General features: G+C 41.2%; 3 protein-coding genes, 1 long non-coding RNA gene and 1 other non-coding gene across 11 annotated transcripts; 2 read left to right on the top strand and 3 right to left on the bottom strand.

Moving 5' to 3' along the window:
* Window positions 1–74991: 74991 nt before the first annotated feature.
* Window positions 74992–79933, top strand: LOC122689874. Its single transcript, XR_006339938.1, has 4 exons — window positions 74992–75196; window positions 77073–77120; window positions 78947–79158; window positions 79751–79933. It is a non-coding gene; the product is annotated as an uncharacterized LOC122689874 (long non-coding RNA).
* Window positions 79934–88742: 8809 nt separating this feature from the next.
* On the top strand, window positions 88743–101289 carry CD40LG (CD40 ligand). Its single transcript, XM_043897867.1, has 5 exons — window positions 88743–89189; window positions 91435–91566; window positions 95714–95771; window positions 97648–97710; window positions 100338–101289. Exons 1-5 carry the CDS (start codon window positions 89034–89036, stop codon window positions 100712–100714), a joined length of 786 nt encoding a protein of 261 aa, XP_043753802.1. The 5' UTR covers window positions 88743–89033; the 3' UTR covers window positions 100715–101289.
* Window positions 101290–111997: 10708 nt separating this feature from the next.
* ARHGEF6 (Rac/Cdc42 guanine nucleotide exchange factor 6) lies at window positions 111998–228180 on the bottom strand. Of its 7 annotated transcripts, XM_043897859.1 has the most exons (22): window positions 227703–228166; window positions 226402–226485; window positions 196914–196998; window positions 194588–194712; window positions 192796–192997; window positions 181390–181460; window positions 166959–167053; window positions 163814–163909; window positions 161659–161781; window positions 135697–135835; window positions 132894–132953; window positions 130772–130918; window positions 127341–127427; window positions 126466–126544; window positions 125341–125486; window positions 123892–124017; window positions 122302–122322; window positions 121098–121191; window positions 119912–120001; window positions 117601–117700; window positions 115846–115900; window positions 111998–114395 (listed from the first exon to the last, which is right to left on the bottom strand). In XM_043897859.1, the coding sequence occupies exons 1-22, from the start codon at window positions 227937–227939 to the stop codon at window positions 114255–114257; spliced, it is 2403 nt and encodes an 800-aa protein (XP_043753794.1). In that variant the 5' UTR covers window positions 227940–228166; the 3' UTR covers window positions 111998–114254. The 7 variants fall into 7 exon arrangements, with proteins under 7 accessions (XP_043753794.1, XP_043753796.1, XP_043753795.1 ...); XM_043897861.1 differs by lacking the exon at window positions 123892–124017 and having other exon boundaries at window positions 227703–228180; XM_043897860.1 differs by lacking the exon at window positions 122302–122322 and having other exon boundaries at window positions 227703–228173.
* A 7365-nt stretch (window positions 228181–235545) lies between these two features.
* Window positions 235546–235618, bottom strand: TRNAE-UUC. Its single transcript has one exon. It is a non-coding gene; the product is annotated as a tRNA-Glu (tRNA).
* A 1894-nt stretch (window positions 235619–237512) lies between these two features.
* On the bottom strand, window positions 237513–238072 carry LOC122690693 (10 kDa heat shock protein, mitochondrial). Its single transcript, XM_043897599.1, has one exon. The coding sequence runs from the start codon at window positions 238010–238012 to the stop codon at window positions 237704–237706; it is 309 nt and encodes a 102-aa protein (XP_043753534.1). The 5' UTR covers window positions 238013–238072; the 3' UTR covers window positions 237513–237703.
* Window positions 238073–288358: the final 50286 nt, after the last annotated feature.

Genomic DNA, 288358 nt, shown 5'->3' on the forward strand with positions numbered 1-288358 from the left:
ATATCCGAGGTCTGCCTGTTAATGCATTTTGTAGCAAAGGGTTGGGGGGGGACAATTAAAAAATGTTCCTGTTGGAAAAAATTCTCTTGTTAAAGGGAACTTTTTAATTACAGAGAATTGATCATTGCATTAAATTCATCTTACTCATACATGCAAAGTAGGGTCGGTATAGACTGGTACTAGGAATGTGGGCAAAGACTTAATTATATCAGTTCAGTTCAGTTCAGTTGCTCAGTCGTGTCCGACTCTTTGTGAACCCATGAATCGCAGCACGCTAGGCCTCCCTGTCCATCACCAACTCCCAGAGTTTACCCAAACTCATGTCCATCGAGTCGGTGATGCCATCCAGCCATCTCATCCTCTGTCATCCCCTTCTCCTCCTGCCCCCAATCCCTCCCAGCATCAGGGTCTTTTCCAATGAGTCAACTCTTCACATCATGTGGCCAAAGTATTGGAGTTTCAGCTTCAGCATCAGTCCTTCCAATGAACACCCAGGACTGATCTCTTTTAGGATGGACTGGTTGGATCTCCTTGCAGTCCAAGGGACTCTCAAGAGTCTTCTCCAACACCACAGTTCAAAAGCATCAATTCTTCGGCGCTCAGCTTTCTTCACAGTCCAACTCTCACATCCGTACATGACCACTGGAAAAACCATAGCCTGACCAGACGGACCTTTGTTGGAAAAGTAATGTCTCTGCTTTTTAATATGCTATCTAGGTTGGTCATAACTTTCCTTCCAAGGAGTAAGCATCTTTTAATTTCATGGTTGCAGTCACCATCTGCAGTGATTTTGGAGCCCCAAAATATAAAGTCCGACACTGTTTCCACTGTTTCCCCATCTATTTCCCATGAAGTGATGGGACCGGATGCCATGATCTTAGTTTTCTGAATGTTGAGCTTTAAGCCAACTTTTTTACTCTCCTCTTTCACTTTCATCAAGAGGCTTTTTAGTTCCTCTTCACTTTCTGCCATAAGGGTGGTGTCAACTGCATATCTGAGGTTATTGATATTTCTCCCGGCAATCTTGATTCCAGCTTGTGCTTCCTCCAGCCCAGCGTTTCTCATGATGTACTCTGCATATAAGTTAAATAAGCAGGGTGACAATATACAGCCTTGACGTACTCCTTTTCCTATTTGGAACCAGTCTTTTGTTCCATGTCCAGTTCTACCTGTTGCTTCCTGACCTGCATACAGGTTTCTCAAGAGGCAGGTCAGGTGGTCTGGTATTCCCATCTCTTTCAGAATTTTCCACAGTTTATTGTGATCCACACAGTCAAAGGCTTTGGCATAGTCAAAAAAGCAGAAATAGATGTTTTTCTGGAACTCTCTTGCTTTTTCGATGATCCAGCAGATGTTGGCAATTTGATCTCTGGTTCCTCTGCCTTTTCTAAAACCAGCTTGAACATCTGGAAGTTCACGGTTCACATATTGCTGAAGTTTGGCTTGGAGAATTTTGAGCATTACTTTACCAGTGTGTGAGGTGAGTGCAATTGTGCAGTGGTTTGAGCATTCTTTGGGATTGCCTTTCTTTGGGATTGGAATAAAAACTGACATTTTCCAGTCCTGTGGTCACTGCTGAGTTTTCCAAATTTGCTGGCATATTGAGTGCAGCACCTTCACAGAATCATCTTTCAGGATTTGAAACAGCTCAACTGCAATTCCATCACCTCCACTAGCTTTGTTCGTGGTGATGCTTTCTAAGGCCCACTTGACTTCACATTCCAGGATGTCTGGCTCTAGGTGAGTGATCACACCATCGTGATTATCTGGATCATGAAGATCTTTTTTGTACAGTTCTTCTGTGTATTCTTGCCACCTCTTCTTAATATCTTCTGCTTCTGTTAGGTCCATACCATTTCTGTCCTTTATTGAGCCCATCTTTGCATGAAATGTTCCCTTGGTCTTTCTAATTTTATTGAAGAGATCTCTATTCTTTCCCATTCTGTTGTTTTCCTCTATTTCTTTGCATTGATCGCTGAGGAAGGCTTTCTTATCTCTCCTTGCTATTCTTTGGAACTCTGCATTCAAATGGGAATACCTTTTCTTTTCTCCTTTGCTTTTGGCTTCTCTTCTTTTCACAGCTATTTGTAAGGCCTCCTGAGACAGCCATTTTGCTTTTTTCCATTTCTTTTCCATGGGGATGGTCTTAATCCCTGTCTCCTGTACAATGTCATGAATCTCCGTCCTTAGTTCATCAGGCGCTCTGTCTATCAGATCTAGTCCCTTAAATCTGTTTCTCACTCCCACTGTATATTCATAAGGGATTTGATTTAGGTCATACCTGAATGGTGTAGTGGTTTTCCCTACTTTCTTCAATTTAAGTCTGAATTTGGCAATAAAGAGTTCATGATCTGAGCCACAGTCAGCTCCCGGTCTTGTTTTTGCTGACTGTATAGAGCGTCTCCATTTTTGGCTGCAAAGAACATAATCAGTCTGATTTCGGTGTTGACCATCTGGTGATGTCGATGTGTAGAGTCTTCTCTTGTGTTATTGGAAGAGGGTGTTTGCTATGACAAGTGCATTCTCTTGGCAAAACTCTATTAGCTTTTGCCCTGCTTCATTCCGTAGTCCAAGGCCAAATTGCCTGTTACTCCAGGTGTTTCTTGACTTCCTACTTTTGCATTCCAGTCTCCTATAATGAAAAGGACATCTTTTTTGGGTGTTAGTTCTAAAAGGTCTTGTAGGTCTTCATAGAACCGTTCAACTTCAGCTTCTTCAGCGTTACTGGTTGAGGCATAGACTTGGATTACTGTGATATTGAATGGTTTGCCTTGGCAATGAACAGGGATCATTTTGTCATTTTTGAGATTGCATCCAAGTACTGCATTTCGGACTCTTTTGTTGACCATGATGGCTACTCCATTTCTTCGAAGGGATTCCTGCCCACAGTAGTAGATATAATGGTCATCTGAGTTAAATTCACCCATTCCAGTCCATTTTAGTTAGCTGATTCCTAGAATGTCGACATTTACTCTTGCCATCTCCTGTTTGACCACTTCCAATTTGCCTTGATTCATGGACCTGACATTCCAGGTTCCTATGTAATAATACTCTTTACAGCATCGGACCTTGCTTCTATCACTAGTCACATCCACAACTGGGTGTTGTTTTTGCTTTGGCTCCATCCCTTCATTCTTTCAGGAGTTATTTCTCCACTGATCTCCAGTAGCATATTGGGCACCTACTGACCTGGGGAGTTCTTCTTTCAGAATGCTATCATTTTGCCTTTTCATATTGTTCATGGGGTTCTCAAGGCAAGAATACTGAAGTGGTTTGCCATTCCCTTCTCCAGTGGACCACATTCAGTGAGACCTCTCCACCATGACCCGACCATCTTGGGTGGCCCCACACAACATGGCTTAGTTTCACTCAGTTAGAAAAGGCTGTGGTCTCTGTGATCAGATTGGCTAGTTTTCTGTGATTGTGGTTTCAGTGTGTTTGCCCTTTGATGCCCTCTTGCAACACCTACCGTCGTACTTGGGTTTCTCTTACATTGGACATGGGGTATCTCTTACATTGGACGTGGGGTATCTCTTCACAGCTGCTCCAGCAAAGTGCAGCCGCTGCTCCTTACCTTGGAGGAGGTGTATCTCCTCATGGCCGCCCCTCCTGACCTTGAACGTGGAGTAGCTCCTCTTGGCCCTCCTGCACCCATGCAGCCGCCGCTCCTTGGACGTGGGGTAGCTCCTCTCGGTTGCCACCCCTGACCTTGGGCGAGGGGTAGCTCCTCACGGCCACGCTTCTGCACGGTCCGTCGCGTATTTAAACTGAATCTTTTATCTCTATGCCCTGGGATCTCATGACAATCCCTCCTCCCACTTGGCTGCTTCTCCTCAAATCTTCCTGAGGCTCCTCTTTTGGCTCCTGCATGAACTCTTCTTTCTCTACCATCCCCTAAATATCAGTATTCTCCAGGGATTTTTCCTTGGCCCACAGCCCTCACACACTACACTTTCTTCCTAAGTGATGGCATCCTTTCCCATAACATTAATGACCATTGATGATCAAGTTGATGACTCCAAAGTCGCCATCTCCTACCAAGATTTCTCCTAGGAGCCTGAGACTCACCACCTTCCTGGCTACTGGGCATAAGTACCTGGAGGTCCCATAGGCACCAGTCCCTCTTAAATGTGTTCTGCCACCTGTTTTCTCTGCATCATTTAATGATGCTCGTATTCATTAGTAGTCACTCTCCATGCCCTCTGCCATTTTACTACCCCACCAGCAATGTGTGATGGTCAATTTCTTTGGGGGTCATTCTTTTTTTTTTTTCCTTAAGAAAAAGCATTTGTTTATTTGGCACACATGATCTTTGATCTTTGGTGTGGCATGTGGGATCTTTTTTTAGTTGGGGTGTGTGCGATCTAGACCACAAGGGAAGTCCCTCTTTGGGAGTCATTCTTGGTCCCTCCCTCTCCTTCAGTTCACACATCTAAACACTTAACACCCCAGCCATACTGATCTGCGCATGGTCTCCGATAGAAACATGCTTTTCCTCCTCTGTCCTTTCTACCTAGAATGTCTTTCCCAGCTCTTTTCATCTAGGGAGCACTTAGTCATTCTTTAAGATTCAGTACCTCTAGGAACTCTTTCTGTATTATGCCCCTCCTGTTCTGTGAGCTTTCTGCACCCTGTTGGAGTTGTCTTCCCCTAAAAGGCTGGGACACACCCCATTCCCAACTCCTGCTTAGCTCACTAAGTCCTCTCTTGAAATTTATCAGGCACTCTGTCAAGAGTTGTTAGATTAGTGAAAGTGAAAGTCATTCAGTTTTGTCCAACTCTTTGCAACCCCATGGGCTATATAGTCCATGGAGTTCTCCAGGCCAGAATACTGGAGTGGGTAGCCTTTCCCTTCTCCAGGGGATCTTCCCAACCCAGGGATTGAACCCAGGTCTCCTGCATTGCAGGCAGGTTCTTTACCAGCTGAGCCACAAGGGAAGCCAGAGAATACTGTAGTGGGTAGCCTATCCCTTCACCAGTGGATCTTCCTGACCCAGGAATCAAACTGGGATCTCCTGCATTTTAGGTGGATTCTTTACCAACTGAGCTATGAGGGAAGCCCTTGAATGTCCTCAAATGAGCTGCAATACAATATTTATTGGGTGCCATCTTCACAAGCAGACACCGAAGGCTACAAGGACTTCAGCCATGGAGGAATGGCCGGGTGTACCAGTCCCATCACAGCAGCACACAGCTCTCCTTGCCAGGAAAGTCTTAGGCAGCTTGAAAGTTTGTCCTCTATCTGACAGGTGGCTCTTGACTCGAACATGCTGAACATGAAACTAACTCAGACCTACCAGGAAGCAGATGCCTTAGCAGATCCCCTTTAAACTCCAAAACCTCCGCCAAAGAGGAGGGTGGCTACTGCCTGCGCCTAAATCAAGAGCTCTATAGCGTGGGGCAGAATGAAGCTCCTTCCCTCTCTGATTCTGTTCCAGAGTACTATCCCATCTTGGGGGGCCTCCATAGATTTTTGTTTCTCTTTTGTTTTTGGACACACCACACAGCATGTGGTATCTTAGTTCCCCAACCAGGGATGGAACCTGCGCCCCCTGCATTGTAAGTGCAGAGTCTTAACCACTGGACCCCCAGGGAAGTCTGGGGGCTTCCATATTTAATGCCCCTCCATGCTGTTTCCTCAGAATCCCAGATCCACCTGCATGTCTGGTTCTCGGATCTCTGTCTGCTCCACCTTGATCACTTGGTAGCAACTGATTGGCCAACTACACCAAGTGCCAAGCCCATGAGTTCACAGGAGCCCATCTCTCTGAGGAGGGCATCAGCTTTGCCAGCCTACTGTCTGCTCAAAGTCAGTCCGCATACTTGGCCCCTTGGTTAGGTATTCAGTTTACATGTATCTCAATGCTAATATGAGGCAACAATGCTAATCACACATATTGCATGCCAAATGTAAGAGAAAACACAGACTATGAACATATTAGAATACTTGATTATTTTAGCTATGCTTTATTGCTATTTAATTCTTGATTCTCAATCTTGACTGCATTTTGAAATCACCTGTCTTCTGCATTGGCAGGTGGACTCTTTACCACTGAGCCAGCAGGAAAGCCAACCTAGGGAGGTTTTTGTTGTTGTTAAAAATACCAATACCTATAAATAAGTGAAACAATCAATCAACAGTAACTTAATATTAATTAATTAATTAACTTAAAAAAACTGATTCCTGAGTCTCCCTCCCAGAGATTCTGATTTAATTCATTCACAGTGCAGCCTGGACACCAAGAGTTCTTAAAGCTCTCCAAGCAATTCTAACACAAAAGCAGCGATGAGATCACTTTCCTTCCATTTACTTCCTAGACCACAAATCCCCTCCCTTTGACTTGGTTCTGGGCAGTGGACATCAGCAACGTGATAACTTGGTCTTACAATGACTTTAGTTCCCCCACCCCATGGTATCCAAACTGAAAGCCCAGAGTGAGAGAAACCCACGCTACAGAGTGACTCGCTGGGGTTTGGTGCCAAATCTTACAACGCCCACTCTCCAATCCAGGGTGACTAAATTATGAAGTAGCACCACCCCAGCCCCCGCCTTTTCAGTCCCTCACAGCGCCTGCTCTCACCTATTTTATAATTAGTAGCTGATTAACATGAAAAAGATCTTCCTTCCTGAATGAGGCCTCACAATTGTGTTTTTCAACTTCTGACCCAAATTGCTGTACCACTTGGGGTTTTTGTTTGTTTGTTTGCTTGCCTCTTCTATTCACTCACTGAACTCTTTTTTTTTTTTTTTTTTTGTATTTCACAATGATTTATTTTGCACATAAGAAACACTTGAGAACTGGGACACTCACTGAACTCTTGAAACTCCTTTTTTTGTTTTGTTTTTTTAATTTTTATTGGAGTAGAGTTGATTTACAAAGTTGTGTTAGGTTCAGATATACAGCAAAGTGAATCAGTTATATGTATACATATATTTACTTAAGAGTCTATTCCCATATAGGACATTACAGAGTATTGAGTAGAGTTCCCTGTGCTATACAGTGGGTCTTTATTAGTTATTTATTTTTATATATAGTCATGTGTGTACGTTAATCTCAGTCTCCCAAGTTATCCCCCTCCCCTTACACCCTGGAAGGATAGGTTAGTTTTCTCCATCTGCAACTCTATTTCTGTTTTGTAAATAAATCTGTTTGTACCATTTTTTTAGATTTCACATATAAGTGATATCATGTGATATTTGTCTTTCTCTGTCTGAGTTACTTCACTCAGTGTGATAATCTTTAGGTCCATCCATATTGCTGCAAATGACATTTATCTTGTTCTTTTTTGTGGCTGAGTAATATTCCATTGTATAGATGTACCCCATCTCCTTCATCCTTCCTGTGTATGGACATTTAGATTACTTCCACTGAAACTCCTTTTGAACAAAGCAGCTAGGAAGCTGATTTAGGCTGTTTCTGCACACCAACAGTAAGTAAAAAAAACCTACTTTTTATTTTTGCAGGAAAAGATAAAGATCAACAACCATAGCGGACCAAGACTCAAGTTTCATTTAGAGGAAACCAGATTCAATTTTCCATGTGACACAGAGAGTTTGTATTCCGAGATTAGGATTTACCTAATCAAGACTCTCTTGTTTCCAGGGAGAATGTAGATTCTACATGTTGGGTTTTAGGGTGCACATAATGGGTGTTTTTGAGACATTTCCCCAGCAGTTTATTACTGGGGTACAAGACAGAGGTACCACTGCAGCCTTCTCCCTGAGAAGGTTCCTCCCACAAAGCTTCTCACTTCCTTTTCAAAATTTACTTATTTCACTCATCAGTAAGAACATGAAATGTCTTTTTCTCTTCTCTATGATCATCTCCCCAACTCAGCAACTTCATGCACCTCCGTCACTTTGATTTATGCAAATGATGCGAAATGTCAACCTATTGAAGATCTGTAAGGACCGTGGGTAGTGTCACCCACCGCCCTGAAAAGCCAACGGATTTCAACTCTCTGAACGGATGTCAGAGAGGGGCAAAGCTGAGCCCACGGGATGTCTTCCTGCCGTGCTTCTCAAAGGAGTGAGTCAAGGTGACTTGGGCACCTTGTTGGGGAAGCCACATCTCCTACAACCCTGAATGGCACCATTTTAGCAAAAAAGGAATAGTCCCTGAGAGACTTTTCCCCCCAACTGTGAATTCTTAGAGAGCCACGACATCATTCTGACACATAATGAAGCAGAAACTTTTGATCCCAACCACAGTCTGATCTCACTGGATTGGCAACAGCCCCAGCACGCTGATAATTTAGATGAGGGTGCCCCCAGTTGAGGTCTTTACATGAGGCCTTATGAATTAGTCTGTGAGGATGGCCTTATACTGTGCTTGGCACATAGGTAGGAAGCATCCATTGTGTGTGAGGTATTGCTTTGATTATTTAAAGTTCTTTTCCAGAACATTCCACTAGTGCCTGAAAAGTAGGCCTACTGTGACTGGGATTTGATCTCAAACACATCATGACTATCTTGTTGGCGGGGGCTTCCCAGGTAGTGCTAGAGGTAAAGAACCTGCTTGCCAATGCAGGGGACATGGGTTTGATCCCTGGATTGGGAAGATCCTCTGGAGAAGGAGATGCCAATCCACTCCAGTATTCTTGCCTAGGAAATCCCATGGACAGAGGAGCCTGGAAGGCTACAGTCCATGGAATCAAAAGAGGTGGACACAACTGAGCACGCACGCGCACACACACACACACACACACACACACACCCTGGAAAGCTACAGTCCATGGAGTTCAAAGAGTTGGACACAACTGAGCATGTACGCGTGTGCACACACACACACACATCCTGTTGGTAGCTGGTCTGGTGCTCTAGGATAGTCAAAACCATTCCAAGAAACCTCAGAGAAAGGTCTAAATTCTTCGATTGGGTTGGAATTCAGTGAATTCTAATTGGTCTTGAAATAATTGGATCAGTGTCTGAGGCTTGGAAAGGCAAGTGTTTTCTTTTGCTGTAAGGGATTTGGTGTGACTTTGGCATTAATATCAAACTTGCACTATTTTGCTTGCTTCCTTAGGAAGAAAGTGGGTGCTTGCCCCTCAAGTCCAGGGTAAGGTGCTTAGCAGAACTTCATTCAGTTTCTCAGCAGGGAGTGACGCATGAGCTTAGTGGGTAGGAAGTTGACTGTGAGTTGTTATGTGGCTGTGAGGTGTCAGGGGTTTGAGCTGAAAATAATCAAGGCCCAAAATACTCAAGACCTTCTCTCTAAGTGCCTAAAAGAATTTACTCAGAGACCTGGTTCCAGAATAGAGCTATCAGCAGAGACATCTGCAGAGAATATGGGCTGGGTGTGGAAGGCAGAACAGAGCCTAGAGATCAGAGTCCACTCTGTGTCTCCTTGCATCTACAGGGCCCAGCCAACATTTCTTTACCAAACATTTGCTTGACCATCTCTAGGTCAGTTGCCTTCCCACCCCTTTTGAAGTCCCAAACCACTACCCCCAACATCCTCTTTTGTCTTTAACTGAAGATGGTATTTAAGGTGAGGGTTTCATCCATTTGGGGAGTTACCGATTTTGCCTGGGTCTCTCCCATGTATATGTCTTATTAAACTTTTGTGTAATTTTCTGATATTCATCAGTTTCATATCAGTTGAATTCTTAGACCAGCCAGAAGAACCAAGAAGGGTAGAGGAAAATCTTCCTCTCCAACACCTTTGTGGTAAAACAGCACAACCGAGCTCAGAGGAGACACTCACCCATGTTCACTAGAGACAGCCCAGCAAATCTATCCTTTTGTCCCTCCTAGAAAAGAAGTAAGAGGGAGCTTGGTTGTGCTGGTATGAGCTCCTGCTGGCTCGGGAGAGTGGATAAATGTTGAGAAATTTAGAAAACTGATTACTAAACACACTGCTATTAAAAATTAAATTATATAGGGACTTCCCTGGTGATCCAGTGGCTAAGACTCTGAAGGGGGTCAGGGTTCAACCCCTGGTCAGGGAAGCAGATCCCACATGCCGCAACTGAGAATTCACATGCTACAACTAAAGATCCCGCATGCCGCAACTAAGACCCAGCACAGCCAAATAAACAAATAAAAGTTAAAATTAAAAATTAAATTATATAAACTTACAATTAAATCAAATATACTTAAAGTCAGGCAATAAGTACTCAAAGTATATTACTTCCTCATCATTTTTTTTTTGATTGTGCTTTTTCCCAAGTCAATGTTGAGTGACCTCACACTGATGGCTTGAAATTGACTATGGTAGAAGTATTTATACCATGGAAATCAGCGATCACTATAACTAGGATTTTTTTTTTTTCAGAAAACCAGTTATTAAACATTGACCAGCATAACCACTGGAGCTAGACTAGCAAATCCGTGGTTTCAGTAACTCTAGGAAGCCACATGGCTACAGGATTTCAGTCTAGGGTGGGGAGTATGAGGAGAAGACCTTAAACAAAAGCCTTGAAGGAAAATTAGGAGTGAAGACCCAGAAGCAAGAGAGGGCAGACTTGTTTTTCCTTTGGCCATGCTGCGAGGTTTGTGGGATCTTAGTTCCCTGACCAGGAATTGAACCTGGGCCCTCAGCAGTAAGAGCATGACATCCTAACCACTGGACAGCTAGGGAATTCCCAGGGCAGAATTGATTGACCGAAAAAGATATGTTCTTTGCCTTCAGGGGATCTCAGTCCAGTGGGAGAGACAGGAAGAAACAGGCAGAAAGGAGTACACAGTTAAGTGCTCAGCTCGGACCCACCAGGACAGCTTTCGAAGCACAGAGGAAGACACCTTCTTGGTGGGGGTGAAGGAAGGCTTCCTAGAGGAGGTGATGTGGCATCTTAAGCTGAGATCAAAAGATCATTAGGAGCAGCCATGTCTCTTGGAAACTGAGGCAGAAAAGTAATGTCTTCTTATATATTAAAATATGTTGCCAAGATTCTGCAAAAGAGTGGAGAATAATAATTATTTTTAAAAGGAGTTCTCAAGAAGTGTCTCAGACTTTTTTGAACTTATGTAATTCTTAATAAGTTGCCTTGTGGGTGTGAGGGAGCCTCACTTTCTAGGACAGCCTTCCACCCAGTACAGAGCTTTGCTTGACCATAGGCCAGCCTGAGGTCTTCCAATTTTTGCCTGAATGTTACAGGGGTTTAGCCGGGTGGAGAAGGAAATTGGGTGCATTTATTAAATTCTGAACTAAGTGGGAGCAAATGTCTCACTTGGGGGAGTAATTCCTAAGTCGTATATTCAGAAGTCTGGCATTTGCTAAGTCCTTGGGTTTCCTGAGCAAAGCTTAAACCACACCATTCTTTTCTTAATGATCTACATTCATATAAACATCACAGCCTAACTTTTCCAAGAAAAAATGGCTTTGGGATAAGGATGGATCACATTCTGGCATATGTGTGGGGAGCAGGAACCTTGAACAGCAAACGGGTCTCTAACGACAGAGACTCTAAGAAATAGATGTGGTCTCACTTTGGTAATAACACCGGGGGAAAATACCTACTCTTTGTGTTCGGTGCCTTTAAAAAAAAGAAAACAACTAAAGGTCAGATTAGCAAGCTAAAAATGAAACTAGAATGGAGGTGAGGAAAGAAGGAGTAGTTTAACACTTTACTCCACCCCTGAGAAGAGGAAATAGATCTAGTTCATCCAAGCCCCTGGGAAAGAAATGTGGGCCCTTCATGTTACAAATGGAAGGAATCCCTTTGCAAATAAACTCTCTGCAAGAAACCTGGGCTAAGCTTTTGTTTTTCATTGATTCCTTTGTATTCTATTCAAATTTCTTGTTGGCAAGGCACAGAAGTTCATCAAGCTATTTCAGATCAAGGATGGTGCGGCAACTGGATTAACTCAGAAATGTTTACTGAGCATCCACTGTGTGCCAGGTTGTGAGCTAGGAGTCCCAGAAGCAGTGGCCAAATTGGACACAGGCTCTGTCCTCATGGAGTGCCCAGTCTAGCAGGAAAAAACCCACACTACACTCACAAGTACATGATTTGTTATTTAATTCTAAGTGTGATGTGCACTCTGAAAGAAAGGAACAAGACACTGTGAGATCTACTGGGGAGGAAGAAATTTTCCTCTATCCTTCTAGGTTCTTTTGGCTGGTTTAAGAATTAAATTGACATTAAGCAGATTAACAGGAGAAAATCAAGCCAAGTTTAAGAACATATATACCTGGTAGAGACCCAGGAAAACTAACTCCCCAAATGATTGAAACTCTCACCTTAAATACTAACTTCAGCTAAAGACAAAAGGATATTCAGGGTAGCGGTTTGGGGCTTCAAAGGGGAGAAAGGCAATTCATATGGAGCTGGAAAAGCAAATATTTGGTAAACAAATGTTTGTTGCTTTGTGTGGAGATAATAGGATACAAAGAGGAATTATAAGAGACTTTGCTGGGTTCTGCCCTGTGTGCACACTTAGTTCTCACTATAGTTACCAATGATGGTAGCTCCCAGCCTGGAACTGGCCCTCAAGCTACACTCTTTAGGCAGTTAGGGAGAGCTTCTTCCTGAGTCATTTTGGGCCTTGATTGTTTTCAGCTTGAAATAATCCCCATTACAAAGAGATATCTTGGGGTGGCAAATTTTGCTCTCCTACAGATTCCATAGGGCCCCAACGTGATGGAGCTGGAGAAAAGGTCAGAGAAAATTTCCTAAAGAAATGGTATCGAAAACACTCAGGAGCATGCCATTAGCTGGGATGAGGGAGGCATATCTGGTAACTTTGCTTCCTAATTCTCTTATCAAGCAATGCATCCCAAAATCTGCAAGGAAATTGAAAAAGTGAAACTCATAAACAAGGCAGAAGAATAATCCTCCAAATTTATTTTATGTTGGCAGGATCCTTCAACTAGATGTTCCTGGATCTCCCATTCACCCAGGGGTTTATTTCTTGACTGCACCAGACAAAATGCTCTCTAGTTTGACATGTAAAATGTGCGTCTCTATAGTGCTATACCCAGAAGGCACCCAAGAAAGGAATTTTCATTGGTAAAAGCATTGCCTTAGTCATGGGAATGGTGTGACTAACAGGTAGTGGGAGTGCTGAGTGAATTAAAGCTTTAATTGTTGTCTGGCCTGAGAAAGTAACTGACCTCAGATTTGTGCAACACTCAGCACTTTCCATTTTGTAGAAACTTTTTTTTCAGTTATAATTGCATAAAAGAGCCTTTCCTCTTTAGATTTCACTTTGAACTCTACCTCTGGCTGAACCTAAATATCAGAATGAAACTCAGTCAAAACCACAGTGTAGACCCCAAATAAGTACAGGTTTACTTGGAGCCTGAAGATATTCTCAAAAGTTTTTGAGAGGGTGCAGAATGAAAGAACCAGCCTCACTCGGAATTACAATAACGAGTGACACCTAAAACCATGGGTTCTAGGCCTTGGCCACCACAAGAGGTGGGTGGTGAAATAATAATCATGATGATGATAACACTTACTACAACTACTCCTGTGTATTGGGCTTCCCTGGTGGTTCAGATAGTAAAGAATCTGCCTGCAATGCAGAGACCTGGGTTCAATCCCTGGGTCGGGAATATCCCCTGGAGAAGGGAATGGCTACCTACTCCAGTATTCTCTTCTGGAGAATTCCGTGGGCAGAGGAGCCTGGCAGGCGACAGTCCATAGGGTCGCAAAGAGTCGGACATGACTGAGTGACTAACACTTTCACTTTCACTTTATATGCCAGGAGGTGTCATGATGACCAATTTTTCAAAATCTCATTGGCTCACGCCAGCAATCGTCTGGGTTAGTTGTGTTTAAGACCTCATTTTATAGATGAGGAAACGAGGCTTATAGGATTCAACACAAATGGTTCACATTCTCACAACCTGTAAGTGTCAGAGCTGGGACATAAACATACATTTATTTACCTCGTGTCAGTGTCCATGTTCTTAGCTGAGGCCAGGTAAAGTGGGAAATATTTGAATTAATAATAAGCTGATTTCCAAAGCAAGGGATCAGAGTGTCTTTATTATGTCTAAATTCCTATAAATTAATGACAAACCACACTTGTTATATTTAATACATATATGATTATATAAAGCTGAAGATTCTGGTGCTCTTGATAACTCTTATTCTTACCAGACACCCTTATTGAAGTGCTTCTTACTGTGTTAATAAAAATAAGTTTTATTGTCCAGTCAGAAATCTTGCTGTCTTGAATCAAGGAAGGACTAGAAGGAGGCAGAATGATAGAGGACTGTATGCCTTAGCTAGGTTAACAAAAAGATTTTGATTTTCCCTGGAGTGACCACAATGGGCAAAGCTGCTTACTTCAGCAATACTCTTTGGGGCTGTTGTGCGTGTGTGTTAAGTCACTTTGGTTGTGTCTGACTCTTTTTTGTGTGTGTGTCTGACTCTTTGCGACCCTATGGACCATAACTCACCAGGCTCCTCCATCCATGGGATTCTCCAGGCAAGAATACTGGAGTGGGTTGTCATGCCCTCCTGGGGACCTTCCCGACCCAGGGGTTGAATTCGTGTCTCCTATGTCTCCTGCATTGGCAGGTGGGTTCTTTACCACTAGCGCCACCTGGGAAACCCCCTTTGAGGCTGTTATACATGGAGAAAAGTTGGGACCAGGAAGGTAGATGAGTAATAACAGCACTAATAATAGACACGCATGCTCAGAAGGTAAAGAATCTGCCTGCGATGCAGGAGACATGGATTCAGTCCCTGGGTTGGGAAGATCCCCTGGAGCATGGCAACCCACTCCAGTATTCTTGCCTGGAGAATCCCATGGACAGAGGAGTCTGGTGGGCTACAGTCCATGGGGTCACAAAGAGTCTGACACGACTGAGCCACTAAGTAAGCACAGTGCAACACATGCAGCCTTTCCCAGTTGACTAAGTATTTCATATTTGGAGTCTTTCACTTGGTCTGCAAGTGTTTTCTTAAATAATGCTTTATGTTGAAATAATTAAAATGGGTCAAGTGATGCAGTGGTAAGGAATCCGCTTGCCAATGCAGGAGATGTAAGAGAGTCGGGTTCTATCTCTGGGTTAGGAAGATCTCCTGGAGTAGGAAATGGCACCTCACTCCAGTATTCTTACCTGGAAAATGCCATGGACAGAGGAGCCTAGTGGGCTACAGTGCAGGGAGTCACAAAGAATCGACACGACTGAGTACACAGGGTCAATTATAAATTCATAGGAGGCTGTAAAGAAATACACAGGGAAGATATGAGCAGCCTTTCCCTCAGTTCAGTTAAGTTCAGTCGCTCAGTCGTGTCTGGCTCTTTGTGACCCCATGAACCGCAGCATGCCAGGCCTCCCTGTCCATCACCAACTGCCGGAGACTACCCAAACCTATGTCCATTGAGTCGGTGATGGCATCCAACCATCTTTTCCTCTGTCGTACCCTTCTCCTCCTGCCCTCAATCTTTCCCAGCATCAGGGTCTTTTCCAATGAGTCAGCTCTTCGCATCAGGTGGACACAGTATTGGAGTTTCAGCTTCAACATCAGTCCTTCCAATGAACATTCAGGACTGATTTCCTTTAGGATGGACTGGTGGGATCGCCTTGCAGTCCAAGGGACTCTCAAGAGTTGTCTCCAACATCACAGTTCAAAAGCATCAATTCTTCTGTGCTCAGCTTTCTTTATAGTCCAACTCTCACATCCATACATGACCACTGGAAAAACCATAGCCTTGACTAGATGGACCTTTGTTGGCAAAGTAATGTCTCTGCTTTTTAATATACTATCTAGGTTGGTCATAACTTTCCTTCCAAGGAGTAAGCATCTTTTAATTTCATGGTTGCAATCACCATCTGCAGTGATTTTGGAGCCCAAAAAAATAAAGTCAGCCACTATTTCCACTGTTTCCCTATCTATTTGCCATGAAGTGATGGGACCAGATGCCATGATCTTAGTTTTCTGAATGTTGAGCTTTAAGCCAAATTTTTCACTCTCTTCTTTCACTTTCATCAAGAGGCTTCTTCACTTCTTTCACTTCTTCACTTCTTTCATCAAGTTCTTCTTCACTTTCTGCCATAAGGGTGGTGTCATCTGCGTATCTGAGGTTATTGATATTTCTCCCGGCAATCTTGACTCCAGCTTGTGCTTCCTCCAGCCCAGCGTTTCTCATGATGTACTCTGCTTTTAAGTTAAATAAGCAGGGTGACAATATACAGCCTTGACGTATTCCTTTTCCTATTTGGAACCAGTCTGTTGTTCCATGTCCAGTTCTAACTGTTGCTTCCTGACCTGCATACAAGTTTTTCAAGAGGCAGGTCAGGTGGTCTGGTATTCCCATCTCCTTCAGAATTTTCCAGTTTATTTTGATCCACACAGTCAAAGGCTTTGGCATAGTCAATAGAGCAGAAATGGATGTTTTTCTGAAACTCTCTTGCTTTTTCGATGATCCAGCAGATGTTGGCAATTTGATCTCTGGTTCCTCTGCCTTTTCTAAAACCAGCTTGAACATCTGGAAGTTCACGGTTCACGCATTGCTGAAGCCTGGCTTGGAGAATTTTGAGCATCACTTTACTAGCGTGTGAGATGAGTGCAATTGTTCGGTAGTATTATACAACTATAGCACAATAGGGAAGTCAAGAAATTGCTACCAGTAAAATCTAGGGGTCATATTCAAGTTCTATCAGTTATATACATACACTTGTGTATGTGTGTGTGTATAACTTCATGAAATTTTATCACATGTGAAGATTTGTGTAACCACCACCACAATCAAAATGCTTGACCATGAAGTCACCATGTTATGCCTTTATAGCCACACCCATCCTCTCCCCTCCTCTCTCCTCATCCCTGGGAACCACAAATCTACTCTCTTATCATTACAGTTTTGCCATTCTGAGAATGTTATATAATACTTATACAGTATTTATTCTTTGGGGATCAGCTTTCGCCTCCTCAGCATAATTCCCTCAGGACTCATCCAAGTTGTCACCATGTGTCAGTGGTACACTCCTCTGTTTTGCTGAGCTGTATTCCACAGTATGGATGTACTACAATTTGTTTAACCAGTCACCTACTGAAAGACATTTGGGTAGTTTCCAGTTTGGGGCTATTATAAATAGCCACTATGAATATTTGTGTGCAAGTTCCTGCAAATTTAGGACCATAGAGAGGTTTGTAGTATTCCCTTATTATCCTTTATGGGCTTTCCAGGTGGCTCAGTGGTAAAGAATGTCCCTGCCAATGCAGGAGACACAAGTTAGATTCCTAGGTCAGGAAGGTCCCCTGGAGGAGGAAATGGCAACCCACTCCAGTATTCTTGCCTGGGAAATCCCATGGACAGAGGAGCCTGGAGGGCTGCAGTCTGTGGGGTCGCAAAGAGTCGGACACGACTGAGCGACTGAACTGAACTGATAGTTTCTTTACAACGTTGTGTTAGTTTCTTACTGTACAGCAAAGTGAATCAGTCATACGTATACATATATCCTCTCTTTTTTGGATTTCCTTCTCATTTAGGTTACTACAGAACACCAAGTAGAGTTCCCTGTGCCACACAGAAAGTTCTCATTACTGTTATCTGTTTTACACATAGTAGTGTATATATGTCAATCCCAGACTCCTGATTCACCCCACCCCCCTTCCTCCTTTTGGTAACCATAAGTTTGTTCTCTACATCTGTGTCTCTACTTCTGCCTTGCATCATCTCCACCATTTTTCTAGATTCCATATATAAGTGATATTATATGATATATTTTTTTTCTCTTTCTGACTTCTTTCACTCTGTATGACAATCTCTAGGACCATCCACATCTCTCTGAATCAACCTGGCCTCTTAAACCTCAAATATCACTTCTCCAGTCACACCGAACTACCTGTGGTTCTCTCCATTAGTCATTCTCTTGTTTTCCTCTGAGCTTTTGCATACACTGGTCTCACCTCTGCCTCATCCAGAATCCATCCCTGCTCCTCTGGCAGATTCCTATCATCTTTTCAAAAATCAGCTATGGGGCTAGCTCTTCCAGGAGGGCTTCCTCTCTGGACAGAGGTCAGCATGTGTGATTCTGGGTTCCCATGTTCAGACCTTCACTAAACCATAGACAACATATCCCTATCCTGGAGGACAGGGACCAATGCTTACTCACTCCGTAGCCCTACACTTAGCTGGGTGTCAGTCACAGAACATGCCTTCAAGAATGGATTAAAAGAAAATCACTGCCCTGGGAAAGATGGATTCCAATGTAAAGAATAAACTTCCCATTTCAGGAATAAAATGTGTTGCTTAGTGAATAGGGTTCAACCTCTAGATGGCTGATGATCTAGAAAAAAGATATGCAGAGATGGGAAATTAGCTGGCCTCCGAGTACTCTTCCATATCTGAGAATCTCAGGTTCCATGAAAGCATGACCTTTTTCTTTTCTTTATTTTGACTGGAATAGTGCTTTTGAACTGGAGGGCATCTCCCCTCTGAACTGACTGAGTAGGCCAGGGTTAGAAAAGGTACTTTCCAGAAGTTTACCATCCCAGGCAGACTCACAGTGCCTGGCTTCGCCTTCTCAGCACCTCTGACTTCCCATCTGAAAACTGACTAATACTTGCTAATTGTATGTTCTGAGATCCTTTGAAGAAAATGCCATAGTGTGTAAGTATCAAGTATTGTTATGAATAATAAAAATGGATGAAGTTTCTGTTGCTTACCCCTTGAGAGACATTATAGAAAATGGATGTCTCTTAGCAAATTGCAAGTCTGCATTGTAGAAAAGAGACTGGTAGAACACATTCAAACCCTCAGTCCTTTGCATTCAACATAGCAATGTGTTTGTTTCTCCATGACTCTCCTTAATCTGTTCTGGATGCTATAAAAAAATTAGTGTAGACTGGGTGGCTTACAAACAACAGAAATTTATTTCTTACACTTCTGGAGGCTGGAAGCCCAAGATCAAGGCAACAGCAAATTTGATGTCTGGTGAGAGCCCACTTCCTGATTTATAGATGGCCTCTTCTTGCTGTGTCCTCATGTGGTTGAAGGGGGCAAGGCATCTCTCTGAGATCGCTTTATAAGGGCACTAGTCCCATTCATGAGGCCTTCACATTCTTGACCTCATCACCTCCCAAAGGCCCTACCTCCTAATGCCATCACATTGAGCATCAGGATTTCAACATATGAATTTTGATGGGGACACATTCAGTCTACAGCATCCCCTGAGTACAAAAATGTCATAGAGTCTTTTGGTGTTATTGTGGATTGTACTCATCAGTCTCCCATCAAAGACAATGAAGCTTCACTCAGTGGCTGTTTAGTGTTTTGTCCAGAGCAGCACTCCCCTTCTGGAAAAATGCTCTTTTCTCCACTCCCACCATGTGATTGAAGGAACACTGTTATGTTCTTGCCAAACTCTGTTGTCTGGATGCAGTGATTAGTAGAGATGTGGGCACCTGATCCAAGCTAGGCCAATCAAAATCTCTCCTGAGACTTCTAATACATTCAGGAAAAACTGGTAGAAATTCCTCTCTGACAGCAACTCTGGGAGATATGAGTACAGATCTGGCCAGCTACTATGTATCTAGCTGTGTGTCAAGAAATTAGTCTGAGAGTATGAGGCTGACACTCAGAGAGGCAGAGATGGGAGTCTGAAAAAGAAAGGGAGAGGAAAGGGAGAAAGAAAGAGAATCCTGTCAGTTATCACAGGCTTTTGTTTCAGTTGGCCTCGACTTTCCCATGGCGTGGTTACATTAACCAAGAAGTCTCCCATATTGGCATAAGCAAAATTCCAGCTGGGTTTAAGCCACAAGAATCCTAATACACACAGGAAACATGCTATTTGCTGCAAAAATGAAGAGCCTTATAGTCTCCATGTACTTTCAAATCAAGACAGAGTATTTTCTTTTTTTTTTTTCAAACCACTTTGTTGAGGTCTGTTTGACAAAGAGCTGTGCATTAAATATCAACATACAGAACTTGATGAGTTTGGGGTAAGTATACATCTGTGAAACCATCATCATAACTTTTTCCATAAGCATATCCATCACCTCCGTTTCTTCCCACTTCTTTTACTATTATTATTATTTTGTTATAAGAACACTTAAACATAAGATTTACTCTCTTAGCAAATTTTCCAGTATACAATAGAGTATTGTTAACTACAGGCACTATTCCATACAATAGGTTTCTAGGACTTATTCATCTTTTTTATTGCAGTATAGTTGATTTACAATGTTGTGTTAATTCCTGCTGTACAGCAAAGTGATTCCGTTATTTTTGTTGTTGTTCAGTCGCTAAGTCACGTCCGACTCTTTGTGACCCCATGGACTGCAGCACACCAGGCTTCCTTGCCCTCCACTATCTCCCAGAGTTTGCTCAAATTCATGTGCATTGAGTTGTTGATACTATCTAACCATCTCAACCTCTGCCACCCTTTCCTTCTTTTGCTTTCAATCTTTCCCAGCATCAGGTCTTTTCCAATGAGTCAGTTCTTTGCATCAGGTGGCCAAAGTATTGCAGTTTCAGCTTCAGCATTGGTCCAGTTATATATTAGATTCAGTTATACATATACATTCTTTTTTATATTCCTTCCCATTATGGTTTATATCAGGATATTGAATATAGTTCCCTGTTAGGACTTATTCATCTTATAATTGAAATTTAGTACCCTTTGACTAATATTTCCTCCTTTCCCCATTCCTCTAGGCCCTGGCAGCTTCCCTTCCATTCTCTGCCTCCATGAGTTTGACTGTTTTCAATTCCTCATGAAAAGTGAAAAGTGAAAGTGAAGTCTCTCAGTTGTGTCCGACTCTTTGCAACCCCATGGACTGTAGCCTACCAGGCTTCTCCATCCATGGGATTTTCCAGGCAAAAATACTGGAGTGGGTTGCCATTTCCTTCTCCAGGAGATCTTCCCAACCCAGGGATTGAACCCAGTCTCCTGCATTGTAGGCAGACACTTTAACATCTGAGCAGTACATTCCTCATAGATGTCCTCTTAAGTGTTGTTTGTCCTTCTGTGACTGCCTAAGTTCACTTTGCGTAATGTCCTCCAGGTTCATTAGATGGGATATTTTCTCTCAAAGGCATTTTTCTCAAGAACGTCCATTCTTCTTCCTGCGGTAATGACCTGGGGGATAGAAGGAAAGAAAATGGGCTGACTTGGACATGAAAGGGACTTTACAAGGTCAAACCTTCATTGTACAGAAGGGAATTCCAGAGAGTGGAAGGAAAGTCACACAGTAAGTTAGCAACTGGACGAGAACTAGACTCTATTTTTCTTCTCTCTAGTTTTCCACAGGCCACCAATCTGAAATTACACAAATAAAATTGCAATACATTCTTTTAAACACCAAACTTAATTTTCTTCATTAAATACACACCAACTCCTACCCCCATTCATTCTATTCCTTCAGGTTCATGAATATATAAAATGTCAAGAATTTCAGCTTATATATCTAAGCGTCTGCCTACAATGTGGGAGACTGGGTTCAATCCCTGGGTTGGGAAGATCTCCTGGAGAAGGAAATGGCAATCCACTCCAGTATTTTTGCCTGGAAAATCCCATGGATGGAGAAGCCTGGTAGGCTACAGTCCATGGGGTCACAAAGAGTTGGACACGACTGAGCGACTTCACGTCACTATCTACTGGAGAGTTAGGCCAAAACACTTAAGATTTTAGTCCTACAAACTACTTTGATTCATATCCATTTCTCAACTTTGGCATGAAGGACTAATGAAGAATCAAGTCTCCAGGCTTTTCATTTTTCCTCGTGTAAAGGTACTGCTATATGTAACCTTAAAAAAAAATGTGATCAGCTTTCCTTTAGTCAATTGTATCCTCAAGACTTTCACAAACTGATGACATTGTCATTGCTGCGAGGTCATCCTGCAGCCATTGTGGATGTCCTGCAGCCAAATATAACACATATCTTGGAAAGCATGATAAGATTCACATCACTGTCAGGCCCATAAACATTTCTTCAGAAGGAAATGGGTGTAAGTAAGAGATCATTGCTGTTTATCAACCAGGCCGTTATCAACCAAGCCGTTATCAATCATTGAATGCTCAGTGAGTATCTAGCACTATTTTAATTTTGGGGGGAATAAAAGAATGATAAGGCCCCTGAGACACTTAAAATATATTACTGTAGATATATTTTCCATTTTAAACCTGGAGCAGCTTCCTTAAGGCAGTTACTCTAGTTATCACAGGAAGCTATATGGCACAGTGGAAAGAACACAGGCTTTGGAATTGGGCTGTGTTGTAACTGAATAAATGCCCACTACTAATTGTGCAAACCTGGAGAACTTATAGCCCACTATTGCATGCCACTCCTCATCTGTAAAGTTATTATAATAAACAATACATTTATTCATAATACTATGAATGAATAATATCTATCTTAATTCATAGCACACAGTGCATATCAATTCATAATCAATATTAATGTTAATCAATGTTAATATTATTAATCAACATTGTTAATAATGAATGTTAACACTAACAAATATTACCATTAATGTTGATGCTATTGATGTTGATATTAATACTGATTACAATTAATAAAGTTATTATTTTATTATAGCAATAATACCTATCTTTCAGGGTTCTGATAATGAAATGATATTTACCTGGCATACAGTAGGTGCTCAATAAATGCTAACTAGTATGATGAATGATCAATATTTGTTTCAGTTCAGTTGTTCAAGAAAATGTGGTTACTTAGGAAGCTTAGCAGGTATTTTAGGCAGCAATAAAGTGTAGGAAATAGACCCTCAGAGGGCACAACCGAGCCTTGTGCACCAGGACCCAGGAGAAAGGAACAGTGACCCCACAGGAGACTTGCCTGTGGGTGTCTGGGAGTCTCTAGCAAAGGCATGGGTCGATGGTGGCCTGCTGAAGGGTTGGGGGCACAGGCTGTAGCACTACGTGCATGGGATCTTTTGAGGGAGGTCACCATTATCTTCATTACCTCCACCATAGTTTGGCCACAGGTAAATAGCAGGGAGGGAACACAGCTCCACCCATCAACAGAAAATTGGATTAAAGATTTACAGAGCATGGCCCTGCCCATCAGAACAAGACCCACTTTCCCCCATAGTCAGTCTCTCCCATCAGGAAGCTTTCATAAGCCTCTTATCCTTCTCCATCAGAGGGCAGAAAGATTGAAAACCACAATCATGGAAAACTAACCAATTTAATCCCATGGACCACAGCCTTGTCTAACTCCATGAAGCTATGAGCCATGCTGTGTAGGGCCACCCAAAACAGACGGGTCATGGTGGAGAGTTCTGACAAAACATGGTCCGCTGGAGAAGGGAATGACAAACCACTTCAGTATTCTTGCCTTGAGATCCCCAGGAACAGTATGAAAAGGTAAAAAGATATGACACTGAAAGATGAACTCCCCATGTTGGTAGGTGACCAATACGCTGCTGGAGATCAGTGGAGAAATAACTCCAGAAAGAATGAAGAGACAGAGCCAAAGCAAAAACAACACCCAGTTGTGGATGTGACTGGGGATGGAAGCAAGATCCGATGCTGTAAAGAGCAATATTGCATAGGAACCTGGAATGTCAGGTCCATGAATCAAGGCAAATTGGAAGTGATCAAACAGGAGATGGCAAGAGTGAATGTCAACATTTTGGGAATCAATGAACTAAAATGGGCTGGAATGGGTGAATTTAACTCAGATGACCATTACATCTACTACTGTGGGCAAGAATCCCTTAGAAGAAATGGAGTAGCCCTCACTGTCAACAAAAGAGTCTGAAATGTAGTACTTGGCTGCAGTCTCAAAAACGACAGAATGATCTCTGTTCATTTCCAAGGCAAACCATTCAATATCACAGTAATCCAAGTCTGTGCCCTGACCAGTAATGCTGAAGAAGCTGAAGTTGAATGGTTCTATGAAGACCTACAAGACCTTTTAAAACTAACACCCCAAAAAGATGTCCTTTTCATTATAGGGGGCTGGAATGCAAAAGTGGGAAGTCAAGAAACACCTGGAGTAACAGGCAAATTTGGCCTTGGAGTACAGAATCAAGTAGGGAAAAGGCTAATAGTTTTGCCAAGAGAATGCACTGGTCATAGCAAACACCCTCTTTCAACAACACAAGAGCAGACTCTACACATGTACATCACCGAAATGGTCAACACTGAAATCAGATTGATTATATTCTTTGCAGCCAAAGATGGAGAAGCTCTATACAGTCAGCAAAAACAAGACTGGGAGCTGACTGTGGCTCAGATCATGAACTCCTTATTGCCAAATTCAGACTTAAATTGAAGAAAGTAGGGAAAACCACTATACCATTCAGGTATAAATCAAATCCCTAATGATTATACAGTGGGAGTGAGAAATAGATTTAAAAGACTAGATCTGATAGACAGAGCACCTGATGAACTATGGATGGAGGTTCGTGTACAGGAGACAGGGAGCAAGACAATCCCCAAGAAAAAGAAATGCAAAAAAGCAAAATGGCTGTCTGAGGAGGCCTTATAAATAGCTGTGAAAAGAGGAGAAGCCAAAAGCAAAGGAGAAAAGGAAAGATACACTCATATGAATACAGAGTTCCAAAGAATAGCAAGGAGAGATAAGAAAGCCTTCCTCAGTGATCAGTGCAAAGAAATAGAGGAAAACAATAGAATGGGAAAGAACAGAGATCTCTTCAAGAAAATTAAAGATACCAAGGGAACATTTCATGCAAAGATGGGCTCAATAAAGGACAGAAATGGTATAGACCTAACAGAACCAGAAGCTATTAAGAAGAGGTGGGAAGAATACACAGAAGAACTATACAAAAAAGAGCTTCACAACTCAGATAATCACAATGGTGTGATCACTCACCTAGAGCCAGACATCAAGTCAAGTGGTCCTTAGGAAGCATCTCTACAAACAAAGCTAGTGGAGGTGATGGAATTCCAGTTGAGCTATTTCAAATCCTGAAAGATGATGCTGTGAAAGTGCTGCACTCAATATGCCAGCCAATTTGGAAAACTCAGCAGTGGCCACAGGACTGGAAAAGGTCAGTTTTCATCCCAATCCCAATGCCAAAGAATGCTCAAACTAGCGCACAATTACACTCATCTCGCATGCTAGCAAAGTAATGCTCAAAATTCTCCAAGCCAGGCTTCAACAATACGTGAACTGTGAAGTTCCAGATGTTCAAGCTGGTTTTAGAAAAGGCAGAGGAACCAGAGATCAAATTGCCAACATCTGCTGGATCATCGAAAAAGCAAGAGTTCCAGAAAAACATCTATTTCTGCTTTTTTGACTATGCCAAAGCCTTTGACTGTGTGGATCAGAATAAATTGTGGAAAATTCTCAAAGATATGGGAATACCAGACCCCCTGATCTGCCTCTTGAGAAATCTGTATGCAGGTCAGGAAGCAACAGTTAGAACTGGACATGGAGCAACAGACTGGTTCCAAACAGGAAAAAGAGTGTGTCAAGGCTGTATATTGTCACTCTGCTTATTTAACTTATATGCAGAGTGCATCATGAGAAACGCTGGGCTGGAAGAAGCACAAGCTGGAATCAAGATTGCCGGGAGAAATATCAATAACCTCAGATATGCAGATGACACCACTCTTATGGCAGAAAGTGAAGAACTAAAGAGCCTCTTGATGAAAGTGAAAGAAGAGAGTGAAAAAGTTGCCTTAAAGCTCAACATTCAGAAAACTAAGATCATGGCATCTGGTCCCATCACCTCATGGCAAATAGATGGAGAAACAGTGGAAACAGTGGCTGGCTTTATTTTGGGGGGCTCCAAAATCACTGCAGATGGTGATTGTAGCCATGAAATTAAAAGACGTTTACTCCTTGGAAGAAAAGTTATGACCAACCTAGTCAGTATATTAAAAAAGCAGAGACATTACTCTGCCAACAAAGGTCCGTCTAGTCAAGGCTATGGTTTTTCCAGTGGTCATGTATAGATGTGAGAGTTGGACTATAAAGAAAGCTGAGCGCTGAAGAATTGATTCTTTTGAACTGTGGTGTTGGAGAAGACTCTTGAGAGTCTCTTGGACTGCAAGGAGATCCATCCAGTCCATCCTCAAGGAAATCAGTCCTGAATGTTCATTGGAAGGACTGATGTTGCAGCTGAAACTCCAATACTTTGACCACCTGATGCAACGAGCTGACTGATTTGAAAAGACCCTGATGCTGGGAACGATTGAAGGCAGGAGGAGAAGGGGATGACAGAGGATGAGATGGTTGGAGGGCATCACTGACTCAGAAGACATGAGTTTGAGTAAACTCTGGGAGTTGGTGATGGACAGGGAGGCTTGGTGTGCTGCAGTCCATGGGGTCACAAAGAGTCAGACATGACTTAGCGACTGAACTGAACTGAACTGGAAGTGTAGGAATTAAGAATCTGAACTGGAAGTGTAGGAATTAAGAACCTGGGCTCCCCAGTCTGACAGAACTTGGGTCCAGTCTCAGCTGTAGCACTTTAACTAGCTGTGTGACCTCGGACAGATCATTGACCGTCTCAAGTTTCAGTTTACCCATTCCTCAAATGGGGATAACAGAACCCACCATTTAGGGTTGTTGGCACTACTTGCTGAGATAATGACTGGGAGGAATTTATGATAGTGCATTTGCTCACATGTGATGTTATTAGGACCTGCACTGTAGAAACACTATGGCCATGTCATAAATTACTGTTAAAGTGAAAAGTGAAGTCGCTCAATCGCATATGGCTCTTTGGGACCCCATGAACTGTAGCCTACTAGGCTCCTCCGTCCATAGGATTTTCCAGGCAAGAATACTAGAGTGGGTTGCCATTTCCTTCTCCAGGAGATCTTCCCAATCCAGGGATTGAAACCAGGTCTCCTGCATTGTAGGCAGATGCTTTACCATCTCAGCCATAATTTTTCTTTCCAATATTCACAGGTAGAAACAACTGAGCCACTCCTTATATTCATCTGCTTTTGTCATAGGTGTCTGAAAATAGCATTAAAAAAAACAGAGATTTAAGGACTACCTAAAAGAACTTAAAGATTTCAAGATGATGCATCGAATTTCAAGTCTCTAATATTTTTTAGAGCCACAGATATAGGCATTCAGCAGTAACTTTTCTGGATACTAATGTACTAAGCAATCTACTTAGTTTGGGGGACTTACCAAGAGGAGGCACATTGTAAATATTATTAAAATGTCTATAATGAAATAAAATTAATCCTCTAAGTACTACGAGGTTGTATACAGCTAGTATTTTATCATGAAAACACAACTGCTAATACAGTTCTAAAGGAAAGAAAGCAAAAGTATTAGTCGCTTACTGGTGTCTGACTCTTTGTGACCCCATGAATGGTAGCCAGCAGGCCCCTCTGTCCATGGGATTCTCCAGGCAAGAATACTGGAGTGGGTTGAAAGGACAAGGTCAAAAGACTGCATTGTTTCAAACACATTTTGTAAAAAATAAAATGATCAATTTACAAATTATTACTGTTAAAATTATGTTTGTTACAATAAATATATTTGTTAAATCAAGAAAAAAAGATTACACTGGACAAAGTGTCAAGGAGGAAGCAGAACGAGCTGACATTCACTGACTTTCAGCCACATTATGTAATCTCATTTAAACCTCACAACAACTCCATGAGGTGGACGCTCATGTTAACCCCATGTAACAGAGGAGAAAATAGGCCCAGAGAGATCAGGTAACTTGTCCAAGAGCACACAGGAAATTAGTGATTCAAGCATGGGTCTAACAGAGAATAGACTTGTGGTTGTCAAGGGGGAGGGGAGGTAGGGAAGGAAAGGATTAGGAATTAAGGATTAGCAGATGCAAAGTGGTGTATATAGAGGATGGATGAACAACAAGATCCTACTGTATAGAACAGGGAGCTATATTCAATATCTTGGTGTAAACCATAATGGCAGAGGATATTAAATATATATATAACTGAACTACTTTTCTGTACAGCAGAAACTAACACAACATTGCAAATCAACTGTACTTCAATAAAAAAAAATTTTAAACAAGAGCCAAAAAATATGGGTTTATTTAATTCCAAACTCCATATTCATTCCAGATCTAGTCCTTCCACTGATGCCAAGGACCTGAGCGCTCTTGGTCACGTCACTTTGTTTATTTGTGTCTTGTATCATGTTGCTTTGTTTATTTGTGTCAAGTATCAATTTCCTAGAGGAAATCAACCCTGAATATTCTTTCAAAGAACTGATGCTGAAGCTGAGGTTCAAATACTTGGGCCACCTGATGAGAAAAGCTGACTTATTTTAAAAGACACTGATGTTGGAAAAGATTGAAGGCTAAAGGAGAAAGGGGCGACAGAGGAGGAGATGGTTGGATGGTATCACTGACTTAATTGACACGAATCTGAGCAAACTCTCGGAGATGGTGAAGGACAGGGAATCCTGGAGTGCTATAGTCCATGGGGTCAAAAAAAGTCAGACACAACTGAACTACTGAACAACAAAAACAATCAATTAGGTTGCTTTGGGCTTCAAGTATTAGAGTAACTAACACTGGTTTAAATGACAAATACATTTCATTTTCTCACATAATAAAAAGTTTGGAAACAGTTCCAGTGAAAAGACCACAGCTTAAGCCCCTCCCTACCCCTCTTTCTCTCTATCTTTGCACACTGCTACCTTCAGTGGGTAAAGACAGTTTAGCGGTGTACTCAGTAGCTCTCAGCATTAACCAATCAATGGTCTGACAACTTCCCAAACAGGAAGTGGGTGTAGGGCAGACACTTTTTCTCTCTCTCTGCCTCTCTCTTTGATCAAAGAGGAAAAATTTTTCCAGAAACCTCCCAGTGAACTTCTCCTTTGTCTCACTGACCCAACGTAGGCAGTATGGTCACCTATAACATGATAAGAGAAATGGGTTTGCTGTGCTTGGCTTGAACCACTAATGACAGTGGCTGGGGACATCTTTCCTGAGATCAAGGGCTCTTGACTTGAAGGTCAGACACGATCAGAGTCCTGCTATCAAGAAAGACATGGAAGCAACCTAGATGCCCATCAGTGGATGAATGGATAAGGAAGCTGTGGTACATATACACCATGGAATACTACTCAGCCATTAAAAAGAATTCATTTGAATCAGTTCTAATGAGATGGGTGAAACTGGAGCCCATTATACAGAGTGAAGTAAGGCAGAAAGATAAAGACCAATACAGTATACTAACACATATATATGGAATTTAGAAAGATGGTAATGATAACCCTATATGCAAAACAGAAAAAGAGACACAGATGTACAGAACAGACTTTTGGACTCTGTGGGAGAAGGCGAGGGTGGGATGTTTCGAGAGAACAGCATCGAAACATGTATATTATCTAGGGTGAAACAGACCACCAGCCCAGGCTGGATGCATGAGACAAGTGCTCGGGCCTGGTGCACTGGGAAGACCCAGAGGAATCGGGTGGAGAGGGAGGTGGGAGGGGGGATTGGGATAGGGATTACATGTAAATCCATGGCTGATTCATGTCAGTGTATGACAAAAACCACTACAATATTGTAAAGTAATTAGCCTCCAACTAATAAAAATAAATAAAAAAAAAAGAAAGACATGGATTAAAAAAAAAAAGACATGGAGGTGGGAAGGCCATTGAGCAGTCATCCAACAGTATCGACTGTTTCCTTGTCAACAAATGAGCAAGTGGCTCAGGGCCAACTCTTGGTGAGATGGAAGAGGAGGCTCTAACTGCAGTCAAAAGACAAAACAAAATAAAAACACATTCAATCACAAAAATACACAAAAAAATAACTGGCATATGCACAGTCAACTTAAGCTCCTTCCTCATCCCTCACAATACACTGACCTTGACATTCCTTTTAAACTAAGTTGTATGGATGGTGGTTCTAGGAGTGGGAGAGGATATGTAGGGCCTGTCCTTCCCGGCCTCCCCCACCTGCCCCCTGCTCTGTTGGAACATCTGATCTCAATCAATCTGGGTTTGGGAAGTAGTCCTGTCCCATGTTACTCATAGAAGGAAATAAGATAACAGTAGAAATAGTCCACGGTAGTAGCATAGCAGATCCAGAACAGATTTATTTCTGTTAGATTTCTAAGTGAATTATATTTGACCTCAAGTCCATCTCAAGTGGAAATTTTTTTTTTACCACATTTTTGTATTGCTCCAGAAAAAAAATCAACAGTTGTCATATTTTCTTTAAAAGCAGCTGCCAGATGACTCTTTTTAACAGTTTAATGATTTAAAACACTCCCTGCCCCAAACTGGATTAGGGATCTGTGCTGTGGCAGGACTTCTCATTTATTATTTTGCATTCAATATTTTACTATTAGCCTCTTACTCTAGGAAATGTAGAGACTGAATGCTTGTCAAAATATTTTATAACATTTCTAAAATTGAAGTACCATGAAAATTGTATTTAAACTGTACTCAGATACTTGATAGCATTATGCTTTTTTTCCATGTGTGGAAGATTTATTTTCCTATCTTCATAAGAAATGTGTTTTTTTTTCCCCACAGCTTTTCCAAAAGACTTATGGCAGACCATCTTACTTTTTCCAATGCAGTGATTCAATTATTATTTCAAACTATTCCTTTTTTAATTGATTGATTAAAAATTAATTTTTCTTTTTACTTTTTGGCCATGTGGGATCTTAGTTCCCCAACCAAGGATGGAACTTGAACCCCCTGCATTGGAAACTCAGAGTCTTAACCATTGGATTGCCAGGGAAGTCCCACCCTCCTTTCTTTTTGAATATGTCCTGAGCCAGAAAAAATTGAGTACCTCACTCCTGTGCATGTAGGCCCTTCAGCTATCTCCTCAAGCAAAGGAAGTGCAGAGGCAATAATTATCTTGTGAATCCAAATCAATGCTCACTGTTGATAAGGCTTCGAGTGGTGCTAGTGGTAAAGATCTCGCCTGCCAATGCAAAAGAAGATGTAAAAGACACGGGTCTGAACCATGGGTGGGGAAGATCCCTTGGAGGAGTAAATGCAACCCACTCCAGTATTCTTGACTGGAGAATCTCATGGACAGAGGAGACTGGCAAGCTATAGTCCATGGGGTCACAAAGAGTCAGACATGACTGAGTGACTACCACTCACTCACTGTTGATAGTCAATCTAGAACACTTGACCTCACCTTGGTCTCAACAGCCTCGGGAGGAGGAAAGGCAAAAAAGTACCTGAATCATCAGGACCAGTTACTCTCATTTTACCTTGACTCTGTCTTCATTTATTCATTCACTCACAAGGACTAATTGTGCCCCTCCCATGTGACAGATGCTGATCTTCACCAAGGAAACAGCAATGAACAAGAGAAAGATCTTTGTCTTCAATAAATTTATGCAGAGGAAGGTAAATTGCCAAACTCATTCTATGAGGCCACCATCATCCTAATACCAAAACCAGACAAAGATGCTACAGAAAAAAAATAAATTTATACACACCCTGTATAGGGACTTCCCTGGTGGTCCAGTGGCTAAAACTCTGCACTTCCAATGCAGGAGTGAGATGGGGCCCAGGTTTGATCCCTGGTCAGGGAACTAGATCCCACATGTGACAACTAAGACCTTGTACTGCCAAATAAATTAATTAGTTTGGGACTTCCCAGGTGGTGCTTAGTGGTAAAGAACTTGCCTGTCAATGCAGGAGACTTAAGAGACGCACATTTGATCCCTGGGTCAGGAAGATCCCTTGGAGGAGGGCATGGCAACCCACTCCAGTATTCTTGCCTGGGGAATACCGTGGAAAAAGGAGCCTGGAAGGCTACAGTCTATAGGGTTTCAAAAAGTTGGACATGACTGAAGTGACTTGGATTGCTGTGATATTGAATGGTTTGTCTTGGAAATGAATAGAGATCATTCTGTCATTTTTGAGATTGCACCCAAGTACTGCATTTAGGACTCTTTGTTGACTATGAAGGCTACTCCATTTCTTCTAAGGGATTCTTGCCCACAGTAGTAGATATAATGGTCATCTGAGATAAATTCAACCATTACAATCCATTTTAGCTCAATGATTCCCAAAATGTCTATGTTTACTCTTGCCATCTCCTGTTTGATCACTTCCAATTTACCTTGATCCATGGACCTAACATTCCAGGTTCCTATGCAATATTGCTCTTTACAGCATTGGACCTTGCTTCCATCCCCAGTCACATCCACAACTGGGTGTTGTTTTTGCTTTGGCTCTGTCTCTTCATTCTTTCTGGAGTTATTTCTCCACTGATCTCCAGTAGTATATTGGGCACCTACCAATATGGGGAGTTCATCTTTCAATGTCATATCTTTTTGCCTTTTCATACTGTTCCTGGGGTTCTCAAGGCAGGAATACTGAAGTGGTTTGCCATTCCCTTCTCCAGTGAACCAGAACCAGAATTTTGTCAGAACTCTCCACTGTGACCTGTTTTGGGTGACCCTGCACAGCATGGCTCATAGTTTCATTGGGTTTTACAAGGCTGTGATCCATGTGATCAGTTTGATTAGTTTTCTGTGATTCTGTCTGCCCTCTGATGGATAGGATAAGAGGCTTATGGAAGCTTCCTGATGGGAGAGACTGACTATGGGGGAAACTGGGTCTTGTTCTGATGGGCAGGGCCATGCTCCATAAATCTTTAATCCAATTTTCTGTTGATGGGCAGAGCTGTGTTCCCTCTCTGTTGTTTGACCTGACACCAAAGAAAGGTCCCGTGTACACACTGCCGCACTCAATGCCCCTGATCCTGCAGCAGGCCACCGCCACCCACGCCTCCACCGGATACTCCTGGACAATCATAGGCAAGTCTCAGCCAGTCTCTTGTGGGATCACTGCTCCTTTCTCCTGGTTCCTGGTGCTCACAAGGTTTTGTTTGTGCCCTCCAAGAGTCTGTTTCCCCAGTCCCACGTAAGTTCTGCAATCAAATCCCACTGGCTTCCAAAGTCAAATTCTCTGGGAGTTCTCAGTCCCTTTGCCAGATCCCCAGGTTGGGAAATATGTTGTGGGTCCTAGAACTTTCTTAACAGTGTGAGAAGTGCTTTGGTATAATTGTTCTGCAGTTTGTGGGTTGTCTGCTCGGCGGCTCTATGGTGGGGTTAATGGTGATCTCCAAGAGGGCTTATGCCACAGGCTGTGTGACCAGGTAGCTTCACCCAGAGCTCCTGCCCCTGTGGCAGGCCACTGCTGACCCATACCTCCACAGGAGACTCAAACACAGGTCTGGCTCAGTCTCTGGGTCCTGGTGTGCACAAGGTTTTTTTTGAGCCCTCCGAGCATCTCTGGCAGGTATGGAGTTTGATTCTAAAAGTGATATCCCCTCTCCTAACCTCTTGTTCCTGAAATTAACCATCTTGCAGCCATGAAATCAAAAGACACTTGCTTCTTGGAAGAAAGCTATGACCAACCTAGGCAGCATATTAAAAAGCAGAGACATTATTTTGCCAACAAAGGTCTGTCTAGTCAAAGCTATGGTTTTTCCAGTACTCATGTGTGGATGTGAGAGCTGGACTATAAAGAAAACTGAGTGCCCAAGAATTGATGCTTTTGAACTGTGGTGTTGGAGAAGACTCTTGAGAGTCCCTTGGACTGAAAGGAGATCCAACCTGTCCATCCTAAAGGAAATCAGTCCTGAATATTCATTGGAAGGACTGATGCTGAAGCTGAAGCTCCAGTACTTTGGCCACCTGATGTGAAGAACTGACTCACTGGAAAAGACCCTGATGCTGGGAAAGATTGAAGGCAGGAGAACAGGATGACGGAGAATGAGATGGTTGGATGGCATCCATCCAACTTGATGGACATGAGTTTGAGCAAGCTCTGGGAGTTGGTGATGGTCAGGGACTGGTCAGGGACTGGCTTGTTGCAGTGCATGGAGTCAGACACGACTGAGAGACTCAACTGAACTGAACTGAATTGAAGTGACTTAGTATGCAGCATGCATGTATTAGGGAAAATGAACATCCTCCAGTGAAACCACAGAAGGTGGGAGCACAAAGGAATTTTAAAGAACCTCCAGGGGTGTTCAGCCTCCTCAATGGATTGATGAAATCTTGGACCCAGAGAAGGTACGTAATTTATCTGAAGACACACAATTAGTCCATGGAGCTGGAATGGGAACCCATATCTCTTGAATAATCATTGCTTAAGTTGCCTACAAAAGTAGGAAATGGCAACCCACTCCAGTATTCTTCCTGCAGAATTCCATGGACAGAGGAGCCTGGTGGGCTACAGTCCATGGGATTACAAAGAGTCAGACATAACTGAGCAACTAACACACACACACACAAAAGTTGCCTACATGGGAGGTTCCTCAATTGAGCATGAATGCTTGGTAGTTTGTAGAGGTGTCATTAAAGGTATCATCAGATGAGTGTAGGAATGGGGGAGGGGAACATTAAAGAGGCTTGTTCATCAGGCAGTAGTTTTCTCTCCAAATGTCTCACCTGTGCCTTAGTGTTCTGGGGTTGCCATAATAAATTACCACAAAATGGGTGGCTTGAAACAACAGAAATGGGTTCTCTTGCAGTTTCAGAGGTCCAAAGTCTGAAGTGAAAGTGTCAGCAGGGTAGGCTTTTTTTGGAGATAAGAAGAATCAGGTCCACACTGTCTCCTAGCTTCTAGTAGTTGCCATTTCTTGGCATTCCTTGGCTTGTACCTCTGTTACCCCAATCTCTGCCTCCATTACCACATGGCCATCTTCCCTGTGTGTGTCTGAGTCTTCACATGACCTTCTTGTAAGGACAACAGTCTAAGGATTTAGGACCTATCCTAATCCAGTATGTCCTCATCTTAACTAATTATATCTGCAAAGACTCTATTTCCAAATAAGGTCAAGTTCTGAGAGGATGTGAATTGGGGGGGCACTGTTTAACCAAGTACACTTTATATTAGAATTTAGCACCAGCAGAATTAGGGTGGGTGTTTGATATGATGTCTAGACTCTCCTTTAACTTTTTCTTCCTAGGGCAAAACAAACAAAAACAAAACTCCAGTTTTGAAAGGAATGTATGCAATAGCAGAATCTAAATGGGATGCCCCTGGTTGCTATTTGTAACTCCTTATTTCTTGGAGAATACTTAAGTGGGGAACTTGTTGATAGCTTCCTATTAGAATACCATTTTAATGATTGGCCACTGATTCTTCCTGGAATCATCTAGTCCATCCTTTTTTTCTGAAAGAAAAAAATTTTTATTAAACTTTTATTTTGTGTGGGTTAGTAGCTCAGTCAAGTCCAACTCTTTGTACCTCATGGGCTTTAGCCCACCAGGCTCCTTGGTCCATGGAGTTCTCCAGGCAAGAATACTGGAGAGGGTTGCCATTTCCTTCTCCAGGGGATCTTCCCCACCCAGGGATTGAACCCGGGTCTCCCACATTGCAGGCAGATTCTTTACCATCTAAGCCACCAGGGAAGACCCTAACTTTTATTTTATATCAGAGTATATCTGATTAACAGTGTTGTGATAGTTTCAGGTGGACAGCGAAGGGACACAGCCATACATATGTATGTATCCATTCTCCCCCAAACACTTCTCTTGTCCAGGCTGCCACATAGCATTGAGCAGAGTTCCATGTGCTATACAGTAGGTCCTTGTTGGTTATCCATTTTAAATATAGCAGTGTGTACCTGTCCATCCCAAACTCCCTAACTATCCCTTTTCCCTCTCCTTCCCCCTGGCAACCACATGTTTGTTCTCTAAGTCTGTGAGTCTCTTTCTGTTTTGTAAATAAGTTCGTTTATATCATGTCTTTTTATTAATAGATTCTGCATATAAGGGATGTCATACTCTGTCTGAACTAGTCCATTCTTGAGTTGTCGCCCTTCCCTTTCTGCCAAATCACATATTAACACCTAGCTTCCAGCAACATCAGAGGGATGATCATCGAAATGTCTTAAACAAGACAGCTGATCTCATCAACTTGGGCAAAGACTCTTGCAAACAAATACCATGAAGGATCTCTTTACCAACTATGGACATAATTCAAGTAGAATTTATGTCCATCTGTTCTCATGGCCACTGTTTCCAATCCTGCAGATCTAAACCAGCTCATGTGGGATTCTCTGACTAGGGAACAGATTCCAGGGCTTCCCCATCCAATCACTCCTCAGCATTCCCTGAGTCCAGTTGAAGGGAGGTTGCAGGCCTTCATTCAGCTACAGCGTAGAGGAAGCTTGCACAGCTCTGTTACCAAAACAGCAGAGCTATATTACCACTGATTTCATTTTTGAAATGGAAATCTCATAAAAGAGACTTGCTTCTGGTGAGAAGTACAACAAAGGCCCTTGTCTTAGGTGAAGTAGAGGTAAGGGGAATTTGAAATCAGGTCATGATGAAAGTTTGAGCCCCTTAGATGATCTGGAAAACTTTCTTCTTTCTGTTCAGGATTATCTGTTTTATTTACTTTGTGACAACCCAACACCACATGCCAGGGAGAAATCTGACATGAAAGCAACTATTGAAATCCTGAGATTTGCTCAGGTTCTGGTGTAGAGGCCAAATTCTGTTGCTTCTCAGTATTTTTAAAAGTCAAGCATGTCTAGTTTGTTCTTCCCAAACATGCCAATCAGATAAATCACAGTCCCAAATAAGAGCTAAAGCTTCCTAGTAATTCCTGGGAAAAGAATTGTGCTGACAGATACTGCAAATCCATTTCGTTCTTGTCACTAGCCAAGTTGCTGGATTAGGATCTGTGCAAAAGTAAGCCAGAGTCCAGAGGGTCTTCAGATGATGTTTGTTGCTGGGAGTTTGTAACTGTTTATTTCATTGAATGAGGAGAATTCCACACACACAAGCCCGCCACTGCTGTAGCACAAATCTGAGTATCTTTTCTCCACTCTCCACACCCTACACAGCCTGTTCCCCTCAAGCAATGAGCAGAACTCAAATATAAGTCCCAAACCCCACTCTGATTGGCCTGTGGTGTTCCTGAAGTGCAGACAATGATGTAAGTCAGGGGAGGGGATATGGCTCATTCCACTCCTCTCCATTGGTTTTTAATTTTAAAAAGATAACTTAATTAATTTATTTTATTTTTGACTGTGCTGGGTCTTCATTGCTACACTGGCTTTTCTCTAGTTGTGGCGAGCAGGGGCGACTCTCTAGTTGCAGTGTGTGTGAACGTCTTATTGTGGTGGCTTCTCTTGTTGTGAAGCACAGGCTCTATCTAGGGGTGAGAGGGCTTCGGTAGTTGTTGCATGTGAGCTCAGTAGTTGCGGCTCCCAGGCTCTAGAGCACAGGCTCAGTAGTTGTGGTATAGTGGCTTAGTTGCTCCACAGTATGTGGGATTTTCCCAGATCAGGAATCGAACCCATGTCTCCTGCATTGGCAGGTGGGTTCTTTACCACTGAGTCACCAGGGAAGCACCCCCATTGGTCTTTAAATAAACAGATATATTTTTACTCAACTTCTCATTTTGGGCAATTTTTTCCCTATCATTTGCTGTATGAGAAAAATGTAGCTCCATGAAGCACTCTTTCTTACAAAGCATGAGCTTGCAAATATCAACATGTGTGTGTGTGTGTGTGTGTGTGTGTGTAGTTTTTCCAGTGCTATCGAGGTAAAATGGACACATATGGACACATAAAATTGTAATATATTTAAAGTGTACAGTGTGGTGAGTTGATATACATAAAATGTGACAGGAATCCCTCAATCAAGTTAATTGACACACCTGTTACCTCGCATAGTGAACTTTTATCTATATATTTTTGGGGGGGCAAGAACACTTAAGTTGTACATTTTCAGTATATTTCAATTATACAACACAGTATTATCAACTAGAATCTATGTGTCATACAGCAGATCCTCAAATTTATTCATCTTACAATTGAAAGTTTGTACACTTTTACCAATACCTCTCCATTTCTTCACTTCCCTGATCCTGGTGACCACTATTCCACTATCTGTTTTATGAATTCAACTTTTTAAAGATTCCACATGAGTATTTGTCCTTCTGGCTTATTTCACTTAGCGTAATGGCCTCCTGGCTTCCTAGGTGGCGCTAGTGGTAAAGAACCCACCTGCCAAGGCAGGAGACGCCTGGGTAGGGACAATCCCTTGGAGAAGAAAATGGCAACCCACTCTAGTATTCTTGCTTAGAGAATCCCGTGGACAGAGGAGCCTGGTAGGTTACAGTCCATAGGGTTGCAAAGAGTTGGACACGACTGAAGCGGCTTAGCACACATGTACGAATGCACTCCAGTTTTATTCATATTGTTGCAAATGGCAAATTTCCTTCTTTTTTAAGGCTGAATAGTATACTAATTATATACCACTTTTTTATCTTTTTCACCTGTTGATGAACACTTCAGTCATTTTCATACCTTGGCCATTGCATATAATGCCACACTGAACATGGGAGTACAGATATCTCTTCCAGATAATGGTTCTGTTTCCTTCAGATACCTCTGTACTGTTTTTCCATCAACAGTGTACAAGGGTTCCCTTTTCTCTGTAACCTCACCAACATTTGTTATCTCTTGTCTCTTTGGTAATAGCCATCGTAACAGGTGTGAAACGATATCTCATTGTGGTTTTGATTGGCATTTCCCTGATAATTAATGATTTTGAGCACCTTTTCGCATACCTGTTGACCATTTGTATGTCTTCTTTAGGAAAATGTCCTTTGCCTATTTTTAAGTTGTTTGAATGGGGAGAGTTGCTATTCAGTTGTATATGTTACCTGCATATTTAACCCCTTATTAGATATGCAGTTTGCAAATATTTTCTCATTCTATGGGTTGCATTTTCATTTATTGATGGTTTCCTTTGCTGTGCAAAATCTTTTTAATTTGATGTGGTCCTTCTTGTTTATTTTTGTTTTGGTATCAAGTCCAAAATGTCATTGCCAAGATCAATGTCAAGGAGCATAAGCCCCTAGATTCTCTTCTAGGAGTCTTATGGTTTCAGGTCTTATATTCAAATCTTTAATCCATTTTGAGTTGATTTTTGTGTGTGTTTTAAGATGAGTCATTTCATTCCTTTGCCTGTGGCTATACATTTTTTCAACGCCATTTATTGAAGAGATTATCCTTCCCCCTGTTGTATATTCTTAACTCCTTTGTCAAAAATTAATTGACCATACACACACAGGTTTGGGGCTTCCCTGGTGGTTCAGAGGATAAAGTGTCTGCCTGCAACATGGGAGACCCGGGTTCGATCCCTGGGTTGGGAAGATCCCCTGGAGAAGGAAATGACAACCCATTCCAGTATTCTTGCCTGGAGAATCCCATGGACAGAGGAGCCTGGCGGGCTACAGTCCACAGGGTCGCAAAGAGTTGGACACGACTGAGCGACTTCACTCACTCACTCACTCACACAGGTTTATTTCTGGGCTCTCTATTCTCTTCCATTAATCTGCATGTCTGTTTTTATGCCAATATCATATGGCTTTGATTACTACAGCTTTGCAATACATAGTTTGAAATCAGGAAGTATGGTGCTTCCAGTTTTCTTCTTTTTTCCTCAGAATTACTTTAGATATCCAGCTTCTTTTGTGGTTCCAAATAAATTTTAGGATTGCTTTATCTACTGTTGTGAAAAATGTCATTGGAATTTTGATAGGGATTACATTGAATCTGTGAATTGCTTTGGATAGTATGGACATTTTAACAATATTAATTTTTCCAATCCATGAACATGGAATATCAACTTATTTGTGTCTTCTTTAATTTTTTTCATTGATGTCGTATAGTTTTCAGTGCACACATCTTTCACCTCATAATGTCCTTTTCTAGCTTTGGTATCACGGTAATTCTGGCTTTGTAAAATGAGTGTTCTCTCCTCTTCAGTTTTTTGGAAGAATTTGAGAAGGATTGGTATTAATTCTTTTTAAAATGTTTGATAGAATTTACCAGCGAAGCCATTTGGTCCTGTACTTATTTGCGGGGGGTGGGGGGGGAGATTTCTTTTTTTTTTTTTTTATAAGTTAAACATTTATCCATATTGATTAGAACTAGGTATATAGCCTTTTAAATGGTTTCATAGGGATAAACCTTAATTTGTTGTTTAGTCGCTAAGTCGTTACCAACTCTTTTGCAACCCCATGGACTGTAGCCCGCCAGGCTCCTCAGTCCATGGGGTTTCCCAGGCAAGAATACTGGAGTGGGTTGCCATTTCCTTCTCCGATTTCTTTTTTTTTAATTACTGATTCAATGTTCTCACTAGCAATTGGCCCATTTAGAGTCTTTATTTTTTATGATTTAGTCTTGGTAGGTTGCATATTTATAGGAGTTTATCCATTCTTATAGGTTATCTAATTTGTGGTATATAATTGTTCACAGCAGTTTCCTATAAGCCTTAGTACTTCTGTGTTATCAGTGGCAGTGTCTCCTCTTTCATTAGTGATTTTATTTATTTGAATCCTTTTTTTGTTAGCCTACCTAAATGTTTGTCAACTTTGTTTCTTTTCAAAAAGAACATACTATCTTTGTAATTAGAAAAATATGAACAAAAAATTTTTTTTTTAAAAAGAAAGAGCTTTAAAGAGCCAAAAAACTGCTCAGGAGAACGAGTCAGGCAGCAGATGGCAGGGTTGTTTCAACTTTTGCTTCAATCTGCCAGGATGGTGAGAATCAGAATGCCAGGAAGAGTATTGTGAATATAGGAGAAGAAAAGGCTGCAATTACCATACAACATAATGTGACCAGTGGCTATACCTGGGTGTGGGATTACCACAGATTATTTTTGAATCTTCTTTATGCTTTTTGTGCATGTGTTGATTTTTTCCATATGGACATACAGTACTTGTGGAATAGGAAAAAGAAAAGCATTTATTTCTTTTTTTTTTTTCATTTATTTCTTTAAAAGAAAAAAATTTAAAGGGTGCCAAGTCCTGCCTCCTCAAGCAGAAGGCTACCCCGGGGCCAGATTTTAGATGCTTCTACTCTGTTGCCCTGTCCTCAAGAGCCCCAAGCTCTCAAGCTACAGTCTCTGGCTGTAGTCTCTGTCTCTCTCTCCAGAGGCCCATGTTCTCTCTCTTGATACCTCTGCTCCTCTCTGCATATCTGTTTCATTCTCCTCTTTCTCTTGACTAGTTTTCTCCTAACTTTTGCTCAGGGATGGTCCTTCGCATTTGGCCCAGGTTCCAAGTCTGTCTTACAGTCTTTTGGTCCCATTTTAGATGGTGGTTCAGACTCTCTGCTCCCCAATTCTATATTCCTAAGAGAGGAATCTGCTCAAGTTCATCTTCTTCAGCCAGGCCACAGGAGTCCTGCATAGGGCACCAACTTGCCTATGAAGGGGACATCCTTGGTCAAATGTCCCCCAATCCTGTTGCAATCAGACAAGACTGGGAAGGGTGGGGTCTCATGGATATTTAGGATCATAGGAATGATGAGCTAGACAGAGTCCCTGTTGGTGCCCAGACAAATTATTAGCATCTCTAGTATAGCAGGCCTGGAAACTGTGCTCTGATGAAAACCTAGACCAGAGGTCTACAAAGGCTTGCAAATCCTGCATGATATTCATGTGCCCAGTCTAATTTCAGAGATTCTTAGAATTGGCAGGTCCTAAGATCCGACTCTTTGCGACCCCATGAATCGCTGCTATTCATGGGGTTGCAAAGAGTCGGACACGACTGAGCGACTAAAGTGAACTGAACTGAAGGTCCATCAGGGTCCTGTGGCTCTGATGGTAAAGAATCTGTCTGCAATGCAGGAGACCTGGGTTCAGTTCCTGGGTCAGGAAGATCCCCTGGAGAAGGGAATGGCAACCCACTCTAGTATTCTTGCCTGGAGAATTCCACGGACAGAGGAGCCTGGTAGGCTACAGTCCAAAAGGTCACAAAGAGTCGGACACGACTGAGCAACTAACATTTTCACTTTTCGCTTTTGCGTAAGGTTCATCAGGCCTACTTGTACCAGTTCTAGCCCCCATCATTGTTCCCCCACTGCTTCTATTTAAGTTGAAACAAACAGTGGTGAATTCATGCAGTGGAATATAATTCAGTCATACAAAGGAATGAAGTAGCAACCTGTGCGAAAACAGGGAGGAACCTTGAAAACATTATGCTAAGGAAAAGATGCCAGTCACAAAAGGCCACATACTATATATTATTCCATTTATATCAAAGTCCAGAACAGAGACATCTATAGAGACAGAAAGATTAGTGGTGACCCAGGGTTAGGAGTGGAGATGGGATAGGAGAGTGACAACTAAATGGTACGGAGTTTGTTTTTAAGGTCTTGAAACTTCTAAAATTCTAGAATTTACTGTGGCTATAGTCACCCATATCTGTGAATATACTAAAATTCACATCTCTCAAAGACTCAAAACAGCAGAACTGTGAAAAGACTTTTTCTAGGACTAGTGACAAATTGTCCAATTGAAGGAAAAATATTAGACACCCTAACATCCAGTTAACTTGCCTCATCATGAAATACACAAAGCTACAAATCCTGGCAAAAGATAGTCAAGGGAGGTAGTGAAATTCTATCCCAGAATGCATGGCTTTTGCACACTAATCTGAAGAATGAAAGCATACAGGGACACATGCATGGATGATGGCATTAGCCTCTGGCAAAGAGTCATTAAAGTTTAACAGAGCAATTGCTATTGCGTGTGTGAAGTGGCACTTGTATTTTTAATGATCCAGGGCAATTATTTATTTATCTGGCTGCTCCGAGTCTTAGTTGTGGAATACAGGATATTTACTTGCAGCATGTGAACTCTTAGTTGTGGCATGTGGGATTTAGTTCCCTGACCAGAGATTGAACCCCGACCCCCTGCATTGGGAGAGTGGAGTCTGAGCCACTGGACCACCAGGGATGTCTCAGAAGTGGCACATTCAGATGTTGCACAGGCCATGGCCAAGAGGTGAAAACTAGTTTTGGAAACTCAAAAGTGGCCCAGCTCGTCTGACTGGCTCAAGAGTGATTTTCCATATCACAACTGCCTATGTAGAACTTGTAGGATTTTATGTCAAAGTATTTTTAAGGGTAAACAGAACAGTAATATGTTTCCAAAAACTGATAGAATAAAGAAGCATAAGGAAAAGACAGTGAAATCATATCAGTTCAGTTCAGTCACTCAGTCATGTCCGACTTTTTGCAACCTCATGTACTGCAGATGCCAGGCTTTCCTGTCCATCACCAACTCCTGGAGCTTGCTCATACTCATGTCCGACTTGGTGATGGCATCCAACCATCTCATCCTCTGTGCAATCATATAGGAAAGGACTAACCTTAAGGCAAGCTTTTTCAAGGGTGACCTTCATAGAAGTCATTTATATTATTCAGCTCTCCTTTTGAAAATATAGTGCTTCTGTTAAGAGTTTTCAAATGTATCTAACCATTAAATATTTTGAAAGTTATAATATATAGCTAGTACTCCAACATGGGCTTATGGATCACTCATGCAAATAGCAGAAAACATAATGTAGTTTTCACAATTATTTGTTGCTAAAAAAAATGACCAAAATATTATTTAAATGCTGATTGAGCCTTTATTACAAAATTTGAAAACAGAGGAATTAAATCACTCTACCTGACAATAAAAATAAAACATATAACAAGATAAAACAATGCTTATTTACATTTTTGTATAAAATATGATGTATACCACAAGACATTTAAAAATGAGAACAGTGAAGTATTCTTTTTAAGAAATTTCCCATGATGCTAATTTTATATCAGGAATTAAGTCCCATGATCTCTACGTTAGATGTATTAATATTAATAATAAAATATTAAATTTCTTCTTAAACTTACTTTTTCTTGCCTGGTGATGTGAAAATCCTGTTTAACAAAGGTCTGCCTAGCCAACGGAAAAACAAAAATTGGCAGCATTTGGAAATACTTAGAATAGACTGCTCCAAAACTCATGATTATTAGGTATTTCACAGCTGTTTCCCTCCAGTTTTTAGAGATGGGGTTGGGGTGGGCCATCCTCACTTCGAAATATTCTGGCTTCTTGCTTACTTGATGCACATACAGTTTGAAGATATAAATCTCTGCTTCAAGTGTTACGCTTCCTTCTTTCTGTCACCAGCTCACAGGAAATGAGTGGATGAAATAGACACATCTAATAGATAAGATATAATAAATAATAATATCATAAATATATGTCACTGGAAGTACAGCCACTGCCCTTTCCATCACCTCTCCAGCCCAGAGATGTTGTTAGCCCGTAGTAACTAGTAAATCTCACCCAGCTTCCCTTTGCAGAGATTGCAGGAGGTAGTCGTGCCCTGGAATTTGACCTAGCCTCCAAACTAAAGAAAAAAACTTTCCATTCAAAGCTTCTGCCAGCTTTTGGAGTAGGTGGCTCTGTGGTAGGCTTACTTTTTCTGCCTCTGAAGCATCTGCCCCACCCACCCAGGGCACAGTCTGAAAGCAGGAGAAAAAAAACACTGGCACTTGCTTTGAGTGATGGAATTTGGCAGGGCCAGCTGGGCGGGTTTCGAGAACTTTTGGAAAATGTTTCTCTTCTGCAGTTTGAATTATGCTGGACTGTCCTTGATAGTTAATGGGGACCTATGTTGATGCCAAGAGGGTCAGATCATCTCTTAAAGGTGTAGGCTTTTGAGCCTGCTTGCTTAGATTCACAATTACCATTCATTAGGTGCGTGACTCGGAGGCTCAAATATGTCATCTGTATAATGTTGATAAGAATAGTCCCTACATACTTCCCTGGTGGTCCAGTGGTTAGGACTCCGTGCTTCCACTGCAGGGGGCACGGGTTTGATCCCTAGTCAGGGAACTAAGACCCTGAAAGCCTTGTGGTGCTGCCAAAAACAGAAAATTTTGCTGGCGATCCACTAGTTAGGACTTCCCAATTTCATTGCAGGAGGTATGGGTTCAGTCCTTGGTTGGAGAATTGAAATCTTGCATGCCTCATGGTGCAGCCAAAAAAAAAAAGTTCCTACATGATGGAATCATTGTGATAATTAAATTTCCATATCTCCACTGAGACTAAGATGTAGGATAGACCGTTATTTTATGGCCACAGGACTGGAAAAGGTCAATTTTCATTCCACTCCCAAAGAAAGGCAATGCCAAAGAATGTTCGAACTATCACACAATTGCACTCATCTCGCATGCTAGCAAAATAATGCTCAAAATTCTCCAAGCCAGGCATCAACATTATGTAAGTTGAGAAATTCCAGATGTTCAAGTTGGATTTAGAAAAGGCAGAGGAACCAGAGATCAAATTGCCAACATCTGTTGGATCACAGAAAAAGCAAGAGAATTCCAGAAAAACATCTACTTCTGTTTCATTGGCTATGCTAAAGCCTTTGACTGTGTGGATCACAACAAACTATGGAAAATTCTTAAAGAGGTGGGAATACCAGACCACCTTACCTGCCCCCTGAGAAACCTGTATGCAGGTCAAGAAGCAACAGTTAGAACCAGATATGGACAACGGACTGGTTCCAAATTGGAAAAGGAGTACGTCAAGGCTATATATTGTCACCCTGTTATTTAACTTATATGCAGAGTACATCATGTGAAATGCCGGGCTGGATGAAGCAAAGCCTGGAATCAAGATTGCAGGGAGAAATATCAATAACCTCAGATATGCAGATGATACCACCCTTTTGGCAGAAAGCAAAGAGGAACTAAAGAGCCTCTTAATGAAAGTGAAAGAGGAAAGTGAAAAAGCTGGCTTAAAACTCAACATTCAAAAAACAAAGATCATGGCATCTGGTCCCATCACTTCATGGCAAATAGATGGGGAAACAATGGAAACAGTAGCAGACTTTATTTTCTTGGGCTCCAAAATCATTGTGGATGGTGACTGCAGCCATGAAATTAAAAGACACTTCCTCCTTGGAATAAAAGTTATGACAAATCTAGACAGCATATTAAAAAGCAGAGACATTACTTTGCTGACAAAGGCCCATCTAGTCAAAGCTATGGTTTTTCCAATAGTCACATGTGAATGTGAAAGTTGGACCATAAAGAAAGCTGAGAGCCAAAGAATTGATGCTTTTGAACTGTGGTGTTGGAGAAGACTCTTGAGAGTCCCTTGGACTGAAAGGAGATCAAACCAGTCAATCCTCAATATTCATTGGAAGGACTGATGCTGAAACTGAAGCTCCAATACTTTGGTCACCTGATGCAAACAGCTGACTCCCTTGAAAAGACCCTGATGCTGGGAACAATTGAAGGCAGGAGGAGAAGGGGACAACAGAGGATGAGATGGTTATATGGCACCACCGACTCAATACATGTGAGTTTGAGCAAGTTCCAGGAGTTGGTGATGGATAGGGAAGCCTGGTGTGCTGCAGTCCATGGGGTCGCAAAGAGTCAGACATGACTGAGTGACTGAACTGACTGAAAAAAAAAAAAGCAAGCTTCCCCTTAAACTCTATGCACCACTGATTTGGAGACATCCTGGTGTCAGAAATGTTACAACATGAAATGTACACATTTCCTAATTGCTGAAGTACAGTAGTTAATACTGATAAGGTGCTCAGAGGAGTGCTTGGCCTACGGGAAGTACTCCAAGTCTGTAATTATGGGGTGGAATGTCCTTCCAGTAAGGTAGTCCACCTTGAAAATGGAGGCCTTATTGATAAAGGAAGCCCACCGCCTTCAATAGGAGAAAGTGAGGCTAGGAACCAGGATGTGTCCACAAAGGACCGTGATATAGGGGTTAATTCTTTCACGCTTTTCTATTGAACAACATAAAAGCAAAAGCCATGTTTGGTGTTTAGTTTTGCACCCTCTCTCCACCATTGTTACTTCTCTAGTTGCCCTTATCCCCAAGCCTCCAATCCTGCTACAGAACTCTAACTTTGCATGATAGAGCTGGTGAGGACTAGGAGAGGAGGGCTGAGTCCCAGGCAGAAGAGTGGAAGCACACTGGAAAGGTCTGTTGTCTGGGAGCCCCACATGGTGACAGGCTGTGAGTAGCCAGGAGGACCCACACCCAGAGAAGTGGCTGCTAAATGGCCATCCACTGAAGAGTTAACATGAGGGGACAAAACTTCCTCCTCAGATTTTAGGAGAAAAGTGACCCTGGGGGTGGCAGAAGTAACTAATGCTTAGGACACATAGATGATGAAATTAGAAGACATCTCACACAATCCATTCCAGCAGCCATTGAATCAGATCGATAACTTTATTTTCTCACTTTTAAAAAGCGCATTTTCACATTTCATTATTTCTGAAATCAGAATGTGTGACTATGATGCTGGTGGGATGATGACGATGATAGCAATAATAACAGCTAACACTTATCTACAACTTAATGTTATTAAGTGCCAGGTGTTATTCCCAGGGCTTGATCTGTATTAACTCGTTTATAGCCCTAGGGATTAGATTTTCCCCTTATTGACAATTGAGGAATCTGAGGCACAAAAAGGTGAAGTCAGTTCTCCAAGATGTCACACAGGCACCCCTACTAAGTGGCAGAGTCATGACCCCAACCATGACACTGTCCTGCAATTTACCAAAACCATGGGATTTATGTTCTTTCCCCAAAGCTCTTTCTAAACCACTGGTGCCTCTTAAGATACCTGATAACATCTTATAATTGAGGAAATCGAAGTGGTGGTGAAATGGTCCCTATACTTCAGTTCTAGTCCCACCTTTGAGTGCTGGGGACCCCTGAGGGACAGGGTAGGGCAGTGGCAGGAGGCCACCCTTGCATTTGAGTCCAGCTATACCACTTGAAAACTAGGTGAACTTGGCAGAGTTTTTTTGTTTAATTTATTTTTTAGTTGAAGGATAATTGCTTTACAGAATTTTGTTGTTTTCTGTCAAACCTCAACATGAATCACCCATAGTTATACATATGTCCACTCCCTTTTGAACCTCCCTCCCATCTCCCACCCCATCCCACCCCTCTAGGTTGATACAGAGCCCCTTTTTGAGTTTCTTGGCAGAGTTTTTAAATTCCTCTGACCTTCAATATCTTATAAATTGAGGACAATCATAACATTTTCTACCTCACAGAGCTGCTGTGATGATAAAACCAGCTAATCCATGTGAAGTTCCTTGAACACAGTAGTGTAGTGTAGTGCTAAGTCACTTCAGTTGTGTCCAACTCTTTGTGACCCCATGGACTGTAGCCCACCAGGTTCCTCTGTCCATGGGATTCTCCAGGCAAGAATACTGGAGTGGGTTACCATGCCCTTCTCCAGGGGATCTTTCCCACCTAGAAACTGAACCCAAGTCTCCTGCAAATCCTGCATTGTAGGCAGATTATTTGCCGCTGAGCCACCAGGGAAGCCCAGCAAGTGCTCCCTAAATGGAGACCATTTTCATCTTTCAATTGACTTCCTGATGTGCTGAGATGAAGGGCCTTTCCCTCACTGTTCAGTGAATGGCGTGGTTCTTAGTCAGTGAAGACTAGCATCTTTAACCAGTCAGTCAGCCCAGGCTCTATAGAGTCTTCCTAGTGCTTCAGAGGGTGCAGCAGTGGGAAGGGCTCCTTGTGAAGGCCACCAGGCACCCAGGGAATCACTGCTATCACATACTAGGCACAACTTAGTCCCAGATGGGAATGCATTACATTTGCTTACCTAAACTCAAAAACAGCTCTTCTAGATTTTTGTCTCATGTCGTTCACCTTTTTCAAATGTTTCAAACCAGACTTAGGTCTGTGAGAAGCCTCAGAGGCCTTGGTTAGTAAGGACAAACACGTAAAGACACTGCCATCTTGAAGCAAAAGGTGGCTATGCCAAGAGGTACACGTGGAATGAATGATTCAGGGGCTGAAGTGACACCAAATTAACCACTGGAAGGGGTGTTGGGAGTAAGCCCATGGTCATCAGGCAAACCCCCTTTTCTCAAGCTTATTTCCTCCTGTTCTCTCCATGGAATAGAAGACAAAGTTTTAATTCTCCCCAAGGTAAAAACCCTCTTTATGGGTTACTATCATGGGATCAATGAATTTTAAGAAAGGGTTGGAGAAGAAAGTATGGCCAAGAAGGGAGAGAAAACCATGCTGCATGACCCTAGAGGTAGGACATCTCTGGAGTTTGTACTGTTTGCACTCTGTGGAGTTTGCACTGTTGTTTTGGTTTCTTTTATAGGAGACATCTTGAAATTGATTATGGTAAATAAGTGCAAGTTTGGCACCTAACTGGCAGAAATGATCTCATCCCATTTTGCTACAAAGGCCAGTTAGGATGTGCCTCTCTAGTTTCTATTTTCACTTTGACCTGCTCCCCTGGGAATGTACATGGATCTTTGATTTGAGGATTTCAGGTTCTCCCTCCTTAGCACGTGTTTCTAGGAGAAAGATACAAACTACACATAGCCATCATACCTTTGCTCCTAGTAGCAAACTCATGACCCTCTCATTATAAGCACACTGCTTCAACCAGCTAACCAGGTACAAGCGAGCCAACAAAGGCATTAACACAACTGCTCCCCCTAAGAGCCCTAGGCATCTTGCTATATATAATAACTGAGCACTGGAATCTCATCCCAGTATTCAGCAACATTTTGCTTTGGCTCAGCATTTCTGAAAGTGAAATCAGTCATCTCTGAAAGGTAAGAGTGTCTGCTAGGGCCATCTCTGGGCATGATGCCCACCCAACTCATAGTTTCCAAATAGTACTATAGTGCTTGTTTGGCCTTCAGAAGTTCACAGCCCTGATTCTCTGAGCAAGAGGCAGGTATGAAAAACACTTGGGGGAAATGTGTGGGTGGGTAACAAATAATTATAAGCCAGCTGGTAGACATTCAGTGAACTCATGTTCTAGATGGGTTGAATCCTTAGAGGTTAAGACACCACCTCCCATCTTTTCTGGAAATAGTTGGGGAGGAGATAAATAATACATGAAATGAGTATCACAGGTAGAGTTTAAGAAAAACACAAAAGCAGCTAGAAGCACTGAGATCTGCATAACACTTGTTATAGACATTGGGAGAAATAAGATTAGCATAATGATTAACAGGCAGGTGGAAGGCAGCTGTCTAGGTTTAGATCCTGCCTTGCTATCCATAGCTTAGTAAGTTAATTAACCTCTGTGGGCCTCAGTTTCCCAATCTGTAAAATGGGTTTATTAGCAAGCTAACTACCTTATGGAATTACTGTAAGATTAAATGCGTTATATAGAAAATGATTCCAACACTGAGCATATGCTCAGTGCTCTATATTATCATTTCTGAGTTCCAAATGTTTCTAGAATGTTCAACTGACTGGCTGCTATGCCAATTTAGCGAGCAGCCATTACAAACAGAGCAATTCAAAGGCGGATGAGAAGAGAGCTGCTGTGAGTAAAACTTCCAAATTCAGGTCACTGATTACCGCCCGCAAAGTCTTATTCTTCCACACACCCACATTTCGGGGGCAGAGGAGAGTGGGGAGTGTTTCCACATGGAAATTAAAGATTGAAATTGCTTATTTCGGGAAAGGCGAAAATAAACAACATGGAGACACAACTGGGGCCGTCCCCACCTACTTCCTAGGCAGCTTCATAGGAAGCTGGCATTGGCCCTTTGAGCAGTGCGGGGTCATCTGGGTCTGGATCTGTCACACACCTACTCTTTTCTATTCCACCATGTAACAAAGAACCAAGTCACCATTCTTTGGTTACCGATCACTTTGATGAGTGAAACTCTTCATTTCCTAGTAACCGTTTCCTTCCTCATTACTAAGCCCTACCACCCAAAGGCCCCTGAGCTCTTCCACTGTGACTCAGAACAAGAAGCTCGCATGGCAAGCCCGACGCCATGAATCAGAGCTTTTCCAGTGTTTGTTGATAGGAAGGGAAGTATGCAGGTATGGCAACAGTGATCACAGTATCGACGGCTTTGGAAACCTCTCAAACCAATTTCTAGTCACTCGTCATCTAAAGATTGTTCCTGAGGGGTAAAGCACCTTGATGTGAGGGCGGAAACAATGATGCAGAGACTGCGAAGAGCTCCCTCTCTACCCCACCTCATTCCATGCCCCGCTCTCTCCCCAGGTCCATGTGTGCTTTATCCCTCCAGACAGGAGAAAAGATTGGACGCCAAATCTGCATCAAGGTCTTGAGTGTGACCCCACCTCACTTAGGTAGGATTTACAATCTTTTTTTTCTGTGTGTGGTCATGCTGTGTGGCTTGGGGGATCTTAGTTCCCCAACCAGGGATTGAACCCACGCCCCCAGGAGTGGAATCATGGAGTTCCCAACCACTGGACTGCCAGGCAAGTCCCAGAATTTACAATTTGAAGGGAATTCCAGCTAGATTAAGAAATCTCGAGAGGTGGACACCCAAGCCCTTGAGACCTCTAGTCCCCAAACCTCAGAATGACATAAGCCAGTTTGGATGACACCTTTCTCAATTATCCCAGCTAAACCGTCCCCTCCACGATGGTCGTTCTCTAACCAATGACCCCTTTTTGTAGTCTTCATAAGTCTCTTGATGATCTAAAATCATCTTGATAAGTTATCTATTTGTTTCATTACTGTCTGTCTAATCCTCTCAAGTATGAGACATATATGGAGACAGGAACTTTGTCTGGTTTGTTCACTCCTACATCCACTAAGGCACCAAAGAGTGTCTGTCACATAATAGGTGCTCAATAAATATTTGGAAAGTGAGTGAAAGAATAATGAACTGAAATGATTTTAGAACAAGTTCTCCTGAAAATAAACTGTTCACTTCCCTATAGCCTTTGATAATTCAGGCCCCATTCATTTTTTTATGTGGCCAACAAGAGTACCCTCTGTCCCACTTATATATTAGATCACATACGGCTGCGGCCGTTACAAGAAGCACCTGTTATATTGTCACCATCTTCATTCAAGGGACTTCTGGTGAGAGATAATCTGGAGTACCAGCTGCCAGAGGCCAGAACGCCCTCCTGGATCTATACACACCAGCTTGGGGCCGGAAGGGAACACTTCACTTCTAACGTAATTGAAAGGTTGAAGAGGAGTTTGAAAGATGAAGATAACAGGTCTCCGCACGACAACCCCACAGCGCTGAAAGTTCAAAGGTTTCCACTTTGTTAGATGTACATCTTCTAATGATCCCCCACTCTCTATGGCCTTTGCTTACCTCACAATAGCAATAAGGTGTGTAGGTGGCGAGTATTATTAGGCCCATGTGCAGGTGGAGAAAGTGAGGCAAGGCCAAGGCGGGGTGAATCGAATCAACAAGTTGGCTTCTTGTGTACTCTGTTCAAGGCACTGCTCATTGAGTGCCTGCCTTGAACAAGGCACGATTCTCCAGTCATGTCAATCAATATTCATGTTATTGTTCCCTTTTAGACAGGCCCGGGTTTGCTTGACTCAAGACTGGAAGAGACTTTTCTGACAGCCTAGGAGCTGAGTACACAGCCACAAATGAACAGAGCTAGGAAGACCAAAGCCCCTGAGATGACACCCAGGGCTTAAGAGTGGTGGGTTTCCTGTGTAGAATGAAAGGAACTCTCTGATTGGTTCATGACCGCAAGGCTCACCCTGGAGTCAGGCACTGTGTTTCCCCTGCATTATCTCATTGGGTTCCCACAACCCTGGAGATACAAAATATCTTTATCCCCATTTTACAGATGAAGAAACTGAAGTTTACTGACTTGCCAAAGATCACAGAGGTAGTCAGTGGCAGAGCCACTTGAACAGGTCTCCCTGTTTGTGAAGCCAACCTTAAGGCATCTGTGTTTCCAGCTGAAGACATGCCAAAAAGTTCTCTACAGGAATTGAGCAGAGCACTGGGAGTCTGTCATTCTACATGGACAAGAAAGCTCTTTCAGCTAGAACTTCGCATCATCACCTTTGGCTTCAATGGCTGCATCAACAGCACCAGTGCTCAAATGATGAGTGAACGCAAGAATAATCTAGCTCTTGGATTTAATCTTCAATCAAATGGAACCACATATTGAGTCTTCTGTTGGAAAGTAACATTTTAGGAAGATTTCAAGCCAACAAAAGGCATAATTTGTAAGTTCCCACACATAAAGGGCTGGCCTTCACCTATCGATGAATGAGCTTCTCTAGGAAAGTGTTCCTCCAATGGGTCAGGAAGATCTCCTGGAGAAGGGATGGGTTACCCACTCCAGTGTCCTTGGGCTTCCCTTGTGGCTCAGCTGGTAAAGAATCCACCTGCAATGTGGGAGACCTGAGTTCAATCCCTGGGTTGGTAAGAACCTCTGGAGAAGGGAAAAGCTACCCACTCCAGTATTCTGGCCTGGAAAATTCCATGGACTGTATAGTCCATGGGGTTGTAAAGAGTCGGACACGACTGAGCGACTTTCACGTTCACTTTCAATGGCTCTGGAGAGCTGTCCTTCCTTCGTATGCAGTGACTAGGCAGAAATGATCATGAGCAAAGGCTCTGAAGTCAGAATGCCTGGGTTCTAATCTTGGCTCTGACTCTTGTTAGCACTATAATCTTGGACAAATTACTTCATCTTTCTGTACCTCCTTTTCCTCACCTGTTGCACAGATTCAATGAGTTATTATTTGTAAAGCACTTACAGCAGAACCCGGCATGTAGTTAACAGTCCATAAGTTATCCTGCTGCTTTAGGTAAGAAATGATCCTATGATGAAAAACTGGACTGTGGACAGACCACCACATAAACAAAGCAGAAGCAGCAAGCTGAACATGAAGCCTACAAGTTCAGACTTCTGTACACCAAGTATTTCTCTTTCCCCTTTCCACTGTTTAATGTTAACCTCCAGGGTATTAGTTAAATTGTGCCCTACCAGAAGCCACACTCTGTGACCACCAAAACTCAGAATTGCCCACCTCTGTCTTTTAGCAATTCTGTACAGGTGACTCAGCACTTGCTTTCTAATTCCCCCATAGAACTCTAAACCCAAGGCTAGCCTGAACCACAACAGTGGGTGACACTGGCGGTGTGTATTGGGTGTCCTCTTTCACTCCTTCCTTCAGCATCTCCCTCCTTCGATTCTCCCAGATACTCAGTGCTCTTGTGATGACCCTGCCTGGGCAGGGCTCCTTGCAAAGAGACACCCAAAAGACTATTAGTCTAGGGCTCCAGACCTTCCCCAAATGGGATTCTGGTTGAGCAAAACCTACATTCTCAGTAGCTACTTGGATTCAAATAGCCTAATCCCGCATTCACGAAACAGATAAGCTCCACCCCAAATAGCTTCCAAATATTTGTTAGTGAACTGCAGGACTGAGCCAAGACAATTTTGTCATCACCAAGCTGTTTTTCTCCATCCCCCACATGATGGATTCCCTCCTCTTGCCAGGCCATCCTTGATAGCTATGACTTCTATTTTCTCAATGTCAGCCATAGCAAACCACATCTCAGGAGCATCTGAAGAGGTCTATAACATCTCTATGTTCTCAGTGGTGAAATAGTTGATGTCATTATATATTTTTTAAATTTCTGAGATAATCTGTTATAATTTTTTATACTTAAAGTTAAGAGATTTGGGAAACTTTATACTGGAAAGCTCCAAAAAATGGAAAAAAAGCATGATTATCTTTTTTCTTGACTCAGAAGAGCACACATTTTTAGTAAAATATATCAGTTCATGCGTGTGAAGAGTTTTCATGAAACATTCATCTATTCTTGTGAAATGTTGGCTTTTGTGCAGATAGAACTATATGGTGTGTGATTTTAGTATCCAATTGATGGAATTTCCTTCCTGAGATCTGAGTTCTCTCACTTAGCACTTTTCCCTTCACTGGGCAGACTTAGACTTGGGTTTGTTTCCACTCCTCTTTGCTGCTCCCAACCCACTTACATCATCAGTTGCTCATTCCTGTTTATTGTAGAAAGAGACAAAGACAATATGCTATGGGGTGAGTTAGGTTCCTCAAAATTCATGTGTTGAAGTCCTAACCTGGGTACTGGGGGTTAGGACTTCAGAATACGACTGCACTTGGAGATAGGATCTTTAAAAAGCAGTAAAATAGTTAAAATTTTTAAAGTTCATGTAGGTGGACCCTAATCCAATATCATTGGTGTCCCTATAGGAAGAGATTAGGACACAGATGAACACACAGAGAAGACTACGTGGAGATACAAGAAAAGATGGTCACCTATAGGTCATGAAGATAAGCCTCAGAAGAAATCAACCCTGCACCACCTTGATTTTGTACTTGCAAACTCTAGAACTGTTAGATAATAAATCTATGTTGTATAAGCAACCAGTCTGTGGTACTTTGTTATGGCAGTCTAGCAAACTACTATACTACATATACAGTCAATTAATATTATTCTTTTTGGATAGGTAAAGTGATCAAATATCCAAGTTGTTAATGACTTATATGTGCCCCACGGCCAGTCCTCAAGAGGACAGATGTACTCAAAGGCTCAGGGTCTCTGATGTGAAGTAGCTGTCTGGCTCAACCAATGGTGACTACAGAGCTCAGCATTTTGTCCTTACAGCCTGGCACTCTGGCCCCAGGAAAGTCTATATTGCAGTTCACTCAGTTTATGGGGAACAGTGAGGCTCAGGGGACACACCATTTTGTGGATGCCCCTCTCTTCCCAGCACAGCCCATCCAATCTGAGGCACGTAATTAAAAGAGATCCAGCCCCAACTGGCAGCAGTAGGCCTGATTGCCTTGGCCATTGCCATAGACTCAGGTGAAGAGCCCAGAATAAAGGAAAAGAACTCACGCTAGGACCACAGCAGAGAGGGAAAGGCCCTGGAGTGAGAAACCTAGCTTCTTAATCTTATTCTCAAGGACCTTGAGCAAATTACTCAACCTCTCAGGGCCTCTTTTTCCTTATCTGTAAAAATAAATGGGTTGCATCCACTTCCTGCTAAAGCAGGATTTCTCAAGGTAGGATTCAGCATGAACCAGCTGCAGCCCAATCATCTGGGATACTTATCCCCAGTAGCATCCTGGGCCCTAACTCAGACCCACCCAATCAGAGTCTCCTGTGTGGGAATCTACATCTTAACAAGCCCTATTGTTCCATGGTCTCATTCAACTCAGCATCTCATGAGCCTGTGACCCGTTATCTCCTCTGTCCCATCCCCTTCATACATTTAGAAACAAGATCACTTTCTCCCCTGGGCCGTTCGCTGCTCTGTGCTTCTGCTTCGATCCTTGGTGCAGCTGGTGCAGTGCTTTCTGTCTCTAAAAGCCATCTTTCTACTTCCAGCAAAGGATGGCCCAGAGCAAGGAGAAAAGCGAAAATAAGTTTGATGGGAAATAATTTTGAAACTTCTAACTTAACATAAACTTTTGATATTGTCTGGCTTTAAATTTTCCAGAACTTGTTTGTCCTTCATGAGCACAAATAATTAGTAGGTAGCCTCACTAAAAATTTCCTTGAACTGGTTCCTTTGACTGAAAAAACAACGGAGAGAAGGGTAGGTTCGATAATCTTTTGAGTTCTACCTCGCATGATTGTTTTGCATATCAGTATTTTGGCCTTTCCTGCTAAAGGTCTTTCCTTGGGTTTGCAAACAGGAGTTTGAGAAGAGTCCTGGTACTGACTGAGCTTTCTTGGTAATGTCACACAATTTCCAACCACAAAGTCAATCTTCATTTGAGTCAGAGCAATTAGAGGAAGACAATGGCTGTGGACCACACGACTGAAATATTTTATCGAGGAAGCCAAAGAGGCAATTCAAATGGGAAAACATCTTTTTTACAGTTATGAGGTACAATCTGCCACCTTTTAGCAGCAAAATGCCCAGAAGGTATTCTTAAGGAAGAGGAGAAAATATGAGTATTCAAGACTCCCTCTCTACAGGTTGTAGGGAAAGGTATTGTTTTCCTGGGTCCTTCTATAACATCAGTTTCTCACAATGTTTCTATAATTCAAAGCTGAAACCCTGATTTCCAGTTGATCTAGCATTGTCCACATTCCGGTCCAGGATAGTTTTGATCAGAATCCCAAGATGACAAATACATGTGATCTTGGGCTCTGTATAAAAACATACTGTAGGGACTTCCCTAGTGGTCCAGTGGCTAAGAGTCTGCACTCCCAATGCAGGGCCCCCAGGTTCCATTCCTGATCAGGGAGCTAGTTTCCACGTGCTTTGTGCTACAACTTAGAGTTCGAGTGCAGCAACTAAAGATACCACATGCTGCAACTAAGACCACGTGCAGCCAAATAAATAATTTTTTTTAAACATACTCTAGGGTTAGCTAGAAAAGTGCAGAAAAGTCATTTTTAGCAAAGCCGAGCTTTAACTAAAGGAGTGGTACTCTGTTTATATGTCAGAATAGCTAAAGCCACCACATGTTCAAATGGCTCTTTTCGCTTGAGAATACAATGCTGCTGTGGACTTTGTTATTTCCTGAATCTGGGCAGCCAATGATGAAGATTTCTCTGTATGAAGGTCATGATTTTCCCCTGAAATTTGGGATACTTTAGAGCAGGGGTCCCCAACCTCTGGGATCTAGTGCCTGATGATCTGAGGTGGAGCTGATGTAATAATAGTAGAAATAAAGTTCACAATAAATGTAATGTGCCTAAACCATCCAGAAACCATCACCCCCTCCCTCCCTGTCTGTGGAAAATTGTCTTCCATGAAACCAGTCCCTGGTGCCAAAAAGATGGTAGACCGCTGCTTTAGAGAGTCCATACTTTTTATGGGGCTCACAATGCAAATGATTTGGATTGATAATACTTGCGGGAAGCAACAAACACAAATTAAAGATTGTAAAAATGTCTAAATATTTATTGGTCTCTAAGTGAAAAGTAGGGTTGGAAGTTTTCAGCAATGTGACAAAATGCAGTAACCCTTATCACAACTATAGAGTCTGGGTGACACCTCCATCAGCTGAGCCACTTAGAAAGTTTCCACTTCTCACCTTAAGATTTCATGTGATACCCTTTAAGATGCTAGAATCTTCTCACTTGGTTACCACAGAAGAGGTAAGGCATAAACCCATCAGATCACCTTCTCCATCAAACCAAGTAACCAGATTAAAAGTGTGGGAGAGGCCTCCACATATACAACCCCCACATCAAGGCCATTGAAACAACTCTGGTTGGGAGTAGGTCATATAGGTGCCAATAGAGAATCGAACTTGGAGGGTGGTAGATTTGGGTCACTGAAAGTGATTCATCCTGTGGCACTCGTATGTACTTCATTGCTCATGGAGTGGGGTACCTGTGTAGACAATCCTAAACTTGATGCTACTCAGGCTTTGGAACTCTGACTTTAGGGTCTTTGAAGAAATGACTATCTCCACCAGAAAGAACAGAAATGCTTTGAGAGCAGCAGCCATGTCTTAAACCTCATAATTCTGCACCTACTGCAGAGGAATAGGAGAAAAACCACAGTCTCGCAGTGGTGTGATGTTATTAAAAGAAGCATTCTATTATGTTGCCTTTTAAAACGGTGGTTATTAAAATGTGGGGTAACAGAAAAATGCTTATTAGGAAAGGGTAAGTGAAGATAAATACGTGAGATGATGGAGGTGTTAATTAACTAGCTAGGGGAATCCTTTCACAAGGTGTATATATATCAAAGCATCACAACATACACTTTAAATATCTTACAACTTTATTTGTCAATGATACTTCAATAAACCTGAAAAAAAGGTAAGTTTTTAAAAGCATGATGCAAACATGTGGGTTCTATAATTACAAGAATAAAAAATTTTTGTGGAGAAAAGACTAAGGAAATGACAACAATGGCTGTGCTAGAAAGCTAGGTTTGTGAGTCATTTTATTCCTATTCTCTTTTTTTGTGTGTGCAATATCACTAAAGAATCCTTTTCAGCATTTTCTTTAAGAGGAAGGTTCCTGTCCAGTTATTGTAAAGCTAAATTCCCAGGTTGACAGCATGAGTTGATTTTTTCCCTTGCCTAATGCAATCTTCCAGAAACGGAGAATCTCAATGGGGTGAGCAATGCTCCGTCCTAAAAAGGTTTCCTAGGAGCGGGGCTCAGCTGGGTCCTTGGCCGGTGATGAGTAGGTTCATAGAAACTCTGAGTCACCCCAGAATGAGAGCCATCAGTCTTGCTCCCATTCGTTTCTCTAAATAGAGGTCGTGGAGCAGCCCTTTCTTCTGTGTGTCTGCTGGTGCAGTCTCAGCTGAGCCAAAGGAGGAGGATGAAGAACAACCCGAGCCCCCTGATTTCAGTTCCAAGGGCCTGGAGTAGGAAAAAGGGGCACAGAGCCCGCTGGGTGCAAGCCGGTGCTTCCACTTCTATGGAAGGAATATGACCTTTGTGGCTATGACTTACCACTTAGAGCTTTCCCCAGTCCCCACAGACCATCCAGTGAATCACCAGGTTCCCCAAAATATTTTGTGGGGCCTGCTTACTACATTGATAAAAGAAAAAAAAAAAAGATTGTGAAAATACATTTGAATCATTCCAGCAATTGTTTATTGCAAAATGAGGAGTGGAGGAACAGGGCACCCAAAAAGCTTTATACCTAGTGCTTGTTCGGGAGAGAAGAAACAGTAAGCGCCAGGGCCTGGTGCTATAAAATTAAGTGCCACACGAATGGAAGAGAACTCCAAGACTACCAGAGCAACCTCTAAATTTCTCAGCCACTCACTGGGCACTGGAGCTGATTTCATTTGATTATTAGCCTTTGGCTTTTGATATATTTGCCTCTGTGAACTGGGGTTCTCCTCTTATGATTTATGAAATCAGTTCCTCAGAGGGACAAATTGGGAAACAAATAGAAAGATGTTCACTTCCACGTAGTGTTCAGGGAAAAAGGGGTCATAAATTTATATACTCAGTTGGAGTCCAGTGATGTGTTATGTATGCATTTTTCTTTCTTTATTGAGAGAGAGAGCATGCAAGCTGGTGAGCCTAGAAGGAAATACTCCAAAATGTTATCAGTGGTTATCTTTGGGTTGTGGGTGCTTTTTGTTTCCTCCTTTATATTTTTCTGCATTTTAGAGTTTCCCACAATGAGCGCTTATCACTTTTCTCATCAGAAAACCAGAGCTCCATCAGGCATTGATGGGTGAAGCATTCTAAAATGTAAGAGTTCTCTGTGAAAAATAATAAAATGGGCTTAAGAACAATGTTAAAGAAATCTCTGGCTAACTGAAAATGAATTCTTAACAGGAAGTAAGCCTCCTTACTAGCTTGGCCAAGGAACTTGACCCTTTCCTGCTTGGATTCTATTTCACAAGTGGCTGCTGGGAGCTTCTAACGAAATAAAGCACATCAACTCCTTAGCATGGACTGGGCGTGTAGTAAGTACCCAGCCCATATTCGTCCCTTCCTGTTTCCTTCCAACTCTCACCCCTGGTTCTGAAGTATTGAAATAACTTGCCAAGGGTCAAAAAGGAAAGAATCACGAAAACATAGCAATACAAGGCACCAGGTGGAGAAAGAGGATGTCACTGTGGGATGCAAGGCAAATATTTGATACCATTTCCTAGCTATCCACAAGAAGCACAAATCGTCTCTGTATAAGGAAGGGCCAAGCTGTAGACAATACAGTTGCCCATGGAGTTTAGAGAAAGGGAGCCCTATTGGGCTTCCTGGAGGAGGCTCAGTTGGGGTTGGCTCTTGAAGGGAGGGGTATGAAGGGTTGTGGAAGGAGAGAGGGATATGGCAGGTGAGATGAATGAAAGTGAAGGCAAGCACAATGAAGGCAAAAAGAGGATGCTAGACTGTCAGCTTAAATAAACACCTTGCTTACAGTAGCAGTTGGTGGGTAGAGTATAAGAACAGCAAAGTCCCTTAGGGAACATCTTATGATCCAAACTTCTCACTGTACATCTAGAAAACCTGAGACCCAGGAAGAGGAGGGCCACATGGAGACACAACTGGTCAGGAGCACAACCAAGACTAAAACCTTGGACTGGGGAAAGGCTTGGGGGCAGGGCTCCTGCCTTAGGCAAAACTGAATTTGTGGGGGATGGAGGGAAAATGGGGCATAACTTCTAAAGAGAATGTTCTAGAATTCGAGAGTGGTGATGGTTGCACAATTTGTGAATATACTAAAAAGCACTGAACTATACACTTTAAACATACCCAACTATATGGTATGGGAATTATATCTCCTTTCAAGGTGTTATTAAAAAAAATACTGAAGCCCCAGGGCCTGTCCTGGGTCTCAGCTCAGGACAGGGATTCACATGCTGGGAGAGGAACGTGGCAGGTGAATGGCATGCAGGCCAGTACAGTTCAGACCATTTCACCACTGCACAACCACTCACACCCAGCAGAAAAACCTGGGTGCCTCTGAGGTGAGGTATTGGATTCATTCTCTGAAGTTCTTAGGTTTGGCCTTAGATGCCGCTTCTCCCCCTCCTTCCCTCACCCAGGATGCCCTTGATCTCTTCATAAACACTTGAGATCAGATGGTGCCCCAGGTGTTATGTTCTGGGTGCTGGCAAGGAGCTGGCTGGGGGTATGGAGACCCTAGGGTTGAGGAACTACCCAGGCCAGCAGAAGCCCCAAGCAGCTCCCCCATGGCCTCTGGCAACACAAGCCCCAAAGAGGGGTTCAGCCTTGATGTTTGTCTGGATTATACAGCTTTACAGCTTTCACAACTTTTTGTGAAGTTATAAGGGCTCCCTCTTGACCACAGTGGTAAGGTTTTTGGTGAATCAAATCACATATACCCACAACTATTTTTCCTTTGTTCTCTTGCATTTTTCATTCACTCATTCATGCCCCCAAACAGAAATGGCCTCTGCCCTTGTGGACTTTATGATCTAGTGGGAGAAAGATCAATCAAATCATCGCTGTGGTAGGTAGAAATCTAAGACAAGCCCCAAGATTTCCATGGTTTGGTGTACACACCTGCTATAATCTACTTCCCCCGCACAGGGGCTGGATCTACAACTACATGACAGTGCTCCTGTGATTAGGCTACATTACATGTGAAAGGTGAAGGGATTTTGCAGATGTAATTAAGGTCCCAAGTCATTTGGCTTTGAGTTATTCCAAAGAGATTTTATCCTGGTGGAGCTGACAATGTAGCACCAAAAGAAATTGTAAGCTGACAACTGGGAAAAATGCTATAGGAGGGGAACATATGGTGCTCTGAGGGTCTACAATGGGAGTATTTGAAACAACAATCTAACATTCAACACAATACGTTCTGTTTTCCAGGTGCTGTTCTTGGTGCCTTGTTTAGGGCTCACAACACCCTAAGGATCAGAGACCACTGTTGGCCCCATTTTGCAGGTGATGAGCTGAAGGCACAGGGAGTTCACTTGTCTGATGTTGTCTGCTTAGAGAATGATGGAGTTGAGATTTGAAGCCAGGAAGTGTGGCTCTCGTTCTGAGAGTCAAACCAAGCTGCTTAGCCCAGGAAAAGCATTCCTTGGGTAAGGAGGTAGGCGGTGCTTGAAGGGAAACAAGAAATGTGAGCTTAATCTTTCTTGCATCTTTTCCCCCCTCTGGTTTCTATGCTACTGTCCAATCCTGATTCTTTATACTTTGACCCCTGCCTTGCTTCTGTTCTTTCTTGTACCTAATTTTGAGATTCCTCCAAGTTATGGTCACTTGCTCTTTGCCCTCTCTTTTAAGTTTTCTTTCTTTCTGAAAGAAAGATCCCTCTAATAAATGATCTTTTAGGTATTGCCAGTCATTCAGCTAATTTTTAATAATGAATCAAAGCTGATTTCAGAATCAGATAACATACAGTCACCCTTCTGTATCCATGGGTTCCGTATCTACAGATTCAAACAATCGCTGATTGAATATTTACCCTCTGTATCTGCAGCTGCAAAATTGTGGAGCATCCTTGGATAAAGAGGGACCACTGTAAGGGACTTGAGCACCTGCAGAGTTTGGTATCCTTTGGGGGGCCTGGAAGAGATACCCTGTGGATACCAGGGAGTGACTGTGTATGTCAATTTGTATAGAGGTAGTAAAAGTATTTGTAACTTGGAGTGAAATGACTACTTTGCATTTTGCAATTCTAGCTACACAGTAGAACCAAGTGAGGAAGCTGCCCAGATGATTCAAATGTGCAAACAGGGCTGGGAACTAATGCTTAATACAACCAATGAAGTCAAACAGTACAATCTTGTTTTAAGAGGGTCTAGGAGTTACCATTGGAGAAGGCAATGGCAACCCACTCCAGTACTCTTGCCTGGAAAACTCCATGGATGGAGAAGCCTGGTAGGCTACAGTAGTCCATGGGATCGCGAAGAGTTGGACACGACTGAGCAACTTCACTTTCACTTTTCACTTTCATGCATTGGAGAAGGAAATGTCAACCCACTCCAGTGTTCTTGCCTGGAGAATTCCAGGGACAGAAGAGCCTGGCGGGCTGCCGTCTGTGGGGTCACACAGAGTTGGACACGACTGAAGCGACTTAGCAGCAGCAGCAGCAGAAGTTACCATGGAGGGATGATCAGGAAGAGTTACTTTATTTACAAGACCGTGCATAAACAAACAAACTAGAGCCCCAGTAAAATTATCCCACATCCAGTGGAGCAAATGAAAAAAACCAGGAAAACCGAAAATTGATAGTATATCACTTACCTTAGTGTCCTGCACATAGTGTTAATGAATTTACACAGGTGAGAAAATAAGGCAGTAAGAGATGGGGTCAGGGGGTTTGGGTATTGTGTGATAACACTTTGTATATATAAAACTGAATCCTCAGACACTGAGAGGTATATTTTATTATCACTATTTAAAATATTAGGAAACTGAGGCAAAATGAGTATGTGATATGCCTAAGATTATAGAGATAGTAAGATTTAAATATAAGTTATCTTATGAATGAAGATTCTCACTATTCTTTTGCTTCTAAAAGCATTATCAAGGGGACTTCCCTGGCAATTCAGTGGTGAAGATTCCCCACTCTCAATGCAGGGTTTGATCCCTTGTTAGGGAACTAAGATCTGGCATGCTGCATGGCATGGCCTAAAACTAAATAAATGCATTGTCAGGAATTGATGTTGAATTTTTTTGCTTCTTTGCCATTTATTGCAATAGTGTTCTGTTACTACTGGGAATTTGAATAATAGATTGTCTAATATTAAGCTAGTTTGCATCACTCTAAATGAGTCCCTCTTGGTGAAGGTATGAGCATATTAACATACTGCTAGCTTCCATTTACTAATATTTTATTTAGTATAGTTTCACTAAATATTTATGTGTGAAACTGATAGGCAATTTAAATCTTCATGTTCTTTGTAAGGTTTTAAAATTTTATCTTAACACATTGTTATTCAAATTAAAATTTTTAATTAATTAAAATTTTTTATTTTATTGTGGTAAGAACACCTAACATGAGATTTACCTTAACAATTTTTAAGTGTACACAATTTTTAAAGTGTACCTATGGTGAGTATAGGTACAATGCTGTACAGCAGATCTCTAGACCTTATTAATTTTGCTTAACTGAAACTTTATGCCCATTGATTAGTAGCTCTCTATTTCCCCCACTCCAGTCCCTGGCAAACACCATTCCACTCTTTGATTTCGTGATTTTAACTATTTTAGGTGCCTTATATAAGAGGAGTCATGGAGTATTTGTCTGTCTTTCTGTGACTGATTTACCTCACTTAGCATAATTTCCTCAAGGTTCATCCATATTGTCCCATATTGAAGAATTTCCTTCTTGTTTAAGCCTGCATAGTATTCCATTATATGTCTATTTCACATTTTCTTTACTCAATTATCCATCAATGGACATTTATGTTGTTTCCACATCTCTGCTATTGCTGCAATGAACAGGAATACGAATATCTCTCTGAGCTCCTTATTTCAATTCTTTTGAATATATACCCAGAAGTGGAATTGCTGCATCTTATGATAGTTCTCTTTATAGTTTTTTGAGGAATTTTCATACTGCTTTCCATAGTGGCTGCACCATTTTGCATTCCTATCAACATGTGCAAGGGCTCCATTTTCTCCACATCCTCATCATTGCTTGTTGCCTTTTATCATTTTGATGAATAGCAATTGTGACAGGTGTGAAGTGATGGCTCATTGTGGTTTTGATTTGCATTTCCCTGATGATTAGTGACATTGAACATTTTTTATATACTTGTTGACTTTTGTATGTTCTCTGAAGAAATGTCTATTTAAGTCATTGGTGGTGGTGGTGTAGTCTCCAAGACATGTCCAACTCTTGCGACCTCATGGTCTGCAGCCTGCCAGGCTCCTCTGTTTATGGAATTTCCCAGGCAAGAATACTGAAGTGGGTTGCCATTTCCTTCTCCAGGGGATCTTTGAGACCCAGGTATTGAACTCGCATCTCCCACATTGCACTCAGATTCTTTACCACTGAGTTACCAGGGAAGCCTATTCAAGTCCTTAGCCCTTTTTTGGGTAAGAGTTCCTTATATATTTTGGAGACTAACCCCTTATCAGATATATGGTTTGAAAATATTTTATCCCATTCTGTAGATTGCCTTTTCACTAGTTGAATGTTTCCCTTATTGTAAGAAGCCTGTTAGTTTGATATAGTCCCATTTGTCTATTTTAGTATTTTTTGCCTGTGCTTTTGGTGTTATATCCATGAAATCATTACCAAGACCAATGTCGTGAAACTCTTCCCCACGTGTTCTTCTAGGAGTTTTATAGTTTCAGGTCTTATGTTTTAGTTTTGAATCCATTTTGAGTTGACTTTTGTGTGTCATGTAAGGTAAGGGTCCAATTTCATTCTTTTGCATGTGGTTATCCAGTTTTCCCAACATCATTTGTTGAAAAGACTATCTTTTCACTGTTGTGTATTCTTTGCACCCTTGTCAAAGATAGCTGACACGATATATATGGATTTATGTCTTGGCTCTCTGGCTAGTTCCATTGACCTATATGTCTGTTTTTATGCCAGTGCCATACTGTTTTGATTACTGTAGCTCTGCAATATGTCTTGAAATCAGAAAGTATGAGGCCTCCAGCTTTGTTCTTCTTTTTCAAAATTGTTTTGTCTATTCAGAGTCCTTTGTGGTTCCACATAATATTTAGGGATTTTTTTTCTGCTTTTGTTAATAAGAATATCATGATTTTGATAGAGATGCCTTAGATTTGTAGATTACTTTGGGTATATGGACATTTTAACATTATTAAGTCTTTTAGTCCTTGAACATGCAATGTCTTTCCACTTGTTTGTGTCTTGCTTAATTTTTTTCATTAATATTTTCTAGTTTTAATAAACAAGACTTTACCTCCTTAGTTAAATGTATTCCTAAGTATTTTATTCTTTTCAGTGCTATTATAGATGGCAATGCTTTCCTAATTTCCTTCTCCAATAGTTTCTTGTTAGTGTTTAGGAATGCAACTGATTTTTGTATATGTCATGAAACTTTACTGAATTTGTTTATTAATACTAACAGTTATTTTAATAGAATCTTCAGGGTTTTCTATACATAAGATCATGTTATCTGCAAATGGGGATAATTTTACTTTTTCTTTTCTGATTTGGATGCCTTTAATTTCTTTTAGTAGAGTAATTTTTTAGTAGAGTAATAGAGGTGGCAACAGTGGGCTCCCTTGTCTTGATCTTAGATGAAATGCTTTCATCTTTCCACTATCCAATATGATGTTAGCTGTGGGCTTGTCATAAATGGCCTTTATCATGGTGAGGTACTTTTCTTCCATTCCTAGATTGTTGAGAGATTTTAATCATGAAAAGATGTTGAATGTTGTCAAATGTTTCTTCTGCACCTGTTGAGATGATCATGTGATTTTTATCCCTTATGCTGTTAATGTGGAGCATCACTGATTGATTTTCATATGTTCACCCATGTTTGCATCTTGGGAATAAATATCACTTGACTGTGGTCTTTGATCAATTTATTTTATTTTTTCTTTGATAACTTTAATGTGCTTTGGTTTGCTAATTTTTTGTTCTTTTAATTTTTTTAAAATTTTATATTGAATCCAGAAAAATAAATGACCCAATCAAAAAATGGGCCAAAGAACTAAACAAACATTTCTCCAAAGAAGACATACAGATGGCTAACAAACACATGAAAAGATGCTCAACATCACTCATTATCAGAGAAATGCAAATCAAAACCACAATGAGGTACCATTACACGCCAGTCAGGATGGCTGCTATCCAAAAGTCTACAAGCAATAAATGCTGGAGGGGGTGTGGAGAAAAGAGAACCCTCTTACACTGTTGGTGGGAATGCAAACTAGTATAGCCACTATGGAGAACAGTGTGGAGATTCCTTAAAAAACTGGAAATAGAACTGCCATATGACCCAGCAATTCCACTCCTGGGCATACACACCAAGGAAACCAGATCTGAAAGAGACATGTGTACTCCAATGTTCATTGCAGCACTGTTTATAATAGCCAGGACATGGAAGCAACCTAGATGTCCATCAGCAGACGAATGGATAAGGAAGCTATGGTACATATACACAATGGAATATTACTCAGCCATTAAAAAGAATGCATTTGAATCAGTTCTAATGAGGTGGATGAAACTGGAGCCCATTATACAGAGTGAAGTAAGCCAGAAAGATAAACACCAATACAGTATACTAACGCATATATATGGAATTTTAAAAGATGGTAATGATAACCCTATATGCAAAACAGAAAAAGAGACACAAATGTACAGAACAGACTTTTAGACTCTGTGGGAGAAGGCGAGGGTGGGATGTTCTGAGAGAATAACACTGAAACAAGTATACTATCAAGGGTGAAACAGATCACCAGCCCAGGTTGGATGCATGAGACAAGTGCTCAGGGCTGGTGCACTAGGAAGACCCAGAGGGATGGGATGGAGAGGGAGGCGGGAGGGGGGATTGGGATGGGGAACACATGTAAATCCATGGCTGATTCATATCAATGTATGGCAAAAACCACTACAATATTGTAAAGTAATTAGCCTCCAACTAATAAAAATAAATGAAAAAAATTTATATTGAAGTATAGTTGATTTAATACTGTTGTGTTAGTTTCAGATGTACAGCAGAGTGATTCAGTTATACATGTACATATATCTATTGTTTTTCAAATTCTTTTCAATTTAGATTATTACAAAGTATTGGGCAGAGTCCCCTGTGCTATACAGTAGGTCCATGTTGGTTATCTATTTAAAATATAGCAGTGTGTACATGTCAATCCCAATCTCCCAATTTATTCCTCTACTAATTTTTTTTTTCAAAATTGGGAAAGGAGTAAGTCAGGCTGTATATTGTCACCCTGCTTATTTAACTTATATGCAGTGTATATCATGAGAAATGTTGGGCTCAATGAATCACAAGATGGAATGAAGATCACTGGGAGAAGTATTAATAACCTCAGATATGCAGGTGACACCACCTTTATGGCAGAAAATGAAGAGGAACTAAAGAGCCTCTTGATGAAGGGGAAAGAGGAGAGTGAAAAAGCTGGCTGAAAACTCAACATTCAGAAAATGAAGATCATGGCATCTGGTCTCATCACTTCATGGCAAATAGTTGGGGAAAAATCAAAACAGTGACAGATTTTATTTTCTTGGGCTCCAAAATCATTGCAGATGGTGACTGCAGCCTTGAAGTTAAAAGACACTTGCTCCTTGGAAGAAAAACTATGACAAACCTAGACAGTTTATTAAAAAGCAGAGACATTACTTTGCCAACAGAGTTTCATCTAGTCAAAGCTATGGTTTTTCCAGTAGTCGTGTATGGATGTGAGAGTTGGACCATAAAGAAGGCTGAGCACTGAAAAATTGATGCTTTTGAACTGTGGTGTTGGAGAAGACTCTTGAGAGTACCTTGGACTGCAAGAAGATCCAACCAGTCAATCCTAAAGGAAATCAGTCCTGAATATTCATTGGAAGGACTGATACTGAAGCTGAAGCTCCAATACTTTGGCCACCTGAAGTGAAGAGCCTGATGCTGGGAAAGACTGAAGGCAGAAGGAGAAGGGGACAACAGACTATGAGATGTTTGAATGACATCACCAACTCAATGGACATGAGTTTGAGCAAACTCTGGGAGATGGTGAAGAACAGGGAACCCTGGCATGCTGCAGTTAATGGGGGTCACAAAGAGTTGGACATGACTTAGTGACTGAACAACAATAATATTTTTGTCTAGAGTTTTGCATCTATGTTCATTAGGGACATTAGCTTGCAATTTTCTTTTCTTGTGGTGTCTTTGGCTTTAGTTATCCTGGCCTCATAAAATGAATTTGAGAATGAAGTATTTCTTTTAAATTTTTTTAAAGAGTTTGAGAATGAATGCTATTTACCAGTGAAGCCATCTGGTTCTGGGCTTTTCTGTGTTAGGAGACTTATCATATCTTCTTTATCCATTCATCAGTCGACAGACACAGATTGCTTCCATATCTTGGCTATTGTAAATAATGCTGCAATGAACATGAGGGTGCATATATCTTTTTGATTTATTGTTTTTGTTTTCTTTGGATAAATAACCAGAAGTGGAATTGCTAGATCATATGATAGTTCTATTTTTATTTTTTTGAGGAGACTTGATATTGTTTCCTGTGGTGGTTGCTCCAATTTACATTCTAACCAATGGTGCACAGGGTCCTCTTTTCTCCACATCTTTACCAATACTTTTATTTCCTATATTTTTGGAAATAGCCATTCTAACAAGTTTGAGGTGTTGGTTTATTGTGGGTTTGATTTACATTTCCCTGATGGTTATTGATGTTGAGCATCTTTTTGTGTGCTTGTTGGACATCTTTGGAAAAATGTCTATTCAGATCCTCTGCTAATTCTTTAAACAGATTATTTCTTTTTTTTTTTAATTGGGAGGTTTTTGATTGTCAATTCAAACTCCTTACTCATATTGGTCTGTTCAGATTTTCTGTTTCTTGCTGATTCAGACTTAGCAGGTTATATGTGTCTAAGAATGTATCCATTTTTCTAGGTTATCCAGTTTGTTGGTGTATAATTCTTCATACTAGTCTCTTATGATCCTTTTTATTTCTGTGGCATCAGTTGTTACACGTCCTTTCAATATATATGTCTTTTCTTTCATTTCTGATTTTATTTATTTGAGTCTTCTCTCTTTTTTTCTTAGTCTAGCTAAGAGTTAGTTTTGTTTCTCTCTTCAAAAAACCAACTTAATTTTGTTGGTTTTTTCCTATTTATTTTTAGTTTCACTTACATCTAATCTTTGTTATTTCCTTCATTCTGCTAACTTTGGAGTTAGTTTTTTTCCTTTTTCTAATTTCCTGAAGTGTTAAATTAGGTTTTTCTTTATTTAGAACTCGATATTAATATTATACCAGCTTTGATTTGAAAATGGAGATCTTAATTTTCACTATTCTAGAACATTTTTTAAAGTATCAAGATTATTTGTTCCTTGAAAGTTTGAAAGATTTCATTTATGAAGTTGTCTGGGCCTAATGCTGTTTATAAGAGTTAGCTGTTTAAAACATTCCTGGGACTTCCCTGGCAGTCCAGTGGTTAAAATTCCATGCTTCCACTGCAGGGGGCATGGGTTCAATCCCTGATCAGGGAAATAAGATCCTGCATGTTGTGTGGTGCAACAACAAAAAATTCCTAGTTTATCCTATAGGAGCTTAAGTCAGTCCAAGAAAGCCCATGAGGGACAAAAGAAATTCATTCTACTGTATCAGGTCAATTCTTTGCTTTCCCTGTTCATTTTCTTACTCATTGGTGATTTCCTTCTGTTCACCTAGTTAACTTGTCTTCTTTTCTTCTTATCCAAATACAGATTAGTTCTAAAACAATATTTACTGTGAAACTCTTTTCCAAGGCTACATCCAAGGGCCTGATTTACTTAGGGGCACTCCCAGTATAATGGGTACGTGATGTAGATTCTCTATATATGCAGGCAGCTTTGATTAAAAAATATTCTGGACTTCCTGAGATTGACATTACCCTTTTTCCTCTGTTTCCTCTATATCCTTTTTTCCAGCTATTGAATCAAATCCCCTGTGCTAGAGGAGCTGGCTAAAGAAGAAGCACAGAAGTAAGTGAGGGGGTGGGGAGAGAGAGTGGAAAATCTATCAGAAACCTAATTGGGAATTATATTTTCCCTGCCTCTCCCCCTCCCACCCAAAAAGGCCTACTGTTCTTCCATGCCACGGTTTGAGCCTGCATTCTAGAATGTTCCATAATGCAACCATTACTTTCCTGCAGAGGTCATGAAACAGAGTTTTGGCTTTCCGGTCTTGCTCAGAGATCTTCTTCATTTCAGTGAAATACCAGTCCAGAAGCGGCTTTGAAAGGTGTCATATGCTGTCCCCAGCCTCGGTTTAGGAATAACTTGTGCAAAAGCCACAATTGCTCTTCTTTACAAAACCTCTACTGTGGTTTTTGCACATCACTGCTACCTTGCACATAGCCTTTCCTCTTTCTTACAGGAGTAAGAGAAAGTCTTAGCTCTAAGTCAGCTCTGTCACATTTCCGGTTTCAGAGGAGCTAACTCTGAAAATGCAGTAATTTTCCTTGTTCATCAACTTTATGGATACCCACTCCATGGATGGAAAATTCTTGTGTCTTAAGCTGCAAATGTCTGTTTTGCTCACAGTTGGGAGTAGATTTTGAGACAGGTCTTTTGTTTGAAAGTACAAAAATCTGAGAATTAGTAATTGAACCACGTCAATATATGATCTCTTGAAATCTTTTGCGGTGAAAACAGCACCCCTCTTCTCCTCAAATAAATTAGCCAGGAATGGTCTTTAATTAAGACAATAGTGCCCGGGTGTGGGCATTCCTTTTTAAGCAACTTCCTTACCTTCAGTTAATTGGCCCATAATTCTTTTTAAGCTTCCTTTTGTTGTCCTGGGTAAATGGGAAAAGGTCAGGGAAAAGGAGAATTGTGAAATCCTAAAGGGTCCCCAGAGCTCTGCTCCCTGACCTCTGTGCTCAGAAGCCCCCACTCCCTCCCCTTCTCCAATTGAAGTCCTTGGCTTCTGGGCTTCCAGAAACAGTCCTTCTCAGCCTGGAAAATAGCCACACCCACACCCTCTGAGGCAGGGCTTTGTTACTGTTGTTTAGTCGCTCAGTTGGTCAGTGTCTGACTCTTTGGGACCCTGTGGACTGTAGCCTGCTACGCTCCTTTGTCCATGGAATTTTCCAGGCAAGAATACTGGATTGGGTTGCCATTTCCTTCTCCAGGAGATCTTCTATCCCAGGGATAGAACCTTTGTCTCCTGCACTGAAATGATTCTTTACCACTAAGCCACCTGGGAAACCCCCCAGGGCAGGGCAGGGAGCAGCTTTAAAGTTTCCCAGAAATTTGCACTTAAATAAAGGAGACTTGGGGTGGCAGCCAGCCCCTCTGTACAAAGCCTGCCTTCGGGGAGTCACCCCTCCACCCCACCCCACACACAAGGCCTTGTGGGAAGATGTCACCTGTGTGGAGGGCGGTGGGAGGGGTATCCTTAGGAGAGAATGTGAGGACTGGGGGTTGGGCAAAGATGATGGGCTAGGCGGGAGTGTTTTCCGCCTGCCCCACCCCGCTTCCTTTTTCCCATTGTTTCACCAAGTCTTCCTTCTTGACTCACTTTTACACATTTTCTGTACTTCTCATGTCCTCTTTCTGAACTGAGACTCTTCTCCATCCTCCTTGCTGCCATTTCCTCTGTGTGTATGTCTTTTCTCTGTGTTAATATCTGTATAAAATTTTTAAAGGTTACTTTTCATTTACAGGTATTATAAAATATTGGCTATAGTCCCCATATTGTGTGTCAGTATTTCTCGATATGTCCTATTCCTTGTCTCAGAACCAAATAAATCATTCTGAGGTTGACAACTCCACCCACTGGCAAAGCCTGCCCTCCTCTTGACCCTGGATCTTTTTGTTGAGGGGCATTATTTTTGGATGAGGAGCCTTTTCCATACTCACTTTGAACCACACCACTTGGGGTTATCCCTATAGGTGATCTGAGAGGTCAGCCCTAGAAATTAGCTACCCTTTGGGGGATGGGGGCAGAGGAGCAGGTTGTATGGAAGGACAGGGACTGAGAAGAGAGTGGGGTATCTTCTGCAGAGCACGAAGCTTGGTCTGAACAAAAATGTTCTTAGTAGCAGAAAATGCTTCTAGGGAGGAGCTTGCTTTTGTCACATCCATTCAATGAAAAGGTACTGATCACCTACTGTATACCTGGCACCATTCTAAGTTCTGGAGATACAAGGGCTAGGAGAACAAGACAGACAAAAAGCAGTGTCTTTATAGATCTTACCTTCTAGAAAGTGCTACTGGACCAGGTGTTGGGACCATGAGTGCTAGTCACAGCCCCATGAGTTATTATCTATGAAACCTTAAACAAGCTCCTCAACAACCCTATGAGTCTCAGATTCTTTATCCACCAGAGGGGGGTATGGCATTGAATGGATTGATGAGGAATGCTCTTTAAAAAGCATGGAATACCACACAGATACAGGGTTTTATTATTGTCTACACTCCCCATCACTGGGCTTTTCAGGAGTAGTTCCTAGCCTTGGATCCACAAGAAATGAAGGTAATCTAAGGCTATCTGACTTGGAAAATTCTTTGAGTATATAAGCATACTAGTAATTAAAGATCAGTAGATGGATAAGTAGATGCCAGGTAGATGTATATACATATATTTTACACAAGCAATACATAGCCATGTGGGAAACTTAGAAAATACAAGTTAAAACAAAAAGATAAAAATCTCCCAGAATTTATCACTCAAAAACAAGTCTTGGGTTCTTTCCAGATTTATTTCTCTATGCATGTATAGACCAGTGTAGAGCATAACCTGAGGGACCACACAGTCCCCAGGCTTGAGAGTGTGTCCTCTGTTGATGAGCATCTTTCGCCTCACGTCTCAACTGGAGCAACATTTCGGAAGATGGAGCATTTTTTTTTTTCAGTTATGTTTGGTATTGTTTTCCAATGACTGCTTTAATACAGTGTCACAAACTGAGTGGCTTAAAACAACAGAAATGTAGTCTTTCACAGTTCTGGAGGCCAGAAGTCTGAGATCAAGGTTTTGGCAGGGACGTGCTCCCTCCGAAGACTCTAGGGAAGAATCCTTTTTGGCCTCTTTCAGCTTCTGGTGACAACCAGCAACCCTTGACATTCCTTGGCTTTTGGCCACATCACTCCAGTCTCTGCCTCCATCCTCACATTGCCATCTTCCCTCAATTTGAGTCCATGTCCAAATTTTCCTCTTCATGTGAAGACATCAGTCATTGAACTAGGGCCCATCCTACTTCAGTATGATCTGATCTTAATTTAACTAATATCTGCACAAAGATTCTATTTCCAACTAAGTTCACATTCACAGATTCCAGGAGGACAAGAATTTGGCAGGGAGCGGTGACGCTATTCAAACCACTGCAAGTGTCAATCCTGTTGCTTATTTGAACAGGCTTTAGATATAGTTGGGACCCTCATGTCAAGAAAGAGGTCTGTAGGCATCAGTGATCCTGTGACAATAGGGGGCCCCAGAGCTTCCTGCTCCTCCCAGTCAGAAAATATCTTGATGTCAAAACCCTTGACTGGGTTAGATGTTGCATTAGATGTAGATGTTTTCTGGTGGGAGCCATTCCAGATCCACACTGAACAGGGACTTCCCTGGTGGTCTAGTGGCTAAGCCTCTCCATTCCCAATGCAGGGGGCCAGGGTTTGATCCCTGGTCAGGGAACTAGATCCTGCATGGTGCAATTAAGACCCAGTGCACCCAGTAAACAAATAAATATATTAAAAAATAAAAATATATCCACATTGAACAAGATGGCACCATTCACTGTGGCACATTGTGAAAGAGAAAAATTCTCGGCTCCATTTATTTGAAAGTGAAAGCCTGTGTTACAGCAGCTCTCCAAGGTTGTGGTCTTTGTCAACCATTAATCTCTGGGCAAAAATTAACATGGGTGCAGAGAGTTGAGGGGAACATACAGCCAATTTCTAACTACTGCTCATAGGCACTTTGGGGACACGCTCAACTTATTTTTACAGAAGTAGAACTATGGGAACATTCTATTTTTGCCATGATATTTGCACTAACTGTATCACAGGGGTCCTTCTAAGTCAGTAAATATATTTTTGTTACCCAAATGTATTTAACTAGAAATCTTAAATTATTATTTTTTAATTCTTAAAGGGATATTACTACCTTTTTTTTCCTTTTGAACTTTTTCCATATATATATATATATACATATATATATATATATATATATATATACACACACACATATATATATATATATATATATATATATACACACACACATATATATATATATTTGGCCAAAACATGCAGTGTGCAGGATCTCTGTGCCCCTTACAGTAGAAGCTCAGAGTCTTGATCTCTGGACAGTCAGGAATGTCTTCAGAATCCTAAATGTTTTGATATAACATTTTCACCTCCCACCCCTTCCTTGTAGTCCCTGACATCTTACCATTTCATTGACTCCCCCAACTTCTTTTGCATCCCCCACCCTGCCAGAGGGAAAAAAAAAGGCTTCCTGCCTCCAGTGTTCCCTTAATCAGATGCAGACAGGGCTGGATGTTCTTTGCTGGGCTGCTGAGTCAGAAGCTTGGACAGGCCAGCTTCAGTCTTAATGAAGTGGGTCAGGAAGGAAGTGCTGAGAGAGATGGGTGCCTGGTGCAGTCAGTGGGTGGGAGCTAATGGCAGCAAGAAGATCGGAGCCTTCTGAGAGGCAGCCTGATTCCTGGGAAAGAGCATTGGCTAGAAGTCTGAAGGCCTGGGCTAGTTTTACTCTGTTATTAAATTGCTGCTGGACCCTGGTAAGTCATCCCCCTTTTCTGAGCCTCAGTTTCCCCATTTCAAAAGCCTTGAGGCTGCCCTAGGAGACACTGTTGGAGAACTGGAGGGCACCCGAGTCAGTCCCCATGAAGAGGACAGTCTCCTGGGAAGAGACCTAGGACACAAGTTAGGAGCAGAAGCTTTCATTTGAGAAATAGCCCCAAGGGGTTGTTGGAACAGATGCAGGAGGGGTCTGGGAGGGACTGCCTGAGCCTTTAGTCAGAACTGAAGAAGAAAGCCTGGAGGAGAACAGTTAGAAGCTGAGGTGGGGGCAGGGAGAAGAGAGAACCCTGGACAGATTAAGTCAAGAAGAAGGATTAAGGTAGAGATAGATTAGGGCCCCAGGGAGAGGCTACATGGAAAAATTCAGGGGAATAAGAGCTAAGAACCAGTTTACTGAAGTTCTGGACTCTGGGGGAAATGCAGAAGGTAGTCTGAGACTGCAGTGAGGAAGGTAAAAAATGAGCTAGAAAGCACACAGACAGGTCTTTTATGTTCCAGCATATCAGGCTAATTTCTGAAGAGCGAAGGGTGCCCCCAAATTACCCACCCATGCAGCACTTGATCCCTGAGACCCTTTACCCTGGAACAAAGAGGATGTTTTTACTAGAAAGTCCTCATAAGGTGATGCTCCATTTTAAGGGCACATTGGAAAACCCTGGGATAGCTACTGTGCAGAGCCCAGAGCAGGGCTGTGGTCCCGAGACTGCAGACTCAGGAAGAGAGACAGCCCACGGGCTCCAGCCTCTGGGTTATTGACTGGGTTAGGCCCTGTGCCTGGAAAGCATTCTTCCCTCATCCAGAAAATTCCACCAGTGTCACCTCTTCCAGGAACTTTCCTCCTCCATGCTTTTCTCCTTTACTAACACTCTTTTCTTTCTCATTTTGGTTCCTCAGACATATCAGAGAGCGTAGTGCTTGCTAAGTCCTGGGCAAATATTTGCTGAACAGACACTAACTACTTGATATCAAGCACAAGGGCCTTTGTGCAGTCCTGCCATTATTGTTGTTGTTTAGTCACTCAGTCCGGAGAAGGCAATGGCACCCCACTCCAGTACTCTTGTCTGGAAAATCCCATGGATGGAGGAGCCTGTAGGCTGTGGTCCATGGGGTCGCTGGGAGTTGGACACGACTGAGTGACTTCACTTTCACTTTTCACTTTCACGCATTGGAGAAGGAAATGGCAACCCACTCCAGTGTTCTTGCCTGGAGAATCCCAGGGATGGGGGAGCCTGGTGGGCTGCCGTCTATGTGGCCGCACAGGGTTGGACATGACTGAAGTGACTTAGCAGCAGCAGCAGCAGTCACTCAGTCATGTCCAGCTCTGGACATGTAGCCCTGGACTGTAGCCCACCAGGCTCCTCTGTCCGTGGGATTTCCCAGGAAAGAATACTGGAGTGGGTTGCCATGTCCTTCTCCAGAGGATCTTCCCTACCCAGGGATCAAACCCAGGTCTCCTGTGTCTCCTGCATTGGCAGGCAGGAGAGCCACCAGGGAAGCCCAGTCCTGCTACAGGAAACATCAATGGGAGAACCTGGGGGACTTATACAGAAAGATGCCATGGGGCTTGTGTCTGTCTGCTAGACACATGGCAGGAGGTGTTTAAATTGTCCAAAAGCCCAGTTATGACTAGAATTTCTTCTAGAATTTCCTTCAAAGCAGGTTGCTCCTACTGCTTGGTGGGCTGGAGATGCGGAGGCAGCAGGAAGTGAGGGGACAGAATCCTACCCCCCAGAACACAACTCTAGAGTTTTTTTTCCCTTAGAGCTAGAGAAAGGAATATCTAATCCATTCTCCCTCAGATACTAAACTGTTGACTGCCTCAAGGACAACCTTCTCTTTCTTGCCTCTTTCCAGGCTTTGCCAGAAGGGTAGAGAGACACTGATGAACACTGGCCGTCTCAGGTATGAAGCATAGAACCTTGCATAATTTTCTCATCTAATCCTCAGACCCAGCCTATAAAGCAAGAACTATTATTATCTTTGCTTCATAGGCAAAGCAACCAAGGCACAAAGAGGTTCAAAGATATGCCTAAGATCCCACAGCACATATGGGTAGTCTGAAATGCCTGCTACCGAGATCTGGCTGTTTCCACCACCCTAATCTGCCTCTTGGAAGAATTGTTACACTCAAAGGATATCCCTTTTGAGGGGATTGTTTGAAATAATAGCTATCATTAATAATATTTATTATTATTTATTATTTTTACTTGTTTATTATTCAATTATTGTTTGTGATAATAATTATTAATTATGTAACAATTATAATATATAATAGTATATTATATATTATTATGTGATAATAATTATAAAATAATTATTATTTTCAAATAATTTTCTTAAATGATTATGTTCTATATTTATGGAGGATGTTAGCACGCAAGTAGACATGTGGATAGCAAATGAGCACATGCAGCGATGGTCAACATCATTAGCCACTGTGTGCATGCTAAGTTGCTTCAGTCATGTCTGACTCTTTGCGACCCTATGTAGCCTGCCAGGCTCCTCTATCCTTGGGATTCTTCAGGCAAGAATACCGGCAAGAATACTGGGGTGAGTTGGCCTGCCCTCCTCCAGGGATCTTCCCGATCCAGAGACTGAACCTATGTCTCTTACTAACCTGCATTGGCAAGCGAGTTCTTTATCGCTAGCGCCACATGGAAAGCCCCATTAGTCAAATCAAAACTACAATGAGATGATACTACAGACTTGTTAGAAGGGCTAAGATAAATAATGCTGATGATATCAACTGCTAGTGAGGATAAGGAACAACTGGCAATCTTAGTCAAAATGATTCTTTGGTGATAGGAGGCAGAATAGTGGTTACCTTTGTGAGAAGTGGAGGTGATTGGAAGGAGACAAGAGGTGGACTTCCAAGATGCTAGTAAAAATCTACAACTGTTCAACCTGGGTGATGGTTACAATGGCTGTATTTACTTTATGAAAATTCACTAACATGATTTGTGCACTTTTCTGTATATAAAGGTTTACTTCAATAAGTTTATCAAAATTATAAAAGTCAGGACTTCCCTGATGGTGCAGTGGTTAAGACTGTGCTTCCAATGCAAGGGGCGAGGTTCAATTCCTGGTTGGGGAACTAAGATCCCACATACCATACAGCACACCCAAGAAAATATTTTTTTAATTATAAAAGTAAAATATTCTCATTATAAAAATAATGCAAAGGGTACAGAGGCATACATCAAAAATTAAAACTTGTTCCCTGTAAACTCCATTGTACTTCTCAGTGGTAACCACTGTTACCTGTGTCTCTTGTCTATTTAAGCACATAAACAAATAAGGCTCTTCTTACACTAATGGAGAGTGGAGCCATGGTGCTCACAAGTTAGAAACAAAGAGTGGACATTTGTCCAGAAGATTCATTTCGGAGACATAGGATGGAGGTGTGCAGCTAGAGATCGAAGATGCCGGTCACACTATCAAAACTAATGTGCATGTGTGCTAAGTCACTTCAGTCGTGTCTGACTCTTTGTGACCCCACGTATACAAAGTTATCACAGGTGTATCTTCTTTGAGAAAGATTTCCTGAATTTCCTATCCTACTTCCCTGCTGTGACTCTTTCTTAATGTTCCCACAACATTCTGTGCTCACCTCCACTGGGGCTCTTCTCACATTGTTTTCTGCTTATCTGCTCATGTATTCATGGGTTTTTCTAGACTGGGAGCTCCTGATAGGGTAGGGATTATCATTTTTATTTTTGTATTCCCAGCATCCAACTCAGCACCTGGGCCACAGTAAGCACGCTGTGAATGTTGATTTGAGCAAGTGAACTGATTGAAGGAAAAATCTCCAGGAAATGCATCTTACAATCTCACCAACAAGTGCAGCATCTGGATGGAAGCAGGAGATATCAAGCCATCTCAGGTTGTCTGCTGCAGACTTGTGTGGAGAATCCCACAAGGTGAAACCAGAATCCTCAAGGTGAGATAGGACTTTGCATTGGAAGCTTTAAAATGTAATGCCTGGCTTTGTTTTTTGTTTTTGTTTTTGTTTTTTACAGTCCAAAGGGATATTTCCCCAAATGATATTGTTTTTTCTACTTATTTTTATTAGTTGGAGGCTAATTACTTTACAATATTGTAGTGGTTTTTGCCATACATTGACATGAATCAGCCATGGATTTACATGTATTCCCCATCCCGATCCCCCCTCCCACCTCCCTCTCCACCCGATCCCTCTGGGTGTTCCCAGTGCACCAGCCCCAAGCACTTGCCTCATAATGCCTGGCTTTGAAAGTGAAAGTGAAAGCCACTCAGTTGTGTCCAACTCTTTGTGACCCCTGGACTATGCAGTCTATGGAATTCTCCAGGCCAGAATACTGGAGTGGGTAGCCATTCCCTTCTCCAGGGAATATTCCCAACCCAGGTATGGAACTCAGGTCTCCCACATTGAAGGCAGATTCTTTACCAACTAAGCCACAAGAGAAATGCAAGAATATTGGAATGGGTCGCCTATCACTTCCCCAGTGGATCTTCCTGACCTAGGAATCAAACTGGGGTCTCCTGCATTGCAGGCCAATACTTTACCAACTGAGCTATCAGGGAAGTCCGCCTGGCTTTGAAGAAGCTGAATAACACAATTTACTATGCATTTACTATTCAGAAAACTAACATCATGGCATCCGATCCCATCACTTCATGGCAAATAGATGGGGAAACAGTGGAAATAGTGGCTGACCTTATTTTTCTGGGCTCCAAAATCACTGCAGATGGTGACTGCAGCCATGAAATTAAAAGACGCTTACTCCTTGGAAGAAAGCTATGACCAACCTAGACAGCATATTTAAAAGTAGAAGCATTACTTTGCCAACAAAGTTCCGTCTAGTCAAGGCTATGGTTTTTCCAGTGGTCATGTATGGATGTGAGAGTTGGACTGTAAAGAAAGCTGAGTGCCCAAGAATTGATGCTTTTGAACTGTGGTGTTGGAGAAGACTCTTGAGAGTCCCTTGGACTGCAAGGAGATCCAACCAGTCCATCCTAAAGGAGATCAGTCCTGAATGTTCATTGGAAGGACTGATGTTGAAGCTGAAACTCCAATACTTTGGTCACCTGATGTGAAGAGCTGACTCCTTTGAAAAGACCCTGATGCTGGGAAATATTGAGGGCAGGAGGAGAAGGGGACAACAGAGGACAAGATGATTGGATGGCATCACCGACTCAATGGACATGGCTTTGGGTAGACTCTGGGAGTATGTGATGGACAGGGAAGGGAGGCCTGGCGTGCTGCGGTTCATAGGGTCGCAAAGTCGGACACGACTGAGCGACTGAACTGAACTGAACCATGCATTGATCTGACTAATGGAAAATAAACAATAACTTTTAAATTCTCTTCCTTTGAGTGTGATGTGTTCAGGTTAACACATTGATTAGTCAATGTTAATATATATATTGTTAATATATAATATAAGTCCTACATATATATACAAATATATAGGACTTCCCTGGTGGTCGAGTGGCTAAGACTTCATGCTCCCAATGCAATGCAAGGGGCCCAGGTTTGGTCCCTGGTTGAGGAACTAGATCTCACATTCTGCAACTAAGACCCACTGCTGCCAAATAAATATTTTTTTTAAAAAAGAACTTTGTGTGTGTGTGTGTTTGTGTGTGTGATTTTTAGCCTTCCAGATCCCACAGAAATGCTTAAAAAGTGAATCAGTGTAATTAAATCACTTTGCTGTACACCTGAAACTAACACAACATTTAAATCAAATATACTCTAAAGTAAAATTTTAACAAATTTTAAATAAAAAATGAATAAGTATAGGATTATTTGTTGCACATTATTTAATATCATATGACTGGAAACAACCTAAATGTTCATCAAGAGGGGACTAGTTAGATAAATTATGGTATGTCATTCATATAATGGAATATTATACAGTTCTTTAAAAAAAAAGAAAAAAGAAGCACTTTGTTGCCATAAACTAATCTCCAAGGTATAGTGTTAGATGAAAAAAGAATGATGCACACAGTGCATTGTATACTACTATGTGTAAAAAAGAGTGAAAGAGAATAACTATTTGCTTGAATGTACATAAAAGCATCTCTGGGAGATACTAAGAAACTGACAATATTGGTTGCCAGTGAAGAACTAGGCAGAAAAGGCTGAAAGAAGACTCTACATTGCATACACTTTTGTATCACTTATATATCTAACCATGTGAATGTATTACTTAGTCAAAAGTAAATGTAGGGACTTCCCTGGTGGTCCAGTGGTGAAAACTCTATGCTCCCAGTGCAAGGGGTCAGGGTTCAATCTCTGGTCAAGGCACTAGTTCCCACATACTTTAACTAAGAGTTCACATGCTGCAACAAAGATTGAAGATCCTGTGTGCTGCAACTAAAACCTGACACAGCCAAATAAATAAATAAATATTTGAAAATAAATAAATATAAAAAGAATGAAATCACAGCAACAATGCTAAACAAGAAAAGATGACATCAATATGAAATAAATTTTAAGGAATATTGGGAAGTAAAAAAGTCAATGAATTTGGGCTAACAGAGAAATCACAGCAGAAAACACTGCAATTCAAAAAATCAGACTGAGTGGTCTTTCTCAACAGCACAGCAATCTCAGAGTTGGTAAATGCAAAGAGTGGGGTAGGTGGGGAAGAAATCATTATGGTAACTCATTTAAGATCTGGAGTAGGGACTTCCCTTGTGGGCCAATGGATAAGAATCTGCCAGCCAACTTCGGGAGGCACAGGTTTGATCCCTGGTCCGGTAAGATCCCACATGCCTTGGGGTGACTAAGCCTGTGCCCCACAACTATTAAGCCTGAGCTCTAGAGCCCGTGCTCCTCAACAAGAGAAGCCACCACAGTGAGAAGCCCATACACTGCAACAAAAATCAATATAGTGAAAATGAGTATACTACCCAATCTATAGATTCAGTGCAATCCCTATCAAGCTACCAGTGGTATTTTTCACAGAACTATAACAAATAATTTCAAAATTTGTATGGAAATACAAAAAACTTCGAATAGCTAAAGCAATCTTGAGAAACAAAAATGGAACTGGAGGAATCAAGCTGCCTGACTTCAGACCGTACTACAAAGCTACAGTCATCAAGGAAGTATGGTACTGGCAAAAAGACAGAAATATAGATCAATGGAACAAAATAGAAAGCCCAGAGATAAATCCACACACCTATGGACACCTTATCTTTGACAAAGGAGGCAAGAATATACAATGGAGAAAAGACAATCTCTTTAACAAGTGGTGCTGGGAAAACTGGTCAACCACCTGTAAAAGAATGAAACTAGAACACTTTCTAACACCATACACAAAAATAAACTCAAAATGGATTAAAGATCTAAACGTAAGACCAGAAACTATAAAACTCCTAGAGGAAAACATAGGCAAAACACTCTCTGACATAAATCACAGCAGGATCTTCTATGACCCACCTCCCAGAGTAATGGAAATAAAAGCAAAAGTAAACAAATGGGACTTAATTAAACTTAAAAGCATTTGCACAACGAAGGAAACTATAAGCAAGGTGACAAGACAGCCTTCAGAATGGGAGAAAATAATAGCAAACGAAGCAACTGACAAAGAATTAATCTCAAAAATATACAAGCAGCTCATGCAGCTCAATTCCAGAAAAATAAACGACCCAATAAAAAAAATGGGCCAAAGAACTAAACAGACATTTCTCCAAAGAAGACATACAGATGGCTAACAAACACATGAAAAGATGCTCAACATCACTCATTATCAGAGAAATGCAAATCAAAACCACAATGAGGTACCATCTCACACCGGTCAGAATGGCTGCTATCAAAAAGTCTACAAACAATAAATGCTGGAAAGGGTGTGGAGAAAAGGGAACCCTCTTACACTGTTGGTGGGAATGCAAACTAGTACAGCCACTATGGAGAACAGTGTGGAGATTTCCTAAATAACTGGAAATAGAACTGCCATACAACCCAGCAATTCCACTGCTGTGCATACACACCGAGGCAACCAGAATTGAAAAAGACACATGTACCCCAATGTTCATTGCAGCACTGTTTACAATAGCTAAGACATGGAAGCAACCTAGATGTCCATTGGCAGACAGATGGATGAGAAAGCTGTGGTACATATATACAATGGAATATTACTCAGCTATTAAAAAGAACACATTTGAATCAGTTCTAATGAGGTTGATGAAACTGGAGCCTATTATACAGAGTGAAGTAAGTCAGAAAGAAAAACACCAATATAGTATATTAGCGTGTATATATATAGAATTTAGAAAGATGGCAACGATGACCCTATATTCGAGACAGCAAAAGAGACACAGATACAAAGAACAGACTTTTGGACTCTGTGGGAGAAGGCAAGGGTGGGATGATTTGAGAGGATAGCATTGAAACATGTTTATTGCCATATATGAAGTAGATAACCAGTCCAAGTTTGATGCATGAAACAGGGCACTCAAAGCCAGTGCACTGGGACAACCCTGAGGGATGGGATGGGGAGGGAGGTAGGAGAGGGGTTCAGGATGGGGGGACACACGTACACCCATGGCTGATTCATGTCAATGTATGGCAAAAACCACCACAATATTGTAAAGTAATTAGCCTCCATATTAAGATAAATAAATTAATTAAAAAATAAAATGAATACAGTAGAATAAATGAATAAATAAACAACTTTTTTTTATAAACAACTTTTTTTTTTAAAGTGCTAGAGTGGAACAGCTAGGACAAGTGACCCCTTTCTTCCTCTCTCCCTTCCCCCATGGATCCTTTGTCAGCAGCAATACTGGGCCTTTGCCCTCAGGCTAAAGCCTAGGGAGGGCCCTGAGAGCTCTCCAATGAATAGGAAAAAGAAAACAGAAAGAAAACCAGCCTCAGTCAAGAGTGAAACCCTCAAAAGTGCTCTACCCCCAGAGGAAAGCCCTTCTTTATCAGTTGTGGGGGTCCCAGACTTTCTGCCTCTCCACCCACATAACCTAAAGGGAAGACTGCCTGTTGACAAGCCCTACCCACTTAAACAGAACCCACAGTCAGCTCTCCCATTCCAGAAAGAGGTTCATGGGAGAAGCAGATCAACACAATTTTAGAGGAAACCCATGCCATCCAACCATAAAAGCGAACAGATTTATAAATATAACCAGACAACTAAGGTCATCAGACATTGGAGGAAAACTGTCAACATAAAACAGAAGGACCAAGATAAAGAAAATGAAACTGATCCTAGAGGAAAGAGAGATAAAGGAATGGAAGAAAACAGAAAACAAATGCATTGTGATGTCTATCACCAGAGGGCCTTGCCAGTGCTGTACTACCAGATTAGAATGTTTTACACTTTCCCTTCTATCCCCTGAAAAGAAAATTTAGTAATTTGGTAAAGATTTACTAATTCCTTACAATGTATCAGGAGGCAAGGATTCTGAGATTTGCGTTTTAATCATCTTTCCTCTAAAAGCTAATGGTAGGGAAATCAGACAAGTCAACTATGATGTAATATGTCAAACTCTATGATTGATTAAGCACAGAAGAGGGCATTTTATCAGCTGGGAGGGCTTATTTCACAGAGTGGGTATTTCTTCAACATTAGTGAATAAAAAAGGAAGGAGTCATGAGCTTCCCTGGTGGCTCAGTGAGTAAAGAATTCGCCTGCAATTCAGGAGATGAGAACTGGATCCCTGGGTTGGGAAGATTCCCCTGGAGGAGGGCATGGCAACCTACTCCAGTATTTTTGCCTGGAGAATCCCCACGGACAGAGGAGCCTGGAGGGCTACAGTCCATGGGGTCACAAACAGTTGAACATGACTGAGCGACTACACATGGATGCACTCATGATATTTACAGCAGACAGCTTGAACAAACAATATGTTTAGGGAAATAAACTCAGCTGGACATGGGTGAAGCTCAAGGTTGAGCATGAGTGAGTTGTGGAGGATAAAGAAAGAAAGATGGGCAGGGGTCAGAACTTGTGCTATGCTTGCAATGGAAACACTATCCTCTAGGCTAGGGTTTTACAGACATATTCAGGGAAAAGAGTCCTTGAGAGGCCCTTTGTAAAACAAACAAAACGCTGATATATTTAACTCTTTCTTATGTACTGGAAATAACTTTCCTAGCAGAAACTCTGACTGTGTTCTAGGTTATCAATATAAAATCACAACCACAAGCATAGTCACATCAGAATACATGAGATCCATTGTTTTTTTGAGTTTTTCCCTTGATGCTTGTTTGTTGTAGATCAATCACCAGCAAGAAGGAAAGAAGAGAAAGGTGACAGAAATTTCAGAAAATTTTAGGCAAGAAAAACTGAAAACTGAAACAATTCAATCCATTAACTTGATTCTTTCTGTGAACTAAGAAAAAGATGGTCAATATTTGACTTTAGCTAAAGGCACTTTCCTGTACTCCCCAGGTCTATAGATTTCTTGGTAATCTAGTTTAAAAAGTACTTCTGGATGCAGTAAGCAACTGAAATTTTTAAAGGGGTCCCAGGGCCAGTCCACTCCTTGTCGGGGGAGAGACAGATATGGGAGGTCCTTAGACAAAGGACATCTGACAAAGAATCAGAAAATAGAACTAAAATGTGGAAGCTGGAAAGGTAGCCGTTGTTACAGTAATCTGGGGGCTTCCCTAGTAGCTCAGTGGTAAAGAATCCACCTGTAATGCAGGAGACACAGGAGACACAGGTTCGATCCCTAGGTCAGGAATATCCCCTGGAGGAGGGCAAGGGGACCCACTCCGGTATTCTTGCCTGGAGAACTCCATGGACAGAGGAGCCTGGTGGGTTACAGTCCATGGGGTCGCAAAGAGTTGGACACGACTGAGCGACTGAGCACGCATGCAAGTTACAATAATCTAGAGGACCAGGCAGAGGAAGGATGGGAGAAACAGTGTACTTCAAGGATTAAAGGACTATCAGGCTATTTGGAGCTAATCCCATTCATGATGAATATGCCAGGAAATTGTCAATCTGCTTCCCTGGGTCCAACTCAGAGCCTTAGGAGGGTAAAAATAGATTAGATAATATGGTCAGTGACAAGATTCAGAGTTAACATTCTTCTGGAAGATGGACGGGATGGGGCTGGAAAGACAACAAGGTAATCAATTAGGAGAGGACAATTCAGTCATCTAGGAGAGAGGGGATGTGCCCTGGACTAGGATGTTTCCCTGGAGGCTAGAAAGGAGTAGTGTAATCAAGAAGCTTTTGGGGATGAGGAAGCCACTGGGATTGGGGAGTAATCTGGGCAAGAGAGAGGAAGGAATCCTGGATGGCTCCTAGGTCTTGGACAGTTAGGTGAGTATAGTAGTACCATTCACTGAGATGGGGAGAGCCTGGAGGGAGAACAAGTCTGGGTAGGAAGTGGAGTGGCGGCATGAATTAATTTGGGGTCCTGGCAGATGCAGGATGGCTTTGGGGTGTCCAAGTGGAGATACCTTGGACTCAGAGGTACCTGCACTTACAAATCTTCAGTTCAGGGTTCAGGTATACATCTGGGGTTTATCACAATGAAAGTAATAGTGAAAACCATGAAAATGGATGGCAGTCATCCCAGGTAAACATATAGAATGAGAAGAGGGGAGGGGTGGGAGGAGCATGAGGATGGGAGATGCCAAAGTTTTAAGGGGTACAAGGGGAAAAGGAAGCACACGGAGAAGGATAGTAAGAGGCAAGAGGGAAGAGATTTCAGAAGGATGTCAACAAAAAAATAGGTCAACAGACTACTGGAAAGGTCACTAAAAATTAACCCTACAAAGTATTCAACTCAAACCATTGTGTTGAGAATAGTGGAAGCAGTTTCAGGGGAATGTTATGAGCAGAAGTCAGGAAGTGTAGGCAGGGAGATGGGAAAACAATTTTCTCCTGAAGTTTGTCCCAGGACCAAACGTGCCACTGTCGGCATCTCTGTGGTCCCTCCTGCGACCTCTCCCTCGGAGCTTGGCTGAACAGATGGTCACAGGATCCTTGCAACCCTGGCATGCTGTCATCGCATGAAACTGGCCTTGGAGATGTCCTCGAGCCCCTTTTAGCTCTCGTGATAATTTTCCTTTAGTGGAACTAAGGTTCCTTGTCTAAGAACCGAAGCCTCTGATTTGACTGATCAAAGTTTATCACATGCATTGAAGCCACCTACTTGGCAGATGTAGTGAGATCTGGGCCCAGGACAGGATGCTGGGGCGTGGGAGGGGAAGAGAGCAGGTGGTAACTATGCAGATAGCATGCCTAGCAGAGGAGTTTGTTACATTTCCTATTTGTCTGTCAAAACAATTTTATAGGAATCACAAAAGCAATCTTATCATGGTTCTAGAAAAAGTTGGGATGTGGGGTAGGGATTTCCATAGCTGTTTTTGTTTCAAAGGCAATCTGATAAGACCATCAAAAGCCATTCAGAAATGGGTAATTCTACACACTTCAATAATTCAAATCACTGTCAAAACATTGGGTGTTTTTGAAGCTATTGTTGTTTGTTTGCTGTTTACTAGTATGCAAGGAGTTGGCAATCATTTGGAAAACTCCTCATAGCTTAAACAAACACCAGAAAACTTAAGGTGAGAGTGTTTTGCTATTGCTTGTTTCAAAGATCTTTCAGGCACATCTTTACTTGATTTCTCAACAACCTAGAGGACAGGCAAAGAAGGTACAATTGCCCCTTTGTGTATGAGGGAACTGAGATCTGTAGAGGGAGAGTAGATTTGCTGGAGGTTCACAGCAATTCATTGGTACCCCAAGGTCTAGAATTCAGGTCTCTTAACTGCAGCCTAGTTTCCCTATTCCAAATAGACAGATCAGCATCAACAATTATTTGATGAATTGGAACAGTGTAGACAGGCAACTTGGCTAAATCAACCTAATATTCCTACTTTAACCTCAATTCCAGAATTTGGGCCTGAATTATACAAGACTCTACTTCTCTTGGCCTTGGAGAAGTGTATTTTTCTTTTCTTTTTCTTTTTATTGGTGTATAGTTGCCTTATGATACTGTGCTAGTTTCTGTTGTACAGCAAAGTGTACAGACACACACACACAGTGTGTGTGTGTGTATGTATGTATATATATATATATATATATATATATATATATATATAAAATGCTTTTTGGGTTTTCTTCCCTTTAGGTCACCACAGAGCACTGAATAGGCTTCCCTGTGCTATACAGTAGGTTCTCATTAAGAAGTGTATTTTTCTTGAATACACTTGGAAAGAAAGTGTATTTTCTTTCCAGTTAAATTTTTTTTACTAATTGTTAGCACTCCTTTTTGCTTTATGCCGTGTAGACTTGACTTGAAATGCCACAGGGATTTTGTTGGGTTTAAAGATGAAAGAAATCTTAAGGAGCCAGCAGCAAGCCAGTCATAAAATCAATCCAAACTTTTGTTGGTGTTTCTTTCTTTCTCCATCTACCAGGTTCCCGCTTTATATTAGTAAGATTGAAATTGAAATAAGCCTATTGCTGGTGGATTCATCTGTCACTTTCCTTGAAACTGGTGAACCCCATACGTTAGACAGTGATAGGAAAATACTGCCATTGTCTGTTAAGGAGTCTATGACATTTCAAGGCAAGAATGAATATATGGAAGAAGAAACTTATTTCTTCTTTACTAATGAAAGGGAAAGCCTGGAAGTGAATGATATGGTTAGGTTAAAAAAAAAAAAAAAACCTTTACGTAACTTTTTTGCTGGGAGAGAAGACTGCGAAGCACATTTTCCAGGAAGTGTGGGCTGCGACGATTGTGTGCTCTTAACTAATCCTGAGTAAGGTGGCCACTTTGACAGTCTTCTCATGCTGCCTCTGCCACCTTCTCAGTCAGAAGACATCATTTCAACTCTAACGCAGCATGATCGAAACATACAGTCAACCTTCTCCCCGCTCTGTGGCCACTGGACCACCTGTCAGTATGAAAATTTTTATGTATTTACTTACAGTTTTTCTTATCACCCAGATGATTGGGTCAGCGCTTTTTGCTGTGTATCTTCACAGAAGATTGGACAAGGTAAGATGAACCATGGGTCTTCATTAACTAAATTTACGGTTTTTATTGATGTGTGGGTTGGTTGGATTTAGTGCTACCCAAATAATGGACAATGTTAAGAACCCAAATAGATAAATGGTCTCGTGGCATAGTGGTTGTGGTCTAGTTAGTGAGATATTCTATTCTTTTCTCTGGTCAAGACCCTTGACTCTGGAGTCAGATTGCTGGGTTCAAATCTTGACTCAATCCCCTACTCGTTTTCCGATCCCCGGACAAGTTATTTTACATTTCTATGCCTCAGTTTCCACATCTGAGAAATGGGGATGATAATGGTACTCACCTCATATATTAAATTCAAGCTAAGACCAGAACCAGGCACAAAATAAGCATTGTGGAGACATTAACTATAATGTTTTGCTAATGTTTTGCTTAAAAAGTAAACTATTTTTTTTCTGATGGAGACAACTGTTTTTCTTCTAAATTTTCAACAAGAGAAGGAAAGCATCAATTTGACCTGAAAATTCTTAGTGCTTCAGGTTAACATAGACATAAAGAAGTCCCCAATTTGCAACTTATAGTGGAAGTGGTGGTCTCTGTATAATTCTCAAATGCTGATTTTAGTTGTAAGCTGCTCAGTTTCCCTCTGAGATGTTGTGCATTCTTAAATAGCCAGACTTACAGAACAAAAGAGTGGAGTAAGTTAGTAGGTTGCTCTGCATTCTTAAGAAAAAGTTGCCATTAGGATTTATTCTGTTTCCATGTGTTTACCCATCTCCACTGATGAGCATTATTGGCTGTGTTGACAAATTATCAATCATGGATGAAAAGGAGAAATTTTATCAATTATTTGTCTGGTCTGGATGTGGGAATTGTGGAAGCACAGCATCTGGAGACTGTGTTTTCTCAGGGATGTGCGAGGGGTCTTTATTGAGCCACCAACCTTGAATTATGACCATAGGATTTTCTATCAGGATACGGTGGGGCAGGCAGAATTGAGGCAATTCACTGGGTTACTACAAATTTTAGGTTTCACTGCTTAGAAAAGAGTCGGATTCTGTGTCTGGTTGTTTGTTCATGGGCTGGTGGGCTCTGCTAATCAAATGCCCTGCCAATCAAATATTTCCCCTAGCCTCAACAGGGGAAATACTGACCTGGGTAGATCCCTGTGTGGGGAAGATCCCCTGGAGAAGGGAATGGCAACCCACTCCAGTATTCTTGCCTGGAGAATTCCATGGAGAGAGGAGCCTGGTGGGCTACAGTCCATGGGGTCACAAAGAGTCGGACATGACTGAGCGACTAACACATACACACACAGAGACTCAAATTTACCCTGGCACTTGGGTGTTCTCTTAATGACAGTGAAAGCCGCTGGCTAACTGGACCTTGTTTTGAATCTAAAACTGTAATCTGAATACAAGAAAATGTCACAGAATTCGTTGATTAGCCAAGTGACTTCCATACATTTAATTATTGCAGGACATCAGAAAATAAAATATCTCAACTTTGGGAATGAAAGGTGATTTCTTTAAAAATGTAAATGCTTTTTGCAGATACTAAAGTTAAAAAGAGAGAGATGTAATTAGAGTTTGAGTAATTGAGACGCATTGCAAATCCCCTTCTTTTTATAAAGCACTGGATCACAAATGTTAAAACTAAGTGGGCAAATTAGCTCACGAGAAAACTATTTTATAGAATATGTTTATAATGACCTATCATTATTGAAGCAATGGGAAATATGACCATTAAAGAACGTCGCTGCTAATATACATGAAAAAACGTACACTTTGTGAAGAAATTTCGTTACAATGGCTATGATTTCTACCTAGTGTTTCAGGCAACATCATATTCTCTTTGCTGGCTTTTGTAGATTTTTTTAAACTGCTAATACTAAATATCACTAATTCAGTATCATTGCTTAGTCGCTAAGTAGTGTCTGACTCTTTGCGACCCATGGACTGTAGCCTGTCAGGCTCCTCTGTCCATGGGATTTTTCCATTAAGAATACTGGAGTGGGTTGTCATTTCCTTTTCCAAGGGATCTTTCCCACCCAGGGACTGAACCTGAGTCTCCTGCATTGGGAGGCAGATTCTTTATCATTGAGCCACCTGGGAAGCCCCAGTCCAGTGTACTAATGTGTCATCATTCCTCATTTATATTTGCAAAGCCCTCTTGTGTTGCTGAGGCTATGGAAGTGATTGTAGAGGCAGACCATTAGCTGCCTTCTTCAGAATTACAATTTCTCATGTCCCTGTCATTTCAAAAATAGATAGAAGACGAAAGGAATCTTCATGAAGATTTTGTGTTCATGAAAACGATACAGAGATGCAATAAAGGAGAGGGGTCCTTATCCTTACTGAACTGTGAGGAAATTAGAAGCCGGTTTGAAGAATTGGTCAAGGTAAGGACCTCAGTCGTTGCGAAAAAGATCATTGAAAAGTTTTGGAGGGGGGAACCTGCTAGGTTGGGCAACTAAAACCTAACCATGTAAAAGTTTAAACATGTGTCGGGTATATACTATAGATACAGGTAGACATACATATGTACAAACGTGTATATGGGTGTGTGTATAAAAAAGCAAAAAAGAAGCCAAAACTCAATGGTTAAAAGGGAAAGGAAAGTTTAAAGTGTGCTCGCTCATAGGAATGCCCTTAAGAAGAACAAAAAAGGCTCTCTCTGGAGAAAATACACACTCTCCTGGGCACATTCACACACGCACGTGAGCTCAGACAGGCAGATGGCTCGGGGGGAAAGGATGAAGTCCACGACACTTGCTTTTTGCATTTTCTTACCTTTCCATCCAAATCTTGGTGCCTTCCCACTGAGGACCCAGGGTCTGGTCCTCATTTCCCAGGGAAGTGATAAACACGGGCCACTGCAGTGTTGGCAGGCCACCAGTTAAGGGTTTACCTTCAATGGGGGTGATGGGGACTTCTGAACACTGATAGACTCTTAACATGGGAAGGAACGCTTTGCTTCTCTCATGATGGAATTTCAGGTACCATGTAAGTAAGATCTTTTCGTTTTACTGTGAGGAGAGGTGTGGGCAATGGGTGATGGACTGTCTCAGTGCCACTCGAACCAGACTCCATAGAATACCACCTGCTCATGGAGCCAGTCTGCTCTAGGGCCAATCAAGACCCGAGGCAGAGAGAGTTTAAAGTTGTCTTGCCCAACAGACTGGTGCCCAGCATTAAGTCACTGCAGTGGTTCATGTTGTTGTGTTTAGTCGCTAAGCTGTGTCTGACTCTGTGACCCTATGGGCTGTAGCACACCAGGCTCCTCTGTCCATGGGATTTCCCAAGTGAAATACTGGAGTGGGTTGCCACTTCCTTCTCCATCAGTGACCTATGATGGGTGCCTAAAGCAAGAGTTTTGGGACAGTTTACTGAGGATGTGCCTACAATATTAATCTCATCGTCGTAGACAAGGGGTCTAGGAGCTCTTTCTCCAGAACAGCATCTAGAAATCTTTGTGCCTGTTTCCCCCTCAGAACAGAGTTAAACACACCTTGGGCCCTCCGGGGACTTGGGGGTTGTGAGCAGGAGGCCACATCCAGGCTGAGGACAGTGCTGTGCCAGTTGGGTGGGTATCTAGAGAAACCAACAGGAGTTCTCACATACAGATAATGTGTAATTTAACCCAGGAGTGGAAGGGCCTGAGATCTTATTTCTGAGCTTTTTCCTGTCCTCCTATACTGTCCCTGGTATGTCATTTAATCCAGTAGTGAGGACTCTGGGAGCTTATTCCTGAGTCACCTATGGGAATCAGAATGCAGCTCAAATCTGTGGCTGGCTTTTAGGTTCTCCACAGGAATGCAGGTTTTAGAGGAAGACTCCTAACTCTTTACATGCGAGGCTTGGAAATGATTTGAGTTTCCCTGGTTCCTTGAGGCTTCTGGCCAGTATTACAGAATATTGGAAGGTGTTGCAAATTTAAATGTGATTAAATCCACTTGGAGATAAATGCTTAGCATATTAAATGTGCTTGGCTGTGTGATCTTGAGCAAATGACTTCACCTCTCTGGGCCTCATTTTTCTCAGTTATCCAATGAGAGGGTTGAGATGTTCCACCAGGCACTACCAGCTTCAACATTCTATAATTCTGGGATCAGCCTCCAGTTCCCCCAAAGGCATTGAGAATGATTGTTGGTTTCTTCCCTCCCTCTTACTGAGAGTTTTATAGTTGTATTGCCAATATCTCATGGCTGTATTTCCGGTCAGATATGCAAAGCTTCCCAAATCAGCTACCAGGAGAAAAGCAAGGAAAAAGTCAGTTTTGTCTCTCCGCTTATACTTGCATGAAAAAAGTGGCAGCTCCCAAGTTTCATATTCTGAAAAGGCAGACCTTCTCAGGCATGTCCACCAGAGTGCCTTCTGTGAAATAGAGGAAGCCTCTTGCCTCCACTGCTGCAGGGTAGAGTCCGAGTCAATGCCCACGACAGTCAGAACCAAAATACTCCAGCTCCCTCTCCTCTTCCAATGACTGACCCCACTCCAATATCCATGCCATGAAACTTCTCATTCTAAAACAAAATATTTTGGACTTTTTTTTTTTAACCCAACAGGCCAACAGCAAAATAACCCCAAATTGGATCATTTATATTCTTAGCTAATGTTAACAGGCTTTCTTTCTGGGTCACAATCTGACTACTCCAGAGCAACCCAAAGTTGGAATCTCAGGAAGCGATGTTCAAAATCATCAGATCCAATTATCAACCCAGAGCTGCTGCTTCTCCCCACAGTCTCTACCCAGCAGTCCCTCCATCTCTGTTGGAACACCTCTAGTGACAAAGAACTAATTACTTCCTGAGGCAGGTAGAACCGAGCTGTCACTCTGGGCAGAAGATGGGATTCATGGTTGACATTAGGTAAATGGAGGCGGCATTTTAACTAGTATAATTTCACATTAAATCTTCCTCCCTGCCCAACCGCCTGCTAGAATGATCAGTTCCATGATTGTCTGCTGGTCAATGCCCACGATGTCTTCGATAAGGTCAGAGCATCTCCTTTTCGAGTTAAAGATCAACCTATCCATCCCTGCCAAATGAGTTCCCACTAAGAGAAAAATAACTCCTTCCAGATTTTCTAAAATCAACTTTAAAAAGTCTGTCAGTTGAGGTGGGGAGTGAAGCAAGAGGAGGGGGAAGGCTCTGGGGCGTGTGGCTGGGGGAAAGTTCACAGAAAGGCAAGGCCGGACGCGTAAAAGACAAACTTTGCTGACTTCACATTTTCATGTTGGCCAAGCCCTGACACCAGGGCAACCACCTAGTCTAAAAGTATCTCGACTTCGATCATCACACTCCATCTTTTGAAAAGACACGAAATACTCTTTTGTTGGCTTATTATCTTACAAACATTTTCCTGTCGCCGCACTTTCACGCCACCACCCTTGAGCTCAAGTGGAAAGTTGAAGCTCTGAGCCCCGTGCAAGCATTTTGAGGCGCAGGCTGCCCATTAGGCTCCATGACATATACTCTCACATCTGACACCTGAGCCCCTCAGTAGTAACAACACTTTTAATTCCTTTTGAGGGAGGAACAAAAAGGAAGGGTGCTGTGGAAAATTGACTCCAGTAACGGGAAGGACCACAAGCCTTTGATTATCCAAAGATGTGAAAATATTATTGCTGTTCTCCTTTGTGCTCAGAGCACAGGCTGATGGTGTGGGTTAAGCCCTGCCTCAGAGTGTGATCTCATAGTTTCTACTCTCGGCTTCAGCCTCAGACTCCTTGGGTGACCTCATGCCTGCCAGTTAAGCCCACCAGGCCTTTTATTCAGTATCTTTAAAATGGCAACAGCAGCCTTTACTACCTTCCAACCTGTGTAGATGACACTCTGTGCTAGCTTTCGTAAGGGCCTCTAACCATCCTGCAGTTGCTAGTGAGAAGCAACCCCTTAAGAAGTACTGTGTTTGCCTTGGAATCTCAGCTGCAGTGACAGATTACTTAGGTTTCTTCTACATAGATTATTTTAAATAAGAACAGGCCACATGAGGCAACAAACAACAAGAGAATCTCTTCAGCCCATTGAAATGGACAACAAAATAAAAAAATGTCTGAGGGTCTTTTCAGGGTCTGGGATTTCTTCCCAGTGTCAAACTTACTACTTCCATTTCCTAAGAGGTTTCAGACTAATTTTATTCTAATAGATACACACCATGTTTTATGTTTAGTAATATTCTATCTACCAGTTCCCAAGGAAGAATCAGCTCCCCATTCAGCATTATTTGTCGATGTCTCTCAAAGCTGGGGAGGTTGGGGTCATAGGAGGGGTCAGGATGGCAACCTCTGGCCTGGCACAGTAACAGAGCCCAAATTCTGTTTCCAGGTCTACCCCTGGGCTTTCTGGGCTGTCAGCTCATCTGTCAAAGCCCTGGGCTCTGAATTACAGTAGGATGGAATTATTGACAGGATCAGAGTCTATACGATAATCCTCACCAGAAACAGACAACAGAGTAGTGACAGATGTCAAATGCATGCAACCTCCCTCTAAAGACCCCCGCCAGAGTTCCTGTCAAAATGACCTTTCGCTATGATTCTTATTTTAGGATATAATGCAAAACAAAGAAGTAAAGAAGAAAGAAAAAAACTTTGAAATGCACAAAGGTAGGTTGCTCTTTACCATTTCTATGAATACTTAAAAGCAAAAAGGAAACTTTAGGCTGACTGTATTGAACAACGCCAAGTTGAATCAGGGAACCTTTAGCCCTGGAAATAAAGCAGGAACACAGCTGCGAAATCAACACCTTCCTTGGTGCCTGTTACTTGGAAAGGATTTGTGTGGACATATTTACACGGAAGGCTGTGCTCCTTTAGTGCTGACAATACCAAGTATGAAGAAATTGTATTATTTTCAACACCTTATAGCAACCATGCAGCCTAGTGACATCTACGGAGGATAAGATGACCAGACAGTCAGCATTTGGTAGTGGTGTCATTCATCACTCAATGATAACAGTTTTTCATGGGGAACCACAGCCAGTAGAACCTCAGGGATCAAGAAGTGATTCAGTATGACAGCCTTGTTCTTTGCTCTGTTCTTGATGTCCGAGCATCTCAAACATCCCAAAGTTGAAGGGACCTCTTGACAGTCCTCAAATCTCTCACCATCCCCAGGTCCTGAATCTCCTTTACACTAGCACTAACCGTCTTCCCTCTGAACAAACATGTCTAGACACCTTCTAGCTCATAAAGCAGCCTGGGCCATCTTTGAATGACTCTAATAATTAAAAGAAGGTTACTATATACTCAAGAAAAGTCTTTTCTTCTCTGGAGTTGAAATTTGTTCTTGTAATTTATTCACTGAATTGACTTCTGATCTTTGGGGCCATACTAAGCAAAGTATATAATTCCTCTTCTACACAGCAGCTGTCCAGATGTTGAAAATGACAATCATGGCCCCTGAGCCTTTTCTTCTCCAGGATAAACCTCCTTAGTGTCTTCCACTGTTCCCCCTTTCCAGGATTTTTCCTGTTCTTTCCTGGACACACTGACTTCCCTTTGCCTGTTAGAAACCAATATAATAATTCCTGGGGTGACCTGAGCAGCTGAGTATGGGAGAAATGAAGTGTTGGTAAATGGGTGTTGTTAGACTACTATATCACAAAGTCAGTGTAAAGATGGTATGGCTTGTACAAACTTAATATACACAAAGAAATGCATTCATACATATAGAGATACATATACTGTTCTCTGAGGCAAAGAGCTTGCTTTAACTGTTGGTCTGAATGCAAGGGGTTGCCTGATTTCCATGAAGGCTCTGCTTTCAGAATGACTGTAAAATACGTTGAGTGGTACCAAATTGTCTGTTAATTGCCATGAAACTTGAGGAACCAGTTCATGTGGGTGCTGCCTAGCAGCCTTTGAGAAAATGATATACTTAACAAAACTGGTCATTTAGGTCACACAACTTGACTCAGTATTTATAGGACACCTACAAGGTGTCCAACTCCAAGCTCATTACTGGAAAAAAAAGGAACTTCCACATCATGTCTGCACTTAAAAGATCAGCACAGCTAATTAAGGAGCAAGTCTTTTCCATGAGCAACGGTTGGAGGTAGATATACTGTGGCCAGTGCTTGACCAAATCAGACACCGTAAGCATCTTACTAGCTAAGTGTGTAGACATGACCTTGGGGCTCACTAAGATGACCAATGGATGGGAGCTTTCTTAAAAGCAAGATTCAAAATGTGTTTAAAGAGGATCATTTTTCTTTAGCCTGTGTCAATCTTTGTAAAGCGAAGTCAAGTACTGAACTACTCTTGGAAGAATTGGGCTCAGTGGAAATAATCAATTCAATTGTTCAGATTTTGGAAACAGACTTTGCCCTCTGTGGGAGGGATTTCAGGCCATCTTACCCCTCCTTTCACATAACCTGTTTAAGTACAGTCTCTATGACCCAGCTGCAGAACTAGACCAAATTGTTTGGTGGCCAGTTTCGTGTTTCTTTGTCCTGACAGTTGGCCTTTGGTTTCATTTCAGGTGATCAGGAGCCTCAAATAGCGGCACATGTCATCAGTGAGGCCAGTAGTAAAACAACCTCTGGTAAGTCCAAAGCATCTGCGCGTCAGTCACCTGAGTGAGGGGCAGGCCAGGAGGCTAGAGTCAGGCAGCCTAATGATTAGGCTCCTCTCTTCCTTTGGGGCCCAATTTACAAAGCTCCCCAGACACGTCTCATGCACTTGCCTTTGTCTTCAAAGTGGGCTCAAATGCACAGATGGGACTTGGAGGAACAAAAGGCAGTGGAAAGCAATCCCGATGTTCTCATTAGGTTCTTGCTCTGTAGTTGATTCTGAATGATGAATTACTGGGTGGAGGGACCATTATGCTGACAACATAGAAGAGATGGCCCCTCTTCACTGTGTGTAAATGGGCCTCAAGGGGTATTTCCTGCCATCTTCCAACCCCTGTATGATTAACCCCCACCTCTTTGGGGCCAACCTTAGGGAAATTAAAGGTAAAATCATTCTGCACAGATCAATATGTGCCGGTACGTTAGATTTTCCAATGAAGTAACAATAGACGACATACTGGAATCTTTTCAACTCTGAATGATTTATCTTTCCATATACGTTCTGCCATGATTCTAGCCCTCAGATCTTTTTTCCCAAATCTGTACCTCATACTAACTGGCATTGGAGAATGTGGCCCATCTGATAAACGGATGGAAATGTACACACTAGCATAAAATCTCCCATCTACATAAGTGCATGCCAAGAGCATTAAAGCAGTCTGAAAACTTCAGCACAGTGCTCTGGAACGGAGTTCTAAGCAGTGTGTGTGTGTGTGTGTGTGTACATGTGTATATGCACATGTGTGAGACACAGAGAAACAGATAGAAACCGAGAGAGAGGAAAGGAGACACAGCCTCATCTCTGAGGCGGCTCGGGCTTCTCAGTGGGCGTAACACATAGGTGGTTATCCCGGATCATGGTACAGGAGTAGGAGTGCTGGATAGAAAGGTTTTGAACACTGAGGTTTAAGAACCATGACTGCCACTTGTTGGGTGACCTTGGGCAAGTCCGTTTCCCTCGCAGCAGTTTCCTCTCTCACTTCACGAGGTGACTCTGAGAATCAAATCAGCTAATATGGAAGAAAGTTATTCTGTCAAGCATTGTACAAATCTAAAGTGTCATTCCTTAACTGACTTCCCTGTAGCTGTCAGAAGAGTAACATAAAGCCCTTTTTGAATAACACTTACTCCCACAATATTTCGTAATTCTGCCAGTACCCCTTTCTCAGAAAATACACTTAGGGGAGAATATCACAACCATATTGACATGTTCAGGGTGGTCATCCACATGATACCCTCTCATCCGGATTGGATGGATGCCAGCCACAGAGACACCTCTTAGAAGAATAGCTTGACTTGGATAGATGTCACGGTGCTCCCACGTTCTGCCAGAAGGTCCATGATGGCTCTTGACCCTAGTGTAGTTGACAGTCTTCAACCCGGTAGGTTTGCAGAGGATCAGATGAGAAGAGAGTCACATTTCTTACCCCACCCCAGCCACAAACTTCTCAGACCTACTTGGTCATGCTGTTCTAATCCTGACCTACCTCTTACAGCAAGGACAAAAATTAGGTAAGGACTTGATAACAATAAACCTTGTGGACAGAAAGATAGGGAAACTGCCCGTGTTTTCTCAATCAGATAGTCTAAAATTGAACACATCATAATGAAGACTTTCTAGAGTGGTCTGGAGGCCCAAGCAATGTCAGGTATTTCAGGATGCCTTTCCTGATTATAAAAGGGTGAATCTCAACAGGTGGCGTCTTGTACACTGATAGGCCTAAGACCACCAAGCAGGAGTGAAAAAGAAACAGCTCAAGGAAGCAAATGCATCAGTACTTTCAGTTCTCCCCACCCCCACCCCCCGCAGCCTCGCTCTCTGTGGGAGCTGAGATTTGAAATCGGCTGCACACACTACTTTGAACCCACTCAACATCTCAGCCGAGAAAATGGCACATTGTTGGTGGGTACTCTGGCTTAGCCACAAGAATACAGGCACTTTCAAGTTGGTGGCGCCCACTACAATGGGAGATCAAAACACACAGTGAAATGACAGGTTTATTTTCATACTTCCTTGCCTAATTTTAGTCGTTGCTGTGGGAGGCAGACTAGGTTTACAAGAGCCCAATCAGGTAGGAAGAAATGGGGGTCTTGTCTTTGCTCTATGCTGCGGCTGAGTGAGAGAGATCAGCAAGTCTTCGATTTTAGAAAATTCAAGGAAAGCAAGATATGAAAGTTGATATTAGCAAGGCTTTTAGCATTTTGGCACGCATGATTTATGACATGGGATTTTTTAAATCATTCGCACTGTCTGAAGTTCAAGGGTCAATTGGCTTTAAGAGCTTTTAAGGGGAGAAGGAAACTCCCTGTGCTGTTACTTGAGTTAGTCTGCACAGAGAGTCTCAGGGAGATTGACTTGCCCAAGCTTGAATAAGATCTGGATTGGAACCCAGCTCCGTCCAACAGTGCAGGCCAGGCTGAATGGTCAGCCGTGGCTCCTCCATTGTCTCTGAAGGCTGGAGGGGTCCTTTAGACTCCCTGACGCCGCAAACTTGCCTTCCTGTACGAAGTCAGTATCCAGTATGGAACTTTATTGTCTGTGAGAATCTGAATCACATATGCACAACCTCACCACGGCTTTCCCCCTTCTCCATTACAGTTCTCCAGTGGGCCCCCAAAGGATACTACACCCTAAGCACCAACCTGGTAACCCTCGAAAACGGGAAACAGCTGGCCGTGAAAAGACAAGGACTCTATTACATCTACACCCAAGTCACCTTCTGTTCCAATCGGGAAACTTTGAGTCAAGCTCCATTTATAGCCAGCCTCTGCCTGAAGTCCCCAAGTGGATCAGAGAGAATCTTACTGAGAGCTGCAAACACCCACAGTTCTTCCAAACCATGCGGGCAGCAATCCATTCACTTGGGAGGAGTCTTTGAATTGCAACCGGGTGCTTCGGTGTTTGTCAACGTGACTGATCCAAGTCAAGTGAGCCACGGGACCGGCTTCACATCATTTGGCTTACTCAAACTCTGAACGGTGTAAGCCGGCAGGCTGCGGCTGGGCTGATGTTGGTGGTCTTCACAATCCAGGAAAGCAGTTAAGACCACTCCCCCGTTGAACTGCCTATTTATAACCCTAGTATCCTCCTGACGGAGAACTATTTATTATACATCCCAAGGCATGTAGGGCTGCAATGAGTAAATTACTGGGCAGGGGAAACCTCAACAGGCCCTGATCCATAAGAGCTTATATTCTGAAGCAGCAACTCCACTGACACAGACATTCAGAGTCCTGTGAAAAGACACCATTATGCACAGCTCGAATTCTGAGTAAACAGCAGAAAATTAGCCAAGTTTAGTTTTGTTTCTTTGCATGCAGTGTCTTTCAGTGGAGGATATATTTGATTTCTCAGTGAAGATGCCAAAGGGAAATGGGGAGCTTCAGCTCACATTAAATCATGGTGGATTCTGGGTCCCCGGGGCCCTGGTGGAGGTGGGGCAGACTTTAGGAAGTATAAGGCAGTAGAGAACCAAAACCCTGCCCCCACCAGCCACCCTGACACTCATTCTCATCCTCTCTTTCTCTCCTACACACACACACACACACACACACACACTGAGTCAGGCTGTTGCTCATCAAGTATCTTATTTCAACCCTGTTCCTGTCTCCACTACTGTTGATGGGGTGGGGGGTGGGGGGGAAGAGACATCAGCTCTGAGGCTGCACACTCCTCCCTGAGAAATGACTGTATTTAAAGGAAACCTATTGTATCTACCTGTAGTCCTCATTGTTTCCAGAATGAACTTGTGATTATCTTATTTATTTTTTGAATAATAAAGATCTCTTAACATGATTGTTGTTACTTAGCATCTGAAGCCCCAGGCCAGGTTGGGAGGGTGCAGGTTTGGGGGAGAGGAAGAGTGTGGTGTTTTCAGAAACTTGGTTCTGAAGCTTGTGGCACCACAAAATATCTTGGTGACAGTACACTCCCTGGAGGGTTGTGATAGCCTCTGATGGATGACAGGGGAGCTTAGCCAGTGAGAAGCTTGTTCTGGAAATGTTGCAGGAGATTGAAAAGAGGCTGGGTTTTCTTCTAGATTAGTCACAGCTAAGTGAAGCTTAAATGAGAAGCAGTTGCTTATCTTTTTAATAGTTGTCAAAGTGGTTCCACCTTAGGTAAGAGGACATGGAGTGGGGACCAACCGAGGGGAAGCATTTGCCTCTCTCGGTCTTGTCACCTCCAATTGAGGGGGTTTTCACACAAGAAACCCAGAGTGGCTTCATCTTCCTGACCAGTAGAGGGCCCTTCCTCTGGCAAATACAAGCAGAAAAATATTACTGTAGCAATAAGAATGAGGCTGAGGAGAGGTCAGTACAGTTCTTGGCTGCTGGTCCTGCTCTTTGGTCCTCTGGACAACACAATCCCTTCTTGGCTGAGTGACTCAGAAGGCCTTAGAGCATGAATTTCTAACATGAGGCTGAAGAGTTGCTAGACAAACTTGCTGGGTTGTGTACTTTCTCCAACAAGAGAACTTTGGTCTGACCCTGGGTGACATTGTGGGTTCAGAGATATATCCACAGTGCTATCTTGTCCTCCGGAGTGAAGACCCTTCTACAGTGTCACTCTCACATGGGAGACTTGAAGAAAGAGGGGCAGCAGCTGTGGCAGCAAGAAGACCCTGGTCATGATCTTCTCACAGGTGAGCCAGGCCCCCATCTTGCTGACGGGAAGGCTTGGCCCAGTCCCAAGAGAAGACAATACACCGGCCATGACTGCCTCTCTCACGGTTGCTGAGAACCCACTGTGAAGCACAGCCTTGGGTGGGCAAGAGGGTCATTAGAAGGTAATTCATGTCCAGGCCTTTCTACACTCACATCCTCTGAATGAAACCTTATCCCTGCACTTCGCCCCGCCTTCTTCTTCTTTGGAAATCATGATGTTCCAGGCTATCTCTACCTCTAGGAACCGAGTGGCTAATAAAATCTGTTATCAGAAGGAATGCTGTACACACAGAACTTCAAAATTTCTAGGCTATCTCTTCTGCTGCTGTGCTTCCTACTGTCCTCTAAATGCCACCTCCCATAGCCCCAGCCCAGAACTTTCTCCTAAGTGTCAGCCTCACAATCCAAGTGCCTTCAACCCCTCAGATGGCTTCCACCTGAGGTCAGCCTTACCCTTGCCAAGAACTCCAAGGCCCGTCCCCTCCTGTTCTCCTCCTGTTCTACCTGTTCACAGGGGGTCATTTCTCCCAGCTCAGGGCTTGAATGACCCCCTTCAGGCTACTAATGTCATGCCTTTAGTCCTGACCTGCCCCCTAGAGTGTGTCCCCTCTGCTCACATTTCCAAATGGTGGGCCAAGGGGTCAAATCCAAGGTATCCATATGGAGCCCTTGATCTTTCCCCTGCACGACGGGACCCACTTTCAGTGTTGCCCATTCCACTCAGGACAGCCTTACCCAGTCTGCTTCCAGAGCCACCAACCAGGCCTGACCCCTCACTTCCCTCAACCCCACATCCCGTCCCCCCAACACAACACGTCAACCTTATTTCTTAAATAGCTCTTAATCTACTTTTTATCTCTACTGCCAGGATCCTAGTCTGAAGTCCTACTGTCTGTCTTCTGGAAGTTACAACAGCCTCCTAGACTCCCTGCCTCCACGCCTGCTCCCTCTCATCCATTCATCCTTCTCATCCATCATTCAGCAGTCAGAGCGAATTCTTAAATACAATCCTGATGTCCACCACTCCCCTCCCTTTTTAAAAAAATATTAATTTATTTGTCTATGCCTGGTCTTAGTTGTAGCGTACAGGATCTTTAGTGTTGGCATTTGAACTCTTAGTTCCAGCATGTGGGATCTAGTTCCCTGACCAGGGATTGAACCCAGCCCCCTGTATTGGGAGTGCCAAGTCTTAGCCACTGGACCACCAGGGAAGTCTCACACCCCGCTCCTTCTTAATAACCTTAGAATAAAGACCAAAAATAATGAACTGATTTTTTTATTCTGCCAATGCCTGTCCCAGAGTAAGTGCCAATCCTCAGCTCCTCTGAGCAAGGCTACAAATGCTTTCCTGCCTTAGGAAATGGGAGTGCAATTTTCTCTGCTTGGGCCCCATTTCCCTCCCCACTGTCCCCTGCACTGAGGCTCACAGCACTTACAAGGTTAAGGTGTTTCCTCCTATGTTGGGAGCTGCTTCAGGACCAAGACTTTTTCTGTGACAGTAAGGAAGACTTTTTCTATGACAGTAACTTTGGCATCTACCAAGGGTCTGGCACAGAATTGGTTCTTTATTCTTTGTGTGGGAAGGAATCAGTGAATTAGTGCATGCAGCTGCTTCCAACCCAGGAGTCCATGAAATAATTCTGTGTGTTGGTGAAAGCAAGAATTTGCCATACTGTAGAAACCTTCATGACATCAAAAATATTTATAGGCTGAAAATATACTCAGGGAGGAGAGAATGACTGAAAATTATACTGTTGATAAAAACAGGTAATATATTTTTATTATATTTTGCAAAATAGTACATGATCATTGGCAAGATAGTCCATGATGTTGGTTACAAAATTCATGTAATATTTTCAAAGTTGTTCCAGTAAATGACGAGGACTTGGGTCCATTTCTGATCTACCTATATTAATAAAATTCTGATCATAAATTATCAAACTAAATTTATTTTTGTAAATTATCACTTTGCATTCCCGCTAACAAGTGGGGACAGGAATGCTTGAAATGATCAGTGATTTTTATTTTCAGATAAAGAGAAAATAAAGTATAAATAGGACTGTCTGAGTTCCTTGATAAGAAGCAAATGTCTACAAATACGAACAGTGTGCCCTGGCAAGTTATCAATACAGGGGCCCCAGTTAAAAAAAAAACAACATATAGATTCCTGGTCTCCAGGAGGGAACACATTTTGTGTTGCATTTGACTGTTTCCAGGGAGAAGGCAATGGCACCCCACTCCAGTACTCTTGCCTTGAAAATCCCATGGATGGAGGAGCCTGGTGGGCCGCAGTCCATGGGGTTGCTAAGAGTCGGACACGACTGAGCGACTTCACTTTCACTTTTCACTTTCGTGCATTGGAGAAGGAAATGGCAACCCACTCCAGTGTTCTTGCCTGGAGAATCCCAGGGACGGGGGAACCTGGTGGGCTGCCGTCTATGGGGCTGCACAGAGTCGGACACGATTGAAATGACTTAGCAGCAGCAGCAGAGGGCCTGACCGCACTGTTAGAAGTCACACTGCCTTAAGCCTTTAGAGCAGTCTGAAATACTTTGGAGACACAGACAGGGAACATGAGTTTCATTATTTTTCTTTTGCTCTGTGAAGCACATCTCTTAAAAAAAAAACACCGGAAATCCTCAGTGTAGTGCAGTGGTTAAGTCTGGAGTCAGACAGAGACAGTCTTAATCCACGCTCCACTGTTTTTCCAACATTATCACCACAGACAATTCATTTCATCTCCTCTGGGCCTCGGTATCCTCATCTGTAAAGTGAGGAGATGCTAAAAATACCTGCTTTGCAAAGTTGATGAGGATTTGATGAGACCATTCTCAGAAAACCCCCAGCAGAGTCTGTTCTCTGGAACAGATCATCCTATAAAGAGCACCAAAGGGGGTCCCCGTTGGTCCCCAGCACACCAGCCTGCACCCAGTGGCATAGGCAGACAGGATGGCACCTTAAAATGAAACTTCCGAGACCAAGGTGAATGGCAGCCCAGGTACACATGAAAGGCCTTGCCATGTAGTAGACCAAAGACCACACCCAATTTGAAGCAAAGTGAAAGCAACAACAAAAAAAAATAGGCAAGGCTAGAACAAGAACATATACCGAATACTAGAGCAGGTCTGTGTGTAGCAAAGACTTTCCTATAGTTTCATTGTCAAAAATGATTAACAATCAGAGGCTGAGGTTGCCAAACTTTACAGTAGCCTTAAGCAGTTCCAGGTTCCATCCTCAGTGTTGGTCCTTTAATGGACCGGAACCTGGTGGTCCGGAGAGTAAGAGAGAGAAAGAGGCTGATACCCCCTGGTTTACGTGGCAAGCCAATAGAGTCCTGTTCTTAGGGCTCGCGCTGCTGCACGTAGGCACCAGGCGCCCTCTCGAGTGGGTGAAGGCACAGTGCGCCTTCTCCAGAGGGTCTTAGAAGCCCGGGCAAGAAAGTGAGCTCAGCGGGCCTCCGCGCTCCAAGGAATCAGTCAGAAATAGAGAGAGAGAGAAAGACAGAAAGAATAGAACGAAAGAAAGACAGACACGGGGACCAAAGCTCTGATGGAGCAAAGGTGTTTTAATCAACATGACGTGGGCATATATACTGTCTTACAAGGTGGTTATTCTCAGCAAAGACAAAGATTAAAATTCCAGACTTACAAAACATAAGATGGCCCCTATCAAAGAGAGAGTTGCAAACAATCACCTTTTACCGTATGGCTCATAAAAAGGAAGAGGGTACTCATCACCGTAATGAGAAATGCCTGGATTCCTCAGCCCCGGGAAAGGCGTGCATCTCCTCTTAATTCCTAAATATTCAGGAATTAATAAGGGCCAGAGGGTTCCTGACAGATCCAAAACAGCACACAGGAAGCCTCTTGTTAAATGCTTCCTGACACTCAGGATATTTAGGAAGATTTTTTTTTTTAATCATTGGTTCCCAATATAAAGTATGTCAGCATATAAACTTCCCCCTTCCAAAATAAATGTAGCACAGGGATGTATTAATATAGTCAATATCCTGTGATAAACTGTAATGGCAAAGAACATGAAAAAGAATATGCATATGTATGTATAACTGAAACACTTTGCTGTATACCAGAGACTATCACAACACTGTAAATCAACTGTGAAGTGAAAGTCATTCAGTCATGTCCGACTCTTTGTGACCCCATGAACTATACAGTCCGTGGAATTCTCCAGGCCAGAATACAGGAGTGAGTAGCCTTTCCCTTCTCCAGGGGATCTTCTCAACCCAGGGATTGAACCTAGGTCTCCCACATTGCAGGTGGATTCTTTACCAGCTCAGCCACAAGGGAAGCCCAAGAATACTGGAGTGAGTAGCCTTTCCCTTCTCCAGGGGATCGTCCCAACCCAGGGATTGAACCCAGGTCTCCCACATTGCAGGTGGATTCTTTACCAGCTGAGCCACAAGGGAAGCCCAAGAATACTGGAGCGGGTAGCCTATCCCTTCTCCAGAGGATCTTCCCAACCCAGAAATTGAACCAGAGTCTCCTGCATTGTGGGCAGATTCTTTACCAACTGAGCTTTCAGGTAAGCCTGTACTTCAATAAAATTAATAATAATAATAATAATAATAAAGCCCCCTCCTTCCATACCACACTCCTCTGAGTAACCCCAAGAGGCAATCAGCAACTCTCAAGAAAACCATTTAAATATATAGCTGCTTTCCATTCTTCATTCCTGGAGTTCCATTGAGTTATCCATCACATTTTCCCTGCTAATGTAACTCCATTTAAAGCCCAGTAATTTTGGTCACTAAACTTATCTTCTGTACCTCTCTGATGGTAATTGCGTGTGTGTATGCATGCATGCTCAGTCGTGTCCATCTCTTTGACGTCATGGGCTCTAGCCTGCCAAGCTCCTCTGTCCATGGAATTTTCCAGGCAAGAATACTGGAATGGGTTACCATTTCTTAAAATCCCACATGAAACCTTTAGCACATCTTCAATCTGATTCACATTTCTTGTTACTATGAGTTAAAGATGTGTATTTTTTGAAAGATTTTTTTTAATGTGGACCATTTCAAAGTCTTTATGGAATTCGTTACAATATTGCTTGTTTTATGTTTTCTTTTTCTGGTCACAAGGCATGTGGGATCTTAGCTCCCCAACCAAGGATTGAACCTGCACCCCCTGCATTGGAAAGTGAAGTCTTAACCACTGGACCACCAGGGAAGTCCCAAAGATTTGGTTTTTTATCCATCCACCCACCCATCCAACAGTGAGTTGGTTCTGTGCTTTGCATGCAATGGATATGACCCAGTCTCTGCTGTCAAGTAGCTTACAGAATTTTGCATCACATGTGTGCAAACGTTGAAAGCCCACCATGAATGCTGCAAGATAGGTCAGAATCAGTGTTACAAGGGATACATGGGAAGGACATGTAACTAGGACAAGCAGGGGAAGGTGGGTTTCAGGAAAGGCTTTCCAGGACATGTGGCACAGATCGAGCCTTAGGGGATGTTGGGGGAGAGGGACCACATGGAGGAAAGGAGGGCCCAAGAGATAGAGCGAATTGTGTAAAAGCAAACGTGTGAAGACAAATAAAGGGTTCTGGGGAGCAGGCAGGAGGAGTCAGCTCACAGAGGGCCTCATGTGAGAAAAAGATGTTGGTATACTGGCCTAACAGCACATGCTGAAGCCCAATATAGAAGAGCATTTGTGCTCACCTGGCAGAGAAAAACAGCTCTCTGAGCTCCTTAAATTCTTTTGTTTGCTTGCTTTTTCTTTTTCTTTTTTTGACTCTGTGGCATGTGGGATCTTAGTGCCCCAACCAGGGATGGAACTTGTATCCCCTGCAGTGGAGGCGCAGTCTTAACCACTGAACCACGAGGGAAATCCCTAAGATTGTTCCTTATTTTGAGTTTGTCTGATATTTCCCCATGGTTAAAATCAGGTTACACTTTTTGGATGGAAAACTACATACCTGATGTGTTCTTCTCGGGTGTCCTATTTGGAGGCAAGTGATGGTCACTGGCCTCTCATTGTTGATGTAAACTGTGATCCCTCACTTCAGGTGCTGTCCAATATCCCCATTCTATCTAGAGTTACTATTTCCTACCTTGCAACTAGTAAGCACTCTTTGGGGGAAACACTTTAAGACCATGCAAGTAATTTGCTCATCATCAAAGTTTCCCTCTATGTTTAGCATCCAATGGTAATTTTGGCCTGAATCGGTCTTTACTACAATGGCTGCAAAACGGGGAATTTCCAACTCCAGAGTTCCTTTCTCGTTTACCAGTCAATACTCATGGTATTATAAACAAGAACCTTCCTTTTCTCCCTACTTATTTATCGGTATAGACTCATAGATTTCTACTTTTTCCAGTGTTTTCTAATTCATTACTGTATTTTGGTGCTCAAATTTTCCCTGGTTTGGCCAGTAGGAACCTCTTCAAGTTCACACCTGGGTCTTTCTCACATGCCCCTCTCATATTTCTGAGCATCACTTTCTGGCAGAACAAGATGTTCCAGGCTCATCTTGTACCTTTCCTGCCTCAGAAGTAGAATCAGCCATTTCTCCAAGAAGCCCTTCTTCCTTTCAGTGCAGAGTATAGTGTGTAGAAACCAAGTTATGGGCACTAGGTGTGTTCATTGTATTAAGATGTCACTTCTCCTAGGAAATGTATGCATTTAGATGTACATGTATATGCACATACATACCAAAGCTGTCAGCCTTAGCAAATAAAAATTCAGGATACCCAGTCATATTTGGATTTCAGGTAAACATTGAAAAAATTAGTATAAATATATTCTATTCAAAATTTGGGAACTGCTATATACCAAAACATTATTTGATGTACAGCTGAAAGTCCAATTTAACTGGGCATCTTGTATTTTATCTGGCAATCCTAATACATATAAACATACACAGTACATGTACATAAATGGACACATACACATGCAGAGATATATATGCACATGTGTTTTGGAGATCATGAGTTCATACAGATACTTGACCTGAGTCTAAATGGAAAAAGAACAAAGTTGTTTGATGTACAGGGATGGGAAAGGGATTCTAGACAGGACAAATGGCATATTTGGGACTTAAGAGAAATTCAAGGAGATCAAAATTTACTGAGTGTGGTAGTAGCAAGACACTACATTTTTAAACAGGTCAGTGACATAGTCAGATCTTTTAGATAATCATTCTACTGGCACCAAAGAGGCCAGACTACAAGAGGCAAAGAGATGCATGAATCTGAGGGAGAGATGACAAGCACCAGAAATAGGCAAAGGAGGATGGAGAGAAATTCAGGGGCTACTGCAGAGTTAAAAATGGTAAGACTTGATGACTATATGTATAAAGGGTTAATGTATACGTTTATACAGGGTTGAGGGAGAGAAAGGAATGAAGGATAATGCCTATTTTTCTGGTTGGGGCAACTAAGTGGCCAGGGATGCCATTTATTGGGATAGGAAACACTGGAAGAGCAGATCTGGGACTACAAATGAGGGGTCCAGTTTGGGACACACTGACTCTGAGGTGCTGTAGGACATCCAAACTGAAATGTCCACAAGGTAGCTGCCTCCACGGGTCTGGAGCTCAGGAGAAAGGTCAGGATGGAAAAATATGGACAAGGGAGTCATCTGTACTTTGATAAATGAAGTTATAGGAATAGACAAGATTGTCCAGGAAGAGGCAATAGAAAGAAAGAGAAGAGGAAAAGAGCATTAAGGATCAGCAACATTCATGGGGCAGGCAGGAGACAGATCCAGCAAAGGAGACTGTGGGGTGGTCAGAAAGACTGAATAATGCCAGGAAAGTTGGGATCATGAAAGCCAAGGAAGTAGAGATTTAACAAGGAGGCAAGGGACAAAGGTCAATATAGTGAAAGCTATGGTTTTTCCAGTGGTCACGTATGGATGTGAGAGTTGGACCATAAAGAAGGCTGAGCGCCAAAGAATTGATGCTTTTGAATTGTGGTGCTGGTGAAGACTCTTGAAAGCCCCTTGGACTTCAAGGAGATCCAACCAGTCAATCCTAAAGGAAATCAACCCTGCGTATTCATTGGAAGGACTGATGCTGAAGCTGAAGCTCCAATACTTTGGCCACCTGATGTGAAGGGCTGACTCACTGGAAAAGACTCTGATGCTGGGAAAGACTGAAGGCAGGAGGAGAAGGGGATGACAGAGGATGAGGTGGTTAGACAGAATCACTAACTCAATGGACATGAGTGTGAGCACACTCCAGGAGATAATGAAGGATAGGGAAGCCTGGCATGCTGCAGTTCACAGGGTTACAAAGAGTTGAGACGATTTAGCAACTGAATAACAAAGGGTCAGATACTGAAGAGAAGTCAAGATGAATATTGAAAAGTCCTCCCTGCATTTGTTAATAAGAGCTCATCAGTGACTTCAGGAGAGTAGATGGCTAAGGTAGAGGCCAACTTGGCAAGTGTCATGTGTAGAAGAGGCAATGCAGTAGAAAGAACATGGATCCAAGAGGCAGACAGACCAGGGTTTCAAATCCCTGCTCCACACACACTAGTATATTGTTCAATCACTGTACCTTTCTTCACTTGTAAGATGGGGATATCAATACTGAATACCTAATAGGGTTGTTTTGAGGGTTACAGGAATTTAACCATGTAAAACAGTGCTGAGCCTAGCACACAGGAGGTGCAGTGTTATAGCTATTGCTTCAGAGTAGGAAAGAAACCACTGAAGCGATCTCAAGCAGAAGAGTAGTATCAGGTGCCTACAAAATTGATGACTACAGAAGTGGAAGTCAGGGGGCTTCCATTAGACTAATGGCTGTCAAGGTCATAGCACAGTGGTGATGATCCAAATCCAGTTTCAGGAGATACGGCTGCTGCTAGAGTCTGTCATCCACAAAGCTGTGAGTACAGAATGTAGTACAGAAGCCACAAATGTGTCTTTGGATCTCCCTGTCAGCCACCAAGCCCTGGGAAGAGAGCCTCTGCCTAACTGAAGCCTTTCAACCTTGTGCAAAGGCATCTCATTGGCAGAACTGAGAAGGTATCAGAACCCACATTGTATCCAGAATCCTAGCTGCAAGGGAGTCTGAGATAGTTATTTTTTAGCCTTGGGGTAAGGTAGGAAGAGGAATGGATGCTGAGTAGCAACCAATAATACCCAGTGCAGCTATCTTGTTTGGGAGCAAATATTTTCACCCTGACCGCTGAAACCAGCATTCCAACTGTGGTCAAAATAGAGCAAAATTGGCAAAATCCTGCTAAATATACAGAGAGATGGAAACAAGACTGAAGATCAAGGGATAAGTTTGAAGAGGAAAGTGAATATCTCTATCTCTAATATTGAAGAAAATGGCAAGAAGAGGTACAGACAGTTTCTGGTTTGGGGCCAGGAGGAGAGGGGTGGTAAAGTTAAGGGACGTTCTCCCTCAAGAGACATATTATCTCTGTAAAGTGGGGAACAAATATCATCTGCCCTGAGTGAAAAAGATAGAAGCTAGTTCAGGGGCCTGATGAGCATGGATAACTAATGAGGGAAACAGGAAAGGAAGCTGACACAGTATGAGAAATCTTTCCACACACCAGTGAGCAAAAAAAAAAAAAAAAAAAAAAGGAAGAAAGAAAAAGAAGAAGAAACACAGGACTTATTTTATAAAGCATTGTTATTCTTATTTATTGAAAATGTCCATTTTAAAAGTCTTCAAAATAAAAACAAGTTAGAAAATTTGAGCTTGTGTAAGAAGGGACACGACAGAAGAGGAACTGAAAGGCCTCGAAGGGTAGCAGTTTAACTACAGGGTAACAGGGACCCATTTATAGAGTATTGTAAACAACACAACTATGGAGACACTGCTGTCAGGTTAACATGGCTTCATTTCCTGTATAGGATTATTGAGTGTGAGCGTGGACACCACTCTGCAAAAGCTACATTACCCAGAATACCCAGGGCCTCTCATCAGAAGGGCCACACCCCCAAAACATGCATATAGACACATCACTTTAAAATAAAGACCTTTCAATATTTTAAGCAATCCTATATACCTTATCAACTAAAGTATTTGTAATCACAAAAAATGTTTCCTACAGATATAGTTTGCACATTTATTGCAAGCCATTGACTAACCACAGACAGGGCAGATGCTACGATCTGTGTTGTTATTGTTGTTTTTCATCTGGAAGTGAAGGATGGCATGTCTAAATCATTGGACTAAAAACAGAACACAGCCATTCCAAGAAGTCTTCTTCAGTCTTCAGCTTCCAAAGACAGCTGTGTGTGGTTGGCTGAGATTGGTCTGCAGGAAAAGTCCATTTCCTGTGGATGATGTAATTTCTGCTGTGTGGCAAGCAGTCAACAGCCCCATAACAGGTAGCTATGGGAGTTGAGACCACCCCCCCCCCCCCGCCCCGTACTAAAAAGGAAAAGGGCTTAGCAAGCTGAGGAGTTCAAGTTTGGTTTCTAAACAACATTTGCAAAACCCATAGTTATAAGTACCTACTGAATGTATCTGGGAGACAACTTTGATCTGTCCATTGGTCCTTGACCTCTCTTTCCAGCGATCTCCCCCATCTGGCCAAATTGCCTCTTTTGGGGAGAGACAGGGGCAGGTTGCAACTTCAACTGTGCTGGATTTGGATGTGTGCTGCCCTGCCATGACCGTCTTCTACACCCGGTTTATCACAGTTCTAATTTCTCAGATATTAGAAACCCTCAGCAAGGGTTTGATTCGATGAACAACTTGAGTAAACCAGTTCCAAATAATCAGCTTTGCTAGGAACCAGCACAGAGCTACTAGAGGGGCCCTTTCCTTTCAGCTGTACAAACTGGCCCAACAGCACAAATCTGCAAATCAAGCTTAGAGTCCTACTCAAAGAGGCTGATGATTATTACAGCATCTCACAGCATATATGGGAGGACAATCAAGGGAATTAAAGCTGTCTGCTAGGGCGCCACATCACCTCAGTGTAGACTGAAGGATGAGAAGTTGCAACTTGAATATGTGACATAGATAAAAGGAACTGCTCACAGTTTACATTTTAAAAAAGCAAAAGCACACACAAACCAGTTTACACACCGATTGGGATGGTTGGCTTAAAGCACTGGGGAAATAGAAAACTTCTACACAAGGCAGAAGGCCAGGGACAAAACCTAGCATGCACTGGCAAGAGATGGGCAAGTCGGCTACTGAGGGAAAGACACTCCAGTGCAGGCTGCTAATGGATTTGGTGTTGGCGTGGGTGACCAGAGCTTCTGCCCCACAGAATGGAAACATAAACCAACACGAAAGGAGGAAGGGTGCTACAGTTTTCTTGGTCTTATAGACAACACAGGGTAGTCATTTTAAAAAGTGGGTATTGAGGGTGGCACAGGCTGGGTCAGGGAAGGGCAGCTGGATCATTGGGCAAACATATTTGCCTTTCACCTTCCCCAGTCAGAGTTCCAGAAATGTTGCCTTCAGTAAATTAGGTACTGAGGGACTGCCAGGTAGAGGGAAGCATTAGGGGGAAAGTCAAGTTCACATTTAATAAGCCGTGGCCAGCCACTTGGGGAGAGCAGCCAGCCCAACAAGAGTGACCCAAGGATAATGGCTGGTAAAGAGGCACTATGAGTTGAAGGCCATCTGAAGACCCTGTGAGTCATCTGCCTACAATAGCTTCCCTTTGCTTACTATTGGAAAAGACTCTGGGGAGACTTCTCCCACCCCCTCTTGCTTTTTTACTCCTGTCAAAAAAATAAACACCCAACCAATAACCAAACAACCACAAACACTCGTCCAAACACACACACACACACAGACTAAGATATGAAATAAAAACCAGAGAAGTGAGCAAACTGAGTCAGATCACTCAGCTGGACATTTCCCGACACCCTACAGGCACCCTCTGCCAGCCGCACAGTGATGGTTATGGGAGAATGGAGGTCTTGCTACTGGACTCGGCCCGAATACACTCATCAGTTTGCTTCAGCAGCCTCCGGACCAGCTTCTCTAGGTCCCTTCTTGATTTCAACTCTTCCTCCAGGCACTGCTTCATTCTTTTATTCTCCTATGATGGGAAAAGGCTGATTGGTTACCAAACAAACAGTCCCTGCCACAGGGCTCCTCATACTCAACCTCTTAGCAGCCTTCACCACTGAGGACACTCTCCCTCCTCAAACTCTTCTCCCTCAGCAGCTTCTGGATTGTTCTACTTCTTGCTGACCAATCCCTGAAATTGGAGACAAGCATTCTCTAGGGCTCTGGCCTGGGCCCTCTTCTGACTCACTCTTTTCGCCTACTGTTTCTTTTCTTTCAATTCAAGTATCTATGAAGAGGCCACCCCAATTCTCTCTGGCACTGACCTCATCTCAGCTCAGGAGCACCAGGTCCACAGCCCCCAGGGCCAACTTGATATTTCCGCCTACACTTGTTATAAGGCCCTCAAGTTCATTATGTTCTAAAGTGAACCCAGTATCTCCCCCATCACCCAAACATCTCTTCCTCCTGTAGTTTCTGATTTTCATGAAGGGTACCACCATATCAAAGTACATACCCAGATGAAAAAGTTTCATCTTCCATCTCTGGCTCTTTCTCTCTTTTTATTTTTTAAATAATTTTATTTATTTATTTTATTTTTGGCTGTGCTGAGTCTTCGTTGCTGCACGGGCTTTACTCTAGTTTTGGAGAGTAGGGGCCACTCTCCAGTTGTGGTGCACAGGTTTCTCATTGCAGTGGCTTCCTTTGTTGCAGAGCATGGGCTCTAGGCATGCAGGCTTCAGCAGCTGTGGCACATGGGCTCTACAGCACAGGCTCAATAGCCGTGGTGCCCAGGCCTAGCTACGCTGGGGCATGTGGGATCTTCCTGGGTCAGGGATCAAACCCGTGTCTCCTGCACTGGCAAGTGGACTCTTTACCACTGAGCCACCAGGGAAGCCCTCTGGGTCTTTCTTAATTCCCACATCACAGCACCATTTTCCACAGACTCTAACTCGGTGATATACCTCCTTTACTTCCATGTCCCTCCTCTGCAGCCTCAGCAGCTCTCTCTCCTCAGCTCAGGACTTCATCATGTCTCACCCTGAGTTCTGTAATAGCCTCCTAAGTGATCTTCCAGCTTCTGGTCTCTCTCCCTACGATCCATCCTTTACCCCATCACCAAGTACAGGCAGTCTTCAAACTCAAGGAAGAGTGACAGAGGAACCCACAATTCATGACTTATGGTTCTATTTACACTTGCTCATGAATGACTTATCTTTTCTTAAATTCTGTTTGCAAATGTCAGGGAACATGAAAGTTGCAACTAAGTTTGGGACCCTATTTTAAACGCTAAATAGGTATATAAGCAAGCCTCAGAAATTGAATTCCACATGGTAAAATCTACAAAACCCACCTGGATGACACAGGGAAATAAGAATCCCCACCTCACCACCTTGTTCCTGGCTTTCTCCTGAGGGTGTTTATCCATGCGTGGCAGGGAAGAGGGAGCAGGCCTGTTAGGATCTGAGAAATTTCATTACCTGTTTCAGCTCTTTGACCTCATCCTTCAAGGCATAAACAGTATCGACAAGGCTCCTAGAACATAAAGTTCAGAGATTAATAGCTGGCATCAAAGTATTAAGTGATACTTAAGAAGAAAAGCAGCTTTATAGAAATACAGTTTCTGAAAACCAGTGACCTTTCTGGAGGATGGGGAGAGATACTGCTATGAATGGCCCTTGTGTCCCTCATTTTCATGGGCTAACAACCACCGTCACATCAGCTCATTCCAATGCCGAGTCACCACACTTTTTCTATTACTTCTCTCCTCCACTGCTCACTTCCCAGCTCGGGTGAGTACGGAAAAAGCGACTAGTATATTGTACACCTGTAACTTATATATTATTGTATATCAACTCTACTTCAATTTTTAAAAAGAAAAAAGTTAAAAAAAAAAAGAGACTAGGGCTACTCGTAAGGTTCTGATTTCTCTCTTGGGGGAAGAGAGGTGCATCACCTGACATACTGTAATGAGAGGTGTCACCAGGCCCTGCCTAGCCTATAATATCTGCACGAGTGCATTGCCCTTCTCACCAGCGTACATGACACAAAGTCAGGGCATTATTTCTGGAAGATTCCACATATTCCAAAAGGGATAAAGCATCTTGGCTGAGTTGTAGAAGAGTCATTCCCTCTCTCTCTCTCTCCCTGGACAAGGACTTTGGAGATCGGAGTTCCACTTATTCTACAACTTACCAGTCCTCTAACCTTGGGTAACCAGTTTTCTTCTCACCCTCTCTTGGTCTCATTTTCTTCACATACAAAATGGGGATAGTAACCCATTCCCTGAAAGCCTCATAAAGTCGTTGGGCAGGTGAATGTAGCCATAATGATAGTAATTACATTATTACTATTATTGACTTAATAACTATTACTATTGAGTAAATAACTATTACTATATGATCATCACTTATTGAGTGATTATCATGTGCTAGCCTTTGTACTTATTCCATTTAACCTCACAACAACCCTGAAAGTATTATTATCACATCCAGTTTATAGATGAGGCAACTGAGGCAGAGAAAAGGGAAGGAACTTGCCCCAAGTCACACAGCTAACAAGTACCAGAATCTGGACTTGAACCAGGGCTGTTCTTCTCTTGAGCCCAAGTGCTTTACCATTTGGCCGTATCACTTCATACACCAGATGGAAAAATATATTGACGGTGCCAAGCGCTATGAAACAAGCTGTCTTATGCAAATTTAGGCCTGACTTCAGAAATGACTCAAGTTTAAACAAGTACTTAACCTGATTTTCCCCTGGTAGGTCACCCTCATTACTGTGCAAAGGTAGGTCAAGGACATAACTTTCTTGAATCACAATTTCCTCATCTGTAATGGTGGTGAAAGCAATGTATCTCATTGGATTGCTGTAGGAGTTTAAATGAGGTCAAGTATTGAAAGTCCAGTGCCTGAGTCCATAAATGTGAGGGGCATCGCCATGAGCGGGGGAATTGGTGCTGTGGCCTTCCCAATGCCTCCCAAACCCATCTGGAGTGGTATTCCTTTGTATTCTGAAGTTCCTTCCTGTCCGGGGAGCTGGCTGCCCCCTCTGCCTCTCCTTTCTCCTTCTCTTTGTTGTGGGAGCAGCCCTCCCTGGGCTCCTAACTGTATGATCAACCAAGAGGGCCTCATTCTCTGATGAGGAGGGTCTGCCCTTCAGTGCAGGCTTGGTGTGCTGGAACCTTCTTTTCAGCCCCTGGAAATATCAGAAAAGGTTTAGCCAGCTCTACTCACTTTTCTTCAATGATGGTCTGGCCGTTGCTTCTGGTTTCTTCAACGATGAGTTTCTCCTCTTCGGGGAGTAAGACTTGGGGAATGGAATCTTTGCGAGCACCTACAGGCAAGGGTAGCGAGAGGCAGGGGAGGGAGATTACTAGGGGAGACTACTGGGGGTTTGTTCCTTTCTACGATTGATTTTGAGGGGTCTTTGTTGACGGCATCTGGCTGACCGGCACCCCAAGAGCAGTCACATTTTCTGATGAAATCTTTCAGACATGAGGAATTCAAAATGGCCGAATACACTGTTTCAACCCTGGGGGCAGGGGCACATTTTGTATTCAGAAACAATGTGAAAAGGCTGCTGTGAGACTGTCCTCAACCAAGGGCTCCTCCTTTCCTGTTCTGCCTCCTCCAAAGCAAAGAGCTGGCCAGCAACCATTCTTCCCTGCCCATCTCTGTGTTTTGTATTTTAGTAAAAATCATGCAGAACATAACACTACATGGGGATGCAACATGCTTAAAAGGTCTTCAGAAGCATCATTCACCCCCATTTGTTCTCTTTACCATCTTACAGGGTGAGGTAGAGTCAGTGGAGACCATTTTGATGAAGGGTAGAGTGGGGGGTGGGGAGATGATCGCAACAGCTGCAAAGATGCAGGCGTCCTGACCACTGTCTGCTCACCATCTCCCGGCTCTGGGATGGAAAAGGTGACAGAGCAGCCATGGGACCTGACCAGACAGCTCTCCTGCACCACCAACCTCTACTTCCCTTCTGGATCCTTCCTCTGAGAGCTAGATCCCTTAATCTTCTGTTTCCTTGAACCACTGGCTTCCTCTCTTCTAAGCCAATTCCCTTCAATTTCTGAACACTCACTGCCTTCACTCAGTCTCCACGCCTTTCTCGAAGCAGATGTGTCTCTGTCTCCTGCAGGGCCCAAGACTTTGTAGGTGCTTAATAAGTGGGTAGCAGACTGGCTGAATGACCAACCAACTGGATGCAGCAAGAAACAGTAGGGATCAGTTTTAGGGGAGCAGGACTTTTGGCTGGAGAGGGATGTATGGTGTCGGTCGCCATGACACCATGATGCTAAATGGCTTACTGCGTGCCAAGCACTGTGCTAGACACTTTCCACTCTTAAAAGGGAAGCCAGGGAGGAGGGCAAACAATGTGACTCTTGAGGCCAGAATGCCTGCCTGCACCTCTGAGCAAATTTCCTGTCTCTATCAGAGTGAAGACAGGAGGAGGCAGGAGGTGAGGTCAGATATCATAGGAGGACTGCTGCTTCTAGTGTCTCCTTGTGTCCCTCTCTTTCCTGGTTTATACAATAAAAAACTGCTCTCACTTGCCTTTTCTGGCTCCTGGAATCTTGTTATTAGGGCTAGGCATGCCCAGGGTTGCAGCCAGGTTGGGTCTGAGAAGTACAAGGTGTGACAGTCTCCCCTTCAAAGTCAAATGTATCAAAGTCCACATAGAATGCTTTTCCCATGATGCCCTTGGAGACATGTCACTTTGACAGTACCCCTCAGGGTGGTTCACCGAGGAAGCCCTGCCCACGCTCAAGCATGGGCTCAGTGGCTGTCCCAGTGGAGCCTTAGGGAGAGTTCATGTCTTCCGCAGAGGCAAGACCCTCACACCAGGTATCCTTAATGTCTCTAATAATGAAAGGCCAAGGACATGAGCCATGTGACATGTCTTTTATAAAAGCACAAGGAAGAATCAGAAAACATCATCTCACTTTCAGTCTGTAGCCTGAAAGTGGCTGGGGGAAATACCCTCAGCTAATAGGTCCCTGATAAATTGTAGACACTCTCAACAGGCCCTGCTAAGCAGCTACATTTCCAGATTTTCAGAGCAACTCTGAAACTTGAGCTTGGTGAAGCTCTGTTTGCTTAAATATGCAGCTGATCAAAGATAATATTTTGACTTCCTTTCCAAATCTGCCTATAAGAAGAGATTAGCATCAGTTCACAGACACAGGAACCCTTTGGGCTCTTTAATTCCTAACTAGTGTTGGTGAAGGTATTTGTGTACTTCAAAGGAAATTGGCTTTAAAAAAATTTTTTTTTCATTTCTATCACCTCCAACTTTTTTTTATTCTTGCATCTCTCTTTCTCTCTGGGTGAAAAGAAACAGTGGGTAAACAAACCGCTTGGTAGCTAAAATCAGCTTATCTGAAAGATGCAGCCTTGTACCCACTCCTCTGCTGCAAGTCACCTGCTTTCCACACCCTGCAGCCCATCTGGGTTGCTTTGCTCTTTTTCCAAGAGGCAGTAAGCAGTAGCGAAGAAACATCACTCATTAGAGAAAGTGGCTGGGGGGACCTACTTGAGGCATGGCCTTGTGGAAAGCTTGCACTGGTACAGTAAGCTTCAATCACCTTCAGAATCTGAGCATCTTCTTCCAGAGCAGCGGTACCTGTCAAATGTAACGAATCGTGACTTTTCACAGAGATACACGCCTCTGGACCCTTGAAATGATGCACGCGGGTGCTGGGCACTGGCTTCTTTGACCAATGGTGTTCATGCAAGGCGGGAGAGAAAAGCTGACCAGCTGTCATGGTGGAGCGAGAGTGACAGTAGCCCTGAGGAGCTCTGCGGTCAGCACCAGTGAGTTCAGCACCGAGAGTGGTCTGCTCTGGAAGCCGCTCGGAACACTAAATTAGAGGGTCTTCCAAGTGTCTCAGAGGTTTACAGGGCCAGCACTGTGCTTGGCGTTGGCCTCAGTTCTCAGCTGATACACCACGCCCTTCCTCACCATCAAATTTCAAGGCTCACCTTCTCTAAGGAAGCTTTCCATCACTAACACAATACATTTTTTTCCCAACCAGCCAGGCTAGTCATTGATTCTCCCTCTCCTCCCCAAGCCCCTCCAACTCATCCTAAAAGTGACTGTTAACACACTCATGTGCAGACCTAGGAGTGGGGTAGGGGATGGAGGATACAGAAGCTAAAGTCTAGCAAAGGGTTTATCCAGACTACTTCTGACTGATACGCACAGCTCTGTCACCCATTTGGGAAGCATCACTTGCTCCTTCATGTGTGTCCCAGAGTGCCTTGTTTCCAGCCACAGAGGCAAATGTGTACGTATCCACTGGCTGACTGACTTTGCAGACTGTCTCTAAATCCAGCCCTATTTCTATATGCCAGCAGGCAGATTCCTTGACTAACTGAAAACATCACTGAACATTAAACTCCCTTCGGGTCTACTGAGTCAGTCTCAGTAAAGGCAAATATCTCAGGCATTCAGAAACTAAGAACAGAAAACTGTATCCACGGCAAATAGGTCCCTTTAGTGTTTCTACACCAGGTAAGGCCAAATAGTCAACACAAAAACCATCCAGGTGAAAAGCAGCAGGAGACAGCTTATTCCAAAGTCTTAAAGGAGGCCAAGCTTTCGCATGCGTTTTTCCCTATGGGCAAGATGATGCTGAGAACACACTGCTGGAATCTTCTGCTTTCAAAAAATTCCTCATCTATAATCAACTTTCTAAAAATAAAAAACACATACATACTTTTCCGGATGACATATTCCTCCTCTGATGGTTTTCTTTCGGTCTTTCTTTTATGAAGAAACTTCTTCATCGTTTTGGGGCTTTTACTAGACTCCTATAAGGGTAGAGGTTTCTTCATGAATTAAGGTTCTCCCCCCGCCCACCCCCCGCAAAAAAAAAGCAAATTAAAAACAGCAAATGAAATTAAGTAGAATGGCTCTCTGATTTTTACAGTTTCACTTAGGAGGGTATCAAAATTTAATACTATACACAATAAAAATGGCTCCAAGAATGGCATGGGCCACAACTGCAGATGCAGGAGGCCAAGTGCCTTTAGGGTACCATCTGGAGAGATGGTAATGGATGTCACTCCTAGAGAAATAACACTACTCCTAACTGGGTTTATACTCCCCATTGATACAGTTTTAAGGGAATGAAATAACAATTATAACTATTAGTGGGGTATAGACCACTTTTCAAAGAGCTTCAAAACTAATAAATTCTCCTTAGCAACAGTCCCACAAAGAAGAATATCAACTTCCATTTGCGAGACAGGAAAATTAAGGCAGAGAGACTAAGTACATTCCCTGTATTCAGAGAGAATAGCCAAATGAAAGATTTCCTGATAAATAATTTGGGGTTACATGTAATGTACCTACAGCCAAGCAAGGCATATTTTTAATTAGCAGATAAAAGATATATGAATTGTTGGATTTGCCATATGAATAACCAGAAAGTCTAAAAAGTGCTCGTAAAGTATCCAAGTAAACAGTGATCATCTTATTCTAACCTCCCATGCAATGTATGTACAGGATGAATGGATAACAATTGCTACCTTAAAAATAAATGCAACAAAGAATTTAATTTCTTCCTGTTAGCCTCAGTGATTTCCTTAGAAAGCAGACAGACATGAAAAACTCACATATGACAAAAATAACAGTAGAAATAGCAAAAAAAAAAAAGCCCATGGAAAACAGACATTTTACATGCTATTTCTATTTTTCCTGTTATTTTTGTCAAGCGTGAGTTTTTCATTTTTGTACATATTTCCCAAGAGCCTGCTTTTTTGAAGAAAGTACTTACATGTCAGAAATGTATCTTCATATTTTAGCTACCAATTGTAAAAAGGGACAAAACAAGCATAAAGGAAAGCTTCATTCATCAAAGATTACAGCACAGCATTAAATGATGTCACTGTACACCAAAGATATTGTTCTACCCTTACCTTTAAGATATAAGACATCCTCTAAAGTGAATATGTAAAGAAAGAGAAGATGAGCGTGAGAGGTCGATGGTTATAGTGACCAAATCCATTTATCAATAATTCTAAAACAACATTTGAAATGTTAGTGTTATCATAAATTACACAGAGAGAATATCATCATGTTTCCCACATTAGTTTCAGATGCAATATCATCATGCAAAAGCCCAAGGAATACAGTTCTGTGCAGAATTACAAATGCTGAAAATTACTGAAATACACACTATATAGTAAGAACATATTAATAACTCACTTCTCCCAGCAGAAACAAAGTGATCATGCCTTAGTTTTAATGGATTAGTTCTGTGAAGGATTAAGTCAACTTTACCCTTCAAAGCTCACCTTAATTTGAATTTAGTAACTGACAATTACAAAATATCCATCATTAAAAAGGGGACTTAGGTAACTATGAAGTGGCACTCCTGGTTAAGGTAATCAGAGGAGAAAATTGGATGATTGCAGGAATCACCGATCAATTTCCAAAGCCAATCTCTGGGGCTGTTTTCTGGCCAAATTCTGAATAGAGGTACATAATAAAGATTCAGCTCAAGGATTATTTTCCTATCATGTCATGTTGAAAAGATCAAAAAATCCTCTTGTATCCAAACATAGTTCTACTTTTACTGCACTAAGCATTGGAGGCAAGAAGTGAAACAATGGCATGGTGTTTTAAATCAAAACAAACTCAAAACTGAGCTAAGTCTGCATCACACATAAAAAACACACATCTGGTACAAAAATATATGCTGCCTTGGCACCGTAATTCTAAGACACATCTCATAACTGTCATGAACTTAAATCTTCATGTGGTAAGACCTATTTAAAGAACAGTTACTAATAAATGAGGATCTTTTCTGAAAGCTGGAATGATGAGAACCGTGCTAGGGGAAAAAAAAGTTTGGATGGAAAAGGTAACACTCCACACAGTTTCAGAAGATAGTGACTGGCATTTCCTGACTGCAACTTCGAGACAAGAAAAAAAAAACACCTTGAAATACCCATTCTACCCAAATATCAAATGTCCTCTAGGCTTGTTGCTTAGAAGCCTCTTTTTTTAAAGACACTCCTTTCATTAAATTCTTTCTTTCCAACTGCAGCAAATAATTCAGACTTTCATAGTTTAGACCCGGGGTTTGGTCCCATAAAACTTTTACTGATTTGGTTTCATAGATCAAAATGATTCAAAATGCAGAATTGGGTCTGTTTGGTTAGCAATTCCAGCTAATGAAGTGACTTTTGTTTGAGATGTATGTACATTATGACCAATTTATAGAATTCTCATATCATCATAAAGGCAAACCAGGGGCCCTTCAGGAGGAGACCAGAGAAACTCAGGCATTGCACAGAAAGCCTGTGGGTATTTAAGACATATGTGTAGATGGACAATGGGGAAGTGAAAAATTAAGAAATTTAAAAAAAAAATCACTGAGTCTGGCAACTCAAGACTGACTATATCACCTACCATCAATTCTAGCACATCCCCACAGAACTGTTTCTAATAAGCTACAAAATCAGCTTGTCAGAAGCATTTTATACCATATGTAGCAAAATTACCTCTTTATAACCTAGTGCTGCTGACGGTCTAAGTGGAGGTGCAGGTCGTAGACAACTTAAGCTCCACGGTTTTATAATTTGAGGAGGCTCCAAGGGTCCTCGGGGCTGTCCAGTAGAGCTAAAAGACTGGGAAAATGTCTGATGAGATGGTAGCAATTGGCCATATGACCCCAATCCTGGGCCACACAGTGAGAGAACAACAATAGCTTGGTTGGATCTGAAAAGCCAGGCCCAGAAAGGAAAAGATGGGAAAACAAGTCTCCAGTCGGAGGACTGGCATTTTCCAGTCAAGACTTGGGGCCTCAGAGGAACAGCACAACTCTGACTCCACATCCCATGAGCCCGCCCTCCCTCTGTCCTGCAATTTCCTTCAAGTCAGATGTTCTTTTTCCCCTGAAAGGGAGGAAAGTGGAATAACAGTCAACATTTAATGAGTTCAGTCATGTGTTTGGCACTCAATTAGGTGCTTACATAGGTTATTTTCATCAGAAAAACTTACGGCAAACTTTAGCAAAGCCAAGTAACCAGTCAGCAATTGGCAAAGTCAAGATTTGGACCCAGATCTGATGCCAAAAGCCCCTTTTCTTCTCACAACACACTATGCTCAAAACTGGAATTTGGGCATCACAAGTTTGAATGTTAACAGACAACACAGCACATCTTCAGTCTCACTCAGCAAGTACAGTAAAATCTCATCAATTCAAATTCCGTGAACTCTGTGATAAAGCAGAAGGAGGCAGCTCTCAAAGTTTACCCTTAAAGGTTAATGAAGAAATGTGATAGCATAAATGAGATTGCATGGAGATGTTTAAGTATTTAAGAAGGTAAACTATCTCTTTTGCCTTAGCACATTATTAATACGAGCACGCTGTTGTTCAGTTGCTAAGTCGTGTCTGACTCTTTCTGATCCCATGGATTGAAGCACCCCAGGCTTCTCTGTCCTTCGCTATCTCCCGGAGTTTATGCAGATTCATGTCCATTGAGTCAGTGATGCTATCTAACCATCTCATCTTCTGTCACCCCCTTCTCCTTTTGCCTTCAATCTTTCTCAGCATCAGGGTCTTTCCCAATGAGTCAGCTCGGCGCATCAGGTGGCCAAAGGATTGGAGCCGAAGCATTGATGAGCATAACAGTTGCTAAGTAAAATAAATCCTGTTTATCACTAAAACATCTTAGCAGGACTTCTGGTTAGAAAAACTTTGCTAGCAGTTCAGCTGGAGTACCTTAATAACTGTCAAACAAAGCTGCATATCTCAAACTCTGTGTTAATTGGGATGGACCTCCCCCATAACAAGAAAGCAGAATTAATGAGGTTTGACTGTACTTCTAATCCTAAATATCCAAACTATCTAAAGGCTAAGGGCATGCTCACCACTCTTGTAAGTCCTCAGTAGGCAGGATTTGACAAGAGACTCAATAATCCCTGGACAGGACAGACACACTACTTACGGAGTGAGCACTACAAGATGATGATGATGTTTTCGATAATGAACTGCAAGAGGCAGGTCCTCTGATCAGCCTGTACAGATGCTCCAGCCAATCCTGGAAGTCCTGGTTGTTGCTGCAGTGGACCACAATTCTCTCTACTATGTTACCTGGATCACCCGATTAGGAGCATTTGGAAACAAAAGACAAGGATGACCTTGAGCTTGCCTCATTCATAAACACACTTCGTGCAGCTAGGACTTGGGTGTCTATCTTGAGAAGTTTTCATACCTATGAGTTAACCCTGTTGAAACTCTTCTATCAGGAACAGACAAGCCATGATAATAAAGATATAAATACTCGTATTTGATTTATAAAAACCATCCTTGATTTCTACTGCTTATAGAATCTTGGAAGTAATATAAAACTTCACTCTAAACAAACTCAGTCCCCAGATTTAAGCACAGGGCCCATCTAGTTCATAATCTAAAAGGAGAATAGCATACTGCTTTACCCAATATCAAAGATGAAGCCAGATCCAACTAAGACTGGTCTTTAGGCCAACACCAAATCTCGGACTCCTTATTGGGAAAGAAGGGGTTAAGGTCTGGGGCCAGCATCCTAGTGTTAGCCATTGAGTTGTATCAGTGAAAAACGTGCAACCATTACATGGATATCAAACAGGTTTGGCTAAAGGGACAACAGGCCAGTTGGGGGGCATGACCAAGGTGTGGCAGATTGCTCAATCTGTGAGGAAAGTTTCATGGCTTTTCAGCACTTTTTAGAAACACAAGTCTTGCTAATTCATAGGCTGATGATAAAATTGTTGATGAAAGTTCACATCTTTGGCTCCACTGCCACCAGGGAATAGATGACAGAGGGAGAGAAAACTATATTTACATCAGTTCATCTTGTTATTTGTTAGCTCTTATGCAAGAGAAGATTGAAACTAATAGCAAAGCTGAGGCTCATGAATGACCACGAGTCTTCCCTCCTCTTGCTGTAACCTAATTATCCAAGGAAATGGGATATACTTTACCATGTCCATGGAAAACTTGCTAATGGACTATATAACAGAAAATAATAGCATTTATTTATTTAAACCCCACTTCATTTCGAAAAGGATTCGAAGAAGAAAAAATTACCTACCTGTGATTTCAAATGTGGAGTCATTCCCTTCAATTTCATCTAATCTAGTCACCACCATTCCTGCTATTGGTATTTTTCCCTACCAGAAAAAGAATATCCCCATTAATTCTGTGGTTATACATGTCTCTGTTTTTGTTAGATTTTCTGACCCTCTTAGGAACCACTGCTGAATTCTGGCGAGACATATTTCTCCAGTCTGTCAATAGATAATGTGTTTCTCTGCTTTAAATTTTAATCAGACAAGAAAGCAACGGGGAAATGTGGGTTGTGTTTTGCTAACACACTGTAAATCATGAGGTCAGGATTTAATCACAGTTTACCCTTCTAACAGATTTTCAGGAGAGTCTGTCAACAAAGCAAAAACTCAAATTTCATGAAAATTAGTCATTGCTAGGCCAAGATAGGATAGGCAACAATAACTTATAATATGCAGTGTCTTGAGAGTCAACTGAAAGAAGCTTAATTTCCTAAGGAGTTGAATGACTTCATCTCAGAAACTTGAGTCATATAATGTGACTATAATAAGACAATCACAGAGGCAAGTGTCAGCTTTATATCTTCTCAGCAATAATGATATGATCTAGGCCTGGAAAATGCTGCTGTTAATTTACCTAGTTGCAGACTTTGATTTCTGTTTACACATTTATGACCTATCTCATAACCAGAGCAGTGGAGGTTTAGGATAAACTCATTATGCCAACATAAAGGTCTATGTTCAAAGGAATATCTGCTCTCATAAATTGTTTAATTATACAAAGGGTCAGAACATCCTGCCTTTTCTGGCTGGGGCTCTTAATACCAGAGTGAAAACGGTGCATCTAGATGAAAACCTGTTTTCATTATCTGTCTTGTTGCTTTATATGAAATCTACTAACCTGATAAATAAAGCCACTCATCCGAGGACTTGCAGATAACATTATCAAAACACTTGAAAATAACATGAGGTACCGCTCCTCTTTTTCCTGAAGTGGAGGGAAAAAGATTACATGTAAACAGAAATTGCACATTTTGTTTATTAAGAATTTCTGGGAAAAAAAAAGAATTTCTGGAATAATTTTTATAAGATAGATCTTATATAAGGCAATGAAACACAAATAGTGATTTTTTAAAAAAGATACCCAACTTAAAAGTACAAAACTCGTTTAATTGTACTTTGAAATGTATATAAATCCAATTTATCTGTCTCCTTCCTATACACAACGTGTGTGCTCAGTCACTCAGTTGTGTCCGACTCTTTGTGACCCCGTGAGCTGTAGCCCACCAGGCTCTTCTGTCCATGGAATTTTCCAGACAAGAGTACCAGAATGGGTTGCCATTTTCTTTTGAGGGGACTTTTCTGACCCGGGGATTGAACCCCCATCTCCTGCATTGGCAGGTGGGTTCTGTACCACTAGCACCACCTGGGAAGTCCATCTATACATAACAGTTAAATACAAATGACCATGCTTGTTTCCCAAGCATGAAGCCTGAAAAGTCACACTGTTAATGCCTTCTCGCCCATGATGCAACCACAGCACAATATAAGTCTTAAGGTTGTCAAAGTGAAAATGATTTTACTTTGAAAAGTGGCCAAATAAAGGGGTTCAAGTGATAAGAAATTTATTATGCTCTAACACAGGGGTCCCCAACCTCTGGGATCTAATGCCTGATGATCTGAAGTGGAGCTGATGTAATAATAATAGAAATAAAGTGCACAATACATATATTGTGTTTGAATCATCCCCAGACCATCCTGCCACCCCTCTCCCGTTCGTAGAAAAATTGTCGTCCCCCAAACCCATGTCTGGTGCCTAAAAGGTTGGGGACTGCTGCTCTTAACACATGTGTTAAACTCTTCCTAACATTACTGTTAATCAGTAACTACACAATAATTATTATACTCAAATAAAACAAAGAAGGAAATACTTTTTTAAATGGCACTAAAGGAAATTTTGGACACAAATGCTTCTCTGAACTCCTTGAGCAGATATACAGTGAGTAAATGCCAAAAATGGCGCTGGGCTTGCACATCTAGCCATTTTACCTACAATTATCCTCAAGCCCAGCTCCATCTCCTTCCTCCTGCTTGAGAAGAGCAACTTTTCAAGGCTAATTTTTCTAACAAGTGTTCTGCATTCTCTCCCATCTTTCTCTTGGTTGGCTTCCTTCTACAGACATCTTATCTCCTGCTCCTGCTTCCAGCCACTTCTGTCTAACTCGCTTTTTCTGCTGCCTTTAGCATAGGCACATCTCCTGTCCATTTCATAGACTTTCATCTGCCCCCTGTGGCTTTATTTCTTGACGTTTTATTGCCAAATTACTGGCTGCTTTCTTTTTCTCCCCATTGATCCCTCCCTAACTGCACCCTTGTCACTCTCTCAAAGTCATCAATCACTGCCTTTTTGTGACATCCCATGGCTTCTCGGTCTCCATACCCTGACCCTTCTGCAGCCCTCAGCAGTCTGACCGCTTTCAAATGTTCTTTCTGGAATTTCCATGACAACACACCCCCCTCATTTCCCTCTTTCTTTCTTCCACTTTCTTCTTCTGGCACTATTTCCTTCTTGCTTTACCCAAGAGGTTTATCCCAAAGGTATGAAAGACTGTTAGAGTGGCTACATTAATTTTCCCCAAGGTATCTGCATTTTACATGAGATTGCTTATTTTTTTTCTAGTGTTTTTTTATTGAAGCCTAGTTGATTTACAATGTTTCAAGTGTATGGCAAAGTGATTCAGATATATATTTTTTCAGATTCTTTTCCATTATAGGTTATTACAAGATATTGAGTATAGTTCCCTGTGCTATACAGTAGAATCTTGTTGTTTATCTACTTTATGTATAGTAGTTGGTATGTGTTAATCCCAAATGCTTAATTTATTCCTCCCCACTTTCCTCTTTGGTAACCACATTAACCCAAAGTAATGAATCTCTGACACAGACCTGTCAGGGAGTAGAAGAAGATATTTGGGGAGGGAGAAGATGATTGTAGTACCCAATAAATCATGCCAGGTGATGTAATCAACCTTCTTCCCCTACCCCACCCCCTTCCTAAAAGACATAATCCATCTTCAGGCCTTTGTGCTTCTCTCTGGACATTTACTTCCCAAGAAAGCACATCTGTCAGCGACATGTAAGCCTCTGCCTCTAACTCTGACCTCCTACCCACATTTCTATACCTTTTCAACACCTGCCTACAAGTCACCTCCATCTGGATACCAACCATCACTTAAAGTTACCAGGTCTGAAATGACATCTGTCATCTCTTCTAGCCCCTGGATCACCACTTCCTATAGGCTTTCCTTTCCAAACAGGTCTCAGACTTGCCCCTTAAGTTTCATTCTCTCCACCATCACCTTCTTGGGCGGGGGGTACTTACTTACCACTTTCCAACCCAGCTAGCCTGTCTCCAGCCCCATCCCCTCCAGTTGAGTGGACATGTACGGCTGCCAGATCAGAGAAGGCAATGGCACCCCACTCCAGTACTCCTGCCTGGAAAATCCCATGGACGGAGGAACCTGGTAGGCTGCAGTCCGTGGGGTTGCGAAGAGTCAGACACGACTGAGCGACTTCACTTTCACTTTTCACTTTCATGCATTGGAGAAGGAAATGGCAACCCACTCCAGTGTTCTTGCCTGGAGAATCCCAGGGATGGGGTCACACAGAGTCGGACACGACTGAAGTGACTTAGCAGTAGCAGCACGGCTGCCAGATGGTGTCATAAACAGCTCTTTCATTGTGTTTCTCTACCTCTCAGGCCTGGCATGGTTTCCTGCTGCCTGTTGCATCCATCTGAACTACCCTTGCCTGACATCCAACATTCTTCACAACCTGCCTCTCAATCAGCTCGCTCTTGCACTCCGCCTGGGAGGTTTCCTCTGCTCCCAATCAAGTGCCCTGAAGAACAAAGGCCGCCATGTTCCTGCTCTCTCCTGAGACAATAAGGACCTCTCCCTTACAAAATCTTCTCTTCATGGCCCCCTCCTCCGGTCCTGTCTCCATATAGTCCTTCCTTGCTCTCTCCCCTCTCTGAACTTCTATGGAACCTACTGTTGGGATGTCACAATCTGTCATGAACTATTTTGATTTGTTTTCCAGTTGCAGTTTGGGTTTTCATGTCTCTAATGAGTACTTTGAAGGCAGAGATCAAGATCATGGCTGTTCTTTCCTCCTAACTCCCTCCCACAGCACCAAGCAGAGGGCTGGGCAAAGAAGAGGTCCTCAGTTTCTGATGCGAAAGTTCCAGTGTTTGATCTTAATGGGAGAAGACATAAAGGAAGAAACATATAAGAGATGGAAGAAGTGGTGTCAAACTGTGAAACCTCTTACCTCACTTGTTCCACACTGCACCATGACTTGTGACATAAAGATCACATTCCCCAAGGTTTTAATATCGTCCCCTTCCCATGCCTGAATAGGTTCTGAAAGGATCTGCAGCTCCAGCTGTTTTCTCTTTCTGAGATCTTGGCACTGCCCCTACAGAACCAAAGCAGAACATAACGGAATAGGAATTCTTCCGAAACAGACCTAAAACAAGACTAAAATAAGATGTGGTTCTTGACTCTCAGATTTCCACTGAGTCCCTGTTGTTCATCACAAATCCCATCACCAGCTCCATTCTGGACAGACAGAAAGGTCTACTACCTTAAATCGCTAGCCCTGAGTCCCCAGACATTTGTAAGGAAGAGCTACTTCTCATTTTGTCAAAACATCAAGATAAACTGGTGGAAGGGGATTGCCTCTCCCTCCCCACAAGGAGTATGGGAAAATAAGCAGAATTACATCAAATGGGGACACTACATTCAGATCTGCTGCCTGGCATCCTGTTGGCGCCACCTCCCCTCCATCTTGTCTATCTTTGCATGAAGAGTGCTTTGAGTTACAAGGCAATCTTATTTTTCTAACTCAGTTTCCAACCAAATAACATCTTAATTTATAAAATGACTCCAAGAGTTATTGAAAAAGAGAAAATTAAACTCCTTATGTCACAGTGATTCAAACTGATCTTATAATGAAACATGTGCACCATCCTACACTTTGTTTTGGGACTAGTAGTAGGTTGCTATAAAAAGTACTAAGTTCATTTTTATCCTTAAAAGGATTAGAAAAAGAGATACAACTGAATTGCACAAATACAAATTGAAAATACAAGCCAAGAAACAATATGTGGGCTATAGTTACTATATATATATATATATATATATATATATATATATATATATATATATCACTGTTTCTGAAAATGCAGTTATCTTAAAATAATTTAACAGTAATCAATCCAAATTGAATATGAAAATAAGCATATGATTAGTTATAGTCCTGTTTCCAAATGACTGTCATAGCATTTTGGGATGTGTTTTCTATAAAATCTCTCTCTGCTGTTCCTTTCAGGTAAATGGAAGCTTGAAGAAATAAATTGATACATTTTTGAAGCACCTGGAATGGGAATAAGTATACTATAACCATCAAAGTAACTTGTACAACATGTAAAATGATTAGAACTAATTTGTTTTCAAAAGAGACATGTTATATTCAACCTACACAGGAAAAAAGAAAGGGGACACAAATAACAATAACAAATGCCACAGGTTTCAGTGGCCTGTTCTATTAGGTTGAACCATATCAAACAGCCAATATTTGACCATTTTTTGTCTTCCACGGGAAGTTTAACCTGATACCTTACTCTCTGGTCTTCAACTTGCTATTTAACTGTAGACATGTCAGGTACAGATCTTCCAACAGCAACAAAAATGAGGTGACGGTGAAAGTTGCATCATAATCTTACAGCAAGAATCAATAACTGAACATTGATCTCCATCACTTGGAACACTAGGGAAATGTCTAAAATGAAGCTTAACTTAATCAATGACCCCAAATAACATTTACTTTCCTCCTAAAATGCCACCAAGAGGTTTTACATCAGTGGTTTCAAGAGGACATTAAGCCATCATGCTCGAGATTTGAGATAAAGGTACCTTTGATAGCAATCTGTATACGGCAATTGTATTTTAGCTGTTTTTTTTTTTTTCCTTTTAGATTTGATGAAGGATTTCTTTTTCCTATGCAAAGAATAGACTCACACCTTTTGGCATAAGTAGATGAATCCAGTATTGATGCCAATCAGTGAAGGACGAGTTGCACAGACGTAAGGTGAGCAACACAGGGGTAAAGACAAAGACACAAAAGGAAACCCCCCACCTACACAGCCATGCTTAATGTGGCAGAGACTTCAAATGTGAGGACTTTACACCCTCAGCCTGGCAACCTTTCACAGGTAAGCATGATGTTTGGAAGACAACATTAAATGAAACAATCACTGCAATACGGTCACTAGAGCTTACTGTTTCCACTCCAAAGACCTTTGCAAAAGGAAAGAAACATTACACACAAGTCACTGTTTTAGAAACAAAGACTACGAAATAGAGAATAATAATTTTAGAGCATCACCTACCATGAGAGTTTTGAATGCTATGATTGCTTTCAGAATATCCTGGTGATCTGGATGCGTATCCTATCAAAAGAATACATTTTAAAACAGTATTAAAGGAGAACAAATCAGTGGTTGCCAGAGGGTGGGGTGGGAGGAAGGTGTGGCTGCAAAGAGATCAAAAGACGACATTTTGAGGGATGATGGAACTGTTGTGTATTGCATCAGTGATGGTGGTAACTCAAATCTATACATGGGGTAAAAGTCATAGAACTGTACCTCAAAGAAAAAAATCAGTTTTGCTATATGCTAATTTCAACATTACAAAATAAGACAGCACTTGAGCCTTTGGAATCTCAGCACCTCTAATGATTAGGTGATAAAGAAATTAGGACCGTTCGGAATACATTATATATTTGGTAACATGTATTTGGTTATTGAGGCAAGAGTTTCCATTTCCCCTTTTGCTACTATACTGTGGATAATAAATAATAATTATTTGGGGTCATCATTAGGTCGTGTTGTTAGTAAATGATAAGAGGTAGGGAACTGCGGAAACTGAGTGATGCTCAGAGAAAAATCAATCCAATCTCATCTGCTAAACCCCCTCCATTTTCTTTCAGCAGACTAAACCTGGCGGACAGGAAAAAATTCCATTTCATACCATGTGCTCCTTCTTCAGCAAGCTTATTTGATCTGCAGTTTCACAGGACTTACAATCCCCAAAAGTGAACAGGTTCAAAAATGGTTCTGAGGGGCTTCCCTGGCAGTCCAGTGGTTAAGACTCTGTGCTTCCAAGGCAGGCAGCAACAGTTCAATCCCTGGTTGGGGAACTAAGATCCCACAAGCTGGGCAGTACAGTCAAAAAACAAATTAGCTTCAGAACGAATAAACAGCCATTTTTAAAAAAAAGGTTTTGAGGAGTCCACACCTGCATAACTCTTGATGAAAGGAAAGTGGAACTCCTTGGGGAGAGATCCAGCTAAGCTTTGAATTTCAGCAGGAGTAATGGGAAGATATCTGCTGTGCAACCAGCCTCCGGTGATAAAATACAGAGCTGAGTAGACTAAGAGTCTAACCCAAGCCAAAAACAGCACTGCTTATGAAAAGAAAGGTTGTATTCCTTTATAAACTCATCCTTCTCCAAATCAGCTGACCACTGCGAAGTTCAAATGTTACTCTATCATGAGCCGGCAGCCATGCTCAGTGATCAGAAAGCTGGATAAAGTGTCTTACCAGATGGTGAATTCATACTTGGGGTATGTATAATCTCATAGTGGGAAATGAAAGGCAGCCAAAGGCAGGTGACCACCAGCACATGGAGAAGGAGTGGAAACAGGCTCCAAAACAGAGGATCCAGGCAGGAGGAGCACCTGGGATTTTATCTCCTCCAGTGAAGTGTGTATTAATATTTGCACTTCAGCACTGAGCAGTTACGGAACCTGAGGCCGCTCATTTCTGAATTTTTGTGAGAAACAAGGAGGGGCCAACCTCAAACAATTCAGAAAATTAGTTTAGCTTTTGGAAAGCCATCCAGGGCTCAACACCTTGCCGGGCTCTAACTGAAATTTCATTCTGGCTGGCATTACTCACTGGCTCCCCACTGCCTGCAGATTTCTGGCAGGTCAAAGAACCTGAGAATGTGGTTTCGCTCAGAGTACACACTTTCAATCCTTACAAATGCTGACATGACTGGCAGCATGCAACCTTTTTCTTTAAAGATATTCAAACCCTTTCAAACCTCAAAACCTTTCCCCAGACACAGGAAGAACAAGTAGGGTAAATGCAGCCTCCAGGCCCCCCTCACCCACCCACAACCCCATCCCCCAGGCTCCAGCACACAAGAACCACTCAAGAAGCTACCCCTGTTGATTGGCTTTTAATAAGAGGATTTGGGCTCTTGAGGCAAAAAATGCAAGGGGACTTTGATGGAGATGTCTGGCTGCATAAAGAAAGAAACTGAGAGTGGACCCATTTATTCTTCTTTCAAGAAATACCAGAATCTTCCACTGTAATCTAGCCTCAGAAAGCTGAATGACCGCAGTGACCTAGGGATAAATGCTCCTGTCTATAATAATAAAAAAAAAAGTTCTGTGCATTTTCTGATGCTGATTTGCTTTGTTTATCTCCCACAAGAAAGTTGGTTCATATATCAGAGCAACAGAAGATTTCTTGGTAAAAGATCTCTCTGTAGGACCACCATCTGAGTCAACCAGTGAGCAAGACCGAGGCTGGGAGAAGGGAGGGGAGGGAGAATGACCATGAATATTTAATAATAAAGAGGGAGTATCTTTCAGTTATTAGATGAGTAAATCTGGGGGATCTAATGTACAGCATGGTGACTATAGTTAATAACACTGAATTGTATACTTGAAAGTTGCTAAAAAAAAAAAAGGCATTAAAAGTTCTCACACAAAAAAAGTGGTGGATGTGCTAATTAACTTGATTGTATGATCATTATTTCACAAAGTACGTGTATAATAAATAATCACATTATATACCTTTTAAAAGTCACGTTATACAATCTAAATGTATACAGTTTTTATTGGTCAGTCATACCTCAAAAATAAAGTTAGAAAAAAATTGATAAAAATAAGTCCAAAAATTTAAAAATCTTCAGAGGGAAAAAAAAAGTCCCCTTTTTATCTTGTTGCATAAAGAGGAAAACTAAAAGCCCAGGAAGAGGGAACACTGGATCAAGTAATTTTGAAACCAAGATTTTTCCTGAACTCCTCACCAAGGCTAGTTTGGAGGCAGACTGGCTGCTGCCTCCATAGCAGAGGTCCATACTTTGTATGTGAGCTTAAAACAGTTCACCTTCCCTTACCTCCATATGCCGTTCCAACTCTTGCAAGAGTGTAACATACTTTTCCAGTCGCATGAAAGGTTTGCTGAGGCTTGTTGTTAAAATGAGGATACCTGGACTGGACGCACCTTGATTTTCCATAAATCGTTCCAGATCATCACTGGCAAAAGGACGAATATAGTTTTGTTATTGCTTAATATTCCATGTAAAGAGCTATCGGCTGAACATGATTGTCCTGTATTTCACAGCATATAAAACCAAATAAATTTTGTGTCACCAGCCCAAATGCTGTCCAACGCATTTCAACTCAACTCTATCAGCATGGCACGCAACACGGTACAGTGGTGAGCCAGGCACTCATGACCCCTGGCTTCGTTTCCTCATCCAACAATTATTTATTGAGCATCTACTAAGTGACAGGTTCTGTTCTCTGTTGGGAATACAGCTGTGAAGAAAACAAAAATCTCTGCCCTTAAGGAAGCCTATACCCAGAGTCATGGGGTGTACCATCTATCAGATGATCTTAATGTCAGGTTCGGAAAGTCTTTTCTGAGTCCCTGCAAACATTTAGTTACTGGCTGGCGAGATGCCAAAGAGAATAACTCACCAAGTGCTCTCTATCACCAGAACATCACTTGCAATGTTCCAGAATCAAGTCCTAAATTCAGACAGCAGCATGTCTCTATGACTAATCACAAAGTCACTTAGCCTAGGATCTGAAAACATGCAGCAGGTTACCCAAATAACTCGGCCAAAAATAAAAAAAGGACTGTAGGGAATTCCGTGGCAGTCCAGTGGTTAAGACTCTGAGCTTCCCTGGCAGGGGGTATAGGTTCCATCCATGGTTGGGGAACTAAGATCCCACATGCCAAGTGGTGGTGACAAAAAAAACCTCTTAGGAACCATGTCCTGCCAATGTGTAACCTTGGGTTTTCCCTGCCCTTCAGCACATTCTGGATTTTCTCCTTTCCTCCATCTGGATTCTGAGTCCTAGGGCTGCAAGATCATTATAGTTCACATTTCTGCAAAATAGAATTAAAGAAGGAAATCTGCTTTATCACTTGACCCCTCTCCTTCCTTGCTCACCCATGCATATCCAATCCATCACAAGCCTTCTTGTACCTGTTCATTCCTTTCCATTCCCACTGCCACTGACTTAGTTCAGGCCTTCATCTCATTCAGTCTAGTTCACTTCAATAGTTCAGTGGATCCCCTGGCTTCCAGGCTTTCTGGTTTCTGAAACCCCCTGCAGACCACCACTCCTGTTGCTTTCCTACTTAAAAACCTCCAATTGCCTGAGAGATCAATTCTTAACTTTTTAGACTCCCACTGACCCCACCAATCTTCTCATCACTCTCCAACAGGAACCCTGTACTACCAAATGACCTATTTATTCTCCCTAGAATACATCTTACGCAGCACTTTCTGACTATGGCATGTTGGAATAAGTTGTTTTGTGTTCAAAGAAACTCACTATCAGTGATAACATGCTAGGGAGTTGGGGTGGGGTGGGTTGCAGGTTAATCCTACTATAAACACTCTCCCTCTCCCTGGGCTTTTGTGAGCAGGAGAGAAAAGAATGGAGTTTCAGTTGTTAAACAGAAACCTTGAATCACACAGAATTAAAGGAATGTCAGAGGAAAAAGAATTGGGAATTGCACCTTCACGGCAGCTAGAGCTCATCTGAGTGGTCACACCTAACCATCAGTGCTGCCTGTTTTATCAGTTTCTGCAGTCTTGGTCCAGAAGCAGCCAAGGGGATTGAAGTGCCCTGGACTTGAAATCATAAAACAAATTTGGTGACCCTGGATCAGTTACCAACCTCAGCTGACTCATCTGTAAAACAGAGATAAAACCTACTTCCTACTAAAATCGTGAAGCTTAAATATTGAGGTTTATAAGGCTATTGCTTCATGCTAAGTCTTTGCATGCATTTGTTCTTGTTTAATATTCACTAAAACATTTTCACACAGGTGTTATCTTCATTTTACAGACAAGAAACATAAGACTCAGGAAGGATGAGTGAAAGCAAGTAAATAGCTAAGTTGGGGTTCATACCCAAGTCTGTTGGAAATCAGTACCATCTGATGCTTGATGTGGAACACAGCAATGGCATGGGCCATCTCTGAGGTCTAAATCATGAATAAAAGGAGGGTGGGGGCTGAATTGACTTGAATAACACAGGGAGAACTTCTATAAGAAATAGTCCTTTGGACTTAGAAATTATAATACTAAGTGAAGTAAATCGTATAGACAAATATCATATATCACATATATGTGGAATCTAAAATATGATACAAATGACCTTGTTTACAAAACAAACTCACATAGAAAACAAATAAACTTATGGTTACTAAAGGGGTAACAGGGTGGGGAAAGGATAAATTAGGAGTCTGGATTAGCAGATACAAACTACTATATATGAAGTAGATGAACAACAAGGTCTTACTATACAGCACTATATTCAATATCCTGTGATAAACCTCAATGGGAAAGAATATGAAAAAGAATATGTATCTATACGTATAACTGAATCACTTTGCTATACACTTGAAACTAACACAACATTGTAAATCAACTATATTTCAATAAAATTTTTTTTTAAAATAGTGCTTAATGCAAGTCACTAGGGAAACACCTAAGTTAGCCTGCCTTTGGGTCAGATTGGCTTAAACTTAGAAAAAAATCATCACATATAAAATATAATTAGGAAAATAACTCGAAGTAGGAGAGTGCATTTGAGTAGAAATGTAATTTTAAGAAAATCGCATTCATAATTTCTTTTCAATTTGGTAAACAAGTCTTATTTTTCCTTTCCATGACTAAATAACTACCGCATCCTCAATGTTCTACTCAAATTGATACAAGGGTTACAACAATTAAAAGCAAATGTTAATGTGTATTTTACTACTTTCCATGCAGCATTCTAACTTCTAGGCTTGTCAAATACTACAAAAGAATTTCTTTAATTTTCCCAATATAACATGAGATCACTGTGTCAGAATAAAACACTGGTTATTGGGGAAAAAATAACATTTGACTATTGCAACAAAAGAACAAAATTATCTTAAAGTCACTGCCCATTATGATAAATAGATCCTCAAAGACACATTTTACTTAACCAAATAAATCTAATGCACAAATTAATATCATTATACACAAATATAATATGCAAATATATATCACTATACCAAAACACAATCTGTCTTTCAAATACAGCTTTTAACTTTTATACAGCCTATTTGAAATGTCTTTTGAGTTTAACAAGTTCTGTATGTGTGATGTAATACAACAGAAGCAGTTTTCAATGTGTGAATGTTGTTTGCAACTCAATATAACCTTATCTCACAGAATGCACACGGTGGATGGGGCTTTGGCACATTCTGGGTTGGGCTGGAAAACTCAAGAAAATTGTACATTATAACGACAGTACAGGGCTCAACTATCTCATCTGACAGTGTTTCTGTAGACTCTCTGCATAGATTTTTACTTCGAGTGATGATAACTCCATCTAAAGCAGCTAGAAAAGGGTCAGGCTTCCCCCCCTTTTGGCCTCACTCTCTCGCACCAGCCTTTCTTGGGAATCGCTGTAGTCGGGAAAGGGGTGGTGAGACATGAGGTGCTGGGAGGCTGGGTCTGGCCAGTGGGAAGTCCCGGGGATACCACTCCCACTGGGTGGGGTGGATCTCACTTAGCCCTGTTTTCACTAATCCAGTCCCAGAATCTAGGCTGCCTGCTGCTTTCCTGTCCCCACCACTTTTTGTTTGTGATTAGTCTCACTTGCTCCCTTCCCTGGTTCCTCAAAGACAGAACAGAATCTGGTCTCAGAATTTTCCCTATGTTTTACGTCCCGGAAGCAAGTACACAGCTCTGGGTTTTTCTCAAAGTCTTCACTGCTGACAACAATGGTAAACAAGAGAGTGAATAAAACTAACAAGAGGAAAAGGACACGTGGTGTTTGTGGTAGTTGCCACAGTAGAGCCGGAAGTGAGGTCCAGATCTGCCTCCATGCTCTCTCTTCCTCTCTCTACTCTGTCAGTTCACACCGGGTCTCTCTCCCTCGTGAAAAAGAATGGATGCCACACTGAAGCACGGGAGAGAAGTGGGTATTTTTGTAAGGGTGAAGTTACTCCCAGAAAGAAACAAGAGCTACAATAGCAAGCCAGAAGGGGAGAGAGAGGGGAAATCCCAAAAGACCTCACCCAGGGCAGAGCAAAAGACCGGGCCAGTCATTCAAATATATGTAAATATGGGGAACATATCAAGGTTGGGGTCCGCTTTATATCTCGAAATCCAGAAAATGGCTTACTGCACTTTTCACAAGGTACCAACACACGATCATAGCATTTTAAGGCTCTGTGTGTGGGCTCAGTGCCGATCGTCATAAACATTTCTAATATGCTACTGCCACCTGCTGGCAGAAAGCAAGATGTTCACCTGACTGGCTTGCTCTGACTCGGTGATTAGTGAGTGAAAGTGAAAGTCGCTCAGTTGTGTCCAACTCTTTGCGGCCCCATGGACTACACAGTCCATGGAATTTTCCAGGCCAGAATACTGGAGTGGGTAGCCTTTTCCTTCTCCAGGGGATCTTCCCAATCCAGGGATCGAACTCAGGCCTCCGCAGATTCTTTACCAACTGAGCCACAAGGGAAGCCCTTGTGATTGTCCAGCTGCTAAATACCGACAGCTTTAGCAGAAATCCAGCAGTGTCCCTATTTCAGCTGAAACCTTCATGTAAAACACGATTTTAATTTGAATTTTCATTCAACTATGCTTTGCCTCTAGTATGTCAGCATAAGTTATCACAGGATGCCTAAAAAAATAGCTGAGATTATATTAGAAACACCATTGAGGATAATCCCAAGTATTTTAATTTTCATTCCTTACATGTAAATAAGTTACTAAGATAAAAATTCAGTTCTATGGGACTCCAGTAAGTCTTCCATCAATTCAAGTGATATTATAAAATTCTCAAAAAAATCACTAACCATATGTAAAATAGATAAATAAGGAGCTATGATATAGCACAGGGAGCTATATTCGGTATTTTGTAATAACCTATAATGAAAAAGAATCAAAAACTTGGGGCTTCCCACGTGCCCCGAGTGGTAAAAAACCTGCCTCCCAATGCAGGAGACATAAGAGACTGCAGGTTCGATCACTTGGTCAGGAAGATCCCCTGGAGGAGGGCATGGCAACCCACTTCAGTATTGTCGCGTGGAGAATCCCATGGACAGAAGAGCCTGGCGGGCTACAGTCCATAGGGTTGCACAGAGTTGGACACGACTGAGGCGATTTAGCACACATGCACACACACACACATATACGCTGAATCACTTTGCTGTAAACATGGAATATTGTAAATAACTATACTTCAATGAAAAAAATCATTAACCAAAATCAAGCCAATAGGATACAGTAATTTTCCCCCGAAAGTTGAGAATCTTTATATTAATTGTGGAACAAATTTTTAATCATAATGTTTGAAGGAATCTCTACTGTTATTTATATTTTAAATTCCTAACATGGATAAATACAAACTCAGTACCATTTCAGCACACAGAATTACAAGAGAAAATTCTTCAGTTGCGAACTTTCAAAGATGTGAACGTGGCGGTTGCTAATGAAGACCTGTTGGAAATGGGGGCCCAGAGAAAGGATGAAGGGAGACAAGAGGAAGAAGAAGTAACTGCGGAACTGAATAACTTCACGACGCAGGAAAAGGCAAGGGGATTTTCTTTATTTGAGGAGGCTCTGTTAGTCACAGGACCCAAACGTAGAACAGTACACAAAGGTTGCAGCAGCCATTCAGACTGCAATCCAGAGCTACCGTGGCATCTCTGACAAGAAAGAAAAAAAAAGAGCTGCTACCCAGACATCACTGGATTGGTTTTTCAAGAGGGTGAATAGAATTGAATCCAGCAAGGAACCAGAACCTGTGCCATCAACATCAGGCATGAGTGAAATTGCACGTTACCCTCCATCTCCTATTGCTCTACCATCTCCCACCTCCTCTTTGTCCTCCGGTCAGTAACTCATCTTGCCTGTCCGCTCGATGCCAGCTCCTGTATGCCAGCTGTCGTACTGTACTACTGTGCTTTTCAGGGTACTGTACTGTAAGATTTAAAATGTTTTTATTTTTTGTGTTTGTATTTTATGTATTATTTGTGTGAAATGTATTATAAACCTACTACAGTACAGTACTATATAGCTGATTGTGTTAGTTGGGTACCTAGGCTAACTTTGTTGGATTTATGAACAAATTGGACTTACAAATGTATTCTCAGAATGGAACTTGTTTGTATGGAGGGGACTTACGGTATCAAATAATATTGCTTATATGTGGAATCTAGAAAAATGATACAGATGAACTTATTTGTAAAGCAGAAATAGAGACAGATAAAGAGAACAAACGAATGGACATCAACAGGGGAGGGATGGGTGGGATGAACTGGAAGGTTGGCATTGACATGTATACACTACTGATACCATGGATAAAACAGATAACTAATGAGAACCTATTGTATAGCACAGGGACCTCTATTCAATACTCTGTATGGCCTCCATGGGAAGGAAATCCAAAGAATAGGGGATATATATTTACATGCACTTGATTCACTTTGTTGTATAGCCGAAACTAACACAACAGTGTAAAGCAACTATACTCCAATAAAAACAAAAATAAATAAATATAAATAATTTTTTTAAGACAAAATTCTCTAAACATTACAAAAATCTGCCATCTGAGGTACACCATTTCTTTCTGGTATTTATTCAGAATTGCTATTCTTGGATCAGAAAAAAGAGAATATGTACTCCTATAAATGGCAAGCTAACATGATGGGGATATCTTTTTATAGGTATTAAGAAATGTACCCTTATCCACACAGGATGTTTAAGTATGCATCACAGGAAAAATGCCTCTGAACCATTTTGTCTTTAATGAAGATAAGTAGTAAAGTATGAAGACATTCCTGGAAATAATCAAAACAAATTCAAGACTGGCGTTCCCTTGGGGGAGGGAGCAAAGGAGGAGCAGGAAATATTGGAAAGTATGCACAGGGCTCCAATTGCTGCTATAATTTGCTTCTTAAGCTGAATGGTGGGAATGTGGGTGTACTTTATTTTCTCTCTGCTCTTTGTGTGCTTGAAATAGTGCATGATTTTTTTCTAAAAAAACAACAAGTAGCTGGTAGAAGATGAATAAAGTACAAATGAGGAGTGACAGCAACTACCTTGCCGGGTACCTTGTGCACACTGTTTCATTGACTTCTCACACCAACCTGGAAAGCTAGGTGGTTTTATTTTCATTTTACAAGTGAGAAAACTAACGTTTAAAAGTGAAGTGAATCCTGTTTACAATAGCTAGAAAATGGAAGCAACCTAGATGTCCATCGGCAGACAAATGGATAAGAAAGTTGTGGTACATATACCTAATGGAATATTACTCAGCTATTAAAAAGAATGCATTTGAGTCAGTTCTAAAGAGGTAGATGAAACTGGAGCCTATTATACAGAGTGAAGTAAGTCAGAAAGAAAAATACCAATACAGTATATTAACGCATATATGGAATTTAGAAAGATGGTAATGACGACCCTATATATGAGACAGCAAAAGAGACACAGATATAAAGAAAAGACTTTTGGACTCTGTGGGAGAAGGTGAGGGTGAGATGATTTGAGAGAATAGCATTGAAACATGTATGTGAAACATATGTGAAATAGATGACCAGTCCAAGTTCGATGCATGAAACAGGGCACTCAAAGCCGGTGCACTGTGACAACCCTGAGGGATGGGATGTGGAGGGAGGTGTGAGGGGGGTTCAGGTCGGGGGATCACATGTACACCCATGGCTGATTCATGTCAATGTATAGCAAAAATCACCACAATATTGTAAAGCAATTAGCCTCCAATTAAAATAAATAATGTTTTAAAAAGTGAAGTGAGGGACTTCCCTGGTGGTCTAGAGGCTAAGACTCTGTGCTCCCAATGCAGGGGGCCAGGGTTCAATCCCTGGTCAGGGAACTTGATCCCACATGCTGCAGCTAAGGCTGGGAACAGCCAAATAAATAAATAAAATAAATAAATATAAAAAAAAAAATAAAAAAATAAAAAGTGAAGTGAATAACCCTGGATAACACAGCTTCTAAGTGGAAGAATTGTAAACTGAGACAATATAAAAGTGGTAAAAAGTTTAGGATCTAAAAGCAAGGACCTAACAGAAGCATAAGAGAATAAGAAGAGGTAGCAGGAATATACAGAAGAACTATACAAAAAAAGATCTTAATGACCCAGATAACCACGATGGTGTGGTCACTCACCTAGAGCCAGACATCCTGGAATGTGAAGTCTAGTGGGCCTTAGGAAGCATCACTACAAACAAAGCTACTGGAGGTGATGGGATCCAGTTGAGCTATTTCAAATCCTACAAGATGATGCTGTGAAAGTGCTGCACTCAATATGTCAGCAAATTTGGAAAACTGAGTGGTGGGGTTACAGGACTGGAAAAGGTCAGTTTTCATTCCAATCCCAAAGAAAGACAATGCCAGAGAATGTTCAAACTACCATACAGTTGAGTTCATTTCACATGCTAGCAAGGTTATGCTCAAAATCCTTCAAGCTGGGCTTCAGGAGCATATGAACCAAGAACTTCCAGATGTACAAGCTGGGTTTTGAAGAGGCAGAGGAACCAGAGAACAAATTGCCAACATTCGTTGGAACATGGAGAAAGCAAGGAAATTCCAGAGAAACATCTACTTTTGCTTCATTGACTATGCTAAAGCCTTTGACTCTGTGGATCACAACAAACTGTGCAAAATTCTTAAAGAGATGGGAGTACTGGAACACCTTACCTGTCTCCTCAGAAGCCTGTATGCAGTATGAGAAGCAACAGTTAGAAATGGACATGGAACAACTGACTGGTTCAAAACTGCAAAAGGAGTACAACAAAGCTGTATATTGTCATCCAGCTTATTTAACTTACATGCAGAATACATCATGTGAAATGCTGGGCTGAATGAATCACAAGCTGGAATCAAGATTGCTGGGAGAAATATCAGCAACCTCAGATATGCAGATGATAACACTCTAATGGCAGAAAGTGAAGAGGAACTAAAGAACCTCTTGATGATGGTGAAAGAAGAGAGTGAAAAAGTTGGCTTGAAACTCAACATTAAAAAAAACTAAGATCATGGCATCCAGTCCCATAACCTCATGGCAAATAAATGGGGAAAAAATGGAAACTGGCAGATTTTATTTTCTTGGGCTCCAAAATCACTGTGGACAGTAACTGCAGTCATGAAATTAAGACACTTGCTCCTTGGAAGAAAAGCTATGACAAACCTAGACAGTATATTAAAAAGCAGAGATATCACTTTGCCTACAAAGATATATATATATATATAGTCAAAGCTATAGTGTTTCCAGTAGTCATGTATGGATGTGAGAGTTGGACCATAAAGAAAGCTGAGCGCTGAATAATAGATACTTTTGAACTGTGGTGTTGGAGAAGACTTGAGAGTCCCTTGGACTTCAAGGAGATCCAACCAGTCAATTCTAAAGGAAATCAATTCTGAATATTCATTGGAAGGACTGATGCTGAAGCTGAAGCTCCATTACTTTGGCCACCTGCTGAACTGACTCATTGGAAAAGACCCGGATGCTGGGAAAGATTGAAGGCAGGAGGAGAAGGGGGCGAGAGAGGATGAGATGCTTAGGTAGCATCACCAACTCAATGGACATGAATTTGAGCAAACTCTGACAGATAGTGGAGGACAAAGGAGCCTGGAGTGCTGCAGTCCATGGGGTCACAAAGAGTTGGACATGACTCAGTGAATGAACGACAACAACAAAAACTGAGAGGAGGCTGGTCCTCTTAATTAAGAGCAACAAGCTACACAAGAGGCCAGCTAGAACCAGGGAAAGACACAACTAAGGAGGGCCAGAAGAAACTTCAAACATTGGTCTCAAAAAACTATCCCTAGAATGAGATCCCAGAAATAAATCCAGATACCTGTGGTCAATTAATCTTCTATAAAGGAGGCAAGAATATAAAATGGAGAATAGACAGTCTCTTCAGCAAATGGTGTGGGAAAGCTGGACAGCCACATGGAAACCAATGAAGTTAGAACACTCCCTTACACTACACACAAAAATAAGTCAATATGGCTTAAAGACTTAAATATAATACAGGACACCATAAAACTCCTAGAAGAGAACATAGGCAAAACATTCTCTGACATAAATTGTACCAATGTTTTCTTAGGTCAATCACCCAAGGCAATAGAAATAAAAGCAAAAATAAACAAATGGGACCTAACCAAACTTTTAAGTTTTTGAACAGCAGTGGAAACCATTAACAAAAAGAAAAGACAACCCACAGAATGGGAGAAAATGTTTGTAAACCATGTGACTGACAAGGGCTTAATTTCCAAAATATACAAACAGCTCATACAACTCTATATCAAAAAAACTATCCAGTCCAAAAACAGATTTGACATTTCTGTCAAATAAGCAGACATTTCTAAGTAGAAATTTCTCTGAAAAAGACATACAGATGGCCAATAAGCACATGAAAAGATGCTCAACATCACTATTAGAGGAATGCAAAATAGAACTAAAATGAGGTATCACCTCACACAAATGGAAAATAACAAATACTATACATATATCCTCACTCCTCTTTCTTCTCTCAGCTTCATTAATAGATAGAAAATTATTATACTACTAATAATTATGGGAACGTATTATTGGGTTTATAACATATAGTCATGATATGTATAACAAAAGTAGCACAAAAAGGGAAGTAGAGAAAAAGAAAGGGAAGTAGAAATAGAGCTACACTAGGAGCAACGTTTTTATATCTCCCCAGAATTAAGTTACTGGTAACATGAAGCAGATTCAGGCAAGATGTATATGGAAAACCTCAAAGCAAACAGTAAAAAAATAATTTATGGGGTGGGAGAAGAGATTGACTCTGGTGGGCATGAGGGATCTGCTGTGACAGAAATGATTTTGAATTGTGGTGATGGTTATAAAACTCTATACATTTACTAAATATAAGTTAAGCAAACTGGTTAGAAAACAAAATAATTCAAAAAATCATTAAAGGAAATTGGGTTTCAGCTCTGACATCCAAAGAGCTTAGAAGTTATCATTATGATTCTCACAACAAGAAAAACACTGAACAAACTGAAAATCAATTACTTTTCTTAGATCCACTGAGAATTGAGATCACAGCCCATCAGCCCAAAATCTAGAAAGCCAGTCAAACACAAAGAATTAAAACCAAGATCAACTTCCCTGAGGAGAAGCCACTGGAGCCAGTAACTGGTAGAACCACTCAAATGGTACTTTTGATACATTGCAAGAGTCTGAGCATGGACTAGCTTGACAATTAAAAATTTCCAAGGATCCAGTCTTGGGAAGCCCAAAACTTTTGTGTGTTTTGTATCCATTAACCCAAGCAGGCTCTCCTAGAGAAAATCAGAGAAAAATCCCTTTGTGTTTCAGAAAAGGGGAGAGAAAACTGACCATACTGAAATGCTCCCAGAACATTCTCTGTAACAAAGGCTTGCTCTCCAAAGGAAACTATGTTGTCAGAGACTTATCTGACCTTCTCTCATCTTCCTCTCATAAGTAAGAGGAGGAAAAAATTCTAAGAAACATTTCTACAGATCAGAGGTCAAGGACACTGGTCCATTCAGTTCAGTCGCTCAGTCGTGTCCGACTCTTTGCGACCCATGAGTTGCAGCACACCCGCCTCCCTGTCCATCACCAACTCCCGGAGTTTACCCAAACTCATGTCCATTGAGTTGGTGATGCCATCCAGCCATCTCATCCTCTGTCGTCCCCTTCTCCTCCTGCCCTCAATCCCTCCCAGCATCAGGGTCTTTTCCAATGAGTCAACTCTTTGCATGAAGTGGCCAAAGTATTGGAGTTTCAGCTTCAGCATCAGTCCTTCCAATGAATACCCAGGACTGATCTCCTTTACGATGGACTGGTTGGATCCCCTTTCAGTCCAAGGGACTCTCAAGAGTCTTCTCCAGCACCACAGTTCAAAAGCATCAATTCTTCGGTGCTCAGCTTTCTTCACAGTCCAACTCTCACATCCATACATGACCACTGGAAAAATCTAGCCTTGACTAGACAGACCTTTGTTGGCAAAGTAATGTCTCTGCTTTTTAATATGCTATCTAGGTTGGTCATGCTATCTAGGTTCCTTCCAAGGAGTAAGTCTTCTAATTTCATGGCTGCAATCACCATCTGCAGTGAGTTTGGAGCCCAAAAAAATAAAGTCTGACACTGTTTCCCCATCTATTTCCCATGAAGTGATGGGGCTAGATGCCATGATCTTAGATTTCTGAATGTTGAGCTTTAAGCCAACTTTTTCACTCTCTTCTTTCCCTTTCATCAAGAGGCTTTTTAGTTCCTCTTCACTTTCTGTCATAAGGGTGGTGTCATCTGCATATCTGAGGTTATTGATATTTCTCCTGGCAATCTTGATTCCAGCTTGTGCTTCTTCCATTAAATAAGTGAAATTTATCCATAATATTATAGAATGCATCCCCTCCATTACACCTTATACCACATCAACATGGCTCCAATATAACAACGGTGGATTACAGCTGAGAGAGCTGCAAGATATAGACTCTATGAAGAAATTCTTAAGAAACACAAAGATACAGAGGGAGGGGAAAAAACAAAGAAGCTAGAAAAAAACTAAAGCCTCTAGTACTCACAGAAGGCATAAGCAAAAGAAGAAAAAATAAATAAGTGGGACTATATCAAACTCAAAAACTTCTGCACAAGTAAAGGAAACTATCAGTAAAAAGAAAGGCAACCTACGGAATAGGAGAAAATATTTGCAAGTCATAATCCTATAAGGGGCAATATTCATGATATATAAAGAATTAAACTCAAAAGCAAAAAAAAAAAAAAATAAAGAGCCAAACAATCTGATTTAAAAAATGGGTTGAAGAACTGAAAAGACATTTTTCCAAAGAAAACATACAAATGACCAACAGGTACATAAAAAGGTGCTCAGTATCACAAATCATCAGGGAAATACAAATCAAAACCACAATAAAATACTACTCATGCTTGCTAGGATGGCTATTATCAAAAAGACAAGAGATGACAAGTGTTGGAAAGGATATGGAAGAAAGGGAACCCTTGTTCACTATTGGTGGGAATGTAAATTGGTGCAGCTACTATGTAAAACAGTATAGGGGTTCCTCAAAAAATTAAAAATATATCTACCATATGACCCAGCGATTTCACTCCTGGGTATATATCCAAAAACAAAACAAAAAAAAAAGAAACTCAATTTAGAAAAAATACATTCACCCCAGTATAGCAGCACTATTTACAATGGCCAAAATATGAAAACAACCTAAGTTTTCATGGGTAGATGAATGGATAGAAAGAAGTTGTTATATATATATATATATAACATTTCAGCCCATTTTTAAATCAGATTGTTTGGCTCTTTTTTTGCTAGTTTGTTATATATATTTATGTATATATATACACACACACTAATCAGCCATAAGAAAAAGAAATTCTGCCATATGCAACAGCGTGGATGGACATTAGGGCATAATGCTAAAGTGAAATAAACCAGACAGAGGAAAATATTGTATGGTATCACTTACATGTGGAATTTAAATAAAAAGTCAAGCTCAAAAAGAGAGAGACAGAGAGAGAGAAACTTGTCATATATAATAGAATTCCCATAAGGCTATTAGCAGGTCTCTCAGTAGAATCTTTGCAGGTCAGAAGGGAGAGGGATGATATATCCAAAGTTGTTTTTTTTAATTAATTTATTTTTTAACTGAAGGATAATTGCTTTATGTAATTTAGTCACTAAGTTATGTCTGACTCTTGTGACCCCATGCACTGTAGCTTGCCAGGCTCCTCTGTCCATGAGATTTCCCAGGCAAGAGTACTAGAGTGGGTTGCCATTTCCTTTTTCAGGGGATCTTTCCGACCCAGGGACTGAACCTGCACCTCCTGCATTGCAGGTCGATTTTTCACTGCTGAGCCACCAGTGAATCCCTATATTGAAAGTACTGAAAGAAAAATACTGCCAACAATAATATAATATTTGGCATTATTATCCTTCATAAACAAAGGAGAAATAAAGACTTTCCCACACAAACAAAAGCTGGAGACTGTATCACCATTAGATCTGCCTTTACAAGAAATTCTCAAGAGAGTCCTTTAAGTTGAAATTAAAAGACACTAAACAGCAACACAATAGCGTTCTTATTTATAAAGTCACTGGTTAGTTAAATATATAAACAAATACAGAATACTATAATACTGTTAGCTATAGTACATAACTTGCTTTAATTCTGGCATAGAAATTAAGAGACGAAAGTATAAAAATAACTATAAAAAGATGCTAATGGATATACAATGTAAAAAGATGTATCTTGTGACATCAATAACATAAAGTGGAAGGGAAGTTGTGTGGAAGTGGAAGTGTCGAGTTGTGTGTGTAACTGAAGTCAAATTTTTATCAACTTAAAAGAGATTGTTACATTTTATGTAAGCCCTATAGTGATCATAAAGAAAATGCCTATAGATGATACACAAATGAAAATGAGAAAGGAATCAAAACGTCACTACACAAAATCAATAAAATATGAAGGAAGACAGCAAGAGACAAAAAAAGCTGCAAGATAAACAGAAAACAATGAACAGAATGGCAATAGTAAGTCCTTCCTTTTCAATAATTACTTTAAATTTAAAGTAATTTTAAAGTAATTGAGGATTAAAGTCCTCAATTAAAAGATATAGAATGGCTGAATGGATTTTTTTTAAAGACCCAAATATATGCTGTCTAAAAAAACTCACTTTATTTTTAAAGACAAGCTCAGGCTGAAAGTGAAGAGATGGGAAAAGACATTTTATGCAAATAGAAACCAAAAGAGCACAAGGGTGGCCATATTTATATCAGACAAAACAGAACACTGTCAAAAAAGACAAAGAAGGGAAAAAAGCATCACAGTAAAACGATTAACTTACCAAGAAGATATAACAATTAAAATATGTTTATATACAAACATCAGAGCACACAAATATATAAAGCAAATATGAACAGACTAAAAGGAGATACAGGCAGCAACACAATAATACCAGTGAAATTTAATATTGCACTATCAATAATGGATATAACATCCAGATAAAAAATGACTTGAAAAATGTTTATAGATCATATAGACCTAGCAAACATATACATATCAATCTGCCCAACAGAGCAGCATATGCATTCTTTTAGTGCACAGAGACAATTTTCCAGGTTAGGTTATATATTATGTTACAAAACAAAACTTAACTTTAAAAATACTGAAATCATACCAAATATCCTTTCTGATTCCAACAGAATGAAACTAGAAACTAATAGAAAACTGGAAAATCCCCAAATATCTGGATATTAAACAACACACTCTTGAACAACCAAGGGCCAAAGAAGAAATCAAAAGGGAAATTAGAAAATATCTTGACAAATTATAATAAAAATACAACATAGCAAAACTTACAGAATGCAACAAAACAATTCTAAAAAGGAAGTTTATAGTGATAAATGCCCATATTAAATAGAAAAGGGAGGGGCGGGGAGGAGGGAAAAATAAATAAATAAATAAATAAATAAATAGAAGAAAGAGCTCAAACAATCTGACTTTACACCTTAAGGAACTAGAAAAAAGAACAAAAAACTAGGTCCAAAGTTAGCAGAAGGAAAGAAATAATAAAAATTAGAGCTGAAAAAATAAACAAAATTGACCTTTAGTAGACTAAGGAAAAAGACTCAAATAAATAAAAACAGAAATTAAATAAGAGACATTACAACTGATGCCATGAAAATAAAAAGGATCATAAGAGACTACAGGCATACCTCTTTTTATTGCACTTCACTTTATTGTGCTTCACATATATCGTATTTTTTACAAATTGAAAGTTTGTGGCAACCCTGTGTCCAGTAAATCTATCAGCACCATTTTTCCAACAGGATTATTTTTAAATTAAGATATACACATTTTTAAACATGTTGATGCATGCTTAATAGCCTATAGTATAGTGTAAACATAACTTTTATATGCATTAGGAAACAAAAAAAAATTCAGGTGAGTTGCTTTATTGCAGTGGCCTGGACCAAACCTGCAATATCTCCAAGGTATGTCTATTCTATGAACAATTATAAGCTAACATACTAAATAACATAGAAAAAATAGACAAATTCCTGGAAACATACAACCTACCAAGACTGAATCATGAAAAATAAAAAAAATTTAACACACCAATGATGAGCAAGAAGATTGAATTTGTAATCAAAAACCTCCCAACGAAGGAAAGCCCTGAACCCAATGGCTACACTGCTGAATTCTATCACACATTTGAAAAATTCGTTAATTCGTAACACTAATTCTCCTCAAACTTTTTCAAAAAATTAAAGAGACAGGAACACTTTCAAACTAATTTTATGAGACCAGCATTACCCTGATACCAGAGCCAGAGAAAAATACCACAAGAAAAGAAAACTACAGACCAATATATCCTGATGAATATAGATACAAAAATCCTCAACAAAATATGAGCAAACCAAATCTAATAGCACTTTTTAAAAGCATCATACACCATGACCAAGTGGGAAATATCCCTAGGACACAAGGATGATTTGACATACAAAAATCAATCAGTGTGATACATCACACTCAAAGGACAAAAGATAAAAATCACATGATAATCTCAAGAGATGTGGAAAAAGCATTGACAAAAATCCAGCATCCTTTCATGATTTAAAAAAAAAACACTCCACTAATCATGAATAGAAGGAAATTGCCTCAACATAAGAAGGCAATAGATGAAAAGCACACAGCTAACATACTCAATGGTGAAAAACAGAGCTTTTTCTCTAAGATCAGGAACAAGATGCCTACTTTGGTTACTTCTATTCACATAGTACTGGCTGTCCTAGCCGGACAGGCAAGAAAGAATAACAGAAGGTATCCGAATGGGAAAGGAAGAAGTAAAATGATTTCTGTTCACAGATGACATGATTTTATACATAAAAAACCCTAAAGATGCCACAAAAAAACTGGTAAAATTGATAAATAAATTCAGTAAAGTTGCAGTATTCAAAATTACATAAATCAGTTTCATTTCTATATTTTAACAATGAATTATCGCAAAAAAAAGAAACAGAGAAAGAAGGAAGGAAAAAAGAAAATAAATAAGTCTTATTCACAATAGCATCAAAAGAATACAATACTTAGGACTAAACATAACCAAAGAGACCAAAGATTTGTACACTGAAAATTACAAAACATTGATGAAAATATTAAAGAAGGAACAAACAAATGTAAAGACATCCCATGTTCACAGATCAGAAGAAATCATTTGTTAAAATGTCTAGACATCTAAAGTGATCTACTGATTCAATGTTATCCCTATAAATTCTTAATGGCATTTTTTAGAGAAAAAGAAAAAAAAATCTCCAAATTCATATGGAACCAAAATGGACCCCAAATAACCAAAAGGATCTTGAGAAAGAACAAAGCTGGAGGCTTCACACTTCCTTGTTCCAAAACATATTACAAATCTACAGTATTTAAAACAGTATGGTATTTTGGCACAAAAACAGACAATAGATCAATGGAACAAATAAGAAAGCCCACAAATAAATCTATGCATATATATTTAATTGATCTTTGTCCAGGATGCCAAGAATATATAATAAGAAAAAACTGTTTTAAACAAATGGTACTAGGAAAACTGAACATGCACATGCAAAAAAAGAAAGAAACTGGACCCTTACCTCACACCACACACAAAAATCAACTCAAAGGGGATTCAAGACTTAAACCTAAAACCTGAAACTGTAAAATTCCTAGAAGAAAACAGGAGAAATGCTTTACAACATTGGTCTTAGCAATGATTTCCAAGAGCACAGTTAACAAAAGGAAAAATAGGCAAGTGGAACTACATCAAACTAAAAGCCTTCTTCACAGCAAAGGAAACAATCAAGAAAATGAGAAGGCAATCTATAGAATAGGAAAAAAATATTTGTAATTCATATATTTGATAAAGGGCTAACCTCCAAAACAAATAAGGAACTCCTACCACTCAATAGTAAAAATACTAATAACCCAATTTAGAAGTGGGCAAAGGACTTGAATAGACATTTTTCCTAAGAAGACATACAAATGGTACATGAAAAGATGTTCAATATCACTAATCCTTAGGGAAGTGCAAATCAGAACTATGATGATATTTTACAATAACTATAAATGGAGTATAACCTTTAAAAATTTTGAATCACTATATTGTACACCTGCAACTTATATTAACATTGTACAATTATACTTTAATTAAAATATTACATGAGTATTTATTTGAGGAAAAGAGATACATGACCCTTACTACATAAGATTGTATACATTTAGGTAAAGAACTGGAGAAGGAAATGGCAACCCACTCCAGTATCCTTGCCTAGAGAATCCTGTGGACAGAGGAACCTGGTGGGCTGCCGTCTATGGGGTCGCACAGAGTGAGACACGACTGAAGTGACTTAGCATGCATGCATGCACTGGAGAAGGAAATGGCAACCCACTCCAGTGTTCTTGCCTGGAGAATCCCAGGGACAGAGGAGCCTGGTGGGCTGCCGTCTATGGGGTCGCACAGTCGGACATGACTGAAGCGACTTAGCAGCAGCAGCAGCAGCAGGTAAAGAACTGTAGAAACACACACAGAGATACACACACAATGAGACATTCCCTCACATCTGATTAGGATGGTCATTATCAAATAAGAAAGAGAACTTCTCTGGTGGTGCAGTGGATGGGAGTTCACCTGCCAGTGTGGGGGACACGGGTTTGATCCCTGGTCCAGGAGGATTCCACATGCCGCAAAGCAACTGGGCACCAAAAGCACCACAACTGCTGAGTTCATGCTCCAGAGCCAGCACCGCAACTACTGAAGCCCATGTGCCTAGAGCCTGTGCTCCACAACAAAAGAGTAGCCCCTGCTCGCCGCAACTAGAGAAGGCCCACGCAAAGCAATGAAGACCCAGTGCAGCCAAAAATAAATAAATAATTAAAATTAAGAAAGAAAGAAAGACAAATAAGACACTGGAATCTTTGTGCACTATTGGTGGGAATATAAATTGGTGCAGCCACAGTGGGAAACAGTATGGAAATTCCTCAAAACACTGAAAATAGAACTACTATTTAATCCAGCAATCCAACTTCTGGAGATTTATCCAAATAAACTGAAATAAGAATCTCAAAGAGACATTTGCATTCCCATGTTTGCTGAGGCATTATTTACAACAGCCAGCCAAGTTGTGAAAACAACCTAAATGTCCATTGATGATGAATGGATAAAGAAATGTAGTATGTACATGCCTATCTCTTAAAACAGAAGGAAATACTGTCATATGTGAAAATATAAATGAACTTTGAGGACATTACGCTAAGTGAAATAAGTCAGTGACAGAAACACATTACATGATTCCATGTATATAAGGTATCTACATTAATCAAACTCATAGAAGCAGGAAGTAAAATGGTGATTTCCAGGAGCTGAGGTGAGGGGAAAATGGGGAGTTACTCTTCCATGGATATAAAGTTTCAGTTACAAAAGATGAAAAAGTTCTAGAGATCTGCTGTACAAAATTGTGCTAATAATTAAAATGCTGATCTGTACACTTAATAATTTGTTAGGAGGACAGATCTCATGTTGTACATTTGTTTGTTTTACACAATAAAAATAGAAGGAAAAAAAGTGGAAGCAAAATTAAAACTCTCAGGCAAACAAAAACTGAGGGAAATTGTCACCAGTAGATTTGCTATCAAATATTTTTAAGAGAAGTATTTCAGAGAGAAGGAAACTTGGATCTACATAAAAAAGGAAGAGTGTCAGAGAATAAATGCAGGTAAAATAAAATCTTTTTTTCTTATTTTTAATAGAACTGTTCAAAGTAATATTAGCAACAATATATTGAGTGATTTTACATTATGAATAAATGAAATGAATGGGAATAATAAGAGATGAGGGGGAAGAACTGATAATGCTCTAAGTTACTACTTGTGAAATGGTAAGTGTTATGTGAAAGTGCTGTTAGAGTAGTTGTAAATGGATATTTCAAGCTCTAGGGAAATCACTAAAATTCTTCCTAAAAGAGAAGAGAAAATGAAATCATACAAAATGTTTAACTAAAACTAGAGAAGGTAGTACAAGGGGGATAGCAAAGAAAGAACAAGTGCAATGAATAGAAAACAGAACATTTTAAATATTAATCCAACTATAATAATAATCACTTTAAATATGAATGGTCTAAATATGCCAGTTAAAAGATACAGACTCTCAAAGTGGATTAAAAAACAAGACTCAATTATATATTGCCTACAAGACACAGACTACAAGCAAAGGAATGGAAAAAGACATATTAAGAGTAATCAAAAGATAGCTGGACTAGCTATGTTATTTTCAGAAAAAGCTGATTATCAGAACATGGAAAATTATCAGGGATAAAGAGAGAGAATTACATGAAGATAAAAAGGCCATCTCTCCAACAAGATAAAGCAATCCTTAACACAAATGCATCTAACAAAAGGACATCAAAACACTTGAGGGAAAAGAAAGTGATAGAACTGGAAGGAGAAATAGATGGCTCTGCTATTGTAATCCATCCCTCTATCAGTATCAGTAAATTCAGCAGGTCAAAAATTGATAAGGATGTAACTGAAAAGAATAGTATCATTCATCTAGCTGATCTAATCAACATTTATTGAAAAATTGATTCAACAACAGCAAATACAAATTCTTAAGTTCACATGAACATTCACAAAGAAAGATCCAATTCTGGGGCATAAAATACAATGCAACAGATTTATAAGAATAGAAATCAACAAATGGTGCTGGGACAATTGGGTCAGTTCAGTTCAGTTGCTCAGTCATGTCCGACTCTTTGCAACCCTACAGACTGCAGCACACCAGGCTTCCCTGTCCAACACCAACTCCCAGAGTTTACTCAAACTCATATCCATTGAGTCGGTGATGCCATCCAACCATCTCATCCTCTGTTGTCCCCTTCTCCTCCCACCTTCAATCTTTCCCAGCATCAGGGTCTTTTCCAATGAATATTCAGGACTGATTTCCTTTAGGATGGACTGGTTGGATCTCCTTGCAGTCCAAGGGACTCTCAAGATTCCTCTCCAACACCACAGTTCAAAAGCATCAATTCTTCAGAGCTCAGCTTTCTTTATAGTCCAACTCTCATATCCATACATGACTATTGGAAAAACCATAGCTTTGACTAGATGGACCTTTGTTGGCAAAGTAATATCTCTGCTTTTTAATATGCTATCTAGGCTGGTCATAACTTTTCTTCCAAGGAGCAAGTGTCTTTTAATTTCATGGCTGCAATCACCATCTGCAGTGATTTTGGAGCCCCCCAAAATAAAGTTGGTCACTGTTTCCACTGTTTCCCCATCAATTTGCCATGAAGTGATGGGACTGGATGCCATGATCTTCATTTTCTGAATACTGAGTTTTAAGCCAACTTTTTCACTCTCCTCTTTCACTTTCATCAAGAGGCTCTTTAGTTCTTTGCTTTCTGCCATAAGGGTGGTGTCATCTGCATATCTGAGGTTACTGATATTTCTCCCAGCAATCTTCATTCCAACTGTGCTTCATCCAGTCCAGCATTTCTCATGATGCACTCTGAGAAACCCTAACCCCTAGGGTTAGGGTTAAATAAGCAGGGTGACAATATACAGCCTCGACATACTCGCTCCTGATTTGGAACCAGTCTGTTGTTCCATGTCCAGTTCTAACTGTTGCTTCTTGATCTGCATACAGATTTCTTAGGAGGCAGGTCAGTTGGTCTGGTTTTTCTATCTCTTTAAGAATTTTCCACAGTTTGTTGTAATCCACACAGTCAAAGGCTTTGGCATAGTCAATAAAGCAGAAGTAGATGTTTTTCTGGAATTCTCTTGCTTTTTTGATGATCCAACGGATGTTGGCAATTTGATCTCTGGTTCCTCTGCCTTTCCTAAATCCAGCTTGAACATCTGGAAGTTCACGGTTCATGTACTGTTGAAGTCTGGCTTGGAGAATTTTGAGCATTACTTTGCTAGCACGTGAAATGAGTGCAATTGTGCAGTAGTTTGAGCATTCTTTGGCATTGCCTTTCTTTGGGATTGGAATGAAAACTGACCTTTTCCAGTCCTGTGGTCACTGCTGAGTTCTCCAAATTTGCTGGCATATTGAGTGCAGCACTTTCACAGCATCATCTTTTAGGATTTGAAATAGGTCAACTGGAATTTCATCACCTCCACTAGCTATGTTCATAGTGATGCTTCCTAGGCCCACTTGACTTTGCATTCCAGGATGTCTGGCTCTAGGTGAGTGATCACATCATCATGATTATCTGGGTCATGAAGACCTTTTTTGTATAGTTCTTCTGTGTATTCTTGCCAACCTCTTCTTAACATCTTCTGCTTCTGTTAGGTCCGTACCATTTCTGTCCTTTATTGAGCCCATCTTTGCATGAAATGTTCCCTTGGTATCTCTAATTTTCTTGAAGTGATCTCTATTCTTTCCCATTCTATTGTTTTCCTCTATTTCTTTGCATTGATCACTGAGGAAGGTTTTCTTGTATCTCCTTGCTATTCTTTGGAACTCTGCATTCAAATGGGTATATCTTTCCTTTTCTCCTGTGCCTTTAGCTTCTCTTCTTTTCAGAGCTATTTGTAAGCCCTCCTCAGACAACCATTTTGCCTTTTTGCATTTGTTTTTCTTAGGGATGGTCTTGATCACTGCCTCCTGTACAATGTCACGAACCTCCATCCATAGTTATTCAGGCACTCTGTCTATCTATTTTTAATCTAAGATCTAATCCCTTGAATCTATTTGTCACTTCCACTGTATAATCATAAGGGATTTGATTTAGGTCATACCTGAATGGTCTAGTGGTTTTCTCTCCTTTCCACATACAAAAAAAATGAAATTGGACTTCTACCTCACATCACATGTAAAAATTAACTCAAAAAGGATTAAAGAGCTAAATTAAAGAGCTAATACTATAAAATTCTTAGAAAGGCATATCTTCATAACCTAGATTAGGCAATATTTTTTAGATATAACACCAAAATATAAGCAAAGTAGATAAAATAGATATATTGGACATCATCAAAATTAAACAAAATAAAAATTTTTGTGCTTCAAAAAATACCATCAAGTGAGTAAAAAGAAAACCCACAAAACGGGAGAAATTTTTTGCAAATCACACATTGGATAAGAGTATATAAAGAAGAATGTACAAAGAAATGTTGCCACTCAAAAATGAAAAGATGAATTAACTCACAGAAAATGAACAAACGATTTGAATAGACATATTTCCACAGAAGATATTAAAATAGTCAAGAAGCACAGCAAATATCATTAGCCCTTAGAGAAATGAAGGGTGACTGCTACTAGTGAGGGGTTTCTTTTGAGGGTGATGGAAATATTCTGGACCTAAACAGAGATGATGGTTGCACAATGTAATATATAAACAACCACTGAATTGTACATTTTTAAATGGTGAATTTATGGTATGTTAATCATATCTCAATAATGAGACAAGTAATCCAATTTAACAACAGGTGAAGGATCTGAATAGACATTTCTCCAAATGAAGGTACACCAATTGCCAATAAGCACATGAAAGAGGTTCTACATCATGAGTCATTGCTGCTAAGTCACTTCAGTCGTGTCCGACTCTGTATGACCCCATAGACAGCAGCCCATCGGGCTCCCCCGTCCCTGGGATTCTCCAGGCAAGAACACTGGAGTGGTCTGCCATTTCCTTCTCCAATGCATGAAAGTGAAAAGTGAAAGTGAAGTCGCTCAGTCGTGTCCGACTCTTAGCGACCCCGTGGACTGCAGCCTACCATGGGATTTTCCAGGCAAGAGTACTGGAGTGGGGTGCCATTGCTTTCTCCGTCATGAGTCATTAGGTAAATGCAAATCAATATCACAATAAGGTATCATTTCATACCCTTTAGGAAGGCTATAATCTATAGTCAAAAAGACTAATGATAACAAATGCTGGTGAAGATGTGGAGAAAGTGGAACCCTCATAAATTATTAGTAGGAATATAAATTGGTACAGCCACTTGGAAAAGTCTCACAGTTCCTCTAAAAGTAAAACAGAGTTACTGTATGACCCACCAATTTCACTCCTAGGCATCGACCCAAAAGAAATGAAAACATGTCCACACAAAGACTTGTACATGAACCTTCATAATAACACCATTCACAATTCGTATGTCCACAAACTGGTGAATGGAAGAACAATATGTGGTATCCATACAATGGAATGTTTTTCATTATATGACAATTTAAAAAGCAGTGTACTGATAAGTGCAACAGCACTGATGAACCTTGAAAACATTATGCTGAGTGAAAGAAGCCAGACACAAAAGGCCATATGTTGTGTGATTTCACTTAAATGAAATGTTCAGAAGAAGCAAATTCATAGTGACCTAAAGTATTTCAGTGGTTGCCTTGGTCTGGCAATGGAGAGTCACTGCTAATGAGTATGGGTTTGTTTGGAGAATGATGAAAATCTTCTAATATTGATCATGGTGATGGTCGCACAACTCTGAATTTACTTAAATTAATTTAACACTTTAAATGGGTGAATTGTATAGTATGTGAATTATATCTCAATAAAGCTGTTATATTAAAAAGGAAATGGTAACATTTTATTTCTTAAGTACATAGGTGTTCATTTTATGATAATCCTTTAAATTTGCATTTAGAGTATTCTGTTTGTAGGTGAAATACATGCCTCCATAAAAACATTTTTTAGAAGTCTGACAGACTTGGATTCTAATTCTGGCTCAACCACTTAACAGTTATGAGTACTTGGGCAGATTACTTAACCTTCCAATGTCTTATCTGTAAAGCAGAGATGGTAATAATAGTAACTCTATCATAGCCTTTTACATCATGTGCTTGGCACATTGTCAGAGTTATTATTAGCTCTAAGCAGTTGAGCCACTTGCCTAAATAATCCAGAGTCACGGCTTCTCTTTCTTTGAACTCCAACGTCCATATTTGCTATTTCATAAAAATTCACAACTTTCATCAGGGACATAAAACTGACCTCCAAGGAGGACCTACTGAATTTTACCTTCAAAATGCCCTTACACAACAGATCTATAAAGCCAATCAAGCCCCTCACAAAACAGGACAAAACCAAAGTTTCCATCACTTTCTGAGTGTTGGTGTCAACTAGCATTCCAGCCTGGCTCTGGGAGTTAAAGTCAAATTAAGAAAAAAGTCTTTTCTGCCTTGAGCAGCCTCCAGAATCATGTTGGTCTGAATCTAGACTCAGTTCACTCATAAGAGCCTCTGTGTGTTGTTCTTCCTATTGTCCCACCTGGATTTCTAGTACACAGTTTCAAAGTCAAAACTGTGTCTACAGAATCCTGGTCCCGATGAATATATCAGTGAATGTGTCAAGGATGAGTCGTCAGAGGGGAAGGAAGGGCAGGAGAGACATGAGCTCAGCTGGATCCCTTGCAAGGACTCTTAAAGGAGACAGTGTTCTGCTGTTCTCCACGAATCTGAAAGCTTATATTCATGCATAATTGTAATCAGAGATCTTTGCTTAAAGTATGTGACACATAATTTCATGTCTATTTCTCTCAAGGGTCTACGCTCCATGAGGGAAGGGACCTTCTCTTCCTTGTTCACAACTGGATCTCCATCAGCTACAATAGGACTTTGCACATAGTAGGTGCTCAAAAATTAGTAGTTACATGAATGGGCAATAAAACCATATAACAATGAATCGATTTCTAGTATGACGAACAGGGATAATCAAGAGTTCAGAGGGAGACTCTAGATTTCCAAATAGGTAGTCTGAGGAAAGGGTATCATTGCAAAACAGCTTTTGGGGGGAAATGTTAATAATTTACCTGTGCTGGGTGAGCACATTTACAGCTGAAGGATGATTTGCACAGTAAGCCAGATACATAGATTTAAAATGAGGCATGAGGCTCAGAAGACAACCACCTACTTTGTGTTGGTTTTCTGGAAACCTGTAAAGTAAAACAAATGGAACACACAATGTGATATAGAAAACAAGATAAAGGAAGATGATTTCTATTAAACCTGGCAACATGCAAACCTTTTGAATTCTTTTGCCAAAATTAAAAAGAAACTTCTATATTATAACCATTTTATCTATGAAATGCAAGTTCTTGGCCACTGCTTTAAAACCCAGCCACCAAACATAGCTCCAATACATAGAGTCAGATACTTATTTTGCATTAATAGGGGTTTTAAGATGCTTATTCAAATTATGATATTCAAATTTAACCAGACACACTAAAAATACTCTTGATTAATTTACATGAAGTTCAAGTACAGATAGTTTAGTTGGTAAAGAATCTGCCTGCAATGCAGGAGACCCTGGTTCGATTTCTGGGTTGGGAAGATCCGCTGGAGAAGGGATAGGCTACCCACTCCAGTACTCTTGGGCTTCCCTGGTGGCTCAGCTGGTAAAAAATTCACCTGCAATGTGGGAGACCTGGGTTCGATCCCTGGGTTGGGAAGATCCCCTGGAGAAAGGAACAGCTACTCACTCCAGTCTTCTGGCCTGGAGAATTCCATGGACTGTATAGTCCATTAGGTCGCAAAGAGGCGGACATGACAGAGCAACTTTCACTTCACTTCACTTCAAGTACAGACAAAACTAACTGAATCCAGAAATGACACATCACAAAGGAGTGTTATGTAGTCTTGGTGACAGTTGCTAGGCAAGGTGACATCCAGATGTTTAAACTTACAAGTCACCTATCTTAGTTTATCTTCCCTGGTGGTTCAGACGGTAAAGCGTCTGCCTACAATGCAGGAGATCAGGGTTCAATCCCTGGGTCTGGAAGATCTCCTGGAGAAGGAAATGGCAACCCACTCCAGTCTTCTTGCCTGGAAAATCCCATGGATGGAGGAGCCTGGTAGGCTACAGTCCATGGGGTCACAAAGAGTCAGACACGACTGAGCTACTTCACTTTTTCTTAGTTTGCAAAAAACTCAGAAAAGCACAAGAAAAAAATTACTTGGAATTCCACCATTCAGAGATACCGATTATAACCATTTTGGCTTATTTTTGGACTCTTCTATGTGTTTCCTATAAAATGGAAAACAAAGATGACAAATCTAGATGGCAATCTGCTCTTAGTCACCATCTTTCCATACCAATCATCTGAATCCCTATCAGCATTTGGAGTGGCTCCCGAGGTCTCCTTGTGAGGGCTCTCACCAGCTTCCTCGGTGGACAACCACTTGTGCTTCACTAAGCTCAAGAAACAGGCAATTGCCCCCAAGTTCCCTATAGATGACAAAAGTCACCAATGTCTGAGATCCACCACTTGGATAACTAATCTTGCTCCAGAAATAAACTGCCTGATGATCATCCAGTTCATTCTGCAGTATGAAGTTGAACACCTCAATGATCTAGCTAGCCTTCAATGATGTATTGTGCTTCACATAAAGGTATTACTTGGAAAAGTAATTTGCTATGTATGAATTATCATCTAATCGATGATAAAGGCATCATCCATAGTCAGTTTAGACCTTGTCAATATAATTTTTAAATAAAGCCAGAAGCAATTGACTAGATGTAGAACACTGATAAGCAACTAGTGGTCTGACACTGTGAATACCACCACCTAGTGAATTTTCTCTGTTGTTGTTGTTGTTGTATAGTTGCTCAGTCATGTCCAACTGTTTTGCAACCCCATGGACTGTATGTAGCCTGCCAGGCTCCTCTGTCCATAGGATTTCTCAAGCAAGAATACTGGAGTGGGCTGCCATTTCCTTCTCCAGGGGCTCTTCCTGACCCAAGGATTGTACCCCCATCTCCTGCTGTGCAGGCAGATTTTTTATCACTGAGCCACTGGGGAAGTCCAGATTTTCTCTGTACTGGGACAATTTACTAAAGTTGTAATAAATGTATAAATGCATAAATACAGAGTGCCCATATCTAAGACAACAGTCAAAAGAAAACAAAACACACATTTAAAAAACCCAATGTTGCTAGCTATCTTAATGGCAATGTGAGACACTTACTTTGAACATTCTTCCAAGGCTTGGCAGAGTGTCTGTTGAAATGTGCATACTTCCTCGAAGTTTCCCAATAAAGATGTAAACTCCACAGAACTCAGACTGAAAAATATATATATGCAGCTTCAGTGAAGAGAACTTGGGGATGACTTGAGCTATCTCTCTCTAGTTTGGTTAGGTGATAGTTTGCTAGTAACCAGCAAATGGGACAAAGGAAGCAATTCTTATATTTTAACTTTTGCTTCTGAATTGACACCAACTCTGTGGTCTTAAACAACTTTCTAAAACTTCTTTCCTTGGTTTCCTTTTCTATAACAAGAATAATGATCCTAAAGAAAATGAGTGTTTACGAGGTACATTAGGTATTTTACAAAACGAGGAGTAAGTGAGTAACAAGTGTTTAGCATCTGAGCATTGACAGGTTGGTGGTTGCCAAAGGTAGGGAGAGGGGGTGGGTGGAACGGATTATGGTGGTCAAAAGGTTCAAGCTTCTAGTTATAAAATAAGGAAGGCATAGGGATGGAATGTGTGGCATGGTGACCATAGTTAATAATACTGTACTGCACATTGGAAAGTTTCTGAGAGAGTAGGTCTTAAAAGTCCTCATCACAAGAAAAAAAGTTTGTAACTATGTGTGATGATAAATGTTAACTAGATTTACTGTAGTGATTATTTCACAATATATACAAATACTGAATCATTACACTGTACCTCTGAACTAATATAATGTTTACATGTCAACTGTATCTCAATAAAAAATAAATAAGAATCTAAAGTAAGTAGAATACATCACGGTTGGGAATAAGTGTAAAAACTTTTGAACTCTCTCCCCGAGAGGAGCTGGGACAGTAATTGGAAGATATTATATATGCCATATAAGGCACAAGGAAAAAGAGCAAAATCCAGCTTCTCTTAAATTAAAAGGCCCATAAATCAACTCAAGGAAATCTGGAGAGGAAGTAGAAGGGAAGAAATAGTACTGATGTGTGTGTGTTTGTTTTTGGAATGGAATGGAATCAAACAAAGACAAACTGAACAATTTTATCCATCACCTCTGTACTAAGAATTTTCTCATCTTTTCTTCTCCTACCAAAAAAAAAAAAGGAGCCAACACTACTGTAGCGCTTAACACTGAGGTAAGCATTTTACAAATAACAACTTGTCTTAACCTTACAACAACTTTATGAGATCGATACTATTGCTGTCTCCATTTTACACATAAGGAAACCCACACACAGAGAGGTTAAGCAAATCAGCCAAAGTCACAAGCCAGCGAATGAAGCAGCCAGAAGTTGAACTCAAACATTCTAGCTCCAGAGTAAATGCTCCTAACCACATTTTGAGAGAAAACTTTTCTGAAGATTGACTTAAAAGGCCAACGTCTGCCACACGTTCTTTCTCCTTAATATAATAATACTAGGGGAGGGTTTCCAGGAGAGTAATTTTTGCTGACAAAGAAAAGGAAGACCCAAACAGATGTTACCAGTAACCCCTAGAGTATAAAAAGCACCCAGTTCCTCCACTCTGATGCCCTCTTGAACCACAAGTTGAAAAACCCCTCTCATGGGTGTCAAAAGTGAAACCGTTTAGCCAGCTTTCCTGGCTGTTGCTCCCCTAAGCAGGAGGAACTTGACTGAGCACTTAGCTGGACCCTTCAGGATTAAACAGGAAACAGTCTGCTTTGCTCAAATCACTTTGGGGTCTACAAGGCAGAACCAATGGAAACTGACTGTAAGTGCATTTCGAATTTCCATGGAACAGTGTGGTTCTGGTTCGGTTTTCTCACGTCCTCTACCCTGACTCTATTCCTTTCCTTTCCTTTGTCTAGTTCTTCATTGCTCATCAATCACTCCTTTATTTGAAATCTTACCATTGCTGCTGTCAGGTTTAACACATCAGTTTCCCTCTCCTCCTCTGCCTGTCACCTCTAGAACACAGACCCACATTTCACTCAGTGGCAGGAGACACAGCGGGTTGAGTCTGGTCACTGACTGACCATGTGATGAGCAGGGCAGTGAGCCTCTCTGGGATTTGGTTTTCTTGTTTATTCAATGAGGAAAGTCATTTCTTCCAGGGCACTAGACCCAATGATTCACTGAAGTTCCATTCAGCTCTGAGAACTATGATTCACAGAGCACTTCACATTTTACAAAATAATAACAAAAGTTACTTTGTTGTTGATCACTTAAACTCTGACAAAACACAGGAATACAAAATCCTTTCATACTGAAGTAGGATTCCCATAGTGTCATGAAAATAACCAAGTGGGAAATTTAATAGGACATTATACCTAAGCAAGCATGATTTAGAAAAAGGGAGAAAATAGTGAAATACATCATTAAATTTATTTAGGCTAGAAGTCAACAATTTAGGCAATTGTTTGGCCAAACTGAGGTAAAAGAAGAGGCTTCTGTCCTCCACTCTACGTATCTACTGCTAAAGTTTCTATTTGACTTAAATCATAATCTCTAGGAAAGTTTAATCCATTAAAATAAAAACACACAAATGCAGTTAGACATTATTTGTTACATATGCCAGGTCTACAAGCACCGAAAAAATGAGTGGTCAACAGTTTTCTTTTGTGAAAAGGAAGTTTGCAATTCAGGTCTTCGGATTTCCACGACCAGATTAAGGTTTCAATACTGGATTGTGAAAAACATTCTAACATCTCTTTCTCATTCACTTTGGCCTGGGTGAAATGCTGGCTTGAATGGCTCTTGGGAACACTCACAAAACGCCACACTTTTTCCACTCTCAGAGCATGGGAAAGAGTTTCTGCCCTGGCAAGCAAAGGTCACAGCAAGCACAAGAATTTCCAGTGTCTGTGCTTTCCACATAAAACCATCAGCAAGTCCTTTTTCTGGAAAGTAAAACCAGATATATCCCTTTAAAAATGGACAAGATAAAAATGGTGACAGACAGAAAAGCAGATCGACTCATTCCCGCCACAGCCAGAAGAAAGAGAAAGTCAAGCTCTCCAAAAGCAACATCTTGCATAATTTCTGTTGCCTTGACCATGTTCTTGGCAACCTGTGATCTGTGGAAATTCTTCTAAAGGGCAAAATCAATTATTCAGTGACATAGAGTAATGACTCCATATGCTGACATTATCTTGCTTTGCTTAGTGAGGGGTTTGAAATATAAATCTTACTTGTTATTGGACTGTAGGGGTCTTAAGTAAGTAACAAGAAGAGATTGAAGTTCTTTAGCATAATCTTTTTCAGTGTCCAAGATATTCTGTAACACCTATGGAGAAACAAAAATCAAGGTATTATAATTGTCAGAAAAGTCCAAAGTAAAATACTATTTTAGATCTTTTTTTTTTCACTTATTTTTATTAGTTGGAGGCTAATTACTTTACAATATTGTAGTGGTTTTTCCATACATTGACATGAATCAGCCATGGATTTACGTGTGTTCCCCATCCTGAACCCCCCTCCCACCTAGTTTTAGATCTGTTAATCAAATTATAAGAAAGAAAAGTCCTATTTACTCAGGCTAGCACTGTGAGTAAGGAACACAAAATCTGAACGCATTCTAGCAAAGTAATAATTGCATGACAACTGGTTATATTGCATAACTCATACAAACATGTTTTTTCAGAATTACCTTTATTTGGAGGGGCCCTACTATTTACACAGTATGGCTCAGAATGCTTTTGTATGCTTTAAATTATTTTATCCTCAGTAAAAGTCTCAGCTAACAAAGGATCATCATTTCCATTTTATGGTTGGGAAGACTTGAGACCAACTACCCCAAGACATAGAGATTCAACATCAGGATAATTTCATGATAACTGATATCAAACACCAAAACAGATTTTTTTAAATGATGTTTTTGAGAAGATCTTTAGGTGACAAAATCTGAGGACACTGAATTTTTAAGCAGGGTAAAAACTGGTTTTTTAATTAAAAGTAAAAAGTGCTAGTATAAACATTTCAAAGAGAAAAAGAAGCTGAGGTGTGAGGAATTAAATGAGGGAAATGATGCTTACCAGTATTATTAATGATAGCCAAAAAAAAATCCTCTAGGCAAAATAATCAATAAATAAGTACACAGTTTCTCTTCCCCCACCAGCCCTGGAGTCATGCCCCATTTCCCAGTCTTTTCTGGAGGCAGCTACAACCTTCATTCCAAGCTCTTAGAGATCCACCAAGCTAACATTTTGGTGTACTTTCTCTCATATCTCCTAATCCATTCAACACAAATTTACTGAGTGACTATGTGGTGACAGAACTTCCCTTGTGGCTCAGCTGGTAAAGAATCTGCCTGCAATGAGGGAGACCTGGGTTTGATCACTGGGTTGGGAAGATCCCCTGGAGAAGGGAAAGGATACCCACTCCAGTATTCTGGCCTGGAGAATTCCATGGACAGTCCATGGGGTCGCAAAGAGTCGGACACAACTGAGAGACTTTCACTATGTGGTGACAAAGGCCATGCCTGCCCTCAGGGAGTTTCTACTCTATCTGCAGAGGGAGACATTCAACAGGGAGGGGGGGCTCACAAGACCATGTGAAGCATTCTTAGCCAGGAGAAGCCCCTTAATCTACCAACATGCCAGACGTGTACTCACAAGACAGTGCATGATGATCTGCTTTTGAAAGGTGGAATGGAAAAACCGCCTGGAGGTCCAGGTAGCTGTGGGGTTCTTTTTGAAACAACTGAACTGAAGGGTGGTAGTCCAGGCTCTGCTACCAATGAACAGGTTGCTTCAGTTTTAAGGTTTCACTTGCCTCATCTCTGATTGTGACATTTCACCTACCTCACGGACCATTGTGAAGAGGTAAGGCAGACACTGCACATGTAGGTGCTGGGTGAGTTGGGAAACAGTCCCCTCCAATTTAAAGGGTTAAAAAAAAGGTTCCTCAATGGTGGTATTGACATTTCAGAGCAGATCACTCTTTGTTGTGAGGGGATGCCCTGTGCACTGTAGGATGGTTAGCAACATCACTGGAATCTACCCATCAGATGTCAGCTGCACGCCACCCCCTACCCAAGTGTGACGATCAAAAATGTGCCCAGACAATGCCAAATGTCACCTGAAGGGCAATATCACCCCTAGCCGACAAGGACATAGGCTACCGGGGTGACCTCAAAAGTTAGGGCTTAAGTTGTAGTCCCTCCTCCCAGCCACGCATGTCTACTTTCAGTTTCTCTGTTCCTTAAGGAGGAATGCCTACTCTAAAAATAAGCATGTATCTAGGGGCCTGGAGGTACCAATGCGCTGTGAAATTAATCCAATAATGGAACAGAAATGTTACCCCCTATAGGAAGTCAAAGCACAACAAAGGAAACTAGAAACTATCTTGAGATGAATTAAAAAAAACACAACATTTAAAAGCTTGTAGGATGCAGTTAAAACAGTGCTTGGAGACTGTAAATAGCTATATATGCCTATATCAAAAAAGAAGAAAGAGGACTTCTGGTTTCCACTTTTAAGGCATTTGCTAGTCATTATGTGTTAGTCGCTCAGTCATATCCGACTCTTTGTGACCCCATGGACTGTAGCCTGCCAGGCTCCTCTGTCCATGTAATTTCCCAGGCAAGAATACTGGAGTAGGTTGCCATTCCCTTCTAGTCATTACTCCATCCTAAAAACAAGCAAATAGCTTTAAAAAAATGGAAAAAAGAACTTTGCTTACATTTGTCAGGGAATTGAGGTCACAGGGGGGAAATGATACACTCAAAATTAGAGAAACAGACAGGCAGATAGAGATCATATCTTGCTGGAGCAGAAAACCATGAGAAGCCTCTACAGGAATGGGAAGCAAGGTAGGAAAACCTGAACTGTAACTGATGAGTTGCTGGAGGCTCACTTTGCTGTACACCTTAAACTAACAACACGAACATTGTTAACCAACTATACCCCAATATAAAATAGAGTTTTTAAAGAGATATTTTTTAAAAAGTGGTGCTGTAACCACTGGATAACTACATGCAAAGAATTTGCACTCCTACTTCACATCACATTAAAAAATTAACTCAAAATGGATGCTGGAGTTAAAATTACAAAACCCTGAGAAGAAAATAGAAGAGGAAATCTTCCTGACTTTGGATTTGGCAATGGATTCTTGGATGACACCAAAAGCACAAGCAACAAGAAACTAAAGATAGATAAATTGAAATTCATGAAAATTAAAAACTTTTATGTATCAAAGGACATTGTTTAGTTGCTAAGTCATGTCCAACTCTTTTGCAACCCCATGGAATATAGCCCGCCGGCTCCTCTGTCCATGGGATTCCTCAGGCAAGAATACTGGAGTGGATTCATGGCAATATATGGCAAAACCACTACAATATTGTAAAGTAATTAGCCTCCAATTAAAATGAATAAATTTATTTTTAAAATTAAAAAAATTAAATTAAAAAAAGAATACTGGAGTGGGTTGCCATTTCCTTCTCCAGGGGATCTTCCCAAACCAGGGATCAAATCCATGTCTCCTGTGTCTCCTTTGGATTCTTTACCACTGAGCCACCAGGGAAGCTCACCAAAGGACACTGTCAAGAAAAAGACGACCCACAAAATGGGGAAAATATTTACAAATCATGTATTTGAAAAGGGTCTACTATTCAGAATTTACAACTCAACAATAAAAGTAATCAATTAAAAGTTGGCAAAGGATTCAAACAGACAACTTGCCAAAGAAGATATACAAATGGCCAATATGCACATAAAAAGATAGTCAACATAGTTAACCACTAGGGAAATGCTAATCAAAACCACAACACTACTTCACACTTAGTAGAGTGGCTATAATAAAAAGAAAAAATAGAAAATAAAAAGGGTTGGTGAAGATATGGAGAAACTGGAACCTTCATACATTGCTGGTGGGAAAGTAAAAAACTTTCTATGGAAAGTAGCTACTGTGGAAAACAGTTCGGCAGTTCCTCAAAAAGTTAGACATACAGTTATCATATGATCCAGTATGTTTATGTGTATGCAGGTCAGGAAGCAACAGTTAGAACTAGACATGGAACAACAGACTGGTTCCAAATAGGAAAAGGAGTACGTCAAGGCTGTATATTGTCACTCTGCTTATTTAACTTATATGCAGAGTACATCATGAGAAATGCTGGGCTGGAGGAAGCAGAAGCTGGAATCAAGATTGCCGGGAGAAATATCAATAACATCAGATATACAGATGATACCACCCTTATGGCAGAAAGTGAAGAAGAACTAAAGAGCCTCTTGATGAAAGTGAAAGAGGAGAGTTTAAAAGTTGGCTTAAAGCTCAGCATTCAGAAAACTAAGATCATGGCATCTGGTCCCATCACTTCATGGCAAATAGATGGGAAAAGAGTGGAAACAGTGGCTGACTTTATTTTTCTGGGCTCCAAAATCATTTGCAGATGGTGACTGCAGCCATGAAATTAAAAGACGCTTACTCCTTGGAAGGAAAGTTATGACCAACGTAGACAGCATATTAAAAAGCAGAGACGTTACTTTGCCAACAAAGGTCCATCTAGTCAAGGCTATGGTTTTTCCAGTGGTCATGTATGGATGTGAGAGTTGGACTGTGAAGAAAGCTGAGCTCCGAAGAATTGATGCTTTTGAACTGTGGTGTTGGAGAAGACTCTTGAGAGTCCCTTGGACTGAAAGGAGATCCAACCAGTCAATTCTAAAGGAGATCAGTCCTGGGTGTTCATTGGAAGGACTGATGCTGAAGCTGAAACTCCAATACTTTGGCCACCTGATGCAAAGAGCTGACTCATTTGAAAAGACCCTGATGCTGGGAAAGATTGAGGGCAGGAGGAGAAGGGGACAACAGAAGACTAGATGGTTGGATGGCATCATTGACTCGATGGACATGGGTTTGGGTGGACTCCGGGAGTTGGTGACAGACAGGGGGGCCTGGCGTGCTGTGGTTCATGGGGTCGCAAAGAGTCGGACACAACTGAGAGACTGAACTGAACTGAACTGAAATATTTGCACATCAATTTTCACAACAGCATTATAAATAATAACCCAAAGGTCCATCAGGTGATAGTTGGATGAACAAAACCTGTTATATCCATACAATGGAAGATTAATCAGTCAAAAAAAGCAATGAGTTACTAAGACATTCTACAATGTGGGTGAACCTTGAAAATGTTATGCTAAGGAAGAAGCCAGACACAAAAGAACAAAGATTGTATGATTCAATCTATATGAAACATCCAGAATAAGGAAAATCTACAGAGACGGAAAGTAGATTAGTGCTTGTTAAGGGCTGGAGAGTGTGAGTACTAATGGGTACAGGGTTTTTTATTGAGGTGATGAAAGTGTTATAAAATAAGATGGTGGTGATCATCACACAACTCTGTTAGTTTACTAAAAATCAGTGAATTGTACACTTTAAAGTGGTTACTTTTGTGGTATGTGAATTATATATCATTATAGCTGTTATCTTAAAGTCAAAGGACAAATTTCTCATCTGTTAATGGAAATTTTTCTGTTTTTTCTTTGAGTTCAAGTCCTTATCCAGTAGAATATCCTTCCAAACTCAATTTGTCCATCCTTACACCTCTCTACCCAGCTGAGCTGTTGTTCACTGCAGTGTGTTAAATAATCACTTTTACTCACACTCAGCACTAGGATTCATTTTTTTATTCTTAGAAATGGAAAGAGCTGCACTAGAATTCAACAGGGCCACAGTTATTAAGAGGTAAAATTCATACAGATTTCCTTTTTAGGAATATTTATTTGTCTACAGTATTCATATTGAAAGATAAAGAGGTTGGTGGCCTGGCTTCCCACTTATATCCAGGAGAGAATGAAGTCAGTTTATCACTTCCTTTGTTCACATTTATCTGAAGAGACCATGTCTGGTAATATACTGTCTCAAATCCTCAACCTTACTTTCAAGCACCATTGTCTGAAACTGTCATACTACCCAGATTATAATGTCCCTTAAAAAAAAAGAAAAACAAAGCCAAAAAGAAAACAAAACACAATCATTACCTGAGGGAATTTTTAAATTAGAAATTTCAAAGACATTATTTACATCATAAAGTGTGATTTTTTAAGACAACTAAACATCACTACTTTAACTCCATGGTTGCTATAATTCAACCTCCCTCTCCCTGTTGAAACAGTTTTATAATTTCAACTTCCTTTAAAATGCAATCATCTCGAGTTCCCTTAAGAGAAAGGACTAAGATTTTGCAAGAAAGGTGCCAACTGCCCTGCTCCAATGGGTTTATTGGAGTGTGCTAAGTGAAGCAGCACGCTGTCCAAGGGTTCCATCTGCGCTGCAATCACTCGTACGGGACAAACAGAAGTAGGAAGGCAGACACCCCTTACTGCCTTTGACTGAGTTCTGGAAAGCTGAACAGAAACATATACTAAACTCATACTGTTGCAAGTTTTGAGAGTGGCTGAATGCTGATTTTACAAGCTAGATTGACAAAGGTGATTAATGAGTCCTTCATTAAATAATGCAAAATGTGTTTGAATGATGATGTACTAAACAGTATTGCCCTTGCTGTGGTGTGATTAGTAGAAATGCTCATCACGGTGGATGCCTAAGATTCTTTCCCAAATTCACTTGGACTTTTATTGCTTTCCTCCATCTCAAAAGACCAACTGATGAACTTCGGAGACTGGTTCTTTATTTTTCAGGCCACAGGGCATCTACTGTAAAAGGATTAAAAAGGGAAGCAGACAGAGAAGGCTATGTGTTCCCAAACAGAAGGCCTCAGTGGTGAGTCAGAAGGCAGGGAGTTTGGCAGGCCAACCAGCTTCAGAGCAGTACAATCTGATTGAGATGAAATCCACTCAAATACTAAAATAGACTGTCCAGACATTGCCTTTGCTTCCCTGACTCCTTCTTCACAAGGACAATGGAGTATCCTTTTGCTCAATTAACCTTTGACTAAATTCAGAATAAAACAGATGGTTAGAAGCCATAGAAAAAGAGGTAGAGGCCTTTTGAACCTACATCCTAGGCTATTGATTTTCCAGTAAAATATATTTCCTCCATTTCCTGGAAAGGCTTTAGAGTGAATTCATTTTTATTTTATTATTTTTTTTTGAATTCATTTTTATAACTCTGTTTTCCAAAGGGAACGAATATATAAGTCTGAGAAAATTATTTTAAGGGGCTAAAATGCAGAAACAAAGGCTGAATATAGAGATATGTCCCATGATAAAGGAAAACTATAATGGCCCTAGGAAAACTTAAATCTAAGCCAAACCACTGTGTTCTAGGAATTCTGAGATAATTATGATGCCTAAAAAAAAATGAGTTTGTGTTGGTAAACTACTATGAAGCAGGAAAGGGCAATCCATTATTGTATTTATACCATATTTGGCTTATATGACAGAAAAGCCACCTGGTTACATTCAAGTGCAGTGGTCAGTTTCACTTCTCCAAGTCCTTGGTTTTCACACAACAAGCAGCACCATGCCCTGTAATTGACAGACTCGGCAAAACAGAGTTGGACTCTGAAAACTCTCATCATCTCCCCGACTTCAGGTGGAAGACGTGGATGGATGAGTCAAACAGGAAATAAGAAGGCAAAAAAGAATAGGGCATACGGGAAAGGAATAAATGGATAGATGGGTAAGGTAGTTTAGATTAGTGGTTTTAAAAAAGAGAGAATGCATAGAAGTATTTTAGGGCAGTGAAATTACCCTGAACAACACTCTAAAGATAGACAGATGTCATTATACATTTGTCCAAACCCCTAGAATGTCCAACATCAGGAGTAATGGCAATGTCAACTCTGGACTTTGGTGCTACTGATGTGTCGATGTAGGTTCATCAGTTGTCACAAACATACCACTCTGATGGGACATGTTGATAGTGGGGGAGGCTAAGCATGTGTGGGGGCAGGGGTATACAAGACATCTCTCCCTTTTGATCAATTTTGCCATGAAGCTAAAACTGCTCTAAAATATAAATTTTTTTTAAGAAGGGTAGATAAGCACTAGAAAGGTAGAGGAAAAAATCTTCTCACCTTTCCTACCAAATGGAGGCACTGAAGACAGACTGGTTAGGCATCTGCCATACATTACAATAAAGTAGAAGAAAGTTAGAAAAAATAAACAATACTGGCCCTTACTTATTATATTTGCCTATTTGGCTGTAGGGGAATATCTCTACAGATACACAGCTGCAGACAGAGGCAACTTCCAGAGTTTAGTACAGGCAAACCTCGTGTTATTGCACTTTGCTTCATTTCACTTTGCGGACATCATGTTTTTTCACAAATGGAAGGTGTATGGCAGCCCTGAATCAAGCAAGTCTACTGGCGCCGTTTTTCCAACAGCATTTGCTCACTTCGGGTCTCTGTGTCACTTTTGGTAACTCTCTCGAGTCTACATTTTATCATTATTATTACATTCATTGTGTGATCAGTGATTTTTGATATGACTACTGCAGAAAGATTACAACTCACTGAAGGCTTAGCAATAAAATATTTGTTAATTAAGGCGTGTACATTGCTTTTTTTTTTATTTTATTTTTTTTTTTATTAGTTGGAGGCTAATTACTTCACAACATTTCAGTGGGTTTTGTCATACACTGATATGAATCAGCCATAGATTTACACTTATTCCCCATCCCGATCCCCCCTCCCATCTCCCTCTCCACCCGATTCCTCTGGGTCTTCTGTACATTGCTTTTTAAGACATAATGCCATTGCACACCTAAGAGATGACAGTAAAGCATAAACAGGGACTTCCCTGGAGGTCCAGTGGTTAAGACTTCACGCTTCCACTGCAGGAGGCACGGGTTTGATCCCTGGTTGGGGAACTAAGATTCTAAATGCTGTGCAGCATGGTAAAAAAAAATTTTTTTCATTCATTTTTATTAGTTGGAGCCTAATTATTTCACAATATTGTAGTGGTTGGTTTTTGCCATACATTGACATGAATCAGCCATGGATTTACATGTGTTCAAATTTTTTTTAATTAAAATTTAAAAATCAGATAGGACTTAAAAGAAAAATAAAGTGGAAACATAACTCTCACATGCACTGGGAAACCAAACAACTCATGTAACTCAGTTTCTTGCAATGCTCTGGAATCAAATGGGCCTTCCCAGGTGGCTCTAGTGGTAAAGAATCTGCCTGCCAAAGCAAGAGACTCAAGAGACATGAGTTCGATCCCTGGGTCGGGAAGACCCCCTGGAGAAGGGAATAGCAACCCACTCCAGTATTCTTGCCTGAGAAATCCTATGGATAGAGGAGCCTGGCGGGCTACAGTCCATGGGGTTGCAAAGAGTCAGACACGACTGAGTGACTGAGCACTCATGGAATCAAACCTGCAATATCTTTGAGGGGTGCTTGTATCAGGATTACTGTGAGCCTGGCCTATTTGTGGCAGCACAAAGGACCACATTCTTATAGTGGGATGCACTTGTTGCAATAAATAAGAAATTTCACCCTCTGAGAGGCATTTTGATGGGAATGGAAGAGAATGCAGTCCCTTCTGCAGGGACAGGTTGCAGGCACGCACATTCTTGCTGGGATGAATATGCTCACATGGTTCTTCCTGCCTGACTCCTCTTCTCTGCTTATCTAAGTCCTAACATGTCTTCAGTCCTCTCTGCCATTCAACCTTTTCCTGTTGCTGTTGTTGTTTAGTCGCTAATTCATGTCTGACTCTCTGCGACCCCATGGACTATAACCCGCCAGGCTCCTCTGTCCATTGAATTGTCCAGGCAAGAATATGGGAGTGGGTTGCCATTCCCTTCTTCAGGGCATCTTCGCGACCCACAGATCAAACTCGCGTCTCCTGTACCTCCTGCACTGGCAGACAGATTCTTTTTTTTTTTTTTTTTCCTTTTTTCCCAATTATTTTTATTAGTTGGAGGCTAATTACTTTACAATATTGTAGCAGTTTTTGCCATACATTGACATGAACCAGCCATGGATTTACATGTGTTCCCCATCCTGAACCCCCCTTCCACCTCCCTCCCCATCCCATCCCTCTGGGTCATCCCAGTGCACCAGCCCTGAGCACTTGTCTCATGCATCCCACCTGGACTGGCGATCTGTTTCACACTTGATAATGTACATGTTTCAATGCTGCTCTCTCAGATCATCCCACCCTCGCCTTCTCCCATAGAGTTCAAAGTCTGTTCTATACATCTGTGTCTCTTTTTCTGTCTTGTATATAGGGTTATCGTTACCATCTTTCTAAATTTACCACTGATAGACCTAGGAAATCCGATATTTTCCTTTATTGATTTTTGAATTTTAGTTTAGTGAGTATCAGAATCACCTGTGAGGAATGGAGAGAAGGCAGCTGAGGGAACTGTTTAAAAATGCTGTTTACTAGGACCTATGGCCAAAGATTCTGATGTAACAAGCCAGATGTGGATCCCAGATATCTACAGTTTTAATGGTCTCCCTGGGGGCTTTCAAATGCAAAAGATTCCCCAGCCACATCTGGAGCAACTCATCTTAGGACAGTTTGTCACTTGACATCATTGCCTGCCATGTGGCTTACACCACGTCGGTCCTGTCTTCCCAGTGAGACCATGGATGCCAAGACCTAAGCGCTGCATGCAAATGAAGCCTGACAACTAAGCTACATAGTTTCCTCTTTCTTTTCTTTTTTTTCAATTTTATTGCAATCTAATTGACAAATAAAAATTATATATATTCAAGATATCTTACTTGACTTTTTGATGTATGCACGTATTGTGAAACGATCACCACAATCAAGCTAATTAACACATCCATCACCTCACATAGTCACTATTATCTTTTGTTGCTATTGTTCTTCTTTATTTTTAATCCCTCCTGGCACATAACATCAACTTACAATAGGCAAAGAGAGTCACTGAGCAGAAGCTTATTAGAAAAATAACTCATAGAAAACGATATGCTTTTGTTCAATGGTGAGAGACGTTTAACAAATGACAGTGAATTTTTAGGACAATGAAGGAACCAAAGTCAGGAGCAGCAAAAATCTCCTCTAGGCTGCCATGTCCCTAAAGGATGCTAAACTCCCTTTCAAAACAACTGGCTAGGAGAGGCCAAGCCTCAGTTAGACACATTAAACATGCCTCATGGCAGATGTAAGTCTGAGTCGGGCTCCCTATGTCACTTTGATCATACTGGAGAACTTCTAAACATTTCAGAACTGACGTGCCACCAGAAGCAAACTGAGGCTTGAATAGGTCTGAGATCAGCTGATAATCCCTTGGAAACTTGAAAAAGGGGACAGAATGTGTGCAGACCTGCAAATTCCAAGAGGTCTCTATCCTGCCCAGGCTTACAGGATGTGACAGTTAATTTTATGTGTCAATTTGACTGGGTCATGAGATGCCCAGATTAAATAATATTTCTGGGCATGTCTGTGAGAGTGTTTCCAGGTGAACTTTGAACCAATAGCCTGAGTAAAGCAGATTGCCCTCCCCAATGTGCATCATCCAATCTGTTGGCCTGAATAGAACAAACAGGTGAAGGAAGGGAGAATTGGCTCTCTTTGTACCTCACTGCTTGAGCTGGAACATCTTCTGCCTGAGGACTGGAATTTACACCCTTAGCTCTCCTGGTTCTCAGGCCTTTAGACTCAGACTGAACTACACCACCACCTGTCCTGGGTTTTCAGCTTACACATGGCAGATCATGGGACTTCTCAGCCTCCATAATCACACAAGCCAATTCCTTACAGTAAATCTCTCTATATGTATCTATTGGTTCTGTCTCTCTGGAGAACCCTAATACACAAGACCAAAATAAAGAAAGCATTTAGACTAGCGAGGACTCGCTGAATGCAAGAGCATAAGAACATGTCTGATCACAGACAGTATCGTCAGGGTATGAGAACAAAAAAATCTCCATGAAGGAGAAATAATGAAGAAGACATAGTTCCTGTTTTATTTATAGATATATTTATATTTAAACAGGCTATGTATATGTATATATGTATACACACACCCACACATCAAAGAAAGTTTGGCATCAGATTCAGCAAGATGTTAATGATGATCATCTCTGAGTGGTGGAATTACAGGTGATATTTATTTTCTTCTTTATACTTTTCCTGCACTGTCTGATTTTTTAATCATTATTAATATAATAAAAAATTCTTCCTGTTTTTAAAAAAATGAAGTAAAAATCAGACACTAGTGCTCTTATAGAACTAGCAATGGAAAACATCTACAATTAATGACTCTTAGGAAGAAGAGCTAATGTGAGATGAGATGGGGACACCTTACATATGGGTGAACAGATCTCCAAATACTGTGGGTGAGTACTCAGGTATTCAACACAGATTGTGAGGGCGATCAGAACACGCAGAACATATTTTTAATTTGTTGCTGCTAAAAATTTGCCCAAATACGCAAAAACGTAGATTTTTAAAAAACACCAACAACTAGCCCAAATCCCTTCACCTGCATATCTAATTACAATAGTAAGTCCAACTGGTCTCAATAATCCAGCAATATTCATACTAAGGCTCTACAGTTCCTTCTCAGGCCATCATGGGCTCCCCAAGACCTTTTGAGTTTTTTTAAATTAAGTTTGGTTTGAGAAAAAATTTAAATATATATATATTTTTTTGGCTCAACAATTTAACTTCTAGGACTCCACATGACAGATCATTACACACTTTGTCAAAGTTACACACAGGATGTTCACTGCAGAATTGTTTATAACAGCGAGAAGTGGAAATAAGGTACATGGACTCCAACAGGAGGTGGGTGATAGAAACTGCAGTACATCTTGAGTTGGTATATAGTATAGATAGGATTTATATAATGCCCATAAGAATCACAGAGGTTAGTCTGCCTTGGATAATCCCAACAACATTTAAATTGATAGACTCAGCAGAGGCAGAGAGAGAGTCAAAGCAGAGTGATTGTATGCTCCAGACCAGCAGGGAGAAGCAACTATTATAACACTTTCATTCACCATTTGACTGCACCCTTCCAATAAAAATTTAATCATTGGGGTTCACCTGGAAGCTAAAAGAAATGGTCAGGACCAGAGGTGGCGGGGAATTGTGTGAAGGTGGTCAAAAGGTACAAACTCACAGTTATAAGTACTAGGGATATAAAGTACAACATGATAAATATAATTGACACTGCTATATGCTCTTTATGACTGTTGTTAAGATCATATCCTAAGAGTTCTTGTCACAAGGAAAACACATTTTTTTCTATTTCTTTGATTTGGTAACTCTGTGAGATCATGGATATTCAATGACTTACTGGGGTCATCATTTCATGATGTATGTAAGTCAAATCATTATGCTGTACACCTTAAATTTACAGTGTTGCATGTCAATTTTTTCTCAATAAAACTAGAAGGAAAAAAATACAAGGCAAATAAAAAATTGAAAATATGATAACCTTGAGTGACAACTCACAACACAAATTGTGTAGATAGCATGATTACAACTACATAATGATATATAGCTATATATGTGTAGGAAATGCATCAAAACATTACCAGTTTAGAAAAAAAAAAAGTGATCAGGGATGAAGAGAGAAGGGAGCCTAGCTCTGCTGGGTGATATATTTTAACCTCAGAAATGTAAAAGGAAAGTAGTGACAAAATTATCCCCTATGATTACTGTCCATGCTACCTATGAAGTTCCTACCTGATTTTTTATACTAACTACTGTTCATGTTATCATTATGAAGCAAACTCACTGAAGAATGATATTTCATTTTTGGAAACCAAATGTATAGAGAGATTTAAAAACTCTTGAGGGACTCCCCTGCCGGTCCAGTGGTTAGGACTCTGCACTTCCACCTCAGGGGGGCATGGGTTCCATCCCTGGTCTGGGAACTAAGCTCCCACAAGCCACGCAGTATGGCCAAAAAATAAAATAAAGACTGTTTATCCATGCACACGATGAAAGGAGTCGGCAGCAAAAACACACATAGAACATTAGGTGAAAAGTGAAACTATATTTCAGCTGTGATGCAGAAGATGACAAGGCTACCGAACAGGGAGACTTCGAGGTTATGAGGACTTGACCTTTTCATTAGTGACTGGGCCAAGTCTGGAAAGAAGACATGGAGGAAAACAGAGTAGATTAAGGGAAATTATACAATTTCTTTTTCAAACAGGAACTTATGTTGAGTATTGCACATGCCCTATTTATAGCTTATATATTTTGACATATCTGTGTTCAAGCCAGAGCCATTTCATTCCTCCCTCTGTGCTAAAGGGCAGTCTTTTCTTTGGGCTCACCTCAAGAACAAGGTTGATAATATTTCCAAGGATATCATAGCAGATTGATTGATCCTAAAATAAAATCACACTCTGCAATCATGTAAACTTTACTGCATTAAAGGAACTTGGGAATTCACCTCCTATCTTATCTGTAAGGCGAGCTCTAACTGCTGAATTTCCCCATAATGTCCACATATCAGCCAATTTCTCTTTTGTTGCACTTTAAAAGGCCTTGCTCTGAATCTTTGTGCTACCCTTGAATTACCCAGTACAGTGGATTTAAAACTTCTAGACATCTATAAGAAACCTACAAGTAGAAGAGTTCCATTATAATGAAGCTGACATTAGACCCTTGCAATGCAACTTTCTCCAGTCTTCCATTGGTGTTGCCTCGACACTTCAGTGGTTCTCCATATAGAGTCAAGAAAATTTTTGTTCATCATCTGAATACTCACCACAGTATAATAATTCTTGGTAAGTGGAGTCGCTTCAAATCCTTTGACAGCCTTGGGGGAGAGAGGTCTCTCTGTGAAAAAGACATTTAAATTATGTTAATATCACACAAGTCTAAGATGAACATTTTAAAACATAGGTCATCTAACATATTATAAATATTGTCAAGTGGAAGGCTCAAAGGAAATGTACATTTCTAAACAAATGAAGCTATAATCTTACTAAACTACAGATGGTCAAGTCACAGCTTCTTAATGACAGGGTCAAGGCAAGAACTTCAGATCCAGTTTGGGCTGTTTCTTCACTCATTTGCCTGTCCATTCAACTTATTATAAAACAGATAAGCAAAGGAATGCTAACCAAATACGTTATGTTTGTAACTTGCAACTAACCATACAAGAATAACATAATACAGATAATAGCAGCCATTCTTTCTTGGGACTGGCTGTTTATTGTGCCCAGAATAAAATAATCAGAATCTTGAATACACTGAAAACTAGCAAGAAATTCTTCTATGTATCATTTTAATATCATTAATTGTGCTATAAAATGTTGCCTTTCTTTTACAAAGTTTGTCTTATCTATTAAACTCATGACTAAGAGACATCCCAGGATGCTTTTTTTTAAAAACAAAGAAATCACTTAATAAAAATACAGACAGGGGACTTCTTTGGTGGTCCAGTGGCTAAGACTCCTCACTTGCACTGCAAGGGGATCAGGTTCAATCCCTGGTCAGGGAACTGAGATCCCACAAGCCACCCTGTGCAGCCAAAAGAAATTTAAAAAATAAAAAATACAAGACAGCAATCATAAGTGTTTAACAGTGTCACTACAGACTATCTTCCCCACTCTCATTTTGTCCTTTGTTTTTTTTTATTTTGTCCTTTGTATCATTGCTTTATATTCCATTTTTACCTTGCTATATTATATTGTATGCTGCTTTACACTCCTTCTGAAGTATGGTACAGTATACATAACCAAGTATTATCATCAGGCCTTGATCTTTCCTTTTCTAAAAGTAATATTTTTTTAGTTTTATATCTATGACATTCCACTCTTAAAAATGCAATATATAGAAAAGAAAAACCAACAATTAACCCGTCACCAAGAGCTAACCATCATCCACAGTAACGTTTTGAAATATATCTTCCTATTCCTTTTATCATGTGTTTGTGAACACACACACACACACAGTGATCTTTCTTAATTCACCTACAGCTTAACTCTCCTATTACAACAGTATTTCATGAACATTTTTCCATTTAACCTTGATTTCTAATGATTTTTATATTTAAAATATCCCTTATGTTTACTTGGCACTTCACAGCTTTTAGGACATTTTATTTAATCTTTACAATGACCCTGTGAGGCAGAGATGATCTCATTTTGCAGAGGTCACTAAAGTACAGAAGGGTGAGGTCAGCTGCCTAAGGGCATGAATTTGGGAAATGGCAGAGCCAAGACTGAAGCCCAGGTGTGTCTTGACAAGAGCCTGTGCTCCCAAGCAGCAGGACGTTCAGAGATGAAGCTACTGAAGGGCCTGGTCGATGGCATGAGCAGTGGTTCTCCCTCCACCTCGGAGCTCAGAGGGACCATCAGTTCGATCTGGGATGGTCAGAGAAGACCTTGCTGGGCAGGGGGGTATTTGATCTGTCCCTGGATGGGGGCTAGAATTCAAACAGGCTGAGAAGACAGTAGAGCGTTTTCTCAGCAGGGAAGATTCTAGAAGCACAGCTGTAGAAATGGCAACACTCAAGGCAGGACTGTTCCCATGATACTGAACAGTCCAGCTGGGCCAGACTGTGTAAAGTGGAAATACAGCAAAAACGCAGCAACGAGGGCCAATTCTCCCACTCCTCAGCGACAAAACATGGGGCATTAAGATCTGCCTGGATCCACATGGTGGCTTCACGAGGCTTTACTGGATAAATCTGAGCAATTCAGAGCCACCCAGACTATTACCTGAGATTATAAGTGGCAGAGTCAGGACATGAACCCAAGTCCTGTATTGACAAGTTTGGTGCTCGCCGCTCCACCACCACACTATGCTTTTGGACTCTTCAGCATACTTGAAATCAACAGTTACCAAATTCTTTTAGTTTTTATTAAGCAAGTTTTCTACAGCATAGCCCTGATGCTACTTAGAATTCAGTTGTTTTGTGTAATTATGACATAAACCAGTCTGATAAAAATAGAACGTTCCAGAGGAACCAGCAAGATGTGGTCGCCTTTCGAAAGCAAGGCCAAAAGGAAGGGTAAACAGTAATGGAAAGTCTGTTAAGACGCAGAAGAGGAAAGGAAAGCCCAAAGGAATTGGTCACTGCAATTGAAAAAAAAACTGGTAACTATGTAAAGTAGAACAGGGAAACATGAAAGAAAACAGTGACTGCCATGGAGATTCCTGGGTGGCTGAACATAAGGCTAAAAGAGCTGGTGCTTTGATAAGATCAATAAAATTGTTAACAAGGATTTACTGAATAGCCCAGGGGACTATATTCAGTATATTGTAATGACCTATAATGGAAAAGAATTTTTCAAAATATAGAGATATATACATATATATGTATAACCACATCACTTTGTTGTACACCTGAAATTAACACAATATTGTAAATTAATCACACTTCAATAAAAAAATTATAGTGAAAAAAATTTTAATAAAATAGTCAAACTCTAGCAAGACTGACAGAGGAAAAAAGAGAGAAGACACATACTGTCTATATGAGAAGTGAAATATGGGATACCACTACAGACTCTAGAGATACCAAAAATATAATAAATAGTATGAACAACTCAAAACACATAAATTTGATAATTAGGTGTGAAATGGAGCAATTTCTCAGAAAACCAAAACTACCACAGTTCACCCAATATTAAATACACCATTTGAAGAACCTTATAACTATTGTGGAAATTGAATTTATAAATTTAAAACTTTGGAATAAATGAAATATCCAGGCCCACATGGTCCTAATGGGGAGTTCTACCAAATATTTAAGGAAGAAGCCATATCAATTCTTCTCAATCTTTTCCAGAAAATAAAAGAATTCATTTTATAAAGTTCACTATTACACTGACACCAAAACCAGACAAAGACAGTACAAAAAATAAAACTGCAGACCCATATCCCTCATGAATTTCGATGAAAAAACCTTAACAAAGTATCAGTAAATAGAATTCAGCAATATTTTATAAGAACTTTATACCATGGAATTCATCCCATAGATACAAGTTGGTTAAATATTCAAAAATCAATAGATGAAACCCATGTTAGTAATAGTCTAAAAAGAAAAATCACATGATAATATCAACGGATGCAGAAAAAGCACAGGGCAAAATTCAACACCCATTCAACAAAAACTTCCAGAAAGAAATAGGAATAAAGAACTTCTCCAACTCAATAAAGAGCATCTACAAAAACCTTACAGCTAGCATCTTACCTAATGGAGAAAAACCTATGGCTGAATGCATTCTGAACCCCAAGATCAGGAACAAGGCAAGGATGCCTGCTCTCACTCAGCGTCGTGCTGGAAGGTCTGGATGTCCCTGCAGTCTTGGTGCAGAATGGGGAATCAACCCCGAGAGAAGAAGGAAAACAGATTTGGAAGGACAACCTTGGAAAGTCTTTAAAAATGTAGCCTTTGCAAACAACCGGCCCCATGAAAAAATTCAAGGGGTGGATGCAAAGAGAAAAACACCAGAACTAGGTTTCAGTGACAGTTCTTGCCTCTTGTTCCTCCTTTGCCCTCTAACCCCCAGCCCGCCATGTTCCTCCTTTGCCCTCTAACCCCCAGCCCACCACTGCCTACTCTTATCACGTGTGGTCTTAGCTGAAACCCACTCTCAGCGAGACACGCAGAGAAGGAATGAATACGTGGAGGTTCAGAAGAGACAAGTTCAGTCCCTGGGGGTGGTTCCAAGTGACAGAAGGGGGGTCAATTTTCCCTCCCCAAAATGTCTCTTTGGCACGTGGATTATATTGAGCTGAAAACAATCAAGGCTCTAAAGACTCAAGAAATCTTTCTTTTTGCCTCCCCCTTAGATGCCTAGAGAATTTAGGTAGAGGGCCTGTTCCCAGAACAGAGCTATCAGCAGAGACATCTGCAAAGAACATGAGCTGGGGGTGGTGGGGACAACTCTTGGAGATCAGAGTCCACTCTGTGTTCCATGGTCTCTGCAAGGCCCAGCAAACATTTATTTGCCAAACATTTGCTTTTCCATCTCTATGTCAATTGCCTTCCTCCCCTTTGAAGTCTCAAACCACTACCCCCAACACCCTCTTTTATCTTTAGCTGAAGATGGTATTTAAGGTGAACGTTTCACCATTTTGGCAACTTACTCAGTTCCCCTGGGTCTCTCCCACGTAGACATATTATTAAAAATTTTTTGTGATTTTCACTTGCTGATCTGTCTCTTATCAATTTCAAAAGAACCTAGAAGGGTAGAGGAAAACTTCTTCCTCCCCAATATAACCTAACCAGAACTAATATGAAAATATAAACCTTTTAGGCGGTGTTTCTAAGGCCATTAAAAAACTGGTCAATTCAACTCAATCAACAAAAAAGAAATCAATGTAGTGAAGAATTCAAATGGGTTATTTAGCATAACTCAAACAACAACAGTGTCACACAGGTATAGACATTAAGTAACCTTCCTAGGGCATTATGCTAAGTGAAATAAATCAGAGAAAGACAAATACTATACTGTACAATATGACGTATACATGGAATCTAAAAAATAAAACAAACTAGTAAGTATAACAAGAAAGAAGCAAACTCACTGATACAGAAAACAAACTACTGGTGACCAGTGGGGAGAGGGTAGGGGAAGGGGCAATATAGGGATAGGTGAGTAACAGGTACAAACTATTAGGTATAAAATAAGCTACAAGGATATACTGTACAACATGAGGAATACAGCAAATATTTTATGATAACTATAAATGGAGTATAACCCTTAAATATTGTGATCACTATATTGTATAATTTATATAATACTATACAACTGGGTACAACTGGGGCTTCCCTTGTAGCTCAGCCGGTAAAGAGTCTGCCTGCAATTCAGGAGACCTGGGTTCAATCCCTGGGTCAGGAAGATCCCCTGGAGAAGGAAATGGCAACCCACTCCAGTATTCTTGCCTAGAGAATCCCATGGACAGAGGAGCCTGGTGGGTTACAGTCCATGGGGTTGCAAAGGGTTGGACATGACTTAGCGACTAAACAATAGTAACAAGTATTTCAATAAAAAAAATGTTACAACTGTTAGGAAAAAAAGAAATCATCCTTATTCCTATGTAATGATCCTTTTCTCATTAACTCTCCATTCATTCCTCTCCCTCGCTAAGGTATAGATTCCTATGCCTATTGGCGGTGAAAAGTCAAAAAGAAATCTAGTGATAACTGGTTTTCTCTGGATGTGAAGGATCTGTGTGATACACCCTGGGGATTAAAACAGGAAGTCTAAATATAAAGCCCAATCATGGTTTTGGATTAGAATAAATAGGAAGAGTCATTTCTTAATCTGCCTTAATACAAATTTAATTAGCCATCTACCTAATCCCCTCATTTGACATCTATATTTACCTGCAAAGAAGAAGTTTTAGAAGGATTTATTGACCCCTTAACTGAATCAGCTGAAGAAAACAGAACTTGCTTAAAATATCTGCTCCAATCATATTTGCCTCAATAGGCAGGGAAATTTTAATGCAAAGTCCTGATAAAACCTTCACCCTTTCTTGGTAACAAAGACAAAAATTTTAAGGGGAGATATAACCTACTGTGTTACTGAGATATAACTTACTGTGATGTAGTGACAAACATGATTTTGGTGTGTAAACAACAAGGTCATTTACAAGTTACCACTAATTTTGAAGAAAAAGACTGAAAACAGGATAAATCGCTAATTTTCTTATTTATAATATATCTGAGTTAAATGAAATGATGGAGAAAAAAGAGCTTCTGTAGTTTATATAATGACTAAGTTACTCATACATGTACTTTTCAAGAAGTAAGATCCTTGAAAAAAATATTTTTTCCTCAAAATGGGGTTTATTTTTCTCATGTGACAAGAAATTGAAAGGTGGCCAGCAGGACTGGTAACAAGAGCTTCCTAATGTCACCTGTGTCTGAGTTCTGTCATTCTCGCAGAGAGGCTTTTGTTATCATGGTCACAAAAAGCTATTCTATCTTCAGCCTTAAACTCATGTTGAAAGATGTGTGTGTGTGTGTAAAATATTACACTCAAATATTCTATTTCTCAACTTTCTACAGTATTAGAGTGGTGGTTCTGTAAGTCCTCAGAAATCAACCTCCTCCTGAAGAGAGGAAGAAACTGTCTCCAGGGCTTTGGCCATAATTATCTCTAGGCAAAAGTTACAGAGGATTTCTCAAACTTAAAAATCCATTCCCCAAGGGCAAACTTAGCAGAGCATGAAGTGCTCTTATCAGTGGAACAAAACTCTGCACAGCTCTCCACCGCGGAGCCAGCAGAGCCATCTGCAGGCTGAGGGTTGCCTGGGACTGGAGTTCCTTTGTTTGATTTCTAAGACAAAAGAACCTGTAGCATCAGCCTGAATTGCAGGCTACCATGAATGAGTATTCCAGAATTCCTGACTCTTCCAGTGATCTCTGTGTTACACATCTGACCCAACAGTAAGCAGGTAGAGATCACAGAAGTCCTCTGTTCCATGCCTGATTCAACTTTATAAAGGACCCAGAAGTTGTATAGCAGAGGGGTTGAAAACTCCAAATTGAAGGTTTCGTTTCTTTGAGCTACACATTTAATCTAGAAATCATTTTTAAAGACTCTTTAAAGATAAATGTTCTTTCCTAAGTGGTCACATCACTATGGATTTTATGGAAAGACATTCCAAAGTTGACAAGTATCTTCTAAGAGTTAGTCACTCAGTCGTGTCCGACTCTTTGCGACCCCTGGACTATAGCCCACCAGGCTCCTCTGTCCACGGAATTCTCCAGGCAGAGCATACTGGAGTGGGTAGCCATTCCGTTCTCCAGGGGATAAAACAGAATAACATTGAATTTATATTGTCCCTCAGCAGCATTCTAAGTAGATTGTGGCCTTCTTACTGTTTTGTACAGAAAGATTTGGGTGGCAAAGGATTCAAGTCGGCAAAGAGCTGATACCTACCTTCCCAACAAGATGTTTGCATTACACCAAGTTAATCTCCTCCACAGTCCCTTAAACACTCTCCACTTGAACTACCACAGATCTTTCATGGTTTTCATTCTCCCCAAACAATCACTACAACTTATATTGTTGTCCTCTCTCTTTTGGACCTATCCACACGGCCTCCGTGTCTTTGAGGGTTCAGCTCAAGTCCTATCTCCTCCAGGAAGCCTCTCCCAACCTCTCCAGTCACAGTGCACTCTGTCCACTGATGATCTGCTATCTATTTGACACTTCATCATCCACCACTTTGTAGTGTCCATTGGCAGTTTAATCTCCAGCTCTTACCTCTCTCCCATGCTCTAAATTCATCCTGCCAACCTGCTAGAAATCTTCAGAATGATAACCTGCTGGCGCCTCCACTCAACATGTCCAAAACAACTCATCATCTTCCAGTGCCAATCAGCCCCAATACACACACACACACACACACACGCACACACACAACCTCCTATCTTCTCTGTTAAGGGAGTTCAGTATGTACCAAACATTCCCTATGTCTAAAGCACTACATTAGGCACTATGGACACAGAAAGATATACAAATTTGAATAATTTCCGTTTGACCTCCTTGTCAGGATGAGCTGGGTACCTCTCTTCTGCGCACCATTCTCCAGACTACCTTGTATTTAGAACTTATCATTCAATATGCTAATAAGATCATCTCCTCACAAGACTATGAACACCACGAGGGCAAGAGGCATGCCTCAGGTTTCTGTGCCTCACTGGTGCCCTCATCATAGAACTGATATCCTACTCCTGGCAAATAAACCTTTGCTGCCCAGCTAGGTGGATGACACTGCATGCCCTTAAGGAGCTCACCATCAACCTGGACCCCTAGACTTGGCATTATGTTCACCTCTTCCCTTTCCTCATAGCTAATCACCAGCAAGTTTTCTTGATTCTGTTTTCACAGTATCTACTGTATCCATCCACTTTCTCTTCTTCTCCACGGTCATCAAAGTCGATTGCTCGGGCCTCAGCAGTCGTCTTTACTGCTTTCCCCACATCCTCCTTGATTATCCCCACCACTTCCTTGCCATCCAGCCCCAACATCACCACTAGAAAGATTTCTCTAAACCACATGCAATCCCCGGCTTGCAGCTTGTCACTGACAGCCTTCTTAAAGTAGCTCCAGTCACACCCCTTCTCTTCACTCACCTGACCCTCAACCCAAATCCTCCTACCACTCACTCCATGCTTCCCTACTTCCCAGCTTTAACTTAGTAACTGCTTCTATCCTCTGCCCATCAGAAGCCTCTTTTCATCATTCAAGACCCAAGTCAAGTGCTTCCTTCCTCTTGGGTTACTGTTAATCAAATAATTTCTTTACTTTTCCAACCACTTTGTACATATAACTTTGTGTGCCTCTGTCCTAATCTGTCATGTACACACCTATCCTGACTACTAGACTGCAAAGTCCTTGGGGGCAGAGTCCATGAGGACAGGTTATTACAACTCCCTCCCCACCAAGTGGGCTTCCCTGGTAGCTTAGTTGGTAAAAAGAATCCACCTGCAATGCAGGAGACCCACGTTCAATTCCTGGGTCAGGAAGATCCCCTGGAGAAGGGATAGGCTACCCACTCCAGTATTCTTGGGCTTCCCTGGTGGTTCAGATGGTAAAGAATCTGCCTGCAATGCAGGAGACCTGGGTTCAATCCCTGGGTTGGGAAGATCCCCTGGAGGTGGGCATAGAAACCCACTCCAGTATTCTTGCCCAGAGAATACTCATGGACAGAGGAGCGTGGTGGGCTACAGTCCGGGGTTGCAAAGAGTCAGACACGACTGAGTGGGTAAGAACAGCACAGCCCCACCCAGTACCCAGGAAATACTCAACGAACAAGCTGAACAGAATTGAATGACCTGCCCCACAACATTCATTCATTTTACTAATATTTACTGAGCCAAACCAACAGAAAAAACATCTCTGCCCTTGTGGCACTTATATGCTAATGGTATAATACAGATGGAAAATGAAATAAATAAGTAAATATACACTGTTAGAAATAAACGGTAAAAAAAAAAAAAAAACCTACAAAAGAGAAAGGGGACAAGAGTAGAGGGAACAGGGTCCGATTTCCCTCTGGGTGACCGGATAAGATGATACTTCGAAGCCAACAAGGGAGCAAAGACCTGAAGTAGGTAAGGGTGGAGGGACATCAGGTGAGGCAGGAACCTGTCTGGAACAGGCAACCAGGAGGCCCACGTGGCTGAAGTGGGACAAGTGAGGGGGAGAGAGGTCAGAAAGAAGGTCAGAGGGGACCACCAGAGGCCAAATCCCAGAGGCCATGTAGACTATTGGGATGACCTTGACCTTCACTGTTTTTGAGATGGGAGCCATTACAGTACTCAAGTTACATTTTAAAAGGATCATTTTAAAAGTACCCTCTCAATCATTTTAATAGTGCTCAAGGTACATTTTAAAAGTACCCTCTGGCTACTGAGTTTAAATTACACTATAGGAGTGACAAGGACAGGGGCAGGGATGCCAGTTAAGAAGCTACTGCAATAAACTAGGTGGGAAGTGGTCCATACTCTTCCAGTCCTAGGCATTCCCTGATGGGCAGGCCTCCTGACCCCAGTTAGCCAGACCTATTCTTGACAGCTGGAAAAGAGTTTCTAAGGGTTAGGTTCCCCGGGTGCTCAAACAAGAGCCAGAGCTTGCCAAGTGCATCCTTAACTGAGTTGTAAACCAAAGAGAGTTTAGGAAAAACTCAAAGAGAAGGGGTCCAAGACCAGGACCAACAGCTCAGGGTTGTTGGTTCACAAGGGAGGAGCCAGACTATATGCTACAAGGCATCTCAGTAAGGGACACGATAAGTAGTGTGGCATGCTGTCTGTTTGCTACCTACATCCCCTCAACAATGCTTGGGATTCCCAGGCCAGGCCAGGAAGCAAGCGCTGTTCCTTTTACTTTTCTGATGAAGGCATTGAATCAGTGAACAAAGTTAGGGTGAATTTGTCAAATTATTTAGAGATTCTAACAATCAGATTATTCACATTGAAAGATATAAAAGGGGTAAAAATCGGCTGTGAAAATCATCAAAACCAAGGAAATTCCAGGCAAAGCCCATGAAAATACTTCAGGGCTCAACAGAAACTCCTTGATTCCCAGTACTAAAAGATACTAAGACATTTGCACACACATATAATTATAAATCTGTTAGTAAATACTCATTCCATTAAAGGAAATGCTCCACCTTCACCCAACACACAACACAGAAAAGCATGAAGCTAAATTTTAGCTCAAATACTTTAGGGAAAAGCTCCTAACAGTGGTTATCTGGAGGAGGAGATGAGAGGGGAACTTTTATTATCTCCATTATCTCTTTTGATAAGTTTTAACTTATAGTGAGCCTATAATCTTATTAAATAATAGTATTAATTTTGAGGTATTAAAAAAGCAAAAAAGACATTGACCAAAGGAAAAAACATACCAAGGAGCTAACTACTCAAAAGGAGCCCCTGGGTAAAGAGTCTTGAAGCATGAAGAGCTATAATAATGTGAATAACTGAACCTTATTTTATCTGTATTATGACATTTTTATAATGCTAGGGATTTTTGTTGGTTTTGTAATATAAGCAAGATTTCATTTTTTGAAGAATAAAAGGCAAGTAAGTTACCTAAGAAAGTTCTAGAATGATTACTGATGAGTGATTAGATTGCATTTCTCTGGGTATCATCATGATAAAGGGTAAACGGTTAGCAGTGTGCAATGAGTTTAAGGGCAATCTTATTCAGAATCAAAGTGGCCAGACAGCTTCCTGCAGCCTTGTGATTGTTATTTCTCCTACATATCTCTGAGACATTTAGACTTAAGTCTGCTCAAAGAGCTTAGGGCTAAAAAAGGAAGTGAGCACATGGCCTCTCTTATTATTGTATTCTGCCATCATCAGTGATTCTTGGAGTAGCAGGAAGGACTTTGTACATGGACTACATGGGCTAGAATTAGTAGCAGAAGGGGACATAGTTAAGGTGGAACAGTTGTTTAAGCTTTGAATTCTTTTGCTTTTTTAGTTTTTTGCCGCCTTGATGTAATCTAAATACAACTTGGCTTCAAAATATCTAATCACAGATTTTTTTCCCCCAGTTCTGTGCTAGTCTTTTTTACATATACCAGTACAAACAATTCTGTGAACCAATGAAAACTGCAAGATTTTCCATCCAAAGACCAAGAAAATAGAAGAGTCAGAGTCAAAAAAGCTTTGAAAAGATTGACTTACCACTGGATTTAATTTCTCGGACATAATTACTAGGGAACCAGCCCGTTCTCCCATTTAATGTGCCTTCCCACCAGCCTCCTTCTTCAACTCTAGTGACGTAAATGATGTCCCCTTTACAGACAGACAGCTCATCTTCATTAGTCTGCTTAAAGTTGAATCTTGCCTTTACTATCAACTGGTGACTTCCATTTTCCGTCATCTCCTGGAGAAATAAAAGTCACACCAGATTAGGTACTCATCTCAACGAGGCTGGGGCAGAAATTCTATGAATTTAGACAAATAAAGTAGGGTGACCAAGGATAAAACCCCAGATCTATCTCAGTCTTGAATCTTTAACTTAGGAATGGGCCTAACATAGGTAGGCCTTGCAGGGGCACAGGCAGTGAGAAGGGGACTAATAAAGCCCTCAAAATTGTAGGCAAACTTTTGCATTTGTGAGAATGCCTATTTTGAAGGGGGTCATGCCTTCACTTCCTTGTCCCCCACCAGTTATCTAAAGATACTACTTTTATTTTTTTTGGCCACACCACTCAGCTTGTGGGGATCTTAGTTTCCCAACCAAGAATCAAACCCAGGCTCCCCGCAATGGAAGCATGGAGTCCTAATCACTGAACTGCCAGGGAATTCCTGAAAGATACTTATTTAAATGAGCTAGGAAACAAAGTAGATTAATAAACTATCCCACTCTGCCTGTACCCAACACCCAGACAAAGTCTTACATAATTACATGACCAAGATTAGGTACTAAACTCCTCTCATAAAATCTGCCTCCCACCTCCCAATTACTAAGAATATCTTAAATTGGCTAAGGCTTAGTCATATGCAAAGATCAAATATCCCATAGTTTCCCAAGTCAGGAGCTCTTAACCTGTCACAGGTCCCTGAGAAGATGATAGCACAATGTGCCTTTACCCAAAACAGAGACTAGTAAGTTCAGGGAGAAGATTTTGCATACAGTTTGAGGGGGCCCAAGGGGTATGGAACCATACAGTGTTCATCAGCTTCTGAAAGGGATCTCTGATCTCAAAAGGTTAAGTGCTTTGGAAGTAATTAAAGTACTTTGGAACTAATAGCTCCTGATGGCTTAAAGCAAGTGGGTGGATTTTGACAAGGAATAAAGGTCTTAAAAGAGCAGAAGCTAGGGTGCTTCCTTCCAAAAGAAAGCTCCCATTAAGACCAAATGCAATGATAACTGAGCCATCCCAATACAGGAGCTCCTCTCGAGCTCAATAGGAATGCAAAGAGAAAGAGAAAATGGCAGTGATGCTGATGAGAACAAGTAATATATATTGATTGCCTGCACTGTGCCAGGCGCTATTTAGTTCTCTAATAAGCTGAGGGCAGGGGGCGGGGGTTACGGGGAAATAACAGCAAACTTCCCTCAGGAAGTCGGACTAAGAGCTGACATTTGCATAGGGTTCTCAGTTGCTCAATTCTAGAAAGGGATGGGCTTCCCTGGTGGCTCAGACAGTCAAGAATCTGCCTGCAATGCAAGAGACCTGGGTTTCAATCCCTGGGTCAGGAAGATTCCCTGGAGAAGGGAATGGCTACCCACTCCAGTAGAAAGGGATAGAACTTTGAGGCTTCAACTCTGACTTTCTGACTCTGTGGCCCACATGCCTTTGATGTGTTCCCTTGGGCCAGCCTGAATTGGGGTGAGGTTCCAAATTCATTTTATCACAACCGCCAAACCAACAGGATGGTATCTCACCACCTATGGAGATGTAACAGAGATAGCCATCAAATTTTATGGATTTAAAAACAGGCCAGGGGAATTGGGGACCATACTTACCACTGGCTTTGACTGCCTTTGCAGTCCTGGAGCTGTGCTAGAAACTGCTCCCTGTGGGTTTGTCTGAGAACTATTAGCAGCGCTAAGAGAAGAGGAACGTCCACATGGCCTTTCTGAGAGCTGATCTGTGAAAAGAGGAAAAGGCACTGTAAAGAGAGCCCCTTGTGTCAGAAAAACGTCTCCAGCAAAATATTATCTTTCACGGGACATTATCAAAGGCAATCTGACCAGACTTCTAACTGTTCCATGATGAACATGCTGAGCTTGTTTCATCCCCCCTCCCCTCCCTTGCAGTGGCCAACTTCTCTTTCTTAACCTTACTGGCCATTGTTCTCCAGTAGAATGAAAAACAGCAACACAACCACATTTTCTCTTAACCCATTTATCTACAACTCTTTGCTCTTGAACCCGTTGCAACAGTATGCCCTGTGATCCCCAGCAGAACTATATTGGGTACCGAACAGCTGTCTGTGGCTCTTATTACTTTGAAATATTTTAAATTTCTTGCTTTGTTTTTTGGCCCATAACTGAGTGGTTCTTTTCTTCCTCACATGGAGCAGTCTATGTGGCACAAATAATGTCAAATCTCCCTTGTGCCTGGGGGATGGGAGAAAGAGAATGGGAGAGAATGTGTGTCTGGGAAAGATGCAGTCTTGATACTAGAATCTTTTTTTTAACTCAAACTCAAGAGTCTTTTCCTTGAAACCATGTGAAATTCGATCAGCCCAGCGCTGAGTTGGGTGTTTTCAGAATGCCCAGAGCATACTAAACGGAGGAGTTGGCTCCCTGACAAATTCAAATGAGAGTTCTTTTCCTCTCCATTTATTTTTAAAAGATATAAACTGCAAAAGTCTAAAGCCCAAACAATCCCTAGGCGACAAGCTCAGTATCCAAGTAATTTCCTTGATGCTGTGGGTTTTAACTTTCACCTCCTTGTATTTTATAAATATCTGTGGCAAGGGAAGAGACTGTAAAACTTGCTAGGAGAGTTTGGCAAAGGAACATATAATTTGTATGGCATAATGTTAGAATTATACGATCCTCCCTGCCCAGAACTGGATAGTTGTCATGTGTGTTAAATATAGTTACTTGAATTAGCTGTACTTTCTGCTATACGCCTTGCAATAGCGCCAAAGCATTTTCTTCCAGAAAGCAAAAGAACAACTTCAGAGAAGTATTTTTACATTTATTGCTATTATATACAGCTCTTTTGACTAAAACTGTAATTACTTGATAGCTTCCTAGATGCTCCAGCCTCTTTGGCACTTGATTATATTGTCTGTTTTTGTTCTGTAATTGTTTCACGTGGGTAAGTCGAGTCTCCCTAAATAGATGGTAATTTTCTCCAGGGCGGGGACCACGTCTTACACTTCTTTTGTAGCACCTGGTGGTGCTGGGCACACAGTGTGTTGACTTTCCAGTATTTTGAGCAGCAAGACCCAAGGTGGAGCATCGGGGCTCTAGAGTCAGTGAGATGTGGGTCTGAATCCCAGATCTGCTGCTTACTTTCTACTCGAGCCACTATGGGCCTGACCTTCTTTATCTGTAATATGGACCTAATACTGACACCTATTCCACCTACTCCCAGGCTTGTTTCAAAGACTGAATGAGACTACTGATGGCTCTTAGGACAGCCATGACCCGTGGTAAGGGCTCAACGCATTTTAACTATGGTTATTACTGTCCTGCTCTCAGTAAGATACTGTAGCATGGAAGGAAAGAAGCTATCCTTTAAGGTTATCATCTTTGGTTCACATGTACTAGGATTTACATATATTTCATTCTGCCAATGTGATGGGTACTAAACACTTAAATAAATGATATTCTTTTCTCTCACTATGAACCTGAGGTTTCATTTCCAGTGCAAGGTTACTGAAGGGTTCCTTAACATGGACAAAGACATACTGAAAATTATGATTTTCAGAGACAAAAAATATGAATATAAACAGAGACAAAAAAATATGTCTCTGGCGGGGAAAGGGAAGTAACGGCTGCATTTTGTAAACTTTATGAAAAAAGGAACTGATCTTTTTCCTTTTAATTTTCTGCCTTGTTATACTCAGGGGCCTATTTGATAGCTTTGAATGAAATTGCTTCTTGATTCTTATTATATTAAGGGCATTAGAAAAACATCTGTAATAGTTATGTTGAAATCCTAAAGTATGACGAATTAAAGCATCTGGCACCCATGGGGTTCTTTTAAGGGGAAGAGAGAAATCTGTCCCAAGGGCACAGTTGTGGCCATAGTCGGATCCTAGAGGAATCAGAGACACGTGAACCCAAACATGTTACCCAGAACCCCCCACCCATCTCAAGCCCCACTTACCTTCTGTTGCTTTGTTGACAGCTAAAAGAGTGTTCAGAACCTTGGAGAAATTGACCCCTGCATAAAGGTCATCAGGATCAAATATCTATGAGAAAGGAAATTGAAACTGTTAAGACACTGTAAGTATTCAACTCAACAAACCAAACTATCAGAAGGCCACTTCCTCCAGCTCTCAGGGGAAAATAATGTAAAAGCCAAGACCCAAACCTCTGTATACCTTTGGGAAAAAATGAAAGCGGCAGCAAAGCCGCCTAATGACATGTGGCAGCCATCAGTGAGTCAGAGAGAAGCAGTAATGGGAAATGAGAACTACGCCGAGTGCAGGGCCCACCAGGAAATGCACAGACCTGCTCTTCTGACCTGAACCCATCAATACTCTCGGCCCAGTTACCGGAAACCCTGTGCTGGGTTACAGTCAGTGCCCATCACCTACCGAAGGAGGGGGAGCCTTTGTGACACCCTTTCCTCAGTACAGTTTATTCACTGTTCTCAGCCAGGCACTGTCAGCAGTGCCTTCCTCTCTTCTGCCCCTCCTCACTGCAGCCACCCACTGGGTCCCAACTTCACACTGCCCAAACTTCCTGCCTAGGCCTGCCTCTTGCTCCCAGCCTCAGTGCCCAGTTTCTGCCGCTTGACCTTGCCCCTCTCAGCTCATCTTCATGGATCTGACCCTTGGCCAGTCTGAGCCTCTAGGTTCTTCCTGGCCTTAGATAACTTTTCCGGATATGACCTCTGGCCTTCCTGGTATTGCTCAACTGCTGGCAGCAAAACACTGAAGAAATACAATATTTCACTTGGCCAGTTGCAACCATCATTCTGATATCCCACTGTCCCTAGGGAAGATACCAAGCAGTTACTGTTTTAAAGACAACTGTTCATTTAAAAGTGTATTCAATATCTTGTAATAACCTATCATGGAAGTGAATCTGAAAAGGAATAGATCTATAGATGTATAAGTGAATCACTTTGCTGTACATCTGAAACATTGTAGATCAACTATATTTTAGTAAAAAATAATTTCACAAATTTAAGAATAAAATTTCAAATGCATTCAATGTATTAAAGTGTATGGAGATGTCTTCTAGTTTCATAAATGTGTATTTGAAACTAGAAGTCTGCTCAAGGACAGGCTCAACCTACTAATCTGCCAGTCAATGATACAGATCTATATGTGTTTTAGTGGCTAAGTCTTATCCGACCCTTGTGACCCCATGGACTATAGCCTGCCAGGTTCCTCTGTGCATGGGATATCCCAAGCAAGAATACTGGAGTGGGTTGCCATTTCTTTCTCCAGGGGATCTTCCCAACCCAGGGATCAAACCCACATCTCCTTCATTGGCAGGCAGATTCTTTACCACTGAGCCACCTGGATTCCCAGATCTATATATACATATCTATTGTGCGGTGCCATGCTGTGCTCAGTTGTATCTGACTCTTGCTACCCAATGGACTGTGGCCCACCACACTCCTCTGTCCATTTCCAAGGCAAAAATACTGGAGTGGGTTGCCATTTCCTTCTCCAGGGATCTTCCTGACCCAGGGATCGAACCCACATCTCCTGCATTGGCAGGTAGATTCTTTACTACTAGCACCACCCTCCAATGCTTAACCAGATGCCCACTTTCTGGATGGAAATACACCTTCTTAAAACATTTGGTTCCAGGATGTCAAGAAGTTTGCATCCTTTTTTCCCCCAGTGTGGTGATGGGAATAAAATGTACCTTTTCGTGTGGGGCATGGTTGGTAATGAGCCTAAGATTCTGAAGGATCTGTCTTCCCATCAGGTAGAGACATTTGTTCCATTTCTAATCTGCATGTTTTCTGGGAGCTATGTCAAGATCCAATTTTATCTTCTTTGTGTACATATTCTTTAAGACCTAAAATCTGTTTCTTGAGTGAAAATATATAGTATCCATTTTTTTCCCACATTTGGGAGGGAGGCCGTCAGTGTAAACAATATATGCAAATGTGGGCCTCTTCTGAGACTCACAAGTCTATTTAATCAATGAACGTTTTGCATTCAAACTTAAAATGACTGACGAGCCCAATCACATCTAAAAATGAGATCCTAATATACTTCTAGCAAAGGGGAGATGTCAATATTACTAAAGAGTTAAAGGACACTACAATCCAAATATGTTCCTGAATGCTACAATCTAAAATGCAAAGGTTTCCAGGAATAAATGGATAGGCATTCTGTTTTAGTTTGCCAAGATCTGAGTGAACAAGATGCAGCAGACCCTAGAGAGACTATCAAGTAACCCATGGGATTCCAGACTTATTGCATCTCCCTTAGAAGTGATATCAATGGGAAAGTGTTAATAACATGTATGCCAAAATGGTAACAAAGCAAAAAACTCCTAGTGGGAGTGTAAGCATGTGTATGCATGTGGATGTGTGTATTGGGTAGATGTGGTGGAGATTAGTAGTGTCTAAAATAATAAACGGATGTAAATATTAGAAGAAAAAGGCCGAGAACTGTTATTAAAAAAAAACATCCACCTTTCTTTTGAGGTTGCTCCTTATTCAGGTTAATTGACCTCCTACAGGCGACCACACTGGCAATATTCACTTGTATTAGTCGTTGTTTAGTTGCTCAGTCATGTCCAACTCTTTGCAACCCCATGAACTGCAGCCTGCCAGGCTCCTCTGTCCATGGGATTTTCCAGGCAAGAATACTGGAGTGGGTTGGCATTTCCTTCTCCAGGGATCTTTCCGACCCAGGGATCGAATCCACATCTCCTGCATTGGCAGGCGGAGTCTTTACCACTGAGCCACCAGGGAAGCCCATTTGTGTTGGTACTTGGCTGAATTTGAGAATAAAGACACTGATCAGAAAATGAAACATGCATCAGCAAGAGGCACTGCATCTGCTTGAGGGAAGTTGCCTGCACTATACACAGTTCCCTTTTTTAGAAAACCTCAATACACTAGAATTTACCCACAGATGCTGTTCTGAAGCACTCGGAACTACATAGGAAGAAGTTGGAAGGGGCCTCTCGGGACTAGTAGAGAAGGCAAAGTCTGAGGGTTATGATTTCTGAGCCAATGGAAAGTTAGACAGAACCATGTCACCCTCCACTGCACCGCACCCTCACGAGCCTCACATGGAATAATACGGAACATTCTGTCCCAGACCTTCTTCCTTGCTCTTGAGATTGGTCACCTACTAAAATGGAAATACTGTCTACAGAAAGTGCAATACTTTCAGTTGCCATCAGTCTTTTACACCTTAGTGGAAATGAGAGGTGTGTGAGACCAAGTTTAGAGATGATGATGTAGAGAAAAACCAAGGGCACTGGCACCTAGCTGGGAAAAAGCAAGGGAGACTCCCCCACCATGGAGAGGGAATGAGGTAAGTAGATTCCAATACAAGTCACTTGCCTAGGATTAATCCCAATCATTTACATGTACAAAATGGAGAACCAATTCCCCTTTTCTATCTGCAAAGCACTGGGATGGTGAAAAGGTAATGCAAATTTGTGCTCAGATGCTATATGCGATTTCCCAATACAATGGCGGGATGACACGCATCTCTGGCTTCTCTATGCAAGCTTCATGCACCTGTTTGGTATCTCTGGTATGAAACTGAGCTTCAGATTAGCTGAACTTTATTTTTTTTTTTAATTCTTTTTTTGGTCCACACGATGCAGCATGCGGGATCTTAGTTCCCCGACCAGGGATTGAACCTGTGTTCCCTGCACTGGAAGCATGGAGTCTTAACCACTGGACCACCAAGGAAGTCCCTAGATGAACTTTCTTGATACTTATTTTGGTGCAGAAATTAGCTGCTTAGTTCCAGTTGGATCTGTGAAGGTTGGATGAACAGCAGGATTCCCTCCCTCCATTTACCACTACTGTGAGGCAGACAGGAAAGAAAAGATTCCTTCTTAGACTACAGCTCAATGGTTTCAAGGTCCCAGGCCTGCCATGGAATGAGGCAAGGTTCAAGAATAACAACAACAAAAAAACATTTACTCTACACTGGGTAAGCAATGGAGAGACAGGGAGTAAAGTCCATTAAAGATTTTAAGTATTTACATAGAGCCAGCCTAAGGTCTAATCCTACATCAGCAGCTGAAATCAGACAAGGCCTTTCATTTTTAAATGTTTCCCCACATTTTTCCATTTTGGATACCCACAATGGCAGCAAAACCTATTTTCCATCCACTAAACACCAGGTGTTAATTCTGAACCATTGGGGATCTGCCAGTATAAGCTGCACAGAAGTTAATATTTATATGGCTTTACAAATAGATCCTTTTTGGAGGAGTTTTCAGTTTCAACATGTATGCTATTTTATGACATCCTCCCTAAACTGACAAAAGTAAGGAAGTGCAGGAGAAGACACTCCCCCAACCATTTGGTAATCTTACTGCTACAATTTCCTGATTTACTGAGCCCTTGATATGTGCTATGGGCTGACACCATCCATTCATTGCCCTCGATTCTCCCAGCAAGCCTGTAATCTGGGTACAGTTATTTTTCCCATTTTAGAGATAAGTAAATGGTGACTCAAAGTAAGTAGTTAAGTCACAAAGCAAGAATGTGATGGAATCAATAAAAATATACACGAAAGGGCTCTGAGGAGCATTTTAGCCCTGTATGCATACTTGAAGTTTTACTGTGTGTATGTTAGTTGCTCAGTCATGCCCCAACTCTTTGCGACCCCATGGACTGTAGCCCATCAGGCTCCTCTGTCCATGGGATTCTCCAGGCAAGAATACTGGAGTGGGTTGCCATTCCTTTCTCCAGGGGATCTTCCTGACCCAGGGATTGAACCCAGGTTTCCTGCATCGCAGATAGCCTCCTTAGCATCTGAGCCACCATGTTTTCCTGACATTAAAAAGATGAGAACGAAATCTGTGAGTTTGTACATGAAAAGAAATCCCTTGCTGCTGTCAGTACAAGGAGTACCTCTACCACCTGCAGCAAGTTGGTTACAACCTCTAAGACAACTCAGTTCAACTAATTGTAACAAAGAGAAACTCACCTGTATGAGAAGACTGTCTCTGCAGGGGTTTGCCTAACTCCTGTGCTGTCTTTCTCATTTCAGGGGGCAGCCCTGACCCGGCAGGCACCTCGTCGTGTTTGCCAAGAAGGGGTTCAGGGCTGCACTAAGTTACTCCTGTTTGGTCGTCTGGTTCCATCGTCCATATACATTAAGTGTTGGCTGACGGGGTGGGGGGTGGAGGATCCGGCCCATGGTTACAGGACCAAGTGAAACCATTCCTCAGCATCATGCTCTAAGCATCTGCGTTAACCAGTCATAGCCCCAGCCACATCCTCGTTAAGACAAGAAGCCATACCACAAACCAGTTCAGAACTCGGTGATGCCTCTAATGTCATGTGGCTTCAGTACCACTCAGGGCATTTCATTTAAAGCTAATTCAGGGTTTGAGGGGATCACAATAGACTCCATCACTCAACTATTAAAGCCTAATCAACTGCAAAGCAAGTGATTCAGTGAGACCACATGGATATAGCTTATGTTTCAGGCCCATTTAAAAAAAAAAATACTTTTTTCAAATATTTTAGGAACATTCCATCTCTTCCTTGTTCTTTTTGTTCTTATTGAATAAGATCTTAAATTAACTTAGACCATCTTGAATCACATTCTCTAATCCTCACAGCTGAGCACACTGCCTCTGTTAACCCCTGAACTTTGGAGGAAATGTCATTACGTTGTGCGACAGAGCAAGCAAATCTGAGCTGCTTAGTCATATTTCACTGGGTGGCAGTGCTCCTAGCTCAGTAAACATGACCTGGGATGCTTCCACCCAGCTCCTCCTAAAAGCAGTCACCAAGTCAGCAACAAATAATCCTCTCATCTCAGAAAACTGGACTCACTTCGATACTGTTATTCCACTTACTAGAATACAGGAGTTAGCATTTATACTCTGCTTGGTTTTAAATGATAACTCTTCCAGTTTGATATGGTACAAAGCCTGCTCACTACTTCTCTCCCTTATTTCCTTCCTTTCTCTACACTTCAGCCATTTAGAGAACAAGGTCTGACTTATGCACGTAGCTGCAATAACATTGGTGTACTGAAAAAAGCACCAATGTGAGGGTCAGGAAACCTTGACTCTAATCCAAGATTTGTCACTGCGGGGCAGTTGTGAGGACTCAAGGAAAGCAACACTACTTTCTTTGTGTCTCTGTTTCCCATCTGGACGGTGAGAGATGTCTTTGACCAAAGGAGTGCAGTAAAAGGCCTGCTGATTCATCCTCTGAACAGAGGCTCCCAAAGGCAGCATCTTGGCTGGGTCCCCAAGGTCCAGAATCTGGTCTTCAATTCTCAAGGCTCTTGAAAATAGACTCACATTAACCATGTTCACAAAAGGCTAATACATAAAGCGAAAAGCCAATGTACTAATTTTTTTAAAAAATGAACCATTAAGAGGATTGGATCCTTCCATTTTATGGTCTAGATCACTCTCTCCCAACAGACAAATCTACATGGTAAGCCAAATGACAATCAGAAATTTGTTGGATAATACAGAATCAGAGCAAAGGGAGTCTGGGGTATCACAGCCTAACATAATTATTACCTGTTTACAGCTGATTTTTTTTTTCAAAATGTCATTTTTAATTGGCTTATTTATAAATTCTGTCTCTATCTTGCTGCCAGTGCCTCATGGGACTCGTGTTGCAATTGGGGATGGCTTTGACCATCTATGTCCTTTTGTTTCTGTAGATTTATACAAAGCTACTTTAGATAACTAATATGGGCTTCTTGATGACTTGGACCTCATGATATCCAGAGCCAGGAAGCCCAGCTTCATAGAGCTCCTGTACAACGAGCAAAGGTCTGAGCGTAATTGTTACTGCTCACGCCTCATCTCGAAATCCCCAAATCCACTTCCAGATGGCTTCCTCAGCATCACTGACATCAATGCATCCAACTTTATGATCTCCATTCTTCCTTGTTAGCACATGTTTACGGCAAAAAGCACTTTCTCCACAACAGAAATTTATCTTCAGTTGAGTAGCAAGTGTTCAGGAAAGAGGCAAAGGAATGAGGAATGATATGGGCATCCTGGTGGAAACAGTGCCAAGATTAAAAGGAGAAACAGAGAGGACAACTGGCTTTGGATAATCTCACCAAAAGGAGAGTAGATGTGAAGGAAAGGAAAAGACGAAATCTCTCTTGTCAATAGCACTTGCCAAGCCAAGGAGGGAAGCCGGCGACCTAGAACCAGCTGCCGCCCAGCCAGATGGCCGCTGTGGCCCACCTCCCGCCCCCCACCTTCCTCCTGTGCCCCTGTCACTAGACTCACACAAGCTGCCAGTTTTGAGGGGTGGGGCGGACAGACACAAGATGCCCCAGCTGCTGGAGCATCTGCGCACCAGAGCTGGGGTGTCCTCCTGGAGCCCCAAGTCCCCACCCCTTCCGAGAAGGCAACTTGTTTCTTAGTCTTGCCGATTGGAACAAGGAGCATATTTTCCCAGAGATACAGTGTCATCCCCGCCATTTAGTCTCTGTGACATCTGTAATTCAGTCACGTTAGTTATTAAACAAGCCGCTGTGGGCTGGCCAGAAAACAGCCACCGTGTAGCACCATATTTCTATGGGAAAATGTGTTGTGTGCTCCTTACAATAACTTAAAAACAAACTTTTGGAAAATCCATTTTTATACTGAAGAATGCCTGAACATGGGGTCCCAAATCAACATCTTCATCCTTTATACTTCTTCCTTGTCCTTTCATGTAAAGGATGAATTAAAAAGATAAAAAATTACCCTAGACATTCCAGGTACTATTTTTTTTAGAACTCCCCATGATGAATCCAGCCATAGGTATAAAGACCATGAGAAATCTAAGAGCCGAGAGCTCCGGCTGGTTTAATTGTCCAGGCAGTGAAGGAGGGGACTCTTCTGTGAATACAGGGTTCCCGAAGCCCCTGCTTTCTATGATTTAGGCTCAGAGCCTGAAAACCTAAGTAGAAGCAACTGCTTCGTGACAAATTCCATGCACAGGAGAGACTAGTGTTACATGTTGTTGCTCAGTCGTTCAGTTGCATCCAACTCTTTGCAACCCCATGGACTACAGCACGCCAAGCTTATATCAATTAATCATCACTCACTGGTGAACTGGTAAGGTGGACTATCACAGAAACTTAAATAAGTCCCATGAAGCCAGTCTTTTAAAACATCTTCATGTCTGGGTGTCGGGGAGGGATGAACTGAGAGTTTGGGATTAGCAGATGCAAACAATTACTTATAGAATGGATAAAAAACCAGGTCCTCTGTCATCCCCTTCTCCTCCTGCCTTCAATCTTGCCCAGCATCAGGGTCTTTTCAAATGAGTCAGTTCTTCGCATCAGGTGGCCAAAGTATTGGAGCTTCAGCTTCAGCATCAGTCCTTCCAATGAATATTCAGGACTGATTTCCTTTAGAATTGACTGGTTGGATCTCCTTGCAGTCCAAGGGATTCTCAGGAGTCTTCTTCAACACCACAGTTTGAAAGTATCAGTTCTTTGGCACTCAGCCTTCTTTATGGTCCAACTCTCACATCCATACATGACTACTGGAAAAACCGTAGCTTTGACTAGATGGACATTTGTCAGCAAAGTAATATCTCTGCTTTTTAATATGCTGTCTAGGTTGGTCATAGCTTTCTTCCAAGGAGCAAGGGTCTTTTAATTTCATGGCTGCAGTCACCATCTGCAGTGATTTTGGAGCCCAAGAAAGCCTGTCACTGTTTCCATTGTTTCCCCGTCTATATGCCATGATCTTAGTTTTTTGAATATTGGGTTTTAAGCCAGCTTTTTCACTCTCCTCTTTCACTTTCATCAAGAGCCTCTTTATTTCCTCTTCACTTTCTGCCACAAGGGTGGTGTCATCTGCATATCTGAGGTTATTGATATTTCTCCCTGCAATCTTGATTCCAGCTTGTGCTTCATCCAGTCCAGCATTTTGCATGATGTACTCTGCATATAAGTTAAATAAGCAGGGTGACAATATACAGCCTTTATGAGCACAAAGCTGAGGGAGGGAGGTGGGCAATGAATACATGAGTCCCCCCTCCGGCAGTCTCACCCATTGCCTTCCTTAAAGTCCTCCACCCTCATGCCTCTCTTTCTTCTTGCTGTCTGCATAGATGGCACACACATAAGCTCTCAATCAACTCCACTGTAATACTCTCTACTTATTCTGCAGGGTTTAAGATTAGCCCTGGCTTTGCCATTGGAAAGCCAACTCTTTGCAGCACAGTGTCCCCCAGCCCTGGTCCAGCATTCAATACATATGAGACACTCAATAAACCACAATTCATTGGTGAATTGGTAGGGTGGACTATCAGAGAAACTGAAATAAGCCCCATGAAGCCAGTTTTTTAAAACATTTTCATATCTGGGTGTGGAGGAGGGATGGACTGGGAGTTTGGGATTAGCAGATGCAAATTATTACTTATAGAATGGATAAACAACTAGGTCCTACTGTATAGCACAAGAAAGTATATTTGATATCCTGAGACAAACCATAAAGGAAAAGAATATAAAAAATGTATAACTGAATCACTTTGCTATACAGCAGAAAGTAACATAACATTGTAAATCAACTATACTGCAATAGTATTAAAAATTTTTTTTCATCTCTGGATCTTCAGTGTCTAGAAGAGTGTCACATAGTAGGTGTTCAATAACTGTTTGATGAATTACAGTTTAGAAGCTTGCACCAATTGGTGATTAATTATAATTGAGGAAAAGGCATTGTCAAGATCACAAGTAAAGACAAAAAGAAATATGACTAGCAAAGAAAAAGAATCCATTTCCATATGACTTTTCAGGAAACATCTGTTATCTAAAATAACACACACCTGTGCTTGTCCCCAAACTGAAGCCCAGTGACTCTGAGGTGACTAAAGATGCTTCAAGCTCCACAGTGATGGATTTCAGTGACTCATGTGCCCATGCAATTTCTGGCTTGTCTCAGGTGGTACAAATCTCCTCCCAAAGCACCATGATGTGGGCACTATAGAGAAGGGATGCTGGAAAGAACTGTGAGATGTTACTGTTTGGCTGGCTGGGTTATCTTTTTTTTTTTAACGGTCTATTGTAAAACAGCTTAAAAGACAGCCACTACGAGCCACATTAACCTGTTCATCCCTTGCTTTAAAACAGACTCCAAGTCCCAGCAGGGCACAGTGGGACATGACAAAATACGGCAAAGTAACCCATGAGAAGGAAGAAGCGGTGACAGGCAATTGGCAAGACTACAAATCACACGCCTGAAGTCCCTCTCACACCAGCTAATCTGGGTGGGAAGGATGTTGTGCCAAAGTTTCTCCCACTTTCTTTCTTTCTTTTGAGATCACCTTCAACAATTCATTTGGCAAAGACTTTTGGCATACTTTGCTTACTTCTCTATGTGAGTCACTTCTTCAAAATCATGCCCTTTTCAGAGATGCCCATCGATGCCTAACAGACACCAATCAACCAATTAATGAATAAGTTAATTAATTTTCCTCCATCTGACCCCAAACAAGATCTGTGCCTAGGAAACCATCCAAACACAGGAAGGTGGGCATTCAAGAGCTCAGACATCCAAGCCAGCATGAACAGTGCTTTCTGTTAAAAGTCACGTCTTTCAGCCTACAGTAACCTTGCCTATGACTGCCTACAAGATCAAGTCCACACTCTTCAAGCCAGCATTCAAAGTGCTTCTCAAGCTGGTCTCACCACTAGCAAGTGCATCATTTCTTACCATCACCTCTATGTATGCCCCAGAATCCTTTGCTTCCTTCACTGTGCCGCTCTCTGCTAGGCACCCTTCTCTTTATGAACAAGGTCCCTCAATCATCTGAATTGTAGCGGGTCTTCAGGGCCCATCCTCCATCACTCTCCTCCATAGGGTCTTCCTCCAACATTCTACCTCAGTACACAATGCGCTTCTCTTTCCACTCTGTATTATGCTTTAGACTCTGGCAGCATGGCCACCTAGCCAGACATCCACTGCGAGACTCCATGACTATTTCCCGTACACACGCTGCCTTTTCCCACAATGCTCAGCACTTGCCACACAGACGATCCACAAACATTTGCTGACTATTCCTCTTTCCTTTCAACCTAAAATTTAAGTGGCTATTTCTTCCACCAGAAACACCTATCCTTTGGGCTTACCTTCTCCAGAAGGAAAGACAGGGAGAGGTAATTTTTTTTCTCATAGAACTTGCTAAATCAGGGCTCATATATTTTCCATCACATGGGAAGACAGATGTTTGTTTTTGAAGAATATGATTGAGAGAAGAAAAGAATGCTGATAAAGCATTTACCTCACCCAAAGGAAGTGCAGTTACTGCCTGGGACCACTTAGGAGAATCAAAGTTAGAGTCCTGGATGTGCAAATTGCACACTTGAAACTGTAGTGAAATTGACAGAGTTTGGGTAACACAAGGAATAAGAAGTGACCTGAGGACGGGAAAGGCAGAGAAAGTCTTCCATATGACACTGTGTGACTTAATCTCTCACATTTTTCTCTCTTTTTTTTTTTGTCTTTTTTTAACTTTTAAAAACATGAAACAGGTGCTCCATCTTGATGTAAAGAAACTGAGTAATTCTGACTAGGAGAGACCCAGTTTTCCTGTTAGCCTTATTTTCATCCACTAAAGAGTCACTTCAATAAATAAAGTCAGCTCTTGATAATCTACATATAGGCTGTTATATATTCAAGCTATCTAAAATTAATTCTTAACAATTCATCCACTCATTACCCATTCAACAAATATTTACTGAACACCTGGCATATGCCAGGCACTAATGCATAAATTTATTTTAAGATAAGAAATAAAACGGATGCTACATAAAATCTATCAAATAAAAAAGTCCCTACAAGTATACACCGTCAAACATTATTTTTCATTCTGTTCTCTTTCCTTGAAGGTGATTTTTTAATCCCCAATCAAGATTTCCCCCAATCCTTTCCCAAATACCAGCCTATCTTCAAAGAATGCAAGCGGGTTATTTCACAGTAAAAATGCTGATTTACACTATCACAACACACATTTCTCCAAAGAAGTGGTTAAATTTCTTTGGTTAGTAAAATACCGAATTCTCTTGGTTTGCATACAGTTCTCAGAAATCATTGGTAAGTAGCCCCAGTTTGCTGGAAACCTAGCCATGAAGAACAGACAAGTTATTAATACAAGACAGAATGTTCCTTAGTGTTGAGGAACTGCTTCACAGGGCCAGCTCTTCATAAAAGCTGTTCACAGCTTGACCCCTTAAAGATGCCTCTTAAAGTAATGCCCGCGCTTCCAAAGGGTAGGGAAACCTGCATGTTTTGTCTAGGGTGAGACAAGCAAGTCCTTATAACACTTTCACTCTCTGCTTTGCAAACTGCTGCGCTTCATCTCACCTTAATTTAATTCCTTCTCTTCCCCATTGCCCTATTCAATCCCTCAGTTGACATGTCTGATCTCTGTAATAATATTCAAGTCCCTAAGAAAGTATAAAGCTGGGATTTTACTCTATTTCTCTAAGCAGAACTTAATTAGGAAGGTAAATCTTCTGCCAAGAAGTCAAATAAAAATGACACGTGACTAGACGTCATCTGAAGCCACACAACCCTCTGTGTGGTAGGGTCCAGTTTGCCAGGGTCTGACAAAGCTGGGAGCTAATTAGACAGATGTCTGGTGTTGTAAGTCCTTCTTCCAGATGACAATGGAAGAAGTGGCAAGGTCAATGTTGAAATGTAGATAAGGAGCAGCCTTCTGGGCTGAGTGGACATACACCTCCTCTAAAAACAAAGGTAAGCAAAGGCCCTAAGCAATTGGCCAGACCTTGTACTTCCCTTTGGTGCTAACCCCAGGGTCATCACCAACGGCTCTGCCTACCTTATGCTGTGTTGGCAACGTCCTCACCTCTCAGACTGATCCTCGGGGGGGTCGCCTCAATGATAGCATATGACCAAATTAGAAAGGGGCTGGAGCAGGGGAGAACTGGCCAAGATTGTGTGGTCTTAATAAAGGCCTGTATTGTGCTCTGTTGCCCCCAGAAACAGCCTGGATTCGAATCAACATTAAAACCAAATTAGAGTTGAGTTAGATTTAATTCCAACAAAATGCCTTCCTTTTGGTATTATCAGCACACACTCAATTCAATTCAGAAACTATATGTTTCCTTTATAAGTATTACATACCATGGGGGTTTTTGTTTGTTTTTGTTTTTTGTAGAGAGGCAATTGATTTTTATTTTCCCCCCTCAACTGTGCTCAATTCAACAGGTCTATTCCTTATTTCCTGGGAGCAAAGGGGAAAGCTTTTGTCAGTCATCACCAAAAACAAAAAACCATTTGTTGAATTGTTTAATTCAACTAAAACAAAAAGCAAACTGCTCTGGGGTGGATTTTTAAATTTCAAGCTATAGTAATTATAAAACGAATATCAATACCTTTGTTTTAAAAGACACACCTACTATTCTATCCAGGTAAACATGAGAAACTGAAAATATCCTTTTAAACATTCTCCTAGTTTATGCATAGACTAGAAAAGAGTGAAAAGCTTTCCTGATTTTTCAATTCCAAGAGGAATCCGTCCAAACCGTTTCTATTATTAGCACACAAAATGGTAGCTAAAGAAGTTACTGTGGTTAACAACTGAATAATTCATAGTCTCAGAAGAATTCAGTCGCTTTGTCTTCTCCAGTTCCTCTTTAGAACTGGATCCCCAAACATATTTCGCGTCCTGAGTTGTTATAAAGAAAACCATATACAAATTTCTTCTCAAAACTTAAAAATCAGCCACACTAAGCACTTAAAAACAACAGCAAGACATTAGGCTGGAGACTTAACAGGAACTTTTATAACCAGTTGATGAAACTCTTAAGATTACACATATATTACCAGAAATTAGAGTTACAGCTTCCAGTTTCTGTCCCATGGCTATTACTGGGCTATAACATCACCAAAATTTAAACTGGCTTTATGCAATCTTTCAAATAAAATATGTAAACACAGTAAATATGACCTACAAATAATTTTCAACACATTTCAACACCCTCTAAAGTCAAATTATTTTCTATGATGCGAGACACTAAGAATTCCAAGTTCGGAAAAAGAAAAAAAAACCCACTTCAATTAGTGAGTGAAAGAGGTTAATAATGTTGGCAGGATGGAGTTCTGCTGTTCACCAGGAGAACAGAGGTCAAGCCCACCACCACTCTTCACCGAAAATTCCCAGAAATGGTCAACTTTGATTTGTCTTTGGAAGAAAGATGTTAAGTATTAGAAAATATGTGGCGATTTTAACCTTCAACTTTATTTTCTAACAACGTTTTCCCAAAAACAAGCAATCTCTGCCAAATAAAGCATAGAACTGTGAAACAAGATGGCTGGATTTTCTTTTTCCTGGTTTACATTTCATCCTCGTCTAAATTCTCACTGGAACGAGTGTAAAACCTCAGAACCCCAGGTGAAGCCATCATTCCCCAGAGGCCACAGTTTACCCTTTCCTGTCTCCAAGGGCTTTTATTTTCTTTTATTATTTATTTCGCTGCACTGGGTCTTCATTGCTAGTTGTGGCAGTCGGGGGCTACTCTCTAGTTGCAGTAACTGGGGGCCTCATTGCGGTGGCTACTCTTGTGGAGCACAGGGTCTAGTTGTTGAGGCCTGCGGACTTAGTTGCTCTGCAGTATATGGGATCTTCCTGGACCAGGGATTAAACCCAGGTCCCCTGCATTGCAAGGTGGATTCTTAACCTCTGGACCACCAGGGAAGTCCCAAGGTTTTTTTTAAATGTTAAAATTTCTAAAGCAAATCTTTCTATAAATCACGGTTCCCTTCTTAAATAGAGTTTGCCTAACCTGTCAACAAGAAAAAAAGTGAACCTTTTTTGGATAATGCAATGTGATCATTTGTGAACACTAGTCTACTAGGATATATTAAAATTCCAGGGACTGCTTTGATGGGTCAGTGGTTAAGAATCCACCTTCCAATGCAGGGGATGTGGGTTCAATCCCTAGTCAGGGAACTAAGATCCCACATGGCCCATGCTGCAACGAAGACCCAGTGCAGCCAAAAAACTAAAATACAGCTAAATTAGGAAATAATTAGATGTTAGTGAGAATTTACTCAGTGCCAGGCACTAAGCTAAGTGCTTTACTTCTCTCATTTAATGCTAAGAGGTAGCATATATCTAATAATAAGAATGTAATATATACCTAATACTACCTAACATTACCATGAAGAAAGGGCTTCCCTGGTGACTCAGTTGGTAAAGAATCTGCCTGTAATGCAGGAGACCTGGATTCAATCCCTGGGTTGGGAAGATCCCCTGGAGAAGGGCATGTCAACCCACTCCAGTATTCTTGCCTGGAGAATCCCATGGACAGAGGAGCCTGGCAGGTTACAGTCCGTGGGGTCATAAAGAGTTGGACACAACTGAGCAACTAACACTTTTCACCATGAAAGAAATTAGCATATAATTATCATATAATTATCATATAATTCACAAGTGGCTACCTCAGGTCAGTTCAAGTCCAAAACTCAAGCTCTTAGCCATTGCACTACTACACGACTGCTCAAGAACAAAGGCTCCCTGAGCAGAAATCAGACCCAGACCAAGGCGGAGAAAGTTAGAAATTCTGGCCACTAGACCACACAGCATGTGTTGGGTTACCTGACCCCATACCAAAAATGCCCGGATGGTTATGTTTGGCAGTCTGCTTTTTTATACTTTTTGTCTCCTGCTGATTTCATTGCTTCCATGTTTCACATAGATATAGACTTTCTACCATCACCAGCAAGTCTAATCTGGAGCAACCTCTATTTTCCCTTTATCACAACTTTCCATTTAGATGCTGTTTTCCAGTTTACAAAGTGCTTCCACATACCTTATCTCATCTGATCTAATTTTCTAATCAGTTTGGGGATGAGCAACCAGAATTACCCATAATTCCAACAGGCTTCGATAAATAAAAGCAATTAGGTTCTGAGTGAGGGCTTAAGGCAGACTCCTAGGAATGAAGTGCACATGTCCAAGGACAAAGAGCGGGCATCTCTTTTGCAGCCCAGACCTTGCCTGACCACTCAGTCATTCTAGCAATCATTCATTTAATAAATATTTACTGAGCACCTGCCATGTGCCATGTTCTGTCATGACTGCTGGCATTATAAGGATGATCAACCTCTAGTTCCTGCCTTTGAGAAGCCCCAAGACTAGTAAAGAGAGAAATGTGATCACAGATTACCATGCTGAGAATGGAAAGGATTATGGGGAAATGGATGCTAGCTGCCCAGTTCAGCAGAGATTTTCTAGACGATCCAAGGCTGATGAGGTTCTCAGCTTGGTGGCAGACTCTAGGGGTTGCTGGACGGCTGAACTCTAAATAAACCAGGGAAATAGTTCTCGACTCTGGCTACACATTAGAATCACTTGGGAAGCTTTCAAAACCAAATAATAACAAGACCACTTCGGAAAATTGGGGGGCAGCACTTACTCAGGCCAAACATGCACATACCCAGCAGTTCCATTCCTATGTATAAACCCAGCAGAAATGTGTACCAGAAGACACACACAGGGATATTCATAGTAGCATTGTTCATAGCAACCCCAAACTGGAAACAACTCAGATGTCCATCAACAGGTGAATGGATAAAGAAAATAGGGGACATCTACACAATGGAATACCACTAGCAATAAAAAAGAAAGAACAACGAAGCACAGACTCTAGGGCGCCTGGGCTCAGTAGCTGCGGCACAGGGGCTTAGTTGCCCTGCGGCGTGTGGAATCTTCTCAGACCAGGGATCGAATCTGTGTCCTCTGCACTTGGCAGACGGATTTTTAAGCACTGAACCACCAGTCCCAGATGTGTTCAGTTTGTAAGGATCCAGCAAACTTTTTACTCAAGACTTGTGCAGTTTCCTGAATTCATGCTGTACGTCAATATAAAATTTACTTAACATTAAACAAAAAGAAGAAGAAATAGTGAGGAAGGCCTGGATCTCACTGTAGACCAATTAACCCAAAAGTCCAGTGTGGGTAGATCCCAATATTTGTATTTTTTAAAAAAACACCCCAAGTGGCTCTGATGTACAGCTATGTGTGAAAACCAAGGCTAGGTGTTGCCATATTCTCAATAGCTCCGTTGGGTTAACAGCCTGGCACATTGCAAAGGGAACAAGTTCTGAAGTAAGGAACATCAGTGATTACATTCTGGCTCTGTTTTGCACTGGCAGTATGTGGCATTTGTCTGGATCATTGCCAAACCTCAGTTTCCACCAGTATATAATGGGTACAATATCCTCTCCCTCCTAGGATTGTTGTCAGGATGAAATGAAAGAAAATACTAAGAGCACCTAGCACGCAGCCTAGAACACAGTAGGTGCTTGAGAAACGGTAGGTACCCAACTCCTCTCCCTCCTTCAAGTCTAAGTTCCTAAGTCTCAGCCCAGTGATGAGCAGATCGCTGCAGACGAACAAAACTCACACTCTCCAGTTTCTCCTCCTGAATGAGTTTCTTTGTAAAGACTGAAGTAATATTATACTTGGGCTAGTGACGTCAGATGAATGTCAGACATTTCTGGGCTCTGGGGGCTCACTCTGTTCAACACTGCTACCCCCAAAGATGACTGGAGAGGAGGCAGACCATAGATCAACACCAACCACAGACCCCCCTGTGGAAAGCTTTGTCCCTGACCTCACCCCTAGTAACCGCACCAGTCCTATGAGCTAGCAAGAAAGAACAGAAAGAAATAGTAGCTTGGAAGACCTACCATCCACGATATGTACCAAATGAGATACTTTTGTATCAAATGACATGTTGTCCTAAAAACAAAGCAGAATCATGGGCTGAGAGCAGAAGTTTCAGGTGAGAGTTTTGATGACACCACCCGCCGGCTGTGTGACTTTGGTTCACTAAACTTTTCTGTTTTTCTGGCCAATGAAACCAATGCCATCTCTCCTACATCCTTTACAAGGGCACAGTGAGTTTTAGATAAGATAAATAGAATGCTTTCCAAAACCTGAAGCAGCAAAGGAAGGCAAGATGAGATTTCTAGGCTGGAAATTTACTTTGTTCCAAACTCCAGTCACCAACCACCACCCTCCCTCCCCAAGACTGAGAACTCTCTGATCTTAACTGCTCCAAGCACACCCAGAGACTCCACCAGCCTGAAGCTCGCTTATGTAAGAAGAGACTGCAGCACTGCCTGGCATGTAGCATAATACTTTGCTTAAGAGAAATCCTTGGAAATGCCTCAGCTGAACTACAAGGGCAGGCCCAGGCTTCACGTTTTGGAGACAGGAGCTCTCAGTCACGGAACACCAGAACTGTGGCTGGAGCAAATGATGTCATCGGAGCTCTTCTTACCATGGTCAATGTCAAAATTAAGATAGGAAGTTCAAGGACAAATCGTGGGGTTCCCAGGCAAATACAAGTTAGAAAAACAGTCTGGATCTCAGAATCTTGCTTTTAAAATTGTCTCCTCTCCTATAATGGTTTCTGGTTTATGTGAAGCTTTTCTTGACAAAAGGTACATAGCTGCATAGAAAAATATATTCCCTTAGGACTCTATTTTTTCTCCCATTACACATTAAGGAGAGACAAAAAAAAAATCATGTGAGTCACCCCTGTATCCAAAAACAATAACAAACCAAAAATAAAACTATAAGATTTTCAAAGAGACAGAGATAACTTAAGGGCTCTCCACTCTAGAGCTGAGAAACGAAATCGCTCAAATACCTGTTGGGTTCCTAAATGACTGGAAAATGAAAACTCGAAATTAACCACAGGCACGTTGGAACACCTTGTAGATACAGGACTTTCCCCATCCACAAACCATTCCTGCGACAGACCTGTGTACTCAACGCCTAAAATATCCCCAAATGTACGGATGCCGGGGATTGGGGGGGGGGGGGGCGAATGTCAATTAGTATAAAAGAAAAATAGTACTGTTGACTCCTGCCCTGGTTTCAGGGAAAAGAAGGAATCCGGTCGGATGCAAACCTCGCGGCCAGAGCCGGACAACTCGCCCCTAAGTTTGGTGCGTCCCCGCTCTGCGCCCTCGGCCCCCGCCCCCGCTCCCGGCACCCAGGAGCTCAGAGCCCCGCGAGGCCCTAGCGGAGGACGAACCCCGCGGCCACGGCCCGGGGAGCAAGGGCGGCTCCTCGCCAACGAGGGTCCTTCGGCCCCACCCCAGGCCCTCGCGCGCTCCCCTTCCCCTGACCCTTCGCCCGGGCAGGTCACCTGGCTCGGCGGCTGCCCGCTGGTCCTCCAGTTTTTCGCTCGCTCTCTCCGCGCCGCCGCCGCCTCCGGGAAGCCGCTCGCCCTCCCGAGTCACCGGGCCGGCGAGCGGGCGGCCGAGCCGGTGCCAAGGCTGCGGGAACGGTTCCACTCGGCCGGAGCTGGGACTCTGCCCTGAGCGCGGCCGCCACCAGGGCGAAACTGGAGAGCTGGGCTCGGCTCGCCGGGGCGGGGAGGGGCGACTGCAACTTTGCTCCTGGACGCGGACGAGGAGGGGGCGCCCGTCTCCAAACTCTGAGCAGCGCCCGCAACCTCTCCAGACCAGGGGGGTTTTTTGTTTGTTTTTTAATGCCCCCCCCTTTTAACCTAACGGGAAGCCAGATGCTGGCCCTCAAGTTCTTGTTTCCAGAGCGGCTGTGAGCGCGGGGCCGAAAGCGGGGTGCGGGAGGCGCGCCCTGCTGGGTGCGCGGGCGGCGAGCCGGCCGAGGGCGCGCGGGGCGGCGACGGGCGGGCAGCGGCTGCCCTGGGAACCCGCCTTTGCGGCCGCTCCGCACCCGGCTCTCAGTACCTCGCCGGCCCCCTCCAGCCGGGAGCCAGAGCCCGGGAGGGAGAGCGGCCTGGAGGGACCGGGCCAGCGGCGGGGAAGCAGTGACCCGGACCTGGATCGCCGAAGTAGGAACTGGAAGTGACAGCGGCGCAGGGCAAAGCAGCCGCCGCCGCCGCCCGGTAGCCGTGGCGGCAGCAGAAGCCACGGAGCGGCGGCGGCGGCGGCCACACTGCGCATGCTGCTGCCGCCGGGTTCAACCCCGAGCCCGGGGCTGCCGCCGCCTGGCCTGCCGCGGGCCTCTGCGAGAGCCTCGGGCGGGAATCCCGGCCTCACTGAGCAGCCCTGCCCGGCGGCCCGCTTCCTCCTCCAGCCCCGGACGCGGCCTGGAGCCCCCAAACCCTGTGGTGAGCCGCTGAGCCACCCCAGAGAGGAAGCGCTCTCCAGCGGCCCTCCGCACCCCTCCCTTCCCCGAACTGTCCTGGATGCCCTTCCCGGACTTCTCGGATAACAGGCCCCACACCAAATAGTCTCTTCGAGGGAGAATGAAAAGGTTCGTGAGAGAAGGCAAATATTTCCGACCTTACTTGAAGTCCAGTTTTTACCGAAAAGAAATGGAATCGGTAGATTGGGATGGCCAGACTCATGGGTGTCATTTGATGTAACTCACGGAAATTTCAGTAGGAGTGTCAGACTGGCTCGACAGAAAAAGGAGAAAGAAAAAAAAAAAAAGACCAAAAACTTACCAAAATCCTCTTTAGTCTTCCCACTAGCTCAAATTGAGCGGCTAAATATACAAAGCTTTCCCCAGCGGAAATTGATAGAAACGGGCCAGTTAAAAACAGTGTCCAACAGTGAGACATTACCAATCCTTACTCCAGTCTCTTCATTTTTACAGATGAGTCAACCGAGGCCGAGAGAAGGGGACTCTGAGTTCTCGGAGAGAACGTCGCGTTTCAGGGCCTGATACCCACTGCAGCTACTGCTTAGTTGCCGGGCCTTCTGCCTCACTGCTCCAGGGAGGCTTTGCTCTCCTAGAGCCCAGATCGATTATGGGAGATTTAGCCCTTGACTCATGATCATTAGTAGAGCTGCCTTCCTTCCAGAACTGCTTCCCTGTCGAGCAGCCCCTGGGAAATGGCAAATCGTCCATCCCACCGGCCCCACTTTGGGGGGGGCACCCATGCTGTTCCAGTGACAAGGCAGATGGAGTGACTCAGGGAGACAGGAGGCAGTGAACGGATGGGGGCAAAGAAAAAGCCATACTGATACCAGCTGGTGAGAGAGAGAAGGAGGGAGAAAGAGAGTGAAAGAAGCCCTCACTGAGCTTCATATACGTTCAATGAAATCCTTCATAAACAAAACAGCTTTCTACAAAGTAGGGTTGGCCCAGGAGCAGAATAGGAGATGTAGAGTATCCCTGGCAATGGGTTGGTCATAAAAATGGCAGGTGAAAAAGAAGTGCCTACTGGGGATGAGGCTGGGGGAAGCCTGGCTGAAAGAAAAACCAGAGGACTAGAGCTGGGACAGACCAGTCCTTCCTGGGGCTTAGCCAGGACCGCATAGTCAGAGAGGTACCACCCAGGCCAGTCCCAAATGATCACAAGAACTGTATCTGTCCCTGACTCCCAGCAAGTTCAAAGGCAGAACAAAGACCATTGCTAGGATAGTGCTGTCAAGGGACTTATTGGTCACATTAGTGACACTCTACATAGACATGAGGATTTTTCCATATGTTCTGGAAGATATTCTCTTGAGGCCTGAGTGTCCCTCCCTGCCTTCTCCATTCTGTAAATAAATAAGAAATATACATTTGGTTCACAGAAATGGAAATACAAATAAACAATAAAGGCATGAGAGATGTCCAAATGCACATGGAGTCATGAAATTCATATTACAGCAATAAGTGAAATACCATTTGCACCCAACATTTTAGCCAACATTAATGATAAATAATATCCAGGGTCATCAGAGACATGAGGAAGAAGGCACTTTCTACACTATTGGTAGGATTAGAACTTCATACAGCATGTTTGTAGGGGAATTTGAGAGTATCAAATTTTAACACAGTTATTCCATTTCTATGAAGAAAGATGCTTCAAGAATAATCACAGATGTACACAAATCTCTATGTGCATATAAAATGTGACCCTCTGGCATTTATCCCAAGAATACAAGATTGATTTAACATATGAAAATTAATAATGTAATAAACATTGCAGTATAATAAAGGAGAAAATCAATGGTCATCTTAACAGATAAAAAAAAAAAGCATTTGAAACAATCTGGCACACTTTCATCATAAAAAACACTCAAAAAACTAGGAATGGAATAGAATTCCTTTAACCTGATAAAGAGCATCTATGAAAACCCACAACTACCATTATGCTTAATGGTGAAAGGTCAATTGTATTTCTATGCAATAAACAACCCAAATGTGAAATTAAGGAAACAATTCCATTTGCAATAGTATCAAAAGAAATAAAATACTTTGGAATAAATTGAATCAAGGAGGTACAAGGCGTGTACACTGAAAATTACAAAACATTGTTGAATGAAATTTTAAAGACCTAAATCAATGGAAAGACATCCTGTGTTTATGGATCAGAAGACTTAATGTTGTTCAGATGGCAATATTCCCCAAAGCAATATACAGACTGAACACAATCCTTATTAAAAATTCCAGTTGGCCTTTTTGCAGAAATGTACAGGCTGATCCTGATCCATATGCGCACACAAGAGATCCAGAATAGCCAAAATTATTTTGAAAATGAAGAACAAAGTTGAAGAACTCATGCTTTCTGATTTGAAAACTTACCACTCAGCTACATTAATCAATTCAGTGGGGGAAAGAATAATCTAGAAAAAGCAAGGGAATTCCAGGAAAACATGTACTTCTGTTTCATTGACTACGCTAAAGTCTTTGACTGTGTGGATCACAGCAAACTGTGGAAAATTCTTAAAGAGATAGAAATACCAGACCACCTTACCTGCCTCCTCAGAAATCTGTATGCAGGTCAAGAAGCAACAGTTAGAACATTACATGGAATAATGGACTGGTTCCAAATTGGGAAAGGGGTGTGACAATGCTATATATGCTATATATTGTCACCCTGCTTTTTTAACTTATATGCAGACTATATCATGCGAAATGCCAGGCTAGATGAAGCACAAGCTGGAATCAAGATTGCCGGGAGAAATATCAACAACCTCAGATATGTAGATGATACGACTCTAATAGCAGAAAGTGAAGAGGAACTAAAGAGCTTCTTGATGCTAGTGAAAGAAGAGAGTGAAAAAGCTGGCTTAAAGCTCAACATTCAAAAAACCAAGATCATGGCATCTGGCCCCATCACTTCATGGCAAATAGATGGGAAAAAGTGGAAACAATGACAGATTTTATCTTCTTGGACTCCAAAATCACTGTGGACGGTGACTGCAGCCATGAAATTAGAAGATGCTCCTTGGAAGGAAAGCTATGACAAATCTAGACAGCATATTAAAAAGCAAAAACATCACTTTGCTAACAAAGGTCTGTCTAGTCAAAACTATGGTTTTTTTCAGTATTGATGTGAGAGTTGGACCATAAAGAAAGCTGAGCACTGAAAAATTGATGACTTTGAATTGTGGTGCTGGAGAAGACTCTTGAGAGTCCTTGGAGTGCAAGATCAAACCAGTCAACCCTAAAGGAAATCAACCCTGAATATTCATTGGGAGGAATGATGCTGAAGCTGAAGCTCCAATACTTTGGCCACCTGATGCAAAGAGCCAACTCACTGGAAAATACCCTGATGCTGGGAAAGGTTGAAGGCAAAAGGAGAAGAGGGCAGCAGAGGATGAGATGGTTGGTTTTATACCATCACTGACACAATGGACAGGAATCTGAGCAAATTCTGGGAGACAGTGAAGCACAGGGAAGCCTGGCGTGCTGCAGTCCATGGGATCACAAAAAGTCAGACACGACTTAGAGACTGAACAACAACAACAAACCATCAAAAATACCAACGTGGCATTTTTCACAGAACTAGAACAAATAATTCAAAAATTTGTATGGAAACACAAAAGACCCCAAATAGCCAAAACAATCTTGAGACAGAAGAACAGAGCTGGAGGAATCACACTCTCTGACTTCAGGCTATGCTACAAAGCTACAGCAATCAAAACAGTATAGTACTAGCACAAAAGCAGATACGTTGATCAGTAGAACAGAATAGAGAGCCCAGAAATAAACCCACTCACTTACGGTCAGTTAATCTATGACAAAGGAGACAAGAATATACGATGGAGAAAAGACAGTCTCTTTAATAAGTGGTGCTGGAAAAAGTGGGCAGCACATGTGAAAGAATGAAATTAGAACATTCTCTAACACTATACCAAAAATAAGCTCAAATGGATTAAAGGCCAGATATAAAACTCCTAGAGGAAAACACAAGCAGAATATTCTTGGACATAAATCATAGCAATATTTTTTGATCCATCTCTTAAAACAAAGGAAATAAAAAGAATAAACAAATGGAACCTACAACTTAAAATTTTTTGTACATCAAGGGAAACCATTGACAAAATGAAAAGACAATCTACTAAATGGGAGAAAATATTTGCAAATGCTGACTAATAAGAGGTTAATACCCAACATATATAAACAGCTCATGCAACTCAACATCAAAAAAACAACCCAATTGATAAAATGGGCAGAAGACCTGAATAGATATTTTTCCAAAGAGGTAATGCAGATGGCCAACAGGCACATGAAAAGATGCTCAGCATTGCTAATCATCAAGGAAGTGCAAATCAAACCCACAAGGAGGTATTACCTCACACCTGTGAGAATGGCTATCATGAAAAAGAACACAAATAACAAATTTGGGGAGAGTGTGGCAAAAAAGGAACCCTCCTACACTGTCGGTGGGAATGTAAATTGGTGCAACCACTGTGGAAAACAGTATGGAGGCTTCTCAAAAAACTAAGAATAGAACTACCATATGACTCAGCAATTTTATATATATATAAAACAACCAAAAACACCAATTCAAAAGATACATGCACCTCAACGTTCATAGCAGCATTATCTACAATTTACAAGGTATAAAAGCAACCTAAGTGTCTATCAACAGATGAATGGATAAAGACACTGTAGTGTATATATATATACATATAAAGTGTCCATCAACAGGTGGATGGATAAAGACAATGTGGGGTGTGTGTGTGTGTGTTATGGCTGGAATACTACTCAGCCATAAAAAAGAACTAAATAATGCCAGTTTATACCAACATGGATGGACACTTGGATGGCATTATGCTAAATGAAATGAGTCAGAGAAAGATAAATACTGTATGATATCATTTATATGTGGAATCTAAAAAATACAACAAACTAGTGACTAAAACAAACAAACAAACGAACAAAAAAGGCACACTCACAGATATGGAAGACAAACTGCCTGTGGGGAAAGGGAAGGAGGGAGGAGGCAACATAGGGATAAAGGAGTAAAAGAGGTTATTATGGGATTATATGAAATCACATGTGTGAAACTTTTGAAAATTAGAAAGCACTATAGAATTTAAAGAATTTTTCATGTAATAAAAAATAATTTTTAGGGACTTCCCTGGTGGTCCAGTGGTTAGGACTCCTCGCTTCCACTGGTGGGGGCCCAGGTTTGATCCCTGATTGGGGACCTAACATCCCACAAGCCACACAGCACAGCCAATAATAATAATAATAATAATAATAACAACAATTTTAATTAAATTAAAAAGAAAGAAAATGGGGAAATTTTGGGGGGGATATATTTTTAAGTAGATACTATCAAAGTCTGGGAGGCACTTCAGAGACACCCTTGTCTCCCAGGTGTCTCAGCAGACCTCCCTGATCAGTTGCTAGTGGTGTGAGCCTCTAGCGACCCTAGGACACTAGAGCCACATGAGAACACAAAGATGGAGGTCACTTGCAGAGACCAGCTGGCCACTCAGAGGGTCAGAAAGCAGCAGCTCTTTCATGTGGTCACCGTGCCCCACAGTCAACACTCAATTGTCAATGTACTGCTGCATCTCTGCTTTCATTTTTCTAGATTTCCAAACTGACCGTTTCAAGCTGGCACTCTTTCTGTATATAAATAATAGTGTGTCCTTGGCAACAATTAAGCCCTGCTCTTTTTGCTTTTTAAACATTAACAGTTTCATAGTGTCAACAAAAAAGTATTAAGTATGCCCTAAGGGAAAGGCTACCCACTCCAGTATTCTGGCCTGGAGAATTCCATGGACTGTATGGGGGTTGCAAAGAGTAGGACACGACAGAGCAACTTTCACTTCACTTCACTTCAAACTAGGCACTGTGCTAGGTGCTTTAGGTCTGAGAGATACTCTATCTAAAGTGACAAGATACAGAAACAATTTAAATGTTCATCAATGGATGAATGGATTTCAAGAAAAAATGTGGTATATACACACTATGGACTGTTGTTCAGCCATGCAAAAGGAGGATGTTCTGTCATTTGCAAAAACAAGGATGGACTTTGAGCACATTATGCTAAATGAGATAAGTCAAAGAAAAATACTGTGTGGTCTCACTTATACATGGAATCTTAAAAAATCAAACATAAAAAAGAGCCATTACAAAAAAAAAAAAAAAGAGCCATTACCAGGGGTTGGGGGCTAAGGGATGAAAACTGACATTGTTTAAGCATACCAACCTACAACGAGTAGTAAATACACCATAGTGGTCTAATGCCCTCTATAGGGAACACAGACAACAATATTGTACTTAGGTGATGTGATAAATATCACTACAATGGCAATATTACAAAATATAAATGCATCAAGGTAACACATCGTACACCTTAAATTTACACCATATTGTATGTCAAATACTTTCAGTTTTTAAAATAATGTTTTTAAATTTGCAAGTATTTGTGTTTAGGTCTATCTCTTAGCTACCTTGGGAACTTGAGACTGGATGGTCAGTATTTTGGCTGCTGGGTGCACCCTAGCTCAGCTTTCTATCTCATTCCTCATGTATTGATTTTATTAATCTTCCCTCAGGGTTCTAGGAGTGCCTCAGTATGGCTGCTCTGCACCCCTTTCGGGCATAATTTTGTGTACAACACTACCTAGTAATAATGGTATGAGTGAGCAGCTATTATACATGCTTTATGTGCAGTGACATATGAAGTGCTTTAGATGCATTATTTCATTTGATCTTTAAAAGAATCCAACGCAGGGACTTCCCTGGCCGTCCAGTGGTTAAGACTCCCTGCTTCCACTGCAGGGGGCAAGGGTTTGATCCCTGCTCAGAGAACTAAGATCCCACATGCTGCAAGGTACGGTCAAAATATTAAAAATAAACAAATCCAATGCAGTACCTATTACTCATGTCTCCATTATACAGATGAGGAAACTGGAGCAGAGAGAGGCCAAATAACTTTTCCCAGAGTCACAGAGCCAAAATTCTGACTCATGTCTGTCTGTCAAACTGGAGAAGGTATGTGCTTAACCATCCTGCCAGATATTGCCTCCTCACAACATTCATCTGATGCTCAGGCCAGCCTGAATTATGAAAAAGAGATCAAAAATGTTTGGTGACCCTCATGTAAGAAATGAAAATTATGTTATACTTTTTTTTTTTTATGTTATACTTTTAAAGAAAGATTTTTGTCCAAAGTGGCCAAAAATATTTTAAGTATGGGTGCTTAACAGAGTAAGCATTAGTTATCAGAAAAATCCACTTATGTGAAACAACTCATTCTCCAACAATGCCAGACCCAGGAGGTGTTTCTGTATCACCTAGTATTCTTAGAACCACAAAGAAGCTCAATATACCTTCTGACAGCTTCAGAGTGCATAAATCATTGGCAACCTCACCATGTTTTTATTTAACAAATGAAAAGAAAATGCCATGATCTGTTCATAGCAGACATTATTCCATACGGGATACAGAGTAGGTTGCACCTGCCTTAAAAGCCATACACACCATGTACCCAGGCACACACACAGAAAGATAAAGAGAGAGAGAGAGGGAAGGAGCTAAAATTTGGCAATAAGGAAATCTGAAGTAAAATATTCTGAAACAAGCATAGGTTGATGCTATGGCTAACTTTCAGAAAAATTCTGGGGAAAAGGTACTTGTACTAGTACTACTAGTAGTTAACTAACACTTGGAGAAAACTTTCTGTGTGCCATGCACTCTTCCAAGGATGCAAATTCTTTGAAACCTTATACCAATCCCATGAGACAGGTGCTGCTATTCTTCCCATTTTGCAGGTAAGGAGACTGAGGTATAGAGCCATAGTTAAGTAACATGCCCAAGATCACAAAGCTACTAGCAAGAGATAACTGAGATTTGAACCCAAGTAGTCTAATATCAGAAAGTGTGTGAAAGTGTTAGTTGCTCAGTTGTATCCAATTCTTTGCAAGCCCACAGGCTGTAGTCCACCAGGCTTCTCTGTCCATGGGATTCTCCAAGCAAGAATACTGGAGTGGGTTGCCGTCCCCTTCTCCAGGGAATCTTCCCAACCCAGGGATCGAACTTGAGTCTCCTGCCTTACAGGCAGATTCTTTACTGTCTGAGCCAGTAGGGAAGAGTCCAGGCTCAAACCAGTACTAATACTTCTCCACAAGTGATACTACTAACGCATGTCTATACTTCTTACACCCCAGGTCCTGTGCTGAGTACTCTACCTACGTTACTTCATAGATCTTTGGAATTTGGAGCTCTTAGCTCTAAATTATTATGCAGTATCTCATTTGATCATTAAAACAGCCCCATGAGGTAGTTATTGTTGTGTCCATTTTACAGATTAAAACACTAAGGCACAGAGACATTAAATAATGTGACATACAAGCAAAAGTGTCACCTCCTTTTCAGCAACACCCCCATACTTACTGCAAGGATCCACATAACATAAAAGAATACAGTGTAACTTAATATACAATTTCTACCTCAGGGCCAAGTTCTTTCATGGCCTCTGTTCTAAAGTGTTAGTGGGGAAAAGTGGTTATAATCTTTCCACCCTTCCCAACTCGAAAGGATTACAGTAACCCTCTGCAGCATCCAGTGGCCCACTTTAGGCTCCACTTAGTAGGGTCACACACCATACAACCTCTGGCACCAAAAGCCTGCTTTCAGAGCTTGGGAGCTGTTTTGTTTTGTTTTTTAATTTATTTTTAATTGGAGGATAATTGCTTTGCAAGATTGTGTTGGTTTCTGCCATACTTCTACATGAATCAGCCATAGGTATACATATGTCCCCACCCTCTCAAATCTCCCTTCGACTTCCCACCCCATCCCACCCCTCTAAGTTGTCACAGAGCCCTGGTTTGAATTCCTTGAGTCATGCAACAAATTTGGGGAGCTGTTTTTAAGTGGTACCATATTTTGTTTTTTCTTAATTGAATTATAGTTGATTTACAATGTTGTGTTAATTTCTTCTGTACAGCCAAATGATTCAGTTACACATATACAGACGTTCTTTTTCTTAGTATTCTTTTCCATTATGGTTTATCATAGGATATTGAATATGGTTCTCTGTGCTATACAGTAGGATAAAAGTTACCATATTTTGAATTTTGATTTTGTTTTGCTTTGGAATTGGTTTCTGGAAAAACAAACAAACTAGCAAACCACGACTGGGGACCATCGATCTTAACCATGGTTTCCATAAAAGTGCTTCCTCTGTTTAACAGTGAAAATAAGCCTTTTACCACAACACCATCTTCATTAGCAGAGTGAAAAATGACCACAAGGAAGGCAACCTGGGTGGGCTTACCTCCACTTGAAGGGCTGCACATCCTTTCAGGAAGTCATTGATATTGTTGGTGCAGTCAGCTTCAGTTTGGGGCTCCAGACAGTACTAGAGAAACACAGTCAAATATCACTTGGAGACTGTCATTCCAAACGGGACACATCATTGCATCATTCGCTGATAACTACATAAAGTAGGCTTTTTAAGGTGGGGCCAACACTGCTGTCAATCCAGGAAGAGAAATTAACCACTGAAGGAAGTGATGCAAAAATCTAAACGGTTGGTCTTGTTCCAAATGTCACCAAATCCTTAGCCCCAAGCCATCTCTACTTATAAACTTTCTCATGCTTTCTACCAAAACGTGGTGATAGCAAATTAGAGACACCCTGCAAGTTTTTTTCATCCTGGTTCCTGCTTTCAACCTATCATTTCCCGTCCGTCCTCCTCATGATAATGTATTAAAAATTGTATTTTCCTCTTCGCTGTTCTTTACATTTGATCACATTTCTCGACATTTTCCATTTTATCACTGTTTTCCAAGTTTGAGAATTATAAGTAAATCGGTATGTTCAATAAAAACACAAGCTGCCTCAAGGAGGGAAATGAACTGCACTCAGTGTCTTATTCCCTGCTGACCTTAAGAAAATAATTTATGGCTCCACTTTTAAACTTACTTAAGGTGCCCATTTTAAAAATTATTTGTACTGGTGATCATGGGTTTCCAACATTCACAGTTTTGGATTTTTAAAAATGAGTAAGGTTAGTTTCACTTTGAACACGTGTTGCATTCAAAACATATATTTGGTTTCTATTGTTTTAACAAACCCGTTGTGGCATTTTGGGTTATTTCTCCTGATTGCTAAACAGCCTCTCTTTCAATGGATACTTTATTTCTTTGAGAAGAAAATCCACACTAAATTTAGTCGTACCATCAATAATCACTCTGAATATGTGTTACAAATCACCCCATTACTCCACGGACTCACATGAACCCCAGGTTCAAAACATGTCCTCAGTACACAGGCAGGTACAACACGCGCCTCTATGACAGAGCCAGCTCGTGACAGGGGTGTTCTCCTTGGCCCCTGGCACTAGTGGGGTCACAGGTTTTTACTGTACTAACCTCCAGTGGCCAATCACTAAAGGATAACCTTTCATTTTCTGACTTTTTCCAACTACGAAAACAGTAAGAAAGAACAATTAAATCTCAGAAAGAGATGAAAGCAGGAGTGTCCCCTGACCCAGGCAATTGAAAATCTCCAGAGTGACATTACCCCTGCTCTCTGGTGGTGAGCAACCCCAAAGATACTGCAAATTTCCCTTACCTTTTCTACAGAGCCAGGCCTTAGTCTGTTGATCAGTTTGCACAGCACTACCCCATTTTTCAACGAGGACTTCAAGAACTCCTCCGGATCACAGATGGTCTTTTTGGGGGAATCTAATACTCCCAAGGATATGAGCCAGGTCACGACGCGCTCTTCTGGATTCATTACTGCAGACTGAACGCTCCCGAGCACCTCTCTGGGGCAGCTGCAAGGACTAAGCCACATCCGCGATTGCATCTGCTGTTGTCTTCCTTTTTATGAGTTCTCTTCTCGTGCTTGCAGAGCAAAGCTCTAAAACAACGTTCCTTAGACAACGGTGGAAGCCACTCCAATTCTGGGATTTGAAAAACCACAGAGCTCACACTCAAAGACGTAGAAATAGAATGAATGGGGGGGAAATCCTGGGTAACACTGGGTTTCTTTTTCAAAAGCTGCAAAACAAATTCACTAGGATTTTTTTTTTAAAAAAAAAGAAGAAATACATACACACACTCACACCCCTCCCCCCCCCAAAAAAAAAACCAACAGTGCAAGAAACTGTAAGGGAAGGAAGTGAGCAGGATGCTGGGGAGGGAGGAAAGAGAAGGCAGCGTGCGCTCTGGGAAAACAGAGGCGAGCCAGCACTTCAGGGGACCTTGGAAATGAGATACTCATGGGGCAGTCTGGGAAAACGCTGTCAATAAATAGTCTAGCCCCAGTGAAAATCTGGCTTCTGTCAAGAGGAAGATGCCAACTGGCTCTTAGGTCAGACAGATCTGAGCCTCGTGGGGAGCTGTGCTGGCACAACAGGGCTCAGAGAAGGTAAGCTGGGAAAATTCTTCCAAGAAATGGCCGGATGTCCTCTTACTGTCTCACCGAGATAATGTGTCATGATCATTCCTTTGCAAAACACGTTGAATTGCACGGTGACAACGTGCCAAGCAGATGAAGACTGTGCCTGCTGTCAGCCATCACTCTGTGTAAGCACAAACTAGAAGAATGGCATTTTACTTTGCAGCCAAAAAGCTATGTTTAGGGAAATAGACTAAGGATAACATCTGACATCCTGTTTACTTGCATTCTTGAGCGATTCTTTTTCTGGACCTGGTTCCACTACACAATCCAGCTGCAGTGCCCTTAGCAAAGGCTCAGACACAGTCATATCGGGCGAGTGAAAAGCACTTGGAAACAGAATTTTCGAGAACAAAAGAACACTTGTCCTCTGTCTATACTACAGTCTGAAGGTTGATGTTTCCCCAACAAGAAACACTTTGCCTTAAAAATATTGCTCTGAAAAAAAACTGGTCTATAACAAGAGATCTACACTATTCTTAAAACATCTTCATAACCAGTTATAATAGCCACATGATTAGGAAATTTATGATAAGGCCAACAGTATAGCCTGATCTGAGCAAATGCATGGTACTCACCATCACTACCCTCACCTGATGCATGGGATCCTGCTAACTTTCAGAATCTTTTCAACATAGTGACAGGCATCTACTACCAAATAATCGGCTTAGATAATCCTGCTACATGTTTGGGGAACTTCCCTGGTAGTCCAGGGGCTAAGACTCCACTCTCCCTATGCAGGGGTTCCATCCCTGGTAAGGGAACTAGAGCCCACATGCTACAGTGAAGATCCCACATACCGCAACTGATACCAGGTGCAGCCAAATAAAAATTTTTTTAAAAAATCTGGCTACATTCTTTCAAAGCTTCCCCTTTTTACCTTGTCATAACAGTTATCCAGACTTGACTATTGTCATTTGTTGATCTGTCTCCTCCACCAGAATGTAGCCTCCGCTAGGGGAGGGGTCTTGTCTGCCTTGATGAACACTGTCCCCAGCAGAGTGCCTGGTACACAGCAGACATTTTAATGACTTAAAACCAACATGTTTTCCTTGCTAATGATTTTTGTCCTTTTACTGAGATATAACTGACATAATGAATCGCACATAGTCAAGACGTATGATTTAATGGATTTTGACATATGTGTACATCCCATGATACAATCATACACACACACATACACAATTCAAAAAATTTTTCTGTCATCCCCAAAAAGTGTTATTGTGCCCTTTCAACCCCATCTTCCCTCCCTTCCCTTAAAATCCCAGACAATGAACAATCCTTTTTCAATCCTATAGACTAGTTTGCATTTTCTAGAATCTTGTGTAAATGGAATCATACAGTATGGAACTTTCTGTTGTCTGGTTTCTTGCAGTTAACATCATCACTTTGAGATTCATTCATGTTGTTGTATCTATCAATAGTTATATAAGGAAGATTTGACCTCCAGGCATTCAGTTTGATATAATTATATTTATGAGCAAAGTAAGTATAGTCAATCAAACATTTTCATTGACTTTTGATCCAAGACCAAATCTATGTAATGGAAATAAAACCAAAATCCATGTGTTGATCAATGAAATTCTTAAATGTAACCTGCTTAAATATATTTTGAGATCTCATTTGACCAGTTTTCTCACAACTGCTCATCAAAATTGTATTCTATAGACAAACAAATCCAGCAGTATTATTGAGGTATCACTTACATTTTTTGTTGAAGAATAAAGCCTGAGTAATTTCAGGAACCCAGCCTTGTTCAAAATAGGCTTGAGCCCACTGGGGTTATTGGGGTGAAAATCTGCCTCATTTTAGACATTGGCTATTGCAAATGACTGTAAGCAATACAGTAAAATCAGAAAGGCAAGGCCATCTCAAAGCAGAAGAAACACTTCTACTAGCATAAAGATTGGAAGTTAGGGTTGGTATGAGCAAATGTCAAGAAAGCAAGGCATTCCAGGACAGCAGCAACCATACCGGTGAAATGACTAACAGTGGAACCCAGGGCAATGAAAAGAAGTTAATGACCTGGGGGAACAGAGTGGAGGGTTGAAAGACAGGAGATCACAGCGTCACAGAGCACAGGCTTTACATAAGAGTATGAAAAAATAAAATACTCTGCAAAAAGTTACCTTGTCAAGATTGCAAGAGGAGAATGGCAGAAGTAAAGGTGGATAAATGTATCCAGAACTTGCATGAAATTACCTCACTGACTCATTTAATTCAAGCAGAAGCTTAAGTTTTCTCTTCCATCATATGAATATTAGAGTCTAACCATTTTTTGGGGGGGGGGGGTCTAACATTTTTTTTTATTTTATTTATTTATTTTTTCAGTGGGTTTTGTCATACATTGATATGAATCAGCCACAGATTTACACGTATTCCCCATCCTGATCCCCCCTCCCACCTCCCTCTCCACCCGATTCCTCTGGGTCTTCCCAGTGCACCAGGCCTGAGCACTTGTCTCATGCATCCCACCTGGGCTGGTGATCTGTTTCACCATAGATAATATACATGCTGTTCTTTTTTTTTTTTTTTTTTTTTCATGCTGTTCTTTCGAAACATCCCACCCTCACCTTCTCCCACAGAGTTCAAAAGTCTGTTCTGTACTGCTGTGTCTCTTTTTCTGTTTTGCATATAGGGTTTTCGTTACCATCTTTCTAAATTCCATATATATGTGTTAGTATGCTGTAATGTTCTTTATCTTTCTGGCTTACTTCACTCTGTATAATGGGCTCCAGTTTCATCCATCTGTTTATAATAGCCAGGACATGGAAGCAACCTAGATGCCCATCAGCAGATGAATGGGTAAGGAAGCTGTGGTACATATACACCATGGAATATTACTCAGCCGTTAAAAAGAATTCATTTGAACCAGTTCTAATGAGTCTATCCATTTTGATGAACAACATTATCTGCTCTCCTTCTGCTATACAGAAATCTAGCAATCATTTTATCTAAGCACACAGTCCAGTTCAGTCGCTCAGTTGTATGTAACTTTTTGTGACCCCATGGACTGCAGCATGCCAGGCCTCCCAGTCCATCACCAACTCCCAGAGTTTGTTCAAACTCATGTCCATTGAGTCAGTGATGCCATCCAACCATCTCATCCTCTGTTGTCCCCTTCTCCTCTCGCCTTCAATCTTTCCCAGGATCAGGGTATTTTCAAATGAGTCAGCTCTTTGCATCAGGTGGCCCAAGTATTGGAGTTTCAGCTTCAACATCAGTCCTTTCAATAAATATTCAGGACTGGTCTCCTTTAGGATGGACTGGTTGGATCTCCTTGCAGTCCAAGGGACTCTCAAGAGTCTTCTCCAACACCACAGTTCAAAAGTATCAGTTCTTCGGCACTCAGCTTTCTTTATGGTCCAACTCTCACATCCATACATGACTACTGGAAAAACCATAACCTTGACTAGATGCACCTTTGTTGGCAAAGTAATGTCTCCGCTTTTTAATATGCTGTCTAGATTGGTCACAACGTTCCCTCCGAGGAGTAAGTGCCTTTTTATTTCATGGCTGCAGTCACCATCTGCAGTGATTTTGGACCCCAAAAAAATAAACTCAGCCACTGTTTCCACTGTTTCCCCATCTGTTTGCCATGAAGTGATGGGACCAGATGCCATGATCTTAGTTTTCTGAATGTTGAGCTTTAAGCCAGCTTTTTCACTCTCCTCTTTCACTTTCATCAAGAGGCTCTTTAGTTCTTCTTCACTTTCTGCCATTAAGGGTGGTGTTATCTGCATATCTGAGGTTATTGATATTTCTCCCAGCAGTCTTGATTCCAGCTTGTGCTTCCTCCAGCCCAGCGTTTCTCATGATGTACTCTGCATATAAGTTAAATAAGCACAGTGACAACATACAGCCTTGACGTACTCCTTTTCCTATTTGGAACCAGTCTGTTGTTCCATGTCCAGTTCTAACTGTTGCTTCCTGACCTGCATACAGGTTTCTCAAGAGGCAGGTCAGGTGGTCTGGTATGTCCATCTCTTTCAGAATTTTCCACAGTTTATTGTGATCCACACAGTCAAAGGCTTTGGCATAGTCAATAAAGCAGAGATCTATTTCTGCTTTACTGACTAAGCACACAACATGACACAAGATATGAAATCAGTTTCATAATAACCTTAAAAGACAGACATTGAACTTTCTGAAAAGATGTTTTAAGTCTGAGTTTTCTGAACAGGATTATAACTTTGAATTTCTATAATCTTGGTATTGTATTCAAGTAATATTGTTCAGATTTGTTAAAAGGTAGCCAGTATGTGCTCTATTTTGCAAACTATATTTTTTTGAAGATTTTTTCAAGTTAAAATTATACATAGATTTCCTAAGGTAAAGTGGAACATAAATTATGAGCAAATCTTTTAAAAAGATAAAGCAACTATATGCCAATAAAAATTAATTTTAAATTAATTAATTTAATGTCCCCAATTATTTTTTGAAATTTGAACAAAAGCTGTATTTTACTTAATAATATTGTACCACATGTTAATTTTCTGTTTTTTTTACGTGATATTTCTTTATATTCTCAGAATTGAATTAGAAGTTTCAAGACTTATTCAATTTTTTTAAAATCACTAACATGTTAAACATTCTAGACTTTTGGCAGTAATACTGGATGCCAAAATACATGGAATTATACCAAAATTTTGAGTGAATATGAGTTAAAAATGTAACATTCTATTTATACTAAGTTAAACAAGTGGAATCAAACTGTCATAAACTTTTTAGCTAGGCAAAAATTCATGTTTTCTAAAATATATATGTTATACATATATTATTATATGTATACAAAAGCTTTTCTACTATGCTTGATAGATAAAGGCTTGAGAAAGAACATTAAAAAAAAAGTAAGAAACAGAGAAATTGGAAAACATAAACTAAATGAAATGGGAGCACTGAAGTCTATTTTTTCAGGTAGAAATTACATATAGATTTCACCTAAAATAAAGTAGAACATAAATTATGAGCAAATCAAATTTTTAAAAAAGACAACTATCCTCCTATAAAAATTAATTTTAAATTAATTAATTAATTAAATGTTCCCAACAAAATTTTTTAGTATAGTACTCTTTATTTTTTCAATTAATTAATTTATTTAGATTGGAGGATAGTTATTTTACAATATTGTGATGGTTTTTACCATACAAAGAGCAAAGGTTTCTGGTTCTACTTCAGATCCTTAATACACCTTGGGCCACTGAAACTGCCTCAACACTGGCTTTTCCCCTTCATCCTCTCATCTTAATGAATTCCCTTGCAGAGCACAGTTTGGTTGATTTTTCAAAAACACCTCTGTAATAGTTTAATATTCCTGCTCAAAAACCCTCAAAGGCTCTCCATCACCTAAAGCAGTGATTTACAAATGACAACGTACAAAAATAATCACTTCTTGTGATGGAGGGAGGAGAAAGGCATGAGAGTGGAACTTGTGCCAATTGGTAAATTGGTAATATTATATTAAAAGTAAAAAGACCTACAGAAAATAAGGGAAGTGTTAACATTTGTTAAAACTGGTTTCTGGGTACATTGGAACCCATTATGTTATTTTCTTTACTTTTCTGTGTTTGGAATAATCATAATTGATTTTTGACATTTTAAATCTAGGGCACTTGTTAAAGAGATTTGGGGGCTCAATTCCCTAATACCCTAGTTTAGACGATCTGCAGTGGGACAAAGGAATCTGTATTATTAAAGTATCCCCTTGATTCTGGGGCAGTGAACCAAGATCACACTTGAAGAAACAAGTTGTTTTATAACCTTGTGCTCCACCAAAATTTCTGCAGACACCGGTGATAATTTCAGTATTCACAAGAACAAGAATCCAACTGCATGACCACTCAGTTTCTTGACCTCCTGTACCTGTAATTGATATAGTACCTCTCAGTCCCTCTTTTTGTTGTGAAAATGGATCTGGGGCCTTTCAGGCTGTGTTCCTTTGCCAGCAGGTTTGATACATTTTATCCAGTAGATGGTGGTGGAAAGACCTGGCAGGAAGAAGGGTCTTTACTTCCTGTTTCCTGTGTCCTTCCTCCATGGGCTCCTGGTGAGACCACGCCCCTACCCACCCGACCCCCTGCTGACACCCCACCCCCCCCCCCACCCTCCACTCTCCTAGCGCCCACCTTCTGTGCACTGGCTTCCTCAATGCACAGTGGGTGGCAATTTCCCCTGGCACCACCCTGGGGTGGTTCTGTAGCAAAGTGTTTCTGGTGAGATACCTCCCCTATGAATGAGAAACATCCTAGAGAAGCACATTTTCAGCCAGTTCCAGAGGGTGGATGTCCAGCAAGTTCCTCTGACTCAGCACACCAGAGGCAACTTCTCTAACAAGGCCTGGATCTCTCAGCTATACAGGGAAAGAGAGATTATCACAGCTCTGTGAGTAGTGACTATTACATATTGTTTTTATATTGTCTGCCATTGTATATTATATCTGCTCTTCCTCTATTCTTTTAGAGTTCCCTTGACTTCTTACCAGTCAATCTCTTATTACTCCAGTCCCCTGTTATCGTTAGTAATTCTTTATGTTAAACTTTTCCTGTTAAAATCCCCCTGTGCTTTCTCTGTCCTGACTGAACCCAGACTAACATGCTTCATCATCTTTAGTGAACTCACCTCCACTTTAGCTAACCACTTGCAAGGTCACACCTTATACTTGGTCATCGAACAAACTTCTCTGCCTCCTGCATCATGAATTCAAGCACTACATTTTCTAACCACAACCAACTGTCTTTTCAGCTTGTTTATTCAGTTACTCCCACTACAATTAGTCCTTAGCCACATAGCGATCCTCAAAGCATGGTTTTCTAAGATGATTATACAAATTTACATTCCCACAAGCAGGGTATGATTTCCCGTCACTCCATATCATAGCTAACACTCCATATTACAGACTTCTTAATTTTTTAGAAAATTTTTGTGGGTGTGAAATTTACTCTTGTATGATTAATAATAAGGTTGAGCCTTTTTTCTTTTTTTTGGCTGCACCACACAGCTTGGGGGATCTTAGTTCCCCAACCAGGGATGGAACCCAGGACCTCTGCAGTGAAAGCACAGAGTCCTAACCACTGGACCACCAGGGAAGTCCCGAGAATTTTTTTATACGTTGATTGGCCACACATATTTCCTCTTCTGTAAAATCTTTGTTCATTTCTATTGCCCATTTTTTACTAGGTTGTTTGCCTTTTTGTTACTGATTCATAAAAGTTTGTCATACTGGGAGTTCTCTAGCAGTCCAGTAGTTGGGACTCCACGCTTCCACTGTGCAATGGGAAGGGGGGCAGGTAGGGAGTATCTGTGTTTGTTCCCAGGTCAGAGACCTAAGATCCATAAGCCGAAGTGTGCAACCAAAAAAAAAAGTTTGTCACACCTTATGGATACTAAATTAATGTCAGTTATTTGTTTGCAAATAATTCATTCTGTAGCACATTTTAGGAAACAGAGGTCCTCAATTTTTTAAATAAGATACTTCATCTCACTCTCATGTAAAACAAATGCAGAATTTGGCAGTCCAAGGCTAGCATGCAGCTACCTAGTCATCAGAGATCCAGGATGCTACTTTTCAGTTACTTTGCCATTTTTAGCTTCTCACCTCATAGTTCAAAATGATTCTTTGTGTGAATTTGGATTAAGCACTGGGTTTGTTGTTGTTGTTGTGGCTACACAACATGTGGGATTTTAGTTCCTGGACCAGGGATCAAACCGATGCCCCCAGCACTGAAAGCATAGAGTCTCAATCAGTGGACCACCAGGGAAGTCCCCACAGTGGTTTCTTAGATATCACACCACAGCCACAAGCCACAAAAGAAAAGAAGAGATAAACTGGTCTTTCTCAAAACTAATAATTTTGTCCTTCAAAGGACACCATCAAGAAACTAAAAAGACAACTCAGTATGGGAGAAGATATTTGCAAATCATATTTCTGATTAGGGACTTGTATCCAGAATATATATATATTTTAAAAAAAAACCTCTTACAACAACAAAGAGGCAAATAGCTAAAAATGGGTAAATTGTCTGAAGAGACATTTCTCCAAAGATATCAGTTCAGTTCAGTTCAGTTCAGTCGCTCAGTCGTGTCCAACTCTTTGCGACCCCATGAATTGCAGCACTCCAGGCCTCCCTGTCCATCACCAACTCCCGGAATCCACTAGAACTCATGTCCATCGAGTCGGTGATGCCATCCAGCCATCTCATCCTCTGTCGTCCCCTTCTCTTCCTGCCCCCAATCCCTCCTAGCATCAGGGTTTTTTCCAATGAGTCAATTCTTCGCATGAGGTGGCCAAAGTATTGGAGTTTCAGCTTCAGCATCAGTCCTTCCAATGAACACCAAGGACTGATCTCCTTTAGGATGGACTGGTTGGATCTCCTTGCAGTCCAAGGGACTCTCAAGAGTCTTCTCCAACACCACAGTTCAAAAGCATCAATTCTTCGGCACTCAGCTTTCTTCACAGTCCAACTTTCACATCCATACATGACTACTGGAAAAACCATAACCTTGACTAGACACACCTTTGTTGGCAAAGCAATGTCTCTGCTTTTTAGTATGCTATCTAGGTTGGTCATAACTTTCCTTCCAAGGAGTAAGCATCTTTTAATTTCATGGCTGCAGTCACCATCTGCAGTGATTTTAGAGCCCAGAAAAATAAAGTCAACCACTGTTTCCACTGTTTCCCCATCTATTTGCCATGAAGTGATGGGACCAGATGCCATGATCTTAGTTTTCTGAATGCTGAGCTTTAAGCCAGCTTTTTCACTCTCCTCTTTCACTTTCATCAAGAGGCTTTTTAGTTTCTCTTCACTTTCTGCCATAAGGGTGGTGTCATCTGCATATCTGAGGTTATTGATATTTCTCCCGGCAACCTTGATTCCAGCTTGTGCTTCTTCCAGCCCAGCGTTTCTCATGATGTACTCTGCATAGAAGTTAAATAAGCAGGGCGACAATATATAGCCTTGACGTCCTCCTTTTCCTATTTGGTTTATATTTTTTTATTTGGAAATGTTTATACCAGTACAGTGAAACTAAATTTTAAACACTGGATGTCATTAGCTTGGATATCCTTAGTTTATTATAAAAGAGAAACATGGAAATTATTTACATGATGAAAGATTTCAGAACTTCAGTGGAATGGGCAGCTTCAAGTGATGCCATTTCAATAGTGACTTATTTCAGTCAACATATTTCCCAAGAATGTCACCATCTCTAAATAAGAAATAATCCTTGTCGTCTAGAACTACTTTGGTGCCTCCATATTCTGGGAGAAGAACTTTATCTCCAACTTTCACACTAACTGGCTGAATCTCTCCACCCTTTCCTTTAGAGCCTGATCCAACAGCTACCACCGTTGCTTGCAATACTTTTCCTTGTGATTTTTCTGGAAGCATAATGCCTCCTTTGGTTACAGTTTCGGCTGCACTTCTTTCAACTAATACTCGGTCAAAGAGGGGAAGAAACTTTCTGAATGCCTGCCCTGCCATGACTCCGGCTGCCGCAGTTCGCACTCTGCACTCACGCCGCAGGCAAAAGGAGAGACCTACTGTCCTTTCCCTATTTGGAACAAGTCTGTTGGCCCATGTCCAGTTCTAACTCTTGCTTCCTGACCTTCATATAGGTTTCTCAAGAGGCAGATCAGGTGGTCTGGTATTCCCATCTCTTTCAGAATTTTCCACAGTTTATTGTGATCCACACAGTCAAAGGCTTTGGCATAGTCAATAAAGCAGAAAGAGATGTTTTTCGGGAACTCTTGCTTTTTTGATGATCCATTGGATGTTGGCAATTTGATCTCTGGTTCCTCTGCCTTTTCTAAAACCAGCTTGAACATCTGGAAGTTCACAGTTCATGTATTATTGAAGCCTGGCTTGGAGAATTTTGAGCATTACTTTACTAGCGTGTGAGATGAGTGCATTGTGTGGTAGTTTGAGCACTCTTTGGCATTGCCTTTCTTTGGGATTGGAATGAAAACTGACCTTTTCCAGTCCTGTGGTCACTGCTGAGTTTTCCAAAGTTGCTAGCATATTGAGTGCAGCACTTTCACAGCATCATCTTTCAGGATTTGAAATAGATCAACTGGAATTCCATCACCTCCACTAGCTTTGTTCATAGTGATGCTTTCTAAGGCCCACTTGACTTTGCATTCCAAGATGTCTGGCTCTAGGTGAGTGATCACACCATCATGATTATCCGAGTCGTGAAGATCTTTTTTGTATAGTTCTTCCCTGTATTCTTGCCACCTCTCCTTAATAGCTTCTGCTTCTGTTAGGTCCATACCATTTCTGTCCTTTATCGAACCCATCTTTGCATGAAATGTTCTCTTGGTATCTCTAATTTTATTGAAGAGATCTCTAGTCCTTCCCATTGTGTTGTTTTCCTCTATTTCTTTGCATTGATTGCTGAGGAAGGCTTTCTTATCTCTCCTTGCTATTCTTTGGAACTCTGCATTCAAATGGGAATATCTTTCCTTTTCTCCTTTGCTTTTCACTTCTCTTCTTTTCACAGCTATTTGTAAGGCCTCCTCAGACAACCATTTTGCCTTTTTGCATTTCTTTTCCATGGGGATGGTCTTAATCCCTGTCTCCTGTACAATGTCACGAACCTCCATCCATAGTTCATCAGGCACTCTGTCTATCAGATCTAGTCCCTTAAATCTATTTCTCACTTCCACTGTATAGTCATAAGGGATTTGATTTAGGTCATACCTGAATGGTGTAGTGGTTTTCCCTACTTTCTTCAATTTAAGTCTGAATTTGGCAATAAGGAGTTCATGATCTGAGCCACAGTCAGCTCCCAGTCTTGTTTTTGCTGCCTGTATAGAGCTTCTCCATCTTTGGCTGCAAAGAATATAATCAGTCTGATTTTGGTGTTGACCATCTGGTGATATTCATGTGTAGAGTCTTCTCTTGTGTTGTTGGAAGAGGGTGTTTGCTATGACCAGTGCGTTCTCTTGGCAGAACTCTATTAGCCTTTGCCCTGCTTCATTCCGTAGTCCAAGGCCACATTTGCCTGTTACTCCAGGTGTTTCTTGACTTCCTACTTTTGTATTCCAGTCCCTTAAAATGGAAAGGACATCTTTTTTGGGTGTTAGTTCTAAAAGGTCTTCTAGGTCTTCATAGAACTGTTCAACTTCAGCTTCTTCAGCATTACTGATTGGAGCATAGGCTTGGATTAATGAATGGTTTCCCTTGGAAACGAACAGAGATCATTCTATCATTTTTGAGACTGCATCCAAGTACTGCATTTCGACTCTTTTGTTGACCATGATGGCTATTCCATTTCTTCTAAGGGATTCCTGCCCACAGTAGTAGATATAATGGTCATCTAAGTTAAATTCACCCATTCCAGTCCATTTTAGTTCACTGATTCCTAGAATGTCAACATTCACTGTTGCCATCTCCTGTTTGACCACTTCCAATTTGCCTTGATTCATGGACCTAACATTCCAGGGTCCTATGCAATATTGCTCTTTACAGCATCGAACCTTGCTTCTATCACCAGTCCCATCCACAACAGGGTATTGTTTTTGCTTTGGCTCCATCTCTTCATTCTTTCAGGAGTTATTTCTCCACTGATCTCCAGTAGCATATCGGGCACCTACCAACCTGGGGAGTTCCTCTTTCAGTATCCTATCATTTTGCCTTTTCATACTATTCAAAGATATACAAATAGCTAATAAGCACAAGAAAGGATACTCTACATCATTAGCCTTCAGGGAAATGCAAATCAAAACCACAATGAGATTCCAGTTGACACCTATTAGGATGGCTATGATTAAAAAAATGCAGACAATAACAAGTGTTGGCGTGGCTGTTGCAAAATTAGAGCCCTCATACATTGCTGGTGGAAATGTCAAATGGTACAGCTGCAGTGGAAAACAGTTTTGCAGTGACTCAAAATGTTAATATAGTTATCATATGTGCTAACAATTTCACTCCAAGAGAAATGAAAACATGTCCACATAAGATCTTGTACACAAAGATTCATAGCATCATTATTCATAATAACCAAAAAGTGAAAACTCAAATATATATCACCTGATGAATGGATAAATAAAATGTTACAAGGGAATATTATTCATTTATAAAGAGAAGTGAAGTACAGACACATCCTACACATGGATGAACCTTGAAAACATTATGCTAAGTGAAAGAAGCCAGTCACAAAAGATCATATATCATATGGTCAGTTATATGAAATGCTGAGGATAGGCAAATCCACAGAGATAGAAAAGTAGAACAGCAGAACAGCAGTTGCCTAGGACTGAGGTGAGAGTTGAGGGGAAATAAGGATTGATTGCCAATGGATATGAGTGGGACTTCCAGGCGGGGAGGGGGAAGTGAAGAAAATATTCTAAAATTGATTTGGTGATGGTTGCCCAACTCTGTAAATATACTAAAAGCCATTGAATTGTACAGTTTAAATAGGCAAGTTATATACTATGTTAATCATGTCTCAACAAAATTGCTATTTTTTAAAAGGCCACTGTGGGACTTCCGTGGTGGGCTAGTGGTAGGACTCTGCACTCTCACTGCTGAGGGCCCGGGTTCAATCCCTGGTCAGGGAACTAAGATCCCACAAGCTGTGAGGTGCAACCAAAAAAATAATAATAATAATAAAATAAAAAGGCAATTGTGATGAGCAAAAAATAAAATAAAATAAAACAGACTGCTTGGACACTAGTCATGATGTTTGTATTCCAACCAAAAAGTCAGGATGGGGGACTAAAACTGAAACTCCTCCCTCCCCACACACAGTTTAATAAGGAAAATGTATAACTTACTGAAAGACTGAGGGAATATGATGATCTCGTTTGTCCCCACCATCTAGATTTAATCATTAGAAACATTCTGCCATATTTCACTTGCCTAAATAGGTTCAGTGGCTATATTTTTGTAAATAAATGATTAAATAAGTTGCAGACATCCTATCACCCTAAATCACCCTAAATACTTCAGCATGCCTCTCCTCAAATTAAGGATATTTTCAACATAACCAAAATTCACTAATGCCATCCAATTTTCAGTTCATATTAAAACTTCCCCCATTTGTCCCTAAAATGTCTTTCAGAGACTTTTTTTCAACACAGCATCCAATCAATTTGCCCCTCCTCATGTCATAGAACTGAATTTGCCTCTAGGCAAAAATCTGAGTGACCATAGGGTTCTTCCCTATTTGTTTCCCTTCTTTTGGGGATCAAAGTCCTGTACTGATGGTTGTCTCAGTTTCTGGAAAGAGTTGTTTCGTATATTCTGACTGGTTTTCAAGTAGTTTATATTGGGAGGACAAGTCCATACTACATAATCCTTCATGGGTAGAAGCAGAGGTTGGCTTAGCCTACTTTTTTTTTTTTTTTTTGGTGTGCACCATTTTTAAAGTCTTTATTTAATTTGTTACAATATTGCCTCTGTTTTATGCTTTGGTTTTTTGGCCACAAGGCGTGTGAGATCTTAGCTCCCTGACCAGGGATTGGCCTGCACCCCCTGTATTGGAAGACAAAGTCGTTGGGGTTTTTTTTGGCTGTGCTGGGTCTTTGTGGCTTTTGCATGGGCTTTCTCTAGTTGCGGTCAGCGAAGGCTACTCTTGGTTATGGTGCTTGGACTTCTCATTGCAGTGGCTTCTCCTTGTGGAGCACAGGCTCCAGAGCGTGCAGGCTCAGTAGTTGTGGTGCGGGGTCTTAGTCGCTCCAAGGCCGTGGAATCTTCCCAGATGAGGGAATGAACCCTTGTTGCCTCCACTGGCAGGCGGATTCTAATCCACTGCACCACCAGGAAGTCCCGAAGGCAAAGTCTTAACCACTGGACTTCCAGTGAAGTCCCTGGCTCAGTCTACTTTTAATTATGTCTTCTACATCATACATCATACAACAAATGAGACCTAATACAGTTTGTTCTTGTTCACTTATAATCGCTCTTTAGATATTAAGGATACTAACCTTTTGATATATATATATTTTAAGTTGTTTCCTGGTTAGTATTTGCCTTTTTTACATTTTATTAATTTCTTAGCAATTACTATACATAAACTTTAAATTTTGTACATAATGAAATATACCAATCTTTTCCTTTATGATGCACATCTTTTATATCATGCCTAAAGTTCTTCCTCAAGGTCATTTTAGAAACTTATCCTAGGAAAATAATGACAAGTTTGGATGATTATAAAATCACAATCTACAGAACAAAAAAAGTTTAAAAATTAGGCTTCATCAAAATTAAGAACTTTTGTTCTTTGAAACCCATTTGAAAAGGATGAAAAGACAAGCTACAGACTTGGGAGAAACTCTTACAAACCATATATGTGATAAAGACCTACTATCTAGAATACATGTGAAAAAGTCTAAAACACCTTTTAATACATTTTAAACTCAGTGTTAAAAAATAAACAATCCAATAGAAAATGGACAAAAGACATAAACAGCTCTTGAAGTAGGACATGTGGATGGCAAATAAACACATGAAGAAGATGTTAAATATCATTAGCTACTAGGAAAATGCAAATTAAAGTCACAGTGAGATCTGACTACACACATATCAGTAGAGCTAAAATAAAGAACAGTGACAACAGCAAATGCTGCTAAGGATGCAGAGAAACTGGATCACTCCTATATTGCTGGGGGGAACGTATAATGTTGCAGCCACTATGGAAAAGTAGTTTGTGGGGAAAAAAAAGTTGTATGGCAGAAACCAACATGACATTGTAAAGCAATTATCCTCCAATTAAATATTTTTTTTAAAAAATTGAAAAAAAAAGTTGTTTGTAGTTTGTTAAAAAATTAAACATGCATTTGCCATCTAACTCAGCAATTATACTCCTGGGAATCTATTCCAGAAAAAATAAAAATATCAGTATCTATACATAAATGTTCACAACAGCTTTATTTGTAGCAGCCCAAACTGGAAATAAACCAAATGTCCTTCCTTCAACAGGCAAATGGATAAAGGAACTGTGGTCCATCCATATCATGGACTCCTACTCAGCAATAAAAAGGAACAAACTATCAATACGCACAACAGCTTACATAGATCTCAAGTGAATGATGCTGAATGAAAGAAAAACCAATCCCCAAAAGTTACATAGTGTATGATTCATTTATATAACATTCTTGAAATGACAGTTACCCACAGGTCTCACAATGCCAGAGACACAATATACACTTTTAAAAAAAATATTTATTAATTTGACTGTTCCATGTCTCAGTTGTGGCGTGCAGGATCTTTTAGTTGCTGCATATGGGGTCTAGTTCCCTGACCAGGAATCAAACCCAGACTGCCTGCCTTGGGAGCTCAGAGTCTTAGCCGATCCTTCCCTTAGGATCATGAGGAAAGTCTGTGGATTCACTTTAGTATTTCACACCTTGATTGGGCCTTTAGCACTACCAAGTAATCTTACTGTATTTCTCTAGTTCACTCACTGTTTCACTTTATCAGAAGATTATTGAAAACACTAGCTTCTCTCATCAGATCTGCATCTTTCTCTCTACGCTCCTCACTCCCAGCTGATGATCTTGCTTATTTAACTGAGAAAATTGAACCAGTCATCTCCCCTTCTCCAAGTCAACCAAGCTATCTGCATCTGTACACATCTGCTCTGTCCCCTCTCCTGTTATAATCAAAGAACTGTCAGTGCTCCTAGCGAAGATCAACCTCACCCACTAAAGGACTTTGCTCTTGCAATTATCCCCCCTATTTACTGCAACAATATTATCTTAGTCTGCTACTATAATAAGGAAGAACAAATCTTACTCCATATTGGATCAATTTCTTTTCCTTTAACCTTTGTATTCTATTGCTTTTGCTATAAGTTAATCACTAAAGAGATGTTGCTTATAGCTTCAGTTCACTTCAGTCGCTCAGTTGTGTCCAACTATTTGTGACCCCATGGACTGCAGCATGCCAGGCCTCCCTGTCCATCACCAACTCCCAGAGTTTACCCAAACTCATGTCCATTGAGTCGGTGATGCCATCCAACCATCTCATCCTCTGTCATCCCCTTCTCCTCTCGCCTTCAATCTTTCCCAGCATCAGGGTCTTTTCAGATGAGTCAGTTCTTCGCATCAGGTGGCCAAAGTATTGGAGTTTCAACTTCAACATCAGTCCTTCCAATGAACACTCAGAACTGATCTCCTTTAGGATGGACTGGTTGGATCTCCTTGCAGTCCAAGGGACTCTCAAGAGTCTTCTCCAACACCACAGTTCAAAAGCATCAATTCTTCGGTGCTCAGCTTCCTTTATAGTCCAACTCTCACATCCATACATGACCACTGGAAAAACCATAACCTTGACTAGATGGACCTTTATTGACAAAGTAATGTCTCTGCTTTTTAATATGCTGTCTAGGTTGGTCACAACATTCCTTCCAAGGAATTAAGTGTCTTTATTTCACGGCTGCAGTCACCATCTGCAGTGATTTTGGAGCCCCCCAAAAATAAAGTCAGCCACTGTTTCCACTGTTTCCCCATCTGTCTGCCATGAAGTGATGGGACTGGATGCCATGATCTCAGTTTTCTGAATGTTGAGCTTTAAACCAACTTTTTCACTCTCCTCTTTCACTTTCATCACAAGGCTTTTTAGTTCTTCACCTTCTGCCACAAGGATGGTGTCATCTGCATATATGAGGTTATTGATATTTCTCCTAGAAATCTTGATTCCAGCTTGTGCTTCATCCAGCCCAGTGTTTCTCATGATGTACTCTGCATATAAGTTAAACAAGCAGGGTGACAATATACAGTCTTGACGTACTCCTTTTCCTATTTGGAACCTGTCTGTTGTTTCATGTCCAGTTCTAACTGTTACTTCCTAACCTGCATACAGATTTCTCAAGAGGTATGTCAGGTGGTCTGGTATTCCCATCTCTTTCAGAATTTTCCAGTTTGTTGGGATCCACACAGTCAAAGGCTTTGGCATAGTCAATAAAGCAGAAAGAGATGTTTTTCTGGAACTCTCTTGCTTTTTCGATGATCCAGTGGGTGTTGGCAATTTGATCTCTGGTTCCTCCGTCTTTTCTAAAACCAGCTTGAACATCTGGAAGTTCACAGTTCACATATTGTTGAGCCTGGCTTGGAGAATTTTAAGCATTACTTTACTAGCATGTGAGATGAGTGCAATTGTGTGGTAGTTTGAGCATTCTTTGGCATTGCCTTTCTTTGGGATTGGAATGAAAACTGACCATTTCCAGTCCTGTGGCCACTGCTGAATTTTCCTATTTGCTGGCATATTGAGTGCAACACTTTCACAGCATCATATAGCTTAAGGTAGACATAATGGTCCATTTCCCAGGACCCTGCCTCCTGAGCAATGAAGTCAAGCTAAAATATCTTAGCTCACAGGAAACATTCTGACTAGGCCCACCTGTGAAAGGCTGCAGGAAAGAAGACATCAACACATCTCCTCTGGAGTCTGCCAGAACCAGGAAATATTTGCAACAATTTATTATTGTCTTTTGGGGCTTCCCTGGTGGCTCAGATGGTAAAGAATCTTCCTGCAGTGCAGGAGACACAGGTTTGATCCTTGGGTTAGGAAGATCCCCTGGAGAAGGGAATGGCTACTCACTCCAGTATTCTTGCCTGGACATGGACAGAAGAGCCTAGTGGGTTACAGTCCATGGGGCCACAAAGAGTTGGAGATGACTAAGTGACTAACACACACATAATTCCCCCTCTTTGTACAATAAAAGAAACTAGCATCCAAACCTGGGCAGGATGTTTCTTTGGGACACTGGTCCACCATCTTCTCAACCTGCTGGCTTTCCTAATAAAGCCACTACTCCTTGCCCCAACAGCTTGTTTCTCCATTGATTGGCCTGTTGTGCTGCAAGCAATATGAGTTTGGACTCGGTAACACTGGGGCTGCCATAACAAAATACCACAGACTGGGTAGTTTAAACAGCAGAAAATTTATTTTCTCACAATTTTGGAGGTCACCCACCTACAGGTGCCCTTGAAAGCATTGAAGGAACTTAGAAATTGTTTGACAAAAAGTGAACCATGATGTTTAAGCCAAATATATTAATGATGTTAAACAAATTGTAGGGCCTATTAAAATTGAGACCAACCTCTTCAGTGTAAAAACTTAAAATGGGAAAAGACAGCTCATTTAAACTGTATATCTATGGTGATCAATTTCAAGCTAAGTTTTTTTCTATATTGTATACAGTATCATATTTAAAAGAAAAGTTTATAATAATTAAAGAATATCATGGTTGTATTAGTTTCCTAGAGCTGCTATAGCAGATTATCACAGAACTTGGTGGCTTAAAACCACAAAAGTTGGACTTCCCTGGTGGCAAAGTGGATAGGAATCTGTCTGTCAGTGCAGGGAACACAGGTGTGATCCCTGGCCCAGGAAAATCGCACATGCAGTGGGGGTGGGGAGCAGCTAAGCCCATGTGCCACAAGTATTGAGCCTGAGCTCTAGAGCCCACGAGCCATAACTAATGAACCGCTGTGCCACGACTACTGAAGCCTAAGAACCACAGAGCCAGAAAATCATAACTGCTGAGCCTGCGTGCTGCAACCACTGAAGCCCATGCTCCTAGAGCCTGTGCTCCACAAGGGAAGCCCATGCACTGCATCTAGAGAGTAACTCGCACTCTCTGCAACTAGAGAAAGCACTGAAGACACAGCGCAGCCAAAAATAAATAAATAAAGCAGTGTGAAAAGAAAAACAACAAAAATTTATTCTTCCATAGTCCTGGAGGCCTGAAGTCTGAAATCAGATAGGGCCCTGCTCTCTTTAGACCTTCTAGGGGCGAAGCCATTCTCTGGTCCTACCAGCATTCCCTGCCTTCTACCCACATCACTAAAACCTGTGCCTCTATCTTCTTTTTGGCCTCACTGCATAGCATCCTAGTTCCCCAACCGGGAATTGAAATTGTGCCCTCCCTCTGCAGTCAAAGCACAGAGTCTTAAGCACTGGACCACAAGGGAAGTTCCTGCCTCTCCTTTATAAACACACTTGTGATGGCATGTAGCAACTACCTGGAAAATTCGTAATAACCTGAAGGCCCTTAATCACCTCTGCAAAGATCCTCTTTCCAAATAAGACGACATTTACACGTTCCATGGTCCTGGCTATTCAGACTAGTGGGCTTCCTTGGTGGCTCAGAGGTAAAGAACCCACCTGCTAATGCAGTAGACCTGAGTTCCATCCCTGGGTCAAGAAGATCCCCTGGAGAAGGAAATGCAATCCATTCCAGTATTCTTGCCTGGAAACTTCCATGGGCAGAGGAGCCTGGTGGGCTACAGTCCATAGGGTCAAAAAAAGTCAGACATGACTTAGCAACTAAACAACAACAATTCAGCCTAGTACAAATCTGCCTTTTCAGTGTTGCAAACAATGTTAGAGAGTAATAATACAAATATAAAATATAATTATGATTTATATTTAAATAAACTTCCCAGATGGTGCTAGTGGTAAAGAACGTCTCCTGCCAATGCAGGAGATGTAAGAGATACAGGTTGAGAAGATCCCCTGGAGGAGGGCATGGCGAAACACTCTAGTATTCTTGCCTGGAGAACCCTATGGACAGAGGAGCCTGGTGGGCTACAGTCCATGAGGTCACAAAGAGTCAGACACAACTGAAGTGACTTAGCATGCAAACAGTAAATATATAATTTATAAATACCTATATATATTTATGTCATTAATAAATATAGTATATAAACATAAAATAATAATAATAAGCTAATATATCTAGGAAGGCTTAAAATGGAAATGACTGATGATATTATGTAAGAAATGAGATACTGATAATCTTTGATGTATGAGGAACTAAAATATGGAACTGAAAAGCTGGTTACTAAAATCTAGTAAGCCTCTTGTTGAAGTACGCCATATATTTGCAGCAATGTTGCTGTTGTTATTCAGTTGCTAAGTCGTGTCTGATTCTTTGTGACCCCATGGACTGCAGCATGCCAGGCTTCTCTGTCCTTCACTATCTCCTGGACTTAGCTCAAAGTCATGTCCATTGAATTGGTGATGCCATCCAACCATCTCATCCTCTGTTGCCCCCTTCAACTCCTGCCTTCAATCTTTCCAAGCATCAGAGTCTTTTCAAATGAGTCAGTTCTTCACATCAGGTGGCCAAAGTATTGGAGCTTCAGCTTCAGCATCAGTCCTTCCAATGAATATTCAGGGTTGATTTCCTTTAGAATTGAATGTTTTAATCTCCTTACTGTCCAAGTGACTCTCAAGAGTCTTCTCCAACACCACATTTCAAAAGAATCTATTCTTCAGTGCTCAGCTTTCTTTATGGTCTAACTCTCATATCTGTACCTGACTATTGGAAAAACCATAGCTTTGACTAGATGGACCTTTGTCGGAAAACTGATATCTCTGCTTTTTAATATGCTGTCTAGGATTGTCATAGCTTTTCTTCCAAGGAGCAAGCATCTTTTAATTTCATGGCTGCAGTCACCGTCTGCAGTGGTTTTGGAGCCCAAGAAAATAATATCTGTCGCTGTTTCTCCTTTTTCCCCATCTATTTGCCATGAAGTGATGGGGACTGGATGCCATCTTCTCTAATATTTCAATGTTGAGCTTTAAACCAACTTTTTCACTCTCCTCATTCACCTTCATCAAGAGGCTTAGTTCCTCTTCACTTTTTGCCACTAAAGTGGTATCATCTGCACATCTGAGGTTATTGATATTTCTCCCGGCAATCTTGATTCTAGCTTGTGCTTCATTCAGCCCGGCATCTCGCATGAGATATTCTGCATATGAGTTAAATAAGCAGGGTGACAATATACAGCCTTGACGTACTCCTTTCCCAATTTGGAACCAGTCCATTGTTTCACGTAAGGTTCTAACTGTTGCTTCTTGTCCCGCATACAGGCTTCTCAGGAGACAGGTGGTGGTCTGGTATTCCCATCTCTTTATGAATTTTCCACAGTTTGTTGTGATCCACACAGTCAAAGGCTTTAGTGTAATCAGTGAAGCAGAAGTAGATTTGGGGGAGGGGGGGGGAAAGGAGCAATTTCATTCTTTTTTCTGTGATCCAATGAATGTTGGCAATTTGATCTCCAGCTCCTTTGCCTTTTCTAAATCCAGATTGTACATCTGGAAGTTCTCAAACTGCTGAAGCCTAACCTGAAGGATTTTGAGCGTAAGCTTGATAGCATGTGCTGTGCTGTGCTTAGTCGCTCAGTCGTGTCCCACTCTTTGCGACCCCATGTACTATAGCCCTCCAGGCTCCTCTGTCCATGGAGATTCTCCAGGCAAGAATACTGGAGTGAGTTGCCATGCCCTCCTCCAGGGGATCTTCCCAACCCAGGGACTGAACCCAGGTCTCCCACATTACAGACGGATTCTTTACCATCTGAGCGACCTGGGAAACCCAAGAATACTGGAGTGGGTAGCCTATCCCTTCTCTAGGAGAACTCCCTGACCCAGGAATTGAACTGGGTTCTCCTGCATTGCAGGCAGATTATTTACCAGCTAAGCTACCAGGAAAGCCCTGGTAATGTGTTAAATGAGTGTAACTGTGCTATAGTTTGAGCATTCTTTGGCATTACCTTTCTTTGGGATTGGAATGAAAACTGACCTTTTCCAGTCCTGTGGCCACTGCTGAGTTTTCCAAATTTGCTGGTATATTGAGTGCAGCACTTTCACAGTATCATCTTTTAGGATTTGAAATAGTTCCACTGGAATTCCATCACCTCCACTAGCTTTGTTCATAGTAATGCTTCCTAAGGCCCACTTGACTTCACACTCCAGGATGTTGGGCTCTAGGTGAGTGACCACACCATCGTGGTTATCTGGGTCATTAAGATCTTTTTTGTATAGTTCTTCTGTGTATTCTTGCCACCTCTTCTTAATCTCTTCTGCTTCTGTTAGGTCTTTGCCATGTCTATTCTTTATTGTGCCCATCTTTGCATAAAATGTTCCCTTTGTATCTCCAATTTTCTTGAAGAGGTCTCTAGTCTTTCCCACTATTTTGTTTTCCTCTGTTTCTTTGCATTGTTCACTTGAGAAGCCTTCTTATGACTCTGCTATTCTCTGGAACTCTGCATTCAGTTGGGCAGCAATAGTTCACCAGATACGTTTCTGAATACTTCTAGAGCTCTCAGGATGTATTTAATTTCATCAATAATGGTCACCAATAGAGAATGCAGTTTCCCCAAATTAAAATGTATTAAGAACTACTTAAGGACTTCCTGGATAGTCTAATGGTTAAGAATCCACCTGCCAATGCAGGGGACACTGGTTCGATTTCTGATCTGGGAACCAAGATCCCACAGGCCACGGGGCAACTAAGCTCATGTGCTACAACTACTGAAGCATACCTGCACCCTACAGCCCATGCTCTGCAGCAAGAGAAGCCACCACAATGAGAAGCCCGCACATGGCAACTAGAGAGTAGCCCCACTCGCTGTAACTAAAACAAACCTGTGCAAGGCAAGGAAGACCCAGCACAGCCAAAAATAAATAAATAAAATAAAAAACATGACAAAAGACACTTTAAGAAAAGAAAAAGAACTACTTAATGTCTACAGTGTCAAAAGAAAACTGTCATATACAGTGATTATTTCTATAGACATAGAGCAAGTCAGTATTGAAATTGTCATAAAGATTTCTGTTTTCATAAAAATAAGATGTAAAACTGTTAAATAATAAAATTATTATACTTTGACAGCTTTGAGTTCCTAATGTTGTGATTAAATCTTTGAGTTGTCTCTACTTTTGTGTTCAATATTTGATTTGTATAATTTATACAGAATGACTTTCTAGTTTTATAATTGGTATATTGGAAAATATATAGCACACTAACAATTATTTTTTCTAACTTGAGGAAGAGATAGGGTTTCTTGTTTGTCTTGTTATTTGCTTTGTTTTGGTTTCACAAAGTAATAATATGGCTTAGCAGTTGCTCCGCTTGAAACAGATTCTTCATTTGGCTTCCAGACTGCCACATAGTTTTCCTCCAGCCTCACTGGTTTCTGTTTGTATCTTTCACTGGTTTCTCCCCTCCTTCCATAAGTTAAATATTGGAGCACAGCAGGTTCAGTTGTTGGGCACCCTCTCTTTTCTATCTACGTTAACTCCCTAGGTGATTGCATCCGGGGTCATGCTACATCTCCTCTCAAATAGAGAAAACTATTTTAAAAAATAAAAATTAAAAAAGGGATTTTACCCACAAGGCACATTTCCTTTCCATAAGGAAATGTTATAAAGTTACAATAATTAAACATGTGTGGTGTTGACTCAAAATTAAGTGAACAAATCAGTACTTCCCCTAAAAATAGAGTGCCCAGAAACTAACCCATGTACATGTGGGAATTTGGTATATGTTAGACATGGTATTTAAAACCAATAGGGTTGGAGGAAAACAAATATATATTAATGAATATATGTGGAATCTAGAAAAATGATGTATATGATCTTACTTGCAAAGCAGAAATAGAGACATGGACATAGAGAAAAAATGTATGGATACCAAGAGGGAAAGGTGAGGGGGTGGTGGGAGAATTAGGAGGTTGATACATATATATCAACATATATACACTGTTGATACCATGTATAAAATAGGCAACTGAGAGGAGCATGCTATATAGCACAGGGAACTCTACTTAATTTGCTGTGGTGACCTCAATGGGAGGGAAATCCAAAAGGGAGCGGATATAATGTATACATGTGGCTGATTGATTTCGTTGTACAGTAGAAGCTAACACAACATTGTAAAACAACTATACTCCAATATAAATTCATCTAAAAAAAAGAAAAGGAAGACCTCCCTGGAGGTCCAGTGGTAAAGAATATGCCTAATGCAGGGGTCATGGTTTCCATCACTGGTCCAGGAGGATTCCACATGCCTCGGGGCACTGTGTGCCACAACTACTGAGCCCAAGCGCCACAGCCCATGCTTTTCAATGAGAGAGGCCACCACAATGAGAAGCCCACACACTGCAACTAGAAAGTAGCCCCCACTCACTGCAACTAGAGAAAGCTCACACACAATGAAAACCTAGCACAGTCAAAATAAAACGAAATAAATACTTTAAAAAGAAAAAAGCAATAGGGTGGGAATTCCTTACCCCACACTTCCACAGCAGGGGGCCCAGGTTCAATCCCTGGTTGGGGAACTAAGATCCCCCATACCAAAACTAAATATCCTACATACTGTATGACATGAACAAAATAAAAATTAATGTAATTAAATTAAATCTACAGGGAAAATATTGACTTCTCCATTAACAATGTTGAGACAACCAACTATCCATTTGGAAAAGAGGTAGACCACCAACTCATACCACTAACAAAAATAAATTTCAGAAGAAATGAAATAAATCTTTATGTACAAAACCATGGGCTTCCCTGGTGACTTAGATGGTAAAGAATCTGCCTGCAATGCAAGAGGCACGGGTTCGATCCCTGGTTTGGGAAGATTCCCCTGGAGGAGGGCATGGCAATCCTCTCCAGTCTTTTTGCCTAGAGAATCCCATGGACAGAGGACCATGGGGTCACAAAGAGTTGGACACAACTGAAGTGACTTAGCACGATGCATGCACGCATTATAGCAGCCATGGTTTCTGTCCCTTTTATGACCAGTGTACCCATTTTCCAGCTCCTGGGAGTGCTTCAGCCAACAGCTTACAACTGCAGCCTTCTCCTTGGATTTGCTCTTAGCTGTTGGGGACTACCTTGCTGTATTAGTCTTCTATTGCTACAATTTTAGGGGCTTTAAACAATACTAGTTTGCTATCTTACAGTTCTGTAGTTCAGAAGTCCAATGTGGCTCTCAAGGGACTAAAATCAAGGTGTTAGTAGGACTGTGCTCCCTTCTAGATGCTAAGGCAGAATTCATTTCACTGCCTTTTCCAGCTTTTAGAGGTTACTTACTGCTATGTTCTGACTGGTTGCCTCCTAACCACTAAATTCTTCTATTGAAACCTTAACCCTCAAAAATGATGGCATTAGGAGATCAAGCCTTTGGAAGGTACTTAGGCTATGAGGGTGGAGCCATAATAAATGGGATTAGTGTCTTTTTTTTTTTGCACACTACATAATCTTAGTTCTCCCACCAAGGATTGAACCCAGTCCATGGCAGTGAAAATGCTGCAGCATAACCACTAACCCCAGAATTCTTGGGATTTGGTCTCTTATAAAAGAGGCTCCCAGTCCATTCCACCATGTGAAGGCAGTTGCTATGAACCACAAAGAGGTTGTTTTTTAAACTACCCAGTATATGGCATTTTGTTATAAGAGTCTGAACTCCATTTCCTGGCTTTTGGCCCCCTGTCTCCATCGTGAAAGCTAGCAACAACTAGTTGAGTCTTCACATCGAATCTCTGACCCACTCATACGCCTCTCTCTTTCATTGTTTAAGAACTCGTGTAATTAGATTGGGTTGCCATGTCCTTCTCCAGGGGATCTTCCACACTCAGGGATCAAACCCGTCTCCTGCAGCTCCCTGCATTGCAGGCAAGTTCTTTACCGCTAAGCCACCAGGGAAGCCCAGCTGGATTCAGTTCAGTTCAGTCGCTCAGTCGTGCCCAACTCTTTGCGACCCCATGAATCATAGCACGCCAGGCCTCCTGTCCATCACCAACTCCGGGACATTACTCAAACTCATGTCCATCGAGTCGGTGATGCCATCCAGCCATCTCATCCTCTGTTGTCCCCTTCTCCTCTCGCCTTCAATCTTTCCCAGCATCAGGGTCTTTTCAGATGAGTCAGTTCTTCGCATCAGGTGGCCAAAGTATTGGAGTTTCAGCTTCAGCATCAGTCCTTCCAATGAATACCCAGGACTGATCTCCTTTAGGATGGACTGGTTGGATCTCCTTGCAGTCCAAGGGACTCTCAAGAGTTCTCCAACACCACAGTTCAAAAGCATCAATTCTTTGGCGCTCAGCTTTCTTCACAGTCCAACTCTCACATCCATACATGACTACTGGAAAAACCATAGCTTTGACTAGATGGACCTTTGTTGGCAAAGTAATGTCTTTGCTTTTTAATATGCTGTCTAGGTTGGTCATAACTTTCCTTCCAAGGAGTAAGCATCTTTTAATTTCATGGCTGTAATCACCATCTGCAGTGACTTTGGAGCCCAGAAAAATAAAGTGAGCCACTGTTTCCACTGTTTCCCCATGTATTTGCCGTGAAGTGATGGGAACAGATGCCATGATCTTAGTTTTCTAAATATTGAGCTTTAAGCCGACTTTGTCACTCTCTTCTTTCACTTTCATCAAGAGGCTTTTTAGTTCCTCTTCACTTTCTGCCATAAGGGTGGTGTCATCTGCATATCTGAGGTTATTGATATTTCTCCCGGCAATCTTGATTCCAGCTTGTGCTTCTTCCAGTCCAGCGTTTCTCATGATGTACTCTGCATAGAAGTTAAATAAGCAGGGTGACAATATACAGCCTTGACGTACTCCTTTTCCTATTTGGAACCAGTCTGTTGGCCCCTGCCAGTTCTAACTGTTGCTTCCTGACCTGCATATGGGTTTCTCAAGAGGCAGATCAGGTGGTCTGGTATTCCCATCTCTTTCAGAATTTTCCACAGTTTATTGTGATCCACACAGTCAAAGGCTTTGGCATAGTCAATAAAGCAAAAATAGATGTTTTTCTGGAACTCTCTTGCCTTTTTGATGATCCATTGGATGTTGGCAATTTGATCTCTGGTTCCTCTGCCTTTCCTAAAACCAGCTTGAACATCTGGAAGTTCACGGTTCATGTATTGCTGAAGCCTGGCTTGGAGAATTTTGAGCATTACTTTACTAGCGTGTGAGATGAGTGCAATTGTGTGGTAGTTTGAGCATTCGTTGGGATTGCCTTTCTTAGGGATTGGAATGAAAACTGACCTTTTCCAGTCCTGTGGTCATTGTTGAGTTTTCCAAATTTGCTGGCATATTGAGTGCAACACTTTCACAGCATCATCTTTCAGGATTTGAAATAGCTCAACTGGAATTCTATCACCTCCACTAGCTTTGTTCATAGTGATGCTTTCTAAGGCCCACTTGACTTTGCATTGCAGGATGTCTGGCTCTAGGTGAGTGATCACACCATCGTGATTATCTGGGTCGTGAAGATCTTTTTTGTACAGTTCTCCTGTGTATTCTTGTCACCTCTTCTTAATAGCTTCTGCTTCTGTTGGGACCATACCATTTCTGTCCTTTATCAAACCCATCTTTGCATGAAATGTTCCCTTGGTATCTCTAATTTTCTTGAAGAGATCTCTAGTTCTTCCCATTGTGTTGTTTTCCTCTATTTCTTTGCATTGATCGCTGAGGAAGGCTTTCTTATCTCTCCTTGCTATTCTTTGGAACTCTGCATTCAAATGGGTGTATCTTTCCTTTTCTCCTTTGCTTTTCACTTCTCTTCTTTTCACAGCTATTTGTAAGGCCTCCTCAGACAACCATTTTGCCTTTTTGCATTTCTTTTCCATGAGGATGGTCTTGATCCCTGTCTCGTGTACAATGTCACAAACCTCCGTCCATAGTTCATCAGGCACTCTGTCTATCAGATCTAGTCCCTTAAATCTATTTCTCACTTCCACTGTATAGTCATAAGGGATTTGATTTAGGTTATACCTGAATGGTCTAGTGGTTTTCCCTACTTTCTTCAATTTAAGTCTGAATTTGGCAATAAGGAGTTCATGATCTGAGCCACAGTCATCTCCCGCTCTTGTTTTTGCTGACTGTATAGAGCTTCTCCATCTTTGGCTGCAAAGAATATAATCAATCTGATTTTGCTGTTGACCATATTGGTGATATTCATGTGTAGAGTCTTCTCTTGTGTTGTTGGAAGAGGGTGTTTGCTGTGTCCAGTGCATTCTCTTGGCAAAACTCTATTAGCCTTTGCCCTGCTTCATTCCATAGTCCAGGGCCAAATTTGCCTGTTACTCCAGGTGTTTCTTGACTTCCTACTTTTGCATTGCAGTCCCATATAATGGAAAGGACATCTTTTTTGGGTGTTAGTTCTAAAAGGTCTTCTAGGTCTTCATAGAACCGTTCAACTTCAGCTTCTTCAACATTACTGGTTGGGGCATAGGCTTGGATTACTGTGATATTGAATGGTTTGCCTTGGCAATGAACAGGGATCATTCTGTCATTTTTGAGATTGCATCCAAGTACTGCATTTCGGACTCTTTTGTTGACCATGATGGCTACTCCATTTCTTCGAAGGGATTCCTGCCCACAGTAGTGGATATAATGGTCATCTGAGTTAAATACGATAATCCAGGCTATTCTCCCCATCTCAAGATTTATAGCCTTAATCACATCTGCAAAGCATCTTTGGCTATATAAGGTAACATTCATGAATTTCAGGGATTAGCACATGGGCATCTTGGTGGGGGTGGGTGTAATTTTGCCTAAGTTGGAGAAATACAATTAAAAAAAAAATCTCTCCAAACTCAGAAATCCCTTCCACAATGGTAGCAGAGAAAGAAAAACACTTGTTAGTCAATAGGCAATAAACCAGAATATGATGTGGATCACAGGTAATCTACTAAGAGATTGCAAAGACTGAAAGCAATCTCACCCTTTTTTATGGCCAGGCAAATACAACCTATTACACACATGGTTTGTTTGCTTTTGTTTATTTTGGCCTTGCCATGCGACTTATGGATTCTTAGTTCCCCAACCAGAATTGAACCCAGGCCCAGCAGTGAAAGTGCCAAGTCCTAACCCCTGGACTGCCAGGGAAGTCCCTAAATGGTAATTGCTTCTTCAGCAAAAGGACCTGACAGCACCATTTGTCACACAGTTAATCCTTACTTTACTTGGTAATTGGGGTGATCATCTGTGTTAGCAAATTTATCAAGTTAAAAAACAAATGCCTCATATCTTTATGGCAAGTTGTAGTTTTGCAACTTGAGTGAAGTACCTACCAAAGTTAATCTCCTACCCTCCCACAGAAACTAGGAGATAAGGGGGCAATCTCTCCTGAGGTTTACATCAAAGAGTTGGTTCCCAGGTCCATAAGAGAGAACTTCCTAGGTCACAAAACTTGCAAAAAGTCTATAGTCTTCAAAAGGATAGCATTGAAACATGTATATTATCACATGTGAAACAAATCGCCAGTCCAGGTCCGATGCATGAGGCAGGGTGCTCAGGGCTGGTGCACTGGGATGACCCTGAGGGATGGGATGGGGAGGGAGGAGGGAGGGAGGGTCAGGATGGGGAACACATGTACACCCATGGCTGGTTTATATGAATGTATGGCAAAACCACTACAATATTGTAAAGTAATTAGCGTCCAATTAAAATTTTTTAAAATAGAGGTGTCAGTGTATGGCAAAAACCACCACAATATTGTAAAGTAATTTAGCCTCCAATTAAAATTAATTAATTTAAAACAATAAAATAAAATAAATTTCAAAGATATGAGAAAGTGCTTATTATTACAAGTTTTCTAAAATAAATGCTTTGAGAAAAAGGAGAAGGAAATCTCATACTTTATTTTCAACCAAGAGAATTAACCTTCTTGAAATAATACCATTTGCAGCAACGTGGATGGACCTAGAGATTATACTAAGTCAGAAAGAAAAAGATAAATACCATATGATATCAGTTACGTATGGAATCTAAAATATGACACTTATCTATAAAAACAAGTTAATCTACAATGAACTTATCCACAAAACAGAAAAAGATTCAGATATACAAAACAAACTTATGGTTACTGAAGGGGAAAGGGAGGAGGACAGATAAATGAGGAGTTTGGGATTAGCAGATACAAAGTATTATACATATTGATAGAATGAATAAACAACAAGGTCCTACTGTATAGCACAGGGAACTATATTCAATATTCTGTGATAAACCATAATAGAAAAAGAATATGAAAAAGGATGTCTATATATGTATAACTGAATCACTTTGCTGTACATTAGAAATGCTTTTTTTAATTTTATTGAAGTGTAGTTGATTTACATGTACAGTAGAAATTAACAATTACGTGCATGTGTGCTAAGACGCTCAGTCGTGTCCGACTCATTTGCGATCCCATGGACCTGCCAGCCTCATCTGTCTATGGGATTTCCCAGGCAAGAATATTGGAGTGGATTGCCATTTCCTTCTCCAGGGGATCTTCCCAACCCAGGGATCCAATCCACATCTCCTGCATTGCAGGCAGATTCTTTACCACAGAGCCACCTGAGTAGCCCATTAAATCAACAATGCTTCAATAAAATAAGCTTTTTTAAAAAGGGTCTTCCTTATTTAAAATATTTATTTATGTATTTATTTTTGGATGTGCTGGGTCTTCACTGCTTTTTGAGGACTTTCTCTAGTTGCAGCGAGCAGGGGCTACTCTCTAGTTGTGGTGCACAGGCTTCTCGTGGTGGCTTCTCTTGTTGCGGAGCATGGGCTTTAGGCATGTGGGCTTCAGCAGCTGCAACCATGGGCTCAGTAGTTGTAGCTAGTGGGCTCTAGACTGTGGACTCGGTAGTTGCAGTGCACAGGTTTAGTTGCTCTTTGGCATGTGGAATCTTCCCAGACCAGGGATTGAACCTTTGTCCCCTGCGTTGCCAGGCGGATTCTTAACAACTGGGCCACCCAGGAAGTCCCTAAGTAGTTCTTAATAAACTTTAATTTGGAGAAACTGCATCCCATGAGGGAAGTCCAAACAGTCTTCCTTTTAAGGGCAATAAATTTATCCTGAGTTTCCATTGATTATACAAGTAACATCACATTTACATGATGTTAGGCCTTTCAATAATTGTTTCATCTTTCCAAATATATTTTTTCAGATGTGAAATACAAAGAGACACATGTCCATAATCTAGTATCAAAGTCTCATTATGAGATACCAGTTCAAGAATACAGATTGAAACTGTAGTGTTTCATGTACATGATTCTAATGTTTTACGTCTTGAGGGCAAACCGATCTTATGGGCCATTTTCACATTGGTCTAAATCAATACTTACACTATTTTAACAGTCAACTGAATATCTATAGATAACAGGCATCCACCTTTGTTTATCCAGTCATACTGAGACTGGAGAGACTTGTCTCCAAGTGTTAATCAGACCTGTCTTCTGCAGTTTCTGTCTGTAGATGCCAGCTTTCCATTTGTCTGCTAATTAGATGATTTTTAAAATTACATCAACCTTCCAATCAAACCAGTTGAAATATTCCATGTTAAATTTAAAGCTGAAGTACATAGATGCAAGAACCTGAAGCTGGGAAAGATTGAAGGCAGGAGGAGAAGGGGATGACAGAGGATGAGATGGTTGGATGGCATCACCAACTCAATGGACAAGAGTTTGAGCAAGCTCTGGGAGTTGGTGATGGACAGGGAAGCCTGGCATGCTGCAGTCCATGGGGTCGCAAAGAGTCAGACTGAGTGACTGAACAACAACAGTCAAAAATTATTAATGAAGATGGTCCCACTTGTACTCTGCCAGTAATTAGATTGTTAGATTTTAAATTGAGATCAAGTCCAAACTGAGAGCACACGTTAGAGTTTATTGGAAATATGTGGTTTCAGGAACCATTAAGAGTGCAGAAAGAAAAAGTTATGTCACAACGTTTCTTTCCTTAATAAATTTGATTCTTTAAGTAATTAGAATAAGCACTGCTGTGAGTAGGACAGCCATGTAGGTTATGAGAATAGTAATCAATTTTCTAGAATATCTCTTTTCAATTGAGTTCAGTATCAATATCCGTGGCTCTAGAAAAGTCCTTTGTGAAAACCACAGTGCAGTTTTCCTGCAGTGGGAAGCATGAATCCAGCTAAGTTTCTCCTTTACCTTTATAGCCATATGGGTGATCAGCAGTGCTTAAAAGCGTTAAACTCAGCCCATCTTTTGACTGGAACACCTTTATACAGATGAAGTTTTCCAGTTGGTATAGGCGGAAGACTTCCTCCGGTGGGTTCTTCCAGGTCATATGACGTTAAATCTCAAGGTTTCCAGGGAAGAGAGAAGCTTTTTTTAAAAAAAATCTTTTGCCCATGCCACATGGCATGTGGGATCTTAGTTCCCTGACCAGGGATGGAACCTGTGTCCCCTGCATTGGCGATGTGGAGTCCTAACCACTGGATCACCAGAGCATCCCCCTGACTTCTATCATTTTATGGTTTACAAGTTATCATATTTCCAGGGATTTGATTATTATCTTATTTTCTGTGGTCTTATATATAAGTTTCTAAGAGTCTCATAAATATATCCTCCTATAAATATGAAATTTAAAGCTGTAATTCCTACTTTATGATTCTTGACCTTTAACATATCTAGTTTTTCTATCAGAAGCACTTAATTTAAAACAAGATTTAAAAGAAAAGTTAGATTTGTCTTTTACCCAGGCTATGTTGTATTAAAAATAATTTTTGAAAAATATACCCTGCCAAAACTGGAAGTGAACCCAGGTTTACTAATGACGATTCAAACCTAAAGATCCTGATTAAGATCACCTTCTCTTTCTCAGGCCAAAGGAAGAGAAATTTTATTTGTTTCTGTATGTATTTACTTACTTTTGGATGTGCCTCACAACATGTGGGACCTTAGTTTCCCAACCCTGCAGTGGGAGTGTGGAGTCTTAACCCCTGGACTTCCAAGGAAGTCTCAAGAGAAAGCTTTCCAAGTATTGTACATGATTATGAGAAGATTCAGTTAAATCAGGCACAGTACCTGGTGGTCTCAAACCCAAATTCATAAGAGCTGCCAAATTTTCAAAGGGAGAGATTCCATGCTTGCTTGCAGGCATCACTCAAATTTTAAATAAGGCTCTAGGCCATGTTAACATGGTAGATTGCTGAGTCTTAGCCAAGGAGTTTGATTCTTTGCTCTACACATCCAGAGGACTGAGGCTTACAAGAATCTGCAAAAATTTGCATATTTCCTGAACAACAGTAGAAATAAGATGACTTCTCTGTCCTAGCCAATATGCTCCAGTATCTCAAAAGGGGGAAATATATACATTAAGAGAGGTTTGCCACCATCTGAATATTGGCTTTTCAAGTGGGCAACATTTCAGGCCATCCAAACATCATACATACCATAACCAGACACAATCTCTTACTTTTCACAACCATTAGTTCTATGAAATCCAATCATCACCAGGTGCCTGGTAAAGTTGGTTAGGGAGATTCTCCTGTGTTACCTTGGGAGAGGCCTGTAAAGAATTCTGCTGACAAATAGTACATTTCTTTAATATGTTTTTGCCTTTAAAATATGTTTTTTATTCAGATGGATTTGTTGAAGACACAACACTAACCAGGACATAAGGATTGTTACTAGGGGCTTCCCAGGTGACTCAGTGGTAAAGAACTTGCCCGCCAATGCAGGAAACATGGGTTCCATCCCTGGGTCGGAAAGATCCCCTGGGGAAGGAAATGGCAACCCACTCCAGTATTCTTGCCTGGAAAACCCCATGGACAGAGGAGCCTGGTGTGCTACAGTCCAAGGGGTTGCAAAGAGTCAGACACAACTGAGCATGCACTCAAGGATTATTGTTAGGTAATTCTCACAGCCCAAATTTACTGCTACACTCAGTGCCCCAAACCCTGCAGTAAATTTGGGCTGTGGGAATTACCTAACAGTAATCCTTGAGTGCATGCTCAGTTGTGTCTGACCCTTTGCGACCCCTTGGACTATAGCCAATGTTACAAATGTTCAAGCTGGTTTTAGAAAAGGCAGAGGAACCAGAGATCAAATTGCCAACATCCAATGGATCATCGAAAAAGCAAGAGAGTTCCAGAAAAACATCTCTTTCTGCTTTATTGACTATGCCAAAACCTTTAACTGCATGGATCACCACAAACTGTGGGAAATTCTGAAAGAGATGGGCATACCAAACCACCTGACCTGCCTCTTGAGAAATCTGTATGCAGGTCAGGAAGCAACAGTTAGAACTGGACATGGAACAACAGACTGGTTCCAAATAGGAAAAGGTGTACTTCAAGGCTATATATTGTCAGCATGCTTATTTAACTTATATACAGAGTACATCATGAGAAACGCTGGGCTGGATGAAGCACAAGCTGGAATCAAGATTGCTGGGAGAAATATCAATAACCTCAGATATACAGATGACACCACCCTTAATGGCAGAAAGTGAAGAAGAACTAAAGAGCCTTGTGATGAAAGTGAAAGAGGAGAGTGAAAAAGTTGGCTCAATATTCAGAAAACTAAGATCATGGCATCTGGTCCCATCACTTCATGGCAAATAGATGGGGAAACAGTGGAAACAGTGGCTGACTTTATTTTTGGGGGGCTCCAAAATCACTGTAGATGGTGACTACAGCCATGAAATTAAAAGATGCTTACTCCTTGGAAGAAAATTACGACCAGCTTAGACAGCATATTAAAAAAACAGAGACATTACTTTGCCAACAAAGGTCTGTCTTAAGTCAAGGCTATGGTTTTTCCCATAGTCATGTATGGATGTGAGATTTGGATTATAAAGGAAGCTGAGCACCAAAGAATTGATGCTTTTGAACTGTGATGTTGGAGAAGACTCTTGAGAGTCCCTTGGACTGCAAGGGGATCCAACCAGTGCATCCTAAAGGAGATCAGTCCTGAATATTCATTGGAAGGACTGATGTTGAACCTGAAACTCCAATACTTTGGCCACCTGATGCGAAGAACTGACTCATTGGAAAAGACCCTGATGCTGGGAAAGATTGAGGGCAGGAGGAGAAGGGGACAACAGAGGACGAGATGGTTGGATGGCATCATTGACTCGATGGACATGGGTTTGGGTGGACTCCGGGAGTTGGTGATGGACAGGGGGGCCTGGTATGCTACAGTCCATGGGATCACAGAGTCAGACACGACTGAGCAACTGAGCTGAACTGACTGAACAGCCCAAATTTATTTATTTATTTTTAATTGATTTATTTATTTTAATTGGAGGCTAATTACAATATCATAGTGGTTTCTGCCATACATTGACATGAATCAGCCATGGGTGTACATGTGTTCCCCATCCTGAACCCTTCTCCCACCTCCCTCCCCATCCCATCCCTCAGGGTCATCCCAGTGCACCAGCCCTGAGCACCCTGTCTCATGCATTGAACCTGGACTGGAGATCTGTTTCACGTATGATAATATACATGTTTCAATGCTATTCTCTCAGATCATCCCACCCTTGCCTTCTCCCACAGAGTCCAAAAGACTGTTCTATACATCTGTGTCTCTTTTGCTCTCTCACATATAGAGTCATCATTCCCATCTTTATGAATTCCATATATATGCGTTAGTATACTGTATTGGTGTTTTTCTTTCTGATTTACTTCATTCTGTATAACAGGCTCCAGTTTCACCCCCCTCATTAGAACTGATTCAAATGCATTCTTTTTAATGGCTGAGTAGTATTCCATTGTGTATATGTACCACAACTTCCTTATTCGTTTGTCTACCAATGGACATCTAGGTTGCTTCCAAGTCCTGGCTATTGTAAACAGTGCTGTGATGAACATTGGGGTACATGTGTCTCTTTCAATTCTGGCTTCCTCAGTATGTATGCCCAGCAGTGGGATTGCTGGGTTGTATGGCAGTTTTATTTCCAGTTTTTAAAGGAATCTCCACCCTGTTCTCCATAGTGGCTGTACTGGTTTGCATTCCCACCAACAGTATAAAAGGGTTCCCTTTTCTCCACACCCTCTCCAGCATTGTTTGTAGACTTTTTGATAGCAGCCATTCTGACCAGTGTGAGATGGAACCTCACTGTGGTTTTGATTTGCATTTCTCTGATAATGAGTGATATTGAGCATCTCTTCATGTGTTTGTTAGCCATCTGTATGTCTTAGGTCCCATTTGTTTACTTTTGCTTTTATTTCCATTACTCTGGGAGGTGGGTCATAGAGGATCCTGCTTTGATTTATGTCAGAGAGTATTTTGCCTACGTTTTCCTCTAGGAGTTTTATAGTTTCTGGTCTTACGTTTAGATCTTTAATCCATTTTGAGTTTATTTTTGTGTATGGTGTTAGAAAGTGTTCTGGTTTCATTCTTTTACAGGTGGTTGACCAGTTTTCCCAGCACCACTTGTTAAAGAGATTGTCTTTTCTCCATTGTATATTCTTGCCTCCTTTGTCAAAGATAAGGTGTCCATAGATGTGTGGATTTACCTCTGGGCTTTCTATTTTGTTCCATTGATCTATATTTCTGTCTTTGTGCCAGGATCATACTGTCTTGATGACTGTAGTAGAGCCTGAAGTCAGGCAGGTTGAGTCCTCCAGTTCCATTCTTCTTTCTCAAGATTGCTTTGGCTATTTGAGGGTTTTTTTATTTCCATACAAATTGTGAAATTATTTGTTATAGCTCTCTGAAAAATACTATTGGTTAAAAAAAAAAATACTGTTGGTAGCTTGATAGGGATTGCATTGAATCTATAGACTGCTTTGGGTAGTATAGTCATTTTCACTATATTGATTCTTCCAATCCATGAATATGGTATATTTCTCCATGTATTTGTGTCATCTTTGATTTCTTTCATTAGTGTTTTGTAGTTTTCTACATATAGGTGTTTTGTTTCTTTAGGTAGATTTATTCCTAAGTATTTTATTCTTTTCATTGCAATGGTGAATGGAATTGTTTCCTTAATTTCTCTTTCTCTTAATTCCTGTTTTCTCATTGTTCGTGTATAGGAATGCAAGGGATTTCTGTGTGTTAATTTTATATCCTGCAACTTTTCTATATTCATTGATTAGCTCTAGTAATTTTCTAGTGGAGTCTTTAGGGTTTTCTATGTAGAGGATCATGTCATCTGCAAACAGTGAGAGTTTTACTTCTTCTTTTCCAATCTGGATTCCTTTTATTTCTTTTTCTGCTCTGATTGCTGTGGCCAAAAACTATGTTGAATAGTAGTGGTGAGAGTGGAACAGCCCAAATTTAATCCCTTTTTCAATCCATTTTCCCATTTCCTTTTCTGAAATACATTTTTAAAAATTAACAGAAATTTCTTATCATATTAAGAATTGGACTTCTGAGAATTCCCTGGTGGTCCAGTGGGCAAGGGTTCAATCCCTAGTCAAGAAACTAAGATCATACAAGCTATGCAACAAAACCAAATCAACCACTACAAAACAAATAAGGCTTCTACAACCTAAGTGTCCATCAACAGATAAATGGATAAAGAAGCTGGGCATAGTTTCCAATGGACATTCATGACTGGCATGCTGTCCCCAATCTAGGCTACAGACAGTTATACACGGTGCCTTTGGAAAGCCCAGGGCACAGTAGCCAGGGTCCACATTGGCCAAGTCATAATGTCCATCCACACCATGTTACAGAACAAAGAGCATGGGACTGAGGCCCTCCACGGGGCCACACTCGAGTCCCCTGGCCACCAGAAGATTCACATCACCAGGAAGTGGGGATTTACTAAGTTTAATGTAGATGAATTTGAAAACATGGTGGCAGAAAAGCAGCTCATCCCCGATGGCTGTGGGGTCAAATACATTCCTAAAATTTGGCCCTCTGGACAAGTGGTGGGCCCTTTGCTCATAAGAGCCTTGGCACTGGCCCCTCCTTACTCATGCCCACCAATAAATCCTACCTTCTTTCAAAACAAATGTGGCATATATTATAATGGAATACTGCTGCTGCTGCTAAGTCACTTCAGTCGTGTCTGACTCTATGTGACCCCATAGACGGCAGCCCACCAGGCTCCGCCATCTCTGGGATTCTCCAGGCAAGAACAATGGAGTGGGTTGCCATTTCCTTCTCCAATGAATGAAAGTGAAAAGTGAAAATGAAGTCGCTCAGTCGTGTCCGACTCTTCGAAACCCCATGGACTGCAGCCCACCAGGCTCCTCCGTCCATGGGATTTTCCAGGCAAGAGTACTGGAGTGGGGTGCCATTGCCTTCTCCGACAATGGAATACTACTCGGTCATAAAAAAGAAAATGTTGCCATTTGCAGCAACATGGAGGAACTTGGAGGGTATTACATTAAGTGAATTAAGTCAGACAGAGAAAGGCAAATGCTGTATGCTATCACTTATATGTGCAAACTAAAAACCATAATAAAAAGAAAAAGAGGCAGACTCACAGATAAAGAGAATGAACTAGTGATTGGAATTCCCTGGCTGCCTAGTGGTTAGGACTCCATGCTTCCACTGCTGGGGCCCTGGGTTTCATCACTGGTTGGGCAACTAAGACACTGTAAGATGCACAGGGTGGTAAACAAAAAAAGAGAGAAAACAAGGGCTTCCCTTATGGCTCAGTGGTAAAGAATCCACATACCAGTGCAGGAGACATGGGTTCAATCCCTGATCTGGGAAGATCCCACATGTGGAGGAGCAACTAAGCCAGAGCATCACAACTATTGAGCTTGTGCCCTAGAGCCTGGGAGCCACAACTACTGAGCCCACACACCCTAGAGCCCATGCTCCACAAGTGAAGCCATCACGATGAGAAACCAGAACACTGCAACTAGAGAGTAGCCCCCACTCCCTGCAACTAGTAAAAGACTGCTCGCAGCAGCAAAGACCCAGCACAGCCATAAAAAAATAAATAAGAACAAACTAGTGGGACAGGGGCAATATACGAGTGGGAAAGTGGGAGGTGTAAACTACTGGGTGTAAGATAGGCTCACAGATATATTGTATAACAGAGGGAATACCGCCAATATTTTGGAATAAATGCAAGTGGAAAGTGACTTCTTAAAAATTGTACAAAACATTAAATTTTTTTAAAAATAAAATCTCCCAGCTGAAAAAATAATAATAAATTTAAAAAAAAAAGAATAGGGCTTCTAAGTTTGTAAAGTCTGCCATGTTTTAACAGCAGTTTTTGCCACTCTATCAGCAATGTGAACTACTGTTACCACAAATCACCTTGCAGTTTTCCGTGAGATTTTGTGTTTTTTACTTCTAAATAAAGTGAAAATCCTCCATTTTTAAAATTGCCCTGTTGCATGACAGACACCAAATATACATTTATTATTAGTGCTATGTGCTTAGTCACACAGTCATGTCCGACTCTTTGCAACCCCATGGACTATATGTAGCCTGCCAGGCCCCTCTGTCCAAGAGGATTCTCCAGGCAAGGATACTGGAATGGGTTGCCATGCCCTCCTCCAGGGGATCTTCCCAACCCAGGGATCGAACCCGGGTCTCCCACATCGCAGGCGAATTCTTTACTGACTAAGCCACCAGGGAAGCCCTTTATTATTAGTTGATACATTATATATTTAAGTCCAGACCAAGGACTGTAGCTCTAGTAACTGATATTAACTCATCTGCTTGTGTTGGCTTAATTCCAGACAAAACATGAGCTTCCGTGACTGTATGACAAGTCAGCACAGCATTGGAGGACATAAGTGGGTCACTTTTAGCTACAATACATTGCCCATTGGTAAATATCATTAAATCTGCATTTATTTTCCTTTGGCCACCCCACACAGCTTGAGGGGTCTTAGTTCCTGGACCAGAGATTGAACCCAGGCCACCTCAGTGGGTGGAAAATGCCGAGTCCTAACCACTGGACATCCAGGGAATTCCCTTAAAGCTGCATTTTTAACCAGAACAGCACATAAAACAGGTCAGATTTTTTTTTCAAAATTTGAACTCCTCAAAGCCAAAGGAGAGGCCATCGTCAATTTCAGTTTTTCAAAAGCCTCTTCAGATTCTAAGGACCAAACCAGAAGATCTGGAGGTGAACCAGGCAGTTGCTTCATCAGAAGATTTGTCCCCTCTGCAAAAACTGGAATCTACTGTCTACAGCTCTTTTGCACTCGTCACAAAATTATCTCAGGTTTTTTAAGTAACAGTTAGATCTGCAAAATGGGCTATCTCCCAAACTGCCACACTCTGTGGCCTACAGCTGACAACAGATGTCCTGTTTTACCTCAGATCAGCAATATATTGATTTGTCCAGTGAGGCCTTATGCCCCTGTGAAGCAAAGAACTGTACCAAAGCCAAAGTATCAATCAGTTTTATATTGTTCTTTAGTTTCTGAGATTAGTGACAAACCATCTACAACACTAGTGGAACAAATTTCTCTGTTTTCCTGTAAATGACTAGAAAAAACAATAGAGAAGTCTCAAAACCTGTGAGGAATTCTTTGCCATAAATACTGGACTCCTGGGGACTTCCTTGGTGGTCCAACGGATAAGAATCTTCCTGCCAATGCAGGGGACATGGGTTTGATCCATGTCCACACGGATGTGTGGAAGGAAGTGTGTGGAAGGAAGGATGTGTGGAAGGAAGGATGTGTGATGGAAGATTCCATACATCATGGAGCAGCTAAAGTCAGTGTGCCACAGCTACTTAGCCTGTATCCTGTACACACTGAAGCCCACATGCCTAGAGCCTATGCCCTGCAACAAGAGAAGCCACTGCAATGAGAAGACTGTGCACTGCAACTAGAAAGTAGCCCCCTATCACCACAACTAGGGAAAACCCTGTGCAGCAACAAAGACCCAGCACAGCCAAAAATAAAATAAATATATGAAATTTAAAAAAATAATGGACTCTTTCATAAGCAAAAGCAAATAAAAATAGATTTATCCATTAGAGGAACAGAAAGAAAGGAGGGTGAAAGGAAGGAAGGGAGGGAAGAAAGAGAAAGAGGAAAACAGGGGAGGAAGGGAGGCTGTGGATGTGAGCCAGGGTTTATGGTAGAAGATGCTATTTACAGGACTGGACTCCCTAGTAGCAATAGGGGTGATAAGATTCTGGAAAATGTGCGGTCAGGTGATAGCACTTAAGCATGAGAAGCAAGGTGGGTATAATTACTGTAATGGGCACCAAATGTACAATCTCACCAAAGTGTGCCTGACCCATGCATTTCAAATGAGATGATTCATAGAACACTTCATTCCTAGGGGCAAGATCATTCTCTTTCATAGAGAGAGAGAGAAGATGAGATGGTTGGTTGGCATCACTGACTCAATGGACATGAGTTTGAGCAAGCTCCAGGAGTTGCTGATGGACAGGGAATTCTGGTGTGCTGCATGGGGTTGCAAAGGGTTGGACACGACTGAGAGATTGACTGAGGTTGCAAAGAGTTGGACACGGCTGAGAGACTGGTATGTGTGTGTATATATATATATATATTTATTTATATTTATATATATATAAATTAAATAAGCAGAAGTCTGAGGTTGCTATAGACTGAATGTTTGTGTCCCCCTCAAATTCATATGTTGAAACCTAATCCCCAAGGTGATGGTATTTGGAGATGGGACCTTAGGGAGATGATTAGGTCCTGAGGGTGGAGCCCTCATGAGTGGTATTAGTGACCTTACAAAAGAGACCCCATACAGATCTCTCATGCTTTCTGCCATTTGAAGTTACAATGAAAAGATGGCTGTCTGTGAACCAGGAACTGGGCTTTCACCTTGATTTTGGACTTTCCAGCCTCCAGAAGTGTGAGAAATAAACGTTTATTGTTTATAAGCTACCCAGTCTCTGGTGTTTTTATTAATAGCAGCTCAAACGGACTAAGACACAGATCAGTTGCCCCAGTGGAAAGTCACATTTCTTTTCCCAACTTCCAGAACTAAGACAGTTCTCAGATCCCAAAACCCATAAAGTGAAGGTAAGGCCAGGTTCCCATAAGGAAGAATCCTATAAAAACATGGCACATAAACCTGGTAGTGATTTCCTTAGTCTGAAAGTCAGGATCTATGACTATTTACTCAGCTGGGGAAAGGAGAGTACACTTTCAAGGTCTATTGGAACCAGAAAATAAGTTGACACTGATACACAGCAGCCCAAACTGCTGTGTGGCTGCCCTGTTAGAGAGGGATATATGAGGGTCAGATAATAATGAGATAAACAGTATCAGCTCAGGTCTGTCTCTGTAGGTCCAGTACTCATCTCCATGACTCCCAGATGAATAATTGCAATGAATATATTAGCAGTTAGTAGATATCTTACACTAGTTCCTTGATCTACAAAGTAAGAGATATTATAATAGGAAAGGCCCTATGAAAGACCCTGAAACTCTCTCCCCTCACCCAAAACAGTCCAAGGGCCAAAATGGTAAATTAAAAAAAAAAAAACAACCCTCACAACCCTGCACAGGCATGGGGGTGGGAGCAAAGATTAGTGTCACTCTCAAAACATTAAATGATGCAAGAGTCATGATTCCCAGGCTTGCCGGGTGGTCCAGTGGTTAAGAATCTGCCTGCCAGTGAAGGGGACACTGGTTCCATCCCCGGTTAGGAAACTAAGCCCTTGCACCACAACTACTGAGCCACACTCTAAAGCCCGGGAGCCACACTACTGAGCCCGCATGCTGCAAGAGAGTTCACTGCAATGAGAAGCCCGTGCACTAGTGAAATACACAGTGAGAAGTAGCCCCTGTTCACTGCAACTAGGGAAAGCCCATGTGTAGCATAGCCAAAGACCCAGCACAGCCAAAAATACAAATAAATATTAAAAAAAAAAAAAAGAGCCATGATCTCTATCATATGCCCATTTAATCAATCTGGCATCTGCCCAGTAACAGCCCCAATTACACTTAACTGAGCTGGACGTGGTCTCTTTACTAGAGCAGATTAACAGGTGGCCACAGATTTGGGCAGATATTCTTTTCACACACATCAGGAAGGAAAATGAAAAACAGGTTCCATTCGCATGGGACAGGCACCAAGACTATATATTCACAGTCTTACCCCAGGGCTATGTTATTTCTTGTACTCTCTCCCATAATATAGCACAAAGGAGACTAAGCCATCTGGATACTTCCTAAAACATCGTATAGGTCCACCATACAGATGATATCATATTAATTGGACCTGAGGAGCAAAATGCAAAAGTACCCTGGATGCCCTGATAAGACACACACTCTAGAGAGTCAGAGAGAAACCCTACAAAGATTCAGGAGGCAGGTTGGGCCCTTTGGGTCTGGAAGCAACATTCTGCACTTGGAAATACTGCACTGGTCCGTTTATTGAATGACACAGAAGGCTATTCATTTTCAATGGGGCTCAGAGCAAGAAAGGCCTCTGTAGCAAGCCCCAGCTGTAGTAAATGCAATCCTGTTACTTGGGTCAGTGAAATGCATGATCCAGAAAGTTCCAAGAAAGTAGAGGTATTGGTGGTTTTCAAAAGAAAAAATGCCATGTGGAGTCTCTGACGAGGCCAAATAGGAGCAGTGCAGTGCTATTACTCAGTGTTCTGGAGCAGGGCCATGCCATCTGGAAGCAGAGAATTATATACCATTTGAAAAGAACTCCTGGCAGGCTACTGGGCCCTAAAAGAGATTGAACACCTGAACTTGGGACATCAAGTGACCATGTTCCCAGAAATGCCTATCATGAGCTGGATCCTGTCTGATCTACCCAGCCACAGGGTTGGGCAGACCCAGCAGAAATTCATTCTAAGATGAAGTGGTACATCCAATGGGATTGGGATCAAGCAGAGGACACAAGGAAGCTGTAGGAACAGGTGGTCCAGACATTTATGTCACCCACCATTGTTGCACTGGTGGTGCACTGGTGGTGTTGCACTTCAAATCTCACCTATGGGAACATGAAATGGAGCATCCCTTATGACAAGCGGCAAGCAAGAAAAGAGCTCAAACTTGGTTCCTGGATGTGTCAGCTCAGTGTTTGGGTACAAGCTGAAAATGTGCAGCTGCTTCCCTACCACTCCACTCAAGGATGTCCCTGAAAGACAGTGGACAGACCTTTTGATGGTACATTTGGTCATCTACTTTGTGTGGAAGAAGTGGCTTGAAGTTATAATATATATTGGTTCATGGCCAACAGTGAATGGTTGGTTGGTTGGTCAGGAGCTTGGGGAAAGATGGAAAGATTGGGGTCAAGGAGGTCTGAGGAAGAGGCGTGTGGGTAGACTTATGGGAATGGACACAAAATGAAGGATTTTGTCTTTTCATAAAATGACCAAGGAGACAGGATGGTCTGGTCAGTTGATATCAGCCAGTCTTTCCTCTGCCATCCCAGTCCTTGAACAATGGAGTAGGCACAGTGGCAGTGATGGCAGCTAAGCGTGGGCCCATCAGCCACTGCTTCACTGATGTACACATTGCCATGGCCAAATGTCTAACATTCCAGCAACAGAGACCAACACCAGGTCCCCAATATGGCACCATCCCTTGAGGATATCAACCAGTCCCTTGCTGTCAAAATGATTACATGACCCCTTCCCTTTGACAATGTCAACTGTTCACTTTGACACACATGCGAAGTATGGATTTGCCTTGACTGGCCCACAAGGTCTCAGGCAGCACCTCTACCTGAGGGCTCACAGAGCATCTGCTCTAGCAACACATGCCAAATTCCTAGTGCCATAGGGAGAAGCAAGTGAGGGGACAGAGAAGCCTGGAGTGTTACCTCAGTGGGTGTTCCTCCACCTGCAAACTGCAAACTGGGGAATGAGGAATAAATAGCTCCCTCGTCTTGGGTTGGGTTCCCCAGAAGCAGTTGCTGAAATGTACATGCAATGAACTTAAGGAAGTTCTCCCAGGACAACCTGATAAGAGAATGGAGGAAGTGGAACAGGAAAGAGGAAGAAGCTAAACAAATTCGTACTTTCTGGCAACATCTTGTGGAGGGTTGCTTCAGTGTGATCCAGCAGGAGAACACTGAATGGAAATTCTGCCTCAGAGCTTGTCCCTACTTGAGGCAAAGGAACTACATACACATACTCTCCCAGCAGTCAGTCACTGGGCAAAGACTGTCCACAACTTGCAGATGGGAAGAAAAGGGATTGTGTAAGGATGACTATACAGAGACAATGCCAGCTCTCTGCATGTACAAGCGAAGTGGCTCCATTAACCCAAAACCAGGCTTCTAAGAGCAGTAGAGACACAGGTACAGAAGCAAAGCGACAACAGCCAGTGGAATGGTGCTCACAAATTGTTAAAACAATTTGAGGTTTGCTAGAGTGGCTCACAGAAGTCAGGAAAAAGTTCACGGTTAAGCCTTGAGTAAAACGGGTTTGAACTGTGAGTATCTAGTTATATGCATTGGTTTTTTTACAGTAATAAATATGACCTACTATACCATCTGCCGTTGGCCAAATCCGAGATGTAAAACCTCAAATATGGAGGAACCACCCAAATGGAGCAGAGTTTCAACTGCTCAGAGGGTCAGTGCCCCTAACCCTCGAGTTTTTCAAAGATCAACTGCAATTACTATTATCAATTTACTATAAAAGGATACAACTCAGGAATATCCAGATTGACAAGATGCAGTGGGCAAGGTCTGTGGGAAGAAAGCAGAGCTCCGCGCACATTCCAGGCGTACCATTTTTCCAGCACCCCCATGTGGTTACTAACTGGGCAGCTGTCTAAACCCACCCTTTTGAGTTATTATGGAGGTTTCATTCCTTAGACACGAATGATTAAATCACTGGTCACTGGTGATTGATTCAATCTCTACCCCTCTCCCATCCCTAGAGGTTGGAGGTTGGGGCTGAAAGGTCCAACTCTCTAATCACAAGCTTGGTTCCCATGGCAACCAGCCCTATCCTCGGGGGTTTTCCAAAATCACCTCATTAATAGAAACTTGGTTGTGGTTCAAAGGGGTTTGTTGTGAATAAGAAAAGATACCTTAATATCTCTTATCACTTAGGAAATTTCAAAATTTTTAGCAGCTCTGTGTGAGCAATGATGAAGAAAACCAAGTATATACTTCTTATTGTAAATCACAGTATCCCTGGAGGGGATCCAGGCAGAACAACAATAGTAATGACTATACATCCCTAACACACATCAGTTTTTTAAAAATATAATTTTATTGGGAATTCCCTGGTGGGCCAGTGGTTAGAACTTCATGCTCTTCCTGTTTGTTCAAACTCTGGCCAGGGAACTAAGATCTCATAAGCCAAGTGGCAGAGCCAAAAAATATATTTATTTCTTTATTGATGCAAATTTACATATCATATAATTTACCCATGTCAAGTGTACAATTCCATGATTTTTGGTAAATTTACCAAACTGTATGATTGTCACCATAAATCCATTTTAGAACATTTTCATCATCCCAGTAAAATCCTATTTACTGTTAATGCTTGTTCTCATCATGAGGCCCATGCAACCACTTTCTGTCTCTATGGATTTGCTTGTTCTGGACATTTCATATAAATGGTATCATATAATACATGTGATACAGTATGTGTATCAATACACGTAGATACAATCTGCAAACTTTTGTGTCTGGTTTCTTTCACTTACCATCACAGTTTAGAGGTTCAGTGGCATAGTGGCATGTTTCAGTATTTCATACATTTTTGTGGCTGAATGACACTCTGTTATATTACAGTTTGTTTATCAATTCATCAGTTAGTTGACATTTGGCTTGCTTCTACTTTTTGGCTATAATGTAGCACCCTCCTTGGAACATTCTTGTACTAGTATTTTTTTGGGTACTCATTCACCCTAGAAAATAACTGCTGGGTCATATGGTAAACTTATAACTAAACATTTTAAGAAACTGCCAAACTGTTTTCCCATTCCCATGTACATTCAGCACCATGTACATTCCCATCAGCCATCTATGAGGTTTCCCATTTCTCTGTATCTTTACCAATAATTGTTATTGCCTACTTTTTTAATTTTAGCCATTCTAGTGGATATGTGATGTTATTGCATTTGGGTTTTAATTTGCCTTTTTATAGTAAGTAATGATATTGATCATATTTTCAACTTTATTAAGGTATAATTTGCATACCATAAAATTCACCTCTGTAACAGTTCAACAATTTTTAGTAGATCTACAGAATTGTGCAATCATCACCTTCATGTTCATTTGCAGTTAATCTTCACTCCCAAACCTAAGTAATAGCTAACTAGTTTCTGTCTATATAGATATGTCTTTTCTGGACATTTAATATAAATGCAATCAGAGAATAGGTAGTTTTTGCACCTAGTTTCTGAATGTTTTTGAAGTTCATCCATGTTATAGTAGGGCTTCCCTCATAGTTCAGTTGGTAAAGAATCCACCTACAAGGCAGGAGATCCCAGTTCAGTTCCTGGGTCAGGAAGATCCTCTGGAGACGGGATAGGCTACCCACTCCAGTATTCCTGGGCTTCCTGTGTGGCTCAGCTGGTAAAGAATCTGCCCACAATGTGGGAGACCTAGGTTCGATCCCTGGGTTGAGAAGATCCCCTGGAGAAAGGAAAGGCTATTCACTCCAGTATTCTGGCCTGGAGAATTCCATTGTGAACTCTACAGTCACAAAGGGTTGGACACGACTGAGCAACTTTCACATATTTAGCATGAAACAGTATTCTGGTTTTTTTAATCTCTAAATAGTATTCCACTGAATGAATATATTTCATTTTATTGTTCTCCAGTTGATGGAGATTTTGGATTGTTTCTAACCATTGGCTATTATGAATTAAGCTGCTACAAACATCCATGCATAAGTCTTTCTGTGAACATGTTTTCATTTCTCTTGGATACATACCTAGGAGTAGAATTGCTGGGTCACATGGTAACTCTGTGTTTAAGTTTTTGAGGAACTGTCAAACTGCTTTGCAAAGTGGCTGAAACATTTTATATTTCCAACATCAATACACAAGGGTTCCAATTTCTCTACATTTTTTGCTAACACTTATCATTATGAGCTTCCCAGGTAACACTAGTGGAAAAGAATCCACCTGCCAATGCAAGAAACGTAAGAGATGGGGGTTCAATCCCTGGGTTGGGAAGATCCCCTGGAGGAGGGTATGGCAACTCACTCCAGTTCTCTTGCCTAGAGAATCCAATGGACGGAGAAGTCTGGCCCACTACGGTCCATAGGGTTGCAAAGAGTCAGACATGACTGAAACTACTTAGCACCCAAGCAAGTAATCATTATAAAATGTCATTCTTTGTCTCTAGTAACATTTTTATCACATTGAATGAACACATCTTCTTTTATCTTCTCACTTGCAACATAGTTGTGTCTTTGAAACTAAAGTACATCTCTCATAGAGAATACATAGTTTCATCTTGGGTTTTTAATCCTCTCTGATAATATTACCTTTGATTAAGTCACTTAATCCATTCACATTAATGTTATTATTGGCATGGTTGGATTTATGTTGGCCATTTTGCTAATTTTTTATGTATGTGTCATCTGAGGAATATTCTGTCCCTCTTTTAATTATTGCCTTATTTTTTACTAAACACATTTTCTACTGTATCTTTTTAATTCCTTTGCTGAATAATTTCTCTATTTTTTTAGTTATTTTTCTTAGTGGTTGCTCAAATTTTTTGTCGTAACACAGATATTACCACTTGTGGAATCCTTTTTTTTTCCCCTGTGGTTTCAACTTACTGTTTTATGTCATTTATTTGCTCTAATATAGTTTCATTCCTTCTCTCCTCTGCTTGATACTATTGTCATGTAGATCATATCCTTTTATGTTAAAAGCCCAATAATAAATTTTATAATTATTATTTTATGGAGTTATTTTAAAAATCTATTCAGATGAGAAAAGAGAACGTACTATAGATATATAATTTCTGTCTTTGTATAACTGCCTACATAATTACCTTTAGTATGCTCTTTGCTCCTTTGTACAGATTTGATTTACTCTCTGGTATCAAATCTTTTCACCCTAAAAAAAAACTTCTTTTGATATTTCTTTTCCATTTAATTAATTTATTTTTTGCTATTTCTTGTGAAGTAATTATGCTAGCAATACATTCTCTCACTGGTTGTTTATCTGGGAATTTGTGTTGCCTTCAGTTTTTTATTTGTTTAATTGCAAAATGATCACCACAATAAACACAATAAATCTAGTTAACATCCATAAGCACACATAATAATTTTTTTCCTTGTGATATGATAATTTTTCCTAAGATCTAGTCTGTTAGTAACTCTCTTCAGTTTTGAAGAACAGTTTTCGGGATATTGGCTTCCCTGGTGGCTCAGCTGGTAAAGAATCTGCCAGCAATGCGGGAGACCTGGGTTCGATCTGTGGGTTGGGAAGATCCCCTGGAGAAGGAAAAGGCTGCCCACTCCAGTATTCTGGCATGGAGAATTCCATGGACTATATAAGTCCATGGGGTTGCAAAGAGTCGGACATGACTGAGTGACTTTAATATTCATTTTCTGGATATAGGACTCTCATTTGACAGATTTTTCTTTCAATACTTTGAAAGTGGAAGTGCAGAACTAACTGTTCCATTGAAGAGGCAAAGTTAAAATTTTACATAACCTCCTGCTCCTTGCAGAGTTTGGATCACATAGGTCTCAGAAAGTGGGGACTCACAATACTAGGAACTGGAGCTTATCTCACTCACCCTTGTCCTGCTCTTTGCAATCTCCCAGCCCCTGCAAACCCACAAACCCACAAACCCACAAACTCACTTAATCATACCTGTCTGTGTATAAACTCTGTAACCCCTTTGTTCAGGGCTCAGAGCTTGGAGGGTTAACCCTTCTGGGCCTGCCTGTGTAATAAACATGAGTTCTCCAACTCTCCGAGTGTGGTGTTTGGTTTCTCGAGTACTGGTTTCTGCAACACCATCATCACAAGATTCCTTCATGCAATCTCTTACACCAACCTCAAAACCTTCCATGCCCCAATGCCCAGTCCTTGGCAACTACTAATCTGCTTCTCATCTCTATAAACTTGTGATTTTAAGAATGTCATATAAATGAAACTATATATTATGTAACATTTGGGATTGACTTTTTTCATTTAGTACAATGCTCTGGAGATTTACCTAGTTTGTGGCATGAATCAAGTTCACTCTTCTTTATTGCTGCACATTACTCCATGCTATGGAGGTAGCACTTTTTTTGTCTTTGGCTGTGCCATGTCTTAGTTGCAGGATATTTGATCTTCATTGCGGCCTGCAGGATATTTAGTTGTGGTATGCAAACTCTTTGTGGCATGTGGGATCTAGTTCCCTGACCAAGGATTGAATCCCGGTCCCCTGCATTGAGAGCCTGGAGTCTTAGCCACTGGATCACCAGAGAAGTTCCCAAGATTTCTTTTCTTTTTTTGGCAAATCCTTTCCTTTATTTCTCCCCCTTGTAAAGGAGCTTTTTCAGTATTCTTGCCTGGAGAATCCCATGGACGGAGGAGCCTGGTAGGCTACAGTCCATGGGGTGGCAAAGAGTCGGATACGACTGAGCGACTTCACTTCACTTTTAGTTTGTGAATTCAAACGTCTTTCGTGGTGAAAGGGCTATTCAGATGATCTATTTTATCTTGGTTAAGTGTTAGTATAGGCCCACCTCATTTCATTGTTCTTCACTTTATTTCACTTTGCAGATACTGTGTTTTTCACAAATGGAAGGTTTATGAGCATCAAGCAAGTCTATCGGCACCATTTTTCCAGCAGCATTTTCTCATTTTGTGACTCTGTCACATTTTGTTAATTTTCACAATAGTTCCAATTTTTTCATTATTATATTTGTTACAGTCATCTGTGATCAGTGATACTTTATGTTACCATTACAAAAAGCTTATGACTCACTGAAGGCTCAGATAATGGTTAGCTTTTAGCAATAAAGTATTTTTTAATTAAGGTATGTACATTATTATTTTAGACATAATGCTATTGCACATTGTATGGTTAGGCCACTCAAGATGGCAGCTCTCTTGCTCTCTGTATATCCCCTGCCCAACCAGTGCATGCTTCACCTACACGCTACTCACATGACTGACCTTCCTATGTACTTGCCTCAGGCCCCAGCTAGTCATTGTTCTCGTCACAGGGGTGGTGAGGGGCTTGCCCCTCTGCTAGTTGCCCTGGTAACTAATGAGCCCACCTGATGTCAATTCCCCTATAACTGGCTATCTCCCCTCCATCCACCACACACAGTGGGTGGGGTATCTCTGCAGGACCTTGCTTCTGTCATGTAAGCTCCCCCCACCCATCAAACCAGTGATGTCTCTGTCACTAAGGGCTCTTTCTTTGGTCTTGAAGCTGGGTGAGCATAGGACTTGTAAGCCTGCAAGGGGCAGTCTAACACCCATTTAATTAACTACAATATAGTGTAAACTACAATAGTGTAAACTATAGTGTAAACTACAGTCCCAGGGATGGAGGAGCCTGGTGGGCTGCCGTCTATGGGGTCGCACAGAGTCGGACACGACTGAAGCGACGCAGCAGCAGCAGCAGTGTAAACATAACTTTTATATGCACTGGGAAATCAAAAAACTGGTGTGACTCTCTTTATTATGATATTTATTTTATTGTGGTGGTTTGGAACCTAACCTGCAATATCCCTGAGATAAGCCTGTACTGTATTAGTGTTCTCCAGAGAAACAGAACCGACAGGATATAAATAGATATACAGAAAGAGATTTGTTATGAGGAAGTGTCTCATAATTATGGAGGCTGAGAAGTCCCATCTCCATCTGTAAGCCCAGGACAGACACCTGGTGGTATAGTTCCAGTCCAAACCTGAAGGCCCAATAATTAGGGGGAGCCAATGGTATAAGTCGGTTCAAGTCCAAAGGCCTGAGGACCAGAGCATAGATGTCCAAGGGCAGGAGAAGATGGATTTCTCAGCTCAAGTAGAGAGCAAATTCATCCTTCCTCTGCCTGCTTTGTTCTTTTAAGGCCCTGAATCTATGATGCCCATCCACATGGATGAGGGCAGTCTTCTTTATTTAGTCTACCAACTCAAATGCTAATCTATTCCAGAGACACCTTCACAGACGCCCAGAAATAATATTTTACCAGTAATCTGGGCTTCACCTAGACCAGTCAAGTTGACACATAAAATTAAACATCATTGATACCTTGTGGGTTTGGAGGAGTTGGTACATTTCTTCTGTTTTCAAATATGTGAGTGTCAAGTTGTTCCTCACATTCCCTTTTACATCTTTTCAGTGTAAGATCTGTAGTTTTATCCTTTGTTTGATTCCCAATATTGGTATTTATAACTTTTTTTTAATTTATTTATTTTTTTTTTGGTATTTATAACTTTTAAAAAATCTTTGTCAGTCTTGCTAGAGGTTTATCAATTTTATTGATTTTTTTTAGAGAATCACCTTTTGCTTCATTGATTTCTCTACTGTTTTCCTGTTTTTAATTTCAGTGATTTCTGTTCTTATTCTTTCCTTCCTTCTGTTTCCTTTGGCTTCATTTTGCTTTTTGTTTTCTAGTTGATTGAAAAGGGAACTTAGATTATTGAATTGAGACCTCTCCTCTTTTCTAATGTAAACAGCATTTAGTGTTATAAATTTCTCTTTCGTGGAATTGTAAAATGGGGTAGCCACTTTGGAAAACAATGTGTTTTGTTTTATTTTTTACTCAAAATGGTAAGCAATGTGTTACCATATGACCCAGCAGTTATGACCTAGCAGTTTGACTCTGAGGTATGTTCCCAGGAGAACTGAAAACATGAAAACACACACCAAAACCCACACAGTATTACTTATGACAACCAAAAGGAATAAACCACTCAAATGCCCATCAGTTGTGGAATGGATAAACAAAATGTCTTATATCCATACAATGGAATATTATTGACAAAAAAGAAAGTTCTGATACAGGGTACAACATAGATGAACCTTGAAAATATTGTTATCTAAAACAAGCCAATCATACATATTGTATGATTTCATTCACATGCAAGTAAAAAACAGGCAGATCCATGGAAACAGAGAGGAGATTAGTTATTTCTAAGGCCTGGGAGCAAGGAGGAATGGGAAACTGCAATAGGTATGGGATTTCTTTTGAGGGCAATGAAAGTATTCTTAAATTAGATAGTGGTAATGTTGTACAGCTCTGTGAATACACTAAAAACCACTGAATTGCACACTTTAAAAGGGTAAAGTCTATCTCAGTGAAGCTGATATATAAAAAAAAATTTCCCTTTCAGCATTGCTTTAGCTCAGTACCACATATTTTGATCTGTTTTATTCAATTCTATGTATCTTTTAAATTTCCTTTGAGAGTTTCTCTTTGATCCATGGGTTATTTAGCAGTGCTAAAGATTTATTTCTAAGTGCTCATAGATTTTCCTATTGCATTTCTGATATTGATTTCTAGCATGGTTCCATTATAATTAGAGAACAAATCCTATATGGTAGGCAGAATAATGGCCCCCCAAAGATGTCTACATTTGATCCCCAGAACCTATAAATGTTATATTACAAGGAGAAAAGGAGTTAAAATTGTAGATGGAATTAAAGTTACTAATCAGTTTACATAAAATAGGGAAATTATTCTGGATTATCCATGTGGGCCCAATCTAATCACAAGAATTGTGAGAAGAAAAAAAAAAGAATTATGAAAAGTGAAAGAAAGAGGCCGAAGAGGTCAGAGAGATGTAATGTAACAAGGACTTCACCTGCCATTGCTGTCTGTGATGTTGGAGGAAGGGGGACACAAGCGTAGGAATTTGGTAGCCTCTAGAAGCTGGGAGGGCTTCCCTGATGGCTCAGCGGTAAAGAATCCACCTGCCAATGCAGGAGACGCAGGAGAACCAGGTTCAGTCCCTTGGTCAGGGAGATCCCCTGGAGGAATGGCGACCCACTCCAGTATTCTTGCTGGAGAATCCCATGGACAGAGGACCCTGATGGGCTACAGTCCATTAGGTCTCAAAGAGTCAGACACGACTGAAGCTATTGAGCACACAGAAGCTGGGAGCATCCTTCAGTACCTGCAAGTAAACACGGACCACAGTTCTGCAACCACAAGGAAATGGAATCTACCGACAAAGCAAATGAGCAAGAAAATGGATATTCTTGAGCCTACCAAGAGGAATGCAACTTTCCTAACAGCCTGACTTTAACTTGATGGGACTTGGACTCCACCTTCCTGTGTTACAGTCAGGAAAGTGTCCCAGGCCAGAGAACTGGAGTGAATATGCAGCTCCTCTCATGTGTTTCTCTTTTCTCAGGGATTGTACTCCTGTAATATTTACTGAGCAATGCCTGAAAATAGTTGTCTCATATTTTATCCAGTTTTACTGTTGCTTATGGTGGGAAAGTGGCAATTACTCCATCATGGTCAGAGGTGGAAGTCGCTTTCTTGACTTTTCTGTGTCACACTTCAATATTTTTTAAAATGTTTTTTAAAAGCTAAAGAAGATTACTACAACACACAGGTAGTTGGGCTCCTCAGGAATGAAGATTTAGGTTATATCACCAAATAAAATACCATTAACTGAAGTAAAAGGGTATAATAAATGGATCTTTTAGGGAGAATCTTATAAATACCAGTTATGGCCTTGTGACTAGTTACCTAAGCAAGGGCTATAGATTCCACTTGAATTTTGTCCCTTGCTGTATCATACTCTTGTTTCCACCCAATGCTTTATATAGAATGTTTGGGGAGAAATTTAGCATTTTTAGTCCATATCTAGGAGAATATAGAGGTAATATCCCAGAAATTCTGCATTTGGAGTTGAATGCAATTATTCACAAAATTTGGGTTATCTTTCTTTGGGGTTGGCCATAGAGCAGTATGGTACTTCCCCGGTGGCTCAGCGGTAAAGAATCCACCTGCCAATGCAGGAGATGCAAATTCGATCCCTGAGTGGGGAAGATCCCCTAGAGAAGGAAATAGCAACCCTCTCCAATATTCTTGCTTGGGAAATCCCATGTACAGAGAGGCCTGGTGGGCTACAGTCCAGTCACAGAAAGAGTCGGACATGACTGAGTGACTAAACAACAAAATGGAGCAGTATATTTGGGGGTATATGCAAAATAGTCAAAATGTGTTAGGCAGAGACATTTTGGGAAGAGTAAGGGCAGAAAAGGGTATTCAACCATTCAACATATTTGTTGAACTCTTACTCTGCCAGGCTTTTAAGACACATCAATAAACAAACAGGTAGTTTCGAATCTCACAGAGGTTATATTCTAACAAGGAAGGACAGAAAATAAATAATGGATATAATAGTAGGTAAGAAAGTAATAAAATTATGGAGGAAAACTAGAGCAAGGTAATGGAGTTCAGGCCTGCTGGGCATGGGGAGAGATGGGATGGGCTGTGCATGTGTGCTCAGTCATGTCTGACTCTTTGCGACCCCGTGGACTGTAGCCTAGCAGGCTCCTCTGTCCATGGGATTTTGCAGGCAAGAACACTAGAGTGGTTTGCCATTTCCTTCTCCGTGGAATCTTCCCAACCCAGGGATCGAACCCATGTCTCTTGTGTCTCCTGCATTGACAGGTGAATTCTTTACCGCTGAGCCACCCTGGAAGCCTGGGATGGGCAGATTGCAGTATTAAATAGGAGAGGCAGAGTAGGCCTCATTGAGGGGATGAGATGAGCAAAGACTTGAGGAAGATGAGAGAGTTAATCAAATGGATGTTTTCAACCCAGTTAGGTTTTCTGCTTAGGGTCATCTAAGGCTAATATCAAGGCACTGGCTGGGCCAAGCTATTCTCTTGAGGTTCCGAGGAAGAATCAGCTTCCAAGCTCATTTGGGTTGATGGTATTCTTTAGTTCCTTTTCCTTACTGGCCTTTCTCAACTTCTAGAGGCTACCCTTTGGAGAAGGCAGTGGCACCCCACTCCAGTACTCTTGCCTGGAGAATCCCATGGACAGAGGAGCCTGGTGGGCAGTAGTCCATGGGGTCTCTAAGAGTCGGACACGACTTAGCAACTTCACTTTCACTTTTCACTTTCATGCATTGGAGAAGGAAATGGCAACCCACTCTAGTGTTCTTGCCTGGAGAATCCCAGGGACGGGGGAGCCTGGTGGGCTGCCATCTATGGGGTCGCACAGAGTCAGACACGACTGAAGTGACTTAGCAGCAGCAGCAGCAGAGGCTACCCTTATTCCTTGACATGATCCCCCTCCATCTTCAAGCAAGTCATGGCATATGAAATCCTTCTCATATTTGAATCTCTCTGACTGCCTCTTGTGCTAACAGCTATAGAAAAAAATCCTCTGCTTTTAAAGAGCTCATGAGATTATATTGGGCCTACCTACTCAGGTGATCTCTCTTTTGGTTAAAAGTCAAGTGATTAATAACCTTAATTATATCTGCAAAATCCCTTTTATCAAGGAACATAATTGGGACTATGACATATCATGTCCCAGGGACTAGGCAGGGAAATCTGGGGAGCCATTTTGGAATCCTGCCTACCACAGATAGAAAAAGAAATAGAAAACCTGAATAGACCTATATCTATTCAATAAGTTAAATTTGCAATTAAAAAAACTTTCCACAAAGAAAATTCCAGATCCAGAGGATTTCATTAATGAATTCTATCAAACATTAAAGAAGAGACAGTAGTACCAACCCTGAACACACTCTCAGAAAAGAGATGAGGAGGGGGAGTTCCCTGGTTGCCCAGTGGGGTTAGGACTCTGTGCTTTCACTGCCAGGGACCTGGGTTCAATCCTCTAGTCAGGGAACTAGGATTCCACAAACTGTGCAGCATGGCCAAGGAAAAAGAGGAGGAAACATTTCCCAATTCATTTTATAAGACTAGCTTTACCCTTCATGCTGTTGTTGTTTAGTTGCTCAGTCGTGTCCGACTCTTTCACAACCCCATGGACTGTATCCTGCCCGGCTCCTCTGTCTGTGGGATTTTCCAGGCGAGAATACTGGAGTGGGTATCCCCTTCTCCAGGGGATCTTCCCGACCCAGGGATCAAACCCTAGCCTCCTGTGTTGAAGGCAGATTCTTTACCCTGATCCAGCGGGGGAAGCCTGTTAACTCTTTGGTTAGGCTTTTTATGAAGGTATCATTACATAGGCATGATTACATCATTGACCACTCCTCTCTACTCCCTGAGGTCAGGAGGTGGGTCTGAAAGTTCCAGTCCTCTAATCACAGAGTTGGTTTCCTGGCAACTAGCCCCACACCCTTAGGGACTTTCCAAAAGTCATTCTATTAGCACAAACCCGGGTGTGGTGAAAACAGGCTTGCAACAAAAGACAATCATCTCACATTTACCACTCTGGAACTATTTCAGGAACTGAGGACAAAAACCAAGTATTACAGCAAAAGATGCTCTTTTCATGTCTATCACTCTAGAGCTGTTTCAGAAGAAGCTGGGGATGAAGATCCAAGTATGTACTTCTTATCCCATCACAACATGATATTATGTTTTGTCAGTAAAGGACACTGTAGAGAGATTATAAGAAGAAAAAAGGACTTTTGCTTTCAGGGCTTGCCTGGCAGGCTCCTGCATGTTTCTCCAGCCAGGGCAGCTTCTGGTGGAGGTGGATGTCTCCAGCCTCAGGCCCTACTGTGCTCACAGCCCCTGCAGTGTGCTATGGGCAGCAGTTGCCCCAGAAACTCCCCTGCCTGCTCAAGTTTTACAGTTGAGTACCAAAAGCCTCCTTCAGTACCCTAAAGGCTTCCCAGGTGGCGCTAGTGGTAAAGAATTCACCTGCCAATGCAGAAGATGTGAGTTTGATTCCTGGGTAGGGAAGATCCCCTGGAGAAGGAAACAGCAACCCATTCCAGTATTCTTGCCTGGAAAATCCCAGACAGCAGAGCCTCGTGGGCTACAGTCCATGGGGCCTCAAAGAGTTGGACACGACTGAGCAAGAGACACTTTCACTTTCAGTACCCTAAAGGGTAGAGTTCTAGCAAGTTCTGTGGGTGTGACACCACAGTGACTTCTCTACCATTCAACAAGCCAAAGCCATGCCTCCCCAACAAGGTCTAGATTTCAGCCCTGGGGTGGGAGTGGGGCTCTTCCTTGAGTACTCCATTTTGGCCCTAGGAATAGTGGTTACTACATATGCTGTTAAGAGTTCTCTTTATTTCTAAGTAATCCCTCATTATTCTATCCATGTTAAATAATTCTTCATATCAAACCTTCCCTGATCAAAGTGCTGTGTAGTTTCCCTCTCCAAATAAATACTGAAATGGCCTGGAGATAGACCCTGAAAATTGACAACTCCAGACCCACAAAAACAGGATTTGGGAATTGATTTCTTCATGCCTTTGGGCTTGAGGGAAATGATGCTAGTCATCCATGGCATGCTGAGGCAATCACAATGCATCAAGAAGTGCCAACTGAAGCAGTGCTTTGGAAGATCAAGTAGCTGCTGCGCCTAAACATTATACCAGTAATGACGATCATCAAACTGTGGTGTTGGGTGGATTTTTTTGAGTTTGTCTGAGTGCTTACAAAGAAACAAAACTATAAGCTCAAGTACATTAATTCTCAGTTCAAATCAAAGAAAATCAAAGAGCTTGCAGGACAACCCTAAAACAAACCTCTTATTTTTTTGTAATCACAGGGCTGATATTCCTGAAAACCAAAAAACCAAAATCATAAGATGTTGAATTACAGTGACAGTTGAATTCAGCCTCAAATTTCTCTTGTGAAAGGTAGTGATTGATAAGGAATGGGACCCTGAAACTTAGAATGGAGTTTGAACCTAGATGAAACTGTTTGGACCTAGGTGAAATGGACAATTTTGAACCCTCAAGCCATTCTCAACCTCCTTTACCAGTTGAAGCAGCTTGTCCTGCTATATTTGGAGAAATAAGCCTTCCTCTGTTTAAAATCCTATGATAACCTCACCTGAGGCAGATTCCTTGAAAGGGGGTGGTATTCTCTTTAAGACCCACCACAACCACTTACAACTGCCATTAAATCCATGAAAGTGAAAGTGAAGTCGCTCAGTCATGTCCAGCTCTTTGTGACCCCATGGACTGTAGCCTACTGGGCTCCCCCGTCCATGGGATTTTCTGGGCAAGGGTACTGGAGTGGGGTGCCATTTCTAGCTACGGTCAAATCTCAGTCTACTCTAGGCAGCTAGATACACACTTAAAACCCAGAAAGAACAGTTTATACACCAAACTGGGAGAGTGAACATGCTAAACAGGGGAGGAACACCTTCAAATACTATGCTAGTTAGAAGCAATGCACTAGATATATATTTGCAACATCTTCAAAACTTCAAAACTGGTGATAAGTTGTAAGAAACACAGTAAGATATATAATATACCATTTAACTTAAAATATATGCCTTTGATGGCTAAGTTGACGATCTCCTTTGGTAAATGTCACATAGCACTGGAAAATGTGGATTATTTTCAAATATCTTTTGATAATGATTTCTATCATAATTCCACAGTGATAAGAGAACAGACTCTGTGTGATTTCAGTAACTTTAGACCATGAAATTTTTGCACCTTGTTCTATATGCCTGGATATGTTCCAGTGTCTCCTAGTTTATAGTCTATGGGAATTTGAATAGAATTTGTATCCTACTGTTGTATGAAAATTGTATAAATCTTAATTATGTTGAATTGGTTCACAATGCTTTTCAGGTCCACTATATCCTTCTACTTCTCTGTATATTCATTCTATTAATTTTTGAGAGTTTATTGTTGAAACTCCAACTAAAACTCGTAATTTATCTACTTATAAAATAACTGTAACATACAGTGGAACTTCATGTAACCTTGTTCTGTATTTTCTAAGTCTCCTGTAAATGTGTTTGATAACACACATTTATCCTGTAAAAAGTATGATAATACTTTCATAATTTAAAAATAAAAATTAGAAAATGAATAAAACATATGCATATAAAACATTGATATATTCAGTAAGAACACACACAAACAAAAAGAATATAGATTAAATGCATTAGAATTGTTGCCACTGCTGGACAGGGGAATGGGAGTGGGAATAAAAAGTGAAAATTAAATGACAAGGGTCCTGTGTGGACTAATCACAATTAAAAAATTGAGGAGTATGACTCAGGAGAGAAAGAACGAACATTGGCTTGCAGCAGGGACTTTCAGTCCTTGACAAGATGCTGGTCTAACATAAGGTGCTGCTCCCTGCAATTCCAGTCCTAAAGATGACACACAGAAGGAAAATTGACAGATAATGATGAAATCATTCTGCAGCATTTACCATGTGCCAGGCACTATTAGCTCATTTAACCTTCCCAGCCAATGCTATACTAATCCCATTATACAAATGAGAAAACAAGTACAGAGAGATTAAGTAACTTGCCTAAAGTCACAGAGCTGGTAATACTGGAGCTGGAATTCTAACTCAGTCCAGATAAAACTGAGGACCACCAAGAGACTGGAAGGGGCAAGTCTGGGGTGGGGTTGGAGGTCAGGGACAAG

Source organism: Cervus elaphus, chromosome X (assembly GCF_910594005.1).
Source record: "Cervus elaphus chromosome X, mCerEla1.1, whole genome shotgun sequence".
NCBI lineage: Eukaryota > Metazoa > Chordata > Mammalia > Artiodactyla > Cervidae > Cervus > Cervus elaphus.

Excerpts from the sequence above, each read along its gene's own strand:
- CD40LG (XM_043897867.1), top strand. The coding sequence starts at position 89,034 with ATGATCGAAACATACAGTCAACCTTCTCCCCGCTCTGTGGCCACTGGA. Across the intron at positions 89,190-91,434 it reads TTCACAGAAGATTGGACAAG|ATAGAAGACGAAAGGAATCT; the intron begins GTAAGATGAACC and ends TTTCAAAAATAG. Across the intron at positions 95,772-97,647 it reads AAACTTTGAAATGCACAAAG|GTGATCAGGAGCCTCAAATA; the intron begins GTAGGTTGCTCT and ends GTTTCATTTCAG.
- ARHGEF6 (XM_043897859.1), bottom strand. The coding sequence starts at position 227,939 with ATGCAATCGCGGATGTGGCTTAGTCCTTGCAGCTGCCCCAGAGAGGTG. Across the intron at positions 161,782-163,813 it reads GCCTTGGAAGAATGTTCAAA|GTTTCCAGAAAACCAACACA; the intron begins GTAAGTGTCTCA and ends TTTACTTTACAG. Across the intron at positions 127,428-130,771 it reads TGCAGTGTGGAACAAGTGAG|GAAAAAGAGGAGCGGTACCT; the intron begins GTAAGAGGTTTC and ends CCTCCACTTCAG.
- LOC122690693 (XM_043897599.1), bottom strand. The coding sequence starts at position 238,012 with ATGGCAGGGCAGGCATTCAGAAAGTTTCTTCCCCTCTTTGACCGAGTA.